At 42.3% G+C, this 237,440-nt stretch overlaps 6 protein-coding genes across 10 annotated transcripts; 3 read left to right on the forward strand and 3 right to left on the reverse strand.

Annotated features, from left to right (window-relative positions):
• Nucleotides 1–632: 632 nt before the first annotated feature.
• LOC115175880 (tumor necrosis factor receptor superfamily member 11B) lies at nucleotides 633–3,619 on the reverse strand. Its single transcript, XM_029735486.1, has 4 exons — nucleotides 3,537–3,619; nucleotides 3,023–3,404; nucleotides 2,372–2,554; nucleotides 633–2,273 (listed from the first exon to the last, which is right to left on the reverse strand). The coding sequence occupies exons 1-4, from the start codon at nucleotides 3,540–3,542 to the stop codon at nucleotides 1,936–1,938; spliced, it is 909 nt and encodes a 302-aa protein (XP_029591346.1). The 5' UTR covers nucleotides 3,543–3,619; the 3' UTR covers nucleotides 633–1,935.
• Nucleotides 3,620–29,420: 25,801 nt separating this feature from the next.
• LOC115176224 (ectonucleotide pyrophosphatase/phosphodiesterase family member 2-like) lies at nucleotides 29,421–30,333 on the reverse strand. Its single transcript, XM_029736090.1, has 3 exons — nucleotides 30,186–30,333; nucleotides 30,064–30,095; nucleotides 29,421–29,825 (listed from the first exon to the last, which is right to left on the reverse strand). The coding sequence occupies exons 1-3, from the start codon at nucleotides 30,310–30,312 to the stop codon at nucleotides 29,730–29,732; spliced, it is 255 nt and encodes an 84-aa protein (XP_029591950.1). The 5' UTR covers nucleotides 30,313–30,333; the 3' UTR covers nucleotides 29,421–29,729.
• A 7,168-nt stretch (nucleotides 30,334–37,501) lies between these two features.
• On the reverse strand, nucleotides 37,502–73,268 carry LOC115175881 (ectonucleotide pyrophosphatase/phosphodiesterase family member 2). Its single transcript, XM_029735487.1, has 25 exons — nucleotides 72,985–73,268; nucleotides 71,389–71,494; nucleotides 70,791–70,946; nucleotides 70,102–70,227; nucleotides 69,610–69,670; nucleotides 69,237–69,334; nucleotides 68,780–68,859; nucleotides 68,441–68,560; nucleotides 68,159–68,214; nucleotides 67,538–67,603; nucleotides 66,782–66,854; nucleotides 66,333–66,441; nucleotides 65,753–65,878; nucleotides 65,585–65,616; nucleotides 65,319–65,446; nucleotides 65,102–65,186; nucleotides 64,908–64,995; nucleotides 64,569–64,738; nucleotides 60,301–60,346; nucleotides 58,322–58,461; nucleotides 57,499–57,640; nucleotides 57,186–57,263; nucleotides 56,162–56,294; nucleotides 47,334–47,487; nucleotides 37,502–37,869 (listed from the first exon to the last, which is right to left on the reverse strand). Exons 1-25 carry the CDS (start codon nucleotides 73,000–73,002, stop codon nucleotides 37,699–37,701), a joined length of 2,562 nt encoding a protein of 853 aa, XP_029591347.1. The 5' UTR covers nucleotides 73,003–73,268; the 3' UTR covers nucleotides 37,502–37,698.
• A 16,670-nt stretch (nucleotides 73,269–89,938) lies between these two features.
• On the forward strand, nucleotides 89,939–92,943 carry LOC115175882 (DEP domain-containing mTOR-interacting protein). Its single transcript, XM_029735488.1, has 5 exons — nucleotides 89,939–90,077; nucleotides 90,904–91,035; nucleotides 91,162–91,232; nucleotides 91,380–91,484; nucleotides 91,665–92,943. Exons 1-5 carry the CDS (start codon nucleotides 90,059–90,061, stop codon nucleotides 91,791–91,793), a joined length of 456 nt encoding a protein of 151 aa, XP_029591348.1. The 5' UTR covers nucleotides 89,939–90,058; the 3' UTR covers nucleotides 91,794–92,943.
• A 2,307-nt stretch (nucleotides 92,944–95,250) lies between these two features.
• LOC115175883 (collagen alpha-1(XIV) chain-like) lies at nucleotides 95,251–196,982 on the forward strand. Of its 4 annotated transcripts, none has more exons than XM_029735492.1 (47): nucleotides 95,251–95,460; nucleotides 98,109–98,234; nucleotides 101,601–101,717; nucleotides 110,929–111,069; nucleotides 111,243–111,335; nucleotides 123,319–123,471; nucleotides 123,790–123,909; nucleotides 124,180–124,344; nucleotides 124,665–124,826; nucleotides 125,629–125,916; nucleotides 127,559–127,707; nucleotides 132,587–132,716; nucleotides 137,231–137,370; nucleotides 137,710–137,836; nucleotides 138,220–138,359; nucleotides 138,876–139,008; nucleotides 139,366–139,434; nucleotides 139,892–140,034; nucleotides 142,529–142,658; nucleotides 143,893–144,015; nucleotides 146,309–146,458; nucleotides 149,182–149,298; nucleotides 155,178–155,324; nucleotides 157,584–157,658; nucleotides 159,278–159,417; nucleotides 159,957–160,080; nucleotides 161,146–161,289; nucleotides 161,454–161,618; nucleotides 161,724–161,762; nucleotides 162,147–162,285; nucleotides 162,901–163,043; nucleotides 163,364–163,473; nucleotides 165,308–165,466; nucleotides 167,685–167,762; nucleotides 168,053–168,139; nucleotides 168,391–168,444; nucleotides 169,728–169,823; nucleotides 170,549–170,602; nucleotides 176,678–176,731; nucleotides 178,313–178,366; nucleotides 178,663–178,734; nucleotides 179,752–179,787; nucleotides 180,452–180,518; nucleotides 180,731–180,919; nucleotides 182,066–182,143; nucleotides 183,756–183,911; nucleotides 193,371–193,664. In XM_029735492.1, exons 2-47 carry the CDS (start codon nucleotides 98,144–98,146, stop codon nucleotides 193,388–193,390), a joined length of 5,361 nt encoding a protein of 1,786 aa, XP_029591352.1. In that variant the 5' UTR covers nucleotides 95,251–95,460; nucleotides 98,109–98,143; the 3' UTR covers nucleotides 193,391–193,664. The 4 variants fall into 4 exon arrangements, with proteins under 4 accessions (XP_029591352.1, XP_029591350.1, XP_029591351.1 ...); XM_029735490.1 differs by lacking the exon at nucleotides 193,371–193,664 and adding an exon at nucleotides 195,455–196,982 and having other exon boundaries at nucleotides 95,252–95,460; XM_029735491.1 differs by lacking the exon at nucleotides 193,371–193,664 and adding an exon at nucleotides 195,503–196,982 and having other exon boundaries at nucleotides 95,252–95,460.
• A 6,776-nt stretch (nucleotides 196,983–203,758) lies between these two features.
• Nucleotides 203,759–232,423, forward strand: LOC115175884 (zinc fingers and homeoboxes protein 2). Of its 2 annotated transcripts, XM_029735495.1 has the most exons (5): nucleotides 203,759–203,912; nucleotides 213,230–213,364; nucleotides 223,396–223,502; nucleotides 228,076–231,075; nucleotides 231,369–232,423. In XM_029735495.1, the coding sequence occupies exon 4, from the start codon at nucleotides 228,247–228,249 to the stop codon at nucleotides 231,070–231,072; it is 2,826 nt and encodes a 941-aa protein (XP_029591355.1). In that variant the 5' UTR covers nucleotides 203,759–203,912; nucleotides 213,230–213,364; nucleotides 223,396–223,502; nucleotides 228,076–228,246; the 3' UTR covers nucleotides 231,073–231,075; nucleotides 231,369–232,423. The 2 variants fall into 2 exon arrangements, with proteins under 2 accessions (XP_029591355.1, XP_029591354.1); XM_029735494.1 differs by lacking the exon at nucleotides 223,396–223,502.
• Nucleotides 232,424–237,440: the final 5,017 nt, after the last annotated feature.

Below are 237,440 nucleotides of genomic sequence, written 5' to 3' on the forward strand. Positions count from 1 at the left end.
AGAGGAGCAGTTCTTTAAAACATTCAGAAGCAAACGTCTTTAGATTTAGATCTCAGTTTATTGTCTGTAGCCTAAAAGTAAGCGATGACCTAGATCACACAAAGGTTGAGCTATTGACTGGATTATTTCATTGCAGATTATTTGTGTAAATTGTGTAACGCCCTGGCCATAGAGTTTTTTTTTTGTTATCTATTTTGGTTTGGCCAGGGTGTTACACGGGTGGGCGTTCTATGTTTATTTTTCTATGTTGGTTTGTTTCTTTGGTTGGCCGTGTGTGGCTCCCAATCAGGAACAGCTGTAGTTCGTTGTTGCTGATTGGGAGTCATACATGGGCAGCCTGTTTTTCCTTTGGAGTTTGTGGGTGATTGTTTGCTGTTTAGAGTTTTTCCTGACAGGACTGTTTTGCTGTCGTCTTTGGTTTATTTTTGTAAAGTGTTCTCTTTTTCAATTAAATTTCAAGATGAACACACATCCTCCGCTGCACCTTGGTCTCATTGCGACGACAGCCGTTACAAATTGAGAGTTTATGTTATTTGAGTGGATACAGCAGTGCTCATGTCAAGTTATTAAATTGAAAACTTTCAGCTGAAATAATTTAAATTCTTCACGATGCAGGGCAAGGAAGTCAAGTGTGTATGTTGAATTGTTTTAATTGACTATTGAACTGATTACACATTCCATGGGTAACACTCACTGAAAAATGGCTTTAGCAGATCAGAAACTTGTACTGTAAAGTAAGTATATCTACGTGTGCGAAAGATAGTCTATTTGGTTATGGGTGCCGAGATTACTGCAAACATATGTGCCGTGTAAAGTGTAAAGCAAAATAAATAAAACAACTTTTCACAAATTCAAAAAAATGCTCCTTTGAAGTGTAGAGAGACACTTATGTAAGAGTAGCCCAAAGTCCTTGTCTCACATGAACAATTACATGAAAAGGAAGAAACATTATTGCAAAAAGCATTTCAGGACAGTTTTATGGATTCTATCTTATACTATATTAGAACATTTTCCATATCCAAAAAGTGTGCATTAAATTAAAAAAATATATTTCTTAAATATTGAAATCTTTATTAAAATGCAACAAAATCACGAAACATGTTTGCATAACAGCAACATTTTGTGTGTGTGTTTGAAGGCATAACCATTGATTGCAACAGAGGTAGGAACATGATACATTTAAGTAAAACAATCAATGAAACAATAGATCTAGTCAAGGGGTCCCCAGTTACATTCAGCCTTGGGACGATTTTTCCTTGAGTACATGGTCGGGGGGCCGGAACATAGTTATAAATAATGGAAAAAAAGGTATACCCAAATGCGCTTCAGCCCACCTTAAAAGAAAAAGCTGGTTTGCCCCATCAAGAAATCTATCAGATTTATGCAGAAACTGAGTGCTCCTTTTTCTTTATTCTGCCGGATAGTCACCAGTTGAAATATCCTGGGGTAAAGAATGTTTTTTGAATAGTTCTAAATAATTTGTGCACTGCAATCGACCGCAAGAATCCCAAACAGATATAGTGTTTGACAAAAACAGAATAGATTCAAACCTTGATCACATTGGGATACAATCACATATACCTCTATGTATGTGTAGGAATACTTGGGAACAGATTTCCTAAATTAAAATGACTTTGAGCTGATTTCCTGGTGATTTTACAGTATTTTATGTCCAACAAAGAAGAGTATATAGGCCTATAAAAAACATACACTGTATTATTACATTGTTATTTTTTTGCCCAGAAAACTTGTGTGGCCAAATAAAATACCCAAGGGCAGAATTGGGCCCACAGGTCACCTATTGGGGAACCCTGGTCTAGACTGTATAGCCCACATACCCTATATGGACCATTTAAAATGAATGGACACCTGTTAAACTTTTTGCTGTCTTGCTCAAGATGTTATTCAGAAGATGGGGATGACAGGCTACTTTAACTAATGTTGGGCTACTTCAACTAACTCTTCACAGAGTTTGGATTGCTGGTCGATATATGCCAGTTTACGCTCTAGTTTGTCTCCCATATTGAAGGCCCCTATCTTCCTCAACACCTCAGGAAGTTTCCTAACCTGATCCTTCCCTGCACCTTGGTCCCAACTGTTCATAAAGTCGTGAAGACCCCTTCTATTAAGCTTCATGACCGTTCCTATGAGCGGTTTCTTGCCTCCCTCTTGTGGCAGCCTCATTGCTAACCGACGCATTCTTTTGATTCCCATCGTCTGGTGAAGTTGAATGAAGAACGTAGGAAGGATTTCATGCAGATATTCAGCTCCATCTGAAAATTTAAAAAAAACATGGTTGGGAAACTTAAACTCAGTTGAGGCCACAAATTATTAGTTCATTATAAATATTGTTATTCAAAATGTGTTTTACCACGAGTTTTGAGGTCATCGCATGAGGCGCACAGTGTATCGTGCCAGTCCTGGCCTTTCAGAACCACGCGCAGTCCACCAACTTTGCAGTTTGATTGCGCTAGACAGGTCGCTTTTGCAGAGGAAACTTCAGAATAGAATCCGGCCTGACACTGCACACATTCTGTATCTTGTTGTGGTGTACCTGAGGAAATATTTTGAAATGTGTGCCACATTATTTATCTCAAAATCATTTTTCACCAATTAAATGAGGAACACAATCCATTTAAGATTTGATTTACATGTTTGCTAATTGTTTGCAGTGGCTAGTTTAACAAAACCATAGTGTGTATTGCAGTCACTACATATCTATAGACTGTTTTCATGGTAATGAACCTTCATATCTACATATATGAAATAATTGAAGTATCCCTTTAATTCACCTTAATTCGCATATTTGTTATTGATGCCAAATGTCATTTTTACAATCCAAACCAAGACAAACACAATCAGGAGAGACTGAGACATCTGAACATGCAACCTATGCATATGGAACTATAGACTGTAAACGGTGATGATAAGAACGTGTTTAAATCAAATAGATTAAGTGGAAATAGTAATTTCGCGTATAACATTTTCTGTATGTATAACGCGGGCTCTATTTTAGCCATACCTGTAGTATTCGCTCCATACCCGGGGGGACATTCTTTATGTTTGATGCATGCTTCATATTTCTTGTTGAAGTAGTAATCCTCCTTGCACTCACACTCGCAGTTGTTGGATGGAGAACACTCCTGCTTAACAACCTGGTTCTCGGCGCACATGCTGCAGCGCAGGCACTTGGAGATGTGGTTCCAAAATTCTGTGTATGCCCCATTGGGACATTCCGCACAGTCGCTCTTTCTCGTGGCACTGCAGGGCGCGCGGAGGTAAGTTCCAGGTTGACAGCGGTCACACACTAACGAAAGACCAGTGTAACGATCATCGTTTTTGTAAGTTCGGGCGTGAAGTGCCATACTGGCATCAGCACTGACTAGCATCAACATAAAAAAGAGCTGTAGAGATAGAACAGACAGGTTGTCATTCAATTTGTTTATACAGCATTTGGTTCACAAATTTATATTCAGTTAATTGGAATGAACTAAAAAGACAGTTTTCATACAGGCTAAGAATATGTTTCTACATACCGTCATTGTGTAGGCTAATGCACCTCTCCTTGGATTCAAATAGATGCTTTATTTCTTTGGTCCAGAAACAAGACCGCCTATTTAAGTGCGCGCCTATGCAAGCGCATTGTGCGTCACTGAGGTTGATTTTTCACATAACACCTTTAACTGACAAGTAAATAGGCTGACGTTGGTATGAGTAAACAATTTTAACCAAGCTGAAACGTTACAAGTTCCTATAAAGATAATTTCCGATTGAGCCGACATATGCCGCGTTTACTGTGAATGCAGTCTCTGCTCAAGCAGGAACATTAGCCTCCGCGAAGCGGATTGAATACCCCCTATTCTACTGAATTAACCATTTCTATCCGTCAATAGCGTATGCATAAAATGCAGAGTTCTTCTCATATTATTTTACTGTTAGGGATGCCTGAGAAGTTAGGCTATTCATGGAATTATGCATTAATTGCACTGATAATAAATACTAGTTATTGTTCTCGTTAGTCTATTCATACTAGGAACCCTTGGGGAAGGACATATCAAATAATATATTAATTAACTTCCTGAACCTCTCACCATGCATAATTGCTATTAGCCTACAAACCGGGTTGGGTTGGTTACTTTCTAAATGTCATCTGTTACAGTTGCTAGTGTCACGCCCTGACCTTAGATTGCCGTTTATTTTCTCTTTTTTGGGTTAGGTCAGGGTGTGATGTTTGGTGGGCATTCTATGCCATTCTATGTTTTCTATTTCTTTGAGTTTAGCCGAGTATGGCTCCTAATCAGAGGCAGCTGTCTATCGTTGTCTCTGATTAGGAATCATACTTTGGCAGCCCTTTGAGCCCTCCTTCTGTGTGGGATCTTGTTTTTGTCAGCTCAGTAAGCATGCAGAACGTGACGTTTGTTTTTCCCCCCTTTGTTTGTTATTTTGTGTGAGTGTTCCGAGTTACAATAAATATAAGCATTTTCCACGCTGCACCTTGGTCTACTCCTTTTGAAGATCGTCACAGCTAGTTACATAATCTGATTACTTCACCCCTTAAGAAGCATTCGGAGAAGACAAAATGGATCCATCAAGAACATTTGGTGCGTCATAATAATGGTCTGTGACTTGTGGTCAGACTTGCTCAGGTGGAACAAACTTAAAACTGCAATTTTTTTCAGTGCTGAATTGAGTGTCATTGAGAAAACAGAAAGGTGTCAATGTATTTTTTCACAAACATCCTTTGTTTTTTTTAAGTAATCAAATAAGTAATCTAGTTTTTTTTAAAGTATCTTTCATCTGATTACAATATTTTACCCGGTAACATAACAGATTAGTTATTTTTTTGTAGTCGGATTACATGTAATCAGTTACTCACCAAACCTGTAAATTATTCACCCATATACAAAATTTCTACCTTTGAAGATGTCAATGTGTAAATGAAGTGTTCAATTCAATCTCAAAGCCAATGACCAGCATGACAATATGAAAATCCCCTGTGGATGTCTTCCTCGCCTGACCCCTGGACAGGAAGTGCTTCACAGCTCTCTGGTCCATCTGGGGGATGCATCTGATGTTGCCCAGGCTGCTATACTTAGGCTGCATCCTCTTACAGTGGGCCATGAGACATCCAAAATCGGTCTTCTCATAAAAACGTCTGTGGCGTCTGAACAGTTTGGCAAATAATATGACCACTCTATGGAATGATGAGACTCTCACGAACACAATGGTGTTTCTCGGTTTTCTCGCCAACTTCTGTCTGTAGCATCTGAACCATTTGGTCTACAAACTAATATGACCCAACTGTCCTAATATTCTAAATCAAATAGCTAAATGATCCATAGTATGACCATTTTTTCTAAAAATGTAAATGTAAAATTTTAAAACGACTCCATATTTGGCAAAATAATACAAATACCATAGCAATGCCTGACCATTTGAAGTTCCAAACGGTATGACTGTGCTAAGTTCTCTTATTGAAGTTGTTTTAAACAATCTGTTGCTGTATATATTTAATAATGTGCTTCTCCCTCAACTTTTTCACCCCGATGCTTTATCTGGATGTGGTTCGTCAGGACCTACACCAGCCGAAGCTAAGTAGTAACATTAACATTATGCCTTCTAATTGCAGTCACTGTACACATACTATACAGGAGAACGATCACCTTATGGCGAGGATAGCTGTGCTGCAAGCCCAGCTTCAGACGCAATCGTTGGGCAAGGGGAATTTAAGTGTAGGAAAGGATGAAACAGTGTCTCTGCCACCAATAAGTACAGATAGTAGTATAAATCCTCTCGCACAGTCCCCACAGCCGGACAATTTTCTCATGGCTTCTGGAAGGAAATGTAGGAATGCTCAACCGGTGTTGCTCATTCAGCCGACAAACTTTCTACCAGTTCTCCCGTGTCGGAGTCAGAGGCCGAGCCTTCTGACTCGGGGTCTGAGATGCCGAAGCCTCCCACCATTAGCTCTGACAAATTGAAAACCCTAGTCATTGGCGACTCCATTGCCCGCAGTATTAGACTTAAAAATAATCATCCAGCGATCATACACTGTTTACCAGGGAGCAGGGCTACCGACATTAAGGCTAATCTGAAGATGGTGCTGGCTGAGGCTAAAACTGGCGAGTATAGGGATATTGTTATCCACGTCGGCACCAACGATGTTAGGATGAAAGAGTCAGAGGTCACCAAGCGCAACATAGCTTCAGCATGTAAATTACCTAGAAAGATGTGTCAGCATCGAGTAATTGTCTCTGGCCCCCTCCCAGTTAGGGGGAGTGATGAATTCTACAGCAGAGTCTCACAACTCAATCGCTGTTTGAAAACTGTTTTCTACCCCAAAATATAGAATTTGTAGATAATTTTCCCTCTTTCTGGGACTCACCCACAAACAGGACCAAGCCTGGCCTGCTGAGGAGTGATGGACTCCATCCTAGCTGGAGGGATGCTCTCATCTTATCTACGAACATAGACAGGGCTTTAACTCCCCTAGCTCCACAATGAGCTAGGGTGCAGGCCAGGCAGCAGGCTGTTAGCCAGCCTGCCAGCTTAGTGGAGTCTGCCACTAGTACAGTCAGTGTAGTCAGCTCAGCTATCCCCATTGAGACTGTCTTGATATAGGTTGGGCTAAACTAAACATGGCGGTGTTCGCCTTAGCAATCTCACTGGAATAAAGTCCTCCTCCATTCCTGTCATTGTTGAAAGAGATTGTGATATCTTACATCTCAAAATAGGGCTATTTAATGTTAGATCCCTCACTTCCAAGGCAGTTATAGTCAATTAACTAATCACTGATCATAATCTTGATGTGATTGGCCTGACTGAAACATGGCTTAAGACTGATGAATTTACTGTGTTAAATGAGGCCTCACCTCCTGGTTACACTAGTGACCATATCCCCTGCGCCAGGGACTGGTGCGCTTCACAGAATAGATGGCATCATGAGGAAGAAAAATTATGTGGATATATTGAAGCAACATCTCAAGAAACCAGTCAGGAAGTTAAAAGCTTGGTCACAAATGGGTCTTCCAAATGGACAATGACCCAAGCATACTTCCAAAGTTGTGGGACTTATGTTTCCATTAACTTGTCCAGTGAATTTCATTTTTTTGGCATTTGGAAATGTGGCATAGAAATGGATGCAATAATTGCCTGCTACGGTGCATTTCCGTTAAACTGTCTTGTGTCGATAAAAACGGCTGGATGTAATGTCACACCAAAAAAAAAAACATAGTGTAGGATAAAAATGAAATGGTTTAATGTTTCCATTATCCATTTAGGCAAATGAATTGTGCATTAATAAATTGGTGACAATTTGGTTGTTGATCATTAATAGACAGCCATTTTCAGGTCTTGCCATAGATTGTCAAGTCGATTTAAATCAAAACTGTAAATAGGCCACTCAAGAACATTCAACGTCATCATGGTTAGCAACTCCAGTGTAGATTTGGCCTTGTGATTTAGATTATTGTCCAGCTCAAAGTTGAATTCGTCTCCCAGTGTCTGTTGGAAAGCAGACTGAACCAGGTTTTCTTGCAAGACCTGTGCTTAGCTGTATTCCATTTATTTTTATCCTAAAAAACACCCTAGTCCTTTCCGATGACAAGCATCCCCATAACATGATGCAGCCACCACCATGCTTGAAAATATGAAGAGTGGTACTCAGTGATGTGATGTGTTGTGTTGGATTTGCCCCAAACTTAACGCTTTATATTCAGGAAAAAACATTCATTCATTTGCCATATTTTTTGCAGCAATATTTAAGTGCCTTAACAGGATGCATGTTTTGGAGAAAAAAATGATTCTGTACAGGCTTCCTTCTTTTCACTCTGTTGTCTGGTTAGTATTGTGGAATAACTGCAATGTTGTTGAAATCTCTTAGTGGTTTCCTTCCTCTCCTGCAACTAAGTTAAAAAGGACACCTGTATCTTTGCAGTGACTGGATGTATCATGGGCAGATTGGCCATCTGGCAATTCTGGCAAATGCCAGAAGGGCCGGACCATCTTTTAATGGGGTGGGCTTTTCGAAAATCACGTAAAAAAAAATATATATTTATACAGTACCAGTCAAGGGTTTTTCTATATTTGTACTATTTTCTACATTGTAGAATAATAGTGAAGACGTCAAAACTATGAAATAACACATGGAATCATGTAGTAACCAAAATAGTGTTAAACAAATCAAAATATATTTTAGATTCTTCAAAGTAGCCACGCTTTGTCTTGATGACAGCTTTGTACACTCATGGTATTCTCTGGAGAAGCGTGCTGAGATCAATGGACAAGATAAATATTTTGCATCCCTGCCTTTGACAAAGCGGCATCAGCGCTCACCTAAAAAGCCCATAATAATTCCACTGTTTGAGAGAAATTGTCCTTGTTTTTGGTCAGAATTATGTGAGATTTTATGTGCAGTTGGAGGTGCGTCTTGGTCAGTTTAGCCATAGGCGGACGGTTTTCTGATTGGCTGAGCTGAGGTGGTGCAAATTCACATTCAAAGTCAAATGCACATTATCAGCGAGAGTGATGGTGCTTTCAATACAAATGGGAACTCAGAAAAATACAAGGTCAAATCATAACATCAGTGATCTTCAGGTCGAAAAGTCGGAGCTCTAGAAAGAGTCTCGAGATTCCGAGTTGGAATTCTGAATTGGATGACCGATTTAAAAAAATATTTATATATATATATATATATATATATATATATCTTTTTTAAAAAATGTTTTATTTATTTATTATTATTATTATTTTTTTATATATATTTTTTTAAATTTTACCAGTCGTAGCTTGTTTATTTCCGATTTCCCAGGAGTCTTGAACGCACTGCAGTTGGAAGTCGGAGATTTCCCAGTTCCCAGTTGATTTGAACGTGGCATGTGACCCGCTCTTACTCTCTGTCAGTCACTCAATCAAAGCAGAAAAACGGAAAGGTGATGCCATAAAAAAGGGCTGTGTTAAATGTGTGAAATTAACCTACTTATTTGCTAAAAGTTCTGGTTCTGCTGGTCCAAGTGCTGTGTCTGTGATAAATGACAGATCAGCTGCTGTGGTGCTGTTGAGGTAGGAAGTAAACAGAGAAAGACACACTCACTAGGCTACTTCCAATATAGCCTAACAAGATGTTAGATTGGCTTAGCTATGTGTTATTAAAGCCAATAGCCATCTACTAGAAATGTATACAGTGCTTTTTACTAAACACAAGTCATCATGTATTTCAATAAAGGTCAATTCAGGGACTCTGTGTATTTTAATTGTCTGTCTCTTCAGCCAAGTGAGTGGATTTATGAGCTGTAGTAACAAGTGATTCTGGTGTTGGATTACATTACATAGTCACCGCCACTGAAGGCTGGAAAGTCCCGCCTATCTCCCGTTTATTTCATTCTCTGAAACGCCCATCACTTCTTGGCAGAAAGATACGCATACGGGAGCAGCATTGTCAAACGAAGCACAACACTGTAAATCTATCCGCATCCACATAAACTAGTCCCAGCATCGTTCTTTGACAAACACAAAAGGTTGTATACTGAATTCAATAGAAGAAAACAGAGAGAGGGGGAGACTGCCAGTTCCTTAATGTAGCAATTGACTGTATTATACAGCCCAGACATTAAGGTCTCTTTCTCTTTCTTTCATTGAATTATATGTAGCCTAATATTGAAACATTGTTTCCCTGTGTTTGATGCCATTCCATTCACTCTGTTCCAGGCATTATTATGAGCCGTCTTCCCCTCAGCAGCCTCCACTGCATTCCAAAGTCTAATTAATAACTTCACCATGCTCAAAGGGATATTCAGTGTCTGCTTTTTTGTTGTTGGACACATCTAACAACTGGTGCCCTTTGCAAGACGTTGGAAAACCTCCCTGGTCTTTGTGGTTGAATCTGTGGTTGAAATTCATTACTCGATTGAGGGACCTTCACAGATAATTGTATATGTGGGGTACAGAGATGGGGTAGTTATTAAAAAATTATGTTAACCACTATTATTGAACACAGAATGAGTCCATGTGTAACGACCGTCGTCTGTGGAAGTAGGGGACCAAAGCGCAGCGTAGTGAGTGTTCATATTCAATATTTAATTAATAGAAACACTTTAAACAAAACACGAAAATGAACGACAGCCTACAGTTCTGCTAGGTACAAAACTAAACAGAAAATAATCACCCACAAACCCCAAAGGAAAAACAGGCTGCCTATGTATGACTCTCAATCAGCAACAACTACAGCTGTTCCTGATTGAGAGCCACACACGGCCAAATCAAAGAAACAAACCAGCATAGAAAAATAAACATAGAATGCCCACCCATGTAACACCCTGGCCTAACCAAAATAGAGAACAAAAACCCCTCTCTATGGCCAGGGCGTTACATCCACTTATTATGTGATTTGTTAAGCACATTGTTACTTATTTAGGCTTGCCATAGCAACGCGGTTAAATACTTCATTTGTAAAAAAAAAAATCTAAAATCTAAATTTCACTTTGACATTATGGGGTATTGTGTTTAGATCAGGGACACAATTTTCTTTCCTCTTCCTTATGATAGGTATGACAGTTATGACGGCTAACGTTTAGCTCAAATTCTGAACATTAATTTTTTTTTAAATGGTGGATTTGTTAATACAGAAGCATCTTTGTACCATGACAACTCCATACACATGCCATAACGGTATTGACTGAGCATTAACCCATTAGAAATCCAGCCTATTTAGGCCTGTCATCCATCAGTGTCCTGCTACCGTAATACTCACTTATTAACTGCTAAATATATCCAGTTACGGAGCACAAATACTAAATACATACTAAACACCACTAAAGTCAAGGTCATGTTGTTTGGTAGACAGGACCCTGCTTGATACTGCTCTACAGTATTCTTCTCTGCAGCACTTATCCAAACTACAGGCTAAGATCAAGTCTAAGACTTTTTCACTCCCTCCAAACTGACAAAGTTCATAAAAGCTTATTTTTTGCAATTTTTTTAAAAAGATGATTATATTAGTCATATGTCATAATAATACCAATAACAGAATATTGACAAACATTAACTTCAAGTGTATGATTTTTGAAATTGCATGACTAAGTACACATTTTGTTTTTAAGTACATCATTTCACCAGTTGTTTATCTGAATGATTGTGTCCAGTCTAAATGAGAGCACTGCAATCCAACTCTTTCAAGTGCAATGTGTCATGTTGACATATGGCAAGCATCCACAATGACACAATTTCCCATCTGCTCAGCATGACTAGATGGAAGTTATCACATGGAGTTTCTCTAATCAGCATTTGGAGACAGGGCCAAGGAACTGACCCCTGCATAAACTCAAGGTTTTATCAACATTTAGATAACCTTACTAAAAACTGGGAGTGAACTGCCGATCTAAGAATGTTATGGTTAGGATCATTCACAAGTGGAATGAGTTAGAATACCTTTTCCACTGACCTGACATCAGTTCGTTCCAGTACAGCCAAGATTAGAACCAGGTAGTTTGCAGGTAGTTTGCCCCCGGTGATGCGTTGTGCAGACCACACCACCCTATGGAGAGCCTTGCGGTTGAGGGGGGTGCAGTTGCCGTACCAGGCTGTGATATAGCCCGACAGATTGCTCTCAATTATGCACCTGTAAAAGTTAGTAAGGGTTTTCGGTGACAAGACACATTTTTTCAGCCTCTTGAGGTTGAAGAGGCAGTGTCGCGCCTTCTTCACCACACTGTCTGTGTGAGTGGACCATTTCCGTTTGTCAGTGATATGTACACCAAAGAACTTAAAACTTTACAACTTCTCCACTGCTGTCCCGTCGATGTGGATAGGGGGGTGCTCCCTTTGCTGTTTCCTGAAGTCCACGATCATCTCTTTTGTTTTGCTGACATTGAGTGAGAGGTTATTTTCCCGGCACCACACTCCGAGGGCCCTCACCTCCTCCCTGTAGGCTGTCTCGTCGTTGTTGGTAATCAAGACTACCACTGTAGTGTCGTCTACAAACTTGATGATTGAGTTGGAGGCGTGAATGGCCACGCAGTCAAAGGTGAACAGGGAGTACAGGAGAGGAATGAAAACGCACCCTTGTGGGGCCCCAGTGTTGTGGATCAGCGGAGTGGAGATATTGTTACCTAACTTTACCACCTGGGGGCGGCCCGTTAGGAAGTCCAGGACCCAGTTGCACAGGACGGGGTCGAGACCCAGGGTCTCAAGCTTAATGATGAATTTGGAGGGTACTGTCATGACATTGTCCTGTTCGGAGAGGTTTATGACCCCCCCCCATAAATACCTTTCCCCCTTCTCTCTCCACTCTACAGAATGGACTCTTGGAAAGCCCTTTGTTACCACAGAGAAAGTATGGTAACATCAAAAGATTGGGAAATGGAACAATATTTCCCTTTCTCAACCAGTTGAAAGTGTCCATTGGTACTTATTAAAGAATATGATGTCAGATCAGTTGCTTTCTGGGACATTATATCTGATGATAGGAAGACATAAATTGTATATTGGAAAGTCTACACATTCTAGTTATCAGATTCACATGGAATTGTTGTGCAATTTAAATGTTTAATTATGAAACTATTTGAGAAAAGATTAAAGGTACATTTAGCCTCCTAAATAAAATAAATGTTTCATAAGTAAACTTATGCTCAATCAGTAACCCCACCCACAGGAGCACAGAATTTGGTTAGAAGGATGATACACGCCCCTTCTCCTCCCTAGTACAAAGCTCCCGTAACGATCATTAACATATAGATCCAGAAATGTGAGGACTATTGTCCTAACGTTTAGAAGGGCGAATTTATACGTGCAGGTGATGATCACCACGCTGGAATGGTGAATTTCGACTACACCAGCCAGAATAGAGCACAAGTTGATTTTGGTAACTTGGTATGAACGTTGAACTATTATTCACTAAAGAAGAAGTGATACATCCTAGACGTCGAGTTATCAGCTGCAGCTGTAAACGTATGTGGCCTAGGAAAAGACAGACAATCTCCTAATAACTGAGGGTGCTTCAACATGTCCGCTCTTCAACACTATGACCAGGAAGATTCTTCAATGGCGATCTCTCAGAAGACAGCAGCTCTATGAACACTCTTCCGTGGTGCCCCAGGTTACTAATGAGTTAATTGTTTCATGGTTTAATTCAATCACGTAATCAATTAAACAGTAGGTAATCGATTTGATAAAATAGCCTGTCATCTCATTTAATCATAGTCAGAGACACAACAGTACTATGGTGTTGAATGCTGAGCTGTAGTCAATGAACAGCATTCTTACATAGGTATTCATCTTGCCCAGATGGGATAGGGCAGGGTGTAGTGTGATGGCGAGTGCATCGTCGGTAGACCTATTGGGGCGGTAGGCAAATTGAAGTGGGTCTAAGATAACAGGTAGGCTGGAGGTGATATGATCCTTGACTAGTCTCTCAAAGCACTTCATGATGACAGAAGTGAGTTGTGGGGGTGCGTTGCTGCAGGATGGACTGGTTCACTTCTCAAAATAGATGGCATCATGAGGAATTAAAATGATGTGGATATATTGAAGCAACATCTCAAGACATCAGTCAGGAAGTTAAAGCTTAGTCGCAAATGGGTCTTCCAAATGGACAATGACCCAAAGCATACTTCCAAAGTTGTGGCAAAATGGCTTAAGGACAACAAAGTCAAGGTATTGGAGTGGCCATTACAAAGTCCTGATCTCAATCCTACAGAAAATTTGTGGGCTGAACTGAAAAAGTGTGTGCAAGCAAGGAGGCCTACAAACCTGACTCAGTTACACCAGCTCTGCAAGGAGGAATGGGCCAAAATTCACCCAACTTATTGTGGGACGCTTGTGGAAGGCTACCCGAAACGTTTGACCCAAGTTAAACAATTTAAAGCCAATGCTACTAAATACTAATTGAGTGTATATAAACTTCTGACCCACTGGGAATGTGATGAAAGAATTAAAAGCTGAAATAAAAAATTATTTTGTCACGTCTTGACCAGCAGAGGGAGTAGTTGTTTAGTATTTTGGTCAGGACGTGGCAGAGGGATGTTTGTTTTGTATGGTGGGGGTTTTGTGTGTGTTGTAGAGGGGTGTTTGATTTATGTGTTCCTGGGTTTTGGGTGTATGTTCTAGGTTAGTATGTTCTAGGTTGTATTTCTGCATTCTGTTTAGGTTTTCTATGTTTAGGTTTGGGTGCTGGACTCTCAATTGGAGGCAGGTGTTTCTAGTTGCCTCTGATTGAGAGTCCTATATAGGGGTGTGTGTTTGTTTGGTAGGTTGTGGGTAGTTATCTTTTGCATTGCTGTCTGTTCAGCCTGTGAAACTGGCATCTGTTGTGTTTATTGTTTTTCGTGTATATCAATTTTAATAAAATGATGTGGAGCACGCAACCCGCTGCGTATTGGTCTGACAGTGATTTTGAAATATCTTCAGATGAAGGTGAAGATCGTGACAGAACTACCCACCAAACCAAGACCAAGCAGTGGAGGAAGTCTGGTGAGGACCGGGGAAAACGGCTGGTAAGGGCAGGCAGCCCCAATACATTTTTTTGGGGGGGCACAAGGGTAGTTTGGCTGGGCGAGGATGGAGGATGGAGCCCCAGGCCAGCTCCCCGTACCCTTTTTGGGCAGAGACATACTGGACAGGTCCCGTGCTTTGGGGTGATGGGTGCTGTGGCGAGGCCGGGTATTTTCAGGCCGGTACGCGCAGTACCAGCGCCCCGCATGTGCAAGGGGAAAGTGGGCATCCAGCCAGTAGGGGTGATGCCAGTCCTGCGCTCGAGACCGCCAGTGCGCCTCTACGGTCCAGTGTTTCCCGCTACACGCACTAGCCTTGAAGTGCGTGTCTCCAGGCTGGCATGTCCAGTACCAGCCCCACGCATCAGGCTTCTAGTGCGTCAGCCCAGCCTCGCCAGTCTGGAGCCGCCAGAGCCGCCCGCCAGTCTGGAGCCGCCAGAGCCGCCCGCCAGTCTGGAGCCGCCAGAGCCGCCCGCCAGTCTGGAGGCGCCAGAGCCGCCCGCCAGTCTGGAGCCTCCAGAGCCGCCCGCCAGTCTGGAGCCGCCAGAGCCGCCCGCCAGTCCGGAGCCACCAGGGTCATCAGCCAGGCCGGAGCCGCCAGGGTCATCAGCCAGGCGAGCGCAGCCAGGGTCGCCCGCCAGCCGGGCGCAGCCAGGGTCGCCAGCCGGGCGCAGCCAGGGTCGCCCGCCAGCCGGGCGCAGCCAGGGTCGCCCGCCAGCCGGGCGCAGCCAGAGACGCCCGCCAGCCGGGCGCAGCAGGAATCGCCCGCCAGCCGGGCGCAGTCAGGGTCGCCCACCAGCCGGGCGCAGCCAGGGTCGCCCGCCAGCCGGGCGCAGTCAGGGTCGCCCACCAGCCGGGCGCAGGCAGGGTCGCCCGCCAGCCGGGCGCAGCCAGGGACGCCCGCCAGCCGGGCGCAGCAGGAATCGCCCGCCAGCCGAGCGCAGTCAGGGTCGCCCACCAGTCCTCCGACGCGGCCAGGGGCGCCACCTAAGTGGGCGACGCCGAGGGTGGAGCGGAGTCCACGTCCCGCACCTGAGCCGCCTCCAATATAGGTGGGTTGGGGAGGGGGGGTGTAGCACAGGTGCCGTCGTTGACGGCAGCCACCCTCCCTTCCCTCCCTTTAGTTTAGGGAGATTTTCTGTTTGTTTTGGGGTATTTACTGTATTTTGTGTTTTCTTTTTAGGTGCATTCGGGTATGCACCTTTAGGGGGGGGGGGGGGGTACTGTCACGTCCTGACCAGCAGAGGGAGTAGTTGTTTAGTATTTTGGTCAGGACGTGGCAGAGGGATGTTTGTTTTTGTGTGGTGGGGGTTTTGTGTGTGTTGTAGAGGGGTGTTTGATTTATGTGTTCCTGGGTTTTGGGTGTATGTTCTAGGTTAGTATGTTCTAGGTTGTATTTCTGCATTCTGTTTAGGTTTTCTATGTTTAGGTTTGGGTGCTGGACTCTCAATCGGAGGCAGGTGTTTCTAGTTGTCTCTGATTGAGAGTCCTATATAGGGGTGTGTGTTTGTTTGGTAGGTTGTGGGTAGTTATCTTTTGCATTGCTGTCTGTTCAGCCTGTGAAACTGACATCTGTCGTGTTTGTTTTTTAGTGTATATCAATTTTAATAAAATGATGTGGAGCACGCAACCCGCTGCGTATTGGTCTGACAGTGATTTTGAAATATCTTCAGATGAAGGTGAAGATTGTGACATCTCTGCACTATTATTCTGACATTTCACATTCTTAATAATGTGGTGATCCTAACTGACCTAAGACAGGACATTTTTACTATAATTAAATGTCAGGATTTGTGAAAAACTGAGTTTAAATGTATTTGGCTAAGGTGTATGTAAACTTATGACTTCAACTGTATCTTCACACACACACTATTATTATGTCTGCTGTATTGCTGCCACATTCCTGATCATTAGTAACTGTAGTTGACTTACCCCAAATGAGATTTGGCAAGACTAAATATAACTTTCGGCTCAACATCCACAAGATCAAGCTATGGTTCCACAAGCTTCATACTATCACTCTCTTACACACACACACACACACACACACACACACACACACACACACACACACACACACACACACACACACACACACTAGATTGTTCCAACTTTCTGTGCTTTGGCAATGGTATATGAATCATATCCAAATAAACCATCTGAAAGCTGGAATTGGAAGAATAAGTGTTGCTTGGAAGAACTAGCGTTGCTTAGAAGGAAATTCGCACAGCCTCCTTTCCACAGTATTGACTCATTAAAGACCCATTTGTATGAATGGTGATGAATTGATAACAATTTGTTGCTCAGCCTTCTACATGCGCATAAAAGACATTGGGCCAATTTATTTTCTGGAAATGTGATGTCAGGAGTAATGAGTAAAAAGGAAAATCGATATATCCTCCATTCAAATGATCTTCAGAAGTAGAACAGTCAATATGTTACACTGAACTTACAATAACCAATGATCCACAATGCTACTGCACAACTTATTACCCACCAGAGTGACTGGGGGACATAAGGCCAAATGCTCATTACTTAGGAGAACCACACCTTTTCATGAAGACATTTTGCAGTAGTACATATACATTTACATTTACGTCATTTAGCAGACGCTCTTATCCAGAGCGCCTTACAAATTGGTGCATTCACCTTATGATATCCAGTGGAACAACCACTTTACAATAGTACATCTATATCTTTTTGGGGGGGAGGGTGGGGGAGGGAGGGTTAGAAGGATTACTTAATCCTATCCCAGGTATTCCTTAAAGAGGTGGGGTTTCAGGTGTCTCCAGAAGGTGGTGATTGACTCCGCTGTCCTGGCGTCGTGAGGGAGCTTGTTCCACCATTGGGGTGCCAGAGCAGCGAACAGTTTTGACTGGGCTGAGCGGGAGCTGTGCTTCAGCAGAGGTAGGGAGGCGAGCAGGCCAGGGGTGGATGAACGCAGTGCCCTTCTTTGGGTGTAGGGACTGATCAGAGCCTGAAGGTACGGAGGTGCCGTTCCCCTCACAGCTCCGTAGGCAAGCACCATGGACTTGTATCGGATACGAGCTTCAACTGGAAGCCAGTGGAGAGAGCGGAGGAGTGGGGTGAGCTACCTCATTACAACTTAGTTAGTTCATCATAGTTCATACAAGTGTATTGTGTATTGTCTAGATATTTCTGGTTATGCGACGTTATCATTTGATGAGGCTAGCGAGGCAGGCTAGCTAATTACAGGCTAATTACAAGTCGGATTTTCAAGTTAGTTCGTAGACCATACAAGTGTATTCCGTATTGTCTAAGGAAAAACTAAATAATGGATGCAGCTATGGTGGTACTCATGTCTGAGTCTGACTAGCACAATAAACAAGGAACAACAAACCGTAAAGGCGTCACTGGCCTAAATCTAATCCAATCTGCAGTACAGACTAAACACAATCCACATCAAGGTGTGAACCAGGGGTTTCCACCAAAATTGTTGACAAGTGTTGGGAAAGGGTCATGCAAAAAGTGATTCTGTCTTCAAAACATTAAAATATAGGTGTTTTCTCAATGTTATAATACTTTTTTTTTGTATTTCCCTATGTGTTTGTCAGTAGTAGGAGAAAGAGAGTACAGAATCTACATCATTCCAAAACTCTCTGTACTTTCAATTCTTAGACCTGTACAGTTTTTCTTGTATTTTGCTGTTGTTTTTACAAATAAATAGTCCAGTGCTTTGGAAGTGATATGGCTGCTTTACGATACAGCTCTCTGTGTTGTCTGCTTTGTGTGGTATCATGAAGGAAACGGTCTATAGCTCATTGTTACAGCTGCTCACTGGTTGCCTTACAGCTCTTGAGCACAGATTATTGGGTTGGGATTGGAAACTGTGTATCTGTTACAAACCTTAATGAAAGCAAGAAATAAAACACTGGTTAAGGCTGAACAATCTGACTTCACTGCAATCCTCTGTGCCCCACTCAAAGCGCTTTGCTACACTACGTGTTTCATGATTCCCTTTTGTGAGATTTCTAAGATTTTCTTGTATGATAGAGAAAAGCTCACATACAGTGCATGTGGAAAGTATTCAGACCCCTTCACTTTTTCCACATTTTATTACATTACAGCCTTAATCTAAAATTGATTCAGTAGTTTTTTTCCCTCATCAATCTACAGACAATACCCCATAATTACAAAGCAAAAACAGGTTTTTATAAATTCATACATAAGTATTCAGACCCTTTACTCAGTAGTTTGTTGAAGCACCTTTGTCAGCGATTATAGCCTCAAGTCTTCTTGAGTATAACGGAACAAGCTTGGCACACCTATATTTGGGGAGTTTCTACAATTCTTCTCTGCAGATCCTCTCAACCTCTGTCAGGTTGGATGGGGAGCGTCGCTGCACAGATATTTTCAGGTGTCTCCAGAGATGTTCGATCGGGTTCAAGTCCTGGCTCTGGCTGGGCCATTCAAAGAAATTCAGAGGCTTGTCCCGAAGCCACTTCAGCGTTGTCTTGGCCCTTGTGCTTAGGATCGTTGTCAAGGTTGGAAGGTGAATCTTTGCCCCAGTCTGAGGTAATGTGCACTCTGGATTAGGCTTTCATCAAGGATCTCTCTGTACTTTGCTCTGTTCATATTTCCCTCGATTCTGACTAGTTTCCCAGTTTCCTCCAGACGTGACGCTTGGAAAACAGGCCAAATAGTTAAATCTTGGTTTCATCAGACCAGAGAATCTTGTTTGTCATGGTCTGAGAGTCCTTTAGTCCAACCGGGCTGTCATGTGCCTGCTTCCGTCTGGCCGCTCTACCATAAAGGCCTGGTTGGGGGAGTGCTGCAGAGATGTTTGTTCTTCTGGAAGGTTTTCCAATCTCCACAGAGGAATTCTGGAGCTCTGTCAGAGTGACCATCGGGTTCTTGGTCACCTCCGTGACCAAGGCTCTTCTCCCCCGATTATTCAGTTTAGCTGGGCGGCCAGCTCTAGGAAGAGCCTTGGTGGTTCCAAACTTCTTCCATTTAAGAATGATGGAGGCCACTGTGTTCTTCGGGACCTTCAATGTTGCATAAATGTTTTGGTACCCTTTCCCAGATCTGTGCCTCAACACAATCCTGTCTTGGAGCTCTAGGGACAATTCCTTCGACCTCATGGTTTGGTTTTTGCTCTGACATGCACTGTCAACTGTGGGACCTTATATAAATGGGTGTGTGCCTTTCCAAATCATGTCCAGTCAATTGAATTTACCACAAGTGGACTCCAATCAAGATGTAGAAACATCTCAAAGATGATCAATGGAAACAGGATGCACCTCAATTTCGAGTCTCATAGCAAAGGGTCTGAATACTTGTGTGTAGATTGATGAGGATTTTATTTTATTTTATCCAATTTAAAATAAGGCTGTAACGTAACAAAATGTGGCGACCCTGGGTTTATAAGCGCGGAAATCAACTCTGCCGCTCGAGCATGCTTTTGCGGCACAGTCGATAGCGCGCCGGACCTCAGGCTAGAAGGTCGAGGGTTCGAGACCTGCTCCCTGCTGTTTCATTACAAAAATATGGAAAAAGGGAAGGGGGTCTGAATACTTTTCAAATGCACAATATAGAAAGACGAGCTAAATTAAGAATGCAGTGAGTGAACAAGAGGAAAAAAATGTTTAAAAGGAAGCAAGAGAGAGTTTTCTCAGGCTGTGAAGTGTGTACACACTCTTAAACTCAGGATTCATGGGTACAACATTGCTCATCAACAGGCCATCATACTCCTCTGAAGTATTGATGAGATCTGAAATAACACAAACAATGACGTACAACAGTAAGACTATATTCCTCATTATTTTGACAGTTGGATGCCTGGAAGAAGTAGATTGTTATTTTAGTGAGGGGGTGACTAGAAAAGCAACAGTTTCTTTTTGACCTACATTATATTATTAGTCCTTCCTGATTTCCTCGTGTCCACTCTCCACATCCTTTTAAAAATATCCAAGTGAAGCAAGGAGAGCATTGGAGTAGACAAGAGGAACCTCGGATCTTCTCCAATGCGTTTTGACAAGGATGACCCCTGTACTTTGTATGTGTCAAATTACATTCCACCCTTCCTTTACAGAGCGACTGTCCAGCAGCTAATCCCTTTAAAACCGGCCGATGTGGCATCGATATGAGTCTGAAACATTTATTCTAGTGTCACAATTGACCACAAAGTGTAAATAGGATAACGTTGGTCATAAAGTTACTCGTCTAAAACTAAATTTGGAACCTCAGTAAATCAAGGTTGGGTTTGGATTACAATCATGTCAACAAATCATGCTCCCTTTTGACAAACTCCACGTGCAAATCGTTCCTCCGACCTCTTTGCTTCCCTTCATTGAATGGAGCTTCATCGACCCCAATGCGTTCAAAGTATGATCATGGCCCTATATGGATTGACCATGACCCCAGAGCCAAAATTCTGCTGTTTGCATCACATACTAAGGTATGTGATGCAAACATACTAGGGTCCTTCATGCCCTGCTGAAGGACCCTAGTATGTGATCGGAATAGGCGCTTGGAGTTTGTCGGTCCTCAAGTCTGTACCATTAACGCTAGCATTGTGTGTGTGCAACAACCGGTGGTGGTGAGTATAACCAGATATATTGGAATATATTGACCTCTCTGGTATAATTTAGCTAACGATGTGGTTATGTACGTTAGCTATCTAGCTATCTTTTCATAAAGCGAGGCAGGCTAGCTAATGTTTTAGCTAACGTTCGCGTAGTTTGCTACCTAGTGTGGAAGGACCACCAGAGGGCAGGCTGGGCTCACGGATAGAAGCCCAACAAGGCATGTGAGACAAGGTAACCAGAGGCAATTAAGCACAGCTGACGGTACTAATGACATATTCTCTTTCTTTAATAACAAAGATACTGCTGGTTATGTAACATTATAATTAGATAATGCTAGCGAGGCAGGCTAGCCAGCTACAGGCTAACTAACTTTAGTTTACATGTGAAATTTGCAAGTTAATGTTAGTTCAAAGCTCATACAAGTGTATTCTGTATTGTCTAGGGCAGTGGTTCCCAACGCCGGTCCTCAAGAACACTCAACAGCACACATTTTTGTTGTAGCCTTGGACAAACAATCCTGGTTCAACTAATTGAGGGCCTGATGATTAGCTGAAAAATTGAATTAGGGGTGCTTGTCTGGGGCTACAATAGAAATGTGTACTGTTGAGGGTACTCGAGGACTGGAGTTGGGAACAATTGGTCTAGGGCAAAACTAAATAATAGATAAGGTAGTAGCTAATTTATGTCTGAGTCTGACTAATACAGTGAACTAGGAGCAACAAAATGTAACAGCGTCATCGGCCTAAATCTAATCCAATCTGGAGCCACAGTCAATCTTCATTAAAACAGCATGCATAATCAGAAGGATAGCTAAATATTTACCAGGAAAAAATCTTAAGCAAATAACACAAGCTTTAATTGAGAGCCAAGTGAACTACTGTTCTGTGGTCTGGGGAAATGCATCATCAAGTGAAGTTAGGAGGCTGCAGATTGCACAGAACAAAGCAGCATTGTTTTACGGTGGAGATATGGTTTTTCTGTTGCAGTCATACGCAATGTTCTTGGTTGGTCATCAATCGACAAGATAATTGAAAAAAACATGCTTGTTTTATTTCATAATATACATCATTTAAAACGGCCAAGTACAATTCACAACGGTAATCAGTTGGTAAGAGACAGACATTCCGTAAATACTAGGAATAGATTGTCCACCATCTATGCATTATCCAGACAGAAAAGAGAAATAGGCAAAAGAACATTTCGATTTAGAGCAATAAAGAAATTGAATAAATTAACTGAGCAAACCAGAAACCTTTCAATATATAAATTTAAACATTATTTTAAAACAATTTAAATATAATACACAGAAATGTGGGATTACAGTAGATGAAGAATTCATATTTTTTAGATTGATTATTTATTGGTTTATTACGTTAGTATATTATGTATGTTTGTAATAGTGTGTTATATGTGAAAATGTGTTCGTATATAAATTGTATTTTAATATTTAAGGACTCTTGGAAGATTAGTCCAAATGGGGACTAAAAGAGATCCAAATAAAATCAAATCAAATCAAATCTGTAAAACATAGAATTAGGGTTTCCACTAGTTACCACAGCCACAAAGTCAAAATTGGTTATATTGTAAAAATGTATGAAAACAAAAACTTATGAAAACAAATATGTACTTAATTTATGGTTAGGCATAAGGTTAGCAGTGTGGTTAAGGCAAGGGTTAGGGTTATATTTAAAATCACATTTTAAGAAGGGAAATTGTAGAAATTGGCGGCATTTGTGACTTTTTTTCGGTGGTAACTAGTGACGACCTAGAATTAGCTTGACCCGAATTACTACCTGAATGACACAGACGTCTTTATCGACAAAGGTAATGTGTGTAATGTGAAAAGTTGTATAAAAATACCTGGTTTGATAAAGTAGTAGGTTAATTACCCAGACAAGCAGATACAAGTGGTAGTCATTTTGGTTGTGAAGTGCATTATCAAAAAGCTTTGTCCTTTTTATAATAAAATTGTATCACCCTGTCACCGCCTCAGTCAACAAGGTGTCGAAAGCGTTCCACAGGGATGCTGGCCGATGTTGTCTCCAATGCATTTCACTGTTGTGTCAAATTCTTTTTTTTCATTTACTGAATATCCAAAACATACAATATACTTGCAGTGAAGCAGCTCAACAACTACATCATACCAGTCATCCAACAGACTCCCATTCAGAGCGACACACAGAAGCATCCAGGGTCAATGCCCTGCTCAAGGGCACGTTGACAAATCTACCACCAGGCTAAAAAACGTGAACCCGAACCCGAACCCTCCAAGACCCCCCCCCCCCCCCCCCACACAGTTCCCCAATAGCTGTCCCTCAACCATTCGAGGTCCCTCGAATGGTTGAAGAAAAATAAACCATAAAAAATACAATTAATTCCATTCCCCACCCCCAAGAAACCCCCAATGTACCAACAACCAAGAGAATGAACTAAATAGATAAAAAGGAAAAGACAGAAGAAAACAGCAAACAATGCAAAAAAATAAATTTAAAACAAAGGACATCAAGGACAACTAAATTCATAACAGCAATGCCAACTGTATATGTTTGTGTGCATGTCTGGCACTATTACATGTATGAGTGTGTTCTTGTATATGTTTATTTGAATGAGAGTGTGTGTATATGCATGTGTACAAACACCTGCATGGCATCAGCCTCAGGCAAACCGGCATTAGTTGTAAAAACACTGCCCCTCTGTCATAATTACAGTCGTGTTGAAGAGACCAAACTGCAGCGATTGAAATGTAGATACTCATCTTTTTAATATATAAGCGCAAAGTATCCACAGGAAAACCAATAAACAAAAACGGCTAACAGGCTACGTACATACCAAAGACTAGCAGTGTTAGCACAACCACCCACAACCCCAAGTGACAAACATACTCCTAATTATATGACTCCCAATCAGGAACAACGATAACCAGCTGTCCCTGATCGGGAGCCACACAGACCCACTGTCACGGTTGTCGTCTGGAATGGAGGACCAAAACGCAGCAGGAATGTGGATGCTCATCTTGATTTATTTATAAAATAAAGTGAACACCAAAATAATAAACAACAAGGAACTCACGAAAAACAAACAGTCTTGTAAGGCTCACACAGGCAAAACAAGAAACAATCTCCCACAAACACTAAACCAAACAATTACCCATATATAGGACTCTCAATCAGAGGCAACGAGAAACACCTGCCTCCAATTGAGAGTCCAGCACCCAAACCTAAACATAGAAAACCTAAACTAGACAACATGCAGAAATACAACCTAGAACAACTAACCTAGAACATACACCCAAAACCCAGGAACACATAAATCAAACACCCCTCTCTAACACACACAAAACCCCCACCATACAAAACAAACATCCCTCTGCCACATCCTGACCAAAATACTAAACAACTACTCCCTCTGCTGGTCAGGACGTGACACCCACATAGAAATACAACACCCAGAACACACATACACAGACATACTCTGCCACGTCCTGACCAAAACTACACAACAACACCCTCAGGACGTGACACCCTCAGTGTCTTTCAAACATACTTTTTATTATGTTTTATTTTGACTTTGTTTTGTTGACTTTTATCTTTGACCATCATTCTATCTCCCACACAGCAACTCCACTCACACACAGCAACTCCACTCCCACTTGTCTCCAATTCCACATACCAACCCTCAGCTTCCCTCAGCCCATCTCACCTATCTCTGCTGGCCACCCACTTCGGGTTTCTACGCAACACATATCTTTCAACTATGCTGTGATGTTTTTAACGTACAATTTCAATCTATCTAATCAAATAGAATCCACAGATTATGAGTTGAAGATAAATACTTTTACTAAGAGTATTAGTATATTAGTAATTGACTAACCCGGTCTCTCCAGATCTCCTAACAGTACTATTTCCAGGGTCAATTTTAGATCAATTTTCAGCCATTCCTGAACCTGAGACCTGAAACAGGCTACCTGAGGGCAATACCAAAATAAATGGTCTATTGATTCTGTATCCTCACAACAAAATCTGCAGAGCTTCGATGACTTTATGCCCCAAATATTCAACATTTTGTTGGTGGCAAGAATTCTATATAATAATTTTTAAGTTTTGAATTTTGAAAATTACGAAGTCTTGAATGTTGTGTTGTTTTATATATCAACCCTGTACCATGGAATCGGTACATGAAAAATCTCTTCAACTATTTTGCAATCTGTATTGCACAGTTGTCAACATCCTGGTTCTCAAATGAAGCTGATATACTTTCCCATTTATGCTATTTTTATTCCTCCGCCAGTTTTGATCCTTTATATTGGGCAGACAGACCAGTTCCCTACCTCCTCCTGCTGCCACCTGCCTCCTCCATTTTTGGGGTAATGCTGTAATAGGCACGTTTTATTTTGTCTGGTTTAGCATCCCAGATAAAGCGAAATATTATTTCCTCATATGATTTAAACGAATCATCAGGAGTAGGCAGCGCCATAAGTAAGTGAGTAAACTGAGATATGACTAAGGAGTTAATCAGAACAATTTTTCTATAAATAGACAGGTATTTACCTCTCCATGGTTGCAGGATCATGTCTATTTTTGAAATTCATTGTGGAGAGCTTCTATCTTTTTTGATATGAATACCGAGTATGTCTACTTCACCATCAGCCCATTTTATAGGTAAACTGCAGGGTAATGTAAAAGTTTTTTAAAGATCCAATATGTAATATTGTACACTTATCATAATTAAGTGTTAGTCCAGAGAGTACAGAAAAGTTATCTAGATCTTCAATGAGACATTGCAGGGATCTAGCTTGCGGACTTAATATAAAACTTGAGTCATCGGCATACATGGACACCTTTGTTTTTAAGCCTTGGATTTTTAATCCTCTAATGTTGTTATTGGATCTGATTTTAATAGCTAGCATTTCGACGGCCATAACGAATAGATATGGTGAACGCGGACACCCTTGTTTAACTCCTTTTGACAATTCAAAACTCTCTGAAAAGTAGCCATTATTTACTATTTTACACCGGGGTTGCTATACATTATTTTTACCCATTTTATAAGAGAATTACCGAAATTGAAAAAATCCTGGCATTTATAAATAAAATCCAGTCTTACTTTATCAAATGCCTTTTCAAAATCCGCTATAAATGTCATTCCTGGCTTCTTATATGTTTCATGATGTTCTATTATTCTAGTAGTTGTCGTATATTATCTCCAAGGTATCGTCCATGTAAAAAATCTGTCTGATCAGGATGAACAATACCTGGTAAAACCCTTTAAATTCTGAGTGCTATGCATTTCATTTCACTAGTATTTTTGCATCACAACATTTAAGTGTAAGGGGCCTCCAGTTTTTTAGATAGACTGGGTCTTTATATTTGCCATCTGGGTCTTGTTTTAATAATAGAGAAATCAGACCTTCCTGCTGAGTACCTGACAGACTACCATTTCTATAGGAGTAGTTAAAACAATCTAACAATGGAGCTTTTAGTATATAAAAAAATACTTGATATACCTCTACCAGTATGCCATCAAGCCCTGGGGTTTTTCCAGACTGAAAGGATTTAATAGCCTCAAAAAGTTCTTCCTCTGTAATTTGGCCTTCGCACTGGTCTTTCTGTACATTTGTTAATTTTCCATTTTTTATATTATTTGGAAAGAATTTCTTACCATAATCTTCATTCAGTGGGAGAGGATGAGACGGAGAAGAAAACATCTGCCTAAAATAATTAGCTTCCTCTTTTTAATATATCTTTCGGAGAATCATAGATGACTCCGTCTTCAGTAACGAGTTTCTGCAAATTCTTTTTGTTAGTGTTCCTGTATTGGAGCTTCAGGAAGAATTTTGTGCATTTTTCTGCATATTCCATCCAATTTGCTTTATTTTTGTAATAGATTACATTAGATCGTTCTTGGATAAGTTCCTCAAGTTGTTTTTGTTTTTCCTCTAACTTATTTTGTATCTCTGTAGTATCGTTTTTATTGCTATTTACCAGTACTATTAGTTCATGGATTTCCCTTGTTAGTCTTGTCTCTTTAGCCAGAAACTGCTTTTTTATTATTGATGAATATTGAATTGAATGACCCCTGAAGGTACATTTAAAGGTATCCCAAACAATAAGGGGATTTGCTGAACCTATATTATATTGGAAACATTTTGTAATTAATTATTTTGTCTTAGTTAAAAATAAGTTGTCCTCCAGTAAATTTTGATTAAATGTCCAATATCCCCATCCACGTGGAATATCTATAAGAGTTATGTGAATCCAATTAGATGATGATCCGATCGCATTCTGTCTCCTATTAAAACTTTTTTAACCTTTGATGCAAGAGAGAAAGAGACAAGAAAGTAGTCAAGATGACTACCTTGATTACGTCTCCTCCATGTATATCTTACTAGGTCAGGGTTTTTTAGTATCCAAATATCCACTATTTCTAATGTGTCCATAATATTTGGGATTTTCTTAAGGGCACAGTGATGATATTTTGTAGAGTGATTACCTTTACGGTCCATTGAGGTACTTAACACTGTGTTATAGTCTCCTACCATAATGATTAGATCATTTGTTGCCTGTAAGTTCAATAAATTGGTATAAATGTTTTCGAAGAAGTATGGATCATCCTGATTTGGACCATATAGTTTAATGAGCCAAATCTCTTTTCGTCCACTTTCATATTCAAAAGGATCCACCTTCCTTGCGAATCATTCCTGACTATTTGCACATTCAGATCAACATTTTTGTTAATTAATATCATCACACCCTTTGAGTTCCTTTGTCCATGACAGAAAATTGGCAGACCATTCTTGATACACACAGGAAACTGTTTAGTGTGTGAAACCTAGCAGCGTTGCAGTTCTTGACACCCTCAAACCAATGCGCCTGACACCTACTACCATAACCCGTTCAAAGTCACATATATCATTATTTTGTCTTGCTCAGTCACCCTGTGAATGGAACACATACACAATCCATGTCTCAATTGTCTCAAGGCTTAAAAATCATTCTTAAACCTGTCTCCTCCCCTTCAACTACACTAATTGAAGTGGATTTAACAGGTGACATCAATAAGAGATCATGGCTTTCACCTGGCTTCACCTAGTCAGTCTGTCATGGAATGAGCAGGTGTTCTTAATGTTTTGTACATTTACATTTTAGTCATTTAGCAGACGCTCTTATCCAGAGCGACTTACAGTAGTGAATGCTTACATTTCATGCATTTTTTTTGTACACTCAGTGTATATATTTAAAGTTCATATTCCACCTGAAAGAAGAATACAGAAGCACAGAGGGTTCCATTGTCCTGAACAGAACAGGACATATATCTCAGAGTCTGTGTTACCATGGTGAGAAGGTTATGCAGACAGACTTACAGGTGCGGCTGACACCGGGGCCGTCTCCGTCGGCGTAGACCGGGGTGACCGTCACCTTGTACTCCATGTCAGACAGCAGTGGCTGCAGCAGGAGGCTGTTCTGACCACCGGGAACCATTTTCTAGAACACACACAGCTGCCAATCACAATATGAGGACGACAAGGTTCTGGTATTGTCTGGAGTGGAGGTCGGTGAAGAGACATGCTGGGTCGATGTGACTGGTGATTAAATGTACTGGAGTTGTATCAGAGGAACAGATACAGCTAGTAGGTAGCCTTGCACCAGACCTGTCTGTGCTGTCTTGACAACTCCTTTGGAGTTTATATAACTAGGCAAGTCAGTTAAGAACAAATTCTATTTTCAATGACGGCCTAGGAACAGTGGGTTAACTGCCTTGTTCATGGGCAGAACAAAATGTTTTACATTGTCAGGTCGGGGATTCAATCTTGCAACCTTTCAGTTACTAGTCCAACACTCTAACCACTAGGCTACCTGCTGCCCCAAAGTTGGCAAGACAGCACAAAAATATCTGTTGCAATGTTTTGTACGTTCAGTGTATTTGGCATTGGATGACATTCAGTGAGCATGCATATGTTTTCAGGCATCTCAAAACAAAAAAATGCAAAGATGTGTATATTGTGGCAGACCAGGGGGTTTGGTCAAGACGTTTACATAGATCAGACAGAGTATGACTAGCTCGGTTTCAAGGGTGTTTATTAAATAATAAATCAAAAAGAAAAGGTCTCCCGGGTCTTCCTGTATCCTGTTGGGCACACAAACTCAGCTCGGGTAACCGTAGCCAACCACATGGAAGTCACCTCATGTCCCTCTTGTGTGCTGCCCTTCTGGCAGCTTTAGGGTCCTCGCACAGCTGGTAAGCAATCCGCCCTTGATTACTCACCAGCTCCCAATCAGTCCCAATTAGTCCTGTCAGCAGAGCCCGTCGAGACCTGGCACGTCCAACAGATGGAGACACCGCCTCGTGATGTATACTCCATCTGTCACCAGGCCTCGACGAGTCTCCCCCTGGTGGCTGACCTGCTGTACGCCACAATATGTATATTTTTTTAAAGCAATCAAAATAATGTTGTCCTCATTCACCAAGCGATTATCTCCTTGCTGCTCACATGCATCCCGGCAGCATCATTGTCATACACATGAGCTCCACCTGTACAGAAAGTCAAAGACCCTGGGTATCGATAACATAACACAGAAATATGTAAGAAGCCAACATTTTGCTACATCATGACCTACTAAAATCCACTTATGTCTATAAAGTAGGGTGGAGTTTTTCTTAAATCGGTAGCTCTTGAACAGCCATCCTGGACTGACTATCATGCTGAAATCCTGCGTCTACTGTTTGCGTAGTGGAACCGCTTGGGCAGATGGTTCTTCAGGTAAGGCTTGACCTTCTGATCGTTCTTCTTGCACTAGGATCCCAAGAAAACAACAGAGAATATTTTAGATCAACCGATGTTAGGGACAGAACAATATTTTCAGATTGCCTCTGTGTCCTGATGAAACATTATGGGACTGAATACAAACAACGTGAACATCTTCAGTTTGCCTCAACATTCAGTTATTCCTCAATTTGAGAATTTCCAGTCAATATGGCAGTCACGGCAAGTTTAAATCAAATTGAATGTTCCATCGTAGCCTCTTACGCACCGTCATGTTGGCTACTAGTCCGGCCGAGTCCACTGTCAAAGGAAACAACGGGAATACGTCGTATTTATCGCGATTACAACGAAAGGGTACATTTTTTTTTACATTTTTGGTCTTACACTTACAAGGTTGGTTTTTGTCCATGGATCTGATTCTCCCAAAAGGTCCCTCGTAGACATACAGATCACAAATATTGTCTACCTGGAATATATCCTGGAGGACTTCCTTCCTGTCACAACTTGTGTCCTCCATACCTGTTGGTGTAGCCCAATAAAGTTTTTGCTGAAGTTTTCACACAAACGAATTTGTTCAGCATTAAACTATACGCCACAACACTAATACAACAATGCTTAGTATTTTTTCATGTTTGTAGTCTAATACTATATTATTCTAAAGAAATTAAATATTTAGATATATTAGGTCTATGGAGAAGAGGTCCATCAGCTGTCTAGATGTCAGATTTGTAGAGGGCGAGGGTCATGAATACATTTCATTCCTTTGATTTATTAGCCTTCTACCATGGTCAGCTACTATGATGATGTTGAGACACTGATGCAGGTTCAGCTGTTTGAGCCCGTTCGTCAGTTGACCAATAACCTTGTACACTCCTGTGAGAGCCTCAATCAACTGAAATGCAGTGAGAAACCTGACTTATTGCACCCTCGAACTACTGTGACTATTATTATTTGACCATGCTGGTCATTTATGAACATTTGAACATCTTGGCCATGTTCTGTTATAATCTCCACCCGGCACAGCCAGAAGAGGACTGGCCACCCCTCACAGCCTGGTTCCTCTCTAGGTTTCTTCCTAGGTTTTGGCCTTTCTAGGGAGTTTTTCCTAGCCACCGTGCTTCTACACCTGCATTGCTTGCTGTTTGGGGTTTTAGGCTGGGTTTCTGTACAGCACTTTGATATATCAGCTGATGTAAGAAGGGCTATATAAATACATTTGATTTGATTTTGATTTGAATCCCCTTTCCCTCCCTAACCGGTACCCCTGCACATTGACTCTGTACAGGTACCCCCTGTATATAGCCTCACTATTGTTATTTTACTGCTGCTCTTTAATTACTTGTTACTTAAATTTTTTATTTATCTATTTTTTACTTAACACTTGTTTTTCTTAAGCATTTGACAGTAAGGTCTACCTGTTGTATTTGGCGTATGTGACAAATACAATTTGATTTGATTTTAATTGTGGCATTTATAGTACTATTTAGTTAGCCTTGTTCTGTTCAATGTGCTCTATGTCAATAACTACATTTGGACAAAAATGCAGATAGAACCTAATAGTACCAAACTCTCGAATGGTAGATAAAACTATTGTTTCAGATAATGAGCATAACAATCCCGAACCTGCTTTGACCTGCAGGTTGCTGTAAGGTTTCTGGACCAGAGGTATCTAAATAGTCTGAAGTCGCTTCCTCACACCTCTTCTCCTTCCCTTCATATGCACTGATCAGAGAACACAGGGAAGGGGGAAGCAATATGGTGGACGGCAACCGGTTGTTTGCCTTCTCTTGTCAAGTTATTTCAGTTTATTCCAGATTAATTAACTTCAGACTATTGAGATGCATCCTGGTTGTTTTCCTATTGACGTTACCCCTCCACTGACGGGACCAAAGCTGTGCCCCGACCTGCCCGGCTCCTTGAGGTACAACATGAAGAAATCTGGCCTGCAGGGACAACAATTGTTATACACCATGACATTATACACAACGCATTTTAGGCTTAAAGGTTACAGTGTGACGACCCTCCCACTCTGTCTGCCGTATTCTCTCTTTTTGTTCTTGTTTCTTTATTAGGATGCCGGTGGGAGGAGCTGGGATGGTCGTCAGCTAAATGGGAAGCACCTGGGCCCGGCTGTGTCCCAGGATAAATAGACCTCTTCCACAGTCATTGGGGAGACTCTCTCCACGCAGACACCTTGTTGTTTTTGGTTGTGTTAGGTGTGGTTTTTTGGTTGTTTGCTTTGGCACCCTTCAACACCCTGCATTATTACATTTATGCATGCAGACACTCACTTACACTACTGATTACACACACCATTGTTAATTACTTAGTTTACTTTATTTAATAAATATATATTGTGATACTCCTTGTCTCCACGTTGTCTCCCTTTTGTTGCGAACTCTGAGCCGGTTCGTAACAACAGGGAAATCTCTGATAAGCAACTCAATAAATGCATGCTAGTAGCTGGGATGCCTCTCTCTTTTAAAATGCAACTTAGAGTTGTGTTCTTTTGTGAATTACAGTAACACACGTAAATGCATTAGACACAATATATATATATATATATATATATATATATATATATACTGAACAAAAAATATAAATGCAACATACAACAATTTCAAAGATTTTACTGAGTTACAGTTCACATGAGGAAATTAGTGAATAGAAATAAATTCATTAGGCCCTAATCTATGGATTTCACATGACTGAGCAGGGGTGCAGCCATGGAAGGGCATACCCCTTGGGAGTCAGGCCCACCCACTGGGGAGCCAAGCCATGCCAATCAAAATGAGTTTTTCCTCACAAAAGGGCTTTATTACAGACAAAAATATTCCTCAGCGCTCCCCCCGCAGGTGAAGAAGCCGGATGTGGAGGTACTGGGGTGGCATGGTTACACGTGGCCTGCGGTTGTGAGACTGGTTGTACGTAATGCCAAATTCTCTAAAACAACGTTGGAGGCGACTTGGCAGAGAAAATAACATTACATTCTCTGGCAACAGCTCTGGTGGACATTCCTACAGTCAGCATGCCAATTGCTCGCTCCCTCAAAACTTGAGACATCTATGGCATTGTGTTTTCAGACAAAACTGTACATTTTAGAGTGGCATTTCATTATCCTCAGCACAAGGTGCACCTGTGTAATGATCATGCTTTTAAATCAGCTTCTTGATATACCAAACAGGTCAATTGGATGGATTATCTTGGCAAAGGAGAAATGCTCACTAACAGGGATGTCAACAAATTTGTGCACAAATTTTGAGAGAAATACACTTTTTGTAAGTATGTAAGTAAAAATTCCCTGTCTTTGGTCAGTTAGGATCACCACTTTATTTTATGAATGTGAAATGTCAGAATAATAGTAGAGAGAATTATTTATTTCAGCTTTTATTTCTTTCATCACATTCCCAGTGGGTCAGAAGTTTACATACACTCAATTAGAATTTGGTAGCATTGCCTTTAAATTGTTTAACTTGGGTCAAACGTTTTGGGGAGCCTTCCACAAGCTTCCCACAATAAGTTGGGTGAATTTTGGCCCATTCTTCCTCACAGAGCTGGTGTAACTGAGTCAGGTTTGTAGACCTACTTGCACACATGCTTTTTCAGTTCTGCCCACAAATGTTCTATGGGATTGAGGTCAGGGCTTTGTGATGGCCACTCCAAATACCTTGACTTTGTTGTCCTTAAGCCATTTTGCCACAACTTTGGAAGTATGCTTGGGGTCATTGTCCATTTGGAAGACCCATTTGCGACCAAGCTTTAACTTCCTGACTGATGTCTTGAGATGTTGCTTCAATATATCCACATACTTTTCCTACCTCATGATGCCATCTATTTTGTGAAGTGCACCAGTCCCTCCTGCAGCAAAGCACCCTCACAACATGATGCTGCCACCCCCGTGCTCCACGGTTGGGATGGTGTTCTTCAGCTTGCAAGCGTCCCCCTTTTTCCTCCTAACATAACAATGGTCATTATGGCCAAACAGTTCTATTTTTGTTTCATCAGACCAGAGGACATTTCTCCAAAAAGTATTATTTTTGTCCCCATGTGCAGTTGCAAACCGTAGTCTGGCGTTTTTATGGCGGTTTTAGAGCAGTGGCTTCTTCCTTACTGAGTGGCCTTTCAGGTTATGTCGATATAGGACTTGTTTTACTGTGGATATAGATACTTTTGTACCGGTTTCCTCCAGCATCTTCACAAGGTCCTTTGCTGTTGTTCTGGGATTGATTTGCACGGTTCGCACCAAAGTACGTTCATCTCTAGGAGACAGAACGCGTATCCTTCCTGAGTGGTATGACGGCTGCGTGGTCCCATGGTGTTTATACTTGCGTACTATTGTTTGTACAGATGAACGGTGGTACCTTCAGGCATTTGGAAATTGCTCCCAAGGATGAACCAGACTTGTTGAGGTCTACAAAGTTTTTTCTGAGGTCTTGGCTGATTTTTTTAGATTTTCCCAAGATGTCTAGCAAAGAGGCACTGAGTTTGAAGGTAGGCCTTGAAATACATCCACAGGTACACCTCCAATTGACTCAAATGATGCCAATTAGCCTATCAGAAGCTTCTAAAGCAATTACATCATTTTCTGGAATTTTCCAAGCTGTTTAAACAGTCAACTTAGCGTATGTAAACTTCTGACTCACTGGAAATGTGATACAGTGAATTATAAGTGAAATAATCTGTCTGTAAACAATTGTTGGAAAAATGACTTGTGTCATGCACGAAGTAGATGTCCTAACCGACTTGTCAAAACAATATTTTGTTAACAAGAAATTTGTGGAGGGGTTGAAAAACGAGTTTTAATGACTCCAACCTAAGTGTATGTAAACTTCCGACTTCTACTATAAGTCTTACAATACATTAAACAAGCGTACAGTCAATAATACAATAGAAAAATCTGTATACAGTGTGTGCAAATGAAGTAGGGAGGTAAGGCAATAAATAGGCCAATAGTGGCGGGGGTAATTACAATTGAGCAATTTACACTGGAATGATATATGTGCAGATGAGGATCTACAAGTAGAAATACTGGTGTGCAAAAGAGCAGAAAACAAAAACAAATATTGGGATGAGGTAGGTAGTTGGTTGGATGGGATATTTACAGATGGGCTGTGTACAGCTGCAGCGATCGGTAAGCTGCTCTGACAGCTGACGCTTAAAGTTAGTGAGGGAGATATGTCTCCAACTTCAGTGATTTTTGCAATTCGTTCCAGTCATTGGCAGCAGAGAACTGGAAGGAAAGGCGGCCAAAGGGGGTGTTGGCTTTGGGGATGACCAGTGAAATATACCTGCTGGAGCGCGTGCTACGGGTGGGTGTTGCTATGGTGAACAGTGAGCTGAGATAAGGCGGAGCTTTACCTAGCAAAGACTTATAGACGACCTGGAGCCATTGGGTTTGGCTACGAATATGTAGTGAGGACCAGCCAACGAGAGCATACAGGTCGCAGTGGTGGGTAGTATATGGGGACTTTGGTGACAAAACGGATGGCACTGTGATAGACTGCATTTAATTTGCTGAGTAGAGTGTTGGAGGCCATTTTGTAAATGACATTGCCAAAGTCAAGGATCGGTAGGATAGTCAGTTTTACAAGGGTATGTTTGGCAGCATGAGTGAAGGAGGCTTTGTTGCGAAACAGGAAGCCGATTCTAGATTTAACTTTGGATTGGAGATGCTTAATGTGAGTCTGGAAGGAGAGTTTACAGTCTAGCCAGACACCTAGGTATTTATAGTTGTCCACATTTCTAAGTCAGAACCATCCAGAGTAGTGATGCTAGTCAGGTGGGCAGGTGCGGGCAGCGATCTAAATCTGAAACAACAACCACCCAGATTTTTGTGGGGAGCTTGCACAATCATTCCTCATGGATAAACAGCCAATTCTAAACTGGGTGGTTTGAGCCCTGAATGCCAATTACGTTGGTAACCAGTTTATAATAGCAATAAAGCACGAGTTGGTGTGGTATATTAGCCATATACCACACCCCCTCTTGCCTTATTGCTTAAGTATAGCATAAGAAAACACACTTCCTAAACTTTGCGTTTTGGTTTTACTCCAAATACTACAGTCAAGGTTCAATTATTGACTAGATGGTTCTCTCAAATGTCTCTATACATAACATAAATTCTGAACTATATTTGGCATGCCAGGCTTCCTACTGTATAACCAGTTATTTTGATTTCATGGTTATTGAAACAAAAATGACTCAAATGCTCATCTGCAACATTATAAGAATTTATTCTGATCAGAACCTAGCCACATGTTAATAATACACAATTTAGAAGGGAAAAACATAACCAGATACCATCAACATAACATCTGAGGCCATCAATGGAGGTTGTATTAAGTGACATGAATATGTTTGTTAATTGTGCTGAATCTGTAGGACTTTCAATGAGTCAACTGTTCTGCAAGCAGGGCCGTTATCAGTAGTAGATTTAGTACAGTACGCTCAAAGCCAAACAGCCAAACACTGCACTTGACTCCACTGTCATAAACATCATATACCAGTTGTTAAAGTCGCGTTATAACACAGTAATAAGAGCTTATAACAACTGAATAAGCACTTTTAACACCCATAATACCAATGCACACCACTAGCCTGTTAGCTAACCTGAAAAACACTTTGTGTCACCAATAAAGTATTACAAAAAGTTGTCATTGGTGTCTCGACTGTTTTTAACATTTGCTATGTCATCCTTATGTAAACCTTATGTAAGTGTAGGAGGTGGCAATAAATTCTTCACACCAATTACAAAGACACGTCAGGCTATAGTAGATCATCACTCTGCAGTATTAATAGATATGACCAGTAAAGTACTTAAGTAAAAATACTTCAAATTACTACTTAAGTTGTTTTTTGGGGTACCTGTGCTTTAATTCACTAGGTTAATCTTTTTGACAACTTTTACTCTTACTTCACTACATTCCTAAAGAAAATAATGTACTTTTTTACTCCATATATTTTCCCTGACACCCAAAAGTGCTGGTTACATTTTGAATAATTAGCAGGACAGGAAAATTGTAAAATTCACGCACTTATCAAGAGAACATCCCTGGTCATCCCTACTGCCTCTGATCTGGCGTACTCACTAATCACACATGCTTCATTTGTAAATGATGTCTGAGTGTTGGTGTACCCCTGGCTATCCGTAAATTTTAAAAACAATAAATGGTGCCATCTGGTTTGCTTAATATAAAGAATTTGAAATGATTTATACGTTTACCTTTGATACTTAAGTATATTTTAACAATTACATTTACTTTTGATACTTAGGTATATTTAAAACCAAACACTTTTAGACTTTTACTCAAGTAGTATTTTACTAGGGGGACTTTACATTTTCTATTAAAGATATCTTTACTTTTACTCAAGTATGACAATTGGGTACTTTTTCCACCACTGGATATGACCTCATCTTCCTGCAACCAAAAGCTTCCATTAACCTAATCCAACCCATTTCTCCACTTCCCCAAACAAACACTTAATTCACAACACAACACTTTCTCTCAAACCATACACAACAAAAGTCTAATTCCACTCCTATTTCGAACACAAGAGCTCTCTGGATTAGTGTGACGAAGTGGCAGCATTATTATCCTCTACATAATAAATATGACAAATACTATAAAAAAATATACACCTAAGGATCAGACATGTACTGGGGAGAGAGAAAGAGAAAGAGAGAGACCCCACTGGGCACACACTGGTTGAATCAAAATAGTTTTTCACGTCATTTTAATGAAATTACGTTGAACCAACGTGTAATAGACGTTGAATTTACATCTGTGCCCACTGGGACAAAGATGGGAGAGACAAAGAGGGGAAGTGAAACACAGTATGAAAATTGAGAAGAGAGGGAAAACGATACAGAGATACAGTGAGAGTGAGTTCGTGTGTGTCTGTTTTAGGTGTCACTCTCGAAGGTGTGCAGGTAGGTCTTGAGGGAGAGGGTCTGGGTGTAGTTCAGGGTGGTGGAGCGGTACAAGTCCAGGCCTGTGAGGATCTCCACGTCTCTGACCCGCGCTGTGTGCAGCTTCAGCAGCTCCTCCACCCACTGCGACTCGTCCTCTGAGCTCTGCAGGACCACCACAAGACAAGATGAGCATCTTTTGTATGTGTGTTACATATAAATCATATGTAATTTGGACATTATTATGACCATCAGCTGGCTCATTCAATCTCTATATTATTTATAGAAAGCATTTCAAAAGACTACACACAGAGTTACAAGGTCATCAATATTGATAGAGCGGAAATTACAATGACGTTACCAGAAGAAAACATAGCTGCATTCATAGGAAACCCACTATATGACCGTCACAAGTAGGGCGGTTGCAGTGAAGGTATTATCACCACACCGGTGGTCACGAGTCATGAAGGCATTCAAATTCCACATGACCGTTTAGTCACGGTAATGAGTCATCTCCAAACTCTGATGCTGCTGCTGGTCATTAGTAGCCTACCAAACATGCTAACTGCCTGGTACTCAGCACTCTATTGTCCCTCTAATCACTCTGACATCAATGCAAATGTATTTGAAAATGTAATCAAACACTTCATGGGAGCCCATGAGCTCATGTTGTGCAACTTTTCTATAGGCTATGCAATTGCGGGAGAAAACAGAGTGATGGCCGCAAAATAAAAAGAGGAGGATCCCATCAGCTTTCTATAGGCTAGGCCTACTATAGTTATTTCTCAACTCTCCTAATATTAAGCACATTGCTTATATTTACAACAGGAGTATAGCCTACCTGACTGACATGAAAATAAACCATGGGGAAAAGCGTCCTTCATTCACTATTTAAGTGCATAGATTAAATAAAAGATTTGCCGCTGCCCCTGTTTTGATACAGGTGCATGATAATAGTCCATTCTAAATCAATACAAATGTCACACATATATTATTTAGTATATGTAAAGACAGGATTAAACCAAGAATAGTCTGATGGGTGACAATATTAGCCTATCACTTGTGAATGATATATTATCACTTGTGAATGATGCCCAGCATAAGAAACAATGGCATTTTTTCTTCAACGTTTTTCTAATCATAGTGGTAGTCTACACCTCATGTAGCCCAGCCCATAGGCCTATATGATTTAATAAGGTTAGTAACTAAAGTGGCCAAATAATTTCTTAAAATTAAGCACATGAATCCGTTTTACAAGGGGTGTAGAGCCTAACTGGCATATATAAGTTTCAAGTTTGGAGAAGATACATTTCACCATAAAAACCTTTATAATTAAAGCATTACATGCATAACTGCATTTGCAGTCACTTTTGATAATGGTGTTTTCCGCTAATGGAACATTCACGCTTATAGCCTACTACCATGTGCACATTGCTGCGCTTATAATGTGAAAAATAGCCTAATAGCTTACCAACATTTTAAGCTACACTTTCTGATCTGTTGCTTCAGCCACATTGCATAAAAAAGTTTTTTTGATGCTAGTGGTTGTATTCATTTGGGATCTATCACATTCCACAACTGTCCCAGACTATGTTGGAATATTTATTTATTGCACAGAATAGGATAGGTTGACTTTTGTACTAGGGGGGGATAGTAGATTGACATAGGCTAGTGCTGTTTGTTAGGCCTACTCATCTTGTTGGTTGGCGAAAAGTAAATGTGGACAGTTCTTCCAATATCTTCAATATGCACCTTGGAATTGGATAAGGACGTGCGCAGTTGCGTCCCCGATTTGTCTGTCTTCACTTGTAGCCTGTGAGAAAGACCCGTTCACGTGACGGAGAGCAATGCGAGTGAGAGACGCTTCGGATTGTGCAGCACACTCAGGGAGAAGGGCACAATGCAGCACTACTGACATCGTGGGATAAGTGGTCATGGTCATGTAGCCTCAGACGATTAATTACAGTAAGTTCAGTAAAAGTTACAGACCGATAAGTGGCCATGGTCATGTAGCCTCAGACGAGCAATTACAGTAAGTTCAGTCCCTAATCCATCAATTACAGTAAGTATAAAAAATATACAGTGAGGGAAAAAAGCATTTGATCCCCTGCTGATTTTGTATGTTTGCCCACTGACAAAGAAATGATCAGTCTATAATTTTAATGGTAGGTTTATTTGAACAGTGTGAGTATCACGTCCTGACCACTAAAAGGGGTTATTTGTTATTGAGTTTGGTCAGGGCGTGGCAGGGGGTGTTTTTCTGTGTGCTTTGGGGTTATATTCTATGTCCTTTTTTCTATGTTTTGCATTTCTTTGTTTTGGCCTGGTATGGCTCTCAATCAGGGACAGCTGTACTTCGTTGTCGCTGATTGGGAGCCATACTTAGGTAGCCTGTTTTCCTTTGGGTTTTGTGGGTGGATAATTTCTGTTTAGTGTTGTTACCTGACAGAACTGTTTTGGCTGTCATTCGTTTCTTGTTTTGTTTAAAGTGTTCCATTAAAATATTATGATGAGCACTAACCATGCTGCGCCTTGGTCTGCTCCATTCAACAGCTATTACAGTGAGACAGAATAACAACAAAAAAATCCAGAGAAACGCATGTCAAAAATGTTATAAATTGATTTGCATTTTAATGAGGGAAATAAGTATTTCACCCCCTCTCAATCAGAAAGATTTCTGGCCCCCAGGTGTCTTTTATACAGGTAACGAGCTGAGATTAGGAGCACACTCCCAAAGGGAGTGCTCCTAATCTCAGCTTGTTACCTGTATAAAAGACACCTGTCCACAGAAGCAATCAATCAGATTCCAAACTCTCCACCATGGCCAAGACCAAAGAGCTCTCCAAGGATGTCAGGGACAAGATTGTAGACCTACACAAGGCTGGAATGGGCTACAAGACCATCGCCAAGCAGCTTGGTGAGAAGGTGACAACAGTTGGTGCGATTATTCGCAAATGGAAGAAACACAAAAGAACTGTCAATCTCCCTCGGCCTGGGGCTCCATGCAAGATCTCACCTCATGGAGTTGCAATGATCATGAGAACGGTGAGGAATCAGCCCAGAACTACACGGGAGGATCTTGTCAATGATCTCAAGGCAGCTGGGACCATAGTCACCAAGGAAACAATTGGTAACACACTACGCCGTGAAAGACTGAAATCCTGCAGCGCCCGCAAGGTCCCCCTGCTCAAGAAAGCACATATACATGCCCGTCTGAAGTTTGCCAATGAACATCTGAATGATTCAGAGGACAACTGGGTGAAAGTGTTGTGGTCAGATGAGACCAAAATGGAGCTCTTGGCATCAACTCAAGTCACCGTGTTTGGAGGAGTAGGAATGCTGCCTATGACCCCAAGAACATCATCCCCACCGTCAAACATGGGAGGTGGAAACATTATGCTTTGGGGGCGTTTTTCTGCTAAAGGGACAGGACAACTTCACCTCATCAAAGGGACGATGGACGGGGCCATGTACCATCAAATCTTGGGTGACAACCTCCTTCCCTCAGCCAGGGCATTGAAAATGGGTCGGGATGGGTATTCCAGCATGACAATGACCCAAAACACACGGCCAAGGCAACAAAGGAGTGGCTCAAGAAGAAACACATTAAGGTCCTGGAGTGGCCTAGCCAGTCTCCAGACCTTAATCCCATAGAAGATCTGTGGAGGGAGCTGAAGGTTTGAGTAGCCAAACGTCAGCCTCGAAACCTTAATGACTTGGAGAAGATCTGCAAAGAGGAGTGGGACAAAATCCCTCCTGAGATGTGTGAAAACCTGGTGGCCAACTTCAAGAAACGTCTGACCTCTGTGATTGCCAACAAGGGTTTTGTCACCAAGTACTAAGTCATGTTTTGCAAAGGGATCAAATACTTATTTCCCTCATTAAAATGCAAATCATTTTATAACAGTTTGACATGTCTTTTTCAGGATTTTTTTGTTGTTATTCTGTCTCTCACTGTTCAAATAAACCTACCATTAAAATTATAGACTGATAATTTCTTTGTCAGTGGGCAAACGTACAAAATCAGCAGGGGATGAAATACTTTTTTCCCTCACTGTAAAGGATGATTATTCTTCCAAAACACACTGGCAAATGGATGGATTAGGTATTGTCAACAGGGTTGTTGTCTCTAGTGTGTGGCAGGCTGGTTAATGGTAGAACTAAAGTGATTAAAGTTAACGGTAGAACTAATACAATAATTGGCTTATGGAAGCACTTCTCTAAGCGAGAGAAAGGTATATTATATATTTCTATATAAGCTATTTATGCTACCTTTTATATTCTTGATCCTAATGATATAGGCCTAGGTGTAAAACAGCTGAGGTGATAGAGAAACGACCCTGGAATAAAAAACATGTGTAGGGTGGAGAGAGGGTTGTTTTACAAGTTTACTCACAGCCATTACATGATACAACAGGATATCATTTGATGCCTAAGACACATTTTTACTGGCAGTCATTTGCGGTCGTTAGAATCTACATTCCTTGTCCCTTCTTCCTTTTTTTGTCGGAATATAACAGGATATAATGAGGACTACATGAAATATGTCTTGCATGTAATGGACATAAAAAAAGGACTGGTCTTGCGATATATTTAGGTGGTTTTCTCTTCTTTTTTTACGATCAACTGAATCCGATGAACTGAGCAGGCTAGGCTGACATGCTTATAGCCTGCTAGGACTTTCAAATATGAGCATTCATGTATACAGATTACAACTTCTCATTTCCGACTAATTGAAAATGTAATTTTGTTTAAAGTATCGCCCTTTCTTAAACAAGCCATACAAAGCTGGTTACAATTTCAGTTTAATCCTCCAGAAAAGAAAGAACAAATATCACAACAAATGTTATGGTTAAACTCCAATATATTGATTAATAAAAAAACATTCTTTATGGAATAAATGTTTTAAAATTATATTTATTCATGATATTATGAATAGAAATGGAGGAGTTGTCACATATGCAGTTATTGAAAATATATGGGAATATTTGCTCAATCCAAACTTACAACCAACTGATTGCAGCACTACCACAAACACGGAGGAGGCAAGTGGAAAAGGCAGAAGGAAGGGAACTTGTTTGCCTGCCATATATTAAAGATACAAATTGGCTGAAAGGAACTGGCATATATATAAAAATATTCCAGTTTCATCTGAGGACAAAAATGTTGACAGCTGCGCCATACAGGATGCAAAGTAAATGGGAGGAGATTTTTGATGTACCAATTCCATGGCACATGGTTTATGAACTGGTACAAAAAAATACACTTGACTCAACAATTAGAGTTTTTCTATTTAAATTATTCTATCAAATTCTTGCCACCAACAGAATGCAATATATATGGGGCATACAACAATCTCAAGTGTGTAGATTTTGTTGTGAAGAGACAGAATCAATAGATAATTTATTCTGGTATTGCCCCTATTTAGTTTGTTTTTGGTCACAGGTTCAGGAATGGTTAAAAAAAAATCACATCACAACAACAAAATTAACCTTACAAATAGCAGTGTTGGGCGATCTGGAAAGCCATAGCCAGTCAATAAATGATATAATAATACTCGTAAGAAAGGTTTTCATCTTTAGCTCACAATCTGTGGATAATATACGATTAGAAAGATAAAAAAATGTTGTCAAACATCACAACACAACTGAAAAATATATGGCACATGGAAACCAAACAAGGGCGGTCTATGGTGGTAGGTGGGATGGGCTGAGAGTGGCTGTCACGTTCGTTGGAATGAATATCAGACCAAGGCGCAGCGTGAGTAGCGTTCCACATCTTTATTATCAAGTAAAACTTAGCAAAATACAAAACAAACAATAAATGAATAAACGAACCGTGACTACAGAGATGCTATGTGCACTAACTCAAAACAAACAATATCCCATAACCCACAGGTGGAAAAAATGCTACTTAAGTATGATCCCCAATTAGAGACAACGATAACCAGCTGCCTCTAATTGGGAATCATACAAATCACCAACATAGAAAATAAACCTAGAACCCCATATAGAAAATATAAACTAGAACAACCCCCCAGTCACGCCCTGACCTACTCTACCATAGACAAATAAGAGCTCTCTATGGTCAGGACGTGACAGTGGCTGTGTCACAGAAGTTGTCATGGAGAGAAGAGGACCAAGGCGCAGCGGGATTGTGGACACTCATGTTTATTAAATAAAACACGTAAAGCATCCACTTGAAAAAAACAATAAACAGTACTTACAACAGCAACAGTCTTGCAGGCACATACAATGCAGTGCAAGGACAACCACCCACAACCCCAAAGAAAAACACACACACCTATATAGGACTTCCAATCAAAGGCAACTCAACACACCTGCCTTCAATTGGAAGTCCCAATCACCAACACAACATTTAACAAACACAAACCACCTGCCACATCCTGACCAAGACTAACACAATTACGCCCTCTGCTGGTCAGGACGAGACAGTACCCCCCCCCCCCCCCCCCTCAAGGTGCAGACCCCGGGATGCACCTAAAAAAAGAAAACACAAGAAAATCCCCAATACCCCAACAAACAATAACCCCTAAACAATAAGGGAGGGAAGGGAGGGTGGCTGCCGTCACCGACGGCACTGTGCTACACCCTCCCTCCCCAAACCACCTATCCTGGAGGTGGCTCAGGTGGAGGACGTGGACCTCGCTCCACCTTCGGCGTCGCCCACTTCGGTGGCGCCGCTAGCTGCGCCGGGCAGACGGACCACTCGGGCTGGGCCGGAGGACAGGAGGGCCACTCGGGCTGGGCAGGAGGGCCACTCGGGCTGGGCCGGAGGGCAGGAGGGCCACTCGGGCTGGGCCGGAGGGCAGGAGGGCCACTCGGGCTGGGCCGGAGGGCAGGAGGGCCACTCGGGCTGGGCCGGAGGGCAGGAGGGCCACTCGGGCTGGGCCGGAGGGCAGGAGGGCCACTCTGGCAGTTCCGGGCAGTCGGGCCACTCTGGCAGTTCCGGGCAGTCGGGCCACTCTGGCAGTTCCGGGCAGTCGGGCCACTCTGGCAGTTCCGGGCAGTCGGGCCACTCTGGCAGTTCCGGGCAGACGGGCCACTCTGGCATCTCCGGGCAGACGGGCCGCTCTGGCATCTCCGGGCAGACGGGCCGCTCTGGCATCTCCGGGCAGACGGGCCGCTCTGGCGGCTCCTGACTGGCGGGCGGCTCTGGCCGCTCCTGACTGGCGGGCGGCTCTGGCGGCTCCTGACTGGCGGGCTGCTCTGGCGGCTCCTGACTGGCGGGCGGCTCTGGCGGCTCCTGACTGGCGGGCGGCTCTGGCGGCTCCTGACTGGCGGGCGGCTCTGGCGGCTCCTGACTGGCGGGCGGCTCTGGCGGCTCCTGACTGGCGGGCGGCTCTGGCGACTCCTGACTGGCGGGCGGCTCTGGCGACTCCTGACTGGCGGGCGGCTCTGGCGACTTACGACTGGCGGGCGGCTCTGGCGACTTACGACTGGCGGGCGGCTCTGGCGACTTACGACTGGCGGGCGGCTCTGGCGACTTACGACTGGCGGGCGGCTCTGGCGACTTTCGACTGGCGGGCGGCTCTGGCGACTTACGACTGGCGGGCGGCTCTGGCGACTTACGACTGGCGGGCTGCTCTGGCGACTTACGACTGGCGGGCTGCTCTGGCGACTTACGACTGGCGGGCTGCTCTGGCGACTTACGACTGGCGGGCTGCTCTGGCGACTTACGACTGGCGGGCTGCTCTGGCGACTTACGACTGGCGGGCAGCTCTGGCGACTCTTGACTGGCGGGCAGCTCTGGCGACTCTTGACTGGCGGGCAGCTCTGGCGACTCTTGACTGGCGGGCAGCTCTGGCGAGTCTTGACTGGCGGGCAGCTCTGGCGACTCTCGACTGGCGGGCAGCTCTGGCGACTGTTGACTGGTGAGGCTGGGCTGACGCACTAGACTCCTGATGCGTGGGGCTGGTACTCAGCCTGGAGACACGCATCTCCATGCTAGTGCGGGGAGCTGGCCTGGGGCTCCATTCTTGCCCGCCAAACAGCCCTTGTGCCCCCCCAAAATTTTTTATTGGGGCTGCCTCTCGGGTTCCCTTAGCTCCCTTAACTTGTCCTCCCAGAATCGTCTTTCATCCTGCCATGTTCATTCATCCACCCTGTTCTCCTGTGGCTTCCTCCTCTTCCGCTGCTTGGTCCTTTGGTGGTGGGTGGTTCTGTCACAGAAGTTGTTATGGAGAGAAGAGGACTAAGGCGCAGCGGGATTGTGGACACTCATGTTTATTAAATGAAACACGTAAAGCATCCACTTGAAAAAAACAATAAACAGTACTTACAACAGCAACAGTCTTGCAGGCACATACAATGCAGTGCAAGGACAACCACCCACAACCCCAAACAAAAACACACACACCTATATAGGACTTCCAATCAAAGGCAACTCAACACACCTACCTTCAATTGGAAGTCCCAATTACCAACACAACATTTAACAAACACAAACCACCTGCCACATCCTGACCAAGACTAACACAATTACGCCCTCTGCTGGTCAGGACATGACAGTCTGAGGGTTGGGATTAAAGAGTTTGTTTGGTCATGTATTGTTGTTATATATAAAAGTACCATGTATGTAAAATGTATATGTTAAATGTATGTATATGTAAAAAAAAGGTTAAAAAAAGTAAGATATTTGTCCTCCGAAGAGGGGTCAGGTAGCCTCAGACGAGCAATTACAGTAAGTTCAGTAAAGGTCACAGACAAATAAGTGGTCATGGTCATAAACAGTAGCACTAATGAAAGACCAATGGTTGAAACAGTAGGCCTACACAACTTTAAGAGATACAGCCTCAAGAGTATACAATGAAAGGTCATTATCGTTATCATCATGAGACCAGAGGGTCATAGTGAACAAGTTATATTTTATCATAGCACTCCATTTTGAAATCCACAGTTGTATTGTGAAATTTGAACTTACACAGAAGGCTGCAATAAATGCCATCTTCTGCCGACAATGAAAAGAGGTTGTATTCTGACTTGAGATCTGTGTGCCCTTAACTCCAACTTTCGTGGAAGTGTCCCATTGAGATCAATGTAAGATTAATGCAAAGGTCAGAGTTGTGTGCGCTTATCTTGGCCCTGAATCAGGCCTTTATGAGTTAGTGCAGCAAAAGGTTAGTGGGAAGAGTGACCTATATTCATTCTAATGGCCACTCCAATAATTCAGTAGTGCAATAGAAGTCCGGAAATACAAAAGTGTGGTAAAGGCTGTTAGATTCTAAGTTGACTGAAGGACTGTGCATTGGAATGAACTAAGTACTTCCTCTGTCTACATCATTAAATTGTTCCCTTGAAATGATGAAAAAATATCATGCCAGCAATTTCTCTAAGACTTATGAACAATTCATTAGCAACAAAGTACCATGTGGTGCCAAGAATTTGTCAAGGGAATAACGTCAGTTGAATTCGTTTCGCCATGTAATTTCTAAGTAAATACCTTGTAATGGTGTGTGGTGAAATACATACACATTCAGAAAAAAAATGTGGGATTCTATTTCTATAGGTTCTAGATTCTAGATCTGTGGTTTATGACAATTTCCTGCGTAGGCGTCTTCAAGCAGAGACAGCCATAGACATAGTGCCCCCATGTGGTGAGAGAATTACCTTGCAGCTCTCGTCGTTGTCTGAGCGGTGGGGTAGGAGGAAGGAGAAGACATTGAGGGGGCCGTCACACACCCCGGCCGTCTGGTTGACATCCTGACAGCTGGTGATCACTACATAGTAGTGTGTGGGGACCGGAGCCGAGACTGCGGCGTATCTGGGGGTCATATATGGGTCACAGTCATAAGTAGTCACTTTAATGAAGATACAGGCAAGCACACACACGCACACACACGGAAGGGCGGCAGGTACCCTAGCTGTTAAGAGCATTGGGCCAGTAACCGAAAGGTTGATGGTTCAATTCCCTGAGCCGGCAAGGTGGAAAAATCTGGCGTTCTTGAACAAAGCAGTTAACCCGCAACAAGAACTGCTCTCCAAGTGTTCATTTTAGGCAGCCCTTTGCAACTCTCTGATTCAGCGGGAAACACATTTCGATTGAATGTATTGAGTTGTGCAACTGACTAGGTATCACCCTTTCCTTTTACACAGAAAGACGCACTGGTGCAGACACAAAAACAAACATGACCAGAGGAACCTCACCTGGTAGGTTTTAGTTTTTTTATAGCTTTGCTACTATTTTCACAAATATGTCGTGAATTTTCTAAATCTTAGTACAAAACTCCAAATTGGTAACACTTGTAACACAGCCAGTCTTACATCCAACACTTTTTTATTGTGCATTCATTTTGTTTGTAGACATCTTTCACCACACAGCCATTGATCCAAAATGTAAGTTTACTGTGAAATACACTGCTCAAAAAAATAAAGAGAACACTAAAATACCACATCCTAGATCTGAATGAATTAAATAATGTTATTAAATACTTTTTTCTTTACATAGTTGAATGTGCTAACAACAAAATCACACAAAAAGAATCAATGGAAATCCAATTTATCAACCCATGGAGGTCTGGATTTGGAGTCACACTCAAAATTAAAGTGGAAAACCACACTACAGGCTGATCCAACTTTGATGTAATGTCCTTAAAACAAGTCAAAATGAGGCTCAGTAGTGTGTGTGGCTTCCACGTGCCTGTATGACCTCCCTACAACGCCTGGGCATGCTCCTGATGAGGTGGCGGATGGTCTCCTGAGGGATCTCCTCCCAGACCTGGACTAAAGCATCCGCCAACTCCTGGACAGTCTGTGGTGCAATGTGGCGTTGGTGGATGAAGTGAGACATGATGTCCCAGATGTGCTCAATTGGATTCAGGTCTGGGGAACGGGCGGGCCAGTCCATAGCATCAATGCCTTCCTCTTGCAGGAACTGCTGACACACTCCAGCCACATGAGGTCTAGTATTGTCTTGCATTAGGAGGAACCCAGGGCCAACCACACCAGCATATGGTCTCAAAAGGGGTCTGAGGATCTCATCTCGGTACCTAATGGCAGTCAGGCTACCTCTGGCGAGCACATGGAGGGCTGTGCGGCCCCCCAAAGAAATGCCACCCCACACCATGACTGACACACCGCCAAACCGGTCATGCTGGAGGATGTTGCAGACAGCAGAACGTTCTCCACGGCGTCTCCGGACTCTGTCACGTCTGTCACATGTGCTCAGTGTGAACCTGCTTTCATCTGTGAAGAACACAGGGCGCCAGTGGCGAATTTGCCAATCTTGGTGTTCTCTGGCAAATGCCAAACGTCCTGCACGGTGTTGGGCTGTAACCACAACCCCCACCTGTGGACATTGGGCCCTCATACCACCCTCATGGAGTCTGTTTCTGACCGTTTGAGCAGACACATGCACATATGTGGCCAAGTGGAGGTCATTTTGCAGGGCTCTGGCAGTGCTCCTCCTTGCACAAAGGCGGAGGTAGCGGTCCTGCTGCTGGGTTGTTGCCCTCCTACGGCCTCCTTCACGTCTCCTGATGTACTGGCCTGTCTCCTGGTAGCGCCTCCATGCTCTGGACACTACGCTGACAGACACAGCAAACCTTCTTGCCACAGCTCGCATTGATGTACCATCCTGGATGAGCTGCACTACCTGAGCCACTTGTGTGGGTTGTAGACTCCGTCTCATGCTACCACTAGAGTGAAAGCACCGGCAGCATTCAAAAGTGACCAAAACATCAGCCAGGAAGCATTGGAACTGAGAAGTGGTCTGTGGTCACCACCTGCAGAGCCACTCCTTTATTGGGGGTGTCTTGCTAATTGCCTATAATTTCCACCTGTTGTCTATTCCATTTGCACAACAGCATGTGAAATGTATTGTCAATCAGTGTTGCTTCCTAAGTGGACAGTTTGATTTCACAGAAGTGTGATTGACTTGGAGTTACATTGTGTTGTTTAAGTGTTCCCTTTATTTTTTTGAGCAGTATATAATGAGTACATTGGTTTAATCACAAAAACATAACGATATCTTTGCAATTTAGTTATTTTAACAAAGTTAATCCAATAGAAAAACATGTAAGATACATGTTCCAAAATTGTCCTTTAAATGCAGTATGCTACAGTACTGTACACTACAGTACATTACACTGTTTTCACATAAGGCATTATACTTGCACTACCCATAAAAATGTACTGATCATCAAATGTCCATAATTTCTATCCCATGTGTGATCAAAGGTGTGATCATTGAAGACATCTTTCACAATGTAATGAATTGAAAGAAATGAAAAAAAAGTCATGTTTAGCAGCACTAGTTTGCATCAAGCCTGTCTTGAGCATTTGGCCATAAGTTGTCATCGAAATCACAGTAAATATCCTCATTGTTCATGCACCTGCGGAAAACCTGGCGAATCCAAGCCTGACATACTGTAGGTCTGAATTGAAATCATTGCATGCCTCATCCATGGCCTTCCACCTGTATTGTAATCGTGTATTGTATTTTACAGTATTGTATTGTACTTCTGTATTGTAGTGGTCCTGTACGTGGTTCAGTTCATAAGAGCATGGGTCAAGCAACTAGAGTTTTGGGTTTGATTCCCACTGTGGTCACATTCCAAAATGTATGGACTGTTGTCACTTTGGATATAAGTGTGTGCTGTATAAATGGCATATATTATGACACAAAGGGGGAAATACTAGCCCAGACCCATGATTAGCCTCATCGAGGCCGGTGGGGGGGGGGGGGGGGTCGAGACTACGTCAACACTGTACGAGGCCACCAGAGCAGAAAACAAATCTAGTTGTAAACTCCCCTATGAGAACAGAGAGGAGCAGACAGGCCCCTAGATGGGGATAACCTTAGAACACATCTAAGATATTACTGAGGTGTACCACATTGGTCGTAAAAGAAGTCCAGTGGACGTTCCACCTCCAAAACAAACGGCAAAAATAATCATGCCTTGCCATGTGTAGTTTCAACAACAACGCAACTAGTAAAATGCTCTAATCATGTGTTCCGGTAGGATAACATTTCAGAATAAATCGTTAGGATAACTGGTTCCCTTGAGTACCAGTACCAATGCTACCACAGTCAGTCCAGCAACAATCAGTAAGAGGATTAGACCTCACAAGTCAAATTGCTATTGATAATAGCGACAGAGGAGTTAGTAGTCACTCAGGGTGCAACACGTGTAAGGGAATCTCCAGAACACTCTTCTGATGGTTAACACACATGCCACTAATAAATAAAACCCTCCATTCAGGAGAAAAGTTATTAGAAGTCATGAAACATGATCACACCGCGTACGACTGGTTCAGTGCTTAGAGAGTACTTCCGTCATGAGGTTAGCTCCTCCGTGGATAACATAGCTATGAAATAGACTTCATACCTATCACCACTACAATGGTGTAAGACGCATTGACGTGTAGTAAAACTACTACAGGTCCCTTTAACACGTCTTGAGGTCGACATCAATTCTTACTGACCTCCAGGAATTGACCTGGAAATGATCTGACAACGTCAGACTCATTCTGAACAGGTTGCAGCCTACCGGGATACTTGGTTTCTTTCCCTTGGTATGTGCGCTTGTGTAAGCACAAACGCACACGTACAACGGAACATTTAATGAGGTTTTATGCTCGGATTGCTTAAGGGTCCGAACAAAATACCAGCTTTAGTAAAGTTGAAAATGTAGAGGTCCATAGGTCCATAGTTCATCCCTGTAGACTACCTGAAGCTGGTGACTTACAGCTGTAGATTTATCATGTAGTTATCAATTTAGGATAGTGCCCTAAGCAACACACTGGAAATTAGGAACGCCCTAGATATGACATTAGACAATGCCATGATAGGGTCATTTTGCCAAGACCTTGGACGTATATAGAATACAGTCCAATTAGATGATGGTGTGATACTCATATTTTGTATATATTTTGTTTATGCTTTCATTCCTTTTTGTTTCATTTCCTTTGACACTTAGGAAGTGATAAGAGCCATAGACAAGTTCACCATACAACCATCACTTAGTTCCACAATGCGGCTCATTTGAGAAGAAATGTTATTATGTATTTCATGAGTGTGTTTGCGTGCATTGCTAACATCTGCCTAAGTTACTGCCTAGATCCACCAGCCTGGACAACCAGACGACGGGTCCGGAACGGCAATCCCAATCCGGACATCTGCTGCCCATCCTTGTGGCAGCCTGCTTCATTTGCAGAAATCCTGCCCGGGTCGACCACCAGAGGGGGACTGCAACAACAATCACCAACCGGACATCCACTGCCCATCCTTGTGGTGGACTGCTCCGCTTTCAGAGAGCCTACCTAGGTAAACCACCAGAGGGGGACCGCAACGACAATCACCAACCGGACATCCACTGCCCATCCTTGTGGTGGACTGCTCCGCTTTCAGAGAGCCTACCTAGGTAAACCACCAGAGGGGGACCGCAACGACAATCACCAACCGGACATCCACTGCCCATTCTTGTGGTGGGCTGCACCGCTCTCAAAGTGCCTGCCAAGGTCAACCACCAGAGGGGGACTGCAACGATGAAACACAACCAGGACATCACGTGGTCGTTATTTTTGTGTTGGCTTGAAACTTGCAGGATAATCACAAGATTTAACCCACCAAATGGGGACTTTCACGACGTGTCCTTTTTGGGTGAAGTACATAGCTCCCCCTCTCCCTCTCTCTCTCCCACCACAGGTTTATGACGGTCGTAAATACCGAAACTCATTTCCACACTCTGCCAAAATGAAAGTTGAGAATCCCTTTGTTAACACAGAAAGACTTTGCAGTACGGTAACGTCAAAAGGTTGAATAATGTAACAATATTTCTCTACTCCAACCAGTTGGAGTGGTCCGTGGACACTTAAGGAACAGTCATGTCGAGTTTGTTTCATTTGGTGATCTCATGAAGGACAGGAAACACACATTACTGTGTCTTTGGTTGTGTACAGCTGTGGCCAAAAGTTTTGAGAATGACACAAATATAAATTATTATTCATGGCTGTGTTCTTAGGCAAAATTGAGAGTGAGCCCACTCCCTTGGCTGAGAAGCAACCCCACACACGAATGGTCTCAGGATGCTTTACTGTTGGCATGGCACAGGACTAATGGTAGCGCTCACCTTGTCTTCTCCAGACAAGCTTTTTTCCGGATGCCCCAAACAATCGGAAAGGGGATTCATCAGAGAAAATGACTTTACCCCAGTCCTCAGCAGTCCAATCCCTGTACCTTTTGCAGAATATCAGTCTGTCCCTGATGTTTTTCCTGGAGAGAAGGGGCTTCTTTGCTGCCCTTCTTGACACCAAGCATCCTCCAAAAGTCTTCGCCTCACTGTGCGTGCAGATGCACGCACACCTGCCTGCTGTCATTTCAGAGCAAGCTCTGTACTGGTGGTGCCCCAATCCCGCAGCTGAATCAACTTTAGGAGACGGTCCTGGTGCTTGCTGGACTTTCTTGGGCGCCCTGAAGCCTTCCTCACAACAATTGAACCGCTTTCCTTGAAGTTCTTGATGATCCGATAAATGGTTGATTTAGGTGCAATATTACTGGCAGCAATATCCTTGCCTGTGAAGCCCTTTTTGTGCAAAGCAATGATGATGGCACATGTTTCCTTGCAGGTAACCATGGATGACAGAGGAAGAACAATGATTCCAAGCACCACCCTCCTTTTGAAGCTTCCAATCTGTTAATCAAACTCAATCAGCATGACAGAGTGATCTCCAGCCTTGTCCTCGTCAACACTCACACCTGTGTTAACTAGAGAATGACTGACATGATGTCAGCTGGTCCTTTTGTGGCAGGGCTGAAATGCAGTGGAAATGTTTTTTGGGGGATTCAGTTCATTTGCATGGCAAAGAGGGACTTTGCAATTAATTGCAATTCATCTGATCACTCTTCATAACATTCTGGAGTTTATGCAAATTGCCATCATACAAACTGAGGCAGCAGACTTTGTGAAAATTAATATTTGTCATTCTCAAAACTTTTGGCCACGACTGTACACTTCTCAATTTTGGGGTTTGCTTCTGAGTGTTGTATAAAATATATGATAAAATATGAAACTATTTGTGAGAAGATGAAACGTGATGTTAGCCTTCTAAATGAGAGTATGTTTTTTTATATAAAGTTTTAACTAGTCAGTGACCACACCCCGTGAGCACAGACATCAGCGTCATGGAATGCCCCCTTTCCTATTCCAGAATAAAATGACTTTTACTTTTACATTTAGTCAAGATAACAGGGTCCCCACGTTGAAATGGCTACTACTCTAGACCAAAACGCCGGGTGATGCTGGTGTGTGAAGTGGTTTAAACTACAACTCTACAAAAGCACAAGACCAGAGAACGTGGAGATCATCCCCACACTGAAATGGTGAAAAAATCTACAAACTAAAGACTGATTATTCATGCTGCAGCTGTTTAAATACTTTAGTCTGGTAAATGCATCCGATTTAAGAACATTTTCGAATGGTATTCTGATGTATCCATTCTAACAAACTACAACCACAAAAGACCTTGGGACTTCTGGGGAACACAACCAGAGACTCTCTGATAAACTATTATCCAGCAGACGGACCAGCGATCACAGAGAGGGACAACAAAGGCATACACTCGCAAATATGTAAATTGCTATTTATTTTCAAATGAGCGGCTGTTCATGTTCAAAGTATTAGCATTTACATGAGTGTAGTTATGAACTGTAATACAGTGGGTCCACTCTGAGTTTCCCGCTCTTGAGCCCCACCCCTTTCCTTTGTCTACCAAGCCGTCATATCGGTTTCGTCCACTAGGGACTTTTCCTTGTGTCATGTTAGTACCCATTGTATAACTAATTGTGTGTGTTTATGTAATTCTGGGATTGAATAGTTAGTTAGTAAAAAAATAATTAAGCCAATTTGTATATCGCTGATTCATGATTTGATGCTAGGGTTCGTGCAGATATCCAAGGGTTTGTGATGATCAGAAATGAGCCTGATGAGGTAACAATACATTAATAGAAGACTAATTGATATGATAATAAAATATCTGAAGAGTTATATTCAGGAAATTGACACTCTAAAAAAACATTTTCCTGTGGTGCCCCGACTTCCTAGTTAATTACTATTCCGTGATTCATTGAATAATGGAATAATTACACATAGAGGATTGATTTGATAATAAATTACAGTCTTCACATTTAATGACAGCAAATGCTACAACACACCAATAAGAAGAAGAGACTTGCTTGGGCCAAGAAACACGAGCAATGGACATTGGACCAGTGGAAATCTGTGCTTTGGTCTGATGAGTCAAAATTTGAGATTTTTGGTTCCAACCGCCGTGTCTTTGTGAGATGCAGAGTAGAAGAACGGATGATCTCCGCATGTGTGGTTCTCACCATGAAGCATAGAGGAGGAGTTGTGACGGTGTGGGGGTGCTTTGCTGGTGACACTGTCAGTTATTTATTTACAATTCAAGGCACACTTAACCAGCATGGCTACCACAGCATTCTGCAGCGATACGCCATCCCATCTGGTTTTCACTTAGTGGGACTATCATTTGTTTTTCAACAGGAAAATGACCCAACACACCTCGAGGATATGTAAGGGCTATTTAACCAAGAAGGAGAGTGATGGAGTGTTGACATCAGATGACCTGGCCTCCACAATCACCCGACCTCAACCCAATTGAGATGGTTTGGGATGATTTGGTTGAGAGAATGCCAAGTGTGCAAAGCTGTCATCAAGGGAAAGGGTGACTTTTTGAAATATTTTTTATTTAACCTTTATTTAACTAGGCAAGTCAGTTAAGAACAAATTCTTATTTACAATGACAGCCTAGGAACAGTGGGTTAATTACCTTGTTCAGGGGCAGAACAACGGATTGTTTTCCTTGTCAGCTCAGGGATTCGATCTAGCAACCTTTCAGTTACTGGTCCAACGCTCTAACCACAAGGCTACCTGCCACCCCAACTACTTTGAAGAATCTCAAATATAAAATATATTTAGATTTTTTTTAAACACTTTTGGCTACTACATGATTCCATATTTGTTATTTCATAGTTATGATGTCTTCACTATTATTCTACAATGTAGAAATAGTAAAAATAAAGAAAAACCCTTGAATGAGTAGCTGTGTCCAAACATTTGACTTGTACTGTTTATAAAGTGTAATTTTGGGATGCAAACTCAAAATTGAAAATATTTCAACTCTATATCTGACATGGTACAGGTGTCTTCTTTTTTTAAGCCCATAGCCATGTGTGTGAGGTGTATACTTTTGTCTGTGTGACCCTGATTTAGCTCACTGCAGTAATGTGAATCTACTGTAGCATTGGTCTGCTGATCGTTCAGCGAGCTGTGTTTTAGGGACAACCCGCTGTAGATGTTTGACTGCCAATATTGTTCATGGGATTGAACATGTAAAATCGGTATGCACTCGGTTCGCAAATTACGTTCAGAGGTGCTAAGTGCTCTCGGCCAGCAAACGCTATTGTTCTGAGCTCTTACTCTTTGATCTTCACGGTGGTGTCCCGGAGGCCATCGTAGTTGTTGTCAAAGATGGGACCGGTGACCACATTGATGCCGTTATTCTCCTCTGCGTAGCGCTTGAGAAGAGTCCCCTGGAGGTAGCTCCATACTTCTGCAGAGTTGAAGGGAAAAGAGAACAAGGTACAAGCAAATATGGTTTTGTTTTGGTACAGCACCACAAAGAACCAAAACAAATGCTTTCTAACATTGTCTGTAAAACACCTGTTGCATGAATGCATTTAGGACGTTATAAGGACTCATGAACTGAAATTAATTCTCAATAGCCAGCCTTGAAAAATACTCTCTATACTGCATCTGTGTATAGTATTTTGTGAATACATGTTATTAATGTGGTATTACACCTTTTTAATTATAGCAGGGCACCTTGTAAGCATTTCAAAAGCCAAAGGCTGGTTTAATCTTGATGCACATTCCTTCAAGAAGAAGTAAAAGTCATGCCCTGCTTTAAAAGTCCCCAGACAAGGGAACTGCTATTCACATCCATCTCTACAATCATTCACCACACCAGGCTTCACTGAGGCTCTCTCTTTGTGTGTGTGTGTGCGTGTGTGAGTGAGTGCGTGGGTGGGTGGGTACTGGACGTCTCTCTCCAGTGAGAGGACAATGGGTGTCAGCCTGTCCCTTCTCTCCCAGACCTGAGGTCATCAGACTAGCCTCCCTCCTCACTCCCCCGTCCTACCTCTCCCTCCACACATTAGCATGGCCAGTCCAAGCAAAGATGCAGCACAACACTCACATAGGGCCACATGTACTATATACTATGTGATTGGTAAATGTAATAGCTTGGAGGGAAGCATCTTCCAGAGAAAAACAAAAATTGAGCCACAAGGATCTCCTTAGAGAACCTATAACAACAACCTGCTTAACAAAACACAGTGGCAGATTTATAAAGCATTTGAACCAGCATTTTCAACTGGGTTGGAAATATACAAATACAAATATAAATCAATTATTATGTAGATATAAATAAATGAATACTCACTTTTGAATGCAGGGTACATGGGAACGGTGTTTGTGATCAGTGATGCATCATATTTTGATTCAGGAGACAGGGCCAGCTCTAACATAAAAAATGTAAATATATACTTTAATTTTACCTCCCATTTAGGCCTGGAAAAAAGCCTGCACACCCCCAAGACCAGGGTCATCTTCATTAGGTACCAAACTAAGTGAAATGGGAGATACTGTCTAAACTTGTCCAATAAGATACGTTTGTTTTTATTTTGCATTACAAAATGTTTTGCTTCAGTGTGCCTTAATGAACATGACCCAGGGTGGACTAGTGTGCAACTCACCTGGTGGATAGAGAAAGCCATAGGAGACGTCTGTATCCTCGCTGTAGGTGGTGCAGGCCTGGCTGTGTTCAGGAGGGACCCGCAGGTCTGCTCTCACACACTCACTCACTGGCTCAGGCTCAGGGAGGGACGTGACTTCTTCCTGGAAGGGAACATGTTGTCATTGGTAACACATTGTGAAATCCCATCTAAAATGAGATAGAAGTGGTATACAAACACCCATTGTTTACAAACACCCAATACAGTGTTTCTGTATGTGATTGGGGCCATGTCATTAGTTGATTTGTGTGCTGTATCGTTTCTAGATCTGTATAGGGTTCTGTTAGGTTAGTGTTACGCAAGTCCCTATCCAGGCTCTCTCCCCCCAATAAATCAAAACCAGGCTCATTCTAATACAAAAAGCAATTAACCAGTTGAGTCAAAGACCAAAATTACATTTACGATCTCCTAACAGGACTACTAATTGTTTTCATGCATGCTACTCCCTGCAACCATTCAAGTAAACAGAGACATTTCAAAAGAGCTTTGGAAAGATATGACCTAATGCAATGTTTCCCAAATGGTGGCTCCAGACATACTGGTAGGTCCCTGACCAAAGACTGGGCTGTGACTATGATATTTTTGTGTGTGTCTATTCTGTGGGTAACAAGAAAACTAGAATAGCCTTATGTGGGTCACAAGTTAAAAAAAACAATCGGAAACCACTAATCAACTAATCAACATGACCCAGGTCTGAGGACAAACTCTCAAATCATATGGATCGAGTCATTAAATGACTTGAGGTCAGTTTCATTTGTTGTGTTCCATGTGATGAATACCCTACTTGTTTGGGCACTGTGAATGACGTCCATAGGGGCATGGAGAGCTCCTGGCTGTATCCACTGATGAAATCACTGTGGAGGAGGAGGCTGTACGTCGTTTGGAAAAGAACCGCTGGTCGACCGAAGGGGAGGTGTGTGGCTTCTGTGAAAAAACCAGTTAATCAAGCAAGGAGGGCAGTAGTAAACCTGGGTTCGAAATCAGTCACTTGTATTTCAATTCTACAGTATAGCACTCTTTTCATGTTATATTGTCTGAATATGTTTCATGCATACTACGATTTTCTGGTTGTTGTCATCTTTTTAATTACAGAATGTAAAAAATATGTTTTCACATGTAGACACTGATATGATGCTGGCGATAATAAATACAGTTTTCACATTAGCATTAGTATTAGGGTTAGCATTAGCATTAGTATTAGGGTTAGCATTAGCATTTATATTAGGGTTAGCATTAGCATTAGTATCAGGGTTAGCATTAGCATTTGCATTAGTTAAAGCATTCAAAACCATGGGGAAAATGTGTTGGAGCTGGCTGGAGACACTCAGGAGTGGAAAATGAACATGTGTGTACAATGTGAAAATGCTCCGCACTACAGGTTCTTGACCAATCACATTCACATTGTCATGGTGAGCAGAGCAGCTCACAGATCACTGCACCTGTTCATAGCCCATCTGTATACTGTATTTATTCTGCTCTTTTTGCACCCCAGTATCTCTACTTGCACATCCATCTTTTGCACATCTACCATTCCAGTGTTTAATTGCCATATTGTAATTACTTTGCCACCATGGCCTATTTATTGCCTTAATTCCCTTATTTTACCTAATTTGCACTCACTGTATATAGACTTTTTGTTTTCTTTTTTTCTTCTGTATTATTGACTGTATGTTTTGTTCCTTCCATGTGTAACTCTGTGTTGTATGTGTCTAACTGCTATGCTTTATCTTGGCCAGGTCGCAGTTACAAATGAGAACTTGTTCTCAACTAGCCTACCTGGTTAAATAAAGGTGAAATAAAATGTTTAAAAAAATAAAATGGTGTGTCTGTAACCGAGGTGAGTTGGTAAAGCTCACTCTTCAGCTTGAAATACCACCACCTGTGCCATTAAATTGCTTTTCGTGGCTAAGCTGGCTAAGGTGTTTCAAGAGGACGGGCACGTGTATTTGCGAGACAGAGGACGCAAGATCAATCCTTCTCAGCAGTGGACTTGTGAGCGAGGAAGCAAAGCTAACAAGCAAAGCTGTTAAGCAAGTAGCATGCCGCTGGTTAAAGTGGTGTCATGCCCCGGATCTGCAGTTGCGCTCAGCTCAACGGCTGGGGTTGCTGTGGGCTGAGAGGAGCGAGTGTAACCAAGTTCAGTTGATAAAGCTCACACCTCAGCTTGAAATACCCCTCCAGCATCACAGATGTGATACAAGAGGGTGGTCACATGTGTTTGGGATACAGAAGAAACAAGATCAATCCCAGTAGTGGACGTGTGAGCGAGGAAGCAAAGCTTTTAAGCCACACAATGCCACCGGTTACTCAGTAAAAGGGGAATGTCGGGGTATGAGTTTCAGAATAGTTAAAGGGATAGTTCACTCAAATTACAAAATGACATAGTTTCCTTACCCTGTGAACAGTTTATGGACAAGGTAAGACAGCAATCCATGCTTTGGTTTTGTTTACCTGGCCATTTGTGTCCAAAATCCAATGCAAGTCAATCTCCCCATATTAGCAATTTTCACGTTTCATGTCATACCTTGTCAAGAGAGACTAGGCCAGTTATAATACTTTTGAATGCACCACTAACTGATACAATATTTCACAAAAACGGTTAGCCAGGAGATTCTGGAAGTTGATAAATAACCTGCTAACAAACTTAAAAATGGTTTGGATGTCTCCACAACACCCTAGGTAAGTGGAAAATAAGCTAAAACGTCAAAAAAGAGAACTATCACTTTAAGAAAACCGAACACACTCTAAAAGACAGACACTTACCATCTGCTGCTGGGCTGAATCTCTGATTGTTCTCCTCTACTTTGTTCTGTAACAGAAGACAGAGACCTTCAGGGCTCCTGAGTGGCACAGTGGTCTAAGGCACTGCATCTCAGTGCAAGAAGTGTCACTACAGTCCCTGGTTCAAATCCAGGCTGTATCACATCTGGTAGTGATTGGGAGTCCAATTGGCCCAGTGTTTGGCTGGGGTAGGCCATCATTTTAAATAAGAATTTGGTCTTAACTGACTTGCCTTGTTAAATACATTTTTAAATATATTAAAAAAAGTGATTTCCTTTGTTTTATAAACTCATGAACATAACAAGTTTCAACAACTGAGACATAAACTGAACAATTTCCACAGACATGTGACTAACAGAAATTGAATAATGTGTCCCTGAACAAAGGGGGGTTCAAAATCAAAAGTAACAGTCAGTATCTGGTGTGGCCACCAGCTGCATTAAGGACTGCAGTGCATCTCCTCCTCATTGACTGCACCAGATTTGCCAGTTCTTGCTGTGAGAAGTTACCCCACTCTTCCACCAAGGCACCTGCAAGTTCCCGGACATTTCTGGGGGGAATGGCCCTAGCCCTCACCCGATCCAACAGGTCCCAGACGTGCTCAATGGGATTGAGATCCGGGCTCTTCGCTGGCTATGGCAGAACACTGACATTCCTGTCTTGCAGGAAATCATGCACAGAACGAGCAGTATGACTGGTGGCATTTTCATGCTGGAGGGTCATGTCAGGATGAGCCTGCAGGAAGGGTACCACATGAGGGAGGAGGATGTCTTCCATGTAACGCACAGCGTTGAGATTGCCTGCAATGTCAACAAGCTCAGTCCGATGATGCTGTGACACACCGCCCCAGACCATGACGGACCCCCACCTCCAAATCGATTCCGCTCCAGAGTACAGGCCTCGGTGTAACGCTCATTCCTCATGTAACGCAAATCTGACCATCACCCCTGGTGAGACAAAACCGCGACTTGTCAGTGAAGAGCACTTTTTGCCAGTTCTGTCTGGTCCAGCAACGGTGGGTTTGTGCCCATAGGCGACGTTGTTGCCGGTGATGTCTGGTGAGGACCTGCCTTACAACAGGCCAACAAGCCCTCAGTCCAACCTCTCTCAGCCTATTGCGGAAAGTCTGAGCACTGATGGAGGGATTGTGCGTTCCTGTTGTAACTCGATCAGTTGTTGTTGCCATCCTGTACCTGTCCCGCAGGTGTGATGTTCGGATGTACCAATCATGTGCAGGTATTGTTACACGTGGTCTGCCACTGCGAGGACAATCAGCTGTCCGTCCTGTCTCCCTGTAGCGCTGTCTTAGGCGTCTCACAGTACGGACATTGTAATTTATTGGCCACATCTGCAGTCCTTATGCCTCCTTGCAGCATGCCTAAGGCATGTTCACGCAGATGAGCAGGGACCCTGGGCATCTTTATTTTGGTGTTTTCAGAGTCAGTAGAAAGGCCTCTTTAGTGTCCTAGGTTTTCATAATGGTGACCTTAATTGCCTACCGTCTGTAAGCTCTTAGTGTCTTAACGACCGTTCCACAGGTGCATGTTCAATAATTGTTTATGGTACATTGAACAAACATGGGAAACAGTGTTTAAACCCTTTACAATGAAGATCTGTGAAGTTATTTGGATTTTTACGAATTATCTTTGAAAGACCGGGTCCTGAAAAAGGGACGTTTCTTTTTTTGAGTTGATATATATTTCCACACTATGAGGTTGGAATAATACTGTGAAATTGAGAAAATTATGATAATGCACTTTTAGTGCTGTTTGAAAAGACCACCTGAAATTTCAGCCTGTTTTAGTGGGATGGAGTTTTGGCCTGCCCGGTGACATCACCAGGCGGTAAATTAGTTCATCAAATAAAATAAAATGTTATTTGTCACATGCGCCGAATACAACAGGTGTAGACCTTACCGTGTAATGCTTACTTTAAAGTCCTTAACCAACAATGCAGTTCAAGAAATAGAGTTAAGAAAATATTTACTAAATAAACTAAAGTAACAAAAAAAAGTAACACAAGAATATTACATAACAATAATGAGGCTATATACAGGGGGTACCAGTACCGAGTCAATGTGCGGTGTTACAGGTTAGTCGAGGTAATTTGTAAAGTGACTATGCATAGTTAATAAACAGCGAGTAGCAGCAATGTAAAAACAAAGCGGGGGGAGTTCAATGTAAATAGTCCGAGTGGCCATTTGATTAATTGTTCAGCAGTCTTATGGCTTGGGCCTGAAGCTGTTAAGGAGCCTTTTGATTTTAAACTTGGCACTCCAGTACCACTTGCCGTGCTGTAGCTGGGAGAACAGTCTATGACTTGGGTGACTGGAGTCTTTGACCATTTTTTGGGCCTTCCTCTGACACCTCCTAGTATATTGGTCCTAGATAGCAGGAAGCTTGGCACCAGTGATGCACTGGGTCGTACGCACTACCCTCTGTAGCACCTTACAGTCAGATGCCAAGCATTTGCCATACCAGGCAGTGATGCAATTGGTCAGGATGCTCTCGATGGTGCAGCTGTACAACCTTTTGAGGATCTGGGGACCCATGCCAAATCTTTTCAGTCTCCTGAGATGTTGTCGTGCCATTTTCACAACTGTCTTGGTGTGTTTGGACCATGATCGTTCGTTAGTGATGTGGATACCAAGGAACTTGAAACTCTTGACCAGGTCCACTTCAGCCCCGTTGATGTTAATGGGAGCCTGTTCGGCCCTCCTTTTCCTATAGTCCACGATCAGCGCCTTTGTCTTGCTCACATTGAGGGAGAGGTTGTTGCCCTGGCACTACACTGCCAGGTCTCTGACATCCTCCCTATAGGCTGTCTCATCGTTGTCGGTGATCAGGCCTAGCACTGTTGTGTCGTCAGCAAACTTAATGATGGTGTTGGAGTCGTGCTTGGCCACCCAGTCGTGGGTAAACAGGGAGTACAGGAGGGGACTAAGCCACAGCCCTGAGGGTCCCCAGTGTTGAGGATCAGCGTGGCAGATCTGTTGTTGTCTACCCTTACCACCTGAGGGCGGCCGGTCAGGAAGTCCAGGATCCAGTTGTAGAGGGGGGTGTTTAGTCCCAGGGTCCTTAGCTAATTGATGAGCTTTGTGGGCACTATGGTGTTGAGTGCTGAGCTGAGCTGTAGTCAATGAACAGCATTCTCACATAGGTGTTCCTTTTGTTCAGGTGGGAAAGGGCAGTGTGGATTGAGTGTCCGATTGAGATGCGTCATCTGTGGAACTGTTGGGGCAGTACGCGAATTGGAGTGAGTCAAGGGTTTTCGGCATGATGGTGTTGATGTGAGCCATGACTAGCCTTTCAAAGCACTTCATGGCCACCGACATGAGTGCTACGGGGCGGTAATCATTTAGGCAAGACGTAGCTGCTCTGTCCTGCCGATACACGGAGAAGCCAGCCAGCTCTATATTATCCGTGTCGTCATTCAGCCACATCTTGGTGAAACATAAGATATTATACTTTTTAATTACCCGTTGGTAGGATAGTCCGAATCGTAGATTGTCCAGTTTGTTTTCCAATGATTGCACGTTGGTCAATAATATGGAGGGAAGTGGTGGTTTACCTACTCGTCGGCAAATTCTTACAAGGCACCACGCCCTCCTCCACCTTTTCCTCTGTGTTTTCTTCAAGCTGATGATGGGGTTTTGGGCCTTGTCTTGACAAAGCAGTATATCCTTCGCGTCGGATTCATTAAAATAAAATCTTTGTCCAGTTCGAGTTGAGTAATCGCTATTCTGATGTCCAGAAGCTCTTTTGGTCATAAGATACGGTAGAAGCAACATTATGTACAAAATTAGTTACAAACAATGCGAAAAAACAAACAAAATAGAACAGTTGGTTAGGAGCCCGTAAAACGGCAGCCATCCCCTCCGGCGCCATTATAAGAAAGAGAGTTCCAAACCTCTCTGCCAATACCAGCTAGTTTTCAGTTTTACCTTCCCTAATCAGACCAGTCCCAGACAGTCCTAGCTAAATTCTTGCTTGAGAAATTGCTCTTTGCTAAGAAGCTATTTTTGTTTCTTTTTGACCATTTTAATTGAAAACCACAACAGTAAGGTACTTAATTGTTACCTTTAAGAAGTGATTTCAAGAATGTATGTGTCATTAAGTTGTAATAAATGGAAAGGAATTGGAAATGCAATGTAGCTCCCAAATGACCTGAAATGAAAATGGAATGGACCCCAACCCTGTTACTCTATGAAACTCTTTGAGTTGGTTTCCAGTCATGACCTCACCACTGACCTCATTGTCACAGCTACATCCCAAGTCGTAGGTTGTGGCAGAGGTGGTGTCAGAGGTGGTGGGTGCGGTCACTTCCTCTGGCATGATCGGTGTGAAAGGAGGAGCTTTCAGCATGTTATTCAGACTGCCATGAGTTCCATTGTTAGGGGCAGGGACCAAGCCCAGGAGGTCTGGGAAAGAAGTGCATATGAGATGGATTTTGTATGCAACAAAGTTTCCACAGAGACTTTATATTTCCTGGTTATGAAATAACTCTTGTAAACATTGGTTTCAGAGTAATCAGGGGTGCCAACAAATAAGCTCGTACTAGCAATTAATAAGTACAGAAAGAAATCGTACCGCACATGACATTGTACAACTCGATATTTTCAAATTCTGCCACTTTGGTCTGGAACATAAAGCTTGGTCCATAGCCCAAAAATATTGTCTATATAGGGAACAAACATTGGAAACAATGTAAGCACAAGCAGCTAAGAATACAATACAGTATGTGAAAAATGTTGCACTGATAGAATGTTCATTTAAGTGTTTACCCGCATACTGGTGATCTTATTGTCAAATCCGTGGTCACCAAAGAAACCACATCTCCCAGGATGCCTCCTGTTTTCAGGTACTTTCCTGCATCACATAGAAAGAATATACAAACTAAAAAGCACTACACAAATACCAATTAGTCCACAAATTCCAAATAATGCTTTTAACTTAATCTAGTTGAGTTGATAGTACTAGTAGTGTAGAAAAATACAATACCAAGCAACGTGCCACTTTCTCTCCATGAGTAAGTGGACAGCCTCAATTCTGCGGTTGTTGGCGTAGTGAAGCCGTTTCGGGAGGTGTTGTTTCAAGTAAGGCTTAAAGTGCTGGGTTGGCATTTTACACTAAAAAACAAGGTCATTACATTAACTCTGTGACCACACATGTAGATGACTTACTGTAAGTTCTACACAGCCAGCAAATATCTAACTAAAACAAAATAATTGTTTAGTTTTGTTAGTTTTTTTTTCATGTGCACTTACTGTAAGATTTGCCACAACTACTTTTGGGTCATCTGAAAAAAGTAAACATAAAAAAGTAAAACAGACACATAGGAAAATAAACAAGAAAGAAAGAAATATGTGTGAACACATTCTAGTACACACATCTAGCCTGCTGCATCCATTCTCTTACAGTACTGTGTAACTCACAGGTGGTTGATTTGGGATCCCGGGCCCGGATTCTCCCAAGAGATCCAGGGATCAGATTGATCTCATCCACGTTCACAGGATAGGTACTGAGGAACTCAGTCCTGTCACAGTGGGCCTCCTCCATTCCTAGGGGGAGTAAGAGACAAGTTAACATAAGCCAATGTTATTACAAATATTTAACATTTTTATGCTTTTACAATGGTTTTCTGGTTGTAGAGACATCCAATAACCAGATTACAACAAGGTAAATATGGATATTTTCACAATGTTATCAAGACATCAGGGAAAGACATCAGGTTTGGGTGTTATTCAGGAGTGGCTGGTAGCCAAGTGGTTAGAGTGTTGGGCCAGTAACCAAAAGGTTGCTGGATTGAATCCCTGAGCTGACAACATAAAAATCTGTTGTTCTGCCCCTGAACAAGGCAGTTAAACCACTGTTCCCTGGTAGGGCATCATTGTAAATAAGAATTTGTTCTTAACTGACTTGCCTAGTTAAATTAACAAAATATTAAGTCAGTTAACCAGAGTAGACATAGGCTAGTACAGATACAATTCAAAATTGTGGTCTATTCTTCCATACCATGGTCTCCAACAACGATGATGTTGACACAGCGGTGTAGGTTCATCTGCTTCAGGCCGTTCATCAGCTGACCAATGACGTTATCAATCTCCCTCAGGGGGTTGTCCAACTACAGCACACAAAACACACCAAGGTTACTACAGTAAGTCATGCCTCAAGAACAATCTCTGGAATTTGTCAATTGTGGTCCATGATAACATTTTACCTGTATTTACAGTATCGATGCGTAAATATCACCAAAGTTAGATAGCGCAACATGATTTAGCTTTTTACCCGCTTAAAATTAGTTGCTCTTACGTGAAACATCCACCTACAACACCCACCCCACCCAATGGCAACCATTAACCATCTTTGGCCTAATTTCGTCCACCAGCCAGCGCTCGCTCTCTCTGTCGAACCAATTTGAGCCTGGGGATGAGGTTATTTCTGGCCCAATCAGAGGAGCTCACCTCATTGCTGAAGGGCCCCAGTCTGTGTCCGAAGGTGTCAGGCTGCTCTGAGTGGACAGCGTACACATAGGGCCTAGAAATAGCACACAGACACACATCTCAACCACTGACCCATACTCAGTACAGACACACAGCTCAACCACTGACCTTAGTACAGACACGCCGCTCAACCACTGACCTCAGTACAGACACACAGCTCAACCACTTACCCATACTCAGTACAGACACACAGCTCAACCACTGACCTCAGTACAGACACACAGCTCAACCACTGACCTCAGTACAGACACGCCTCTCAACCACTGACCTCAGTACAGACACACAGCTCAACCACTGACCCATACTCAGTACAGACACACAGCTCAACCACTGACCTCAGTACAGACATACAGCTCAACCACTGACCCATACTCAGTACAGGCACACAGCTCAACCACTGACCTCAGTACAGACACACCGCTCAACCTCTGACCTCAGTACAGACACACAGCTCAACCACTGACCTCAGTACAGACACACAGCTCAACCACTGACCTCAGTACAGACACACAGCTCAACCACTGACCCATACTCAGTACAGTAGCTTGCTTCTCTATTCAGTATCTATTAATGCTCTTATATATATTAATGCCCCCGCCCCCTCCCAAATTAGTCCATCTGAGTGTCTTGGGGAAATTTGATTGGACAAATTGGTGGAAGTGAGGTTGGCACAGGTTGATGTTAATATGAAATGAGCATAGGGGATGAATATCTAACCTCTCATCGTCAGGAAGACTTAGCCAACGCAAGATGGTCAGGATTCTCCTCTCCAGTGGAATCACCCTGCAACGACACAGACATGTCAGTCAAGTATACTTGCAGGTATCTCATGGTTTAGTTCTAGAATAACTGCATGTTATGGGGGTAAAACATTTTAGCAAAAATCCAAAAGGGTGCCAAAATGTAGAAATATCAACCAAAGTGTTCGTCTGACAGTCTAACGTGGCTCTCGTGTGTGTGTATACTAATTAGCAAAACTTGCTAGCAAAACAAGCTGGGCTCTACGCTACCATGCTTTGAGAGCTCAATGGCCAATGTGTCTGCTTGTATGGGGGGTATTGTTTGTAAAGATGTGCTGTAGGAAGGACCAGCTCCCTCATGCTTATTAGGTCATAGATATGCAAATGAAGGGGGGTAATACCATGGATCCTTTAGCTATTTGATTTGGAATGTTAGGATCCCTGTAGATATAAAAAATATATTGAAAATGTATTTGATACAATATTACATTTGGCCTTTACTGCTATAGCCCATAGAAATGCACTGAATAACACATTAATAAATGGCAAAACTGACAGTCAAAAAACAAATAGTAATTGACAAAGAGAGTTAACACACCATGGCCAGAAGAAGGTGCCTGCCTTCACCCCCTGCTTCTCTGCAGTGATCCAGATCTACAGACATACGGGGAAACAAGCAGCACAGATATAAAACATGAGGCATACAGTATGCAAAAAATACATTCACTTATGATCTTATCCATTCCTAACCACTTGATTCTGCTCCAAGTTGCTATCTTACACTAGAAATGTCATTGTGCTTCTGCAAACGTATTGGTGTATTTCCCTAAGTTTAAAAACCGTGTAAGTGTGAAGAATTGGACAGTATCTATACACTCACAGGTTGGCCACCCCACCAGCGGTGGTTCAGTTTCTCCCTCCCCCTCAGGTGGAAATTGGCGTCAAACACCGGGTCATGCATGGAGTTGCCCACTATTCCATGAGACTCAGGATAAAGCCCCTTGAAATCATCACAACTCACAGAGTTACCAGAGAAACATTATTGAAACATAATTGATCTGTTTAAAAGTTGTTACAATGTTATTATAATGTTGTTACATGTTGTTACAATGTACATGGGCATGTATTGGAAACCATCTAATTGAAAACATATTTTATTTCAAGTTTCAATAAAACAGTGGAAATTCATATGGACATGCATCGGAATAAGTGAACATACCGTGGCAAGAGTATACAAATTGGGGAAAGTTTTGGAGGGGTACACTGGTCGCATGTAGGGTGCATGAGTGCCACATGTTCCTATATGGAAATAAATTAGCCAATGATCAGTAGCCTAGAATCTTTCATCACACTGCATGATAACTAAACACATCCATTCTGATCTAAAACATAATAGAGTAGAAGAGAGTAGCAGGTGTTTTTTTTCCTAGAGACCCCTATGCCTTCTAGGGAGTTTTTCCTAGCCACTGCGCTTCTGCCTCTGCATGGCTTGCTGTTTGGGGTTTTAGGCTGGGTATCTGTAAGGTACTTTGTGACAACTGCTAAGGTAAAAACTACTTTATAAAATAAATGTGATTGACATGCAAGTTGCCTGGGTACTTCACCTTTTCTGCCTTCAACGCCATTAGCTACAGTATGGCCTATCTAGTGTCAGGATGTGAGTGGGAGTGACTTACTTAGTTTCTCCATGTTGGGGATCACCGCTTTGCCCTTCTTCATATAGGAGGCCCGGAACCCATCCACCGACAGCATGATCAGAGGAGGGCGGATAAAACTGGGAAGAATGATCAAATACTCAAAAGCTGTCATGGAAAATGACATGTTGATAAGACGTCACTTCTTTAGTTTACACAAATGATGTGGGAACCATATGGCCTAGCAGTGTTAGGTCAAAAAGTGCCAACAGGGTTACAGGTTACAGTCCAAGTTGGAGGTGACTGCTCAACTGCTGCCACTTTCCCCAGACCATGAAGCCATTGTCGCTGTTTCTGAGGATAAAATCATAAATAATTAAAAAAAAACATTCTTGAGTTTTTGATTCAAACTTACCCTGCAGGACATTCAGGGCCTGTGATGTCCTTACACTCACCGTCCACCCATTTAGTGTCTCCTGCAATAGGAGAATTTGAAAAGTCTAGCACATGATCTAGTTAAAGTCTGTTGCCGGTACATTGGAATTTGATTCAAAATAAGAATTTTCTTCACACTGCTTGCTGCAAAGTTTCACTTCTTCGTTTCGAATGTATGCAGATTAGCAAGGGTTGTCAGAGTATGAGGATGATACGTATAATACATGTATACCATGAAGAATGTGAAAGTTACTCACAGCTTGCACTTTTTATCGGTTCATTGTAGAGCAAACACCATATGTGAAGCTAATGCACTTCTGTCCAAAGGAAAATGCAAGACAAGAACCCAAAGCCCACATCCTATGTCACTTTCTAACCAACTGCCTTCCCATTTGGGTCTCAATATGGAATGAACTGACCTAAATTAACTTTCTTCAAAAGCCTTTCATACATCCCAAGTTTGAGTGTGTACCTTTGCAGAGGGCTTTGTAGTTGGTGCAGCAGTCTCCTTTCTCCAGACAATCTTCTGAGCAGTGGCATGCATGCTCATCATTCCTCGTCTCCCCACAGCGATCTTCACTGCACTCAAAGCCACCCGCTGCACCAGGGAAGGGACATAAGAGTCTGTATTCAGCATCAACAACTAGCTACAACAAGACCATAGTCATGACTCATGCACACAAATCAATCAGAAAGCAAATTCAATATCAGCCATTGTTTAATTTGGTTCAATTATTTTCAACAGTAGTGGATGGGTATAATCTGTTCATATTGGGGATTGTAAACTTGGTGGTTCGAGCCCTGAATGCTGATTGGCTAAAAGCCATGGTACAACAGACAGTATACCATGGGTATGACAAAACATTTATTTTTACTGCTCTAATTACATTGGTAACCAGTTTATAATAGCATTAAGGCACCTCGGGGGTTTGTGGTATATGGCTAATATACCACGGCTAAGGGCTGTATCCAGGTACTCCTTGTTGCGCCATGCTTAAGAACAGCCCTTAGCCGTGGTATAATAGCAATAATGCACTTCGGGTGTTAGTGGTATACAGCCATATACCACACCCCCTCGGTCCTATTGTGCAATTATACCATGGCACCACAGTAAGAGACACCGTAAGAGAAAATAGTTCAAAGACAAGCTGGTACACAAACCTGTTTTTAAACAGTGCTCATCGAAATCTGAGCAGCAGCTGTAGTAGGTTTTGCACAAGTTGTCACATCTGCAACCTGGCGGTAAAGCTTCTTCCAATTCGAAACATCTGCCCTTACATGATCCTGCTGAGCTAACCCACAGGGAGTCTGAGATAGCTGGGACAAGAGAACACCATTACACAATGCTAAAGAGACACGCCACCTCCAAGTGACTCTGACTCAACTTCCATGGACGTGTCCTAGTATGGATACCATATTCACTAGAAAATACTTCAGTGCATTGAAAATGTAGCCTGGTAAACACAGTTTGTGTGTTGCACATAATAAGCTATGGCATTATGACAAGGCAAAGGCTAAAGGCGATCAAGCTGCAGAAAATGTAACGTCAATCTTAAATATTGGGTTACTACAGTTCCGGAAAAAAGGTGCAATTAGGAAGAAAATGAACAGTGGTGATGCCAAAGAACAATTTCCATCCTCGAAGGGACAAAACAGTTATATTATTCTCTATTTTACTCTACTGTAATAAAACCATTATTAGCCAATTGAGTGTCAGGGCAGGAAAGGCCAGATGTCAACACATAGATTCATTTCTCACTTTTGGTTTGTGGCGGAGATCCTGCATCTTCTCCAGGTCGACTTGCTTGAAAGACATACGCCACACTAACACTGGATCCCGTAAGGAGTGCGAAGAGAACAACTGCCTGGGAATGAGAGATAGACGTCATCCTAAAGCTGTTCACACAACATCAGAATCAAGGAGTCAAGCCTAGAACATGAGGTAATCCACCTGATGAATTCAAACAAATCCAAAAATAATTTTCTACTAGTGCGAAAAAACCAGTTATAGGTAGGTACTGTGACAACTTAGATTTTTGTGTGCTGGTCGATGTCAATTACATTCAAATTCTCAAGCTGAGCATGATTTAGCTTACACTGTACAATGGAACCAATGGAATAGTCCCAAAAGTGCACATTTACAGCAAATTCAAATGCACCTCAAAGAGGCTAATAAGTATTTGACCTACAGCCTATTTTTGACTCTGGTCTAACCATAGTACCATCATTTTGACAAATATTTTGTTACTAGTGTATGTACTGTATGTGTTGAGCTTGAAATATGATTCAACAATCATTGAAGAGAGGAACATAATATTTGTTTAGCTTGAAATACTCCTTTAAATTCATCACAACAAGTGGTTGTCTTTTGTTATTCCATAAACAGCCCACGGATTGATGCAGTTTGAAGAGAGGTTTGTTTTCCTAACGGAGAATAGAAAATCTGAATTTATGTATAATAACTTAATTATCATGGCAAAATATTTCCTACACAAATGTTGCTTTTTAAAAACTACTCCCATGTTCATTGTATTTTTAACGAGGTAGCGTTATATAAATAATCCTTGAAATAAGTTAAATCCAAACAAGCCCTTTGTCTTTAATAATTTCTGTAATTTGATCCCTGAATAGACCACCATGTGTATTTATTTAGAATTATAATTTTTTTGTACAAGTTTGCTGGGCTATTGAAACAAATATTTTTATATGTGACATTTTCTGGGGAAGATAAATGAATAAACATCTCAATAAGATGCTGATATTTAAGTAAATTAAGAGAAGACTTAAATGAATGTGAATAATTATAGGCTAATAGATCTGAACAGAGGATTCCTGTCACTCATTTGCGTCAATATTGTTTTCAAGTTCATCTGAACTGCTGCAGTTGAACTGATACATCTAACACATAGTTCTGCCTATTCCGTTTCAGTTGAAAAGTTCAAATAATAGCTGGCATCATTTAAGATGAATGAAAAACAATTCGTCACAGAACATAATGGAGCCTTACAGTACATGACTGTTCAAAATATTAATCATTAGCCAATTAGCTTGTTTACTTGCCCGGGTAAACAAGTGCGTGTGCCACTATTTACAGACTGTAGCCTACCGACAATTAGGCTATTCATTAATTGTTTATTTTTCGTTGAAGACAATATATTAATGAATAGGATGAAAAATTACGTACGTGTACTAATAGCTCGCTTGCAAGATCTGTCAATACGATTCAAAGTACAATTTCTTCCCTACACCTATCAATATGTTGCACGGACGCATTTTGTCAGGTTGTCCAAAAGAAATCCAAGAATTTCAATACTACATTTCAGATTACAACAATTATGCAACAACTTTACCGTACCAATTTTCCCAGTAACATGTTCCAAATAGCGTATCCTCCTCTTTAGCATTCCCCAAAAGAGTCCAAAAATTGTGGGCAAAGTCCACCTCTGACCGTTCTGAATCGATGACCAGGGCGCAGGGGTTCAGCGCTGTTGAGTTGTCTTGCTCAATTTGCTTTTTGCTGCAAACCAATGCGGATTCAGTAATGGTGACAGCTGCACTGTGGTACAATGGTGCTGCTGGCAGATGTTCTGTAAACCATAGTCAGCACTAAACTGTGGGTTCACTCGACTCGCGCAATGACAGAGGGAGAGGGAGAGAGAGGCGCTCAGAGAGAGAAGGGGGTGGGTTTTTATAAAAACAACTTTCTCTACTACAGTTTATGTTGAAATGACAGCTGTAAAATCATGCAGCTGCCAAATTTGAGAAAACACCACCCCAAGAACTTGCTTGGAAAAGGCCTTGGGAGCATAGATGAAATTGGGTCCCCCCTCCAATATTCTGAAAAGGTCGACTGCCCTCCCCCCCCACCATTTTTTTTATACATATATCCTATACTATTTGGGGGGGGGGGGGGGGGGGGGTTGGGAGCCCCCTGCAGGTCAGAACAACTCAGATAGTATATGGACATGTCATTAGCAATGTCAACATGCATAGAATTGCGGGAAATTTGCTTTGACAGTTGACTTTGGGCATGAACAAAAGAAATGGGGTGTGCCTTTGGTAGTTCATCGATGTGTGATTTTGGTCATGTGTTCCACGACCAACGTAGCTAGTTTGTTAACTAAGCTAGCCACTTGTAGCTAGCCAGTAACTCCTCCAGTATGTCTTGATGTAATTTCACAGGATTTGTTTTTGGACAGAAGCTGTAGAGATTGGTAAGAAATAGCACTTCTGTAGCCAAATATCTTATTCATTAATTTATTTAGATTTTTAAGCATTAAATGACCTGGTATGATGGTGCATTGATCAGGTATACAGTTTAAAGCGGTTATTTTTGCGTTTTTGTCAGCCTTTAAAGTAACTGTCCAGTGTTTGCAGATTTTGATGAAATATGACCTATAATTAATTACAGCAGATTTTCTGTGTTGGAATGGTGTGGGCGTACCCCAACAACAGAATGGTGTGAGCATATACCGGTCATACAAAATATTCCTGCGAGTAGAACGTTGATTGGCCAGATCATCCTCCTCTATAAGGAAATAGCAAGCATTTTTTAAACAGTATGTTTGAGATACAAGTTTGAGGTGGGGTTTATGAAGTGTTTTTTCTCCTATTTATACTTTGGCCACAAATATGAGTATAGGATGAGTAAACAACATTACTTGGGTATGAGTTAACAGAATATGAATGTCTAAAAGTGAGATTTTCACTGGACAGTTACTTTAAAACGGCAACATTTTCCCTCATCCTCTTGGCAACATGGGAAGAATAGCATGAGATGAGCTATAAAACAGCAGATTTTAATCCCTGCCCCAGAATTTACTTTAAAACTGCAAAATTGTCTCTCAGATTCATGACACAATGTGTAGAATAGCATTATTAAACTGCAAATGTTTCTCTCTGCCCCATTGCAAAATGTGTTGAAATGCAGGAAGTAAGCTGTTTTCATGATGGGGCTTTCACTTATCCTTCCACTTATACTGTGTTTTCAAAATACCCCTCCATATACCCCTCAAAATATCTACACCCTTGCATGGGCGGTGAGCGCACAGAGTGATTCAGATATGTCAGATATGGCATGTGTCCCCTTGTCGACCTCTACTTGTGGTGCTAGGGATTTGACTTGAAATTGACACCTTATTGAAATATGTTTTGAAAATGCATGGAAAAGCACTCCTCTTGCCCTTTGTAATTGCCTGTGTGATTTTGACAGGGTAACACATACTTTTTTAGGTACGAGGCCTCGATTTCATTTACTACAACAAATACTCCCCATTCTGTATAGTTTACCGATCATTCTGTTCTGTTTACTAAGTCAAAGGGGGATGTCACAATGCAAAGGGAACAGTTACTCAATGCTCCTCTCAAGGCTGTCCCAGAAGTATAGAGGGTTCAACCCGCCCACAGGGGCATCTTTCAGTGCATGCTGATATACAGTACAGTACACAATGTTATATTCAATTCATTTCGCAGGGGCTCTGACTCACAGAATTATAAAGGCGCCAATGTTACCAATACTCCGAAATCTGTATTTTTATTCTGGCAGTCAAGCTCTTTACAGGAGCCTCTCTGTCACTGCTTTACTGTTTTGAAACTAATCAGCACAACCTTTGCTTGAGTGCATCCACTTCCTAAAATGTACACTGATGTTATGAAATATTTATGAAACAATGTTTTTTTATTCAGCCGTTGGAGGCTTAGGGAGTCATGGGTAGCTGTTGAATGACACAGCATTAAGACTTAAAGCTTGTCCTGTCTAATTAAGCTATTAGGCCTCTGGAGCAGATTATCTGGCATGGCCATGGAACAATTTGATTGGGCCGTGAACCTCTGCTACCTGGAGCTATGCTTACCTCTCTGATCCTACAGGAAGTTGGATTGGATAGGGTTTCAACTTCCATGTCACCTGGGGACCAGATTAATTAAACATTTTCTTTCTCTCTCTTACTCTCTCTCTCTCTCTCTGAAAAAGGGCTTCATTCAACTTCCTACACGGACTAAAATGACAGACTGTCTTGGATTGGACACAGTCTCGTTCCCCCTCAGGCTCTGGTTGGCTAACTTTACTATAAGGACACTTATTGGTTATGGTTTCTAACAACGTTCTCTTGCAATTTTTGACCAGAGAATCCTGCATGTAAGAGCCCTGGAGTTTTTTTTTTTCGAACTCCAGATACACACCACAAGTTGAAATGGTTAAAGAAAATACATTAGACAAAGAAGAATATCATGAATTTGTGAGTTTATCACTGCTCCACATGCAGTATTGGTTGAGACCCACCCTGTTTCAGTCTTTGTACAGTCAAAAGTGTCAACCACTATGACAGACCTAAAATGAAACATTGTTTCCACTCTAGATTAATTGAACATATTAAGAATTTCCCAGGAATGAAATTGACAGTAATATGGTTATAGGAAGTGAGGTCAAGAGTATACTCAAATAAGCTTGTGCTGACATTGGTTGAGAGCAATGTGAAAGAGCACACCACTGCACTTTGGACAAAGTTTGTAAATATTTGCCCTACCACACACACACACACACACACACACACACACACACACACACACACACACACACACACACACACACACACACACACACCCCCACACACACACACACACACCTGTAACAACGTAAAGATTACTTGTCAGCCTATGAGGCATTTCTCTGATCTTTATTAGCCAGTGTACCTTATTGATGCCATTGGGTTTCTTTCTGACAATGATGGTGTCTGTCAGCTAATCCCAGCAAAGGTTAACCGGACAGTTCAGCTAGGTCTATATGCCTCAATTAAAGTGAATGGAAAATATATGATTTTATTTGGTGCTTATCCATCTATTAATTTGAGGCATGTAGCTGGATCTACGCAAACATTGGATTCATAATGAGAGACTACTTCTGAGGTCTGAAAATGTTATGATTTCGAAGTGGACTGTCCCTTTAAAGACAGCATTGTATATTTGTGTATGTTACCCTTTTCTTGGAAAATGTATTCCATGTAATGTTTACAGAAGACTAATCATATTAAAGGTAATCTCGGCAATCCAGAACCAAATCTTGCTTGACTGCTAGCTTCCCGCCGGCTTCTAGATTTGGGTCTGCGGGGAAAGGCTGAGATGTTTCGCCTAGTACAAGTGGCAGAACCACGGCGGACAAGTCGGTAGCAGACAAATCAACATCCCCTCCCTTCTTAAAGCCTCGGCCAAGTCTAAGAGCTAAATGAACCCCTCCTTTTTCCAAAATCCAAAAGATGCCAGCCAGGTGTAGGTGCACTCAAACAAAATAGTGATTTGTCCAAAGAAACAGTGACACAAAAACCAGAGCACCAGTAGAATTGTTCCTCATAATACTAATATCACATAGCCTATGGACAGATGTAACATTTGACTGTTTTACCTTATTCATGTTGTTTATTGCTCAGTGTGTAGTGGCGGGTTGCGTAGAATTTTGACAACACAGCCCGCTAATGTAAGACCATTGACCTACAGTTGAAGGTCAGAAGTATACATACACTTAGGTTGGAGTCATTAAAACTCGTTTTTCAACCACTCCACAAATTTCTTGTTAACAAACTATAGTTTTGGCAAGTCGGTTAGGACATCTACTTTGTGCATGACATAAGTAATTTTTCCAACAATTGTTTACAGACAGATTATTTCACTTATATTTCACTGTATCACAATTCCAGTGGGTCAGAAGTTTACATACACTAAGTTGACTGTGCCTTTAAACAGAAGCTTCTGATAGGCTAATTGACATAATTTGAGTCAATTGGAGGTGAACCTGTGGATGTATTTCAAGGCCTACCTTCAAAATCAGTGCCTCTTTGCTAGACATCATGGAAAAATACAAAGGAAAATCAGCCAAGACCTCAGAAAAAGAATTGTAGACCTCCACAAGTCTGGTTCATCCTTGGGAGCAATTTCCAAATGCCTGAAGGTACCACGTTCATCTGTACAAACAATAGTACGCAAGTATAAACACCATGGGATCACGCAACCGACATACCGCTCAGTAAGGAAGTGCGTTCTGTCTCCTAGAGATTAACGTATTTTGGTGCAAGAAGTGCAAGTCAATCCCAGAACAACAGCAAAGGATCTTGTGAAGATGCTGGAGGAAACAGGTACAAAAGTATCTATATCCACAGTTAAACAAGTCCTATATCGACATAACCTGAAATGCAAGGAAGAAGCCATTGCTCCAAAACTGCCATAAAAAAGCCAGACTACGGTTTGCAACTGCACATGGGGACAAAGATCATATTTTTTGGAGAAATGTCCTCTGGTCTGATGAAAGAAAAATAGAAGTATCAGTCTCATCAGTATCATATCAGTTTGTCTCTGTGGATGGTTTGTCCTCTGACAAATCAACTGTAAATTTCGTTGTTCCTCAAGGTTCTGTTTTGGGACCACTATAGTTTTCACTATATATTTTACCTCTTGGTGATGTCATTCGGAAACATAATGTTAACTTTCACTGCTATGCGGATGACACACAGCTGTACATTTCGATGAAACATGGTGAAGCCCCAAAATTGCCCTTCCTGGAAGCCTGTGTTACAATATAAGGAAGTGGATGGCTGCAAATTTTCTACTTTTAAACTCGGACAAAACAGAGATGCTTGTTCTAGGTCCCAAGAAACAAAGAGATCTTCTGTTGAATCTGACAATTCATCTTGATGGTTGTACAGTCATCTCAAATAAAACTGTGAAGGACCTCAGCGTTACTCTGGACCCTGATCTCTCTTTTGACGAACATATTAAGACTGTCTCAAGAACAGCTTTTTTCCATCTACGTAACATTGCAAATATCAGAAATTCTTGGTGCAAAAATGTGGCAGAAAAATGTATCCATGCTTTTGTCACTTCTAGGTTAGCCTACTGCAATGCTCTACTTTCCAGCTACCTGGATAAAGCACTAAATAAACTTCAGTTAGTGCTAAACACAGCTGCTAGAATCTTGACTAGAACCAAAATATTTGATCATATTACTCCAGTGCTAGCCTCTCTACACTGGCTTCCTGTTAAGGCAAGGGCTGATTTCACGGTTTTACTGCTAACCGACAAAGCATTACATGGGCTTGCTCCTACCTATCTTTCCGATATGGTCCTGCCGTACATACCTACACGTACGCTATAGTCACAAGACGCAGGCCTCCTAACTGTCCGTAGAACTTCTAAGCAAACAGCTGGAGGCAGGGCTTTCTCCTATATGGAATGGTCTGCCTACCCATGTGAGAAACGCAGACTCGGTCTCAACCTTTAAGTCTTTATTGAAGACTCATCTCTTCAGTAGGTCCTATGATTGAGTGTAGTCTGGCCCAGGAGTGTGAAGGTGAACGGAAAGGCACTGGAGATACGAACCACCCTTGCTGTCTCTGCCTGGCCGGTTCCCCTCTCTCCACTGGGATTCCTTGCCTCAAACCCTATTACAGGGGCTGAGTCACTGGCTTACTGGTGCTCTTCCATGCCGTCCCTAGGAGGGGTGCGTCACTTGAGTGGGTTGAGTCACTGACGTGATTTTCCTGTCTGGGTTGGCGCCCCCCCTTGGGTTGTGCCGTGGCGGAGATCTTTGTGGGCTATACTCGGCCTTGTCTCAGGATGGTAAGCTGGTGGTTGAAGTTATCCCTCTAGTGGTGTGGGGGCTGTGCTTGGGCAAAGTGAGTGGGGTTATATTCTGCCTGTTTGGCCCTGTCTGGGGGTATCGTCAGATGGGGCCACAGTGTCTCCTGACCCCTCCTGTCTCAGCCTCCAGTATTTATGCTGCAGTAGTTTGTCGGGGGGCTAGGGTCAGTCTGTTATATCTGGAGTATTTCTCCTGTCTTATCCGGTGTCCTGTGTGAATTTAAGTATGCTCTCTCTATTTCTCTCTCTCTCTCTCTTTCTCTCTTTATTTATTTATTTCTCTCTTTCTTTCTTTCTTTCTCTCTCTCGGAGGACCTGAGCCCTAGGACCATGCCTCAGGACTACCTGGCCTGATGACTCCTTGCTGTCCCCAGTCCACCTGGCCATGCTGCTGCTCCAGTTTCAACTGTTCTGCCTGCGGCTATGGAATCCTGACCTGTTCACTGGATGTGCTACCTGTCCCAGACCTGCTGTTTTCAACTCTTTAGAGACAGCAGGAGCGGTAGAGATACTCTGAATGATCGGCTATAAAAAGCCAACTGACATTTACTCCTAAGGTGCTGACCTGTTGCACCCTCGACATCCACTGTGATTATTGTTATTTGACCCTGCTGGTCATCTATGAACATTTGAACATCTTGGCCATGTTCTGTTATAATCTCCACCCGGCACAGCCAGAAGAGGACTGGCCACCACTCATAGCCTGGTTCCGCTTTAGGTTTCTTCCTAGGTTCTGGCCTTTCTAGGGAGTTTTTCCTAGCCACTGTGCTTCTACACCTGCATTGCTTGCTGTTTGGGATTTTAGGCTGGGTTTCTGTACAGCACTTTGAGATATCAGCTGATGTAAGAAGGGATTTATAAATACATTTGATTTGATTTGATTTAGAACTGTTTGGCCATAATGACCATCATTATGTTTGGAGGAAAAAGGGGGAGGCTTGCAAGCCGAAGAACACCATCCCAACCGTGAAGAACGGGGGTGGCAGCATCATGTTGTGGGGGTGCTTTGCTGCAGGATGGACTGGTGCACTTCACAAAATAGATGGCATCATGAGGCAGGAAAATTATGTGGCTATATTGAAGCAAAATCTCAAGACACTAGTCAGGAAGTTAAAGCTTGGTCGCAAATGGGTCTTCCAAATGGACAATGACCCCAAGCATACTTCCAAAGTTGTGGCAAAATGGCTTAAGGACAAAGTCAAGGTATCGGAGTGGCCATCACAAAGCCCTGACCTCAATTCTATTGAAAATTTGTGGGCAGAACTGAAAAGGTGTGTGCGAGCAAGGAGGCCTACAAACCTGACTCAGTTACACCTGCTCTGTCAGGAGGAATGGGCCAAAATTCACCCAACTTATTGTGGGAAGCATGTTGAAGGCTACCTGAAACGTTTGACCCAAGTTAAACAATTTAAAGGCAATGCTACCTAATTCTAATTGAGTGTATGTACATTTCTGACCCGCTGGGAATGTGATGAAAGAAATAAAAGCTGAAATAAATAATTCTCTCTACTATTATTCTGACATTTCACATTCTTAAAATAAGTTGTGATCCTAACTGACCCAAGACAGGGAATTTTTACCAGGATGAAATGTCAGGAATTGTGAAAAACTGAGTTTAAATGTATTTGGCTAAGGTGTATGTAGACTTCCTCCTTCAACTGTAGTTCAAACAATGTAATGTAACTAAAAAAATATATTTGAACTTCTTGTACCGCATGCTGAGAGGCTGGTTGAGGGGTATTATTAATTTATAGTATTTTGAAGGCCAAGCCATAGTTCACAAGTTTGAGAATTGTGAGCGTTGGCAGTTTGCTCCTTGAAAGGCTGACAGGTTTGAGGCTGTCTCTATGCTCTGCAAAATAAGCAGCTTCAAAAGACATGTCTCAGCATGGAATTAGTATTGTTCATCGGGTGATTCCATATGAGATTGGCCCAAAGATTTTGACTTTGTTTTGGATCTTCAAGAAATCCATAGAAAGGTCATTTTGGGGAAGGATGTTTGGCATACCTTTGAAATCTGTATCCCAAATAATTACTGAAGTTGGGAAATTTGTGACATTTTGGCCTTACCCAGTCCTTCTTTTAGACTACAACGATGAAGGCCAAATGTCACAAATTTCCCAAATTGAATCAATTCTTTCTCAGTAATCATTGTGGATACAGACTTCAAAGATATGCCAAACATGCTTCCCCCAAATTACCTTTCTATGGATTGGTAATGGGTAAAAGCACAATAACTACTGTACGTAGGTTTGTCCTCTAATGCACTGCCCTTCAAAACTACCACATCCATGATGCCATGGGATATGTTTGCGCTTTTGTGCTTTGTGATGTACAAGGTACATAGAAGAGGGGTCCCCTAACCACATATCTAAAATCAGATAACACTACTGCCAGTTCTAATCTTCTAATCTTAACCATTTGTGGGATTAAAAAATATGTTATACTGTATCAGTTTTTAGGAACTTGAATGTCATTGGAGGAACATTCCTCTATTTAAATTGAATAAAAAATTTATACATACGCTCTAACCACTAGGCTACCATATTTAGTGATGAGAAATATTTATTCAGTATAGATTAATCTAAAATGATGGGATATATGGGAAAATATTAATCTATACTGAATAAATATCATGTCTTGTCACTAAATATGGTAGCCTAGTGGTTAGAGCGTTGGGCCAATAACTGAAAGGTTGCTGGATTGAGTCCCTGAGCTGACAAGGTAAAAAATCTGTTGTTCTGCCCCTGAGCAAGGCAGTTAACCTTCTGTTCCCTGGGCGCCGAAGACGTGGATGTCGATAAAGGCAGCCCCCTGCACCTCTCTAATTCAAAGGGGTTGGGTTAAATGCAGATAACACATTTTAGTTGTACAACTGACTAGGTATTCACCCTTTCCTTATATACAGTATCTGGATAAAAACACTGTTTTGCAATACAGTATCTGGATAAAAAATGTTTTGCAATACAGTATCTGTATTTAAGAAAACAGCACACCCTATTTTCTGTCCTCCTCTAGGTTCCTATTCAGTATTTAAAAATGGTACATGTGTTACGTTCGTTGATGGAATTGGACCAAGGTGCAGCGTGGTAGGCGCACATCTTTCTTTTATTGATGACAACGAAGAAAAAAACACAAATACAAAACGCAACGCACAGTTCTGTAGGGCTGGAAAGCAACAGTACAAAACAAGATCCCACAAACTAACGGTGGAAAAAAGGCTGCCTAAGTAGGATCCCCAATCAGAGACAACGATAGACAGCTGCCTCTGATTGGGAACCATACCCGGCCAAACAAAGAAATAGAAAAACTAGAATGCCCACCCAAATCACACCCTGGCCTAACCAAATAGAGAAATAAAAAGTTTCTCTAAGGTCAGGGCGTGACAACATGACTTTATAATTTACACATTCCTGAATTCCCAATTAGTTTGTTTAGCCAAAGAGTTTGAAACCTCCCTGGTTTAACTGTTCATTTAAATAGCTGATGATGAGTTCGCATCAATACGTTAACATTTAATGGTAGTTAGCAAGCAAACACAATCTGATACATACACTATACTGTATATACAAAAGTATGTGGACACCTTTTCAAATGAGTGGATTCGGCTATTTCAGCCAAACCCGTTGCTGACAGGTGTATAAAATTGAGCACACAGCCATGCAATCTCCATAGACAAACATTGGCAGTAGAATGGCCTAAACTTTCAAAGTGATGCTCAGTAACTTTCAAAGTGGCACCGTAATAGGATGCCACCTTTCCAACAAGTCAGTTCGTCAATATTTTGCCCTGTTAGAGCAGCCCCGGTCAACTGTAAATGCTATTATTTTGAAGTGGAAACGTCGAGGAGCAACAACAGCTCAGCCATAAAGTGATAGGCCACACAAGCTCACAGAATGGGACCACCGAGTGCTGAAGCGTGTAGCACGTAAAAATTATCTGTCCTCGGTTGCAACGCTCACTACCGAGTTCCAAACTGTTTCTGGAAGCAATGTCAGCACAATAACTGTTTGTCGGGAGCTTAATGAAATGGGTTTCCATGGCCGAGCAGCCACACACAAGCCTAAGATCAACCATAGGCAATGCCAAGCGTCGGCTGGAGTGGTGTAAAGCTCGCCGCCATCTTGAGCAGTGGAAACACGTTCGCTGGAGTGATGAATCACGCTTCACCATCTGGCAGTCCGATGGACGAATCTGGGTTTGGCGGATGCCAGGAGAACGCTACCTGACCGAATGCATAATGTCAACTGTAAAGTTTGGTGGAGGAGGAATAATGGTCTGGGGCTGTTTTTCATGGTTCGGACTAGGCCCCTTAGTTCCAGTAAAGGGAAATCTTAATGCTAGAGCATACAATGACATTCTAGACGATTCTGTGCTTCCAACTTTGTGACAACAGTTTGGGGAAGGCCCTTTCCTGTTTCAGCATGTCAATGCCCCCGTGCACAAAGTGAGGTCCATACAGAAATGGTTTGTCGAGATTGGTGTTGAAGAACTTGACTGGCCTGCTCAGAGCCCTGACCTCAACCCCATCGAACACCTTTGGGATGAATTGGAACGCCGACTGCGAGCCAGGCCTAATCGCCCAACATCAGTGCCCAACCTCACTAATGCACTTGTGGCTGAATGGAAGCAAGTTCCAGCAGCAATGTTCCAACAGCTAGTGGAAAGCCTTCCCAGAAGAGTATGTGTCCACATACTTTTGGTCATGTAGTGTATGTCTTGAATTTTCCCTTCTGTTCTACTGCTTTCGGCACCCGTATGTTTTCATCTGTCCATTTTTCTATAGTTATTAAACTTATTGGTGGGACATTTTGCAAGTTTCTGGTCAAACTACCCACCATTGCTGTTTTGAAAGGTAACTTGACTTCTGAATGTTTTACATTATCGAGGGGAGAATGAACAGATAACCATTCAGATCTCTTGGAGTAGCAATTTAAATCTTTCCAGTCCGATCGATGATTGAATGATCTGACATGCGCGTTCAAAAGATTTGTGAATTGGAAGCATATTTTTGGGAGAGAATCATTTTTGCTAGATACTGGGGTAAGGTGCTGCTTACTAATGCAAGACTTAAAGAGGTAATCAGCAGTTGAAACAATAACAAAGCGTGATCCCTGCCACTGTTTCAGTAAAAGGCTAAGGGATGGGGCTAGAGAAATGTAGCCACTCTCAAATGTATAGACTTAGCTATGGATGCAAGGACTGACGATCCATGATATAAAAGTATAAATGTAACCATAGTTTGAGGCAATACAGTGTTTGTTTACATTTACTTTATTTACAAACATTGGAGTAAAAAAAGCTATATTTGGGGTTCTGATGGGGTGCCAGCTGAACTAAGCTCATGAGGCATTTATAAGTTATATTCTTCATGAATCAATCAGAACATACAGTTGAAGTCGGAAGTTTACATACACTTAGGTTGGAGTCATTAAAACTCGTTTTTCAACCACTCCACAAATTTCTTGTTAACAAACTATAGTTTTGGCAAGTCAGTTAGGACATCTACTTTGTGCATGACACAAGTAATTATTCCAACAATCGTTTACAGACAGATTATTTTACTTATAATTCACTGTATCACAATTCCAGTGGGTCATAAGTTTACATACACTAAGTTGGCTGTGCCTTTAAACAGCTTGGAAAATTCCAGAAAATGATGTCATGGCTTTAGAAGCTTCTGAGGCTAATTGACATAATTCGAGTCAATTGAAGGTGTACATGTGGAAGTATTCCAAGGCCTATCTTCAAATTCAGTGCCTCTTTGCTTGACATCGTGGGAAAATCAAAAGGAAAATCAGCCAAGACCTCAGAAAAAAATGGTAGATCTCCACAAGTCTGGTTCATCCTTGGGAGCAATTTCCAAACGTCTGAAGGTACCACGTTCATCTGTTCAAACAATAGTATGCAAGTATAAACACCATGGGATCACGCAGCCGCCATACCACTCAGGAAGGAGACATGTGCTGTCTCCTAGAGATGAACGTACTTTGGTGCAAAAAGTGCAGATCAATCCCAGAACAACAGCAAAGGACCTTGTGAAGATGCTGGAGGAAACCAGTACAAAAGTATCCATATCCACAGTAAAACAAGTCCTATATCGATATAACCTGAAAGGCCGCTCATCAAGGAGAAGCCACTGCTCAAAAACCGCCATAAAAAAGCCAGACTACGATTTGCAACTGCACATGGGGACAAAGATCGTACTTTTTGGAGAAATGTCCTCTGGTCTGATGAAAGAAAAATAGAACTGTTTGCCCATAATGCCGATCGTTATGTTTGGAGGAAAAGGGGGAGGCTTGCAAGCCGAAGTACACCATCCCAACCGTGAAGCATGGGGGTGGCAGCATCATATTGTGGGGGTGCTTTGCTGCGGGAGGGACTGGTGCACTTCACAAAATAGATGGCATCATGAGGGAGGAAAACTGTGGATATATTGAAGCAACATCTCAAGACACTAGTCAGGAAGTTAAAGCTTGGTCGCAAATGGGTCTTCCAAATGGACAATGACCCCAAGCATACTTCCAAAGTTGTGGCAAAATGGCTTAAGGACAACAAAGTCAAGGTATTGAAGTGGCCATCACAAAGACCTGACCTCAATCCCATAGAAAATTTGTGGGCAGAACTGAAAAAGTGTGTGCAAGCAAGGAGGCCTACAAACCTGACTCAGTTACACCAGCTCTGTCAGGAGGAATGGGCCAAAATTCACCCAACTTATTGTGGGAAGCTTGTGGAAGGCTACCCGAAACGTTTGACCCAAGTTAAGCAATTTAAAGGCAATACTACCAAATACTAATTGAGTGTATGTAAACTTCTGACCCACTGGGAATGTGATGAAAGAATTAAAAGCTGAAATAAATCCTTTTCTGTACTATTATTCTGACATTTCACATTCTTAAAATAAAGTGGTGATCCTAACTGACCTAGGATGAAATGTCAGGAATTGTGAAAAACTGAGTTTAAATGTATTTGGCTAAGGTGTATGTAAACTTCTGACTTCAACTGTATCATCAATTTTTAAGTAATTAAAATGTAGCAACTGCAAATTGCCGTTTTAAACAAATTTGCACTTTGGTGCTCTGGCGTCGACAGCTTGATTAAAAATAGGTATTTTTCCAAACATTTTACCAAGTCTAAATCTGACATTGATTTGAATTTACAGAAAAATACAGTATGATCTACTACCATCTGCATTGGGACTCTTGAACTCCTCATGCTGAAACATAATGTCTCTGCTGGTGAATAGTGGTACTGTCATCATTTCTACTTCTGTGTAACCTACAGTCATATGCTCTTTGTTACTGTTGCTGTACGACTACAAATATAAGTCTGGCTGGATCATGACTGCTTGTTATTTAACTTGTCCATTGTTAGAAACAAATTTAGATGTCCTCAATAATCATGATCAACAAAATGGTTGTTGTTTGGTAGTCAGTCTATGGCAATGTTCTCTATAATACATGTCCATTTGAGTCATTTAGCAGACACTCTTATCCAGAGAAACTTACAGTAGTGCGTGCATGCGTTTTTATACTGGTCCCCCGTGGGAATCAAACCCACAACCCTGGCATTGCAAGTACCATGCTCTACCAAGTGAACCACATGGGGCTAATACAAAAAGCATTGTAACAGTGGTCACCAACCCTGGTACTGTTAACACTTTTGCTCAAGCCCTGCACTGTGTCATTCCTTCAACCATCTGTCAACTGACTTTAAATGGCAATGGTTAAAAAAAGGACTGTGAAATGACGCTGTGTGCCTACCATTGCTATCATGTAGGCCTATAGCAAGGGTGGACTCTGTTACACATGATACAAAGCAAGGACACATTTAAACTACATTTGTGGTTCAAATGTATTACATGTGCTGATAAACAGTAAGTCATGTGGTAATACTATCATGTTGACTGTACTGTCATCTTGCAATTCTCTAAACTTAGCTTATCTTCTATATTTTTGTCACTGTTCAGTGCAGGCTTTTATGGTCATCTTGACATGCGGAGACATGTCTTGAAGGACATTAGTCCACATACAGCATAGTACATACTTTACAGCTTACTGCACTTTATATAACAGTGGCCTTATGTGACTCTCACACTACCTTTTCTGGAAATCCGGAGGCATCTATCTTTGAACAGAGCCTAACTGTTAGTATTAGTAGTATAATATCCAGGAACATTCTGTTATTTTATTTGGGGACATATGGGAAAGAGCTTTGCGTTACATGTGGGTTTTATTGAATTGAGCCCTAAGTCTACAGATGTAGGAGCTTAATTTGTGCTAGTTTGCTACAGAAGGAAAATAATCCTGCAGCAACAAGAAATGTGAATCATTATATGGATTATAATTCATGGACAGGTTTTTGTAGGGGTTGATGCATTTTTCGTTAGGACAAATCAAGTCTGAAATTTTAAAGTGGAAATCGTAAACTTTAGAAGCTTTTTTTAACCTTGAATAGCCTACAAGTTTGCATTTCCTGCTGAGGCAACAGAATAGTGATCAAATTAAGATCGTACATCTGTATGTAAGATAAGGCCTATATAAAGTTATTGAGCTGTATGTTGTCTAAATACCAGAGGCAGTGTGTCATCCATATCAGACTTTATCAGCCTATTGATCATGACTCACCTCTATACAGTGGGGTGCCAGGACAACAACCTCTCCCTCAATGTGAGCAAAACAAAGGAGCTGATTGTGTTCTATAGGAAAGGAGGGCCGAACAGGCCCCCATTAACATCAACGGGGCTGAAGTGGAGCTGATTGAGAGTTTCAAGTTCCTTGGTGTCCACATCACCAACAAACTATCATGGTCCAAACACACCAAGACAGTTGTGAAGAGGGCATGACAACACCTTTTCCCCTTCAGGAGAATGAAAATATTTGGTATGGGTCCCCAGATCCTCAAAAAGTTCTACAGCTGCACCATCAAGCGCAGGCCTGGGCAATTCCAGTCCTTGGGGGCCAGATTGGTGTCAGACTTTTCCCCCATCCCTAGCAAACACACCTGATTTAAACGAATTGCATTTTTAACTGAAGATCATGATTAGTTGATTATTGGAGTCAGGTGTGTTAGCTGGGGCTGGGGAAAAAGTGTGACACCAATCAGGCCCCCGAGGATTGGAGTTGCCCACGCCTGGTCAAGAGCATCCTGACCGGTTGCATCACCGCCTGGTATGGCAACTGCTCGGCATCTAACCGTAAGGCGCTACAGAGGGTAGTGCGTACGACCCAGTACATCACTGGGGCCAAGCTTCCTGACATCCAGGACCTATATACTAGGCGGTGTCAGAGGAAGGCCCAAAAAATTGTCAAAGACTCCAGTCACCCAAGTCATAGACTGATCTCTCTGCTACTGCATGGCAAGCGGTACCGGAGCACCAAGTCTAAGAGCAAAAAGGCTCCTTAACAGCTTCTACCCCCAAGCCATAAGACTGCTGAACAATTAATCAAATGGCCACCCGGGCAATTAATCAAATGAACCCCCCCTTTGTTTTTACACTGTTGTTACTCACTGTTTATTATCTATGCATAGTCACTTTACAGATTAACCTGTACTCAGGCACATTGACTCGGTACCTTAGTATATAGCCTCGTTATTGAGATGTAATCATATTGTGTTACTTTTTGATTTGATTTTTTTTTTTTTTACTTTAGTTAATTTAGTAAATATTTTCTTAACTCTATTTCATGAACTGCATTGTTGGTTAAGGGCTAGTAAGTAAGCCTGTTGTATTCGGCGCATGTGACAAATAACATTTGATTTGATTTGACGTATGTCTCTACCTTTTAGCAATGTGAGAGGAAAGAGACATTGCTATTGCACATTGCTCTCTGGCCAGGTAACCAGGCAAAGGAACCACAGAATAGAGGTCATTAATGTTATACTATGGATTATGGTGCACTCAGTGTCGGTGTGTGGTCAATGATCATCTTGGTTTGTCATTGAATTATACAATAAACTTTCTCTTGGATATAGTTCACATAATCTAGGACAGTGATAGTAAACTATACAGCAGGATGACTGTATCATATTGTTTTAAAAAGTGTTGAACAGGTTCATTGACCTCAATGACACCCAGCAAACACATGGACGCTTTTGTTTCTAGAAACAAGTATGTTTGATCCTATTATGTTCTATTTGCTACTGCTCTTAAATTTCCTGTAGCTTCTTTGTTTTCAAATGACCAATGGTATTATATATGCCTGTTATATAATTGGGTAAATACGTTGAATATTGCATTTGTAGAACCAAATACCTCATGCTGTCAACAGCTAGGAATGTTCTTGATTTATCTCACAGAATTCCATTATCACTAGGCCACTATCAGCAGTTTGTTTGTCTATATGTCATTGTGGATGTTGTTGTTGTTGATGTTGTTGAACCTTCCCGCTGTCCACGTCTCTCATCCATTGACCATGACAGAGAATGTGTGTGTATGTGTGTGTTTATGTGTGCGTATGTATAACAGAGAATGTCCAGTCATTCCACTCCATCTTGCCTGACCACAGTGACCAGTGGAAAACTCCACTGTGTCTGTCCCTACCTCCATTAGAGCATTAGTGATCCCAATGCCTTTCTCAGCTCTTATCTCCTACCCTGGGATAGCCTGGCAACAAGGCATCCCTCAACTCCTCCCTCTCCCTCCCTCCCAGCCAGCCTAGACTGTTTACTCTTTCTGGGGGTTAACATTTAACATTTACACCGGAGCACCATAGCTGACTGCAGCATCAGAAATAGTAGACAGCAACTTCCCAAGTTACTTGGCACGTTGGCTGGCAAACCTTTGAAGTGAATTGAATTGTATTATGGGACCTCGGACAGCTGGTAAGGGCTACTTTTATTATGTGAGGCAAATATGTAAAATGTGTTGACTTTAGGTATACTGAAATTGTTTTAGGTTTACTTGCTATGGATAATATATTATTGAGTCTCTTGTTAAATCATAAACATTGGTGTTGAGTTCACCTTTATGAGTGTTGTGAATACAATGGTATCACAAGTAAATGTGGAACTGTTTTCACTTGTACTTGGGCTCTTACTAAGTATTTTTAAATGATCACATTTATTTGTTATTTTGGAGAGATTGAGAACAGTTTTATTGATGACAAATGATAGATCAGTCCAATTATATTCAACTATAAATTAGAAGAGATACAGAACATAGATGAAAGCATTATTGCATTGGTTTGACTGGGGGTGAATTCTACCTTTATTTTATGTGCCATCATAATGGTATGCTGGTGATTGTTATGTAGCTAAGTGCAGTATCCATAGCTACATGGATAGGCTGGTACATAAATATTAGCTTGTCAGGAAGTGTTATTTTGATATCAATCAGGTCAGGGAGTGTTGATACAGCACATTGTGTGGCTATATTTGATTAACAGCAGACGCTGAGTTCTTTCAAAACACTCAGATATGAAATGGGAGGCAAGGGGGTATGTGGTGTGTGTTTGATGTGTTCTACTGTAGATACTACAGCACAGAAAGCGTTCTGAATGTGTGTGTGAAATTTCAGAATGGATTACATGTCTTCCTTTTGTTATTAGTGCTTTTTCCTCTCAGTACACTTTGTCAATCACTCTCAATTATACAACATGTCTATGTTCTCTCCGTGCGATGGCTCTATATATTCTTCTTCTCCTATCAGTCACTCCATCCAAGGAAAGAAAGATGGTGTCTGGGGTGCATGATAACAGTCTTAGTAGTGGCAACAGGGGGTATTATAACAGACGCCCCACGCTTCCCACTACCTCACCTGTGCTGTCAAACCCCAAATCAGGTATGAGTCTCTTTGGTCTTCATCTAAAGCTGTATCACGTCCTCTCTACTGTACAGATTCAATATAAACACCACTGTTCATAATTACACTGAGAACCTGCTAATTATGTGTTTGCTCCATTGACAGTGCTGAAGAGACAAGTGAGTCCAGAGGAGCTGCAGAGACCAGGAGGCCCATACATAAAGAGGACGTTTACAGTATGTTACCACAGTGTTATCTCTTATGCCAAAAGCATGAAACTCAACCAAATATCATTCAAATCCATCACATTTTTCATGAGTACATTATATTTGTGATTTTACTGACTATTTTCTTTTTAAGTAATGTGATCAATCTATCTCCAGATTGTGGGTGATGCGGTGGGATGGGGATTTGTGGTCAGGGGGAGTAAGCCATGTCACATCCAGGCAGTGGACCCCAGTGGGCCTGCAGCAGCAGTAGGAGTGAAGGTGAGTACCATGGCATTGTGGGACATGTAGTGTAAAGAGCAGCTACAATGCCTCCAGGTTGATAGCTTTGTCAAATCAATATTGTTAGATGGGCACGCAATAAACGTCTTCCTCTGCTGTATGCAGCTCTCATAAATGATCTTCAGTACGTACAATACTTGACCAAAGTCTGTTTTCCAGGTGCGCCAGTTTGTGGTCTCTGTCAATGGTCTGAACGTCCTGTCTCTGGACTACAAGATGGTCAGGAACCTCATCCTCACTGGAAAACGAACCGTGGTCATGGAGATAATGGAGGAGTCTGATTGTTGAGGATGAGGTTGTATTGTATTCGGTTACAGTCAACTTAAGGCCTCAGTCACACATGGGCTCTTGGAGGCGGAAAGCTTAGAGTAAAAATGTGGACTGTATTGGCCCAAATAAATCCATAGAAACCTTATGACCTTGATATGGAGCCAAATGGACTTAGCTACATCATCGACCTGAGACGAGGGTCACAGAAACAGCGACCCCACAGAAACCTGATGAGCCCCACTGTGAAGACGTGTGTTTACATCATCAGTCCGAGACTGACCAGTGTTCCGTGGTTAACATGGTTCCAGCTTGTGCTTTTGTTCTCTTGAGGCGGTTTAGACTTTTGACCTGTGCGCCTACTCATTGCCATCCCTCTGCTGTTTGCTTTTCCATCCACTCCCTCCTATGCTCCAATGGAGGGTTCCTTCCTAGAAAGACAAGTATTTAGGGTGTTGTTGATAAGTGAGGAGGCACATATTGTAAACAACTCCATGCTTTCTGACATGGCAGAGGTGTTTTTAAATATAAGTTGTTTTGTTGAATTAGCTTGGCATTTTGCTTTGAATATGTTTGGCATTGATTTCTTAAGTTTGGTAACAGGAGCAATTTAAACATTGTATTTATATTGGCCTGAAAATAGCACAATACTGACAAAGTGCAGACCACATACTGTCTAGCAGCATAAAAAGGCTTGGATGTCATCTTGGTTTCTCAAATCAAATTAAAACAAATCTGATTTCATTGCAATGTTTTTGGAAACCCACAATACTGACAAAAGTTAAAATCATCAATCAGTAGTAGCCTATCAATATGTTAATCCTTTTTTATTTTTGAAACAACAAATGAATGTATTATGTCAAAGTGAAATAGATAGGTTATAGCAGTGATATTGTGCATTTTGTAGAATACTTCAATTGTAATGCATGATCACATGGTCCAACATAAGGTATGAAGGACCAAAAGCACTAAAGGATGTGTACTTGTATATAGCCATATACTGTATGTAGCCTGACCCTATATATTTGCTATGATCAACTGATCTTTAGAAGGTATTAGTGCAGCCAGGCCAGCAAGGAGTATCTACAGTTGTGTTAGTGTTTGATCAGTGTGTAAATATTTCAATTAGCCAATGAATGAATAAAATAAAGTAAATCAATTCAAAATATTACCAAATGTGTATTTCAATGTATCAATGTTTATGATATGATTCATCACTTGCAAATAATAGATTTTATAATCTTAAAAAAAAAGGAATCACATCAAATGAAGCAAATTATTTTGGCAACATCAAGATTATGGCTGGAATTTTTACTCTGCTTCAATCTAATGGCAATAAAGTAACAGCATGTATTGAACCATGACAGGTACTTTAAACTGCAATAAAAGAAGAAATTACCTTGAAGATCATGATCGACAGGATCACATTGGCATTCATAGATTAAGTGGACATAATATCTGGTCAAGGAGAGCATGGTGCTATAATATCGTAGATGGCATAATGAACTATAGAATAAGGAACAACATTCAACAATGTAAGCAGTGCCATAGATTATATATGGCTCTGACCAGCAGGTGGCAGTATGTACCAGATATACAACTCATATTCGCAAATTTGATCTCATTGAATGAATATCCAAATCTCTTTTACAGGCTTTTTAAGTACTTTAATATGTTTTTTTGTTTTGTCATCATGTTTGTTTGATGTCACATTTGCCACAATAATATTACAATCAATCGATCACATTTATTTATAAAGCCCTTTTTACATCAGCTTATGTCACAAAGTGCTTATACAGAAACCCAGGCTAAAACCCCAAAGAACAAGCAATGCAGATGTAGAAGCTAGGTGGCTAGAAAAAACTCTGTAGAAAGGCCGTAACCTAGGAAGAAACCTAGAGGGGAACCAGCCTCTGAGGGGTGGCCAGTCCTCTTCTGACTGTGCCCAGTGGAGATTATAAGAGTACATGGCCAATAACACACTGCAAGCTTTTTCCCTGCATTATATATTTTTTCCTGCATTATTATTAGGGCTGCTATCACTACAGAGTAATAGAGGGATACAAACATATCCAGCTTCTAGCCAGTTAGTGTAGGAAATGTAGGTTAAGATAACTCTCTTGAGGGCATTACAGGGGTTAAGGGTTTAAGTGCAGTAGCATGGAATGCTCTTTAGATGGGTCAGGGCAAGTGTCAAGGGCAGAAATTGTGAGCTATTTCAAACTCCATCTAGTGGGGGGCTCAGCATTATAAATGCACAATAGATTTTGTTAATATTATTCTTTATCACCTCTGTCATGACCATAACCTTGCTGTCATGGCTATGCCTTAAACATGGCGTTCCTAGCTACCCCTCTGTGCTTATAGAGAAACATTTGACATTGGGCCAACTGGGAAAGGTGTGTAGCCTAAGACTGCATGGGGTTACCCATGCTAACTGTACTGCATTCAGTCACAGCCATCCTTTAGTCAATGACGTGTTAACTGTCCATTGATGAATGAGCAGTAGTTTGATGTGAGATGGTCTAATCAAAAGAGCTATCCCGAAGTTACTCAAATAAGTCAAAAAAACTATATTTTTCAACAGCAAGGGTAGAGCCTGTGTGTTTGGAACCATTTAATAAAAACATGTATTGTGTGAAACATTAAACTTGATTGGATATTCATTAAAAAAAATGTAGGCTGCACTGGAGTGCCATCCTACTCATAACACCAATGTGGCAAATTCGGGGGTAACCTGCCAGGGACTCTGACCATCAGTTCAACACCTTAACCATTATTCCAAGAGGTCCAAACCTCTTGAAGCAGTTGCTAGGTTGTACTAAGGTTGCTGCTATATGTTCAAAGGTAATAGTATCTTAACTTGGGTGCGTGCTATACGGATCCTTGGGACGCCCCTACCCCATTGAAGTTGACATTTAAAAAGGTTAAGGTAAGGGTTAAGGTTAGGGCTAGGGCTAGGTAAGGGTTATGGTTAAGGTTAGGGCAGGGGTTAAGGTTATGGTTTTCAGGTAGGGATGTCCCAAGGATCCTGGATTCCACTGTTTAATAATAATAATAATATACATTATGCCAAGATGCCATATGCCTGGCTGATTAAGCTACCTAAATGTTTCAGCCAAATCAGTAAATTCTCCCCTAAGAGGAGCGAACAATTGCACGCGCTCGTGCTGACCAGAAGCGCGCGAAAAATACATACCTGGAAAAAAAGCTCGCAGACGAATGGTAAAAACAGGTAGTCTGCCCCGCGGGCGGTCAGACGTTTATCTGCCTCAATAGAGATTAAACGAGGCGAAGGAATGAATAGCACAAGGGATGGGTGAATGAATAGCTCAAGGGATGGGTGAACAAATAGCTCAAGGGATGGGTGAACGAATAGCTCAAGGGATGGGTGAACGAATAGCTCAAGGGATGGGTGAACGAATAGCTCAAGGGATGGGTGAACGAATAGCTCAAGGGATGGGTGAACGAATAGCTCAAGGGTGGGGGAACGAATAGCTCAAGGGATGGGTGAATGAATAGCACAAGGGATGGGTGAACGAATAGCAACGCGGGATACACCCACCTTCGCAAATCTGACACTGAAGGAGCGCGAGCTGAAGATAGTTTGCCAACAGCCGGCGAAGGAAGACACGCATGAAGGGTCCATTTGGAACAATATTACCTGTAAACAAATGTTTTGAAAAAGGTATGATATATTTTCTTTAGTTTGGGATAAAGTCGGTGTTTTATTTCTACACATTCAAAGTAGAAGTGGTAGGAAGTGGAACGTCACCTGTCATGCGACAGTGGTGGTCGTGGGGGCGCGTTTGACAATTTATGCAAATTTGGTGTAGTCAATTTACTTTATCTGTTGTATTTCGTCGATACTGTTTGTTTATCTAATTTATAATTAAAATATAATGTACAGTGGTTTTCAATGTTTTCCTACATCTGTAGGCCTACACTGACCATCATCGAGGATAGTTGACTACTACTGTGGTTTGCCTGTAGGTTACTCCTGCAATTTCTCAATGCAAAGATTAGAATGCTATTTATTAGCCGAGGAGAATGATTAGGCATGGCGAATTGAAGTGCTGCTTTGAAATGTCAGCTTGCCTAATGATGAAGTGTTTCTGTTGAAATGTTTGCATAAGTTTGAGATAAAGGTAAAGGTGTGACATCTTTTTTTTACATCCTCAATTAAAAAAATAAACGAATTAATTTTGCATAATTGCATGCATTTTATTCCTGCCACGGTACTCTGCAGGGTCATGCCACGTTTCAAAGATCCTTTGAATGGTTTATGGGTGTCCGTATGGTTATGTCAAAGTTTAAATGCTTTGATGAGTTCGTTGTTTCCAAAGTCATTTGAAATTTAAACGGGAATGCACTTTTGTATCAACATTCTTTGAGTTTATTAATAATATGTATTGTATTGCTCTATAACTTATAGGGATGTGCATCTTTCCCGTTCAAGCGATTCAACCATGTGTTTGATGTATTTGATACCATTCCACCAATTCCGCTCCAGCCATTACCACGAGCCCGACCTCCCCAAATAAGGTGCAACCAACCTCCTCCCGTGCTAGATACATGAGCTCCAATACGATACAGGAACAATACGTTTTAGTTTGAAATGATTCCGTGCGAATCGGTTTGATTAGAGAACGAGTCGAAGCGATTTGGTTTGATGTAATACGATACGATGCACTAACATTTGTTGCGTAAACACGCACATTATCCATTCTAAATTAAAATCTGCTGCTGATGGAGCTCATGAAATGGGCCTCTCTGAGCTGGATTTGTGTGTGTGGTGTGTGTAAATTATGTATGTATATGGTGTATGTACTATGTAGGCACCTTAGCTGAGCCATAAGGGAGACAAGGCATCTACCATCCCAATACCACTATGAGATCGGGGGGCAATGCAGCCTAGGTTTTTTGTCCACCCCCCCACTTTGGTTCTGAAATTGTCACCCACTAATTAACTTGTCATTTTTGCAGATTATGTGTTTGAGCTAGTAATGTATCAATATTAGTTGTTTACAAATTAGTTATGACATAGCCAATGAATATATAGCACAATTTTGGATTGTTTTGACCATTTGGAGGTTTTTACCGAGGGATCTTCTCTTCACCTCTTGCTTTGGCCATGCAGTGCACCTCATGTGATTACTATCTTCATTATGAAATGATCAAATTTACCCTGTATATCTACAAATAATTATATACGCTGATTGTTTAAAGTAAAACTACCAAAACTATTGCTGATGGTGAACCTGAACAATACAAATAAAATCTATTGTTGTAAGCCCTGTTCAGCAGGTATAGCCAGATGAGAGTTTCTACTGGGCACAGACCTCAGTTCAACGTCTAGTTTTGATTTACATTTGGTTGAGTTTTCAACTAACGTGAATTCAACGTCATTGGATTACGTTTAAAAGATGGGTTCAAAAAAGACAAAATGCCCTTACGTTGGTGACTTTTAGCAAATCCAAACAGTTTTCCACGTTGATTCAACGTCATCACATTGATTTTGTGAGTTGAAATTACGAGGAAACAACCTGTCTCAGGTAGCTTAATTTTATAACGCTAAAACGCAATTTTCAAAAACACCTAGATAACAATAACCTAGCAAATGACATAGGTTGTCACTCAACTAATAATGCCTAATATCACACACGCAAGCCATTTTAACGTTTGAATTCTGAAGGTGCCACGCAGATGTGCAAGATCAGGAACCTGGACGCATACCTCGCGTTGGTCAGCATGCGAATCTGGGCACAATGCGCTGTTTGACTAGACTACTGATATTGCCTGGGGTTGTTCGGCATGCAAAATTACATTCAGATCAATGACTGTCAACACAGTTACATGTAGTTCGACAGTGAAGGAGAGGACACATCAGTTGTCACAAAATATGAGGTTTTTGGAAGGTAGAAATAATGTAATTTGAGGGGAAAAAAAGTGAACCGGCGATTTGTAACGTTGTTACATTTGGATCTGTTTGGGGTCCACAAACCTACGCACTTAATCGGGGACCTATGCATATCAGTGAATTGTTACATCCATAAGAACTTTTATAATTCCATCCCTTATTTTGAAAATGCATTAAAGGGATAGTTTGAGATTTTCAGTCAAGCTGTTCCTCTAGACTTCCAGTTATTGCGCTAACGCTAGTTAGCATTGGCTCGCGAAGCTACCTCTAACTTACTTTGTACTGGACGCAGATACATAAAAATGGTATCCACAAGGTATAGATAATTGCGAAAACCCCAAATTATCCCTTTAATAATGGAAGTAATTATTTTTCAATAGCATCAAGCATTGTCATTCCCTTTAATGTCTCCTCAGGTTTTCTGAGCTCCTCTCCTTTACCAGTGTGAAGGATGCAAGCTATAGGACTGAAGACGTGGGTATGGAGTCCTCTACTCTGTCTGGTTCTTATCTCTCTCTTACCTGTGCAAGCTCAGGGTCAAGGTAAACACAATCGTATAGGCTGCTCCTTATCCTCTGTCGTCTGGTGTGTGTCATTTTGATGTGCAGCTTTTGTCGAAGCATTTGTCTTTGTGTCACTGTCACTTTGTGATTATTTTACTTCAAAGGGAAAAGTCACTATTTTCTGGTATATTGGCACGTTTGTGTATAATATCACATCATTAACATTCCATTTGCAGTCGACTCAAGTGCTTTCAGAATATGCTTTGACATGAACTACCTACCCTTACTGTATATATCTGCCTTTGACCTTAACCTTGTTGATGTGAAAAAGAACAAGAACTGCATCCTCAAACAGCTGCAGTTTGTTTATCTGGGCTTGTCTTGACACCGTTGCCCAGTCCTCAAGTGAAACAAACCACAGCATTCCTGTGCTAAGAGTGGACTCTACGCTATGCTAACCTGAGCTACAGTATAGTGCCGCTTTGAGTTGTATTGTAGCATTACACCTAGGACAGCATCCATTGGTTGTCGGCAGAAGCCTTCTGTTCTGAAGAGCTGCCCTCTGGTTTAAGATAAACAACCTGTCCCTTTTACAGGTGGACTGTCAGTTGGCTTCCATAGAAGTTTCCTTCAAAGTACAGTACACCAGAGAGGTTTAACTGAAAGCATCCAGACCTTACGGCGATCAACAAGGGAAGGAGGTCTGGTAACACAGGCCACTGTCACCCAACGGCATGTGGCCACAGTATCTCACCCAATATGGCCCTCCTTATAATAAATCTATCAAATGTATTTATAAAGCCCTTTTTACATCAGCCGATGTCACAAACTGCTATACAGAAACCCAGCCTAAAACCTCAAACAGAATTCAATGCAGATGTAGAAGCATGGTGGCTAGGAAAAACTCCCTAGAAAGGCAGGAACCTAGGAAGAAACCTAGAGAGGAACCAGGCTCTGAGGGGTGGCCAGTCCTCTTCTGGTTGTGCCAGGTGGAGATTATAACAGTACATGGCCAAGATGTTCAAACGTTCATAGATGACCAGCAGGTTCAAATAATAATCACAGTGGTTGTAGAGGGTGCAATAGGTCAGCACCTCAGGAGTAAATGTCAGTTGGCTTTTCATAGTCGATCATTCAGAGTTAGAGACAGCAGGTGCGGTAGAGAGAGAGAGAGAGAGTTGAAAACAGCAGGTCCGGGACAAGGTAGCACGTCTGGTGAACAGGTCAGGGTTCCATAGCCGCAGGCAGAACAGTTGAAACTGGAGCAGCAGCACGACCAGGTGGACTGGGGACAGCAAGGAGTCATCAGGCCAGGTAGTCCTGAGTCATGGTCCTAGGGCCCAGGTCCTGCGAGAGAAGAGAGAGAGAATTAGAGGGAGCATACTTAAATTCACACAGGACACCGGATAAGACAGGAGAAATACTCCAGATATAACAGACTGACCCTAGCCCCCCGACACCAGCTATTGCAGCATAATTACTGGAGGCTGAGACGGGAGGGGTCGGGAGACACTGTGGCCCCGTCCGACGATACCCCCGGACAGAGAGGGGAACCGGTCAGGCAGAGACAGCAAGGGCGGTTCGTCTCTCCAGTGCCTTTCCGTTCACCTTCACTCCCCTGGGCCAGACTACACAATCATAGGACCTACTGAAGAGATGAGTCTTCAATAAAGACTTAAAGGTCGAGACCGAGTCTGCGTCTCTCACATGGATAGGCAGACCATTCCATAACAATTGAGCTCTATAGGAGAAAGCCCTGCCTCCAGCTGTTTGCTTAGAAATTCTAGGGACAATAAGGAGGCCTGCGTCTTGTGACCGTAGCGTACATGTAGATATGTACGGCAGGACCAAATCGGAAAGATAGGTAGGAGCAAGCCCATGTAATGCTTTGTAGGTTAGCAGTAAAACCTTAAAATCAGCCCTAGCCTTAACAGGAAGCCAGTGTAGCGAGGCTGGCACTGGAGTAACACATTTTCACAGATTATTTAAAATGCATTACACTTTCCATGTCTGACTTATTCCAAACTTCCCATGGGTGCTTGAGGCCTCATAAACCCTCACCAGCCTTCTGGCTGTTTGCACAAGACAGCTATGAAAAATATATATAAGAACTTAAGCCTATCTTCACACAGGCAAGTCCTTTGTCTGGAGATGTTGTACTACTAGTTTGTTTTGGAAATGTGCAAATGAATGCACCAAGTCTCTGAAGGTTTTAAAAAAACACACACACAAACAACACACTTTCTAATTCTCTCACTCGGGGAAGCGACATTCTTCAGAGAAGAGGTATCTTTTTTTCAGAGAGAGTTAAGCCCTGCTGAATACCCACCCCCCATTTTCAGGTTGGTGAGCTCGGTACAGTATTATCATTTGCCTGTTTGCACCATGCACCATCTCCGGGCTCTTTACCTTCTGATGAGTTACCCCTTTCTATGCGCTTGATTGTATTGTTTCCATACCTACATTAATGTCTGAAGGTATTTAAAGAATACATTGGCGAAATATATCTTGCCTGCTCTTAATGAGGACACAAACAAGACAAGTTTGTGTGACTGTTTGCAGTCTTTTCCGTTGTTACCAAATTGGATGGGAATGTTTTTTGTTTTTGGTTTGTTTGTTTTTCTCTGGGATTTGGTAATGCCTATTACTGCCTGATGTGTGGAGCTGATGGGATGTTGACCCAAGAGGAAGTGGTGAAAGTGGTATATCACTCTACTTGCAGATAGATATCTTCTTGAAGACAGGAATAAATGCTATTCCAGTGCCTTTCAATTTGTCGCTGCTGCGATTGAAAAAAAAAGGAACATTCTACTCTGAAAAGGCCTCAAAGTAAAGAGCACACTCTTTGTAATACAACCTCAATTCGACTGCTCCGGCGAAATGCAATCATGATGAGATCGGGGATGGTACTTTGGTGCTGAGATAAGCGCTGCATAAAAGACCCCCCGCCAAAAGAGATATGAGAGCTATCAATGGCAAAGGAAGGGAGAGAATGTGACTTTGCTTTTTTGTGACATCTGTGGTACTCTTTGAATCTGCATCTTTTTAATTTGGCCAAGATTCAATCTTTTAGGACTGTTGAAACACAGATGGACAGTGCCTGTTACCTCGCCAAACACTGGCTGGAGTTCAATCTAACTGTTTCATAATCACTTTTAACTGGGGAATCTTGAGTTTCATGCATTTCCATTGGCAAAAAATCCCCAAACCCTTCACACTCTGCTAGTTACTGAATTTGGAGAGTTATTTTTTCAAAGAATATTGGTTTTTACGCCTCATTGAACTCCAACCACTGTCTTGGTGTCATTAACCATGCATTCAAGATTACTATTGAATACTATATACAAATGCTTCTTGAGTTAGTCCGTTGTTGTAAAACTGTGTTTTCTGTCTTTTTTTGTCTAGTTGCCACCCCACGAAGACTTCGTTTCAAAGTCCTGAGTGCAACCCAGCTGCATGTGTCATGGAAAGAACCGAAAGGAGACTTTGAAAGCTACAGATTTATTTATAGCACACAATCAGGTAAGATCCAGCAATGAGAACGAACGATCAAGTTACGATTCGGCGCTGAAGGAGGCTGTCTAACTTATGTTGCGTGTTTTACAACAGCTTTATACTTGCAGTGTAGAAAACATAATTACATATCAACTAAACATCAGATGATAATGTAATCGGGTTATTACTCGTCTCCTATGACATGAATGTATTCTTGTAATGGATTTTCTTAGAGAAGTGGAGGAGTCAGGTGCAGGACACAGGGATGAAGGTAAACAAAACGTGTTTACTAAAATTTATCAATCCATCTTCTCATAAAAATACATAGTTTGGAGAAACACCTCCAACTACACAAAACAGACAAACAATCACCGACAAGACAAACAGGAAATGCAGAGGTTTAAATAATGAACATAATTAGGGAAACTCAAAACAGGTGTACACAATAAAGACAAAACCAAACGAACAGTGAAACATCGAACGCCGCCCGAACAAGGAGAGGGGTCGACTTCGGCGGGAGTCGTGACAGTACCCCGAGCTGCGCGCCGACACCGGCCTCGGGGACGACCCGGAGGACGGGGAGCAGGGCGATCCGGACGGAAGCGATGAAAATCCTGGATTAACAATGGATCCAGGATGTCTTCCGCCGGTACCCAGCTTCGCTCCTCCGGGCCATACCCCTCCCACTCCACGAGGTACTGAAGGCCCCTCGCCCGACGTCTGGAGTCCATAATGGCTCGTACGGTATATGCCGGGGCCCCCTCGATGTCCAGAGGGGGCGGAGGAACATCCCGTACCTCCGACTGCTGGAGCGGACCAGTTACCACCGGCCTGAGGAGAGACACATGGAACGAGGGGTTAATATGATAATCAGGGGGAAGTTGTAACCTATAACAAACCTCGTTCAATCTCCTCAGGACTTTAAATGGCCCCACAAACCGCGGACCCAGCTTCCGGCAGGGCAGGTGAAAGGGCAGGTTTCTGGTCGAGAGCCAGACCCGATCCCCCGGTGCATAAACCGGGGCCTCACTGCGGTGGCTGTCGGCACTCGCCTTTTGCCGCCTAATGGCTCGTTGAAGACGTACATGGGCAGCGTTCCATGTCTCCTCCGAGTGCCGAAACCATTCATCCACCGCAGGAGCCTCGATCTGGCTCTGATGCCATGGTGCCAGGACCGGCTGATACCCTAGCACACACTGAAAAGGGGTAAGGTTAGTGGAAGAGTGGCGTAAGGAATTTTGGGCCATCTCCGCCCAAGGGATAAATGATGCCCACTCTCCCGGCCGGTCCTGGCAATAGGACCGCAGAAACCTACCCACCTCTTGGTTGACTCTTTCCACCTGCCCATTACTCTCGGGGTGGAACCCTGAGGTAAGACTGACCGAGACCCCCAGGCGTTCCATAAACGCCCTCCAGACTCTAGACGTAAATTGGGGACCCCGATCAGAGACTATATCCTCAGGCACCCCGTAGTGCCGGAATACATGGGTAAATAGGGCCTCCGCAGTCTGTTGGGCCGTAGGGAGACCGGGCAAAGGAAGGAGACGGCAGGACTTAGAAAACCGATCCACAACGACCAGGATCGTGGTGTTCCCCCGTGACGGGGGAAGATCCGTCACGAAATCCACCGATAGGTGTGACCACGGTCGTAGCCTTCCCCGTAGCTCAGTTGGTAGAGCATGGTGTTTGCAACACCAGGGTTGTGGGTTCGATTCCCACGGGGGGCCAAGTACGAAGAAAAAAAAAAATGTATGAAATGAAAATGAAATGTATGCATTCACTACTGTAAGTCGCTCTGGATAAGAGCGTCTGCTAAATGACTAAAATGTCAAATGTAAATGTTGCGGAAGGGGTTGTAATTTCCCTCTGGGCAGATGTCTAGGTGCCTTGCACTGTGTGCATACCGAACAGGAGGAGACATAAACCCTCACGTCCTTGGCTAACGTGGGCCACCAGTACTTCCCCGTAAGGCAGCGCACCGTCTGACCTATACCAGGATGACCAGAGGAGGGTGATGTGTGGGCCCAACAGATCAAACGATCGCGAACATCAAACTGCATGTACACGCGCCCAACGGGACACTGGGAGGGAGTGGGTTCTGCACGTGACGCCCGTTCGATGTCCGCGTCCACCTCCCATACCACCGGTGCCACCAGGCATGAGGCTGGAATTATGGGAGTGGGCTCTGTGGACCGCTCCTCTGTATCATACAGCCGGGACAGTGCGTCTGCCTTGACGTTCTGGGAACCTGGTTTATAAGAAAGAGTGAAAGAAAAGCGTGTGAAAAACATAGCCCACCTAGCCTGGCGATGGTTCAGTCTCCTCGCTGCCTGAATATACTCCAGATTTCGGTGGTCAGTCCAAATGAGGAAAGAGTGTCTAGCCCCCTCAAGCCAATGTCTCCACGCTTTCAGAGCCCCGACAACAGCTAACAACTCCCTATCCCCCACGTCATAGTTTCGCTCCGCCGGGCTGAGCTTCTTCGAAAAGAAAGCACAGATGCGGAGTTTTGGTGGGTTACTCGAGCGCTGAGATAGCACAGCCCCTATTCCAGCCTCGGATGCATCCACCTCAACTATGAACGCTAAGGAGGGATCAGGATGCGCCAGCACTGGAGCCGTGGTAAACAGAGCCTTCAGGTTACCAAAACCTCTGTCCGCCTCAGCCGACCACCGCAACCGCACCGGTCCCCCCTTCAGTAAGGAGGTAATGGGAGCCACCACCTGGCCAAAGCCCCGGATAAACCTCCGGTAGTAGTTGGCAAACCCTAAAAACCGCTGCACCTCCTTTACCGTGGTTGGAGTCGGCCAATTACGCATGGCTGAAATGCGGTCAGTCTCCATCTCCACCCCTGACGCGGACAAACGGTACCCAAGGAAGGAGACGGACTGTTGAAAGAACAGACATTTCTCCGTCTTGACGTAAAGGTCATGCTCCAACAGTCGACCAAGCACCGTACGCACAAGGGACACATGCTCAGCGCGGGTGGTGGAGTATATGAGAATATCATCTATATACACCACTACACCCCGCCCGTGCAGGTCCCTGAAGATCTCATCCACAAATGATTGGAAGACGGATGGAGTATTCATTAACCCATACGGCATGACGAGGTACTCATAGTGCCCAGATGTGGTGCTAAATGCCGTCTTCCACTCATCCCCTCCCCTGATACGCACCAGATTGTAAGCGCTCCTGAGGTCCAATTTTGTGAAGAAGCGCGCCCCGAGCAATGACTCTGTCATACTGGCGATCAGAGGTAGCGGGTAACTGTATTTCACAGTAATCTGGTTCAAACCTCGATAGTCAATGCACGGGCGTAAACCTCCATCCTTCTTCACAAAAAAGAAGCTCGAGGAGACAGGTGAAATGGAGGGCCGAATGTATCCCTGTCCCAGAGATTCAGCGACATATGTTTCCATAGCCGCCGTCTCCTCCTGTGACAGAGGATACACGTGACTCCTGGGAAGTGCAGCACCCTCCAGGAGATTTATCGCACAATCCCCCGGTCGATGGGGTGGTAATTGACTCGCCTTCCTTTTACAGAAGGCGATTACCAAATCGGCATATTCGGGGGGAATGTGCATGGTGGAAACCTGGTTTGGACTTTCCACCGTAGTGGCACCTAAGGAAACACCTAAACACCTCCCTGAACACTGACAGGACCATCCCTTGAGAACCCTCTGTTGCCACGAAATAATAGGATCATGAGAAGCCAACCAGGGAAGCCCCAATACAACGGGAAACGCAGGAGCGTCAATCAGAAAGAGACTAATACTCTCTTCATGACTCTCCTGCGTCACCATAGCAATGGGAACTGTGACCTCCCTAATCAGCCCAGACACCAAAGGACGACTATCTAGGGCATGTATAGGGAAGGGAACATCAACGGGAACAATAGGAATCCCTAATCTATTGGCCAAAGACCGATCTATAAAGTTCCCAGCTGCGCCTGAATCTACTAGCGCCTTATGCTGGGAATGCGGGGAAAACCCCGGAAATCTTATAGATAACCACATGTGAGCAACAGGGGGGTCTGGGTGAGTTGTGTGCCTACTCACCTGAGATGAACCACCAGTGTTCCACCTACCACCTCAACTACCTGGAAAACCTCCCCAGCACCGACCAGCAGTGTGTCCTCTGCGGTCACCTCTGGTGCATGGAACGGTTTCCCCTCCGGTCTCCCTAGTACCAGCCCCGCCCAACTCCATTGGTGTTGGGTCTAAGGGACTGGAGGATGGAACCAACGGACCCCGATCCGGACGTCCGTGGGAGGCCAGCAGGTTATCCAGCTGGATAGATAAGTCCATCAGCTGGTCCAGGTGGAGGGTGGTGTCCCTGCAGGCTAGCTCCCTACGAACGTCCTCTCGCAAACCACACCTGTAGTGATCGATCAGGGCCCGCTCATTCCATCCTGCACCAGCCGCCAGAGTTCTAAAATCCAGTGCAAACTCCCGAGCGCTCCTCATCTCCTGCTTTAAATGGAACAAGCGCTCTCCCGCCGCTTTTCCTTCTGGTGGATGATCAAACACTGCCCGAAAGCGGCGGGAGAAGTCCTCGTAGTTTTCCCGAGTCGGGTCTTCCACCTCCCAGATGGCGTTGGCCCACTCTAGGGCTTTACCAGTCAAACAGGAGATGAGGGCACTCACTCTCTCGCGTCCCGAGGGCGGCGGCTGGACAGCCGCCAGGTAGAGCTCTAGCTGGAGTAGGAACCCCTGACACCTGGCAGCTGCTCCGTCATACGCTCCCGGGAGCGAGAGCCGAATCCCACCGGATCCAGACGGCGGTTGGATAGGATCCAGAGGTGTGCCGGGCGGTGGTGTGGCTGGGTCGACGGGACAGCCTTTCCTCTCCACTCTCTCCATGGTCAGCAGCACGCAATCCATGGCCGTCATTAGATCCTGGATCATTTTAGCCTGCTGCTGAACGTGCTCCTCTATATGACTAGGAGAACTGGCTGCTCCTGCTGACTCCATTTCAGGTCGGTGATTCTGTAATGGATTTTCTTAGAGAAATGGAGGAGTCAGGCGCAGGACACAGGGATGAAGGTAAACAAAACGTGTTTACTAAAATTTATCAATCCATCTTCTCATAAAAATACATAGTTTGGAGAAACACCTCCAACTACACAAAACAGACAAACAATCACCGACAAGACAAACAGGAAATGCAGAGGTTTAAATAATGAACATAATTAGGGAAACTCAAAACAGGTGTACACAATAAAGACAAAACCAAACGAACAGTGAAACATCGATCGTGGCAACTAGTAAGCCGGTGACGTCGACCGCCGAACGCCGCCCGAACAAGGAGAGGGGTCGACTTCGGCGGGAGTCGTGACAATTCTGGAGGTTTGACTATAGTCATGATAATTGGAGTAGGAGTTGAAGAACACATAGTCTGATGGGTAATAATCACGAAGAACAGAGGAGAGTGGCACACACTTTTGTACACCCATTTTCTTATTGCAGTGAGAGAGCCAATGTTTTTGGCGGGCACTTACAGGAAAGAAGTAGGAGTACTTCAGAGTGTGTGTTTTTCCTGTATTTTATAGTCACGATGAGAAATGAACTCCAAACATCCATTTTGTAATCTATAATAATCACTATGATTGATACACCTATTAGGCGATTGACTGTAGTGCAGCCTACCATTTCACTTCTGAAGTTGTTCTTAAGGAAACATATTAATAAATGGCCCATTCTCAATGTATAGATAGACTCCATGACATTCCACCATGGCTTTTACTTTGTCCTTACTTGAAGCTGTAGCTTCAGTGGCTTGCCTGGCCTTGAGCTGGTGTTGATCAAGATAATGGAGTAAGCATCAGATAAGACTCAGTGAGCAGAGCAGAAGCAGCTGTATCTAAACTGCCTGAGGCCGGCTGGGGCATGGGACACAATCTCATCCCACCCCTGGCATCCTGCTGAACGAGCACATTTCCCCACCAAGCTGGCTTCCTCTGGTGAACTTCTCTTCATGCCAGCTGCAGAATGGAGGATATTTCAACCTTTTCTTCCAGACCTGGGTTCAAATAGTATTTGTTTGTCTTTTTAAATGCTATGAGCTTTTGATCGAGCCTACCTGGAGTACGGGTGGCGAGGTTTGCCCTTTTGGGGCTATTCCGTTGGTTCCTTTGCATCAGGCAAGCTCAATCTAGCGCAGCTGAAGTATTTTAGTATTTTAAAGAAAACTAATGCTATTTGAAACCAGGTCTGATTTCCCTCTTCTCTCTTTCTCTTCACCCCTGCAGTTCAGTGTTTGTCATTGCTCAGAATGGCATTCCAATTGCGGAGTCAGTCAGAGTTTTTATATTACGTGTGGGTTGAAATGGGAGCTTCTGAGAGAGGCTAGTCAGTGAGCCTTTGTTCGTTGAAGAAGAGTTGCTTTGACAGAGGGTGACACCCGCAGACATACACAAATCATCATGATTGGGGTGGAATTGAATGCAGCACTGGATTGTGGGTAGTAACTCTTACTCCCTTCTCCAACACTTAGGGCTCTATTTTAACAAACCCAATGCAATGGTAAATCTTAGCGCTGGCAGTAGCTGAATAGGTTTAGGGGTGTGTCAGAAATATTTTTGCTATTTTCACAACCAGAATTATAGGCGTAGTAGCTGGTGGTGGCGCGAAAGGGGTAGGGTTTGATTAATACATAAATTGGAGGTGTGATGAGGGCTTGGCCACTCACTGGGCAATCAATACGCTTCATGGCTTAATATTGCATGCAGTGACAAGTTCTATAGGTTATTGACAGTCTTTGCGTTGTTGTCAACTCCAATTTGTCAGGGGGCACGAAATATTCTCATCCTAGTCCATTGTGGATTTATATTACATTTATCAAATAGCATAGGCTACAATAATGAGTAATTGACAGTCAACATTGTTGAAATTGGCTTCAACGAGCATAGGCCTAAATGTATTTATGCATCCCATAAATTGTTTTGTTTGTGTGAGGCATGTCCTCAATAAGCAAGATATAGCCTAGGCCTACCCTTGATATGGTGTTATAGGACTGACTGAATCATTTGAATATGTTTGGCGGAGCATGTCTTTGGTAGCCAGACAAGAGGCGCTCTTTGGAAATGGGGATGAATACAAGCTGAATGGAATCTCACTGCAGTTAGGCCTATGTGAATTGTGAATAATGCAAAAGCATGATGGCAAAAGCCTAACAAGTACACCATTATTTTAGAAACTCTTTATTGATAGTCTCCTTGGCTAATGCATGGCCAGGATAAGAAATACATATAAAAAGGGGATATCCGCTCACATTTTTGCTGCTCCCAAATATTATCTTTTAATACAGCTTTGGTGAATAAGATGGATTTCAAAGCGGTCTCACGGGCCAAACCCTTAATCGATAGTCTTGACTACTTGCTGAATGCATTGGGGCAGGACAAAAAAAAAACAGCCTTCATTGAGAGGAGGGGAGGCAATGCTTGGATTTTAATCAAATGAAAGGAAATGAGGTTGAGGTTCAGGGACACAAAAAGAACACCTGTCTTGTTCCATGTGCATATTTGCGCATATGGGCTCTGTACATCACGGAAGGATAGGCTGCGCTTCCGCTGCCAAAATCCATGTCGTTACTGCTAAGACCAGCTTTTGGTTGGTCTCAAATATCCCCACCAGCGCTGCCTGAAATTGGCACTTGGGTGCACGTTTTTAAGGACACACTTCAGATATTGCCACCCCTCCCACCTCAGCGCAAGAGAGCTCATATAAGAAAGGTAAATTACCAATCCTGGCGCAAGTGTTTGAAGTAGCCGAGCGCCGGTCCAAATTGCCAATGAGTGTAATGAGATCCTGTGTGTAGCTGGTGTAGAGAGTCAGTCGCAGGACAGCAGATATGAGTAACCAATGTACTTTACTCAAAAACAAATGCAAAAATATGCGAGCCCACAAATACGGACCATCTTACAATAAACAATTACTCACAAACAAACATGGGGGAACAGAGGGTTAAATAATGAACAAGTAATTGGGGAATTGAAACCAGGTGTGTAAGACAAAGACAAAACAAATGGAAAATGAAAAGTGGATCGGCGATGGCTAGAAGGCCGGTGACGTCGACCGCTGAACGCCACCCGAACAAGGAGAGGGACCGACTTCGGCGAAAGTCGTGACAATGAGCGTGATTTTGACATTGCGCTGGCTTAACACCAGCCGAAAATAGAACCCTTACACTCCCATCTTCGTCAGGTTTCAAAATGCACATTGACTTGACCGTTATAAGATGCAGGGTAAGGTAAGTGTGACCACTGTGCGTTTCTGATGCATTATGTATCATGTATACGGAGTGTGCTGTATCAACACAGACATTTTGCTGAAAAATATAAAACAATCAGTGGTTTTCAAGTATGCTGTGGTACATTCGGAAGTATTGGTCAATAATGCCTATGAATGACCTATGATGGACACACCCCCTCACTACATAGTTTTTTAAATCATCTTTAAACAAGATCTGACAAGGTATGACACCCCCATTTCTACAACATGCCCACTCACTTCCATTTGCAACGTGTTGCCTTCAGGCCATGCAAAGCAGATGTACCATAATTGTAATAAAGGAGGAACTGTACGTGTCAGTGAACCCGTGAAAGATGTGTTAAATGTCATGATAATTATAATTTCGTAGTTCTGTTCTGATATGCAGAACAAGAATGATGAAACCTAAGGTCAATGCATAAATAGTACATTTTAGCTACTTAGCTACATTACCTTAAGTGCTTCAATGCTCTGCCAGTGTCAATTGATCTAAATGGATTTTAAATCAGTAGGCGACACAGTGAGTGCATTATCCATTTTTTTTTTTTACAAACAGCCATGTTAAGTTGTTTTTGAAGAGAGAGACAGTTGAGTGAGTCCAACTGAGATTCTTCATGTCCTGTGGGTACTGCTTAAAATAATTCAGGTGTGTTGGAGCGCGGAGGCCTCTCTTTACTTGTCCTGCAGCAGCCGTTTAGCCGCTGACTAGTTCGTTTACTGCCAATATACCCCCGTAGCAGTAGTATCCTTCATTGCAACTAGCACATCAACTCAACATCATTGTCATTCCTGACATTTCACCTGAAAAGGAGATTTCAAAATAGTCTAATTGAAAAAAAAAATGTTTAAACTATTTTTATTATAATAAACTCATTTTCAATAGAATGCATTTAATAAACAAATCAGAACACAAGTGAAACCAATTTCCAAGTTTGGTCTTGTTTGTTACTTTCTTCCAATTACAGATGCAGAGGAGACTGAACTAGAGGTGACAAAAAAGGAAGCCAAAGTGATCATTGACTTTGACCCCAGAAAGTTGTATACAGTCAAGGTCACTGCTGTGAAAGGTGCTCAGGAGAGCAAGCCACTTCAAGGAACATTTAAGAGTGAGAAGAGCCTTTTAACTTTTACAACTTATTCTATGATTTCATGAGGTTGTTTATCAAAGGAAATAGTTGATCTGTGTGATTGCCATTGTTCAAACATCTTTGACAAAATGTATTCTACAGTATAATGTGTCAATGGAAATGTGTTTGGTTTATTTCTGCCCAACTTTCAGAGCCTGACAATGAGAACGTACAGCCCCAGAATGTACGACCCAAAAACCAGAAAGACACCAGTGTCACTGAGGAGAACAATGACATATCTGAAGGTAAGGTGGAAGGTATGAGTGACCAACCTCTGAAATCTGGAAATTGCTGTGGCTCAGTCTTCAAATCGCAATTCAAAAACCTGGATTTCAACCAGGATTTCAACATAGAGAAGATTCACTTGACGACACACAGGTAAGTTGAAGCTCCAGGGGCCTCTTGGTTGGTGCTGAGGCTATCCCTGGCGGTGGAGTGGACTGCTGTACATTTGTCGTTGGGAGTGGATGTGACAATTAGAAAACATTGCCCTTGTGATATTTTTGTTTGAACTTTTCTGAAGAAGAAAGGCCTCGAATGTGATCCTCATTCCCATTTGCTCTTTGGAGAAACATCTGCAATGTGCTTCATTTCAAGTAGATTTTGAAGGAAAGTTCAGGGCTGGAAAATGGTCAATTAAAAATAAGCACTGGACATTTCAAAGCATTTTGGAGCAATGATCTACTTGTGATTGCTGTGTTGCGCAAAACCAAGGTAAACCTTAACTATTTTCCTTTTAAAATGAGCATGAAGTTGTTATAAATCTGTCATGACAAATGATCGCCCAGGATCTAAAAGCAGGAATGACGAAGTTTACCAACAGTCATCACGAACCACCAAACATGGTTGTAGATGTCTATACAATGTTCAGAGAAGATACAACAGTAGAATGCACACATACATTACATCAAATAAATAGTGCATTAACCCTGATAGAAAGCTGCAATGTCAAAGGAGTCTACAGCTATGTCTAATACTGTATAGGAGGATTCAGCCCCAACTGAAATAATCTTTACCCTTACAGATGTTATGTATGCAATAGTTGCAGAGGTGTTTTAACACGCGTTCAAACAGATTAAAGAGACGTAAGGGACTAAGTATTGATTCTTTGCAACGGATTGATCTCAAAGTGTCTGAACATAAGAGTTGTCTGCAAGAAAACAATTTTCTGCCACATTATTGCAACTTGCCTGTATTCAGCGTTATTTAAAAAAACAGGGATTTTGTAAGAGCTGTTGGTGGGCTGAAACAGGCTATTTGTGGGAGATTTAGGAGTTTGTTTTCAGACAAAGAGCGTAACAGTGTTTATAAAACTCCTGTGGTGTGTGTGTCTCATGGCGACTTGGACCTCGTCTGTGTTTCTGGCATAAAGAGCTATGATTTGGCCGAGGTGTCAAAAAGTATTTGAGGGAAGGCTTTGCAGTTATGGAATGTGGTGTAAGGATCCCTGTAGTGCTTTGAGATCTGCGATAGATCACCTGCCGTCTCTTAAAATGCCTATGGGTAAAAGCCGGAAGGAGGAAACTAACTCAGATATAATGATGCTGCTTTGGTTTCTCCCTCACTCTATCTTCTTTCTCTCTCTTTTCCTCCTCTTTCTTTTCCTCAAGCTCTCATTTATTTCTCACTGTTTCTCCTTTTTCTCTTTCTCCCTCCCTCTGCACTCTCCCTCGCTCTATCCATTGCATGTAGACAATTGACACAGGCAGCTATCTCCTTGCCCACACTTGCAGAATACCGTTACTATGTTATCGTGGGGCCCATTCAAGGATGTCTCCAGGCTTGGTAAGTAAACCCCCTATAGCTCCCTGCCTGCTTGCCTGCCTGCCTGGGTGTGCAGGGATGCCAGAGGGCATACAGGTGTGCCCAAGGCCTGGCAGACGCCTCAGTCCCACACAACCTAGCACTTAGCTCCATGTCTACCCTCTCTGAACTGGTCCCAGGAAGGATATTGGACCCTGATATTGGTGCCCTAATTGAATCTTCTGGGGCCAAACTTCTGGGGCCACTTCAGTCGTGGCGGTGGTGTCATAAGGGACATATACAGGTGATTAAGACCAGATGACTCATGCGTCACCATGGCAGCGCTTATGTTGTGCAGGGGCCGGGGTTTGGGACCGAGGCTCGGGGTTCATTGACACATTATTGAGCAGAAAATTATTGGTGTCAGTCAGTTAAAGGATAAAATGGCATAGTTTATGTATGACAAATTGATTTTCAGCCCCTTTTGGCTCAAGAGGAATAGACGGTTATGGGCGTGTGCTGTGTGGTATATTACAGTGCCATAACATTATCATAGGCACTACTTAGCCTCTTAATTTCATTCCAGTTTGTGCTTCCCATGCCAGCTTTTAGGTATATTCTATATGCAGCAGCATAAGCAGTTACCAGTATATCTGAACTGATAACCGCCACCAGTACCAGACCATATCCTTTACCTTTCAGCTAGACTGCTTTCAGTTCCTGCTACCTGCTCAAGTTAGCGCAGATAGCATTAGCTTATCCGCCCTGTCGCGTTGGGGTCAAGGAAAATATTACGCCTCCTCAATGTCCCTTAACTAGCAGGTGGTTGGAGAAGTGGTACAACCAGACAGTATTACGCTGCAATGACATGTCCCATTTGTTTAACTTTAATTACACGGTCATTTGTTCACACGGAGGCAATTGGACCGTATCCGGAGAGGCCGGCGAGATAATGAGATCACAGCTTGCTCCTGATTTCCCCCACTCATCAGGGGACCCTAACGAGCTGTAGTGTCGCCCCCAGGAACCACAGGTTATATTTTAAGCATGAAGACTTTTAGAGGTCTCCAGTAGCCTACAGACAGGGCTGCTTAGAGGACAGAGAGGTTCTCTCTAGGCTCATGAATAACAGCTAAGAGATGGGGACAGAAGATGTAATGGTAGTGGTATCGTTTCAGGCAATGTTTAGTGAAGGAGGAGGTCGTTATCTTGCTTTTCTGTTGGTTAAGATGTGGTTGAATATCTGTGCAGTAGTGGATAAAAATGTGACAGTTTGCACTAATTCAGCACTAACAGGCATGGATTACTTTCCTCATTCTCTTGGCTGTCTGGAAAACACAGTGTTTTCATAAGACATAAGAGCAACCCAAGGTAAAATAATATAGCTACAGTATCTCTGTAACCATGGGCACAGTCACAGGCATGGTTTTGAAGGCTGAACTAGTACAACTGTTGGAATTCTCTGTTCGGTGTCAAAGGCACAGGATTCCATCAATGTTCATTTATAATTCATTATAATTAATTTGTTTGGTAACAGGCTGTACAGTACCTTTGATATCCAGTCATAATGCTGTCCATTTAAGACTTACAGGAAAACTGGAAATAATTTGATGGACAAGCATTGAACTTTTATGCTGGACACTAGGGATACTACTTCCTATTGAGTGACAGGCATTGTGTCATTCATAGGATGGTGTTATAACAGGTTTTATAACAGTTTCATGGCAAAAGAAAATACCTGGTTAGCTCGGCCAGTTAGCTTGAGGTGAAAGGAACCCGTTTACTGTACATGGCTCTAGATCAGGGATGGGCAACTTTGTTGGGGGTGGAGGCCACAAAACATTCTGAACTAATCTTGAGGGGCCGCAGTGGCTCGCGGGGCTGCGCACCCACATCCATACCCACACATGCAGTCAGAGTTGGCCGTAACCTTTTGTTGGGCTATTTGAGTGACTCTCAGTGACTGACATAACAAGAGAAAAACTGCTGATGCACAACCAATTTTCAAAATTGCACCTTGTGTATTCTACTATTGATCCGCGGGCTTTCAAAAGGGGAGCCGGGGGCCTCCAGTTGCCCATCCCCGCTCTAGCTGATGGATACATTGCAGACCACTGCAAACTTACAGCATTCATTATGTACAAAATCAGCAATAAATAAACAACTCAACGCAATTTAATTTCCCCATGCTACAAAACCATGATGAATCAACAAAGCATACCTCATCGCAGACGGATGTAAATGTAAATGGATGCACTGTTCATATAGCCAAATTGAAAGTGAGCAAAAGAGGGCTGTAGCCCAGCCAGAGAGAGTCTGGGATTCCATTAATGCAAGTGCAGGCTTTACTGAGCAAAAGCTCCATCAATGGAACTTGACATTGAAACAGAGTCAATTGGAGGGGATAGGAATGTGACAGGTGACGGATGCTCTCAGGCGGGTAGGCAGGCACCAGTTTAAAGGCACCTAGTTAACCCCTGCCAGAGAGAAGATCCCACGTGATTACGTCCATATGGTCAGGAGGAATTGGCCTCTGTTGACCAGCATCATGCATCATTCATTACACTTTCTGAGAGGTCTCACACACACACACACACTCGCGCACACACACACACACACAGTTCCTGTCACATCACCCAACTCTTCCAGTCTGTTGTTAATTGTTTCTAGCGACAGAAGTGCATTTGAATATTCGCAGAATGCATCTAACTTACAGTAATTTCCCCCGGGTTCCCACGACAACGTCTGAACGTTGTCACATTGTCTGTTCATTGTTTGTTCTCTGCCGGATGATGCTGACAGATGTTACTTGTTAATCTTCGCTCGATCGACAGCGTGGCCCTTTTTCCATATGTCGCATTGCCTCACAATCACAAAGCCAATACCCAGAGGTGAGGTTTCACCTGTTCCACTCTGCCCCAGTCGCTGTAGTCCCATCACTCACTGGGAGTGGGGCCGTATGGCCTCTCAGCTTAACATCTTCACAAATAGGCTTATGGTATGAGGAGGTATGGTGGAAAATATGCAGACAGAAGGCCATACATTCTGTAGACACATTTTGGATTTTATTGGACAAAAGGCTTTAAACAAGGTGATTTTTCTGTCACAACAACCTTCATCAGGCAGATGATGAAGTAGATTTGAAGTTGATTCTTTTTAAAATTACCCATCGAAAGACATGAGCTTATACCTGCATTGTTTATAGAAATGCGTGAGGGAAAATCCACCTCGACCCCCTAGGGAATAATGAATGCCATAGAGACCTTTCATAATCTAATATCATTGGACCACTATGAACCATACACCATCCCATCACTATTAATAAGGCACTGCCCATATCTAATGCCTTACATATTTCAGCCACATATTCCAATATTCCATATACTAGTGTAACAGTGTAGGTTCCGTCCCTCTCTTCACCCCAACCCAGGCTCAAACCAGGGACCCTTGCACACGTCAACAACTGACACCCACCGAAGCATCGTTACCCATCGCGCCACAAGAGCCACGGCCCTTGCAACACAAGGGGAAACCCTACTTCAAGTCTCAGAGCGAGTGACGTCACTGATTGAAATGCTATTAGCGCGCACTACCGCTAACTAACTAGCCATTTCACATCAGTTACACTCACCCCCCCTTTGACCTCCTCCTTTTTCCGCAGCAACCAATGATCCGGGTCACGGCACCAATGTAACAGTGTAGGTTCCATCCCTCTCTTCGCACTAAACCCAGGCTCGAACCAGGGACCCTTGCACACATCAACAACTGACACCCACCGAAGCATCGTTACCCATCGCGCCGCGGCCCTTGCAACGCAAGGGGAAACCCTACTTCAAGTCTCAGAGCGAGTGACGTCACTGATTGAAATGCTATTAGCGCGCACTACCGCTAACTAACTAGCCATTTCACATCGGTTACACTTATAGAATTAAGAGACAACTAGCTTGGCTATATTGAGGCTTGTATTATTGACTCTTGTCTGTGAGATGCCTGTGGGAGGGAAGCATGGAGATTTCTCATGATGGTATGGTCTGCATGATTGAATTATTCTCATGTATGGTGGAGCTCCTCGAAGACAGCTCCTGTGAATAATGCCAACCCTATGAGATGATTAGGGTTTGATTTGCTACTGGGGTATGGGGGGGTTGGTGTTGAGCTCCACTGGCTGATCACATCTATTATTGTCAGAGGGAGCTACAGTAGTTTGTTTGGAGTCGTTGCAGTAGTTGTAGTTGCATACATTCATGGTATATGTGACAGGATTTTATATTCTTCTTACTTGATTATTTATAGGAATAAATGTGTGTGTGCACATGTCACTTTTGTCATATGTAGCTTTCACTAATCCATCACTTTAACGCTGCCATTTGTTCATACTGTAGATTAATGAGCAGACCTTTGAGGATACCTGCCTAGTGGACACACACACACACACGTGGAATCTGCAACTGGCTTCTGCACACAACTATTTTTGCCTTTCATGTCTTTGGAGAGGAATGTTAGGCCCTTAGCTTGAGGTTATGGTGTCTTCTCTCCTCTGTATGTGTAAATTACACACGTTATAAATCTGGATGGGATGAGAGAAAGGTGCATGGACCAGCTTTGACATGGAGAAATGGGAACTCTTGGCTTCCTCTCCCCCTAGGCGTTACCGCAGTCGCCTTAACCCTGACCCCACCTTGGCCTTGACTGTTGACACTGCGACCCGTCAGAGCCACAAGTGCCTGAGGTTCTCCACTAATAGCTATGTTCTAAAATAATCTCTCCCTCGCCCCTTTCTCCATTCTGACTATCCAACTCTCTACTTTTCAGTATCATTCTCTCTCGCTCTCCCCCCTATCTATCCACCTGGCTATGTTTGTTGCCCTGCTATTAAAGGCGCTCAGACAATGCTCTTTCACTCAGTCCAAAATTGTTCCCTTCAATTGAATGTTCAGAAAACAGAATTCAATTTTGGGAGGTTATTTTATGAGGTTGACACACAAAGCACTTTATACTGTAAAGTTATTTGACGTTTTACTTCCTTTAGTAAGGTCTATTATGCTGAGATATTGATTGGTTTTCTGGTATAATCTGGAAACTGAATTTCCAGGATTGTACAGACTTGTAGGTAGACCACTCAGTTTCTGTCAATGGCTAATGTAATTACTCTTAAAAAAAGGCAGTTCCAGTCTTGGTTTTGTAACATGTTCCAGCCTGATAAGCAGTCTTTTTTATCTGGGGATAATATTTTTATAGAGTTATATTCTCTCTTTTCCAACGAAAAAAGTATGTACAACTGTTAAATTTGTGCATGTTTTGCATGGATTTAATAACTGAAACAACACCTTTTTGATTGTAACAATGTTTAACCTGTTGAGGATCTTATCCCGATCTTATCCCGGTATTGGGATTCATTGTCATGTGACCATGGCGGGGAATTCAAAACTGCAAGAGTAATCATTTCAAAAAATCAAATAATCAACTATTTTCCTCCATTTGAAAGATATATCTCCTAAATCTAACCACGCTGTCCGATTTTCAGAGGCATTACGGAGAATGCATAAAGTTAGGTTATGTGAGGAGAGTACATTGACAATAGCTGCGTGTAATGTTTAGCCAATTCAAAGAAGGGCATCAACAGACAGAAAACTAGCTAGAATTATGCACTTACCTTTGACAATCTGCATCAGATGACACTCATAGGACATTATGTTATACAATACATGCATTTTTAGTTCCATCAAGTTCATATTTATATCCAAAAACAGCATTTACAGTCGCGGTGAAATTCAGAATTTTTTTCGGCTCGAATGCACCCAGTGAATCCAGCATTACAAATCACGGAATTACTATTCGAAAACATTGGTAAATTATAATATTGTCATTCAAAGAATAATATATTATCATCTCGTAATTGCTACCGAAGGGCCAGATCTCAAAATAACTTTACTGGGAAATCACATTTTGTATAAACTGGGTACTATGCTAACAACAATAAGCTATATGCTAAGCTAAGCTAAGCTATACCGTTAGCATTAGCATCATCTAATATCGATAATAACATTCTAAATATCCCCTTACCTTTGATTATCTCCATCAGAAGGCGCTGCCAGAGATCCCAGGTCCAGAACAAATGTGGTTTCTTTTGACAAAGTTCATAATTTATGTCCAAATAGTTAGCGTTCAGTAGGCTCCCACAAAATGAGGTGGGCAGTGTAAAGTCACGTCGAAAAACTAAAGAAAACCTAGTAAATAATCTATTTACGTTTGTTTAAACATGTCAAATGTTGTTTAGCACTAATCTTTTGTTCCATTTTTAACGTGAAACATCAGTAAACATCAGTAATATTTTCACACAACCTATCAAGTGTCTAGAATAAACGATAATGACAAAGGCACTCTTCTCAGATTCATGCGCAGGCGCAAAAAATGAAGTGATGACGTGTCAACTTGTAAGCTTTCTAATTCGGTGTGTATTTATCACAGATGCTTCAAACAACTTTCTAAAGATCGTTGACATCTAGTGGAAGCAGTAGGAGTTGCGAACTGAATCCTTTCTCACTGTGGTATCTTTAAAACAATGACACTAAATAGTACAGCCACAAAATTCTCATTTTTTTTAATCTATTTTTCTCAGGTTTCTGCCTGCAATATGAGTTTTGTTATACTTACAGACACCATTCAAACTGTTTTAGAAAATTCAGAGTGTTTTCTATCCGAATGTGTTAATAATATGCATATCCTAGCTTCTGAGTTGGTGTAGGAGGCAGTTAAAAATGTGCACATATTTTTTTCAAAATTCTCAATACTGCCCCCGTGGCCCGTAGAGGTTAAGTGATGATCTCTATGTTGCCTTGATGTTCTGTACGTTCTCTCTCCCCAGAGATAATGAGCAAAACTTCCAGAAGATATCTGTTCACTGAACTCTGAGACTGAATCTGTGTACCACTGCAGCTGTGTGCATGGAATGCTCAATGGGAAAAATGACATATACAGTGCCTTCAGAAAGTATTCATACCACTTGACTTATTCCACATTTTGATGTGTTACAGCCTGAATTCAAAATCGATTAAATATATCTACTAACAATACCCCATAATGACAAAGTGATTTTTTTTGGCACATTTATTGAAAATGAAATACAGAAATGTCTCACTTACATAAGTATTCACACCTCTGAGTCAAAACTTTGTAGGATCATCTTTGGCAGCGTTTACAGCAGTGAGTCTTTCTGGGTAAGTCTCTGAAGCCTTGTTCAGGCCTTAATGCTCAAATCAGTTTTGTTTTTCAAATCAGTTTTGGACTACTGGCTGTCCAAACAGCAAGTTACAAGTGACCAAATCGGATTTGTGTGTGTTCAGATAGCAGTCATTTACTGACAAGGCTATGCTAGTTGTCATAGTAACGGGTGTGTGTACAGTGGTGTAGGTTGATTGGTGGTGATGCTCATGCTTCCTGTCACTCAGAAGTTATGCAACGGGGCTTCCTGAGTGGCGCAGCGGTCTAAGGCACTGCATCGCACTGCTAGAGGCATTACTACAGACCTGGGTTCATTCCCGGGCTGTGCCACAACCGGCTGTGGCCGGTAGTCCCATAGGACAGCGCACAATTGGCCCAGCGTCGTCCGGGTTAGGGGAGGGTTAGGCCGGTGGGGCTTTACTTGGCTCATCGCGCTCTAGTGACTCCTTGTGGCGGGCCGGGTGCCTGTGGGCTGACTCCGGTGTTTCCTCCGACACATTGGTGCGGCTGGCTTCCGGGTTAAGCTGGCGGGTGTTAAGGAGTGCAGTTAGGTGGGTCATGTTTCGGAGGATGCATGACTCAACCTTCACCTCTCCTGAGCCTGTTGGGGAGTTGCAGCGATGAGACAAGATGGAAAATTGGGGAGAAAAGGCCACTTTTAAAGCCTCAAAAGGATAAGAGGATTCAAATTTCAAAACGAGTCCTAGCTAGTTAACGATTTAGCTTTGTAGTACATTCACTAATTTGTTTTTAAAAAATTAACAAGCTAGTTAACTACCACATGTTCTTGTCTAACTGTCAACAGAGTAACCTGGCTAGCAAGCAACAAGATATGCCAAATAACAGTCTAAAAACCACTTGAGGGCAAATAATCAGATGGCCAGGAATCAGATTTGTATCTGAACTTCATGGGTGGTTTGAAATATGGCCTGAAATATCAGATTCTATGTGCTTTCTGGCTATTCAGACTGCAGGAAAAGTAACAGATCCAAATTAGATATGCAAATAAATAGGATTTGAGTCACTTCAAACTGCCAATGTGAACACGGCATTAGAGCTTTCCACACCTGGATTGTGTAGCTTTTGCCCATTATTATTTCCCCAAATTGTCAAGCTCTGTCAAATTGGTTGTTGATCATTGCTAGACACCCACATTTAGGTCTTGCCATAGATTTTCAAGTAGATTTAAGTCAAAACAGTAACTCGGTCACTGGAACATTCATTGTCTTCTTGGTAAAAACTCTAGTGTATATTTGACCATGTGTTTTAGGTTATTGACCTGCTGAAAGGTAAATTAATCTCCCAGTGTCTGGTGGAAAGCAGACTGAACCAGGTTTTCCCTCTATGATTTTGCCTGTACTTAGCTCCATTACGTTTATTTTTTATCCTGAAAAACTCCCCAGTCCTTAACGATTACAAGCATACCCATAACATGATGCAGCCTTCACTATACTTGAAATATGCAGAGTGGTACTCAGTAATGTGTTGTATTGGATTTACCCCATAACACTTTATATTCAGGACAAAAAGTCAATTGCTTTGACACATTTTTTTCAGTATTACTTTAGTGCCTTGTTACAAACAGGATGCATGTTTTGGAATATTTTTATTCCGTATAAGGCTTCCTTCTTTTCACTGTCAATTAGGTTAGTTTTGTAGAGTAACTATACTGTTGTTGATCGATCCTTTTTTTCCCTATCACAGCCATTAAACTCTAACTATTTTAAAGTCATCATTGGCCTCATGGGGAAATCAATGAGCGGTTTCCTTCATTTCCGGTAACTTAGTTAGGAATGACGCCTGTCTCTTTGTAGTGTAAATAATAACTTCACCATGCTCAAAGGGATATTCATTGTCTGCTTTTTTACATTTTTTACCCATCTACCAATAGGTGCCTTTCTTTGCGAGGCATTGGAAACCTCCCTGGTCTTTGTGGTTGAAATTCACTGCTCTACTGAGAGACCTTACAGTATGTGTGGGGTACAGAGATGCGGTAGTCATTAAAAAAAATCATGTTAAACACTATTATTGCACACAGAGTGAGTCTGTGGAACTTATGTGACTTGCTAAGCACGTTTTTACTCCTGACCTTGTTTAGGCTTAACATAACAAAAGGGTTGAATACTTATTGACTCAAGACATTGAAGCTTTTCTTTTGTAGTCAAATTTGTAAAAAAATAAATGTGAAAACATAAATACACTTTGAAATGATGGGGTATTGTTTGTAGGCCAGTGACAAAATAAATCTAAATTTAATCAATTTTCAAGTTCAGGCTGTAACAACAAAATGTGGAAAAAGTCAAGGGGTGTGAATACTTTCTGAAAGCACTATACCACCTACAGCTCATTTAGAATCTGAAATCAATCATTGTAATCCACCATAAAGGGTTATGGAATGTTGGATCACTTTTACAGTATTTTGCTTTTAATCAATAAACTGCTGCCCTTTTATTATTTGTGTCTTTGCTGGTCACACAATTTCACAATTTTCACACACACACAAATTGGTATAGGAGAAATATACTATACAAAAAAATTATCTTGATTCCGGGTATATTATTTATTGCGTAAGACTGAAAGTATGACAGTTTTCTGAACTGTGAAAGTCAAGAGTTTTTTCCTGAACTTAAGAGACAAGCATATTCAATGCAGGTTTGTGCATATCCTGCAGAAACCTTCTGAATCCACACAGAGAGTTCTGGGTCAATGCTTTTCCCTCACACTGAGTGTGTTGGATCAGGATAATAGCGCATTGCTGTCATGCCTTTTTGTGCTCTAATGACAGGCCTGTCTCTACTTTAATGGATTGGCACAGATTGTGAGAGGAGGCATAATGAGATATATTATTATGTGAAAGGCTATGTAGCATAGTGTTGAAATAAAATGTCACCTAATTAAGGCATATTTTCTTTCATTGACTGGGTGTATTCGTAAGCACCAGAATAATTTAGCATTAATTATACTCTAAATTGTCCTTCAGGGAATTTTGTGGGAAGATGGTTTGAACTGAATAAACAAATGCTTTGGACCTAAGCTGCACTTCAAAAATGTAAAAATGAATTAAAAAAAATCATGATAACATTGTTTGATTCAGTTTACCTGTATTTGATAAGTTACTCTCTTCAGTGACCTTAATTTTTTCCCCTTTATGCTACAGTAGTGGTGTATTGTGCATTCTTGTGTTTTATCTAGGCCAATGTTTTAATGCTTTGTCATTAGTATGTTGGTATAAACATATCTGGTCTGTATTTCTTTCCTTAACAGAGCAGTTCATGTGTAAGACCCCGGCCATAGCGGATATTGTGATCCTGGTGGACGGATCATGGAGTATCGGACGGATAAACTTCCGTCTGGTCCGCATGTTCCTGGAGAATCTGGTTAGCGCCTTCCATGTGGAGTTTGACAAGACACGGATAGGTGAGGAAGCAATCTGTCATCTATTTTACTGGTTTCTTTATCATCATCATCATCATCGGTGATGTTTTTTCCCGATCATTGTCATCATCATTATAATTATGAGAAAGCAGTATTGCTAAAGCGCTCATGATTAGATGGTGATAGCCAATTAGCCATATGGCCATATCCTGTCTATTCCACCCACTGGAGTCACAGGTACTGTAGTTTCTGTGTTGTTGTGTTGCTGTGTTTCATCTGGGTAATAAATGATTATCGTCAGTACAATAATGGAGTGTGAATGTGTGTTGAGAGAAGCTCATAGTGTTACCCTGTGCACAGGTCTGGCCCAGTACAGTGGTGACCCCAGGATTGAGTGGCACCTGAACACTTTCACCACCAAAGAAGCAGTCATCGACGCTGTGAAGAACCTGCCCTACAAAGGGGGGAACACACTGACGGGTACTAGAAAAGAATCCTTTCGTCCTCTGTACACTGTAATACTACTGAACTCCACATAATTACCCACCCGGCACAAATTACGCTCATTATGTTTTTCTACCACATTGTATTAGATGTCCCAATAACATGATTCATCTGTTTTCCATGACATTTTGAGATTTAGACAGGTCACCCAATAATCTAACAAAGATGCTAATACTGTATGTGACACTCCTCAAGAACCGCTGTGTATGCAGGAGATAGACAGTATGCTGATCTTTATCTCTCCAGGTCTTGCATTGACGTACATCCTGGAGAACAGTTATAAACCTGAGTCCGGATCCAGGGCCGGCGTTCCAAAAATTGGAATCCTGATCACAGATGGGAAGTCTCAAGATGATGTCAAACCCCCGGCTAAGAGGCTGAGAGAGGCGGGAATAGAGCTGTTTGCCATTGGTATGAGACAAAGCCTCATTTTAGTTCTCTCTAAATGCTCATATATTTCTGTAGTTAAAGGGATAGCTTGAATGCAGATGCACTTTTCTTGACGGATGGAGGACATTTTTTCACCTTCAACATTTATATTTAGGAAAACTGGTTTGAGTGTGAAGCCACGTGTTCTGACACCTGCTCAGTGCAGTGATATATAATCTAGAGACGTCTCATTCTACTCGTCCTGGTCATCTTTCCCTCTCATAATGTCGGTATCTCTCTCTCTCTCACTCGCTCTCTCCCCCTTTTCCTCCTTCACTCTCTCTATCTCTTTCTCTGCAAAGGTGTGAAGAACGCCGATGAGAAAGAGCTGAAGGCCATCGGCTCGCCTCCAGAGGAGACGCATGTCTACAACGTGGCCGACTTCAGCGTCATGACCTCTATCGTGGAGGGTCTGACCAGGACCGTCTGCGACCGGGTCGAACAGCTCGACAAGGCCATCAAAGGTGAGTCCGATTCAAGTAGAGTAGTAGATTCAGAAAAGAGAATTGAGAAGGTTAAATCCAGACCTGGGTTCAAGTACATGTGTATTTCAGTATCTGGTATTTAAAATCTGTGGTAATGAGTATTTTCAAATGCACAACCCAAAACAAGTACTTCTATTTGAGTAATTAATTGAATGGTTATTTGCAAAAACCAAATAGTCTACCAAATTGTATTTGGCAATATTTCAAATACTTATTTCAAATACTATTTTCAAATACCTGGGTTAAATGCATGGGAGTGTATTTGAGTATTTTCAAATACTTTGAGTTTATTTCCAAATACATTAAAATATTCAACTACTTGTCTTTTCAACAAAAATCTATCTGAATACCTACTTCGAATGTATGTGAAAGTAATTGAGATATTTGAAACAGTATTTGAACCCAGGTCATATGTCTTCCCTGTGGCTCAGTTGGTAGAGCATGGTGTTTGCAATGCCAGCATGGTGTTTGCAACACCAGGGTTGTGGGTTTGATTCCCACGGGGGGCCAGTACGAAAAAAAAATATATATATATAATAATAATAAATGTATGAAATGTATGCATTCACTACTATAAGTCGCTCTGGATAAGAGTGTCTGCTAAATGACTAAAATGTAAAATGTCTGGTTACATCACAGGTGAGCATTATTTGTCATATAGTGTACCTTTTTACAAACAGACAGTGTTTGAAATGTGTCGCTTCAGTCATTTTGGAAAAATCCACATGAAAGCAAACAAATCCTTCCTTTCTCTTTCTTCACCCACCCTACATCCTCTCAGGCGACAGAGGCCCAGAAGTCACCATGGCCTCTCCCAGAGACCTGGTGACCTCAGAGGTGACAGCCAGGAGTTTCCGGGTGTCGTGGACCCACGCCCCAGGGACGGTGGAGAAGTACCGGGTGGTGTACCACCCTGCCAGCGGGGGCCAGCCCGAGGAGAAGGTGGTGCAGGGCACAGTGGACACGGTGGTGCTCAACTACCTCCTCTCCCTGACTGAGTACCAGGTGGCCGTGTTCGCCATCTACGCCAGCTCAGCTAGCGAGGCCCTCCGAGGCAGCACCACCACATGTAAGTCTAGTTAGAAAACTGAATCTCATCTGATTTAGTGGGGGCTAGAAGTTGATGAAGGACAATAAAATCCCCCTTGGATATCTGTGAATACTAAGTACACAATTGACCTTAAACGGGTTTAAGGGGGTGGTGAGTAACCTACCGCTGTCAGACTGACATACAGATGGAGGGGGAAGAAAGACAATTTACGCCATCCAGTAATGCTGTAAATGCTCTCACTGTTGGAGCGCTTAAGTATCCCGTATTGCATTTAGGCCTATATTTATGCATTTCTATAGACCGGTAATTTAAGGGAGGGGGATGTGGCCACTCTCGGCCAAACAGGTTAACGGGAATGGAGATTACATTGCTGTGTGAATTGTGAGTTATGCCTGTTGATTTAATTGTTTACAATCTGACTTTTGTTTCTCCATTTACCATGTTACAAAACTGGTTAGCAAACCTACTCTCTTAGAAAAAAGGGTTCCAAAAGGGTTCTTCAGCTGTCCCCATAGGAGAACCCTTTGAAAACCCCTTTTTGGTTTCAGGTAGAACCCTTTTGGGTTCCATGTAGAACGCTCTGTGAAAGGGTTCTTCATGGAACCCAAAAGGGTTATTCCTGGAACCAAAAGGGTTATACCTGGAACCAAAAAGGGTTATACCTGGAACCAAAAAGGGTTATACCTGGAACCAAAAAGGGTTATACCTGGAACCAAAAAGGGTTATACCTGGAACCAAAAAGGGTTATACCTGGAACCAAAAAGGGTTATCAAAGGGTTATCCTATGGGGACAGCTGAAGAACCATTTTCGGTTCTTGATAGCACCTTATTTTCTAAGAGTGCATATAAACTCTGGCCAATCAATGGAAGCTAGGACATACTAACAAGTCTGTAACCTTTGAGTATAGGTAAGCGAACAGGGTGTTGTATGTCTTTGTTCCTAGACAGCATAGCCTACTCAGTTGGGACTCTGTAGTCGGCCAGCCCAGCAGGTTATTAGGTTCAAATGGTGACAAAGAAAATAGTATACAAAAGGACAAACAAAAAGGCATGCCAAACTAAGGAAAAGGATTCAGACACAAATGGTAAAACCCTGCCTGGTCAGGAGGCCACTCCCAATCAGCGTCTCAGCTAGGTAATCACTCCCACCTGTGAGCAATCACTCCCTACCGGCACTCCAAGCACCTGGCCCAGCTGCTGCTGGCATGTGAAGAGGGAAAATGGACTGCTAACTGTGTCTTAACCTCCTCCCTACCTCTAACCACTGATTAGACAGAACAGGGCTGGAGCAAAAACCTGCATATGCAGTAGATAAACATTTCATTGTTAGTCTGCACCTGTTGTTTACAAAGCAGGTGATGAATAAAATGTGATTCATCCATGAGGATGGTTTTGCTAACCCTGGTCTACTGGTCTAAGTCATGTCCTAGTCTTAACCGTGCATGAATTGTGTGTGACCTCTGTGTGACCGATAGAAATACAATTACTAGAACAGGCTAAAGCCCCTCTGACCTCAGCAATTTGACTGCACCCTCAAGGGTACACTCAATTTGACTGATATGGAATTGTAATCCTGAACGTTGACTTGAATGTTGTTGCCTGTCCTAGTAATTCTATGGTGTGACCCATGTATGACCTATGTGACCCTTGTGTGTTACAGTGGCCCTGCCCATGGTGAACAACCTGGAGCTGTTTGACATCACCCACAACACCATGAGGGCTCGCTGGAGGGTTGCAGAGGGGGCTTCTGGCTACATGATCCTCTATGCCCCGCTGACCGAGGGAGACGACGCCGACGATGAGAAGGAGGTGAAAAAAAGGAGACAGGAGGGAGGATAGAGAAAGGAGGATGAGAAAATGAGAGAGAAGAGGAATGAGATGGTAAAATAATGACAGAGGGGAGGAGAAAAGACTGTCAGAAAGAAAAGGAAAGAAGACAGATGGAGAGGGAGAGAGAAGAGGATGTAAGAAATGGAGTGGTTACATTTAAATACAGAGGAAAGTAAAGAAGTAGTAAGAGAGGGAATTTAGACTCAAAGCAAGGAAATATTTAGAATACACTCTAACTCAGTGGTCGCCAACCTTTTCTGAGTCAAAATGCAAGCCGAGATTTACCGCTCCAATTTCTTTTTTTACATGACTTAAAAAACGTAACCCTATGCAACATTAACCAACTAAAAACTGTTTTGTAGGAATGAGGTTTGTGCAGTAGACTATAGGCCCAATACATTATCACTGCATATTGGCTACACTTGAATTGCCCTGCCAATGTTGTTCTTCTCAGACATTTTGAAATTATCTAAAATAAATTGTAGGTATATGATCACACTGGTAATAGATCATGTGTTGTATTACTTATGAGGCACAGCTTAGTGAGCATAATAATGTGTTTTTTTTATTTACTGGACTGATGGCCTGCATCTGATGGTCAGTCTGAGGGGAGGGAGCAGCGGTGAGGCTGCCTATCACCCGACTCACCATCCCTCCTCACTCCCTCCGCTGAGAAAAAAGAGGACACAGTCTTCCTGATAGCCAAACTTAAGTCGCACTGCATTATTTCTGCCTCCTGCACCAATTCATGGTGTTTCTCCTATGACCAGAGAAGTGAAATATTCCTCGATATGAAAAAATACACAAGCCGCTAATAATAACAACGCAAGTTTATGGAAACACCTTGCTGTACTTATTGATTGCAGCTGCAGTGCTGGTTGTAGCGTGAGTGGAAGTAGCGAGCGTGCATTTTATGTTGAACAAAGTGTTGACAGTGCTGATGTCAGGCGGTCTATGTGTAGCTGGTGTATAGGAGTCAGGCGCAGGACAGCAGATAAGAGTAAATAAACGTATTTTACTCAACATATAATAAATGCAATACAAAAACAGAGGGGTTAATGCGATAATCTGGGGGAAGCTGTAACCTGTAGCTTACCTCGTTCAGTCTCCTCAGGACTTTAAATGGCCCCACAAACCGCGGACCCAGCTTCCGACAGGGCAGGCGGAGGGGCAGGTTTCGAGTCGAGAGCCAGACCCGGTCGCACCGGGGCCTCACTGCGGTGGCGGTCGGCGCTCGCCTTCTGCCGCCTCACGGCCCGTTGCAGGTGCACATGGGTGGCGTCCCAGGTCTCCTCCGAGCGCTTAAACCATTCATCCACCGCAGGAGCTTCGATCTGGCTCTGATGCCATGGTGCCAGAACTGGCTGATACCCCAGTACGCACTGGAAAGGAGAGAGGTTAGTGGAGGAGTGGCGGAGTGAGTTTTGAGCCATCTCTGCCCAGGGGATGAACGCCGCCCACTCCCCCGGCCTGTCCTGGCAATATGACCGCAGAAACCTACCCACATCCTGATTTACTCTCTCCACCTGCCCGTTACTCTCGGGGTGAAAACCTGAGGTGAGGCAGACCGAAACCCCCAGACGTTCCATGAACGCTCTCCAGACCCTGGACGTGAATTGGGGACCCCGATCAGAGACTATATCCTCAGGCACCCCGTAGTGCCGGAAGACGTGAGTGAACAGGGCCTCTGCAGTCTGTAGGGCCGTAGGGAGACCGGCCAAAGGGAGGAGACGGCAGGACTTAGAAAACGGATCCACAACGACCAGGATCGTGGTGTTGCCCTGTGATGGAGGAAGATCTGTCAGGAAGTCCACCGACAGGTGCGACCACGGCCGTTGTGGAATGGGTAGGGGTTGTAACTTCCCTCTGGGCAGGTGCCTGGGAGCCTTGCACTGGGCGCACACCGAGCAGGAGGAAACATAAACCCTCACGTCCTTGGCCAAGGTGGACCACCAGTACTTCCCACTAAGGCAACGCACCGTCTGACCAATGCCAGGGTGACCAGAGGAGGGTGACGTGTGGGCCCAATAGATCAAACGGTCACGGACAGCAGATGGAACGCACAGGCGCACAGCTGGACACGGGGGGAGTGGGCTCTGTGCGTAACGCCTGCTATATGTCCGCGTCCAACTCCCACACCACCGGTGCCACCAGGCAAGAGGCCGGTAGTATGGGAGTGTGATTCATGGACCGCTCCTCTGTGTCCTCTGTGGGATGCGCACGGTGGAGACCTGGTCTGGACTTTCCACCGTAGTCGCACCGATGGAAACCCCCACACACCTCCCTGAGCACTCTCGTGACCACCCCTTGAGAGCCCTCTGTTGCCACGAAATAGTGGGGTTGTGACAGGCCAACCAGGGTAGGCCCAGCACCACGGGAAACACAGGAGAATCAATAAGGAAGAGACTGATTCTCTCCTTATGACCCTCCTGCGTAACCATGCCTAGTGGAGCGGTGGCCTCCCTAATCAGCCCTGACCCTAATGGTCGACTATCTAGGGCGTGCACAGGGAAGGGCATATCCACAGGAACAAGGGGGATCCCCAAACTAAGGGCAAATGAACGGTCAATAAAATTCCCAGCTGCGCCTGAATCTACGAGCGCCTTATGCTGGGAATGCGGGGAAAACTCAGGAAATGAAATAAACACATACATGTGAGCAACAGGGGGCTCTGGGTGAGCCTGGTGCCGACTCACCTTGGGTGACACGATAGTGCCCTGCCTGCTGCCTCGACTTCCTGAGGAACCCCCCCAGCACCGACCAGCAGTGTGCCCTCTGTGGCCACAGATGGTGCAGCGAATGGCCCCTCCTCCGGTCGCCCTAAGTGCAGCACCTCCCAGCTCCATGGGCGTCGGAGCGGAGGTACTGGGGGATGGAACTGACAGGCCCCGATCCGGACGTCCGCGGGCAGTCAGCAGGTTGTCCAGCCGGATGGACATGTCCACCAGCTGGTCCAATGTGAGGGTGGTGTCTCAGCAGTCCAACTCCCAACGGACGTCCTCACGTAGACTGCACCGGTAGTGATCGATCAGGGCCCTGTCGTTCCATCCCGCACTGGCAGCCAGGGTCCGGAAGTCCAATGCAAAATCCTGTGCGCTCCTCGTCCCATGCCTTAGGTGGAACAGACGTTCACCACCCTCAGGCAGGTGGTCGAACACTGCCCGAAAGCGGCGGGTGAACTATGCGTAATGGTCCAACGCCGCGTCTCTCTCACTCCATACGGCGTTGGCCCACTCCAGGGCTTTGCCTGAGAGGCAGGAGATGAGGGCGGACACGCTCTGACATCCCGAAGGAGCAGGGTGGACGGTCGCCAGGTAGAGCTCAAGCTGGAGTAGGAACCCCTGGTATCCGGCAGCCGTCCCATCATACTCCCTCGGGAGCGCGAGCCGGATCCCGCTGGAACCGGGTGAAGGAGGGGTGGACAGTGGGACCTGCTGTAGGGGGGCTGGTGGAGGCGCTGGATGATCTCCTCTCTCCCAACGATCCATCTTCTGCAGCACGTGATCCATGGCGGTGCCCAGATGTTGCAATATGGTCGCGTGCTGCTGGACGGGCTCCTCTATCTCTGAAGGGAGGGCGTCTGCTCCTGCTGACTCCATTCTTTCGGGTGAGGGATTCTGTCAGGAAGTCTTTGTGTAGCTGGTGTCTGGCGCAGGACAGCAGATAAGAGTAAATAAACGTATTTTACTCAACATATAATAAATGCAATACAAAAACAGAGCCCACAATAACGGACCTACCTACATAGAAACAATCACTCAAAAACAAACATGGGGGAACAGAGGGTTAAATAATGAACCGGTAATTGGGGGATTGAAACCAGGTGTGTAAGACAAAGACAAAACAAATGGACTTCGGCGGAAGTCGTGACAGCTGAATACCAACTTAATCATGAACTTAGTCATAAAAACAGCAGCTCTTTGCTGTATTTGTTGAGTCTCTAGTTATGATTTAAAAAGTTTAGAAATCTCACATGATCAACTTCGCTGTGCGTTCGATGCTTCTTTTTACAGTCTATGGTGCGAGGAAACTGTGCAGACACGGTGATCTGAGCTATCTGATTGGCCAGATGTAGGCCTATAGGTGCACTTGATTTAGTCTCTGGGCCTGCCAGGTAGGCGGAATTCTACCTTCAGACACATGAAATGGTTCATAACCTTCCTCTCGCTAGGGCTGCTGAATCAAGTGGACCTACCACCAACAGCACGAAACGAAGAAAGAAAACAGGAACGCAAGGCTTTATCGTTGTTTTTTTTACAGAAATGTTTGGTGATCGACTAGGAATGGCTTGGAGATCGACCGGTTGGTGACCACTGCTCTAACTAGTGCAATGGAAAGGGGGGAGGGGAGATGGAGAGGGAGAGAGAAGTTCCTCCACTCAACAAATTCCACCCATCCTGTTAGTGCTCATTAAAAAATAACACTCTCTCCAGACAGTCATCAGTTCAGGTTCACAGTTTCACTTGCTCAGCCTGTTGGGGCACAACACTTGAATCCTTTTTCAAATAAAGTTACACTGGCTGTTGTCGATCGATTCAGACAGGTTTTAAGTGCATATCTCGGTTGTTTAGTTAAATGCTGCAGCCTCTAGCTAGATTAGCATAAAACAAAAGGAATTCTAGGGCAGAATGCTCAATTCTCTAAAAGGCAGGAAAGGCAGTTATTTCACAGTCTTATGTATAACGTCTGGCTGGCTGGCTCGCTGCCACTTTATCTGACTGTCTGACCACCTTGCCCTCGTCTGTTTGATGCTTGATTCTGTCTCTATCAACCCCCTGTATATATCTTGCTCCTTTGCCAACCTCTCTGTGTACCTGTCTGTCACCTCGTCTAAGGTCACTGATGACTGTTTGTACAGGTGAAAGTGGCTGAGACGGTGAACGAAGTGGAACTGGAGAACCTAACCCCAGACACAGAGTACACAGTGACCGTATACGCCATGTACGGAGAGGAGGCCAGTGACCCTATGACCAGTCAGGAGACCACGCGTGAGTAACCGCCTCATACACTCGTACTCATGCACGTGCACGCACAGATTCACACACACATGCATAAGCAAGCACACACACACATATGAGCATTCCAGAAACACTGAGCTACCCGTAAGAAAGCAGGTGTGGCGCTTGTAACAACATGAGTAGATAAAGCTGTCGTAATAAATGTAAATCTCTATCAGAACATGAGATGGATATCTACCGGCTGAGCATGAGATATTTACTGTAGGTGTTTAGATGTTTGGTTAGCCATCAGGCCTAGTGAATTTGCATACTTCTGCCTGTATCTTGAATGAGTGAAATCAAGCCCTGGCAAGCTTTAGAACAAGACCGAACAAACAGGCTGCCAAAACAATGGTGTTTGTGCTAATTTGACATTTCAGAGCTATTTGGGGGCATCATGTTAGTGTTGAAGTTGACAATCTGTCAGTCACCACTAATTCATGTGTTATTATCTTTCTTTGAACGTTCATAAGGGAGGTGTCACGACATGTACTGTAGATATACAGTTGAAGTCAGAAGTTTACATACATTTAGGTTGGAGTCATTAAAACTCGTTTTTCAACCACTCTACAAATTTCTTGTTAACAAACTATAGTTTTGGCAAGTCGGTTAGGACATCTACTCTGTGCATGACACAAGTAATTTTTTCAACAATTATTTACAGACAGATTATTTAACTTATAATTCATTGTATCACAATTCCAGTGGGTCAGAAGTTTACATACACTAAGTTGATTGTGACTTTAAACAGCTTGGAAAAATCCTGAAAATTATGTCATGGCTTTAGAAGCTTTTGATAGGCTAATTGACATCATTTGAATGAATTGGAGGTGTACATGTGGATGTATTTCAAGGCCTACCTTCAAACTCAGTGCCTCTTTGCTTGACATCGTGGGACAATCAAAAGAAATCAGCCAAGACCTCAGAGAAATAATTGTAGACCTCCACAAGTCTGGTTCATACTTGGGAGCAATTTCCAAACGCCTGAAGGTACCATGTTCATCTGTACAAACAATAGTACGCAAGTATAAACACCATGGGACCACGCAGCCGTCATACCGCTCAGGAAGGAGACGCGTTCTGTCTCCTAGAGATGAATGTACTTTGGTGCGAAAAGTGCAAATCAATCCCAGAACAACAGCAGGACCTTGTGAAGATGCTGGAGGAAACGGGTACAAAAGTATCTATATCCACAGTAAAACGAGTCCTATATCGACATAACCTGAAAGGCCGCTCAGCAAGGAAGAAGCCACTGCTCCAAAACCGACATAAAAAACCCAGACTACGGTTTGCAACTGCACATGGGGACAAAGATCATACTTTTTGGAGAAATGTCCTCTGGTCTGATGAAACAAAAATAGAACTGTTTGGCCATAATGACCATCGTTATGTTTGGAGGAAAAAGGGGGATGTCACGGCTGCTCCCGCTCTTACCTCCCCCCGGCGCTTGAGGGTGCCAGGCTGCCCTGCATCACTCACTCATATCATCTACTACGCACACCTGCCTTCCCTCATCACCCGCATCAGCGATATTGGACTCACCCATCATCTGTTTATTTCCTCCTCTATATTTGTCAGTTGCCTTGCTCTGTTCCCCGCTGCTGCATTGATTGTTTTTTGTATGTGTATTATCTGTTTGGTGACACTGTTACTGTCTCATTCCATGTCCCTTCTATATTAAATGTTTTACTCCCCGTACCTGCTTCGTCTCTCCAGCATCATTCCTGTGACAGGGGAGGCTTGCAAGCCGAAGAACACTGTCCCAACCGTGAAGCACGGGGGTGGCAGCATCATGTTGTGGGGGTTCTTTGCTGCAGGAGGGACTGGTGCACTTCACAAAATAGATGGCATCATGAGGCAGGAAAATTATGTGGCTATATTGAAGCAACATCTCAAGAAATCAGTCAGGAAGTTAAAGCTTGGTCGCAAATGGATCTTCCAAATGGACAATGACCCCAAGCATACTTCCAAAGTTGTGGCAAAATGGCTTAAGGACAACAAAGTCAAGGTATTAGAGTGGCCATCACAAAGCCCTGACCTCAATCCCATAGAAAATTTGTGGGCAGAACTGAAAAGCGTGTGCGAGCGAAGAAGGCCTATCAAAGGTGACTCAGTTACACCAGCTCTGTCAGGAGGAATGGGTCAAAATTCACCCAATTATTGTGGGAAGCTTGTGGAAGGCTACCCAAAACGTTTGACCCAAGTTAAACAATTTAAAGGCAATGCTACCAAATACTAATTGAGTGTATGTCAACTTCTGCCCCACTGGGAATGTGATGAAAGAAATAAAAGCTGAAATAAATCATTCTCTGTACTATTATTCTGACATTTCACATTCCTAAAATAAAGTGGTGATCCTAACTGACCTAAGACAGGGAATTTTTACTCGGATTAAATGTCAGGAATTGTGAAAAACTGAGTTTAAATGTATTTGGCTAAGGTGTATGTAAACTTCTGACTTCAACTGTACGTGTCGTTCCACGAAATGAGTGCCTTTTGCGTTCCTTTGATATTTTAAGTAGAAATTGTGCACCCATATTTTCACACTACTTTTAACCTAAATCCAATGACATGGTGAAACTTGTTATTGATTTGACGTTGAATTCTCACAATTCAACCAAATGTACATCAAAACTTGATGCTGAACTGACGTCTGTGCCAGTGGCCAGGTAAACTCCCCACTCTCTCTACCTGTTTACCACGCAGGACTAGGTGGCTCACTGGGTCTGCCTTCCTCCTGAAATCAATGACCAGTTATTTTGTTTTGTTGATGTTGATTGTGAGGTAGTTGTTATTGCACCAGTCATGAACCCTGTTTACTTCTGTTGGGAAATGCAGTCATCTGAGCGGTCGACAAGGGCGCTGTCGCCTACATATTTCACTGCCAAGCAGTCTCCGTCGGAGACACTCAGGTCATTGGTGTATATGGAGAATAAGACTGGGGAGATGCTAGTTCCTTTGGGTGGAACCGGTAGATGAACACAGAGGAAGGGCTGTTGTGTTGTTGAACTTGGCATACTGCCCCCTGTTCAGCAGGAACTCCAGCACCCACAAGGTAATGCTGGGGTCAATCTATAGGTAGGAGAGAAGGTGAGGCTGCATGCAGTTAAAAGCAGAGTAGAAGTCTAGGAAAAGGATGCACACATAAGAGTGAGCCCTCTCCAGGTGTGTCATGGCACTGTGCAACAACGTCAGGATTGCATCCTCCACTGATCTGCTCTTCCTGTATGCAAACTGTGTTGGAATACACTACCGTTCAAAAGTTTGGGGTCACTTAGAAATCTCCTGTTTTTTGAAAGAAAAGCACATTTTTTGTCCATTAAAATAACATCAAATTGATCAGAAATACAGTGTAGACATGGTTAATGTTGTAAATGACTATTGTAGCTGGAAACGGCAGATTCTTTATGGAATATCTACATAGGCGTACAGAGGTCCATTATCAGCAACCATCACTCCTGTGTTCGAATGGCACGTCGTGTTAGCTAATCCAAGATTATCATTTTAAAAGGCTAATTGATCATTAGCAAACCCTTTTGCAATTATGTTAGCACAGCTGAAACTGTTGTTCTGATTAAAGAAGCAATTAAACTGGCCTTCTTTAGACTAGTTGAGTATCTGGAGCATCAGCATTTGTGGGTTCAATTACAGGCTCAAAATGGCCAGAAACAAGAACTTTCTTCTGAAACTCATGAGTCTATTCTTGTTCTGAGAAATGAAGGCTATTCCATGCAAGAAATTGCCAAGAATCTGAAGATCTCGTACAACGATGTGTACTACTCCCTTCACAGAACAGCACAAACTGTCTCTAACCAGAATAGAAAGAGGATTTGGGAGGCCCCGGTGCACAACTGAGCAAGAGGACAAGTACATTATAGTGTCTAGTTTGAGAAACAGATGTCTCACTAGTCCTCAACTGGCAGCATCATTAAATAGTACCTGCAAAACACAAGTCTCAACATCAACAGTGAAGAGGTGACTCCGGGATGCTGGCCTTCTAGGATGTTATTTTCATGGACAAAATTTTTTGCTTTTCTTTCAAAAACAAGGATATTTTTAAGTGTCCCAAAACTTTTGAATGGTAGTGTAGATCCTTGCCAAACTTTAAAACCTTTCTCTCCAACTTCATTTCCAATTCCCTCATGAACCCAGTTCACCTTCACTGCATCCTTTTCATGCTCCCTGCATCTAAAACTAAATGCTGACCCTGATTTAAATTGAGGTGAATGAAGCGCAGCAAGAAAATCCAGGGAGTAATTCTAAGCAGGACTTCTAGCCCTACCTAAAGTAAAGCTCCTTGTTAAATTTTAACTTTGCCAGATAATGTGTTTTGTGCGCAAAAGGCCATTCTTCTGCCCTTTTGTTCCTCAGAGAGGAACTCTCAAACAAAAAGAGTCACGTCATGCACCGGCGGGAGGGTGACTCAGGTTCTTGCGTTTAATTGGAACCGTATTAGGGTTGACCTGTGAGCCGTGTTCCTGTTCTCTGCCCCCCTCTTCTCCCAGTACCCCTGACCCCGGCGCGGAACCTGCGCTTCTCCAACGTCGACCACAGCTCGGCCAGACTCACCTGGGAGGCGACGTCCAAGAAGGCCAACGGTTACCGCATCATGTATGTCAAGACCAATGGAGTGCAGACCAATGAGGTGAGTGCTCACGGCACTTTGCCAATAATGTAGCAGGACTTTAAGCCCATGAATAGATTGTGTTAATGTTAATGTCGAAGACTTTCCCCCTAAAGAAATAACTTTCCAAAGACAGTTAGCATCTTGCTAGCATATAAACCTTATAGAATGTGATATATAATCTGATATATGGTTCTGCCTGATGTATAGAAAAGTAGGCATCACTGGAAGGATACCATCTTTATGAGATGAGATAAATAAAATAAATAAATATATTTATATACAGTATATATGTTTTATTGTCACATAGAGGGACTCACACTGACCGTTAACCCTGACCTCTCTCTTCGGTGGCCGTAGATGGACGTTGGCCGCATCAGCACCCTGTTGCTAAGGAACCTGACGTCATTGACCGAGTACACGGTGGCCATCTTTGCTATCTATGACGAGGGCCAGGCAGAGCCCTTGACTGACAGCTTCACCACTAGTAAGGCTGCCTCTACCTGTATAAGCAATGCTATTGGCAGCTCTTGGCTTTCAACAACAGCCTTTATAATACAAAAAAGGCCATAAATGCTGTGGCTTGTAGAAGGTGCCATAGAAATATAATTACTAAAACGGACGTTCCCATTCAATTCAACGTTCCTTGATGGATGGGCATTCTATTTCTCTGGAAAGTGCTACCAAATTATCTAGCTGCATTTGAAGAGGAAACACTGATGTAAGTCATGAACACTTTCTTACATGTGATAAAGTCTATCTAATAGAGAGTGCTGACTGTGAATATGACCACTCATATGTGGGATGCCAAAATGATGTGGAACTCCTTCCATTATTTTGAGGCTTCTTTACCCTTTGTGTCTAAACCAGAAAGGGTCCCGGAGCCTCTGAACCTGAGGAGCAGTGAAGTCTCCACAGAGAGCTTCAAGGTCACCTGGGAACACTCAGCCCAAGACGTGGTCCTTTACAGACTCACATGGACCCCCATCAGAGGAGGAGACACTAAAAAGGTCTGTGTCTGGCTGTCTTATCTACTGTCTGGCTGGCTGGCTGACTGACTGGCTGGCTGGTTGAATGGATGCACAGTTCTCTTTCTGTCTGTTACTGCAATTATGTTTCATTCTGGTGTCTCACATCAGCTAAAGAATCTATGACTGCAATTGAATTGTCTCTGCTAGAAGGTTTTCAGCTATGTGATTTCTCTCAGGTTATGCTTGCTGTATTGGAAGTTGTACAACTCACCTCCCACAATGCTTGGCATACTTTCTATCACATCCCTGAGCAGTTAAAGATTGACCATCTATCAGGCACTCATTGAATAGAATATTGACACAAAGCCAGTCATGCTAGATACAGATATGGATTGCTTACTTACCTTCTACAGTATGTGTTTTGAAGTGTTATTTTGAAGCCCTTTTGGTAACTGTAGAATTCCGGTCCGTAAGTGCATTTGGTAGCAGCATAAATATCTGACGTTGACTCAACTTCTCTCTACATTCCCCTCCCGCCCTCCCTCTATGGTGAAGATGCTAGTGAATGGTAAAATGAATAGCCACCTGCTGACTGGACTGAGGCCCATCACTGAGTACGAGGTCTCTCTGATTGCCGTCTTCAGAAACGAGGAAGAAAGCAACGCCGTGACCCTCACAGAGTCAACAGGTTAATTAAAGAAAACTCCACTCCAATCAGGGTTAATTGAACATTGGGGATTGTATTGATTATTGTATTGATTTAGTGTTGCCACTGTGCTACTGCTTGCTCTTTGGGGGCTTTGAGGCGGGTTACGATTAAGCACTTTGTGACTTTCAATGCATTTGTTAGAATCGTGCATGTCTACCACACACAGCTTACAGATACATACCCATGTCTTGTATGTGAGACTGGTCTTGAGAAAGACCTTGGTGCTGAAACATTGTTATTAAACAGTCTATAGTTTAGACTCCCCTCTTATTCTTCTTTTGAAGGCTCAATATACACATTTACTTAATTGATCTGACCATTTTGTCTGTTTTTCAGTGGCAAGAACAACGACTACCACAAAAGCTACTACTACCACAACTACCACAAAAGCTACCACCACAGCAGGTCAGTCTTGTACTGTAAAGATTTTTATAAAGAGATTTTTGTGGGAGCTTTTAATAGTATTTTCCCCCAACTAGTCCTGTTGATTATAACAGTGATGGTAATGATAAGGGATTGCATTTAAATAGTGCTTTTCACTTGGTTTAAAATTGCAACTCACCTCATCAATAATATGTTGCTATGATCTCACCAGGATCTCTGTGTTTTGTTTGCTGTCTCTTTCTGCACTGTTGCATCATTAGTCTAATGATATTGTGTTTATTCAAATGTATGCATCCACCCACACCGTCTGCATAGTAAAGCCACCTGGTGTCTCTCTCCTCACCCCATTTTCCACCTCCCTTTCTCAACTCATCCTTTTTCAACCTCCCCCTCCCTCCACCCTTACTCTCCATCACTACCCTCTTTTTCTACCTTCCTCCAACCTCCTGTACCCTCTCTCCCTCCCTCTTTCACCCAGTTGTGCGTCTGGGTGTGAGGAACCTCCTGCTCAGCGATCACACCACCTTCAGCATGGAGGTGTCCTGGGAGCTGCAGGACCGCAACGTGCGTCAGTACCGCGTCGCCTATGTCACCGCCAGGGGAGATCGTGCCGAGGAGACGGTAAGACGCAAACAAGAAGAATTCCTTTCTTCTCCATTAGTATGATTCTCAATATCTCCACAGCCTAGCTCTTTACAATGTCAGCCCTCCCTCTAATTCATATTTAAGATAAACAGAGTATGACCCCCCCCATGCTTCCTAGTATGACCCTCTTATACGGCCACTACAATAAAACCAGCCCCTTGCTCTCCCATTAGCGATAAGCTTACATTGTCTGAATGGATTAGCGTTGTATTGACGTCAGTCATTCAGCCAGTGTCTCTTGAGAACGCACTGCTCTTGGTGACCATCCAATGATTAGATATGTATGTATGCGAGAAATTGGGGTTGTATGGTAGTCTTTAAGCGTTTGTGCCAGATGCATAGTGATATAGTGTTTAATCAGATTCCTTATCTATTGATATCAGAATGTTATAGTCCGCTTTGTATTTGAAAACTGGTGGTGGGAATGTAGTCGATAAGTAGTACTTATCTCTTGTATGAACCTTGCTGGTTTTGTAATGCAGCATCCTAAACCAATGTTACAGCCTCATTGAAAGATAACTATACAATGCAATCATGACTTTCAATGACAAAACCAATTCATTCCTAGTCCACTGCTATAGTACAGGAAAACTGGGAAAAGCCACTGAAACCTCGCATTTGATTTCTGAATTCACTGGCAACTTTCAGCACCACAGCCTGAACAGCTCCCATCCAAACACAGGTTATTGAAGGCCAGCCAAGCAATAAGAGCAGTAGAGTGGAACCCACAGCCCTACTTTGTAGTAAAGTCAAGGGGATTGAGAGTTTGCATTCTTCACAGATACTTCATTCCCAACTAGTTTGAACTGGACAAATTATAAATAGTTTGAGGGAGCGACCAAGTTATAATTTTTTTTAGGCAACGACGGTGGCACTGGGACTTGGCTACTTGGGTCACACTCCGTCCTGCGGTCCCCCCCTTCGAAAAAGATAGCTGCTATTTTCATCAAGTTGGCCTGAAATTGATTTGTCAAACACGCCGCTTGTCACGGCTTTGGAACTTTTTGGGATGTAGGCGAGGCTAGACCTCACACACTCGGAATGCAAACAGGAATGAGAGGAGGAATGGAGAGTGGATGAGAGAGAAACAGAGACGAAGAGAGAGGGAAGAGGACGAGTGGCTGCAGTCCAGAAATGACAGACATTCTAGGTGATTCTGAAATTAGACAGCCTACATTACGAATTCACAGTGTTCACATGTCGAGTTATGCGTTGTGCAGTACATTAGTCAATTAACGTCTATAGCCTAACTCCTGAAAGTTTAAAAGTATCTTGTTTGACTATTTTTCCAATTAAATGTACTGATATCATTGTTTAGATAGACATTGAATTTGAAATGGAGGTATAGACTATTATTAATTACATTTATTCATAAATTGGGGGCAAAGTACAAAAAAAACATGCTTTTAAATGTTTACTTTTGTAATCCGACAGTCCAGGTCACAACGGGCAATCACACAGCTTTTGCTCTCGTTTCTCCCACTCTTCATACCTCTCTTGTCTCTCACCTCCTCTGCCCCTTTGTGCAGGCTGCTTCCTCCTTTATCCCCAAGCACTCCCTGGCTTAACGACTGACAGCCTTTCCTCGTTGGGGCAGGAAGTCCATATAAGGCTTGGGGGTGGAGCCAGCTACCTGCAAGATATCTCTCCTCAATTACCACTCCCCTCAGCTCTCCCTGCCGTCTGCCACAGTACATACAGAGATTCACACGCAACCAGAGCCAGTATGATTCAGATCTAGTTTTCTGCTCAAGTGCAGACCTGACATGTTCTTAGCTATTTTTGGGACGTATTCTTCTTTGTCATTCACTGTCATTCATTCCCCTTCATGCCCTAGACTAGAGATTCTCCTGAATACAGTAATAACTTCCTTCATCTGTGTCTTGTAATCATTCAGTTTACTCAGTCATTTGCTGAATGGTTTTCTTCAATACAGCATGTTCATTCATGCACTATCACACGTTATTGCACATAACGTAAGGAGATGAAGATTAGCTTGGCGGCAGGTAGCCTAGCGGTTAAGAGCGTTGGGCCAGTAACCAAAAGATCACTGGTTCAGAGCCGATTTGAGCAAGGCACTAACCCAATTGCTCCTGTTAGTTTGCTCTGGATAAGAGCGTCTGCTAAATGATGTAATGTAAAAGATGTGAAAACGGAAGTCAGATCAATCTCTCTGTTATCACTAAAAACAAATATCATAGAGCTCCTATTAGCTAGCCTGATACCAGATCTTTTTGTCTGTCTTGCCAACTCCTATGGTCATTGTTTGGCATGACAATGACCAAGCAATGACGCACATCCAGGTCTGGTGCAAGGCTACCTATTAGCTGTATCTGTTCTTCTGATACAACTCCAGTACATTTAATCACCAGTCACATCGACCCAGCATGTCTCTTCACCGACCTCCACTCCAGACAATACCAGAACCTTGTCGTCCTCATATTGTGATTGGCAGCCGTGTGTGTTCTAGAAAATGGTCCCAGGTGGTCAGAACAGCCTCCTGCTGCAGCCACTGCTGTCTGACATGGAGTACAAGGTGACGGTCACCCCGGTCTACGCCGACGGAGACGGCCCCGGTGTCAGCCGCATGGGACGCACCTGTAAGTCTGTCTGCATGACCTTCTCTCCATGGTGACACGGACTCTAAGATATACAGTACCAGTCAAAAGTTTGGACACACCTACTCATTCCAGGGTTTTTCTTTATTTTTACTATTTTCTACATTGTAGAATAATAGTGAAGACATCAAAACTATTAAATAACACATATGGAATCATGTAGTAACCAAATAAGTGTTATACAAATCAAAATATTTGAGATTCTTCAAAATAGCCACCCTTTGCTTTGATGACAGCTTTGCATGCTCTTTGCACACTGAGTGAACAAAACATTAAGAACACCTGCTCTTTCCATGACACGGACTGACCAAATTAATCCAGGTGAAAGCTATGATCCCTTATTGATGTCACCTGTTAAATCCACTTCAATCAATGTAGAGACAGGTTAAAGAAGAATTTTTAAGCCTTGAGACAATTGAGACATGGGTTGTGTATGTGTGCCATTGAATGAGCAAGACAAAAAATGTGTCTTTGAACGGGGTATGGTAGTAGGTGCCAGGCGCACCGGTTTGAGTGTGTCAAGAACTTAAATGCTGCTAAGGTTCTTAATGCTTAACAGTCTCCCGTGTGTATCAAGAATGGTCCACCACCCAAAGGACATCCAGCCAACTTGACACAGCTGTGGGAAGCATTGGAGTCAACATGGCCAGCAGCCCGCCCCCGGTGGTTGTCAGAAGCTGAAAGCACCCACATCATTAACAAACATTTTTGAATGGAATTCACATTTTCATTCTTTATCTTCCTCAAATGCTTACATGAGTAATTACTGGAGAAGGTCTGGAGAAGTACAGGTCTGGAGAAGTCATGCTAACTACTGAATAGAGTTGTAATTCAGTCCAACGCTGTGAGTCTGACTCAAAGTTAGTCGTCTTAAAGCCAATCAGACATGTATCGTGTTTAATTTAAGAACTCCCCAGTGTGTCTTTTTAGGACAGGAAACTGAGTGACTCATATGTACGCAGAGTTTCTCATCTACAATTCATAACTGTACTTGATGAAAATGTACCTTATTACTGAGTGAGTTCTGTTCTCTCTCTCTCTCTGTCCATCGCTCACTCACTCTATACCTCTATCTCTCTCTCTCCCTCTAACTTTCTGTCTGTCTCTTTCGTTCTTTTCCCCTTTAACTCTCTCTATATCTATCTGTCTCATGTCTCCATACTTATTTCCCATCTATCCATCTCTTCTTTCATTCTCTCTTTCATTCATCCTGCAGTGCCACTGTCTGCTCCTAGGAACCTGAGAGTGTCGGAGGAATGGTACAACCGCTTCCGTATCACCTGGGACACGCCCCCATCCCCCACTATGGGCTATAGGGTCGTCTACAAACCCATCTCTGGTATGTACACGCACATTCATGCCCCCCCCCCACACACAGTACAGCTTATTTCTAAAGTTAGCCCATCTTACCCACATAAACCCTACATTATCTATACTGCCAATTAAAAGCATCTATTATACAGTCCATCTCTTCCTTTTACTACTACTATTACTACTACTACTATTACTACTACTATTACTACTACTATTACTATTATTACTAATATTACTACTACTACTACTGCTACTATTACTACAACTATTACTATTACTACTACTGCTGCTATTACTGCTACTATTAATATTAATATTATTACTACTGCTAATATTACTATTGTTACTACTGTTACTGCTACTACTATTACTACTACTACTAATACTAGTAATACTACTATTACTAGTACTACTATTACTACTGCTATTGCTGTTATTACTACTACTATTATTGCTGCTACTACCATTGGTCTATTACTACTACTACTATTATTACTACTATCACTACTACTACTACTACTAGTACTACTACTACTGTTACTACTACTATCAGTACTCCTTCTACTATTACTATTACTACTACTATCACTACTACTATCACTGCTAGTTCTACTACTACTATAACTACTACTACTATTACCATGACTAATACTTCTACTACTACTATTAATATTACTAATACTTTTATTACTACTACTGTCACTACTACTACTAGTACTAATACTACTATTATTATTACTAGTACTACTACTACTACGATCACTACTACTACTACTACTACTACTAGTAATATTACTAATAGTACTACTACTATCAGTACTCCTACTACTACTATTACTACCACTACTACTACTAGTACTATTACTACTATTAATACTACTACTACTACTACTATTACTAATACTACTACTAGTACTACTATTACTAATACTACTACTAGTACTATAACTACTATTACCACTACTATCGGTACTCTTACTACTACTACTATTACTACTACTGCTATTACTATTACTACAACTACTAATACTATTAATACTACTATTACTATTACTGCTACTAATTTTACTACTACTGCTACAGTATTGCTATTATTACTACTATTATTACTACTACTACCATTAGTATATTACTACTACTACTACTACTACTACTATTATTACTACTATCACTACCAATACTAGTACTACTACTACTATCAGTACTCCTACTACTACTCCTACTACTAGCTTCCCTGTGGCTTAGTTGGTAGAGCATGGTGTTTGCAACGCCAGGGTTGTGGGTTCGATTCCCACGGGGGGCCAGTACAAACATTTTTTTTTTAAATGCATGAAATGAAATGTATGCATTCACTACTGTAAGTCGCTCTGGATAAGAGCGTCTGCTAAATGACTAAAATGTCAAATGTAAATGTACTACTATTACTACTGCTACTGTTAGTATATTACTACTACTACTATCACTACTACTATCACTGCTACTACTAGTACTACTATTATTGCTACTATCTGTACTCCTACTACTACTACTACTACTACTATTACTACTACTACTATTACTACTACTATTAATATTACTACTACGATGATTAGTGTATTACTACTACTTTTATTACTACTACTATCACTATTAATACTACTATTACTACTACTATCAGTACTCCTACTACTACTACTACTACAACTACTAGTACTATTACTAATATTACTACTACTATCAGTACTACTACAACTATTACTACTAGTACTACTATTATTACTACTACTATCACTACTACTACTATTACTAATACTACTGCTACTGCTACTGCACACACACAGTGGAAAAGTGCATGAATCCTCATTCAATATATTGTGTTAACTACAAAGGATGATCTTCTGGGCCACCTCCTACGCTTGTGATCCTATTCACATGTGATCTGTCCAATTCATCACCTTCTAAGCACAAAATTCTTATTAACAGAGAAATACCTATCATGCTATTGATAGGATGCCCTCTGGTAGAGGGCAAACCGCATTGACACAAAACATGTTTAAAACTTTCCACACAATTATGTCTAAAGCTATTTTCTGACTGACAAGCCACTACACTCAACTCCACTTCACCCTTAATACGATGTAGTATTCATGAAATTCAAGCAATCACGGACAGCTGAAAAAAAATCAATAATGTCTTAAATGCTCCTTAGACGAGAGTAGCCTATGAGTTCTGCAAGCAGTGTGCTGTAGTATGTGTGGTGGTGAATGTGAGCTGTCTCTCTCTCTCTCACACACACACACACACACACACACACACACACACACCTCTCTTCTCCACAGCTCCGGGACCTGCTTTGGAGACCTTTGTGGGCGAGGACGTGAACACCATGCTGATCCTGAACCTGATGAGCGGTACTGAGTACGGCGTCAGGGTCATCGCCTCCTACACTACCGGCTCCAGCGAGACCCTCACCGGCAAGGCCAGGACATGTGAGTAGACTAGCCCCAGGTAGAATGGGACTTGAGAATGGATACTTTGCATAATAAACAGTTAATGAATCGATTATTCAACTTATTTAACTTATTTAACTCAGCGCCTCCAGATAGAACGGGACTCCAGAATGGACACTGTGTATACTGTAACTGCATAATTACTTACTTACTTATCCTCTTCGTGCTTACAGAACATAACAAACCTTTATTCTAAACAGTTTAATACTTACTACAAGATCTTTGGTCACATTGACGCTCATCAGAAACAAGACAATTGACATAAAATATAGGCATTTTTAGATATTATACCACATTCGTTAGTCATCATCTTCTTTCCATGCCAATGTAAGGTTGAGTTAGACCCCTCTCTACATTTACCCAGAGTGATTAGGGTTCAGTGCCTTGCTTAAGGGCACATCAACACATTTTTCACCTATTTGGCTCAGGGATTCGAACCAGCGACCTTTCAGTTACTGGGCCAAAGCTCCTAACCTCTAGGCCACCTGCCGCCCCTGTAGGTTGACTGGAACTGTCTGAGTCAGTGTGAATTATTGAGTAGCACTGCTTCACTCCATCAGAGACTGAAGACGCCACAATGATATCAAGTGGCCCGGCAGGCGTGCCTAATGTAGTACCAGTGTCAGCGACTCAGCACTGTAACAGAAATCATTGTCTTATTAGAGCTGGCAGCTCCCAGATAATCAGATTGTAGGGAGGAGTGGAGACTAGAGACTCGCATTCGTTTGCGTTAAGACTATGATATCACCTTGTGCATAATAATTAAGCAAAGCACGCTTGGGTAGCGCGTGATTTTGAAGGGCATAGATAGCAATATAGCCATCAGGATAGGGGTGTCTCTTGGGTGGAGTTTGATTCCTGACTGACATACAGTGAGCATGTTAAAGAACAGGGCACTATAATAAGAGAAAATGGGGATGGCTCAATGTCATGTTTAAGATCTCCTTGTCTTACTGTTATTTTTAAATATAGTTGTGTTGTGAAAGTTTATGAATGGCTATATTTTATGTAGTATGTAACACAGTCTACCTTAAATATTATGAATTTATTCATATGCATTGTAAAATTTGCATGTTCCAAGATGTGCAGATGAGATAATTTACCAAACAGTTGTGGGTAAATTTGTTTTTGTGACTCTCAGTACAAAACATGGACATAATTTATTCCAAACTCCCCAAAACACTATATCCACCAATGTTTCACATTTGTGTTTTTTCCTCTGAAATTATTGCTTATGGGTACTTTCATGTGTATAAAATATTACTGTTCTCAGATTTTTTTATGCATATATTTTAGATGTGTAGTAAAATGTAATTTTTTTTTGCAAAACGCTATATATCCATTGTTTAGCTGGATGGAATGTTCGTATCCTGTATATTTGACTGTGATACGTGGTTGTCTCACTTAGCTTGTAAGATACATTTACTTACTGTAAGTCGATCTCGATAAGAGCATCTGTTAAATGACAACAATGTCAAATGCAAATGTTATATATACAAATCTCATATTACTGTATTGAGTTATATTAATAGTTTAAATTTTAAATATTGATGTCACAAATTTATCATTTGTAAATTTCTTTGTTAAAAATGTAGTTATTTGTTACATTTGACTCTGTAAAACATAGCTGTACTACATACTTCTCTGAGTGAGGCGGATATATAGCATTTTGCAAAAAAACATAATTATTTGTCTCTCTGAAATGAAACCATCAAGTGATAGATTTTAAACGAATACATGTCTGTCATTGAACAACTCCATGCCATGATTAGATAGTGAAAAAACATACCAATCTTTTTCATATTTTCTTTAAACAATATAACCTAATTTACTAACATTTCTGAAAATGGATATGTAGCGTTTTGGAATGAAACTGTACTGTATGTCCCACTGAAATATTCAAACCCATAGCAGCACCCAATAATGAGATTAATAAATGTATGCATATATTTGCATAAATGGTTTGTACTGTTGATCGTTAGGAGTAAGATACCGGCACCATATTTCAACTCCCAAAATAACTTTTACGCAATGAAAAATACATGCGTGGGTTACGGAAGCCAAGACTCCATATGTTTAGAGTCCTACCCAGATGGAGACATATGCTGTGTGGCGATAGATGTAGCGCCTGACGGTAAATGTCTGCTCAGTATTGTTAAGGATATGCAGGGCTTGTGCTGTATCATTTTATCACTGGTGTTTTTACCGTCACTGCTCTGGTTAAAATCAAGTCATGATGACAAGATTACAAGTCTTCCCTGTGGCTCAGTTGGTAGAGCATGGTGTTTGCAGTGCCAGCATGGTGTGTGCAACGCCAGGGTTGTGGGTTCGATTCCCACGGGGGGCCAGTACAAAAAAAAAACGCATGAAGTGAAATGTATGCATTCACTACTGTATGTCGCTCTGGATAAGAGTGTCTGCTAAATGACTAAAATTTAAATACAATCCAATATGTTGCAGTATAGCATTACAGTCTACTGGATACTGATCCATAGACATGCTTTTCAGTCTTAGGCCTGTTGTGAAATGGGTTCCAGTATGATATGGTGGATCTGCCACATGCAGGTCAACAACAAAGGAGTTGGCTCAAGCAGAGGCATCCATGCTCACACTATGTATCGCCTTCAGAGGAGTGATATGGTTTCCAGTGTGATGTGGTGGATCTATTACAGTAATAATGTGCCTGTCTCTCTCTGTCACAGTGTACCTTGGAGTGGCCAATCTGAACACCTACCAGGTGAGGATGACCAGCGTGTGTGCCCAGTGGGGTGCCCACCGCCATGCCACTCTGTACCGTGTGGTCATCGAGTCGCTGCTCAGTGAGTACCAAGCACCACACAAATATTATCAACTTGCCCTGTGCCTTTTGAACTAACAACAGTTTGTTTACAGTATTGAGCTTACTAAAAGCAAGTAATTTGTCGTGGCAGGAAAATATCCACACCCTCTCCTTGACAGTATTTAAAAAAAATTATTTCACCTTTATTTAACCAGGTAGGCCAGTTAAGAACAAGTTCTCATTTACAACTGCGACCTGGCCAAGATAAAGCAAAGCAGTGCGACAAAAACAACAACACAGAGTTACACATAAACAAACGTACAGTCAATAACACAATATAAAAATCTATGTACAGTGTGTGCAAATGTAGAAGAGTAGGGAGGTAAGGCAATAAATAGGCCATAGAGGCTAAATAATTATAATTTAGCATTAACAATGCTGTGTGCAGAGTTACACTGTACAGTACAGTATATCCAACCAAATCCACATTGGTATTCCCACACACTGACACAGCCACTCTAGTGGAAGGAGGTGATTAGCATGCGGCCACACGTCTCCATGTGGATAAGACTGTCAGCTCCCCCCTAAAATCCACATGTGATCCCAGTCAGGAATTATGCTCCTGGCAGGGAATCTCGGTCGGGACACGGAATCCTGCCAGGAGGAGGATTCACTTGTAATCCTGACAGAGATTTCACACATCCCAACAGAACTGAATAAGGAACTGGGGGATAGTCATTTGTAACAGTATTCAAATGCTATGATATACCATGTTATATTATGCTATATTATATACAGTATAAAGCATAAGATATAACATCAGTAGGACAGACTGTACAGGCTTGGTACAGGGGGTTAGTATTTGGGGTTAGAGTTTTTGTTTAGAATCATATACAGTACAGTAGGCCTACAAGGCTTTTTAAAATGTGAGCTGATTTGACGTTTACATATCCTATAGTTAAAAAAGTGAACGATGGCTAGCCAAGTGTGAGTGGGGACAAGATATACAGTGCATTCGAAACTATTTAGACCCTTAGATTTTTTTCACATTTTGTTACGTTAAAGCCTATTTCTAAAATTGTTTAAATAGTTTGTTTCCCTCATTAATCTACACATGATACCCCATAATGACGAAGCAAAAACAGTATTTTAGATTTTTTTGCAAATGTATTAAAAATAAAAAACTGAAATCACATTTACATAAGTATTCAGACCCTTTACACAGAACTTTGTTAAAGCACCTTTGGCAGTGGTTACAGCCTCGAGTCTTCTTGGGTATGACGCTACAAGCTTGGCACACCTGTATTTGGGGAGTTTTTCCCATTCTTCTCTGTAGATCCTCTCAAGCTCTGTCAGGTTGAATGGGGAGCGTTGCTGCACAGCTATTTTCAGGTCTCTCCAGAGATGTTAGATCGGGGTCAAGTCCGGGCTTTGGCTGGGCCACTCAAGGACATTCAGAGATTTGTCCCGAAGCCACTCCTGTGTTGTCTTGGCAGTGTGCTTACATCCCCACAGCATGATGCTGCCACCACCATGCTTTACCGTAGGGATAGTGCCAGGTTTCCTCCAGACATGACGCTTGGCATTCAGGCCAAAGAGTTCAATCTTGGTTTCATCAGACCAGAGATTCTTGTTTCTCATGGTCTGAGAGTCTTTAGGTGCCTTTTGGCAAGCTCCAAGCGGGCTGTCATGTGCCTTTTACTGAGGAGTGGCTTTTGGCTGGCCACTCTACGATAAAGGCCTGATTGATGGAGTGCTGCAGAGATGGTTGTCCTTCTGGAAGGTTCTCCCATCTCCACAGAGTAACTCTAGAGCTCTGTCAGAGTGACCATCGGGTTCTTGGTCACCTCTCTGACCAAGGCCCTTCTCCCCTGATTGCTCAGTTTAGCCAGGCGGCAAGCTCTAGGAAGAGTCTTGGTGGTTCCAAACTTCTTCCATTTAAGAATGATGGAGGCCACTGTGTTCTTGGGGACCTTCAATGCTGCAGACATGTTTTTGTACCCTTCCCCAGATCTGTGCCTCGACACAATCCTGTCTCAGAGCTCTACGGACATTTCCTTTGACTCATGACTTGGTTTTTGCTCTGACATGCACTGTCAACTGTGGGACCTTATATAGACAGGTATGTGCCTTTCCAAATCATGTCCCATTAATTGAATTTACCACAGGTGGACTTCAATCATGTTGTAGAAACATCTCAAGGATGATCAATGGAAACAGGATGCACCTGAGCTCAGTTTCGAGTCTCATAGCAAAGGGTCTGAATACGTATGTAAATAAGGTATTTTTGTGTTTATTTTTAATACATTTGCCAGAAATTTCTAAAACCTGTTTTCACTTTGTCATTATGGGGTGTTATGTGTAGATTGCTGAGGATTTTTTATTTATTTAATCAATTTTAGAATAAGGCTGTTACATAACAAATGTGGAAAATGTCAAGGGGTCTGAACACTTTCCCAAGGCACTGTACTTGTTATGCGGATGACCGTAATTGCACCACATTTTTGAAAAAGTTAGGATGAGAAAGAAAAACAATTGGGTTTCTTGTTCAACGTGCTCTGACAGGTAGTTCCATACACTTTTGTTCCAGATTGTAGTTAACTAGATACTGAATTTGCATCGAAGCAGCACATTATTAGGCAAAACAATTATATTCAGGAAAAGATTCTAGGTGCCTTTTACCTTCTAAGTCATAATTATCACTTCACAGATGTGAGACTTCCAACCAACTGTCAGTGTGGGTGGGTGTTTGGAAGTGAAATTAAACCTGTGTCAAAGTGAGAGTTTGCTACTCAGTCAGTGCCGTAGTCCTAAATAGATATTTAAAGTTCATGAGAAGTTTTAATGCCCTCAAATTGGTCTAAATTTGCACTGAGTCCATATTGTATGCCCTTCCATAGGATTATACAAAATAAATCCTGAATTAATGAGAACCTGGCATTAATCTAATTCTAGCCAATTAATGACATTCAATTAACAATTTCTCCTAATATACAGAACAGTTAGCATTTAGCGGAATTTATGCAACAGGTGGAATATTTCAGTTATAGAACATTTAAAATGTCAATGTCACATCAATGCTGTGTCGATCCAAATATGAGTATAATCTGTCAGATAGGGAAATAATGCAAGCAATTCATCAAGTTTAACACTGAGACCTAAACTTCATTATTATCATGTAGCGTTTCGCACATTGCAATTTCGCAGCATTACCTTTGGGAGCTCCTGAAATATTAGATCTATCAGCCGGCATTAGGCCCAAATTAGGATTTATGATGGCTAGATAAATATATAATTACCCAAAGAAAATATCACCTCGGTGTATGTGGGAAAATGGCTTGAATTGAGGCCTTAAGGGGAACGTTCCAGAATAAAAATTATGGGGTGAGAAATGAGCCCGCCACCTATACAGGAGACCTAATAATGAGATTCTATTCAGATTAAGGCCACCGCTTGGAATGCCAGATATTTGAATAATCCCCGCAGTTTGTGTAAGAGGCACAGGTCTTGATGCATGTTTAAGACACAGCTTTAGCATGTTCAATAGGTGCTAATACTGTGTGCATATTCAGCTCTGTGCTTTTTAATGACTTAATACAATGTTAGACACAGTAGTCATTGGAAATTACTTTATAGGATGTGTTTGATATGAGGCTGTTACTTTGTCAGAATCGCCCGCCTTCAAGTTCTATGTATTACTCGGCTACATTGTCAGTGATTACAAAATATGCCAACTGTACCCTGGTATCATCTGTCATCTGGCTGTAATAATACTAGTCCTCCAATTCAGAAGATGCTTCACTTGGGTCATGCTCAGATATTGATATTTACTTGATGCTTAAAGGGATACTTCGGGATTTTGGCAGTGAGGCCCTTTATCTACAGTGCATTCTGAAAGTATTCAGACCCCTTCTCTTTTTCCACATTTTGTTACGTTGCAGCCTTATTCTAAGCTGGATTAAATAAAATACAAAATCTCATCGATTTACACACAATACCCCATAATGACAAAGGGCAAACAGGTTTTAATTTTTTTATGTACACGTATAGATTTTTTTTTTACTGAAATGATTTACATATTTATTCAGACCATTTGCTATGAGACTCGAAATTGAGCTCAGGTGTATCCTGTTTCCATCATTGAGATGTTTCTACAACTTGATTGGATAATTCTTAAATGGAAGAAGTTTGGAACCACCAAGACTCTTCCTAGAGCTGACCGCCTGGCCAAACTGAGCAATCGGGGGAGAAGGACCTTGGTCAGAGAGGTTAAATGCGGTGGTTCGCGCATTTAGTTTTGCGCAAATGCTGCCATCTATCCACGGTTTCTGGTTAGGGTAGGTTTTAATAGTCACGGTGGGTACAACTGATTTGCCGAAAGGAGGTCGGGGGAGGGCCTTGTAGGCATCCCGGAAGTTGGAGTAACAGTGGTCGAGTGTTGTGGCAGCGCGAGTACCACAGTCGATATGTTGATAGAACTTCGGCAGCCTTTTTCTCAAATTTGCTTTGTTAAAATCCCCAGCTACAATAAATGCAGCCTCAGGTTATGTGGTTTCCAGTTTGCATAAAGTCCAGTGGAGTTCTTTGAGGGCTGTCGTGGTATCAGCTTGAGGGGTGATATACACGGACGTAACTATAACCAAAGATAATACGGTGATAATACGGTCCGCATTTGCTTGTGAGGTATGTTATCACAATTACACCATGAGTCGTTAATCATGAAACATACACCCCCGCCCTTCAGACAGTATATCCCGAAAGAGCCATGTTTCCATGAAGCAGTGTATGTTACAATCCCTGATGTCTCTCCCTCGCCCTGAGCTCATCAATTTTATTATCCAGAGACTGAACATTAGCGAGTAATATACTCGGAAGCGGTGGGTGGTGTGTGCACCTCCTAAATCGGACTAGAAGACCACTTCAAGTACCTCTCCTCCGCCGGCATCATTTTGGGTCGGCTTCTGGAATCAGTTCAATTGCCCTGGGGGTGCGAACAAATGATCCACTTTGGGAAAGTTGTATTCCTGGTCGTAATGCTGGTAGTGCTGGTGAGTTACCATTGCGCTGATATCCAATAGTTCTTCCCGGCTGTATGAAATAACACAAAACATTTTCCTGGCTAACAATGTAAGAAATAATACATAAAAAAACAAAATACTGCAAAGTTTCCTAAGAGTAAGAAGCGAGGCAGCCCTCTCTGTCGGCGCCATCTTAGATACCCAAGAAGACTCGAGGCTGTAATCGCTGCCTAAATTTTTATTTGCAAACATTTTAAAAACCTGTATTTGCTTTGTAATTATGGGGTAATGTGTGTAGATTGATGAGAAAAAAACAACAATTGAATCAGTTTTAGAATAAGGCTGTAATATAACAAAATTTAGAAAAAAGTCAAGGTGTCTGAATACTTTCCGAATGCACTGTCAGATGTTATGTTTCTGTGTCCAGTATGAAGGAAGTTAGAGGTAGTTTTCCGAGCCACTGCTAACTAGCGTTAGTGCAATGACTGAAATGTCTATGTGTATCTACTAGCTTGCTTTGCTAGATACCCATAGACTTCCATTCATTTTGTTAACGCTATTTAGCATTGGCTCGCGAAACTATGTCTAACTTCCTTCATACTGGACACAGAGACATACATTTTTTATCCACGAGTTCATCTGACTCTGGGGAAATAGATAAAGGGCCTATGCCAAAATCCCGGAGTATCCCTTTAAAGAAATATGGTAGACCCAAACCCTGGAAGAAGAGAGGTTGTACAATAGAATGTGGACATCTTTGAATTGGAATTCTAAGAATTGGAATTCATTACATACATTTCTATGGTGAACTTGCTCCTGCTAATGACAACAGCATTGATTGTGATGGTAACTAGTGGTAAACAATGTACAGTATGTGATGGTAATTCTGTCTTCATTTTAGATGGATATAAGCAGGAGGCAAGGCTGGGAGGAGGAACCACCCGGCACTGCTTCAATGACCTGACAGCTAACACGCAGTACAAGATCAGTGTGTACGCCCAACTCCAGGACACAGAGGGACCTGCAGTCTCCACCACAGAGAAGACCTGTAGGTGTCCTCCTTAACAGCTGCTTAGTGTACACTCTACGATAGCCCTACAACCGACTTGCTACTATTCTCAGAAAGGTTTCTTACAATATTGTGACAATGTTGTGACAACATAAGTTCCAACATCACCACTGTAAAGACCTGTCGCTGTCACCCAGCCTCAACATTCTAGCTTAGGGGTTGGCAACAGGCCGCTCACGGGCCATAACCGGCACCCAAAATGTATTTTGGCTCCCCAAAGTTTTTAGTAAAAAAAATGTGACTGTAAAATCACCAGCTAAAAATGTGTTTAATTTACGAAATCTATTCCTAAGTATCCCCACAGTCGGGCTTGGTTCCTTGTTTCTTGTCAATCATTGGCTTATTGGTGAAATCAGCAGTCGGACAATATCTTCTTTAGTAAATCAATCAAACCTTTGTTAATGCAATTGCAGACAGAAGTTGACAACGGAAACACAGCACGTATGTTTCAGAGTAAGTTCTGCAAAATAAAACAGGTCACAAGTTGCTTTAATATACTTACAGTCAACCCCTAGTGATGTAACTGCCTACGTCAACACCTTCTACTCATGAGACCAAGCCCATGCATATACAGTTATACGAACTTGCAGGAGAAAACAATAGTTCAGTGTTTTCTAAGGGCTCAGCAGTAGTTTTCCATTAATGTGTGGTTTACAGTGGTATGTCTTACTTGTCTCTTATCTATTTACTCCCCTGCAGGGGTCTGTGTCTATCTCTTTTAGCCTTGAGGCGCTTTCTCACAGACACCCAGTTTTGACCGCAATGGCTCACACATCTGCTCAGACCGTTTCAATAAGAGGCAAAGACTAGAAAAGAACTGTGGAAGAGTATTAAACCTTATATTGCTAATCTATAGTCCAGGACCCTATAAATGTAGTGGGGGAGGGTCTTATAGCCCTTCCCCTTCTATTAATACAACATAAGCATAATCAATTATTATAATACATCAATCATTTGGTGCAGCCCCTATCATGACCCCAAGGTGACCCCCATCACCACAAATAAAAAAATAGACGTATGTGATCGTGTCTCAGTGTAATCTAGGTATGAAATTATTGTTATTTTGAAATACAATCTCTTTTAGGGCTTAGTTGTGGTCAATTTGCAGTGTACAAATGATTAGAATTATGTTCCGGCCCTCCGACCATTCTTTCCGACAGAAAACGACCAGTGTCTGAATCTAGTTGCCTACCCCTGGTCTAGCTGCTTAGTATTCTTTACTCTACTTGCGGCATACAGTGCTACTACAACCAATTTGCTACATACTATTCTCACAGCATAGTTACAGCATTGTCACAATGTTGTGACAACATTAGTTACAACATGAGTCCACAGGGAGCTGATAAGAAGCCTAAGAACAATTTACACATTTCTCAACATGGACAAAACACTGAGAACATACTTGTACTAAAAATTATTCAATCTACACTGTAGCAACATTCTTAGAACATTATCCAAACCAAACATACAGCCGCATGATTTACAGACAATCACAACATTTTCACAACATTATTAGCCTCCTGGGAGGCACTTGAATGCCTCCCTGCACTGTCGGAACTGGAAGCACAAGCATTTCGCTACACTCGCATTAACATCTGCTAACCATGTGTATTTCACCAATAACATTTGATTTGATTTGATTAGGAATTAATTGTGATTGGGTCTGTGGCCAACTCACAACAGTAATCAAGGCACTCTCTCCAACGAACCAGGCATTTGTTTGCATTGAGTTGATTTACGTAGAGTTTAGACATCGATTTATAGCTTTGTTTTGATACAAATTACAGCTTAAAGGCCTTTTTAAATTGTCCTGCGTTTCCCCAGGCTGCCATCAAAAGTAATTCCCAGTTTGAGGTAGACTTTACCGCCGTAGTAATTCAGCTATGTGGTTTTCAGCAGGGTTTCTGAGTTGAAAAAAACGGTACAATTCATTTCAATTTGACTGCCGCTGTTGGTAGTGATCAAGCTAGAAAATTACATAGGTAACTTAATCATAAACTCAGCATGCTGCTAAGCATAAGCTACCATCTCGGATTCGCTCTCTTAATTCCTTCTGATTCTTCTATCATCCGACTGATTATATATATTATGTTTGATGGTGGTATCAATGAGGTATCTTCTGTGTTTTTACTGTAAATAAAAGCCTCACCAAGCATGTTTGCCAGGTGAGGTGACATAGACATGTAATAAGGATGTTATAATGATTTGCGTGTGTCTTATGTCATTGCTTTCATGCAGTCCCTGTTCCCACCCCGGCACCCACCAGACCACCCACTACAACCGCTCCTCCCAGTATACCCTCAGTCAAGGAAGGTAAGACAAAAGGCCTGTTGTTACTAAATACCTGTGGGTCCAATTGTGGTGCACTCTTCTAATAAGAGGGTATTTCAATTACATTTACATTTACGTCATTTAGCAGACGCTCTGCTATAGTGCTTTTGGCTTGGTCTCAAAGCACTTCATGTACCTAAATGAGGTAAAGGGAACTCATACTGTCCACCACCACTGTAAATATCTACCTGGGTGGTGTATTGTAGCCATTTTGCACCCGAATGCTCACAAGTCACCAGGCATTGGCGAACATATACTGTAGAGATATCCCCTATGGGAGATTATCTACACATGTATTTGTGTGCAACTCACTTTGAGTGGCATTAACCTCAAGGAAATTTGAAGGGCTTTGGCTTCCAGGCAATGCCCCCAATGGAATAACTAGCACTAGAGCAGTCAGGACTAAAGATATTAAAGGTAAATCAGAGATCCCTCAGAACAGGCAGTTACCATGGAAATCACTCTGTCAAGTTGCTGGGTCAATTTTCAACTGGTCCCTGACTGACATTCAAACCTCAAATGAATCCTGACACAAATTTGTGAATCTAATACAAGTTCATATACGCAGTGTCTATTGCAGTCATGACTGCAGACGTCTGAAATGATAGTAAAGTTGTTTAATGTGCTTCTGGAATAATCACAAATCTTTTCAGACTTCTAAAAATGGTCCCATTATGAGCTTTTGAGTCTGAGATAATACTGTAAGCCGGTACTTGTGTTACAGTCTTGTATCAAGTCATAATATTTCAGAGTTTACAATTCTCCAATGAACACATGCAACATAATATTATCTGAAGATATAACATGTAGAAAATATGTAAAAGTTGAACTTTATTTGCTGTTTTTGAGAACAATAATCTTAGCAGTTTCCTTTCTTCCTACACAGTTTTCTGGGATGAGTTTTGTAAAAGTTAATTGAAAACTCACTCCCCTCTCTGTTGGAACTCAGACTAAGTCTATTTTCAAACCTGTAATTCGTATTGTTTAATTATTGTTGGCCTAGGAAATATCAACAAATGCAACTTTTAGTTCACTTAGCATCCCACATACTAGCAACTTGGTTATTATCTTTATCAGAGCAGAACAGAACAGAAAACGAAAGCAAACAACAGGAACTTAGGTGTTATACTGGTCAATCTGACCCTGGCTGGCCCTGGTATGAGAGAGGGAAGTTGTTGAGATAATTGCCAATCATCACAGCTCCTCTCTCGTAACCTGTGGAGAAAGAGAACGCTCTCTCCGCTCTCCATTGTGATTCTTCCACTGCTGCCTGCTGAGGCTAGTGTCAATTTGTATTACCTCTATATATGCTGTCTATCAGAACTCTTATTGTTTGCATTGAATTTAAATTGCTCTTGATAAGAGCATGTTCTAATTGGCTTGGAAATGTTAATGTCCTTTTCTGTCTCCCTCCGTCTCTTTCTCTGTTTGTGTACTACTTTCTCTCACTCTTCCAATCTCTACCCTCTCCTCTTCTCCTTTTCTCACTCCTCATCCCTCTCCCCTTTTTCCTCATCTCAACATTCTTCCTCCTCCCTGCGCCTACTTTTATGTACTTCTCTCTTTCTTTCTCCTCTCTCTCCCTTTTTCTCTCCTGACAGTTTGCAAGGCGGCCAAGGCAGACCTGGCATTCCTAGTGGACGGCTCCTGGAGCATTGGGGATGACAACTTCCTGAAAATCATCCGCTTCCTGTACAGCACCACAGGAGCCCTTGACATCATTGGACCAGATGGCACTCAGGTAAAGATTGACTAGACCAACCAATGGTCCTGTGGCCAGCTAGCACTTACAGATGTAGGATCTTAATTGGATCACCCTGTTGCAGGATAACTTTCCTGCAATCCAGGAAATATAAAACTTGTAGTGTATTTGAGGTTTTAAAAGGCTTCTGAAGTTTGACATTTCAGACTTTATTTTCCCTTGTGAAATTTTTTTATCAATCTCTCCAAAAATGTTCATTACTTATAATCCACATAATACTTCCTATTTCCTGTTGCTGCCGGATTATTTTCCTGCTGTACCAAACTGGCTCAAATTACGATCCTACGTCTGTACAGTACTGTACTTTATCTTGGAAGTGATATACTCAAATAAATTGTCATAAATGGTCTTGGAACACCTATGTTTGACTATGTGTCACATGTGCTTTTATGAACAATACATTTATGCCGTCCATTATTAGTCCACTCATTTTCTACCCCCCCCCCCCCACACACACACACACCAAACTCTGAAATGCCACATTTTCAATTGAACTCAAAATATCTTTCTCCCATCAGGTGGCCATTGTCCAGTTCAGTGACGATGCCAGAACCGAGTTCAAACTCAACTCGTATGACAACAAGGAGAGGCTGCTGGAGGCCATTAACCGAATCTCCTATAAGGGAGGGAACACCAAGACAGGCAAGTGGACAACGGGCCTTATTCACTATATTAAAACCAATGTTTTGACCATCAAGGCAAACCTTTGTCAAACCTTATTCACTCTCTAACAATGTAGAGTTTTCATACTATTACTCTGAAGCATACATTAAAGGGAAATTTAAAAAATGTGCTACTTCATATTCAACATCTCCAGCACCACCCCAACATCAACATATGTGAAAATGCCACGTTTCTATGTTTTGTAGTAAAAAAAATAGAGGAAGATAAGTGTTTCCAATGACATCATCAACCAATTAGTAAATGATTAGTAGGTAATTAGTAGTACATGCTTACTCACAATTGGTCAAAATCACACGACGCACACCGATGAAGTCATTGGAATCACTTATCTTCCTTTTTACGACAAAACATACAAACGCACCATTCTGACATATGTTGATGTTGGGGTGGTGCTGGAGATGATGAATATGAAGTACAAATATTTTGGAGTTTCCCTTTAAGTTCCTTTTTATTAAATTTTTTTTATGTCTAAATGGACTACCATAACAGTAAATTAACAGGATGACTGAATCCGATAGAGACAGCTGTAGATGCCAGATGAACAGAAATACCCTTTATTGACTTTCCTTTTGTAACCTGCTGAAAAATAATCAGTCATTGTAATCAAGCAGGCCAGAGTAATCAAGCCCGGCTTCCGAAGGACAGTGAGATGCTGTCATTAATCAGTGGATCCCCAAGGGGAGCGATAATGCATTCATCTAACAATGTATTTTTTTTTCCAAACGGGTGCAACGAGGAAGTCCACTTGGTAATGCTAATTGTTGCAGTGTGTTCTCCTTTGAATATGCTGTATTTGTGTGTAATGTGTATTGTTGCAGGTGGGGTGGGAATAATAACGAAGAAAATGTGTTGTTGCTGAATATTTTTGCGGTGATAACCCAACACCATGATCCTCTACCAAGGAACCTGGCAAAATCCTGCTGTCAATATCGCTTTGAGTGTAACTCCTTTCTTTATCTTCCCCTCCTTTCCTCCCTCTCTCTTTCTGTCCCTCCATCCCTCCCTCTAATTCTCTTACTGTAGGGCTAGCCATCCGGCATGTGAAAGACACCATCTTCACAGTGGGAGGAGGTATCCGGAGGGGCATCCCCAAAGTACTGGTGGTGTTGACTGACGGGCGCTCTCAGGACGATGTCAACAAGGTCTCCAAAGAGATGCAGATGGAAGGTGAGGCACATGATGCAATAATTCAATTGAATAGAATGCGGTTCATGAAAAGAACATTCTACAACACAAAAAAAGTATCTGTATATGTTAATCCAACAAAATGTTATAGTTAGGCATGCACATGACACACTATTGGCAATACTGTATGCTTGCCTTCTTCACAGGGTACATTGTTTTTGCCATTGGTTTTGCGGATGCGGACTACGGGGAGCTGGTGAGCATCGCCAGCAAGCCCAGCGAGAGACACGTTTTCTTTGTGGATGATTTAGACGCCTTCAAGAAAATTGAGGAAAAGCTGGTCACTTTTGTTTGTGAGGCTGCCACTGCCAGTGAGTCCTACAGGAGCACAATCTAAATCTGTTATTTAAAAAACAGGGGGCATATTATTGTGTGTATTGTTATCCATGCAGTGACATAAATGTTTTGTCTTTCAGCTTGTCCTTCGTTGGCGATGAGTGGCAGTACCTTGCCAGGTTAGAGACTGGAGCATACTTACTTATTCATGTGTCCTGGCACACAGGGCACAGTCAAGACCTCTCTACTCTCAGACCCCAGTATAACTATTATGCACAAAATCACTGTAAACTGGACAGGTACAGTACAGTTGACTCCTGCTAAGTGCACATCAGATAAGTACAAACTCTGGACTTAAGACTATGTAAAATGGCATCTTTCCGAGTGCACATGTAAGTCAGAATATCTTTAATGATAAGAAGTAGAAGCTCAGTATTGAGAAGTCATGATGAAAACAGAGCCAGTCACAATTAAAAAACAGATAATTTTTACTTGTCAGTAGTACTGTGCATGAACATGTCTGCTTTTAAACCAACTCATGGTTGTTTATGTTGTGGCTGCAGGTTTCAGGATGATGGAGATGTTTGGCCTGGTGGAGGGTATGTATGGACATTTATCAGGAGTGTCCATGGAGCCTGGCACCTTCAACAGCTTCCCCTGCTTCCGCCTGCACAACAACTCCCTCCTCACCCAGCCCACCAAGTATGGACACTAGCATCTTAACTAAAAGGCATAACAGTACATTATTGCCTTCTATCAATCATGTAGAATTTAGTAGACACTCTTGTCCAAAGCGACAAAACGTCAGTGAGTACAATGAGCATGATCCAGGTAAAGCTACTCTATGACACCGGTAAGTATTGGTACCACTTACCCAATGATAACACAAAAAAAACACCTTACAACATACAACGTACTCTACTCCCCTGAATTGAATCCTCTTTTCCTGTCACTTGGCCTGAAAATGCTGTTATTACAATGAAGAGGTGGTGATAATGACAGACAGCTGGCCTCACCTGGTGTATTTCATCTCCTTCATCTGCAACAATCCCACATCGCAGAAAACATAGTCATTTTGTGTCTCATTCTCAAATTATAACGCAGCAAATGTGGTACATGTACAGTATGAAGAAACAATAGCTTCCTGCTCCTTACCTCTTTTTAGAATTGAATGACACTATTGAAAGAATTGAACTGGCAAGTTGAAACAGCTTTTGAAATGGTGTTTGATAGCAGTTGAACTCTGTGAAGGTGCTACAACAAAAGCCACTGTATGTTCAGACTAGAGCCTATTGTTCTGGAAATTTTCCACCCCAGGTTTATCCACCCCGAGGGTTTGCCCTCCGATTACACCATCACAATGCTGTTCCGCCTGCTGCCTGAAACGCCCAAGGAGCCCTTTGCATTGTGGGAGATCCTCAACAAGGACAACGAGCCCCTGGTGGGCGTCATCCTGGACAGTGAGTAGAATTCCGGGGGACGGGCTGGGACTTAGCTGGGACCGTGTGTCAAGTTCCTATTGTTTGGTTGCTGTCATAAAATAGGCAAAGCAATGGACATTTCGCCAGGTGTCATTTATCAATTTTGAGCAGCACAATGATTTGTGTGTAAATCATTCGTATGTTGAAACATTTTCTCAATGTACAGTAGGCTACATGTCTACTAAACCGTCCATGCCTCCTCTATTTGAAACGAGAACGTTCCTTACTATTTTCAAGTTTGTACTGAATATGTTATGAAACTGCAAAAAGTTAGGCAAATGTTCTCTTTCCAACGCTAGACGGTGGCAAGACCCTCACCTTCTTCAACCATGACTACAAAGGACAGTTTCAGACTGTGACCTTCGAGGGACCTGAGATCAAGAAGCTCTTCTACGGCAGTTTCCACAAGGTCAAAGTTCAAAAACACTCTTTGTTATCTCACTTCCTCAGTGCAACGCTGCTGCAACATCACCCTAACACCTCAGGGAATGTCCTGCTTCCTGGCTATCAGCCAGCTTGTTGAGTGATGTTAAGTCACTCTTGTCTGGCTATCAGTGGAGCTTACAATACCTTTGCCCTGAGACATGGCTGTAGACTGCTATGTTATCAGGGCTAACAATACCTTAGGCCTGAGACATGCCTGTAGACTCCTACGTTCTAACAATACCTTTGCCCACATCCATGGCCTGCTGCTTAAGTGAATGAGGATATGTTTTTTCTTTTCACTGGCACAGTTATCTGATAGTGTATTCACCCACTTTCCAATGTCATAATCATCCTCTTCCTATTGATGCCAAAACTTTGCTTGGCAACTTACATTATCATCCATGAGTGAGATGTAGCACCTGAGACTAACACCTACCTTTTTTGATGCAGTTTTTAAATCACTTATGTTTTTTAAATCACTTGACTATTCAGATAGTTTCAACTTTTTTGCTGCACAATAATAATATAATATTCCATTTAGCAGATGCTTTTATTCATGCATACAGGTGGCCCCAGTGGGAATTGAACCCACAACCGTTAGTGTTGCATGCACCATGCTCTACCAACTGAGCCACACAGGACCACTAAACTGTATGTAGCTGTAGCATTAATATATAGTGTGGGTAGTACTGTGCCTTTATGATGTTCACAAGAAATGGCCATCATATTTCACTTGCTATCTGCTGAAATAAAATAAAATATACAAAAAAATGCTAACCATGTGGAATAAAGCTGGCACCCGAAATATTGCCAGGATAATGTATGCAAATTTGAATCATAGCCACTTTGGAACAAGCTAAACAAACTCAACTATGCAGGGAGGAGGAAATTGATGTGACTGAAAGTGACTATGGCCTGGATTCATGTAACCCACTGTTGCCTTTTTCCTCAGCAAATGATCACCAGTGATTACTGCAATTCTTTCCCCTGCCAATCCATAAGTATTCTCATGTGTCATCTTGTCAGCACTTCACCCATCAGGCTTGGTGATAATGTGGTAACATTTTAGATTCCCTCTCAAGAAGACTTGACTAATGGCTAGATACTTCTCCGACTCCTTGCATTGCAGTAGGTGTTTTTTTTTTAAGACATCAAATTCAAATGATTCATCGGGAATCTGTTTTTGTGGAAAAAAACGGGTAAATACAAAGGAAATGCTACAGTTCCATCCTTATCAGCACTTTAGCATAGTAATGCACCAATGTCAAACAAAGCAGAAAGTGCTGTTTCATAAAGACACGTTTACAGTTGATATTCAGGTAAGAATAGATATTTGCTAGAGTAATGTCTTGAAATTCCACCGTGAGACATCCCATTTCCAACGAAGCATACAGTAGAAGCTTGACGTGTCAAAGGTAGAAAAACGTCTGAAATCCCCAGACTTCAAAACCAACTCTTTTTTTTCGGGTGACTAGTGGAATGCTCGCTCAGAAATCTGTCCTTATTTTACAGCCTGTGTCTCTTTGAACCTTTGTCTGTTTTTTGAAACCGTAACTCTTTAATGCTCCCCAGTGATTTATTGAGACGCGCACATAAGATGTTTCAATCGCACTGTGTCTGTGTTCCAAACAGACCAGGGTTCAAATACTATAATAATTTAGCTGTGTTTAGGATTGAGCTTGCCTGGCGCCATGGAACCAATAGAATAGCTGCAAAAGTGTAAACCCTGCCGAACTGGCACTCCAGGCAGGCTTTGGCAAATGCTCAAAGTTAAAATAGTATTTGAACCCAGGTCTGGTTCTTCGTTTTCCCTGTAGCTGCACGTGGCTATTAGCAAGACCAGCGCCAAAGCTGTCATCGACTGTAAGCTAGTGGGGGAGAAGGACATCACCGCGGCGGGCAACATCACCACGGATGGCCTGGAGGTGCTGGGACGCATGGTGCGCTCCAGGGGGAAGAAGGACAGCTCTGCACCGGTAAGCCCTATAGTCAGACACTGTGACAGATAGATCAGAGAGGGTATACAAGGAGACGTTTTGATATCAGTGTAGAATTACTAGAATATACTGTAGTTCTAAGGACATCCCCATTCAATATCCATGTCAATATTCCGTAATTAGATTTCTATGCATTTTTAACCCCTTGATTCGCCTTATTTTATGTGCCGTCGGGCTGAATTCTAACGTGCAGTATGATGCTTAGTGTCATGGAGTATTCAATAGAGTGGTGATAAACTACCTATGACCTAGGTTATGAATTCTTATAACAGCATTAAGACAGAGTTTGAATGAAGTATAATCACATCAGCACTTCAAGATCCATTTTCCACTAAATAGAAACAAGTCATAGAAACAACTGTGCTTTTAACTTCTATGGGCTAGGTGGGACGCTGCGGGACACAGCCAGTGAAATATCAGGGCGGAAAATTCAAAAACAACAAAATGTCATAATTCTACTTTCTCAAACATACAACTATTTCACACCATTTTAAAGATAAACTTCTCGTTAATCTAACCACATTGTCCGATTTCAAAAAGGCTTTACAGCGAAAGCAAAACATTAGATTATGTTAGGAGAGTACATAGACAAAAATAATCACACAGCCATTTTCCAAGCAAGGACATGTGTCAATAAAACCCAAAACACAGCTAAATGAAGCACTAACCTTTGACGATCTTCATCAGATGACACTCCTAGGACATTATGTTACACAATACATGTATGTTTTGTTCGATAAAGTTCATATTTATATCCAAAAAAACAACATTTTACATTGGCGCGTGATGTTCAGAAAATGTATTCCCACCAAAACATCCGGTGAATGTGCACATCAATTTACAAAAATACTCATCATAAACGTTGACAAAATATATAACAATTATTTTAAGAATTATAGATAGACTACCCCTGGATGCAACCGCTGTGTCAGATTTTAAAATAGCTTTACGGAGAAAGCACATATTCTGAGTACATAGCTCAGCCATCACGGTGAGCTATTCAGACACCCACCAAGTTCGAGGCAACCTAAACTCAGAATTAGTATTAGAAATATGCTCTTACCTTTGCTGATCTTCGTCAGAATGCACTCCCAGGACTGCTACTTCCACAAGAGATGTTGTTTTTGTTCGAAATAATCCATATTTATGTACAAATACCGTTTTGTTCGTGCGTACAGATCACTTATCCAAAGGCATAACGCGCGAGCGCGGAACGAGAGACGAAAAGTCAAAATGTTCCATTACTGTACTTAGAAGCATGTCAAACGCTGTTTAAAATCAATCTTTATGCTATTTTTTATGTAAAATTGGGATAATATTCCAACCGGACAATAGCATATTCATTCAAGAAGAAAAAGAAGGAACGTCGTACTCGCGTGACCGCGCATATCCAATCCCTTTGTTGCCAGGCAGACCACTCAGTGAATGAGCTCCTATACTCTGCCCAGTGACAGGAAAATGCTCAAACCACTTTCTGAAGGCTTTAGACAGCCAATGGAAGCCTTAGGAAGTGCAACGTCCCCCACAGACACTGTAGTTTCGATAGAGAATCAAAAGAAGAACTACAATTCTCAGACTTTCCACTTCCTGCTTGAATTATTCTCAGGTTTTTGCCTGCCATATGAGTTCTGTTATACTCACAGACACCATTAAACAGTTTTAGAAACTTCAGAGTGTTGTCTATCCAAATCTACTAATAATATGCATATTCTAGTTTCTGGGCCAGAGTAGTAACCTGTTGAAATTGGGTACGTTTTTCATCCGGCCGTGAAAATACTGCCCCCTAGCCCAGACAGGTTAATATCCAATCTCCCAGTTCCATAAATAGCCCAGATATCCTCATGCTGGAATAGCAGTGAGATGTACTCTCTGATAGGCTTGATCATTTTCTTTCTTTGACAAAAACTCTTCACACTTTTCTTTCAAATTGACCCCTTTCAGCACAGGAGGAGAAAACAGAGCAATCTGTTTGGAGAGACCAATTATTGATAGATTCTTCCTCCTCAATAAGAGATGTGCAACAATTCTGTTAGCAATGCGTAGTACTGAATAATTATCATACTTTCTCTCAGGTCTTATTTAGGAGATTCACAGCTTGCTGCTTGTTCTATCAGAGACTATTAGTCAAGTAACACAACATGTTTGTAGTGAATGTAAAAAAAGATGTGCGTGTGTTTGTTGCTCTTTTTGTCCTCAGTTTCAACTGCAGTCCTTTGACATCGTCTGCAGCACGTCCTGGGCCAGCCGAGACAAGTGCTGTGAGCTTCCTGGTTTGGTGAGTTCAAGCCTCACTACTGATCTCATCTACTGACTGACGTGGGATGACCTTAACCTTTGTTGTAATGTGTCGTAGGATGTCGTAGGATCATGTCATAGATGTCATATTGTGTCATCTTGTTATTGTGTTGTCATGCGGTCATTATCCTATTATTGTTTTCAGCATTATCGTCATTATCATTATGCTTTGGGCGTTATCATAATCATTAGGTCATTGTACTCTTGTGTTGCATGTATTGTCATGTGGTCATACAGTCATGTTATGGTGGTATTTGTCTCATCTCTAAGAGGAAGGAGGAGGACTGTCCTGCCATGCCCCGTGCCTGCACCTGCAGCCAGGAAAGCAAAGGTCCCCCTGGCCCCACTGGACCCCCTGTGAGGACCCTCCTTCTCTCCTTAATCAGCATCATGTGTTACTGACAGCTGTTGTTAAGCTAGGAATTCATTCATTGCATTCAGTGGCTGATGAACAGAACACAGTGTGACATTTGGGGATGGAGAGTACATACACCTGGTGTGTGATAGTGTGTTTAGGATGTGTTGATAGTGTGTGTGTCTTTAAGGTCTGTGGTCCTTATGTTGATGGGGTGTGACAGAGGGTGTGTGGGTGTTTGTGTTATCAACAGGGAGGACCTGGGATCAGAGGAGGGAGAGGGGAGCGTGGAGAACCAGGAGCTGTGGTACGGTGTATACACACACACTCATGTAAATAAAAACACAATGAAAGTCAATGCAGCTTGTAACAATTCCACAAGCAGACACATACCCTCATTGATGGATACCAGACACATACCCTCTTGGATACCTCTCTTCCATAAAATATCCCTTGTATACTGCTAGGCTGAAAACCCACTCTTTCTGTAAATTCCGTTTGCAAGGTTCTAATCTTTTATTCATTTCTCACTCTCTCAAGCTATTAGACTTGGATTGCACCGGTCTTGAAAGTCCCAGAAAATTGTACTGGGGTTTGAATGGGGTGTTATTATAGCATGTAAAGGTCCTTGTAATGCAGGCGCCCTCGCAGTGCACCCATGCGGTCTTTCTACTCTCATGAATTTTATATTCATTGGAGATGCAGCGTGTCCCCATGAAAGTCAATGACCTGAGACTGGTAGGCTCACGACAAGACAGACAGAGAGCAGCCTCACAGGTCTCTGATTTGCAGTTAAATCACTGAGTTAGCCTAAAGCCCCCTCTCAGACACCCGGACCTGGGTCAGGTAATGTATAAAGGATGAAGACACTTGTATGGAATAAAATATATACAATTTAGTGGATTCGGCTATTTCAACAACATCCGTTGCTGACAGATGTATAAAATTATGTCTGAGTGTTGGAGTGTACCCCTCGCTATCCGTAAAAAATAAATAATGATGCTGTCTGGTTTGCTAAATATAAGCAATTTGAAATTATTTATACTTTTACTGATACTTAAGTATATTTTAGCAATGACATTTACTTTTGATACTTAAGTATATTTAAAACCAAATACTTTTAGACTTTTACTCAAGTAGTATTTTACTGGGTGACTTTCACTTTAACTTGAGTCATTTTCTATTAAGGTATCTTTACTTTTCCTCAAGTATGATAATTGGGTAATTTTTCCACCGCTGGTTAGGTTAACCAATAGTGGCCAGATCATCTGAGTGCATGCATCCTCCAAAGATGGAGAGGGACAGTTTATGGCTTGATCATAGGAAGGTGGTCAGGGATATGGTTGATTAAAATGTTGTCTGGTGACGATCTTATCTTATTATTGGCCTATATGTAAATCAAAAATGTTTACAGTACTACTGTTCAGTTAGATTGTACTTTGTAATTTGGTGTGTATTTCCTCTGTTTGTTCCAGTGATACTAGATTGTTGTAATAACTGTAGAAAGCAGGGAATTTAACTAGAACTATAGTAAAATGTTAACTATATTCTAATCTACTTTATCAATGTGTTCTTCTGTCTCTGTGACAGGGGCCGATAGGTCCAGTTGGGGATGCCGGTACTCCTGGGCTGCAGGGCCCTCCTGGACCCCAGGGGCCCAGCGGACGTACCATCATGGGCCCTCCGGTAAGACACATGCGCATACACACACACACACACACACACACACACACACACACACACACACACACACACACACACACACACACACACACATTCATTCACATACATACATTAATTCAGACACACACCATCTAATACTGCACATATTAGAGGAGTCTAGCATCCCAACACACATAACATACAGTAGCTACAGTACCGATTTACCTAGGCATGCTATAAAGTCTACCTTGTAAAAGCTGTTGTAATACTCAGATGTTGATTCTTTTTCGCCCAAGGGATGTTGTTAAACGTAAGCCGTAAAGGAGGGAGGATGTATCGTAACCTAATAGACTGTAAACAGAACAGTCAAATATGAAGTACTGGGTTACATCTGCATTGGTATTAACAGATCAATGACGAATGAATGACAGGTAAAACATTAAAGGATACGCCCAGATGTCTTAACTTTACTAAGGCCATGTTTAAGCCAGCCTATGGTAAAGTATTCGATGGTATAACATACAGAAGTGCTATATTGAAGACATTAACTATTTGTTGTTAATTCAGGATTATGGTGACAGGTAGGGGATAAGTAAGGGTACAGCTACTGGAAGAGTTTGGGAAACAAATGGCATTTGTAGTTAGAACGCACACTGTGACCAGATAGTGACGACCTCAACTTATAAAATAGCCTCCAAATAAGCTTGATATTTGCTGTTGATATTTATTGTTGTTTTTTCCAACTTCAGGGTGGTCCAGGAGAAAGAGGTGAGAAGGGTGCAGCTGGCGTTCCAGGAATACAGGTAAAGACCACCATTCACTTCCTGCCCTTTAAGACACACTTTCCCTCATCACAAAATGGCATTCAGTCTTCAAATGACATTCAAATGACACCATTGCACCAAAGGGATATCTTTTGAATGGCATATTGAATATCTATCTCTGTAAGGTAGCTGTTAATGGGAACATGTCATTCTGAATTCTGGTAAGAGAGTTGCTGCATAATTTGAGTGAAAGAGCTTCTGCTACCGTTTGGTTGATGTGATGTCAGATTTATTTCAATGCATTAAAGGATTTGCACAGGTAATAAGGTAATAAGGAGAAGGTAGAAGTTGGTCTTAACCACTGATACAGGGTCAGATATCTTTCCATCCTCCTAATGGTAAATCTGAGCATTGGCGGTAGGGTAATCTGATCCTAGATCTGTGGTTATGGGCAGCGCCTGCCTGGACCGTAACAAGACATCACAGTAGTTTTTACAAAACAATAGCTATTTCCCCTCTGTTGTAATGACTCATGCCTAAGATGCAGTACACTTTCATTATAATCAATCTCTGAGCCAATTAAGATGGATCCTGTCAATAACTGTAGAGGTTGGGAGATGTATACTTTTGTTTGTAATAGGCTTTGAGCCATACCATTGGCATTCAGTACTCGTTGTGTCTGAGTGAGGGAATTTGACTTTGACGGCTGTGAAGGTCATACAAGAGACTGTGTATTACAAACAGCTCCGGCTTCACAACATTAATTATCTGTAATGAGTTAGGATAATGGTCCAACCATCCAAGATGGCGTAGCAGTTCAGACGTCCTGTCGTGTCCCGTGTATATATATATATATATATTTACATATTTTTTCTTCACTTATCTTTTTACATTTTTTTATTCTAAATACTCAACCTCAAAGCACTCTCCTGCAACCCGCCTCATCAATAAAAAAAAAAAAAAGAAAGTATTATTTACCTCATCTGAATTCCACGACAGAAGCTAGCCAGAGGTTAGCCATTTTCACTGGCTAACGTTGAAGTTCAGCTAGCTACGGTTAGCTGTCCTCAGCTATCCATTAGCTCGAAAAGCTATCGCCAGTTTTTGTACAGCGCGACTCAGACCAGAGCATATCGGATCTATTCTCTCTCCTTTCCTCGATTTCTACCGCAGGCTCTGGACATTTACACCTGGATCTTGCAGCTAACTAGCTGCTACCTGAGTGACTATTGGCAACGTCGGTCTCGGAATTAACACACACTATTACGGAGCTAGCTAGCTAGCCAGCTGAAGAATTCCGTCAGCCACTCGTGGGCTACTCCTGAGCTAGCCAGCTGAAGTGTCTCCTGGGCTACAACTCACCTATCCTGACCCGTTTTACTGCCGATGCGGAGCCCCATTGGGTCTTCACGACTGGATCACCGACGTTATCTGCCCGAGGGAGTTGTCCAACTGGCCCCTCCGTCGCGACGTAACCTGATCGCCCATCTGCGGCCAGCTAATCGTTAGCTGTCTTTTCGGCTGCGATCTGAATAGGTCTGTCGGACACTTTTCTTGGGCCACTATAACTAACTATTTTGCCAACTTGGACAGGTCCCCCCTTCCACACGGAACCCCACTAACCCACAGACGGAAACGCACGAGGCGGCTAAAAACAGACCTCCCTCCCATCTTCCACCAGCTTGCTACCTATGGCCCGGCTAGCTGTCTGATTCTCACTGGACCCTCTGATCACTCGGCTAAGCATGCCTCTCCTTAATGTCAATATGCCTTGTCCATTGCTGTTCTGGTTAGTGTTTATTGGCTTATTTCACTGTAGAGCCTCTAGCCCTGCTCATTATACCTTATCCAACCTCTCAGTTCCTCCACCCACACATGCTATGACATCTTCTGGTTTCAATGATATTTCTAGAGACAATATCTCTCTCATAATCACTAAATGCCTAGGTTTACCTCCTCTGTACTCACATCCCACCATACCTTTGTCTGTACATTATACCTTGAAGCTATTTTATCGCCCCCAGACACCTGCTCCTTTTTCTCTCTATTCTGGACGTCACAGACGACCAATTCTTATAGCTTTTAGCCGTACCCTCATACTTATCCTTCTCTGCTCCGCTGGGGATGTAGAGGTGAATCCAGGCCCTTCAGTGCCTGGCTCCACACCTACTCCCCAGGCGCTCTCTTTTGATGACTTCTGTAACCGTAATAGCCTTGGTTTCATGCATGTTAACATTAGAAGCCTCCTCCCTAAGTTTGTTTTATTCACTGCTTTAGCACACTCTGCCAACCCGGATGTCCTAGCTGTGTCTGAATCTTGGCTTAGGAAGTCCACCAAAAACTGTGAAATCTTCATCCCTAACTACAACGTTTTCAGACAAGATAGAACGACCAAAGGGGGCGGTGTTGCAATCTACTGCAGAGATAGCTTGCAGAGTTCTGTCCTGCTATCCAGGTCTGTACCCAAACAATTTGAACTTCTACTTTTAAAAATCCACCTCTCCAAAAACAAGTCTCTCACCGTTGCCGCCTGCTATAGACCCCCCTCGGCCCCTAGCTGTGCTCTGGACACCATATGTGAACTGATTGACCCCCATCTATCTTCAGAGCTCGTGCTACTAGGCGACCTAAACTGGGACATGCTTAACACCCCAGCCATTCTACAATCCAAGCTTGATGCCCTCAATCTCACACAAATTATTAATGAACCCACCAGGTACAACCCCAAAGCCGCAAACACTGGCACCCTCATAGATATCATCCTAACCAATGTGCCCTCTAATTACACCTCTGCTGTTTTCAACCAAGATCTCAGCGATCACTGCCTCATTGCCTGCACCCGTAATGGGTCAGCGGTCAAACGACCTCCACTCATCACTGTCAAACGCTCCCTGAAACATTTCAACGAGCAAGCCTTTCTAATCGACCTGGCCCTGGTATCCTGGAAGGATATTGACCTCATCCCGTCAGTAGAGGATGCCTGGTTATTTTTTTTAAATGCCTTCCTCTCCATCTTAAATAAGCATGCCCCTTTCAAGAAATGTAGAACCAGGAACAGATATAGCCCTTGGTTCTCCCCAGACCTGACTGCCCTTAACCAACACAAAAATATCCTGTGGCGTTCTGCATTAGCATCGAACTGCCCCCGCGATATGCAACTTTTTAGGGAAGTTAGAAACCAATACACACAGGCAGTTAGAAACGCCAAGGCTAGCTTTTTCAAACAGAAATTTGCTTCGTGCAACTCCAACTCTAAAAAGTTCTGGGACATTGTAAAGTCCATGGAGAATAAGAACACCTCCTCCCAACTGCCCACTGCACTGAGGATAGGAAACTCTGTCACCACCGATAAGCCCACTATAATTGAGAATTTCAATAAGCATTTTTCTACGGCTGGCCATGCTTTCCACCTAACTACCCCTACTGCATTCAACAGCACTGCACCCCCCACAGCTACTCGCCCAAGCCTCCCCCATTTCTCCTTCTCCCAAATCCATTCAGCTGATGTTCTGAAAGAGCTGCAAAATCTGGACCCCTACAAATCAGCTGGGCTTGACAATCTGGACCCTTTCTTTCTAAAATTATCTGCCGAAATTATTGCAACCCCTATTACTAGCCTGTTCAACCTCTCTTTCGTGTCGTCTGAGATTCCCATAGATTGGAAAGCAGCTGCTGTCATCCCCCTCTTCAAAGGAGGTGACACTCTTGACCCAAGTTGCTACAGACCTATATCCATCCTACCCTGCCTTTCTAAGGTCTTCGAAAGCCAAGTCAACAAACAGATTACCGACTATTTCGAATCCCACCGCACCTTCTCCGCTATGCAATCTGGTTTCAGAGCTGGTCATGGGTGCACCTCAGCCACGCTCAAGGTCCTAAACGACATCGTAACCGCCATCGATAAGAAACATTACTGTGCTGCCGTATTCATTGACCTGGCCAAAGCTTTTGACTCTGTTAATCACCACATCCTCATCGGCAGACTTAGTAGCCTTGGTTTCTCAAACGATTGCGTCGCCTGGTTCACCAACTACTTCTCTGACAGAGTTCAGTGTGTCAAATCGGAGGGCCTACTGTCTGGACCTCTGGCAGTCTCTATGGGGGTACCACAGGGTTCAATTCTTGGGCCAACTCTTTTCTCTGTATACATAAATGATGTCGCTCTTGCTGCTGGTGAATCTCTGATCCACCTCTACGCAGACGACACCATTCTGTATACTTCTGGCCCTTCTTTGGACACTGTATTAACAACCCTCCAGACGAGCTTCAATGCCATTCAACTCTCCTTCCGTGGTCTCCAACTGCTCCTAAACACAAGTAAAACTAAATGCATGCTCTTCAACCGATCGCTGCCTGCACCTGCCCGCCCATCCAGCATAACTTCTCTGGACGGTTCTAACTTAGAATTTGTGGACAACTACAAATACCTAGGTGTCTGGTTAGACTGTAAACTCTCCTTCCAGACTCACATCAATCATCTCCAATCCAAAGTGAAATCTAGAATTGGCTTCCTATTTCGCAACAAAGCATCCTTCACTCATGCTGCCAAACATACCCTCGTAAAACTGACCATCCTACCAATCCTCGACTTCGGCGATGTCATTTACAAAATAGCCTCCAATACCCTACTCAACAAGCTGGATGCAGTCTATCACAGTGCCATCCGTTTTGTCACCAAAGCCCCATATACAACCCACCACTGCGACCTGTATGCTCTCGTTGGCTGGCCTTCACTTCATCATCGTCGCCAAACACATTGGCTCCAGGTCATCTACAAGACCCTGCTAGGTAAAGTCCCCCCTTATCTCCGCTCACTGGTCACCATAGCAGCACCCACCTGTAGCACGCGCTCCAGCAGGTATATCTCTCTGGTCACCCCTAAAGCCAACTCCTCCTTTGGTCGTCTCTCCTTCCAGTTCTCAGCTGCCAATGATTGGAACGAACTACAAAAATCTCTAAAACTGGAAACACTTATCTCCCTCACTAGCTTTAAGCACCAGCTGTCAGAGCAGCTCACAGATCTCTGCACCTGTACATAGCCCATCTTTAATTGAGCCCAAACTACTACCTTTTCCCCTACTGTATTTATTTATTTTATTTATTTTGCTCCTTTGCACCATATTATTTATATTTTAACTTTTAACTTTCTTCAAACTACAAATCTACCATTCCAGTGTTTTTTCTTGCCATACTTCATTTACTTTGCCACCATGGCATTTTTTTTGCCTTTACCTCCCTTATCTCACATCATTTGCTCACATTGTATATAGTCTTATTTTTTTCTACTGCATCATTGATTGTATGTTGTTTTACTCCATGTGTAACTCTGTGTTTTTGTATGTTGTCGAACTGCTTTGCTTTATCTTGGCCAGGTCGCAATTGTAAATGAGAACTTGTTCTCAACTTGCCTACCTGGTTAAATAAAGGTGAAATAAAAATAAAAATAAAAAATCCGAGCCTGTCAATACAAATGTATTCATGCTGACACCCTTAACTGGCCTAGGATCACCATTTTATTTTAAGAATGTGAAATGTCAGAATAATATTAGAGAGAATGATTTCATCACATTCCCAGTGGGTCAGAAGTTTACATACGCTCAATTAGTATTTGGTAGCATTGCCTTTAAATTGTTTAACTTGGGTCAAACGTTTTGGGTAGCCTTCCACAATCTTCCCACAATAAGTTGGGTGAATTTTGGCCCATTCCTCCTGACAGAGCTGGTGTAACTGAGTCAGGTTTGTAGGCCTCCTTGCTCGCACACGCTTTTTCAGTTTTGTCCACAAATTTTCAATAGAATTGAGGTCAGGGCTTTGTGATGGCCACTCCGATCCCTTGACTTTGTCCTTAAGCCATTTTGCCACAACTTTGGAAGTATGCTTGGGGTCATTGTCCATTTGGAAGACCCATTTGCGACCAAGCTTTAACTTCCTGACTGATGTCTTGAGTTGTTGCTTCAATATATCCACATAATTTTCCTACCTCATGATGCCATCTATTTTGTGAAGTGCACCAGTCCCTCCTGCAGCAAAGCACCCCCACAACATGATGCTGCCACCCCCGTCCTTCATGGTTGAGATGGTGTTCACCTTTTTGTTTTCTCTCTACGGTTGCAGGGCATTCCTGGATCTCCTGGGTCACCAGGTCGATTGGGACAAACAGGAACAAGGGTAAGGTCTTGTTGGTCTGTTTACAGTGCACTCGGAAAGTATTCAGACCTCTTCCCTTTTTCCACATTTTGTTATTATTTACATAAGTTTTCAGACCCTTTGTTGTGATACTCGAAATTGAGCTCAGGTGCATCCTGTTTCCATTGATCATTCTTGAGATGTTTCTACAACTTGATTGGAGTCCACCTGTGGTAAATTCAATTGATTGGACATATAAGGTCCCACAGTTGACAGTGCATGTCAGAGCAAAAACCAAGCCATGAGGTCGAAGGAATTGTCCGTAGAGCTCTGAGACAGGATTGTGTCGAGGCACAGATCTGGGGAAAGGTATAAAAAAAATATCTGCAGCGTTGAAGGTCCCCAAGAACACAGTGGCCTCCATCATTCTTAAAGAGAAGAAGTTTGGAACCACCAAGACTATTCCTATAGCTGGCCGTCCGGCCAAACTGAGCAATCGGGGAGAAGGGCCTTGGTCAGGGAGGTGACCAAGAACCCGATGGTCACTCTGACAGAGCTTTAGAGTTCCTCTGTGGAGATGAGAGAACCTTCCAGAAGGACAACCATCTCTACAGCACTCCAGTAACAGGCCTTTATGGTAAAGTGGCCAGACGGAAGCCACTCCTCAGTAAAAGGCTCATGACAGCCCTCTTGGAGTTTGCCAAAAGCCACCTAAAATACTCTCAGACCATGATAAACAAGATTCTCTGGTCTGATGAAACCAAGATTGAACTCTTTGGCCTGAATGCCAAGCATCACGTCTGGAGGAAACCTGGCACCATCCCTTCGGTGAAGCATGGTGGTGGCAGCATCATTCTGTGGGGATGTTTTTCAGCGGCAGAGACTGAGAGACTAGTTAGGATCGAGGGAAAGATAAACGGAGCAAAGTACAGAGAGATCCTTGATGAAAACCTGCTTCAGGGCATTCAGGACCCCAGACTGGGTCAAAGGTTTACCTTCCAACAGGACAACAACCCTAAGCACACAGCCAAGACAACACAGAAGTGGCTTTGGGACAAGTCACTGAATGCCCTTGAGTGGCTCAGCCAGAGCCCGGACTTGAACCCTCTCTAACATCTCTGGAAAGACCTGAAAATAGCTATGCAGCGACGCTCCCCATCCCCATCCAACCTGACAGAGCTTGAGAGGATCTATAGAGAAGAATGGGAGAAACTCACCAAATACAGGTGTCAAGCTTGTAGCGTCATACCCAAGAAGACTCAAGGCTGTAATAACTGGCAAAAGTGCTTCAACGAAGTACTGAGTAAAGGGTCTGAATACTTATGTAAATGTGATATTTCAGTTTCTTATTTTTCATAAATTTGCAAAAATGTCTAAACCTGTTTTTGCTTTGTCATGATAGGGTATTGTGTGAAGATTGACGAAGGGACATTTTTTTTAATCCATTTTAGAATAAGACTGTAATGTAACAAAATGTGGATAAAGTCAAGGGGTTTGAATACTTTCTGAAAGCATTGTAATCAAAAGGAATAGATTTATGTGAATATGAAGTCGTGGTATATGAGCTGCCATAATAGCACAGTCTCATAGGCATTAGTATGTACTTGTAACACTTTTCCACAGGGACTTCCTGGTAAAGATGGACCCCAGGGGCGAACAGGACCTCCAGGGACGATAGTAAGTATGATTGTTTGTGGATTTAGCATCAGGAACTGATGAATTAATTTGATTTGATGTCAATGAATTGTAAAATTAAATCTGCAATTTACAATACTTCCTTGTCAAAGGTACTGTCCCTGTAGGTTAATTGTTTGGGCTCCTTGGCGAATGTGACTGTTTTCTTTTTTGCTTCTTGGCCAAATGTTTTGTAGTACCTCAAGTTACAAATGGAAAAACTAAAGTTACACATTGTACGTTTGAGTGATTGCTCAATCAGTGAGATGACAATTTGTTTGTTTGTGTTTCACCCACAGGGCACTCCAGGAGCTCCTGGGTCACCAGGGTCAAGTGGACCTCCAGGGTCACTGGGAAACCAGGGACCTCCTGTGAGTTATCTGAACCTCTATGTCCATGCATGTTACTACTACTGAAGCAGAGCTGACCCACTAGCTGAGGAAATACCCAGCAAGCAGAACTGATTGAAATTGCATCATTACAACAAGATACGTCAGTAGGATGTCATTTCAATCAGCTTTGCCCGCTGTGTGTAGGATTAGGGAGGGAGGTCTTGGGAGACAGCAAAAACATATAGTATATAAATATATTGTACATAGTCCTACAGTACAGTGTATCTATCATAATTTGACCCAGAGTTTTTCCTGACTGCATGACTTGACCAACGAAAGTTACACACTATAACGAACACAAGGCATTATTCTAGGGCAGGTCACATGGTCAGGAATATGCCATATTTCTATGTGTATGTGTAAGGATCTGGGAGAGAGAATAACAGTTCAATGGGGATATTCAGAGACAGGGAAAATCATTTAAGGAACTATACAGTGAAGTAAAAACCTGTTTTCACTTTGTCATAATGGGGTATTGTGTGTAGATTGATGAGGAAAACATAATTTAATCAATTTTAGAATAAGGCTGTAACATGAAAAACAAAAGGTGTAAAAAGTCAAGGGGTCTGAATACTTTCCAAATGCACTGTATATTAAGTCACCATAATGAATTTCAGAAAGAAAAGTGGCTTGAACAAGCATCTTTCTAGCCTCAAATGGGAAGCAAGCCTTGTTACGAGAATAAAATCCCAATTACAGTTAAGCTTCCTCACAAGATTATCTACATTAATTTTGTAGGACAGCTAATAAGCTGTCCAAACAAAGACCAAGAGCCAGAGAAGGTTAGCAGTTATTACATAGTAGTGCCTCTATGTAATTACTGGTACTGCATAGTTATTATATGATCTTTGCAGATAAATGGTTATGCCAGGGTTCAAATAATGACCTTAGCAAAAAGGAAAAAGATGACAACAGCAATTGACAACTCAAACAATTTGTACAGTTTTACTTCATTATTTTATGTCCATTGTCATTCTGCTTCTTATTCTGTTGCAGGGTCCTGCCGGAAACAAAGGAGAGAAGGGAGAAAGAGTAAGTCATAGAGATAACAAATATATTGCTTTGGCAGCAGTGGCAACCACCCATTCATGCCAAAACAGCATTTATTAAATTGAAGTGAGATATGTTATGAAACTTACCTTGTTCTGAATAATATCATTATGTGGCGTAAGTACTGTTCTTAACATCAATGTTCAAAACAAGTAATGCCCTCCTTTCAAGTAATTGCTGCTCCTCAGCTTGGGGTTATAGGGGTTCTCTGACAGTAAACAGTTAGCATTACAACAAGTTTTCTGAAGAGAAATATCACACGTTGTACTGCAACCAGAACACATTTTGCATACCTTATAAGCTAAAGCTTTAGAGCCGGGTTACTCAGCTGTAGAAAAAGGGTTTCTACTTCACAGCAATTATATTTTAAAGAGCTATTGTTCTAGTGTTAAGTACTTTACGGATTGGTGTCGCCCGTAACAGCAAACATTGAATGGCTATTAAGGTTTTTAGACAAGGCTCAAAAGGCAACGTCTAGGCTTGGCCACAACAGCAATGTTTTCCAATTAAAAGAGTTGATGCCAAATTCATGGCCGGCAGCCTTGTTTCCTAAGTAATGGTGGAGGATATTTTACCTGTGGTGACGATAAAACAGGTTGGAGTGTAGCCATGGACTTGGTGTCACCATGTGTTTTTTCCTCTGCAGGGTGACCTGCAATCCCAGGCATCGGTCCAAGCAATCGCCCGGCAGGTCTGTGAGCAGCTGATACAGAGTGAGTCACTTTTTTTATCCTCCATCTGGCTCTCTTCCTGTGTGTGTGGATGTGTGATTACACAGGTCTTGTGTCTTTGAGTGTTAAGTGTATTCTGTGGAAGGGGTATACAGTACATGAAAATGTGAGTGTTGTCTATGAAGGTGTAGGGGTATTTTGCCATTGGCATCCATTCATGCGCCACTGACTTCTGTCTGACGTCTGTCCCACAGGTCACATGGCTCGCTACAGCTCCATCCTTAACCACATCCCCAGCGCACCCGTCTCCGTCCGCACCGTTCCAGGTCCCCCAGGAGAGCCCGGGCGGCAGGGCGGCCCAGGACCACAGGGAGAGCAGGGGCCCCCGGGCAGACCAGGGTTCCCCGGGTCCAACGGAGAAAATGGACAACCAGGAGCCAGAGGTACTGTATAGAGAAGACTCCGATTTAACTTAAGCTTTCAAGTAAAGATATAGTCATGTAACTTATGCCATAAGCTTGTGGGAGACGATATTACAGTAAATGATACTGCCAGGTAACGTAAGAAAACATAATTTATCAGGTTTCAGGTATGACCCAGATGCAGACAGTGTCGAAGAAACAAAAATGTATTTCTAGTACGAGTCAGGCAAACAACAGGTCAAAGGCAGGCAGAGGTCAGTAATCCAGAGAAGGTGCAAAAGGTCCAGAACAGCAGGCAGTCTCAGGGTCTAGGCACACAGGGGTCAATAATCCAGTGAGTTGGGGCAAGGTATAGAACGGCAGGCAGTCTCAGGGTCAGGGCAGGCAGGGGTCAATAATCCAGTGAGGCAGGGCCTCCCGAGTGGCACATTGGTCTAAGGCACTGCACCGCAGTGCTAGCTGTGCCACTAGAGATCCTGGTTCAAGTCCAGGCTCTGTCGAAGCTCTAGCGACTCCTGTGGTGGGCCAGGTGTAATGCACGCTGACACAGTTGCCAGGTGTACGGTGTTTCCTCTCACACATTGGTGCGGCTGGCTTACAGGTTAAGTGGGAATTGTGTCAAGAAGCAGTGCGGCTCAGTTGGGTTGTGTTTGGGAGGACGCACGGCTCTCGACCTTCACCTCTCCTGAGTCCGTATGGGAGTTGCAGCAATGGGACAAGACTGTAACTACCAATTGGATACCATGAAAAAGGGGTAACATTTTATTTTCAATAACAAAAAAGCATTTATCCAGTGAGGTGAGGCAAGGTATAGAATGGCAGGCAGGGTCAGGGCAGGCAGAACGGTCAAAACCGGGAAGGACTAGAAAACAGGAGCATTCAAAACGAACTGACAACAAACTAACAGAGAACACAGGTATAAATACACAGGGGATAATGGGGAAGATGGGTGACACCTGGAGGGGGTGGAGACAAGCACAAAGACAGGTGAAACAGATAAGGGTGTGACACTAATATAATCAGAATAAAATTATTACACAGGTAGATCTACAATATTGTTCATGACACTTTTAGTGCTGATGGTGATATAATACGGAAAGGAGATAAGCATGCCCACTTCTCTGCATTTTGTCAAAGTGTGTGTCCCCTTGGTCTCTGTCTGTCCAGGTTTGTCAGGAGAGAAGGGCGACAAGGGAAGCCCAGGCGCAGGAGTCCAGGGTCCCAGAGGCCCTGTTGGACCCCCAGGTAACCAAAACAATGCCCGCTGAACTCCCCCCCCCCCCCAAAAAAAAGAACAACTGCACAGTTCCAACTTCAATTTTCCTCCAGGGACTTCCTTTGCTACCGAGCCTCTGCAGAGGAAATCAACATCTGTTGAGCGGGTGGATTACAAAATAGGAAGTCACCCGATCTGTTTTTGATTAAGCGCTCCCGTCTTGATTCAAGGGTAAAATATGAAATGGAGAGGGTAGCTTGAGTTTTATTTAATTTACTTTGGTTGTTATTCATTAAGCTGCCCTTACTGGTTTAATGAAACCTTATTAGAGGGCATAGCTATTGACTCCTGTATTGATTGTAGTCTAGCTGATACAGTGTGTTGATTGAAATCCTGAAGCAGTTGCCAGGTTGGGCCACAGGGAGAACTCTGAGAGAACACTTCAGAATCTGGCATGCGGGAGATGAGTGCCCCCAAGGATATTTGAAAAAGGATATTCATAGCATTTCCTGATGGAGACAGCTCAGTAATAATAGCATTTTGGGTCTGATGAAAAGACACAAAAGCTTATGCTTATTGGTACTGACCACTGGGTAATGATAAATGTGCTGATTATCTTCCTTTTGTGGAGAGGTGAGGAAGTCTGGCCAATCAGTGGCCTAATCATGGATTCTATTTTAAAGCACACTACTAGATTTAAAGGGATAGTTCACCCAAATTATAAAATGATATATTGGTTCCCTTACCCTGTAAGCAGTCTATGGATAAGATATGACAGCAATCCATACTTTGCTTTAGTTTCCCTGGCACTGTTTCCACATGCTAATGGTTTATCATTTGCGGCACAAATCACATTCAGGTCATGGGACCGATATTAGCATTTTTCGCACATTATCTTCAAAACATCTAAATTACTTTGTTGAGCTTTATAATACTATTTAGATACTTTCGTATGATTTGGACATGATGCTAATATCGGTCCCGTGACTTGTTTGGGATTTGCGCCACAAATGGGTAAGGAAACCAATTTGTAATTTGGGTGAACTACCCCTTTAACTTGGTGAATTCTACCTCAATATGCAGTGTTCTTAGTCACAATGAAGACAATAATAATGCCATCATGTTTCAAAGGTTTGCCTTAACATTTCACTTGATGATTTCACTTCGGTGTAACGACTGTCGTAGAGAGGGGACCAAAGCGCAGTGTATTGAGTGCTCATGATGAAATTTATTTTAACACAGAACACTAAAGAAAATAACAAAAGCGAAAACGATCAGCTCACAGTTCTGTCAGGTACATAGACTAAACAGAATACAACTACCCACAAACACAGGTGGGAAAAAAACCCTACTTAAGTATGATCTCCAATTAGAGACAACAAGGACCAGCTGCCTCTAATTGGAGATCATCCCAAAAAACAACAACATAGAAATAGAAAACATTGAAAAACACAAAACACCCCCTGTCACGCACTGACCTACTCTACCATAGAATATAACATCTTACTATGGTCAGGACGTGACATTCGGAATGTAGCTCAAAGTTAAAACCTTCATTGTTAATTGAAAATGTATTTGTTGTATTAAAACACACTCCTCCCTTTCTCCACCTTCTCCTCACCACATTTCTCTTTCCTCCAGGACCAACGGGTCAGGGCCGGACAGGTAGCCAGGGTCCATCTGGTCGGCCGGGGAACCCTGGAACCCCTGGGCGGCCGGGTATCCCTGGACCAGTGGGGTCGGCTGGACCTCCTGGATACTGTGACCAGAACTCCTGTATGGGCTACAACGTAGGAGGTAATTATGACAATCGTCATCCCCTACCACTGTAAACACACCAAAACACAACAAGGCAACATAAAATGATATAAAATAAAAAGTCCAATACATTAGATCTAATTGATTTTGCCATATATAGAGAATTCCATTGTCATTCCCATCATGTTGTTGGGTAGATAACGCTTACCTGGGAATACACTCTCTGAGAATGCTTTAAAAACCCTAAAGTCTTGAGCAAGGCTGAGAGTTTGTAATCAGAGAATATGTCAAAGGGTTCGGACTGAATCTGGCTTTTTTTTATATCTGATGTATTGTATCATACCCTGTCAATCACTAACTAATTTAATCCAACAGAAGCTCTTTGACAGGGAGACCTGAGCAAAGAGCTCTCATTGGGTTAAATCCGTCAGGGGGTTGACCAGAATCACACCGTTATCCACACTCACTGTATTTCAAGGTGAAGCTAAGACAACATGACTAGGGTTGAATGGCGGGAACCCGGTTACCTCCCAAAATCACTCCATTTTCCCGGGATAAATAACTGTGAGAAAACTGTAAATTATTTGTATGAACAGCATGGCGTAAAATGGAACTGTTAAAGGATATGCAATGTCTAAATCTGGCCTCTCTACAGCCTCTGCATGATGAATCAACGCTCAGGGTGGGGACAGACATCCCATCTCTGTATGGAGCGCAATTCACAGTGCATGTAGACCTACTGTATCATCTCATCATGGTCACTTTTATTTGTGAGACAGGTAGGCCTACATTTGCTGCAGCATAGCCTATGCTACAGTAATATAAAGACCGAATGTGCCTCTAATTTACCCATCTCCATCTGGCTTTCGGGTGTCACCTTGTTTTGTAATTGTAAAGATTTGTTTTTATTTTTTGCAGCTGCAGGAAAAAAAGCCTATCACTCGAATATCTGCTTTAAATCAGAACACGTGCAAGCAGTCTCTCGCAGTCTTTCTCTCTCGCCATCAATTCCATTCAAATTGCATACAAAATAGATAATTATCTTCTAGATTTGATATATAGCCCTATATATAGATGTTCTAGCCTACCTCTTTCAGGTAATAAATTCAATGCAGTATTAGCCTTATATTTAGCTAATTAGTGATGGGTTATGCATAATAAGCTTCTAACTTATAGCCTCTGTCTCTTGCGCAGTACGCAAGCACCTGTGCTTCGCTGACTTCTCCTTAATAAACGCTCCTTAGCTCTTGGAGTCCCATGCATGAAAAGCTAGACTAAATAGCTTGCTGGACATAACTTTTTTAGCATTTCTTATACCAATAGACTATTCAAAGAGGGGCGCAAGCTCTTTTTTGCTGAATGATAAAAAGCTCCAGCCGATAGAACTCACAGGTAGTTTGAAAAAAGAGCGAACACGCGATGGTGGTAGGCTATAGCAGTTATTTAGCCTTCTGCATCTAATTCTAGTCCTATATTATTCAAGGATGACATTAGAATGATAAAGATTATGACAACGAAACGTTTTTCATTTAACTTCATATGGATGATCTCGACAACTTCCAGTGAAATTGCAGAGCGCCAAATTTAAATTAAATTACGAAAATATTTAACTTTCAGGAAATCACAAGTGCAATACATCACAATAAAGCTTAACTTGTTGTTAATCCAGACGCTGTGTCAGATTTCAAAAAGGCTTTACGGCGAAAGCAAGCCATGCGATTATCTGAGGACAGCGCTCAGCACACAAAACATTACAAACAGTTAGCAGCCAAGTAGATTAGTCACGAAAGTCAGAAATTGCAATAAAATTAATCACTTACCTTTGATGATCTTCATATGGTTGCACTCACAAGACTCCCAGTTGCACAATAAATGTTTGTTTTGTTTGATAAAGTCCCTCTTTATATCCAAAAACCTCCATTTTGTTGGCGTGTTTTGTTCAGTAATCCAATGGTTCAAATACGGTCACAACGGGCAGACGAAAATTCCAAATAGTATCCGTAAAGTTCGTAGAAACATGTCAAACGATGTTTATAATCAATCCTCAAGTTGTTTTTAGCCTAAATAATCAATAATATTTCAACCGGACAATAGCGTCGTCAATATAAAAGAAAAACAAGAAAGGCCGTTTGCAGAAACCAGTTCTGGGGACATCCCAGGGTCCATTCACTCAGTGTGGTCATTCGCCCTCATTTTTCAGAATAAAAGCCTGAAACAATGTCTAAAGACTGTTCACAACTAGTGGAAGCCATAGGGAATGGAATCTGGGTCCTATCCCTTTAAATGGTGGATAGGCTTTCATTGGAAAAACAGCCATTTCAAAATAATGGCACTTCCTGGATGGATTTTCCTCAGGTTTTCGCCTGCCATATGAGTTCTGTTATACTCACAGACATTATGTTAACAGTTTTGGAAACTTGAGAGTGTTTTCTATCCAAATCCAATTACATGCATATCCTAGCTACTGGGCCTGAGTAGCAGGCAGTTTACTTTGGGCACGCTTTTCATCCAATATTCCGAATGCTGCCATCTATCCTAAAAAAGTTAACTGTTGAAAGCGAGGAAGGAATGAAGCAAAAATAGAGTGAGAAAGAGTATGTAGGCTAATAACATTAGGGGAAATATTATGAAAGATATATCAAATAAAATTGTATTTGTCACATGCACATACAACAAGTGTAGACCTTATCGTGAAATGCTTACTTACAAGCCCTTAACCAACTATTTATTTCACCTTTATTTAACAAGGTAGGCTAGTTGAGAACAAGTTCTCATTTGCAACTGCGACCTGGCCAAGATAAAGCATAGCAGTTCGACACATACAACAACACAGAGTTACACATGGAATAAACAAAACATACAGTCAATAATACAGTAGAACAAAAGAAAACAAAAAGTCTATATACAGTGAGTGCAAATGAGGTACGTTAAAGCAATAAATAGGCCATGGTGGCGAAGTAATTACAATATAGCAATTAAACACTGGAATGGTAGATGTGCAGAAGATGAATGTGCAAGTAGAGATACTGGGGTGCAAAGGAGCAAGATAAATACATAAATACAGTATGGGGATGAGGTAGGTAAATAGATGGGCTGTTTACAGATGGGCTATGTACAGGTGCAGTGATCTGTGAGCTGCTCTGACAGCTGGTGCTTAAAGCTTGTGAGGGAGATATGAGTCTCCAGCTTCAGAAATTTTTGCAGTTCGTTCCAGTCATTGGCAGCAGAGAACTGGAAGGAAAGATGACCAAAGGAGGAATTGGCTTTGGGGGTGACCAGTGAGATATACCTGCTGGAGCGTGTGCTACGAGTAGGTGCTGCGATGGTGACCAGTGAGCTGAGATAAGGCGGGGCTTTACCTAGCAGAGACTTGTAGATAACCTGTAGCCAGTGGGTTTGGCGATGAGTATGAAACGAGGGCCAACCAACAAGAGCGTACAGGTCGCAATGGTGGGTAGTGTATGGGACTTTGGTGACAAAACGGATGGCACTGTGATAGACTGCATCCAGTTTGTTGAGTAGAGTGTTGGAGGCTATTTTATAGATGACATCACCGAAGTCGAGAATCGGTAGGATGGTCAGTTCTACGAGGGTATGTTTGGCAGCATGAGTGAAGGATGCTTTGTTGCGATATAGGAAGCCGATTCTAGATTTAATTTTGGATTGGAGATGCTTAATGTCTAACCAGACACCCAGGTATTTGTAGTTGTCCACGTATTCTAAGTCAGAGCCGTCCAGAGTAGTGATGCTGGACGGGCGAGCAGGTGCGGGCAGTGATCGATTGAATAGCATGTATTTAGTTTTACTTGAGTTAAAGAGCAGTTGGAGGCCACAGAAGGAGAGTTGTATGGCATTGAAGCTCGTCTGGGGGGCCAATGTAAATATTCCGGGTGGCCATTTGATTAATTGTTCAGCAGTCTTATGGCTTGGGGGTAGAAGCTGTTAAGGAGCCTTCAGGTCCTAGACTTGGCGGTCTAGTACCGCTTGCTGTGCGGTAGCAGAGACAACACTCTATGACTTGGGTGACTGGAGTCTTTGACAATTTTTGGGGCCTTCCTCTGATGCTATAAATTTGTCAATCTACTAATTATACCAAAAAATATATATATATTATTCTTAAAACTGCATTGTCGGTTAAGGGCTTGTACGTAAGCATTTCACTGTAAGGTCTACTACACCTGTTGTATTCGGCGCATGTGACAAATAACATTTGATTTGATTTATATTTCAAAATTAAAATCAACTTTGCTAGCCTATACTTGTAACTTTGTAGGCCTCATGTTTCACACCAGAATCGCATGTTCTCTTCTGCTTACCATGGTTTGAACGATGTGTGTAATTCATTATATTACAATACAATACACACTCAAAAAGAGCAAGTTACATTTATTTCCCCAAGAGAGCATAGCCTATAGCTATGGGCTTTTATATTTTTCTGTCGTGCATAATGTGCAGTAGTCTACTGTATATCATAGCCGGGTTAGGCCGGGGTAGGCTGTCATTGTAAATAAGAGTTAGTTCTTAACTGACTTGCCTAGTTAAATAAAGGTTAAATAAAATAAAATATATCAGTGCATTTGGAAAGGATTCAGACCCCTTGACTTTTTTTGTTACGTTACTGTATTATTCTAAAATTGATTAAATCGTTTTTTTCCCTCATAAATCTACACACAATACCCCAATATGACAAAGCAAAAACATTTTTTTTTTGCAAAACAATTAATTAAGTATCACATTTACATAAGTATTCAGACACTTTACTCAGTACTTTGTTGAAGCTCCTTTGGCTGCCTCAAGTCTTCTTGGGTATGACACTACAAGCTTGGCACTGGGAAACCTAGTCAGTTGTGTTATTTGGGGAGTTTCTTCCATTCTTCTTTGCAGAGCCTCTCAAGGTCTGTCAGGTTGGATGGGGAGCATCTATTTTCAGGTCTCCAGAGATGTTTGATTGGGTTCAAGTCCGTGCTCTGGCTGGGCCACTCAAGGACTTTCAGAGACTTGGCTGTGTGCTTAGGCTCGTTGTCCTGTTGGAAGTTGAACCTTCGCTCCAGTCTGAGGTCCTGAGCACTCTGGAGCAGGTTTTCATCAATGATCTCTCTGTACTTTGCTCCGTTCAGCTTTCCCTTGATCCTGACTAGTCTCCCTGCCACTGAAAAACATCCCCACAGCATGAGGCTGCCACCACCATGCTTCACCGAAGGGATGGTGCCAGGTTTCCTCCAGACGTGACGCCTGGCATTCAGGCCAAAGAGTTCAATCTTGGTTTCATCAGACCAGAGAATCTTGTTTCTCATGGTCTGAGAGACCTTTAGATGCCTTTTGGCAAACTTCAAGCGAGCTGTCATGTGCCTTTTACTGAGGAGTGGCTGCCATTTGGCCACTCTACCAAAAAGGCTTGATTGGTGGAGTGCTGCAGAAATGGTTGTCCTTCTGGAAGTTTCTCCACAGAGGAACTCTGGAGCTCTGTCAGAGGGACCATTGGGTTCTTGGTCACCTCCCTGACCAAGGCCCTTCAATTTTGAGTCTCATAGCAAAGGGTCTGAATACTTATGTAAATGTTTTTGTTTTTTTTTGCAAAAATGTCTAAAAACCTGTGTGTGTAGATTGAAGAGGAAAAAAGGCTGTAACATAACAAAATGTGGAAATACTTTCCGAATGCACTGTATGTATTGGATAATGGGAATATGACCGAATATAAATAGTGTAGTTATTCCCTCCGCAAGGCAATCAAACAAGCGAAATGCCAGTACAGGGACAAGGTAGAGTCGCAATTCAACAGCTCAGACACGAGACGTATGTGGCAGGTTCTACAGGAAATCAGGGACTACAAAAAGAAAACCAGCCACATCACAGACACCGACGTCACACTTCCAGACAAACTAAACACCTTCTTTGCCCGCTTTGAGGATAATATAGTGCCACCGCGCGGCTCCCCGAACAAAGAGCAGGCCAAAATATCCCTCTCAGCACTGCCTGGACTGCGCCAAAATGCAAACTCCTTTCTTTTGAGTTATGTTATAATATAATTATTTGTAGGATAATACAGTGCCAAGGACTACGACTCCCCCTCTCCTTCTCTGTGGCTGATGTGAGTAAAACATTTAAACGTGTTAACCCTCGCAAGGCTGCTGGCCCAGACGGCATCCCTAGCCGTGTCCTCAGAGCATGCGCAGACCAGCTGGCTGGTGTGTTTACGGACATATTCAATCGCCCTATCCCAGTCTGTTGTCCCCACATGCTTCAAGATGGCTACCATTTTTCCTGTACTCAAGAAGGCAAAGATAACTGAACTAAATGACTACTGCCCTATAGCACTCACTACTGTCATCATGAAGTGCTTTGAGAGACTAGTCAAGGATCATATCACCTCCACCTTACCGGCCACCCTAGACTCACTTCAGTTTGCATACCGCCCCAACAGGTCCACAGACGACGCAATTGCCATCACACTGCACACTGCCCTATCCCATCTGGACCAAAAGAATACCTATGTAAGAATGCTGTTCATTGACCTCAGCTCAGCATTCAACACCATAGTACCCTCCAAGCTGATCATCAAGCTGGAAGCCCTGGGGGTCGCAACCCCGCCCTGTGCAATTGGGTCCTAGACTTTCTGACGGGCCGCCCCCAGGCCTCCAACTCAATCATCAAGTTTGCAGACGACACAACAGTAGTGGGCTTGATTACCAACAACGACGAGACAGCCTACAGGGAGGAGGTGAGGGCACTCGGAGTGCGGTGTCAGGAAAACAACCTCTCACTCAACGTCAACAAAACAAAGGAGATGATCGTGGACTTCAGGAAACAGCAAAGGGAGCACCCCCTATCCACATCGAAGGGACAGCAGTGGAGAAGGTGGAAAGTTTTAAGTTCCTCAGCGTACACATCACAGACCAACTGAAATGGTCCACCCACACAGACCGTGTAGTGAAGAAGGCTCAACAGCGCCTCTTCAACCTCAGGAGGCTGAAGAAATTTGGCTTGTCACCCAAAACCCTGACAAACTTTTACAGATGCACAATCGAGAGCATCCTGTCGGGCTGTATCACAACTGCACCACCCTCAACCGCAATGCTCTCCAGAGGGTGGTACGGTCTGCACAACACATCACCGGGGGCAAACTACCTGTCCTCCATGACACCTACAACCCCCGATGTCACAGGAAGGCCAAAAAGATAATCAACGACATCAACCATCCGAGCCACCGCCTGTTCACACCGCTACCATGCAGGAGGCGAGGTCAGCACAGGTGTATCAAAGCTGGGACCCTGAGACTGAAAAACAGCTTCTATCCCAAGGCCATCAGACTGCTAAACAGCAATGACTAACTCAGAGAGGCTGCTGTCTACATGGAGACCCAATCACTGGCCACTTTAATAAATGGATCATTAGTTACTTTATACAATGCCACTCTAAATAATGACACTTTAATAATGTTTATATATCTTACATTACTCATATCAAATGTACAGTTGAAGTCGGAAGTTTACATGCACTTAGGTTGTAGTCATTAAAACTCGTTTTTCAGCCACTCCACAAATTTCTTGTTAACAAACTATAGTTTTGGCAAGTCGGTTAGGACTTCTACTTTGTGCATGACACAAGTAATTTTTCTAACAATTGTTTACAACTTATAATTCACTGTATCACAATTCCAGTGGGTCAGAAGTTTACATACACTAAGTTGACTGTGCCTTTAAACAGCTTGGAAAATTCCAGAAAATGATGTCATGGCTTTAGAAGCTTCTGATAGGCTAATTGACATAATTTGAGATTTGTGTGTATTAGGTAGTTGTTGGGGAATTGTTAGATTACTTGTTAGATATTACTGCACTGTCAGAACTAGATGCACAAGCATTTCGCTACACTCGCATTAACATCTGCTAACCATGTGTATGTGACAAATACAATTTGATTTGATAATGGCACTGTCATTTGGGCTTTTTGGGGCTTGGGTTCATAACATGTATTTATTTAATGTATGGCTCATCAGGCTCAGTTACCATCAGGCTTGAATGTTCATGCTGATCAACACTCTAATCAAATTCAGACGTATTTATATGCTTTATAATGCTTTAGAATGACACTTACAGTTTTGGTGGGAAATACCGAGTTACTCAGGAGAACATTTATTTATTCTCACAATGGAACATTTGTAAAATACCAGGAAAATATTCAACCCGAAACATGACCTATCTTGAAAGGAAAGTTCTCAGAATCATCTACTCTATTGTAGTACTAACTTACCAGTTACCTAAATTTAATTTGGATGCCCATACTGAGATATATTTAAGTAATTGGCATTTGTTTTCTGATTTACTTTATACTTAATAGACTTCGAATTCAAATCAGTTGAGACTCACTTGATTAACCTTAGGACTGAACCTCATTCAAATAAATGAGTGGATGTCCTTAATTCTCTGTTTTTGACAGCTCACGAAAAAAAATTGCACATTCCATTATCTGATGGTTTTACAGTAAGATGTCTGTGAGCATATGGTTTATTTATCAATCCAATAGTTCCTGTTGTCATTTTTGCACCTTGAAATACAAAATGCACCCAAGATGCAGAATTCAGCTTGGAAACAATGACTTACAATGTGTTGAATTCATACAATGGTATGTGAGAATTTTTTTTGCCACCATGCCATTATCCCAGTATCTTAGCTTGTGGAATTGAATTCAAACAAGCTTGCTTTTAAAAAGTTATATAGACCTTATAGATATTTGTGAATGCTTGTGACATGTATTTATGTAAAATATAGTTATTCCAACAAAATGTCTATCAACTTATAAAGCCTTATGTCATATTTCAGTATGTTTGTGTACAGAACACGCTATTGCATCAAGTATGGCCACATTTTACCAAGTTTCAAAAAAGAAAATTCTGCATCTTGATCATGATTTATTCAACATTATAAACTGGGTGGTTCGAGCCCTGAATGCTGATTGGTTGGCAGCCGTGGTATATCAGACCGTATAGCACGGGTATGACAAAACATTTATTTTTACTGCTCTAATTACGTTGATAACCAGTTTATAATAGCATTAAGGCACCTCGGGTGTTTGTGGTATATGGCTAATATACCACGGCTAAGGGCTGTATCCAGGCACTCCTCGTTTGTCGTGCGTAAGAACAGCCCTTAGCTGTGGCATATTGGCCATATACCACACCCCCTCGGCCTTATTTCTTAGATGGTTCATCATCTAATATAATGGATATTGTGAGTGTGGATACAATCTGTAGCGCCCTAACTGTAATTGCATGTGTGCATGGACACCCAGACCATCGATGATGTCTGTCTCTATCACTCTTTTCTCTGAGGAAAAGACGGTACGGTGAGCACACTGTATGGCTAGAAAGGCTGGCGGTGTTCTCCATGTACTCCACGGTGTGAGTAATACCAGCATGTGATTTTGTCTCGTCTGTCTGACCTGTGGTATATGTGTGTCTCCCTCTCTCTCCTTCTCTCGTCCCTCTACTTTCTCTTACTGAAGTCCAACAAAAGTATTGGTAGCGAGCAGCATTCAAAAAGGGTTGTAGTGGAGTTGTGAGGGTAGACAGGCTTGTCGCTTGATTCATCCCCCTTGCATATCCCGTTTTTTCGGTCAACAACAACTACTGCTTTGTTTCCTATAAAGATGTTCAAAGTCTCTCTCTTTGTAGAAACACATTCTACCTGAGCCTGAGACAAAAACTAATTTAGCCATAAATGCATTTTTATGTTTCAGCGCATAAAAGCTAAACTCAGCAAAAAAATAAACGTCCTCTCACTGTCAACTGTGTTTATTTTCAGCAAACTTAACATTTGTAAATATTTGTATGAACATAACAAGATTCAACAACTGAGACATAAACTGAACAAGTTCCACAGACATGTGACTAACAGAAATGGAATAATGTGTCCCTGAACAAAGGGGGGGGGTCAAAATCAAAAGTAACAGTCAGTATCTGGTGTGGCCACCAGCTGCATTAAGTACTGCAGTGCATCTCCTCCTCATAGACTGCACCAGATTTGCCAGTTCTTGTTGTGAGATGTTACCCCACTATTCCACCAAGGCACCCCTGGTGAGACAAAACCGCGACTCGTCAGTGAAGAGCACTTTTTGCCAGTCCTGTCTGGTCCAGTGACGGTGGGTTTGTGCCCATAGGCGACGTTGTTGCCGGTGATGTCTGGTGAGGACCTGCCTTACAACAGGCCTACAAGCCCTCAATCCATCCTCTCTCAGCCTATTGCGAACATTCTGAGCACTGATGGAGGGATTGTGCATTTCTGGTGTAACTCGGGCAGTTGTTGCTGCCATCGTGTACTTGTCCCGCAGGTGTGATGTTTAGATGTACCAATCCTGTGCAGGTGTTGTTACACATGGTCTGCCACTGCGAGGACGATCATGTCACGTCCTGACCAGTAAAGGGGTTATTTGTTATTGTAGTTTGGTCAGGATGTGGCAGGGGGTGTTTGTTTAGAGTGTTTCGGGGTTTGTTGGGCTATGTTCTTATGTAAGAGGGGTGTTTGTTTTATGTGTTTTGGGGTTAGTGGTTAATGTTCTATGTTAGTATATTTCTATGTTCGTTCTAGTCTTTCTATTTCTATGTTTAGTTAATGGGGTTGACCTTCAGTTGGAAGCAGCTGCTCCTCGTTGCTTCTAATTGAAGGTCCTATTTAAGAGGGGTGTTTTTCCTATGGGATTTGTGGGTAGTTGTTCCTTGTATAGCTATATGCCTTACAGGACTGTTTATCGCCGTTATTTTTGTATACGTGTGTTTTTGTTATGGTTTTTCCTTCTTTCTGCCAATTAAAAAGAAGATGAGTATACAGACTCCCGCTGCATTTTGGTCAAATCCTTACGACAAACGTGACAGATCAGCTGTCTGTCCAGTCTCCCTGTAGCGCTGTCTTAGGCGTCTCACAGTACAGACATTGCAATTTATTGCCCTGGCCACATCTGCAGTCCTCATGCCTCCTTGCAGCATGCCTAAGGCACGTTCACACAGATGAGCAGGGACCCTGGGCATCTTTCTTTTAGTGTTTTTCAGAGTCAGTAGAAAGGCCTCTTTAGTGTCCTAAGTTTTCATAACTGTGACCTTAATTGCCTACCGTCTGAAAGCTGTTAGTGTCTTAATGACCGTTCCACAGGTGCATGTTCATTCATTGTTTATGGTTCATTGAACAAGCATGGGATCTTTACGAATTATCTTTGAAAGACAGGGTCCTGAAAAAGGGACGTTTCTTTTTTTGCTGAGTTTAGTATATATTTTATCCAAGGCTTCTCTATGCTTCTGCAGTGAATGTGTACAGTTTTTATATTCCAAAAGGAGCCAGTGGTTGACTAATACTGATTGTCATTTGATGCGTTATTCAGTTGAGCTTTCTCATATATTTAATAAGAGAACCACTCAGATCTCCTTACCCTGTCAGTGTTGCTCCTCCCTACCCCTCTTTATCTCTTCTGGCCGCTTTGATGTCGTCGCTAACACTGTTCTTCCTGTGTGTCTCTGCCTCCTTCCTGTCCTGTCCCGCTAACCCAATCAAAAACAAACAAACACATGCACGCTTCGGGGGTGGCCACGGTGGATATAGAGGGTGGCATTGGTGGTGACACATCTGACCGCCACAATCTTCCCTTAGTCCAATTGCCCCCCAACACCTACCAGAACTATGACGAGGTGGAGGAGGAGGACCCCTATAGGTATGGCGAGGGGGGCTACCCCTCCGAGTACTATCAGCCCAACTACCCGGCGCCTCGACCGGTCGTGCCCGAGGACCCAGCCCTCACCCAGGGCGACGAGGTGCTGAGGTCCCCCGGGATCCACCGCTCCTACAGGAGCCTGGCTGACAAGAATGATAAGAAAGAAGAAGAGGGGCCAGGGGAGAGGAAGATGGTCGTCCCATGAGGGAGAGCAAGCTAAGGAGAGCCTTGCGGAAGTCAGGGATACACGACAGGAGTTGGGACTGTTCAGTTGGAGGGAGAAATATCCAAAGGGGGGTCTAAGGACTATCATAAAGTGCCTGATGTCAATGTCAAAGGGACATATAGGAGGGGAAGGGTGGCGGAGGTTGGAGGAGAGAGTGGGAGGCACCATCTTCACCTTCTCTTCTCTCTGGAAGTGTTGTGGTTGGTGGTGTAGATAGGGGTTATGTACTGTTGGTTCCAGTGTGGTCAGATTTGTGTGTGTGTAAATCAGTTACATCAAGATATACATTTGTATTGTTGTTTTCTTTTCGTTTTCAGCATACCACCTAATCTCATTTAATGCAATTTATAAATTTCCTGGTCACGGTTTACTTCAAGTGCTCGTTTATGATCTTAGTAAATACTGGAAGGCCTACAGTGTTGTGTAGTATAATATAATATAGTTTAGTATGTTATAGTATAGTAGTAATATTTCAGTTCAATGGGAGCTTTTATGGCTAGGATATTACTCAAGATTGGATAGCAAGTGCTATTTGAACATTTTGAAAATATAATTGAAAATTAACGATCTACTACTTGGTCATATTAGTAGTGAATATAATGACCTATATTGATAACTACCCAACTAACATTATAAATAGACTCAATAGGACCAGTTATTCTCCTATTATTATTTATTTTGATGAAATGTCCCATATTCTAATATTTGCATGTGTGTTTGTTTATCATCTAATCATTCCATATCAGTTTATAGTGCTATTTTGTCCCCAGCCAAAGGATACAACATATATGCGTTCATATCTTGACAGGGTCAAGCCATATAGCCCAACTAATACCTCCATTGCAGTGTTCGCTACAAACATTTCTCTCTTTGTATTTTTCGGATATGTCTTCAAAGGGTGTTTGAGAAGGCGCTAAACATGTAATATAACAAGATTATTAGTTAAATTATTTTTTAATAAATGTTTGTTTTATTGCAAGTGTCTCGGAATATGATCTCCAGAACCCCTAAAGTATTGTGATGAGTTGTTAGGCCTGTGGTCTATTAGCCTTGCAGAGCTCAAGAGATAAACTATGTGGAACAGGCCACTGTGGCCCCTCTCATCAGAACATGGTTCTATCAAGGAAGTCATTTATTTTTTACTTGTTATTGATTTTTCAAACAATAAAATTGAAGTATAACCATTAGTCACAGTGGGTACTCTCAACGCTGCTTCTTTGTTCATATGAATGTGTTTGTTTTCTCCGACTAGTAGGCCTAATAGCATGCACTTCAATTGAACCAATGGTAGAACTTAAATTACATTTTCAGTTAAAATACTTTTCATTACTAAAGGACCCACACAGATGGCAACTCCAAAGCAATGTGTACTTGCTATAGCTGAGAGTCTTCTAGATGACATCCTTAAAATCCTAATCCTGGTTCTCTTAGCAATCGGCACTTGAAAAGGGATGCACTGAAACTTTGCAAGCAAGCAGTGTGCAATACTTTCTTAATTTGAGTCACTAAACTATAAACTATCGCAGCTTTTTCAGTACATTGCCTTTTTCCCTTTTCTACCTTCGTCATCAGCATCTTGCACTCCACATAGGACTTACAACCAAATGAACTGATGGAACTGACACACACCAAAACGATGTGACGCCAGAAACGTTCTCCCTCTGTCGAATTGCAGAGTGAGAGTAGAGTCTGCCTCGCTATTATTTCTGCCGCCTCCCGAGGGGAGGTGTAATTACATGATCTGCACCCAGGAAGTCTCCAGGCCAGATGTTAGATCTCCTGGGATCACGCTGCTAAGTGGGGCCTAGTGACAGACAGACATACAGACAGACATACAGACAGACAGGTACCCCTGTACATAGGTTTGCCTTTTTTCTCCAGGTGATGAAAGATTGTTGCTGTGAACACCATGGACTGAATGTAATTGCCACAGTCATGAAAGATACACACCGAAATATGTGCACATAAGTGTGCAAGGCTTTCGGTAAGTAGTATCTGATAAAATCGTACTCCTCTTCCTCTACGGTCTCCAATCATGCTCTTCCTCCATTTCATCCTGCTGCTTCCCAACAGTCCAGATTGAGCAACTTGCCCTCAAACCCACCTTGGGGCAAAGCTTAATTTCCAGATGATTAGCCCAGCCCAGGCATTTACTACATTTACCTCCATTCAAGTGCTTCATAGCCATAGGGAAACCACTACCATGCCTTAAGGAAAACTACAGTAGGTGATGACACTTGGCTTTACAGTGGAGCTTTGAGGCCATCAAAAGAAAAACACAATCACAGAGATAGCATCAAGAAGCGGGTGTCACGCTCCTGGGTGTTCTGTTGTCCCTTGGTGTTAGAGTCTCTGCGGCTGCTTCTGAAACAAAGGTGGAAGTACTTATCTTCTCTGGAGGCCTCCACCATCTCAATAACAAACAGCCCTTCACAATCCCAATAACAAACAGAGGCCTCCACCATCCCAATAACAAACAGGCCTCCACCATCCCAATAACAAACAGAGGCCTCTACCATCCCAATAAAAAACAGGCCTCTACCATCCCAATAACAAACAGGCCTCCACCATCCCAATAACATACAGAGGCCTCCACCATCCCAATAACAGAGGCCTCCACCATCCCAATAACAAACAGACCTCCACCATCCCAATAACAAGCAAACAGCCCCCTTATATACCATGTGGCAGGTACAGTTGAAGTCAGAAGTTTACATACACCTTAGCCAACTACATTTAAACTCAGTTTTTCACAATTCCTGACATTTAATCCTAGTAAAAATTCCCTGTCTTAGTTCAGTTAGGATCACCACTTTATTTTAATAATCTGAAATGTCAGAATAATAGTAGAGAGAATGATTTATTTCAGCTTTTATTTCTTTCATCACATTCCCAGTGGGTCAGAAGTTTACATACACTCAATTAGTATTTGGTAGCATTGCCTTTCAATTGTTTAACTTGGGTCAAACGTGTCGGGTAGCCTTTCACAAGCCTCCCACAATAAGTTGGATGAATTTTGGCCCATTCCTCCTGACTGAGCTGGTGTAACTGAGTCAGGTTTGTAGGCCTCCTTGCTCGCACACACTTTTTCAGTTCTGTCCACAAGTTTTCTGTAGGATTGAGGTCAGGGCTTTGTGATGGCCACTCCAATACCTTGACTTTGTTGTCCTTAAGCCATTTTGCCACAACTTTGGAAGTATGCTTGGGGTCGTCATTGTCCATTTGGAAGACCCATTTGCGACCAAACTTTAACTTCCTGACAGATGTCTTGAGATGTTGCTTCAATATATCCACATAATTTTCCTACCTCATGATGCCATCTATTTTGTGAAGTGCACCAGTCCCTCCTGCAGCAAAGCACCCCCACAACATGATGCTGCCATCCCCGTGCCATCCACGGTTGGGATGGTGTTCTTCGGCTTGCAAGCCTCCCCCTTTGTCCTCCAAACATAACGATGGTCATTATGACCAAACAGTTCTATTTTTGTTTCATCAGACCAGAGGACATTTCTCCAAAAAGTACGATATTTGTCCCCATGTGCAGTTGCAAACCGTAGTCTGACTTTTTTATGGCGGTTTTGGAGCAGTGGCTTCTTCCTTGCTGAGCGGCCTTTCAGGTTATGTCGATATAAGACTCGTTTTACTGTGGATATAGATACTTTTGTACCCGTTTCCTCCAGCATCTTCACAAGGTCCTTTGCTGTTGTTCTGGGATTGATTTCCACTTTTCGCACCAAAGTACGTTAATCTCTAGGAGACAGAATGCGTCTCCTTCCTGAGTGGTATGATGGCTGCGTGGTCCCATGGTGTTTATACTTGCGTACTATTGTTTGTACAGATAAACGTTGTACCTTCAGGCGTTTGGAAATTGCTCCCAAGGATGAACCAGACTTGTGGAGGTCTACAATTTTTTTTCTGAGGTCTTGGCTGATTTCTTTTGCTTTTCCCATGATGTCAAGCAAATAGGCACTGAGTTTGAAGGTAGGCCTTGAAATACATCCACAGGTACACCTCCAATTGACTCAAATTATGTCAATTAGCCTATCAGAAGCTTCTAAAGCCATGATATCATTTTCTGGAATTTTCCAAGCTGTTTAAAGGCATAGTCAACTTAGTGTATATAAACTACTGACCCACAGGAATTGTGTAACAGTGATTTATAAGTGAACAAAAAACTTCCGACTTCAACTGTAGATGGTAGATCATTCATCTGGCTAATATTTGGGGAAGATCATGGTTAAATGTCTTCCTTTTGGTGGATGTAAGTGTAATTACAGTTTTGGAGTTTGAATACAAGTGTAGACTACTGCAATGTGCTATTTACAGGCTGTAATAGTTCAGATAGAAATTCAGATAGCTCAAAGTTGGTCTATCAATGCATAATGAAGGCTTTGGGTTCATCATAACACACCTCTGGCCATAAAATAACATTATTGTCAAAGTGTACCTGTGAACTTCATCTCAAGAGAGAATGCCTGACTGTCTGACCTTAGACTTCATTCAGTAACTTGTGGGATATAAGGTCGTTTGAAACGTAATACCAACACCGATAATGTGAAGAGGAGCCTGCCTACATAACTGCTTCCATACTCCAAAAAAGTATCCCCTAAAGGGAAAGTTACAAATCACTTTCTCCTGCTCTCTCTCCTCCGTTCTCTTCTCCCCTCTCCCTCTTTCACTTTCACAAACTCAAACACGCAAAAAACATACACACCCTATAAGGAATGTTTTATCTGATTTCAGACAAGTCATGTCACGATCACCTCTAGGTTACTAAGTATTTAGGTCAAGTGAAGGAAGAGAAGTATCATCCGAGGGAAGAATACAGAGTGGCAGATGTTTCGCTCTCTACTGTGCGAGCTGTCAAAGCAAACAACCAGGTCATTTACAGGTACATTCCAAGGACATATTGAGTCACGGCGTTACATAAAGATGCCACAATCACCATGTTTTACACCAATATTTTTTACTTGTGTTGTCCGGTTGTAGAGACGTATCTTGTAAATGTAAATGTTATTGTTCTACTTTCACTGTGAGAGAACGTGAGAAACAAATAAGCTTGAGAAGGGATTGGAAAGTTTGGACCTAGTGCCCCACCTAGTGTGGATTTTCAGATGATGCATGATCTGGAAAGAAATGTCTGCTATACATACATACTGTATATATTATATTATTCTATTTGGTATATATTGGATATGTATGGGTTACATACATTTGAAGAAGTGCATTATCTCAGATCACTAAATAACGATAGGTCTGATGAATGTGATTACCACAGTCATTCTTATGTTTTAAACAAGACATTAGATGGGCCAAACTGCTCGGGAAAAAAACTCTAATCTTACCAATAGGGTAGTCATTTGGATTTGAATATATCAGAGCATGTGGAATTAGATTAGATTGCTTGAAATTAGATTAGATTTTCATAATCACATTCAATCAAATTAGCTTCCCATTAGACCATTATTACATTGGCTACGTGATTTGGGGTAATCAGACGTCGTGCCTGTTGACGTTATCATTGGGTCTCGTCATTTAGACCAAAAATAATGTTACTGAAGTCCCTTTCTATGCCTTGATCACACCTACATTGTCATTGCATTTTGGTACACCAGAAGTACATTTATTTCCAATGGAACTGGTGCGTTTTCCTTGCAGCATTGCGTTGCAGAGGCAGTTGCAGTGTGTTCTGTGTGGTGCATAAATTGGATTTATCGAACGTATGCGTCAAACTGTATGGGTAGACGGCTTGACAGAAAGGGTAGCAGAAGGTGAATGTTGAACTTTTGTTTCACAAATATACAGATGAATCTGTGTACCATTTTGCGCTAAACTCTGTCGGTGTGATCAAGGCGTTACTCTTTACCATATATAATACAACTAGATTTGAGCTGTTTGAAGAAAAAGTGAGATTTCAATCATTTTAGTTTTGATGTCTGACATTGAAATATATATCAGAAGCTTGTGATTGATATATCAAGATAAATAGTCTATTCTCAGATATTCCAAAAATGAGAGAACATGCTTTATGTACCAAATGTACTTACATGTGAATGTGATGTAACATACATACAAAAAATAAGTTACAAAGCAAAACTTTCTCTTTGGTCTGGTATCACTATACCGATTAAATATTGATAGACCCTACACAGTGCATGCAATCATAAACATTTAAACAGCACTTGACTGTGTGTGTGTTTCTCTCTGTGTGTGTGCGTGTGTGTGTGTGTGTGTGTGTGTGTGTGTGTGTGTGTGTGTGTGTGTGTGTGTGTGTGTGTGTGTGTGTGTGTGCGTGCGTGTGTGTGCCTGGTGAGGGGGGCCTTATTATACAGACCAGGTGGATCTATGAAAGAATTTGAATAAACACAATATCAAAAGACTGATGATGCAACAGTGCAGAAAAGAAAATACACAGTGCCTTCAACCTGCTCCATGCACCAACAAATTTACAAGGGTAACGTAAACAAGAAGACAAATGATCACTTCAACAAACTTGATGAAGTGCTCAAAAAACACTAGCAGAGTGCATACTCCTTTGCCTTACAATAACACTGATACTGTATTGGGTAGTGACATTTATAATTGGCATCCACTACATCAGTGGTGCAGAAGAAAAGATGTGGAAGCGCCGGGCCAAAGACAGCAGCAGAGGGGTGTATTAATAATTAATTCACAGCTCATTTGTATGTAAATGTACCCAGACACCATGGCGGTCCAGTTTTGCCTCATGAATATTGCATGAGGCAAACATGCTGCAGTGGAGTGCAAATAACTTTTTCTTACAATTTATCATGTCTATTTCCCCCCACTTGTAATTCATCGGATCATAACAGAAAGAGTTAGAGGCCAACTCACTGTACTTCATCAAAAGTGTAGTCATCCACCTCTCTCTGCTTATTCAATGTCACCCCTGGTCCTAAGGTCACTGAATCCAGAGGAGTAACCTAAGACTGACTGTAGGTGTGCAGCAGGTGTAGGTGTTCTAAGGGGTGTAGCATGTTTGTCACGTTGCTATTGTAGTATCAATGCCTAATCATCAGTGACAAGCAGCTACATACTACTCTTCAATGTGTTCATATAAAAATAAGCCTTTTAAGTGTTTAAATATTATGGTATGGTGGTATCCCTAGACTTGGCTGCGTGTATTGTATACATGTATATAAACATATTGGTTGCTGTTCTCCATATGGACAGAAGATGTCGCTGTCAGTCATGTTTGTACTAGAGCTGGACAGTGGCTTCATTGACGTTGTATTATTATGTTGAATTTGGTCATGTACATTAAGTTCCTGTTCACAGACAATAGAAATTGTAAAAGTAGATATTTGAAACGTTGAGATACATAGGCTGATGCCTTTCTCCCATCAAAGTCAATTGCATTGATAACCATGCATGCCCATCAATTTTCCATTGGAGGTCTATACATTTAATATAACATATCTATAATGTGATTGATGCCCAATAATATTTTTAATGCTAGGTTTATAATATTAATATTATGTCTAAATAGTCTAGTTTTCCTTATATTTATTTGTTATATCTTATTTCAATTCATGGTAGTCTACATTATGAATTAACAGGGTTTTGGCACAGTCTATACCCATAGAATCCAATAAAACATGATTTATGAAGATTTATTGGATAAAACCAATCACTGGAGGAAATGTGAAAATGACTTGAATTCAGATTGTGTATTTCAGCGTGTTATTTCTTATGTATGTTATAGTATATACACTAAGTTTTTTGATATGTAGTATAGACAATGTTTGAAGATGCATGCGAATATAATCTGCTCACCAGAGTAATTCACACATTTTGTCAATTTATCTTGTCTTCAATTGGCAAATGTATATTGCCATATATAACTTTTAAGTACATTTTCATGGCACTTGAATTAAACATATCTTTGGCGTCGTATGCAAATATATGCTGACGTAAAAGATCATGTGGTTTTTGTCGTAGATCTATGAACGACAACCTTTTTTTTTTTCTTCCTACTGTTGTCTTTAGGTTATGCCAGAATCTTTAGAATTACCAGCGCTATATGCGCGTCACCACAGACTACTTAACATTGGGAATTTTACTGCTAGTTTATCGTCCCAGCACCGAAAGGCTCTAGGCAGGTAAGAATACTATATACCTTTTCAAGAATGGTGTAGAATATTGGACAAAACAAATTTCAAAGATTAAGTTATAACCGGTTTGGTAGCAAGCGAGACTAGCCGCTTGGCTTGCCCAGCTCGTGTGGCTTTGCTAGCGACGTCCCTTCCATCACTACTCGCGCGTTGTTGTCACACATGATTTAGAATCAGCTTGCCATCAAATCATGCCAAGAAAACCTTAACGCCTAGTTTACTCTAACTACATATATTAACTTGACGTTTAGGTAAATATACTTTTTTTTTTTGTAAAAAAATTGTTAGGCGTTTAACTTTTGTGGCCATTTGAAGTGGGCACCTGAATGTATCGTTGCAAGACATTTAGCTTGCCGTGTCACCTAGCTAGTTTGCTAGCTCACGACCCAGCTCACTTCTGAAGTTTGAAAACGGGCTAGACTCGTGCTTTAAAACTGCTTCCGAACTGGTTAGTTATAAATTGTCTGTTTACATAGTTAGCTAGTTAAATAGTCCCATAATTATTTGAAGAGTTGGCCTACGTTTGTCGAGCTTGTTGACTAGTTGTGAGTTTATACTAGTTACTGGTAGCAAACTATAGGACAGTAATGGGAACCATCCTACATATTAGACAGCCCAGCCATTGCTTTTCTCTTATCACCGGCGAAACGTACCTAGCTAGCTATGTGAATATTTTGTCTTCTTTTGTCACGAAGTGCATTCGTTTTGTCTCACAAGTTAGTTTAATTTAACAAAAGTCCTGTGTATGAAGAGGCACAATTAGGTAGCTAATTTAGTTATTGTAAATGTTAATTGCTGCTATATAGCTTTGTTTTTTTGTTGCGTAGTTGGTTGACGCTAGCATGTTAGCAGCCTGGCTATAGCAGTTAGCCAGCCAGGCAGATAGGTTAAATGAGGTGACGCCTTCCGCGGTATGGATTGGTGCTGGCATAGGCAGCGCGCGCGGCTATGTTGCCCAGTGACAGCAGTGTGGTAAGTTCCACCAGCAGTGGCGGACTGGGACAAGAATTCGGCCTTGGCATTTTATCCACACCAGCCTACATCACTGCCAACTCACCCCACCCCCCTGGCGGGCCACCAGCCATGCACACACACCACATACACCCTGACCCTACACACCCAACTTAGACACAGGCAGAAGTGCTGACACATAACATTGGCAGTTTACAGTACAGCGTTTTTCAACCGTTTTTGTAGAAGTGACTGGGGAGACACTGTCCTCTTTTTCTTTTTTTTAAAGAGGCTCATGTTTAAAATAAGTACAATATGTAAAATAAAAAACTGGAGCATGCACATCACAGATGGAGCTCAACCAGTGCGCAAACACCTGCCTGTTTTCCCTCCTATGAGAACGTTTCCTTTTGGCCTTCGATTGGCTCTGTGGATTTTGTTAATTTTATGAATTACTTAATTTTATTTAGTCTCTTAAATATAGATATTTTAAATGTAACAAATTGCATGTCAAACAAGCTAATTTAATTGAATCTTGGAAAATACCCGCCCTCTTGCCTCAAGCGCACACTCTCCTGACTTCTGCATGCTAGTGCCTTGTGCTGGCTATGGGCGCCGGGCAGTGAGTTTGAATACTGGTAGGCTACATTTGAGTTGGACCTGTAATGTTTGTGAAACTGTTATAGACTGAGAAGGGGGAAATTGAAGTGTTTTTAGTAAGAGGCAGATGTCAGTAGCAGAACAAACTCAAATCAAGTGAAAAACTAGCAGATTTACATCATTATTCATTTGCTATCATCAGCTGATAGCCTCTTTTTTTCTTGATGTCACTCATCTCTAGTTAGTAGCCTACTAGAAGTCACTGGCACTAGCTTCCTTATAATAAGTGATGAGTGTGTTGCAGAAAATAAATAGGCCAATGTTAAAAAAGAGGGGTGCCTTTTTTCTTTTTGCACCTGCCCACCCCCCATAGGTCTGTGCACGGCCCTACGCTAGAGATACAACTCAACACTAACTGTGCCTCTGCTCTAGCCATTTTGTTTAACTCCCTGTTGTGCTGTCTGTCTCAGCATCTTCTCTGTGTCACTCTGTGCTTCTTGTTCTCTGTCTGCCTGTCTGCTTAAGCCTTAAGTTATAAAAGCCAAGCCTACGACATAGGCTATATTGCAAATTAGTGCCTGTCATATGTTCCTCTGAATCAACACCTATTACTATTAGAGAGTTCCAGACTAACATTTTCCCCTGGAGTCACTGGTGCCACTAACTTTTACTGTTGGTGGCACCAGTCCATGATTTGGTTGGATCCAAATCATGAGTAATCATCTTATAAAGTCATTCAGGGCTCGACATACAGAGCTGGCCTGGGGAGGTTTTGGGAATTTCCTGGCCGGTCGATCATCCCTGTACACTGAGCAAACATAAAAACGCAGCAGGCAACAGTTTCAACGATTTTACTGAGTTACAGTTCAAATAAGAAAATCAGTAAATTGAAATAAATTCATTAGGCCCTAATCTATGGATTTCACATGACTGGGAATACGGATATGCATCTGTTGCTCACAGATACTTAAAAAAAAAAAAAAAAGTAGGGGCGTGGTTCAGAAAACCAGTCAGTATGTGACCACCATTTGCCTCATGCAGCACGACATATTTCCTTTGCATTGAGTTGATCAGGCTGTTGATTGTGGCCTGTGGAATGTTGTCCCACTCTGCTTCAATGGCTGTACGAAGTTGCTGGGTATTGGTGGGATCTGGAACACGCTGTCGTACACGTCGATCCAGAGCATCCCAAACATGCTCAATGGGTGGCATGTCTGGTGAGTATGCAGGCCATGGAAGAACTGGGACATTTTCAGCTTCCAGGAATTGTTTTCTGATCCTTCCGACGTGGGCCCATGCATTATCATGCTGAAACGTGAGGTGATGGCGGCGGATGAATGGCAGGATCTTGTCACGGCATCTGTGCATTCAAATTGCCATCGATAAAATGCAATTGTGTTTTTTTTATCCGTAGCTTATACCTGCCTATACCATAACCCCACCATGGGGGCACTCTGTTCACAACATTGACATCGCCCATACAACGCCATACACGCAGTCTGCCATCTGCCTGGTACAGTTGAAACCGGGATTCATCCGTGAAGAGCACACTTCTCCAGTGTGCCAGTGGCCATCAAAGGAGAGAATTTGCCCACTATAGTCTGTTACGACGCCGAACTGCAGCCCTGGTGAGGACGACAAGCACGCAGATTTTCCCTGAGACGCCTGTCAGACGGTTTCTGATAAAACTGTGGGTTTGTACAACCAAATCATTTCTGTCAGCTGACCGGGGGGCTGGTCTCAGACGATCCCGCTTGTGAAGAAGCCGGATGTGGAGGTCCTAGGCTGGCCTGGTTACACATGGTCTGCGGTTGTGAGACCGATTAGATGTGCTGCCAAATTGTCTAAAACGACATTGAAGGTGGCTTATGGTAAAGAAATTAACATTACATTCTCTGGCAACAGCTCTGATGTACATTCTTGCAGTCAGCATGCCAATTGCACGCTCCCGCAACTTGAGACATCAGTGGCATTGTGTTGTGTCCCCAGAACAAGATGCACCTGTGTAATGATCATGCTGTTGAATCAGCTTCGTGATATGCCACACCTGTCAGGTGGATGGATTATCTTGGCGATGGAGGAATATTCACTAACAGGGGATGTAAACAAATTTGTGCACAATATTTGAGAAAAATATGCTTTTTTTGCATATGGAACATTTTTGGGATCTTTTATTTCAGCTCATGAAACATCGGCCCAACACTTATTCACATGTTGAGTTTATATTTTTGTTCTGTATAATAATGACATTTTTAATCTAAGCTATATAATTGATTAATAAACAGATGGATTCCTGAAGCTGTTAGTTCGTTAAGTTGATTATTTATTGCACGCTGCACACACATATCCTATAAATAATCTGTTGTGCAGAGAGTGTGCAGCTCTCAAACAGCTGGTTGTTATGTGGAACAGCTCACTGAAGACCGGTAGGGGTAGGAAAAATGTTTCAAGTTATCTACCAGTAAATGCAAAGTCAATAATGGGTATACAAACCAGGTATTTCAAAAGTTCATAGTCTTGGTTGAATATATGCGATGCACAATTCAGTCATCATGGATTAGCATACATTGAAAATCAGACCTTTCCTCTAGGCTATTTGGTTCTTGAAAAGTCATTGAAATTATGATGGTATAAATATACTTTCTACTGCTCAAATATAATTATTCTGTGATTTCATTTCTGATCAGATTTTATGAGAGAGGTAGCCGCTTTCGTTTGTTTCCTGCCGTTTCAATTGAAGGGTGTTGTTCACCTAATACCTTTTTTGCACTGTTGGTTAGAGCTTGTAAGTAAGCATTTCACTGTAAGATTACACCTGTTGTATTCGGCACACGTGACAAATAAACGTTGATTTGAAAACTTTGATTTGTGTTGCACTAGTCTGTTGCGGTAAAACCATGTGCGGTTATTAGGAGCAAGACAACATTGAATGTTGGCATGAACTTGATTTCCATACAAAGGGAACCTGGTTTTTGGTCGCTTTCTCATTTTAAAACATGATACAGTAACTCTTCAACATCTCAAATGGTGAGACCCTCTACCACGTGGACACTTCATTATTGTGTTTGTCGGGAGCATGCTGTCTATTTAGTCAGGCAATGGCCATCATTATTCTGACATTTTAGAATGTAAAAATAAGGTGAATGCCATTGGGTAGGGCTATTATTTATTTATTTATTTATTTATTTATATATATATTTAAAAAAAAAATTAAACTGTTAAATCCACTTATTGGATGTGTCCCTAATACTGCCCAATGGTGTGTGTGTATAGATAGATAGATGGATGTTTCTGCCGAGATGCTCTTGAATTGAGCATCTTGGCAGAAACACCCCCTCCACTGCTGAAGAAAATCCTAGGGGAAACAGGAACATCCACTGGTCTTGATGTACCTTTTTGTCATGACGTTAGTTAATGATGTCAGAGAAATCTAAAAGATTATCCCTGCTAAGAGTCATTTGAGTATATAGGCTAGTCAGAGGGGAGCCGACATGTATCATACTGCCCTTTTCAGAATGACAATGCTCCTTTGATACAAGAACAACACAGAAGCTGATGTCACTCTGTGGAGTTCAATGCCCACAGCTCATTCTATTTTTCTGATAAGACTTATTACTGTATGGTAAGGTTTAGCTGGAAATGGTCAAACATGGTTTCTCGTTTGCGAGTAAACAAAGCTCTAGGGTTGTCAGGCTCAGGCTACTTTTATGCTGTATCTCTAAGGCCCGCTTTGAATTTCCGGTATCACTGACCCTTCAGTCAAAAGTAGGCACAAAACTCTTATAGCCATGGCCAGATATGGTGACATGGTAAGAGGCTAGTAGTAAGTCTACGATGTTGTATTTTGGTGTTATATTTTGCAGCCTTAATTATGTAGGCCCAATAATAGAAATGTAAGGGTTCTTGAAAGGACCCCATTTCCTTAAGCCATTGCAACATACCGTAGGCCTATACTGTTCTGTCACTCACTCCCCTTATTTCAATACAAGGTGTTGAACAAATCCGTTCTGCTGAAAGATATTTATAAAATGGGAACAATGTGGAGACATTACAGTTGGTGATAGGCTGATTTCCGACTAGTTTTTAAAGCCTCGGAGTCTCTGTGCCCAAACAAAAAAGTAATGCCTGTCATTTCCAAGTATCGTGTTCCATGCGAGAGATTTTCTCGGTTCATGGGAAAATTATGCAAAATGGTGTTAATGTGCTATTATGGTGATCAGTTACTTGTTGGTTTTGAGTGATATAATTATTGTACTATTCTTATCAGTGGTGCTCAGCAATAATCAGAAAAACACAGATGTTTCCATTTTGTCTTCAGACAAGCCCTTACTGAACATTTTGCTGCAAAATCTGGTGCTACTCGATTTTTGGTTCCAGCTCAAGGAATTAATTCATCTGCATCTTATTTGAATTTCCTGCTTGCATAATTCTGGTTAATGTGAGCTCCAGAGGGCTGCTTGGCAAGCATGCACTTGTGCCAAAAATGTGAAAGTCATGTGGTGCAAATACAAACAATGTGCTCCGACGACCCCCCCCCCCCCACCCCCCCACAAGCCCAAATTCAGCAGCTTGGTTCTTGCCCTCTATCCTCCACTGTGCCAGGCTTGCCTAATTTGGATTTTAACGTGCATAGGCTACTCCATTTTGTAATATGCAGCCCAAGCAAGGTGTAGTGTGCCTATCCTGTAAATACTTTTGGTCATGTAGTGTATGTGGACACCTGCTCGTCAGACATCTCATTCCAAAATCATGGACATTAATATGGAGTTGCCCCCCCCCTTTACTGCTGCAACAGCTTCAACTCTTCTGGGAAGGCTTTCCACTGAATGTTGAACCATTGCTGCGGGGACTTGCTTCCATTCAGCCACAAGCTTTAGTGAGGTCGGCACTGATCAAAATCAAATGTATTTATATAGCCCTTCTTACATCAGCTGATATCTCAAAGTGCTGTACAGAAACCCAGCCTAAAACCCCAAACAGCAAGCAATGCAGGTGTAGAAGCACGGTAGCTAGGAAAAACTCCCTAGAAGGGCCAAAACCTAGGAAGAAACCTAGAGAGGAACCAGGCTATGAGGGGTGGCCAGTCCTCTTCTGGCTGTGCCGGGTGGAGATTATAACAGCACATGGCCAAGATGTTCAAATGTTCATAAATGACCAGCATGGTCAAATAATAATAATCATAGTAGTTGTCGAGGGTGCAACAAGTCAGTAACACAAGAGTAAGTGTCAGTTGGCTTTTTCATAGCTGATCTTTGAGAGTATCTCTACCGCTCCTGCAGGTCTGGGACAAGGTAGCACGTCCGGTGAACAGGTCAGGGTTCCATAGCCGCAGGCAGAACAGTTGGAACTGGAGCAGCAGCACGGCCAGGTGGACTGGGGACAAATTGTCTTTGTCACATGTGCCGAATACAACAGGTGTAGGTAGACCTTACAGTGAAATGCTATCTTACAAGCCCTTAACCAACAATGCTTTAACACAAATTTTTCTTAACTTCTTAAGTAAAATAAATTAAATAAAAGTAACAACTAATTAATTAAACAGCAGCAATAAAATAACAATAGCGAGGCTATATACAGGGGGTACCGGTAGAGTCAATATGCGGGGGCACCGGTTAGTCGAGGTAATATGTACAAAAGTGACAATGCAACTCTGTAGTGATTGTTGCAACCGAGGACAGACAGTTTTTATGCGCAACACACTTGGCGGCCCCATTCTGTGAGCTTGTGTGGCCTACCACTTCGCGACTGAGCCGTTGTTGCTCCTAGACATTTCCACATCACAATAACAGCACTTACAGTTGACCGAGGTAGCTCTAGCAGGGCAGAAATTTGATGAATGGACTTTTTGGAATTAGGCATCCTATGACAGTGCCATGTTGAAAGTCACTGAGCTCTTCAGTAAGGCCATTCTACTGTCAATGTTTGTCTATGGAGATTGCATGGTGGTGTGCTCGATTTTATAGACCTGTCAGCAAGGGGTGTGACTGAAATACTTTTGTACATATAATGTACTTCATAAGACTACGGCTCCCGAGTGGCGCTGCGGTCTAAGGCACTGCCTCAGTGCTCGAAGCGTCACTACAGACACCCTGGTTCAAATCCAGGCTGTATCACAACCGGCCGTGATTGGGAGTCCCATAGGGCGCGCACAATTGGCCCAGCGTCGTCCGGGTTTGGCCGGTGTAGGCCGTCATTTTAAATAAGAATTTGTTCTTAAATGACTTGCCTAGTTAAATAAAAAGAAATTGTAGAATATAGAATAGACAACTTCTGCATGCTGCATTAGATTAATATTTAATGCTCCAGGTAATGCATTCAGTTCTCACTGAATCAAGTGTCTGTTTCTTTCCAGAGAGCTCCATGTGGGAGCTACTGTAGCCATGGAGTCTGTAGTGTAGAGCCATCTACTGCAGGTTCACAAACATCATTCATGGCATAGTTAGCCCTGTTAACAGAAAAATAATCAGCTAGTCTACTCACCCCCTTTGAATACCATAGTCCATTAATTGCCAGAACAAAAAAAATGCATATCGCGCAATGTGCTGATTTTTAAGATATGCAAAACATATGAAAATGTATTTCAGTGCATCTGCATGACCATCTACATGACCTACTTGTTTATCAATACATTGAATGGGAGTAGTTGGTAGTTCTATGTGGCAACCACTTGCTACGGTTCTCATGTGGATGCTATGCTTTTGGTGACTAAGCAGCATTTTCAGGTGGACGGATGATGTTACTCCTGTGGGTTTAAGCTCCCTTGAAAGCCACGTTGTTGTACTCTGTCATCTGTAGCGATGATCTCATCCTGAGGGGGAGCTTCTCAGTGGCTGTCTGGTTGTACTCTACATTCTGCAACCCCTTTCGTCATAAGTGCTGTATGCGGGGTGAATCATAGGCCGGGACAAAACCGGTATCGCGATATCGTTAGTATCGTGGCAAGGCAACAAAACACGAAGCAGATTTAACTTTTAGGAGAACTAATGTTGGAAACAAATCATTATCGTGTCGTCCAGAGTCAGTTGTTTATTTTCCAAGCTATAGCACACAAAGTATTTAACATTCAGCAGGTATTTAAAGGACCGAATATTGGTCTGCTTCATGTTTTAATTTTTGCCATGGAAAAAAACATTCAGATACTGGTATCATCCTGGCCCTAGGTGGATGACTCCATTTTGTTAAGACGTTATGTTTTTGTTTGTCATAGATATCCTGTAACATACAGTATGTTTGGTATATTTTCTAGAACATAGGCCTACATGTACTGTGTATTGTAATCGCTATCTTCGAACAAGCAGCAAAAACAAGATGGTTCCCTCCTTGTAGGATAATGTGGCTTGCTGCCTAGCACCATTTTACACACATTCCATCATCCCTTTAGGCTGATTGTTTGTTATAAAATGGGACTTTCTGGTCCTGGTTTTATCCCACTCTTGCATACTCTTTAAAGTATCCTAACTGTATCGACAATGAGTTTAATTCGTAACAGCGTTCATTGACAAGTCGTAATGTGATTAATTCTAATAAGTGAAGCACAATGAAACGATACATCCCAGGTGGTGTTTGTCATTCAAATAACCTTCCGAAGCTGTCTGTCTCTTTCTTTTGGAACATGTTTCCAAGGTAACAACCTTCTATTTTTCGGCAAACACAAAGCGGTGCAGTTTTCCGGGCCTTTGTGGGGCTCTGCCTCCGAGCTGCCCCCCCCCCCCCGCCGACCATTCTCCGCTGCTGACATTCTTTTCTCGTCTCAGATTCCAGAAGAGGCTACCCAGAGTGCCGCTGGACCGGAGACCAAAGGAGAGCTGGAGAGGGAAGAGAGTGGAGGTGGAACTGGAGCCAGATAGGACACCTCCACCAGGGAAGCCCCACCCTACTGCGGAAGTGCAGTGAGTACCTTTTCACCACGGGGCAACACTCAGGTGGGGGTGGGATGCACAGGGGGGAAACTGGTACCAGTCTAGTACAATTGTATTGGCTATGCTTGCTTAAATAGGCCCTCTTTAGACTTAGCAATTACAATCGGCTCTGCCTTTCATTGACATAAAATGTGCACTTTTTCAATTTTATGTGACTCGTTTCAGGAAACTAGGTGTATGTCATGCGTCACTACTTCCTAAGAGAGGCATTTAAATGTACTTTTTTTTTTAATCAAAATGCAGAAATGCCTTCTGGAGCATGTGAACTTTCATGTGCCTTAATAACAATTTGTATGCCATCTGTAAATATGAATAAAATTGTTAAATTATGAGCCTAGTTGGTTTAGCCACGGATTGGTCTGCCATGTAGCACGCTTCTGTCTATAACATGAGCTGGTCAGCATGTGTAGGTGGTCCTTTCTAACACAGCTTTTTTGAAAAATATCACGTAGTGGAACTGCAAAGTTGTTGCGCTCCACTTTCTGGAGGACTGCGTTTTGAAATCAGTGGAATGCCCGGTGGAATTAGAGTATGATAGCGAAGGAGATGGAGAAAATTCTGCCGTTTTGATTGCAAATATGCAGACGGAGTCGAAAAGAGAATACGCCGAAGGCTGTTGTATAAAACACCCGTCTCCGGATTACATCTTCAAACTCAGGGCAACCATGGCACTCGTGACAGAGGGAGAAGCGTCCATCGATGTACAGTACCAGTCAAAAGTTTGGACACTTACTCATTTTTCTTTATTTTTACTATTTTCTACATTGTAGTATAATGGTGAAGACATAAACTATGAAATGACACACGGAATCCATGTAGTAACCAAAAAAGTGTTAAACAAATGAACATGTATATATTTTGGAATTTCTTAAAGTAGCCACCCTTTGCCTTTGACAGCTATGCACACTCTTGGCATTCTCTCAACCAGCTTCATGATGTAGTCACCTGGAATGCATTTCAATTAACAGGTGTGCCAATCAGTTGTATTGTGACAAGGTATGGGTGGTATACAGAAGATAGCCCTATTTGGTGAAGACCATGTCCATATTATGGCAAGAACAGCTGAAATAAGCAAAGAGAAACGACAGTCCGTTACTGAAGGTCAGTCAATGTGGAAAATTTCAATAACTTTGAAAGTTTCTTCAAGTGCAGTGGCAAAAACCAAGCGCTATTATGAAACTTGCTGTCATGAGGACCGCCACAGGAAAGGAAGACCCAGAGTTACCTCTGCTGCAGAGGATAAGTTCAGTAGTTTACTGCACCTCAAACTGCAGCCTAAATAAATGCTTCAGAGTTCAAGTAAGACACATCTCAACATCAACTGTTCAGAGGAGACTGCGTGAATCAGGATTTCATGGTCGAATTGCTGCAAATAAAACACTAAAGGACACCAATAAGAAGAACTTGCTTGGACCAAGAAACAGGAGCAATGAACATTATACCGGTGGAAAGATTTTTGGTTCCAACCGCCGTGTCTTTGTGAGACGCAGGTGAACGGATGATCTCTGCATGTGTGGTTCCCACTGTGAAGCATGGAGGAGGTGGTGAGATGGTGGGGGTACTTTGCTGTTGACACTGTCAGTGATTTATTCAGATTTCAAGACACACTTGACAAGCATGGCTACCACAGCATTCTACAGCGATAGCCCAAACCAGATGGGATGGTGTAAATGGGATTATCATTTTGTTTTTCAACAGGACAATGACCCAACACACCTCCAGGCTGTGTAAGGGCTATTTGACCAAGAAGGAGAGTGATGGAGTGCTGCATCAGATGACCTGGCCTCCACTGTCACCCGACCTCAATCCAATTGTGATGGTTTGGGATGAGTTGGACCGCAGAGGGAAGGAAAAGCAGCCAACAAGTGCTCACCATATGTGGGAACTCCTTCAAGACTGTTGGAAAAGCATTCCAGGTGAAGCTGTTTGAGAGAATGCCAAGGGTGTGCAAAGCTGTTATCAAGGCAAAGGGTGGCTACTTTGAAGAATCTAAAATATATTTTAGATTTGTTTAACTTTTTTTGGTTACTACATGATTCCATATGTGTTATTTTATAGTTTTGATGTCTTCACTGTTATTCTAAAATGTAAAAAATAAACACTTGAATGAGTAGGTGTCCAAACTTTTTTGACTGGTACTGTATAAGGGTAAAATAACTAAAACGTGATGGTAGCTACTAGTTGTAGCGTAATGTTAGCTACCTAGCAGACATTGAACCTGGTTGGTTAGCTACCTGCAGATTCATGCAGTAATGTTATGAGTTGGGATTTTGGGTAATTGTTTAGCTAGCTAGGGGACCTCCCGGGCGGTGCAGTGGTCTAAGGTTACTACCCTGTGCCACCAGAGAATCTGGGTTCGAGCCCAGGCTCTGTCGCAGCCGGTTGCGACCGGGAGGCCCATGGGGCGGCGCACCATTTGGCCCAGCGTCGTCCAGGTTAGGGAGGGTTTGGCCGGCAGGGATATCCTTGTCTCATCACACACTAGCGACTCTTGTGGCAGGCCGGGTGCAGTGCACGCTGACCAGGTCGCCAGATGTACGGTGTTTCCTCCGACACATTGAGGCTTGGTTGGGTTGTGTTTCGGAGGACGCATGGCTCTTGACCTTCGCCTCTCCCGAGTCCGTACAGGAGTTGCAGCGATGAGACAAGACTTAACTACCACCAATTGGATACCACGAAATTGGGGAGAAAAAAAAGGGGTAAAACTTTTAACTGTTTAGCTTGCTAGCTACATGTCTCAACAAAAGACTACTATGCAAGTAACCATTTCACTACACCTGTGTCCTTTTGCATGTGACAAATCAACTTTGATTTGATGTAGTATGGGGTTTACCAGAGACGGTAATGTGAAGAACATGACCTGCACTAAAGTCAAATAGGATATGACATTATGCCGACGAGACAGTGTCAAGGTTCTAAAATTCTCAGGTAGAATGCCCTGCTTTTATTTCGTCGCACTCACAGCCGTAAGCTATTTTCTGTAATTGGCTCGCCATTAACTTGTAAATAATGATCATTTTGTGAGTTTATTCAAATGTTTTCAGCTACAGTGCCTTCGGAAAGTATTCAGACCCCTTTACTTTTTCCACATTTTGTTACGTTATAGCCTTATTCTAAAATTGATTCGTTTTTTTACTTGATCAGTCTACTCATAATACCCCAAAATGACAAAGCAAAAACAAGTTTTTCGAAATGTTTGCAAATTTATATATATATATATATATATATATCTCATTTACATAGGTATTCAGACCTTTTACTCAATATATATCCAATTTACATAGGTATTCAGACCTTTTACTCAGTATAGCCTCAAGTCTTTTTGGGTATGATGCTACAAGCTTGGCACACCTGTATTTGGGGAATTTCTCCCATTTCTTCTCTGCAGGTCCTCTCAAGCTCTGTCAGGTTGGATGGGGAGCTTTGCCGCACAGCTATTTTCAGGTCTCCAGGAATGTTTAAGTCCGTGCTATGGCTAGGACATTCATAGACTTGTCCCAAAGTCACTCCTGTGTTGTCTTGGCTGTGTGCTTAGGGTCGGTGTTCTGTTGGAAGGTGAACCTCACCCCAGTCTGAGGTCCTGAGGGCTCTGGAGCAGGTTTTCATCTGTAATTTGCTCCGTTCATCTTTCCCTCGATCCTGACTAGTCTCCCAGGCCCTGCCACTGAAAACATCCCTACAGCATGATGCTGCCACCACCATGCTTCACCGTAGTGATGGTGCCAGGTTTCCTCCAGACATGACGGTTGGCATTCAGGCCAAAGAGTTCATTTTGGGTTTCATCACACCAGAGAATCTTGTTTCTCATGGTCTGAGAGTCCTTAAGGTGCCTTTTGGCAAACTCCAAGCGAGCTGTCGTGCATTTTATTGAGGAGTTGCGGCCAGGAAGAGTCTTGGTGGTTCCAAACTTCTTCAATTTAAGAATGATGATCCACAGTGTTCTTGGGGACCTTCAAAAGCTGCAGAAATGTTTTGCTACCCTCCCCCAGATCTGTGCCTGAACATAATCCTGTCTCGGGGCTCCACGGACAATTCCAAATTTCCAGTCAGTTGAATTTACCACAGATGGACTCCAAGTTAATTTATGTATTTGCCAACATTTCTAAAAAATAGTTTATCGCTTTGTCATTATGGGGTATTGTGTATACATTGAGTGGAAAAATGTATTTAATCGATTTAAGAATAAGGCTGTAACGTGGAAAAAGTGAAGGTCTGAATACTTTCCAAATGCACTGTATATGCAACGATTCAGAAGCTTGTCGAAATGTGAAAATCTAACATTTTCCATTGAGCAAACTAAACAGAATGCTCATCAAAGTTGATTACTAGCTACTAATGCTAACTAGCATAGTTAACGTTAGCTAGCTGCTTTAATCTTCTTAGTCATGCATTGAGTAGGGCCGCCTATTTATTCTAATACATAACTATCAAACTACATTCTAACAGAGTGGGGTCAAATTGAGGTTTAGGTGGTGGGCGTGACGGGAGGAGTATGGCAATGGGCGTGGTCGGTGCGGCTGAATTTATATATCATTTTAGAGGCCCCCGTATTGGCGGTGTAGAGACATTTTAGCATTTTAAGCCAATTTCTCCTGCAATTCTACAAATGTATCCATTGAGCTGAGAGATGTTTACAGTGTTAAAGCTAATTTCCTGCAATTCTACACATATTGCCATGGACCAGAGAGAAAATGTTGCCGTTTTAAAGCTAATTTACTGCGATTCTACATATTCTGGCATGGAGCTGAGAGAATTTGGCAGTTTTTAAAGAAAATTTCCACCGACTCTATGCATTTAGCCATAGATCAAACATGATAACAATATAAACTGCCAAATTCATTGTTTTGGGAATTTTCAGTTCTCCCTGACTGTCTAGCATTTTATTTTGTAATGGTTAGTTCTCAACGATGATAGTATTTTAAAATATTTACAATACCGTTCATAAGTTTGGTGTCACTTAGAAATGTCCTTGTTTTTGAAAGAAAAGCACTTTTTTTTCATCCATTTAAAAAAAAAACATCATTGATCTGAAATACAGTGTAGACATTGTAAATGACTATTGTAGCTGGAAATTGCTTTTTAAAAATAATTTATGGAAAATCTACATGGGCGTACAGAGGCCCATTATCAGCAACCATCACTCCTGTGTTCCAATGGCACGTTGTGTTAACTAATCGAAGTTTATCATTTTAAAATGCTAATTGATCATTAGAAAACCATTTTGCAGTTGTTAGCACAGCTGAAAACTGTTGTCCTGATTTAAAAGAAGCAATAAAACTGGCCTTTAGACTTGTTGAGTATCTGGAGCATCAGCGTTTGTGGGCTCAATTACAGGCTCAAAATGGCCAGAAACATAAGACTTTCTTTTGAAACTCGTCAGTCTATTTTTGTTCTGCGAAATGATGGCTATTCCATGCGAGAAATTGCCAAGAATCTGAAGATCTCGTACAATGCTGTGTACTACTTCCTTCACAGAACAGCACAAACTGGTCTAACCAGACTAGAAAGAGGAGTGGGAGGCCAAGTACATTAGTGTCTAGTTTGAGAAACAGACGCCTCACAAGTCCTCAACTGACAGCTTCATTAAATAGTACCCGCAAAACACCAGTCTTGACGTCAACTGTGAAGAAGTGACTCCCGGATGCTGGCCTTCTAGGCAGAGTTGCAAAGAAAAAGCCATATCTCAGACTGGCCAATAAAAAGAAAAGATAGGCAAAAGAACAGACACTGGACAGAGGAAGATTGGGGGGGGGGGGGTGTTGTTATGTGGACAGACTAATCTAAGTTTGAGGTGTTTGGATCACAAAGAAGAACATTCATGAGATGCAAAAAAAATGAAAAATGCTGGAGGAGTGCTTGACGCCATCTGTCAAGCATGGTGGAGGCAATGTGATGGTCTGGGGGTGCTTTGGTGGTGGTAAAGTGGGAGATTTGTACAGGGTTAAAGGGATCTTAAAGGAAGGCTATCACCATACCCTGTGGACAGTTCTTAATTGGAGCCAATTTCCTCCTACAACAGGACAATGACCCAAAGCACAGCTCCAAGCTATGCAACAACTATGTAGGGTAGAAGCAGAGCTCGTATTCTGTCTATTGGAGTGACCAGCACAGTCACCGGATCTCAACCCTATTGAGCTGTTGTGGGAGCAGTTTGACCGTATAGTACGTAAGAAGTGCCCAACTTGTGGGAGGTGCTTCAGGAAGCATGGGGTGAAATCTCTTCAGATTACCTCAACAAATTCACAACTAGATAGCCGAAGGTCTGCAAGGCTGTAATTGCTGCAAATGGAGGATTCTTTGACGAAAGCAAAGTTTGAAGGACGCAATTATTATTTCAATAAAAAATCATTATTTATAACCTTGTCAATGTCTTGACTATTCATTTTGCAACTGATTTCAAGTGACCCAAAATGTGTGTGTCCATTGTATTTTTCTACATACATTTACACTGAAAGTGTTTTTCCATCCCGAAAAATATTTTTGGGGGACTGAGGCAGCCTGAGGAGGAGAAAAAAAAAAAAAGCCTAGGTTTCCCACCCAAAGATTTCAATAACAGAAAAATCCCTGTGATGGTTAGTCAGATGGTAGAACATGCAGCAAAGGGAATTTCAGTGTTACCTCTAGAATACTGTACACAGTAATCACTACACACATGGATGACATTTTTCACTAATTTCTTTCAAGATGAATGTGTCTCAAAGTTATCTTTTAAGGGTTCATTCAGGGTTTATTAAAGTGTAGTAGATGCTTCATTAACCTAAAATTCGACAACCTCTGCCTTTCCCATCTGATTGAAGTTCATTGTAGATGCCTCACCCTTTTCAGGTAAACAAACATACAATATACAGCATCTAGCCTATGTTTTTCCATCTACTATAAATAATGATTTTTGGTACAGACAAGTGAATATTGTGTCTGGAATTAATGGGCCGCATAACAAATTGCACTTCTCAGTATTTATTTGAATGTTGGAGCGAGACCCATCTGGGGTTTGTTTATTTGTGCAATGGCGTGTTACCAAGGGTCATGACAGTCTTTTGATCCGTCTCACACTTCACTACATTAGTTCTCCTCGACCTCTGCCATTAAAGCAGTTCACCCAAGTGATGTCTCCTACCTTGCCCCAGTGGTAATAGAATAATTCATATCTGTCAGGAAAACAGTGATTCTGGTGCAGATTTAGACTAGGTCTTTCAAAAGCTTCACATACAACCATGAAGAATGCCCAACGTTAAAAGCCATGCAAGGAACTGTCATTCTCCTTGAATCTCACCTGTGTGCTTGTCCTTGGTACATGGGAGGCTTAATTCAACTCCGATACTTTGTTTGCCTATGTTTAGCCATATTTTTGGCTGCTTTCATAATTTACTTACACCTTGCGTGGACAGTGTTAGAAACTTGATCTTGCATGTATCCTACATGCATACATTGTTGGATGAACATTATATTTTAGACAGACATCAGTCTCCATTTGTCTATAAAGACAAAGACCTGTTGTCCCCGTTTATTTTTTTTAATTAATTTTTTTCAATTTTGTGGTATCCAATTGGTAGTTAGTCTTGTCTTATCGCTGCAACTCCTGTACGGACTTGGGAGAGGCGAAGGTCGAGAGCCGTGCATCCTCCGAAACACAACCAAGCCGCGCTGCTTCTTGACACAGTGCCCACTTAACCTGTAAGCCAGCCGCACCAATGTGTCAGAGGAAACACCGTACACCTGGCGACCGTGTCAGCGTGCACTGCGCCCGGCCCGCCACAGGAGTTGCTGCGCGATGGGACAAGGACATCCCTGCCAGCCAAACCCTCCCCTAACCCAGACGACGCAGGGCCAATTGTGTGCCGCCCCATGGGTCTCCCGGTCGCGGCCAGCTGCGACAGAGCCTGGACTCGAACCCAGAATCTCTAGTTGCACTGCGATTCAGTGCTTTAGACCACTGCTCCACTCGGGAGGCCCCTTGCTACGAGTTCTGATACTGTTTTATTCCCTAGACCATGTGTCTGGCAAAATATACATATTTGCTGTCGAACAACAGCCGAAAACGCTGCCCACTCCTTCTGCCTTGTCGCCATCAGACCCCCTTCTTGTCCCCCTCTCTCTCTCTCTCCCCCCAGACATCCCCTTTAAACCCTCTGGGAAAGAAGCCATGGAGTCTGCCGCTCCACTGGCTCCAGTTCCTGCTGGACATCCCCAAATGTAGAGAAGCAGCTGGCTACCACACAGAGTGATTCAGCACACACCCCTTCCAGCGCGCTCTCTCACGCGCGCACACACACACACACACACGAGTGCCTTTCCTCTACGTAGCCCTTTTCCCAGTCTGTTTGCACTTACAAATGAATGGTTTCTTCACCACAGATTACAGCATCACACTGTAATGGGCTAATGTATTGTTTCATAACTTTTCATAAGCAAGCTCCAAATTTGAGTGGATTGACGTTTTAGCCTTTCATCCGCAGGTCAATGGTCAGCAGAAAACCGTTTACTGCGTTTTTGCCATTGTTTAGTGACCACAACCTTGCTTTACCACAATGTAAGGCTCAATTGTTTTTTTTGTCTGCAGGGGTGTAAGCAGGAAAGCATGGGGGGGGGGAAATGTTGCCGTTTTCCATATCGGAGCTTAAACAAGCAGCACAGGATGTGCAGCCAAACTATTTCCCTGCTTGGCTGGTGTTTTTGAAATAAACGTCTTTTAATGTGTGGAGTTTGCGTGGGAATTCTGAGGTTTATAGTTTTCAAGTGAATGCCTATCGAATAGCCAGTGTCTGTGGGGTCAGATTGCACTTCCAAAGGCTTCCACTAGATGTCAAGTCTTTAGAAGTTGTTTCAGGCATCTATTATGAAAGGGGAGCGAATAAGAGCACTCTAAGCAGATAGCCCAGGTGAAAGCCTTTAGTTTAGTCACGTGCGTGTCTGTGAGCGCAAGCTCCATTCCCTTTTTCCTTTCTAATGAAAACAGTATTGAATATTTATGATAAAAACACCCTAAGAATTGATTAGAAACATCGTTTGACATGTTTCTATGAACTCAAATTGAACTTTTTAGACTTTTCGTCTAGACTTTGTGCCCGCGCTTTGTGCATTTGGATTACTGGACTAAACGGTCAAACAAAAAGGAAGTATTTGGGCATAAAGATTAACTTTATTGAACAAAACAAACATTTATTGTCTAACATGGAGACCTGGGAGTGCCATCAGATGAAGATCATCAAAGGTAAGTGATTAAATTTAACGCTATTTCTGACTTTTGTGACACCTCTCCTTAGTTGGAAAATGGCTGTATGGTTTTTGTGGCTAGGCGCTGACCTAACATAATCGCATGGTGTGCTTTCACCGTAAAGCCTTTTTGAAATCGGACACAGCGGCTGGATTAACAAGAAGTGTATCTTTTAATCGTATGTATAACACTTGTATCTTATATCAATGTTTATGATGAGTATTTCTGTAATTTGATGTGACTTTCTGCATTTTCACCGGATGTTTGTTTGAGACAATGCATTTCTGAACATAACACGCCAATTTCAAATTAGGTTTTTGGACATAAAGATTAACTTTATCGAACAAAACAAACATTTATTGTCCAACATGGAGTCCTGGGAGTGCCACCAGATGAAGATCATCAAAGGTTAGTGATTACATTTAATGCTGTTTCTGACTTTTGTGACAACTCTCCTTTGGAAAATGGCTGTATGGTTTTTTTGTGGCTAGGCGCTGACCTAACAATCGCATGGTGTGCTTTCACCGTAAAGCCTTTTTGAAATCGGACACTGGTTGGATTAACGAAGTTTATCTTTAAAATGGTGTATAATACTTGTATGTTTGAGGAATTTTAATTATGAGATTTCTGTTTGAATTTGGTGCCCTGCAATTTCACTGGCTGTAGGCCAGGTGTTCCGCTAGCGGAACCTCCTTCCCAGAAAGGTTAATCAAAACGAAACAATTTCCATCAAAAGGTCTTGGAGTAGATTGAATCACTCTTATCTCCGGTTTGGCTGTTTCCATAGCAACATGCCAGTCCCATGGCCATCTGAGGAGAATTCACCCCTGTAGCCTGGATCCAAAACTGCCATCAGTTTCAGGGGCATCAATCTGAGCATAACGATTGAACATGGTAAGAGTTGTTTGGAATGAAGCCTTGCACAATGATGCTACTACAGACTTTTCCCTACCTTTTTATATAGATATCCCCCCAAAACACATTTTCTAGGGGAAATACTTATCTGGTAGCGAGTTTAAAAATTAATAAATATTAAAACTATATAAAAAGGTAGGGAAAAGTCTGTAGTAGCATCATTATTTATATATATATATATATATTACATCCCTATATAAAAGTATAGAATAGCCTACACAATTTGTGTGGTGTACATTGTATGGCTGTATTTGTTTTGTATCATTTGTTGTGTGTGTTTAGTTGTATTTATTGACTTGTAGCACATTGGTTTTGTAAGAATTTGTACACACTATATATACAAAAGTATGTGGACACCCCTTCAAATTAGTGGATTCTGCTATTTCAGCCACACCCGTTGTTGACAGGTTTGTAAAATTGAGGACACCGCCATGCAATCTCCATAGACAAACATTGTCAGTAGAATGGTCTTACTGAAGAGGAATGCCACCTTTCCAGCAAGTCAGTTTGTCAAATTTCTGCCCTGCTAGATCTGCCCAGGGTCAACTGTAAGTGCTGTTATTGTGAAGTAGAAACGTCTAGGAGCAACAACAGCTCAGCTGCGAAGTGGTAAGCCACACAAGCTCAAAGAATGGGACCGCTGAAGTGCACAGCGCTTAAAAAGTTCCTTGATTGCAACACTCACTACTGAGTTCCCAGCTGCCTCTGGAAGCAATGTCAGCACGAGCTGTTTGTCGGGAGCTTCATGAAATGGGTTTCCATAGTCGAGCACCCATGGTCAAAGCGAGGTCCATACAGAAATGGTTTGTCGATTGGTGTGTAAGAACTTAACTGGCCTGCACAGAGCCCTGACCGCAACCCCATCGAACACCTTTGGGAAGAATTGGAATGCCGACTGCGAGCCAGGCCTAATCGCCCAACATCAGTGCCTGACCTTGCTGAATGGAAGCAAGTTTCCGCAGCAATGTTCCAACATCTTTTGGAAAGCCTTCCCAGAAGTGGAGGCTGTTTTTATAGCAGAAGGGGGGGGGGGGGGACCAACTACATATTAATGCCCATGATTTTGGAATGAGATGTTCAGCGAGCTGCTGTCCACACACTTTTGGTCATGTAGTGCATGTTGTACAGTTCTACACTGAAGATATTAAACTGACCTATGTTGCCAAAGACAACAGCACAGTGCATAACTTCCCATGAGCTATTCCCCTAAAAGGTAACGGTCTAATCACTTCAATTAAGCTACACTGACTTACGAAACACCAAAGGGGGACTAATGCGATAACGTCCGTTGTCTCCATGCAGAACTGATAAGGTATTAAAGGGCGGCCTGATGAGATTTAAATTAATTCTGTGCTCATTCAAATTTGCCTGTCTCATTGATATGAGCTGCTGTTTTATTTGGGTTTCGTCTCCTCTCACTGGCAAAGCACTTCTTAACAAAACGTTTAACCAAATGGAGCAAGATTTAGCCGATGAGCTTAGATTTAACATACTTTTGAAATCAGACCCATGCAAAGTTTCCTCAGTCCACTGCACTATTTGAGGACTTTGATATTGAATGTCAGTCAGTCACCACCCTTTGATCTGGAAATGACTCTACAGGGGGAAAGAGAACATGATCCTCTCTAGAACTGCTTGTTTGGATTGCATGATGCTGAATGAACTCTGCTATCGGTGTTTGAGGACAACAAATGAAAACCTGTTTTCATTTGAGAGAACAATTGATGCCTCATTGTCTTTAGGGGGTGTAGTCTGAAATCCTACAGGAATCCTTATCCTTACTGGTGTTAATATTCCGAGGATATAATCATTGTTTTATAGTAAATAGGAAGTTCCTTTTTGTGTTAGTAATTAGCCTACAGTCTGATCACAAATACCGCTTGGTTTGGACCCTACATAACATGCTCAGTCTTGTTTTTCTCTGTCCCCTCTTACTTTCTCTCTGTTGTGATGGAGAGCTGTCTGCGGGGCAGGGCTGTGTGTATGTGACTCAGTAGAGGCTGCCTCAGGGGTTTTACCCAGTCGGCTCTGGCTGCACAGGACATTGATCATCCATGATGATTCATTTCATTTGTTCTCTCAACTGGCACCGGAGGAGTTCCCTGCACCACTTAGAAATCTTCAGCACTTTTTTTGCACTGTATAGATCCCTGAACATCTCTGGCATATGTCACTGTCAGTCTTCTTTAGAGGGAATTGCCTTGATTTTAGGCAGTCGGTGTTGCCACCATTTATGAAGTGAGTTAATCTGCCAGTATGCACAGATGAGGTCTAAGTCATATCCCAGGCAGTCTGGAGGCCGGCTTATGTCCCCCCTTGGCTGACTGGCGCTTTGAGAGTTACCCGAGGACACGAGACAGACAGGCTCATGCATGTTTGATCAGCCCAGTCCTGCTGCCTCCGTGGCGTGGTGAAGGCCTGCCCAGGCGAGCGTCACTGATCAGCCGGAACGGATCGTCCCGACGGGGTTTGCAGAGGACCCTTCGCCACACGCTGTTCACTGTGGCTGGCCCGGGCTCTGCTCGACAGCAAGCCCTCCTCGCCTAATTAGCACCTGTGAGAAGAAATCGTTAATATGCAGCGGTGAGGTAGCAGAAGGGCACCTCGCTGTCTCTGCTGTTGCCATAGTGACACCATGGAAATTAAAGCAGTCTTAATTTTGTACGTTTTATAAGGAGCCACTGAATCTATTTCATTTAGGAAGGAGGACGTGCCCATAAAATACTAATATAAGAATTATTAATCTTTGAGTTTATTATTCAGTTCTGGGCGATATGGGCATGAAAAATAACGTTTGAGTAGAATTCGGCTTGCCTTGATGAGGCTGAATAATGTTTGAGGCAAGTGTGTTTGAATAATCTTCCATATTTTAAGGAGAATCTTTTGTGTTCATGCCATAGACTGTTGTTCAGGTAGAAGTGACGAGATGCATGGCATGTTGCATTCTTAAGCTGCAAGTAAACATGATCCCTGCAGCCCAGCATGTTGACAGACATAGAGCGGAGGACACTGTTGCCAAGCTTTTTATACAATATTACTTGGATTACAGAATATTGGCCTAAAGCTGTCAGTTTTGCTTTAAAAACATGCCGTGTTTTTCTGCGTCACATGAATAGTCAATACTGTATGCAATCTTCAGGAAGGAAGTCATATGGTCAATTTCTTGGTGTGTCATGTGCCTTTAGGCACGTTGACACTATGTAGCCTATTTACTGTTTCAGGCCCTGTGTGGATAATGAATGATTGATTTAATGAATGCTTTTTAGACACGCGTCTCATGGTGCTAATGAATATTTAACATGGCTGTTTTCCTACAGAGCATTTTCAGACTGGTGTTGAAAGTTCTAGGTGTCATTTAAGTTCAGAGTATTTTAGACTAGATGTAAAGTTTGTCAAGACAGACTTAAGTATACAATTGATAAAACCACGCTGACGTGGCATAATGATACTTTTGTCAATTAACCTGAACAAAAAAACGTTCACGGTTTTGCTAGGGGCGATTTAAGTTTGTTGGTAATAAAATATACTTATACTATAGGCCTAATTAATGTTATTTAGTTACTGTAGGCTAGCTTGGGTAGAACCATTGCATGTAGCCTACAAATTGAATTAAAATGATAAAGCTACAAGTTCAATGACTTAAAATGGCTAATACACTAAGGTTTCGGATACTGTCATTATTAGATAAGTAAGTTGTCTTAGTTTTTACTTCTCTCCCTCCCCCCCACCCCCCCATCACAAGTCTCACTCAGGCCCTGGCCTAGTTTTTCTGCTTTGTGCTAACATTGGCACACATGTTACGCTTCAGAATGCCTGAATATGACTCTTTCGGCACTCAATAACGTTTGATTTTGTGTGAATGTCAAATGATACAAGGATATTCTTTGAAGTTACACTTTGTATTGAAAGTCACACCTCAGCACTGCAGTTTAGGCCCCCTCTCTGTAGATATTTAATGATATGTAGAATTTATAGAGCTACTGTATGTGGTTTTGAACTAGTTTTACAAGAGTGAGATTAGACAAGAGTGAGACAAGAGTGAGATTAGAAGGTGATGTACCTGTAGCTCAGTTGGTAGAGCATGGTGTTTGCAACACCAGGGTTGTGGGTTCGTTTCCCACGGGGGGCCAGCACAGGAAAAAAAATATTAAAAAATAAATACAAAATAAATGTATGAAATGTATGCATTCACTACTGTAAGTCGCTCTGGATAAGAGCGTCTGCTAAATGACTAAAATGTAAATGTAATGTCAGGGCCAATCTGCATTGCTACATACATTTTTGGACTTATCAATGAATGATATGTACCCATTTGATTCATGAAGAATATAACTTATAAATACTTCATGAACTTAGTTTAACTAACTTTAACTGTCGTACCCCAACAGAACCCAAAATGTAAGCTTTTTAACTCCAATGTTTGTATACAAATTACATTTAAACAAACACTGTATAGCCTCAAAACATGTCTAAAACTATCATTTTCATGTCAGCTTTTTTGAACTGCGGATTGCTCCTTTAACATTTCATTTTTTTGCCACTTTTATTCCAGGTGAATGCCATCTGGGATGAACTCTAATGAAGCCGCACACGGGAGCTGACGTCCACAGTCAGCAGGAGACACCACTGCAAACCCAGGACAGTAGTGGAGCAGGGTCTTCCTCAAACACTGGAGACTTACCCTCCCCTTGACCCAAATAACATCCCACAGCAGTCACCAGCAATGTCCAGACGCAGAAAATCCTCCAACCCCTGCATGATCCGGGTAAGTGACATGATGGAGCAGGATGACTCGGAAGAAGTGGAAGTGTCCACTGACATTGTGACCAAAAATGGGTCTTCAGAGTCTGTTGAAAATCAAAACCAGACATTACAAGACACTATAGAAGCAAAAGTTGTGGCGGAAGCTGATCCTATGCCCCGGCGGAGGCAGCATGGAGGTTATGAGTGCAAATACTGTACCTTCTCCACCCAGAACCTGAATGACTTTAAAGAGCACGTAGACTCCAGTCACCCCAATGTTATACTCAACCCCCTCTACCTGTGCGCCGTGTGCAACTTCAGCACCAAAAAGTTTGACTCTCTAACAGACCACAATGAGACCCAACACCCTGGAGAGACCAACTTCAAGTTCAAGAGGGTAAAAGTAAATAACCAGACCATCTTGGAGCAGACAATCGAAGGCAAGACCAATTCAGTTTTCTGCGATACTGCAGACGGACAAGGTGGTAACGGCTTTGTCACTTTTCCACCAAGAAAACCAACTACGGTGAAGAACGGCAAGCCAAAAATGGACAACATACAGTCCCTCTACCAAGGGAATGATTTGGAGAACCTGTTGGAAAACCTTATCCCAAAAGATCAAATCACTGCTGTGAACATAAACGGCACGATGATCGTCCCTGAACCAACGATCATTCAAGGGCTCTCATATGTAATGCCATTGCTCCAACGACCACCCAACTTCAGTTCTGTACCAACAATTGCTGTTCCTCTGAACTCTACCCAATATAATACTTCATTGGACAATAATACAACCCTAATGACATCGTTTAACAAATTCCCTTACCCAACCCATGCTGAGCTGTCCTGGCTCACTGCTGCGTCCAAGCACCCAGAAGAGCAAATAAAGGTGTGGTTCACTACCCAACGGCTAAAGCAAGGCATCACCTGGTCACCAGAGGAAGTAGAGGAAGCCAGGAAGAAAATGTTCAATGGCTCCATCCCACCCATGCATCAGACTTTCACCGTTCTGCCTACACCAATCTCTCAGCCTGCCAAAGCCACCCAGCCCCTTATTCAGACGAGCTTTGGGCAGTCTAGTCTAGTACTGACAAGTATTGCTAATGGATCAACCATGACCTGTGCTCCTGTTGCAGTGACTGTAGCCAGTTATGTGCAACCTCTCAAGCGACCCATGGCAATTCCTTCATCCGCCCCAGATTTAAAGCGCTCCATGGCGGCCCCTGCAGAAGACCCAAAAGAGAAGATACTAATGGCCCCTCCTCCAGTTCCCCGAAAAGAGAAACTTCCCATGGCCCCACCCCCAGTCCCACCTGAACTGAAGAGATCTGTAGCACTTCCTATTATTGCCTCTGAGATGAAGAGGTCCTCGGCAGCACCTCTCATGGCATCTAAAGGAAAACTGTCCATGGCACCTCCACATGTGAACCCCAAAATTAAGCTGCCAATGGCACCTTCTCCAGTCTTCCCCGAGATGAAGAGGCCTATTGTGTCCCCTATTGTCGCCCCTCAATTCAAGAGTTATATGCTGCCTCCTCCTTCATTCGTCTCTAAAGACAAGCTTCCAATCACCCACTCTCTCTTGGCTTTAGACTTAAAGTTACCAATCTCACCCCCTCTCATTGCCTCTCAAGTGAGGAGGCCAACCATAATCAAGTCAGCACGGACTTCCCTCAAGGGCCCGTTCCAGCTCCCTAGCTTTTCCTCAGACAGCAAGAAAACAAAAGTGCAAATAACAGAGCTGAAAGCCGGATATATCAGAGGACGTCTCTCAGAGGACAAAGTGCTCACCCCTCTTGGGGAAGCCAATGGTGTCTCTCGGGGGGATGCAAAGTGGGTTCATGACCAAGGGCCCCATGCAGACAACGGCATTCTACAGTTGGACAATGAGCTAGCATCGAAGCCAGAGCAGCAAAAATCAGTCCCCACTCAATTTCCACTCTTGGAGAGAATGAAAGGAAAGACCTCGGAGCAGCTGAAGATTCTAGAAGAGAACTTCCAGAGAAACAGCTCTCCAACATACAATGACGTTGACAATCTGGTGAATGCATCCCGACTGTCACGGGAGGAAATTGACAGCTGGTTTTTAGAGCGCCGGGCGCTGCGTGACAACCTTGAACAAGCCCTTCTAAACTCCATGGGCTCAAAGAGACTGTACATTGATAAGCGGCAGCAACAACATGGACCACTGAATGGTGTGTGTAAACAAGGTGGCCATCCAAGAAGCTCTCCCCTTGCCATCATTGCCCCAACCACCACTTGCTCAGTGCCTCTAGACAGCAAATCCTTGGGGCTTCTCAAGGATGTTTTTGCACAAACTCAGTGGCCTTCCCCTGAAGAATACAATCAGCTTGAGGACCAGACAGGCCTTGCTCGCACAGAAATCGTCCGCTGGTTCAAGGACAGCAGGTCAGCCCTGAAGAGTGGGACCTTGGAGTGGATGGAGCTTTTCCATAAACTGAACAGCAGTGGGCAAAATGGCGAGGGGCCGCTACTGAGCACAGAGAATGCTTTCAGCATAATCAAGCGCTACCAGGAAGTAAAAGCACCCAAGGTGGAGGATATTGGGAGGCTAGCAGAGCATGCCAGTCTTGGGAGCCAAGAGATCAAAGAATGGTTTGCTGGAAAATTTAAACAAAACGCATCTGATGGCAGCCGGAATGGTGGCCAAAATGGAGGCTATCGAGAGGGGTTCGGGAGCTGGATGGATGAAACCAAGGGGATGGATGCACTCATGGGTGCTAAGGAACTGGTCTCGGACAAAGACAGGGTGATGGAGGATGCTTCTGGAAGGGTGACTGGATAAAGGGTAAGAAAGTGTATCAAACTTGATTAAATAACATTCCCAAAACATAGAAATCAGTCTCTTACTAATAGATGTCTGGGAGTAGTCACAGGTTTTATAGAATAGCACATGTTTTTTACTATAGTAGCTGCATTTCACAACATGTTCTAGTTACCAATGGGACCAAGGCATTGAAAGCCCTGACTGTTGGCAGTAGAATAGCTTTTTAATCCCTTTTAGGAATTATCAGGGCTCTTGTGAAAGTGTTGTTCCAACTGTGTAAAATTTAATGACTGGACAATTTTTCTTCCTTGCAGGTGAGAAAAGTTGCCACTGTCAGTTCCACACAGGAGCTGAGAAGAAAAGGAAAGAGTTTAATTATTGAATATTGTATTTTCTGAACAAATTATTTCTTGCTTGTTCCATCCCAGTTTGTGCCCAACATTTCCTCAAGGTTGAGCTAACTTCGTAGAACGTTTAAAAAAACAAAAACATGATGGTAATGTTGTGCTTGATTTAGGATGAAGTAGAAGACACAGAGCACTGAATGTGTGCCTGAAGCACTGACCAGGTGGTGATCGTAGAGTGCCAAAGCTGGATTTGCTGCATTATTACACTTTTAAAAAAAGGTTCTTGTAAATATATTTTTTCTGTATTGCTACAGATTTGTAAAATTTGGGGGGAATTTTGTTACATTTTATAATGGGAGCAACTCGTCCCTTTTTTTCGCTCCAGTTGGTCTTAGTGGTCTGTCTTAGTGGTCTGTCCTACATTTTGTAATGAAACACAATGAACCACTACAACTGTTGGCAATACTTCAGTCAGTTTTCTAATGCTGAACTTCCGTTGCAGTTCCCTCTTGTCATGTGGACTTACTTCACATCAAATCAAACTATTTACTGTTCTGAAGTGCTATTTCTGGCCTCAAAGCCAACCTGCATTCTTGTAAGGAACATGCTTGTTTGACCATGTGATGTTGTGGACCTACGTTAGAGGAAAAGAACGGTCAGTGGCAAAACCAGAAAGAAATAATCACATTGAAACAAATCCAGAATCATGCTGCCTGCATCATATTCTAATATCTTTCTCTATTTGATTTATTTGTTGTTTCTGCAGATGAACATACACATCTGTAATAGCCTTTATACATACATGTTGGCTTAATAGAAGTAGTGCTAGTTCCATTCAGACAGTAGAAACAAACCAATACAAGCTCTTTATGTACTGCTCCCGCCGTAGTGTCATGGTCAAGACATATACTGTATCAATAAATACTGTATTTATGTCAAGGTCCTGCTTACTCTTTTCAAAAACCAGTTGATGTCTGCTGTAATCTAATAAAACAGAAGCCTTTTTTTAAAGGTAGCACACAGTGTTTACTCTTTGTCATATGTATGCAGCATGTCATGAGGTTTCTTGGTTGCAGTGTATTGTAAAGAAACCTTTCTGAGATCAGCTAAATGTTGATCTTGTGTTAAATCCTGTGAGTGCTTTCGGATGGACTACCAATCAAATTACCCTTGGCTCATTAACCTTTCACTATTAGTCCTGTGTGAAAACCATTATGTAACCATCTTATTTGTGGTTATAATTGAGAGGGCTGTTAATAGTGGCCATCTTTCCATGTAGCCCACAACAAAGCTTGTGAGAGCCAACAGTCTAGTTTGTATGCAATTATCATTACGTAATTGATCTATTGCATTTGTTTTGGATGTTTTCATTATGAATTTTGGGGGGAAAAAATGTAATGTGGTCATTTCCAAACAAAATCATTTAAACTTGTACAAGCTCCACCTTGTAATGTTACCTAAACATACTGTGTGAATTAAGTAATTCATGCATATTGGAAGTGTGCTCTCTCCTTTTGGATCGAACAAGCTTGTATGGGGTGTATCAATGAGTTTATTATATTTTTTTTTAAGCCTTTACCCTTAACACATTTTACCACTTCAGACCATATGGGACTTTACTGTTATTGCAGGAAACTTGTACTGTTTCAGTGCTTATGCGCTAATCTGCAGACTGTTTATTTGATTTCCAAAACAGTTTCCTGCTCTAAATGAACCACTTTGCCAATCTCATGGAATGAGAGGGGACTATTTAGCCTGTACTCCACAATGATGATACATATAATTCCGCTCAGCTTTCAATCCTGTGCCACTATTGGACGGGAATGTGATTTCTGGCCTTTGCCACCTACTTCTGGGGGGAATTGTTTTTGGCATCCAATATAGTGGTGTTTCACTTCCTGGAAATCTTCCACTTCCTGATGGCCAGGGCCATTTTTTAACAAAAATCATTTTGGGATGTTGGTATACCATCTACCAACCTAATTTTAAAGTACGTTATGAGAGGCTTAGAGAGGAGAGTAACAGCTGTAATGGGGCACAGAGTGCACTGGCCTGGCATTCTCTCCTGTACTCTTGGCAGATTTAATGTGTCTCGGGAGGTTTAGCTGGAGATGTAAATGGTACAGTACAGAGCTAATCCCTCTGGGCTGACTGGCCATGGGCCCACCAACAGAACCCAATACACCAGTGTGATTTGTTTAGGCAAAGAGCAAGCCTCCTGTTTATAGTATTCTCATACGTGACACCACAAGGGTTCCCAGTGAGTACGCAAAGTTAGCAAAACCTCCGTTTTGAAGTGTGCTTCACTTGTTATTTTGCCACGATATCAAGAAGAAAAGAGAGCCTGCAAAACCCTCTGCAATACCTACAGGCCTATATTTCAGCTGGTCAAACACAGGAATAATGGGCCAGGTGGAACAGAAATCAGATACCTCTCCAGGCTGCTCACTGTTGGGCCTCTGAGCCAAGGTCGGCCAACACTGCGAAGTGCTTAACAGGAGGAAGTGATAATGAGCTCACAGGAACTTCGGTGTCAACAAAAAGGCGCTGCCACCCATGTCTACTCAAACATTAGGAAGGTGAGCAGGTGGTCCCTCGTCGGCTCCTAAACAAAACCGGAAGAATTGATACTTAAACCCCTATCGTAATGTTTTGGTCCAACGTCTGAAAGTGAAAGATGAGGGTATGAATTTGTTGATGATTAGAGTTAATGGACTAATAACCAAGTACATCTGTCATCGACACAGCTAAAGGATCCTACGACTGTCACATAATCATTGATCTGGCTATGGAACAGATCTCTTGGTCCATTTTTCAGATGTCACAGACTTATTCGTGTGACTTGTTGAAAATATCAATCTAAATATTTGTATTGACCTGAGACACGAGGGACAAAGTATACATGTATTTGTCGGGTCTCTATCCACGTTTATACCTGCTTCTAACATGCACCCTTTGTCATGATCTTGTCCTCATGTTGATTGTGCCCAAATTTTAGACCGGGGTAGACAGACGCATTATGAACTTATTTTGATCAGATCTTACAAGTGTAAACTGGCAAGATGAGGACACGTAAGCTGCAGGTGTAAACGGAGGCTTTACAATGTCAAAGAAAACCTCAGGGACTAGTGACTTTGATCAAAATGAGAGAAAAAATATATAGTTGCCCATAAACAGATGCACCACAGGATGAAACTGCACCAGAGAATGTCAAAGGCGCTTTGAGGACACTACATTCTCTTTGAGGACCAAATAGCTGACTTTACTATCGGTGGCCGTGCAGGAAATGCATCGACATCGAAACTATGGGGGGTGTACAACATTGTTGAAACGTCTGGGAACAGTTTATTAAAACTGGCATTTAAGGATTGGTTAGAGCGAGCGTGATTAAAATGTCTGTACCTGCAGCATGCTTTCATGTCAGCTGTGACCTAGATAAACCTGCACACTGTGTGGTGTGACTTGGTGCGATTGGCAAGGTAGCCTCGCTGACACAATACAAACGCCAGGCAGATTAACGTGAACTGGTAACAATGCAGGGTGGACTACTGGAACCAGGAGGGTTAGGGTGTGGCACTTCTCTAACCCCAAGAGGAACTTTGCTGTCAGCACTGACTGCATTGAAAGAACACGTCAGACGCAACTATTCAGAACATACACTACATGACCAACAATATGTGGACACCTGCTCGTCAAACATCTCATTCCAAAATCATGGGCGTTAATATGGAGTTGGTCCTCCCTTTGCTGCTATAACAGCCTCCACTCTTCTGGGAAGGCTTTCCACTAGATGTTGGAACATTGCTGCAGGGACTTGCTTTCATTCAGCCACGAGCAGTAGTGAGGTCAGACACTGATGTTGGCCAGATGTTCCAATTCATCCCAAAGGTGTTTGATGTGGTTGAGGTCAGGGCACTGCAGGCCAGTCATGTTCCTACACACCAATCTGGACAAACCATTTCTGTATGACCTCACTTTGTGCATGGGGGCATTGTCATGCTGAAACAGGAAAGGGCCTTCCCCAAACTCTTGTCACAAAGTTGGAAGTACAGAATGTCATTGTATGCTGTAGCATTAAGATTTCCCTTCACTGGAACTGGAGTCTAGCCCGATCCTTGAAAAATAGCCCCAGACCATTATTCCTCCTCCACCAAACTTTACAGTTGGCACTATGCATTGGGGCAGGCAGCGTTCTCCTGGCCTCCGCCAAACCCAAATTTGTCTGTCGGACTACCAGACAGTGAAGCGTGATTCATCACTCCAGAGAACGTGTTTCCACTGCTCCAGAGTCCAATGGTGGCAAACTTTACACCACACCAGCCAACGCTTGGCATTGCGCATGGTGAATTTAGGCTTAACAGCACTTACAGTTGACAGGGGCAGCTCTAGCAGGGCAGAAATTTGATGAACTGACTTATTGGAAAGGTGGCGTCCTATGGCGGTGCCACGTTGAAAGTCACTGAGCTCTTCAGTATGGCCATTCTACTGCCAATGTTTGTCTATGGAGATTGCATGGCTGTGTGCTCGATTTTATACACCTACCTGTCAGCAACGGTGTTGCAGAAATAGCCGAATCCACTAATTTGAAGGGGTGTCCTCATACTTTTGTGTATATATAGTGTATCATGACTTCAGCATATGAACATCAATATTATTGGATTGTATCACTGGGGCAATGACTGCATACATGTCAGTCAGTCAGTATCTCGATGAAGAATGGGATAGGACGTTGTGAGCAGAGAGAAGACAAAGTTAAAGCTAGACATGAACTTGAAATTGGGTCACTACCCTGGTCAGGATTATTATTATTTTTGTCTATTTACTCTTTACATTTATTTCAACATGAATATTTGAGACTAGTGGAACCATAACAGAGACAGTGTCCCAAACTATAAATGGTGAGATGAAAATACCTGCTTTCTGTGTCCAACTGTAAAGCTTGTGCAAGAGTCACAAAAACATGACATCATTACAGTAGCGACACATTTATTTGTTCAGCCAAGTCATTTTCAAGAGCGTTCCACTGCGATACATTGAAGGGGGGTCTCTTACCGATTTGAATTGGATCACCATGCAGCCTTAATCAGGTAAGAAACTGATGCAGCCGAGAACAATGTCCATCAGCCACCAGATGGCAAATGTGATTTTAAACAGAACATGCTGGCCGAAAAATAACGCACTGCTTGAATACGTTCTTTGTACACTTCAGACTTCAATGCCCTCAATTGTGTAACAGCCCCCTTTTCAGACAGGGAGATCCATCTGTGGTGTCTTCAGCCCAATTCTTTTAGGCTCGGCTCAGCAGTGCTGTGCAGTACATTGAGAACAGACCTCTGTTCAGCAGTGAACCCTCTACCCTGGATCATACCCCAGTTTCAAACTCGGAAGACAAAGGCAAATATGAGACGACAGACTGGATTCGGTCTGATGAGTGGCGTGCGTGGGCAGAACTGTTCGGGATTCTAGAGATGGTGGCCTAATGGTATATCTGTCAACAGCTATACAGCATGAATTCCCTTTGCCTTGTGAATCAGGGTATTGTGAGGACAAGTGCAGGGGAGGGGCATCTCTGGACACTGCCCTAGCTGTCACTCAAAGCAGTCGCTCACGTTGTGGTTTGATTCAGCCCAGTGAAGAACTGTGAAAGTAAGGAACTTGTTTGTCGGCCCTGCATTAAAGACCAAAATTGGTTAAAGATAATTGTGATAAATAAAAAAGTATACAAGTTTCATTTAAGGACCAAAAAATGTACAGATGTGCCATATAGATTGCAAAAAAGTTGGGGAAGATATTTTGGATGTACCAATTCCATGGCATATGATTTATGAACTGATACACAAAACGATGCCGGCTTTTTTCAATTTACATGATTATACAAAATTCTTGCAACCAATAGAATGTTATATTTATGGGGGATACAACCATCCCAGATCTGCAGATTTTGCTGCGAAGAGACAGAATCATTAGATCATTTGTTTTGGTACTGTTCATATGTAGCTTGTTTTTGGTCGCGGGTTCAGGAATGGCTGAAGAATTGCA

This window comes from Salmo trutta, chromosome 36 (assembly GCF_901001165.1).
Source record: "Salmo trutta chromosome 36, fSalTru1.1, whole genome shotgun sequence".
Taxonomy (NCBI): Eukaryota; Metazoa; Chordata; class Actinopteri; order Salmoniformes; family Salmonidae; genus Salmo; species Salmo trutta.

Bases quoted from the DNA above. Each gene is read 5' to 3' on its own strand.
- LOC115175880 (XM_029735486.1), bottom strand. The intron at 2,555-3,022 runs GTATGGCTAAAA...ATATTTCCTCAG, and splicing joins GTATGGAGCGAATACTACAG to GTACACCACAACAAGATACA. The intron at 2,274-2,371 runs GTAAAACACATT...TTAAATTTTCAG, and splicing joins CGATGACCTCAAAACTCGTG to ATGGAGCTGAATATCTGCAT.
- LOC115175883 (XM_029735490.1), top strand. From the start codon at position 98,144: ATGCAAGCTATAGGACTGAAGACGTGGGTATGGAGTCCTCTACTCTGT. The intron at 146,459-149,181 runs GTGAGTAGACTA...TCTCTGTCACAG, and splicing joins CACCGGCAAGGCCAGGACAT to TGTACCTTGGAGTGGCCAAT. The intron at 168,140-168,390 runs GTGAGGACCCTC...TGTTATCAACAG, and splicing joins CTGGCCCCACTGGACCCCCT to GGAGGACCTGGGATCAGAGG.
- LOC115176224 (XM_029736090.1), bottom strand. From the start codon at position 30,312: ATGGAGGACACAAGTTGTGACAGGAAGGAAGTCCTCCAGGATATATTC. The intron at 30,096-30,185 runs GTAAGTGTAAGA...TTCCTTTGACAG, and splicing joins CATGGACAAAAACCAACCTT to TGGACTCGGCCGGACTAGTA. The intron at 29,826-30,063 runs GTGCGTAAGAGG...TTGGGATCCTAG, and splicing joins GACTAGTAGCCAACATGACG to TGCAAGAAGAACGATCAGAA.
- LOC115175881 (XM_029735487.1), bottom strand. The intron at 68,215-68,440 runs GTGAGTGTATAG...GTATGTCTGTAG, and splicing joins GCTGGTGGGGTGGCCAACCT to ATCTGGATCACTGCAGAGAA. The intron at 57,264-57,498 runs GTGAGTTGCACA...TTTTTATGTTAG, and splicing joins TGGCTTTCTCTATCCACCAG to AGCTGGCCCTGTCTCCTGAA.
- LOC115175884 (XM_029735495.1), top strand. From the start codon at position 228,247: ATGTCCAGACGCAGAAAATCCTCCAACCCCTGCATGATCCGGGTAAGT.
- LOC115175882 (XM_029735488.1), top strand. The intron at 91,233-91,379 runs GTATGTTACCAC...ATCTATCTCCAG, and splicing joins ACATAAAGAGGACGTTTACA to ATTGTGGGTGATGCGGTGGG. The intron at 91,485-91,664 runs GTGAGTACCATG...TCTGTTTTCCAG, and splicing joins CAGCAGCAGTAGGAGTGAAG to GTGCGCCAGTTTGTGGTCTC.